Source organism: Lepisosteus platostomus, chromosome 8, assembly GCF_059453375.1.
Source record: "Lepisosteus platostomus isolate fLepPlt1 chromosome 8, fLepPlt1.hap1, whole genome shotgun sequence".
Classification (NCBI taxonomy): domain Eukaryota; kingdom Metazoa; phylum Chordata; class Actinopteri; order Semionotiformes; family Lepisosteidae; genus Lepisosteus; species Lepisosteus platostomus.
In genome coordinates this window covers 18,504,033-18,790,729 of record NC_142618.1, presented here as the reverse complement: position 1 = coordinate 18,790,729, position 286,697 = coordinate 18,504,033, and the positions used below count along the sequence as shown (strand labels likewise).

The 286,697-nt window shown below is 50.2% G+C and overlaps 11 protein-coding genes, 4 long non-coding RNA genes and 1 gene segment (V, D, J or C); 7 read left to right on the top strand and 9 right to left on the bottom strand.

Annotated features, from left to right (window-relative positions):
* LOC148657015 (uncharacterized) overlaps positions 1-2,048 on the bottom strand; it is a 2,437-nt gene extending 389 nt beyond the window's left edge. The window contains exon 1 of the long non-coding RNA XR_015940835.1: positions 1,307-2,048. This is a non-coding gene — a long non-coding RNA (uncharacterized LOC148657015). The remainder of the gene's footprint in view (positions 1-1,306) is intronic.
* A 722-nt stretch (positions 2,049-2,770) lies between these two features.
* slc43a3a (solute carrier family 43 member 3a) lies at positions 2,771-41,218 on the top strand. 6 transcript variants are annotated; one of them, XM_088642693.1, is made up of 15 exons: positions 15,322-15,410; positions 17,506-17,621; positions 23,803-24,380; positions 25,070-25,254; positions 26,301-26,433; positions 32,739-32,785; positions 33,482-33,558; positions 34,270-34,362; positions 34,998-35,137; positions 36,273-36,397; positions 36,889-37,035; positions 37,185-37,298; positions 37,795-37,981; positions 39,430-39,553; positions 40,089-41,218. In XM_088642693.1, the coding sequence occupies exons 4-15, from the start codon at positions 25,074-25,076 to the stop codon at positions 40,197-40,199; spliced, it is 1,479 nt and encodes a 492-aa protein (XP_088498819.1). In that variant the 5' UTR covers positions 15,322-15,410; positions 17,506-17,621; positions 23,803-24,380; positions 25,070-25,073; the 3' UTR covers positions 40,200-41,218. The 6 variants fall into 6 exon arrangements, with proteins under 6 accessions (XP_088498821.1, XP_088498818.1, XP_088498820.1 ...); XM_088642695.1 differs by lacking the exons at positions 15,322-15,410; positions 17,506-17,621 and adding an exon at positions 2,771-3,270; XM_088642692.1 differs by lacking the exons at positions 15,322-15,410; positions 17,506-17,621 and adding an exon at positions 2,771-3,311.
* Positions 32,139-36,301, bottom strand: LOC148657014 (uncharacterized). Its single transcript, XR_015940834.1, has 3 exons — positions 36,256-36,301; positions 33,567-33,666; positions 32,139-32,872 (listed from the first exon to the last, which is right to left on the bottom strand). It is a non-coding gene; the product is annotated as an uncharacterized LOC148657014 (long non-coding RNA).
* Positions 41,076-47,391, bottom strand: LOC148657012 (uncharacterized). Its single transcript, XR_015940833.1, has 3 exons — positions 47,074-47,391; positions 46,638-47,040; positions 41,076-42,358 (listed from the first exon to the last, which is right to left on the bottom strand). It is a non-coding gene; the product is annotated as an uncharacterized LOC148657012 (long non-coding RNA).
* Positions 46,857-58,675, top strand: aldh3b1 (aldehyde dehydrogenase 3 family, member B1). The gene is made up of 10 exons (XM_088642696.1): positions 46,857-46,991; positions 51,984-52,152; positions 52,897-53,007; positions 53,844-53,964; positions 54,563-54,648; positions 54,896-54,977; positions 55,622-56,014; positions 56,909-57,075; positions 57,639-57,738; positions 58,257-58,675. Exons 2-10 carry the CDS (start codon positions 51,991-51,993, stop codon positions 58,454-58,456), a joined length of 1,422 nt encoding a protein of 473 aa, XP_088498822.1. The 5' UTR covers positions 46,857-46,991; positions 51,984-51,990; the 3' UTR covers positions 58,457-58,675.
* Positions 58,676-74,270: 15,595 nt separating this feature from the next.
* On the top strand, positions 74,271-84,608 carry rtn4rl2a (reticulon 4 receptor-like 2 a). Its single transcript, XM_088642676.1, has 3 exons — positions 74,271-74,568; positions 77,699-77,925; positions 78,268-84,608. Exons 1-3 carry the CDS (start codon positions 74,505-74,507, stop codon positions 79,390-79,392), a joined length of 1,416 nt encoding a protein of 471 aa, XP_088498802.1. The 5' UTR covers positions 74,271-74,504; the 3' UTR covers positions 79,393-84,608.
* A 36,861-nt stretch (positions 84,609-121,469) lies between these two features.
* On the bottom strand, positions 121,470-134,954 carry LOC148657009 (uncharacterized). Its single transcript, XM_088642675.1, has 5 exons — positions 134,781-134,954; positions 130,983-131,155; positions 129,607-129,678; positions 128,449-128,598; positions 121,470-123,478 (listed from the first exon to the last, which is right to left on the bottom strand). The coding sequence occupies exons 1-5, from the start codon at positions 134,788-134,790 to the stop codon at positions 123,221-123,223; spliced, it is 663 nt and encodes a 220-aa protein (XP_088498801.1). The 5' UTR covers positions 134,791-134,954; the 3' UTR covers positions 121,470-123,220.
* A 13,028-nt stretch (positions 134,955-147,982) lies between these two features.
* slc43a1b (solute carrier family 43 member 1b) lies at positions 147,983-179,917 on the top strand. Of its 2 annotated transcripts, none has more exons than XM_088642689.1 (15): positions 147,983-148,317; positions 157,781-157,935; positions 158,257-158,428; positions 158,573-158,628; positions 161,009-161,085; positions 166,471-166,563; positions 167,003-167,136; positions 167,786-167,940; positions 168,815-168,961; positions 170,259-170,294; positions 170,466-170,601; positions 171,187-171,316; positions 172,754-172,827; positions 173,016-173,139; positions 175,410-179,917. In XM_088642689.1, exons 2-15 carry the CDS (start codon positions 157,782-157,784, stop codon positions 175,587-175,589), a joined length of 1,668 nt encoding a protein of 555 aa, XP_088498815.1. In that variant the 5' UTR covers positions 147,983-148,317; position 157,781; the 3' UTR covers positions 175,590-179,917. The 2 variants fall into 2 exon arrangements, with proteins under 2 accessions (XP_088498815.1, XP_088498814.1); XM_088642688.1 differs by having other exon boundaries at positions 147,986-148,292.
* A 481-nt stretch (positions 179,918-180,398) lies between these two features.
* med19b (mediator complex subunit 19b) lies at positions 180,399-187,318 on the bottom strand. 3 transcript variants are annotated; one of them, XM_088642701.1, is made up of 7 exons: positions 187,239-187,318; positions 186,936-187,120; positions 185,479-185,601; positions 183,510-183,643; positions 182,984-183,080; positions 182,494-182,588; positions 180,399-181,194 (listed from the first exon to the last, which is right to left on the bottom strand). In XM_088642701.1, the coding sequence occupies exons 2-7, from the start codon at positions 187,033-187,035 to the stop codon at positions 181,126-181,128; spliced, it is 618 nt and encodes a 205-aa protein (XP_088498827.1). In that variant the 5' UTR covers positions 187,036-187,120; positions 187,239-187,318; the 3' UTR covers positions 180,399-181,125. The 3 variants fall into 3 exon arrangements, with proteins under 3 accessions (XP_088498827.1, XP_088498826.1, XP_088498825.1); XM_088642700.1 differs by having other exon boundaries at positions 187,226-187,306; XM_088642699.1 differs by having other exon boundaries at positions 186,936-187,289.
* A 1,812-nt stretch (positions 187,319-189,130) lies between these two features.
* tmx2b (thioredoxin-related transmembrane protein 2b) lies at positions 189,131-195,506 on the top strand. The gene is made up of 8 exons (XM_088642698.1): positions 189,131-189,452; positions 190,351-190,411; positions 191,295-191,408; positions 191,865-191,941; positions 193,035-193,141; positions 193,363-193,428; positions 193,619-193,748; positions 193,983-195,506. The coding sequence occupies exons 1-8, from the start codon at positions 189,264-189,266 to the stop codon at positions 194,148-194,150; spliced, it is 912 nt and encodes a 303-aa protein (XP_088498824.1). The 5' UTR covers positions 189,131-189,263; the 3' UTR covers positions 194,151-195,506.
* A 434-nt stretch (positions 195,507-195,940) lies between these two features.
* On the bottom strand, positions 195,941-227,007 carry LOC148657005 (palmitoyltransferase ZDHHC5-A-like). Of its 11 annotated transcripts, none has more exons than XM_088642678.1 (13): positions 226,061-227,003; positions 212,836-216,760; positions 212,282-212,458; positions 210,983-211,104; positions 210,602-210,759; positions 209,827-209,999; positions 209,263-209,365; positions 205,756-205,847; positions 205,335-205,467; positions 205,119-205,242; positions 203,508-203,716; positions 199,681-200,684; positions 195,941-197,951 (listed from the first exon to the last, which is right to left on the bottom strand). In XM_088642678.1, the coding sequence occupies exons 3-13, from the start codon at positions 212,413-212,415 to the stop codon at positions 197,711-197,713; spliced, it is 2,493 nt and encodes an 830-aa protein (XP_088498804.1). In that variant the 5' UTR covers positions 212,416-212,458; positions 212,836-216,760; positions 226,061-227,003; the 3' UTR covers positions 195,941-197,710. The 11 variants fall into 11 exon arrangements, with proteins under 11 accessions (XP_088498804.1, XP_088498805.1, XP_088498806.1 ...); XM_088642679.1 differs by having other exon boundaries at positions 214,981-216,760; XM_088642680.1 differs by having other exon boundaries at positions 212,282-212,422; positions 214,981-216,760.
* Positions 227,008-227,959: 952 nt separating this feature from the next.
* On the bottom strand, positions 227,960-236,314 carry clp1 (cleavage factor polyribonucleotide kinase subunit 1). Its single transcript, XM_088642697.1, has 6 exons — positions 236,204-236,314; positions 234,086-234,333; positions 233,576-233,683; positions 232,917-233,174; positions 232,032-232,277; positions 227,960-229,366 (listed from the first exon to the last, which is right to left on the bottom strand). Coding segments are annotated over exons 1-6 (1,323 nt in total). The 5' UTR covers positions 236,205-236,314; the 3' UTR covers positions 227,960-228,904.
* A 3,650-nt stretch (positions 236,315-239,964) lies between these two features.
* Positions 239,965-245,122, bottom strand: selenoh (selenoprotein H). The gene is made up of 5 exons (XM_088642674.1): positions 244,987-245,122; positions 243,830-243,947; positions 243,110-243,255; positions 241,315-241,426; positions 239,965-240,202 (listed from the first exon to the last, which is right to left on the bottom strand). Exons 1-4 carry the CDS (start codon positions 245,006-245,008, stop codon positions 241,329-241,331), a joined length of 384 nt encoding a protein of 127 aa, XP_088498800.1. The 5' UTR covers positions 245,009-245,122; the 3' UTR covers positions 239,965-240,202; positions 241,315-241,328.
* A 13,312-nt stretch (positions 245,123-258,434) lies between these two features.
* On the top strand, positions 258,435-261,973 carry LOC148657002 (Ig kappa chain V region BS-5-like). The segment is given in 2 exon segments: positions 258,435-258,593; positions 259,397-261,973. Coding segments are annotated over 2 exon segments (435 nt in total).
* On the bottom strand, positions 261,799-263,003 carry LOC148657001 (uncharacterized). The gene is made up of 2 exons (XR_015941053.1): positions 262,735-263,003; positions 261,799-262,518 (listed from the first exon to the last, which is right to left on the bottom strand). It is a non-coding gene; the product is annotated as an uncharacterized LOC148657001 (long non-coding RNA).
* A 294-nt stretch (positions 263,004-263,297) lies between these two features.
* Positions 263,298-275,024, top strand: LOC148657000 (uncharacterized). Its single transcript, XM_088644408.1, has 6 exons — positions 263,298-263,617; positions 264,173-264,339; positions 266,737-266,879; positions 271,217-271,403; positions 273,232-273,329; positions 274,067-275,024. The coding sequence occupies exons 1-6, from the start codon at positions 263,298-263,300 to the stop codon at positions 274,094-274,096; spliced, it is 945 nt and encodes a 314-aa protein (XP_088500534.1). The 3' UTR covers positions 274,097-275,024.
* Positions 275,025-286,697: the final 11,673 nt, after the last annotated feature.

The following is a 286,697-nucleotide window of genomic DNA, read 5'->3' as shown; positions in this document are numbered from 1 at the left end:
TCCTCCCACTTGCCCACCTTCTAGCCAATCAGCTTTTGACACATCACAGGCCGACCCGCCCCATATTGCATGGTCAGTGCTGATTGGAATGGATGCTCATCCCTCACTTACAGCACCACATGCCTGCAAGTGTCCGGGAGGCCACAAGGGGGCACTGTGTCACTGAAAGCCGACACATTCCTAGTTGGTCGGACTCGCCCTACTCTCAGCAGTACCCAGTGAAATTCCATGCCAGTTCTTGGGAAATCCTAATCACAGTCCATTCATGGCATGACTCAGGCTCAAGCCCCTGATCTCAGAACTTAGCCTGCACCCAGGCTAGTTCCTTTACCCCTCAGAAATCGAATGAAAACAGCTCTTATGTTGATGTGAACACGTAAAACTGATGTATCATTCCCAGACAGAATGGCGATCTTCAGGTACTCTTCTTGCAGGACCTGGACACGATGTCCTTGCTGGAGGGACTCAGGCACCAGGCTCACCCACAGCAGACAAGAGGGAAGGTTATATAGACAGATGTCAGCATCTCAGATGTCTTTTTACTAGAGAGACACCTGAGATGCAGAGTTGTGCTGCTACACGGCTACACAGCATCAGTACACATTTGCACATGCAAAACTGGGACTGAGAGGCCAAGATCACTGGTCCTCAGCAACATGCAAATGACGAGCTGTACAGCTCTGGGGTCTGAGGCTCAGTTCCTGAACTGGATCCTTATGTGTGGAGTTTGTATGGCCTCCTGGTGGGCTGTCTCCTGCTGCTCCAGGATCTCCGAGCAGCAAGTGTTGTCTCTAAACAACATCAGAATGTGCCTGCTCTGCCCACAAGGCGCTAGAGACACAGCGTGTTACTCTGGTGTCCTGGCCAAATTTCTCCCTGGCCTTTACCCATCATGGCCTCCTAATAACCCCCATCTCTGAACCGGCTTCATCAGGAAGCACCCCAGCTTCCTGGCCAAATTTCCCATTGGCCCTTACCAATCATGGTCTCCTAATAATCCCCCTCTATGAACTGGCTTCATTACTCTGCTCTCCTCCCCACTGAGAGCTGGTGTGTGGTGAGCGTTCTGGCGCACTATGGCTGCCGTCGCATCATCCAGGTGGGGCTGCACATTGGTGGTGGTGGAGGGGAGTCCCCATTACCTGTAAAGCGCTTTGAGTGCAATTATTATTATTATTATTATTATTATTATTATTATTATTATCACTCTTCTCTCCTCCACACTGAGAGCTGGTGTGTGTGAGCAGACTGGAGCATCATCCAGGTGGGCCTGCACACTGGGGGTGGTGGAGGGGATCCCCATTACCTGGAATCAGTGAGACTGAGCTGCACTCGGGTCGTCAGATCAGGCAGTTGGGAGTAAGACGAGCTAAGTGGGCCAAACCAGTTGTAAACCTTCCTGTATTCTCCCCTTTGACCAGCAGAGGGCAGCGCAGGCTGGCAGCTGCTTCAGTGTTGACATCCCCCGCCCCGTGTGCGCTGGTCATCGCTCGGCTGACGGGACCGCCCACTGCAGGAGCCCGGGCCCCCAGGGGTGCAGACACCCCGGCAGCCTCAGTCACGGGCCTTGAAAGGAGAGCGCAGGTTCACGCACGCTCAGGGTATTTCCTGCGCAGGCGATCTCCAGGAGGAGTTTTCTCTTCACGTTATTTTCAACCTCACACGTCGTGCGGCGCAGGGTTTACCCGAACTACACATCTTCCCCCGGTCCCCCCTCTCCATCCTTCTAACATCTGGAGCGCATCACGCTCTCCGAGACAAACACAGCAGGCCGGCAGGGCGAGGGGGAGAGAGGCCGTGCTCGAAAACACGCAGCTGCGGAGGGCGGGGGGCGGTGCTGTCCCCGCCAGCCGGGGAAAGGGTGGATTAGGCACGGATTCGGCGTGGCGGTCGGGGCTGTTTCCCGCTAGCTGGAGGGTCGCGGGTCCGAATCTCAGCGCTGCTGTGGCACTCCTGCGCTGGGATGGCTCCAGGAAGATGTCCAGCTAGGCACCGTGTGGGTCTCCCGCTATCAGCTTCCCGCGGTTAAATGTCCTGCCCCCACGCCACGTGTGTCACCAGCACAGTGACACGACCTGTCACAAGGGAGTGACGCGTGAGCACGCATTTCGTGTTAAATAATACCGTGAGCACTCACACACACTTACACCGCCAAAAACAACACGGGGACTATACACCAGTGCAAATACGTGGAAGATCTTTTATAACAGAACCAGAGGCACTTCTATACACAAAGGGTTGTGGGGGTGTGGAACAAGCTGGCCAGCCAGGTTGTTGAAGCCGGTACCCTGGCTTCTTTCAAGACGCAGCTGGATGAGGTCCTCCAGGCAGGACAGGAGGCACTTCTTTACACTAAGGGTGGTGGGGGTGTGGAACAAGCTGCCCAGCCATGCTGTTGAATCCGATACCCGAGCTGGAGGGGCTGAATGGCTCCTCTCGTTTGAGAACCCTCTTGTGTTCTTATGGGCGTGAGCGCTTCTTTCTGGATCTCCATGGAGGGGCTCCTATAAGACATACTCCAGGGTCTTACAATAGTTAATCATAGGCTAAAACCACTAAACTGGAGTTTTCTCTGTCAGACTGGTCTGGGTCAGCACGCTGAGAGTGTCATAAATCAGAGAGTAGCAAACAAACGCCTGCTGCAGTTTCCGACGCCGATAATTATTCTGCGTCTGAAAGCCTGAAGCGAAAAAAGAGCCCTTTCCCAAATAAAGAGAGTAGTGTTGGACGGTGCAGTCTTACAATGCACAAATGCGGTCTCACCACGAATCATCTCAGAGACAAGTCCCTCTGCACTGCGAAAGCGCCTTGAAAAAATTCGCCGCATTTACGGTTTAAACCGGGCGCCCGCTACATTATTACCATGGTTTTAATAATGTGAGTTTTTCCACAAGTGATGCGGAGAAATCGTATGTCTCTGCCCGCTGAACTCTTATTTAGTCGAAGGGCGGTGGCCGTTCACAGTGAATACACCGGCGCTGCGGCGTCTCTGTCAGGACTGGAAGATGGATACGAACAGAATTCGAGAGCCGATGTGCAGTTTACGGTCTTCAGTTTCAGAGAAGGGCAGCCCTGAGCTTTTAAACCCGCCATGTTTAAAGACCCTGCTACCCTGTATCGGATGGAGCGGTCAGAAAAAAAATAGTTAAAGCCTCTGGCGCATCGGAGTGGGAGAGAGCTGGCGGAGGAGGGACGACCCAGCGGGAGAGACTGTAAGGCAAACAACCGGGTGTGTCCTGTTGGGGGCTGTCGGTGAAAGGCGAGCGGGAGGTGAGGACGCGGCCGGGACAGCGGCGGGGACACGCACAGAGGTATCGACACCAGCGCCAACTTCCCCTGCCCCCTTCCCCCGTGTGAACGCCCCGTTTCACCCGAGACAGGACAGGGACTGGGACTGTCCGTCCTGCAGTCAGGTACAGGTACCCGCAGGACTGGACGCCTGCGGTTTTAAAAGCCTGTGCCCGTGACTTGTAATGTCACGAAGGGGATTCTCAAACGCCACAAACGAGTGTCGGAACCGAACCGATTGCTGGTTTGCCCCTGTGGTGCCTCCGAGTTGAAATGTTACCACAATTCAGACGCTGCGTTGACCGGCGTCTCAGAACGGTAGACCCAGACCCTGCTGGAGCTGTTAATTGAAGTTAACGGCTGTCAGCTCGCACAGTGTCGAGTCCCCGTGTCCAGGACAGTAACGGGAGAGGACGCTACTAGCCACGGGTGAGTGCGCGTTTGCGTGTTGGCGGAGGGGTTAAATCCGCGACCGCGGTTACAGTTAGCACTGCAGTCCCCAAACAGATCCAGTCCTTCTGTAGCCAGTTTTAACTCGGGCTGTCCGGCCTCGCAAAAAACAGGTCTTCCTCTCACAGACTGTGAATCCAGGACATGACAGACGGTGCTTGAGGAAAGCTCTAAGCATCATCAAAGACCCCACACACCCCAGCTACAGACTGTTTGACCCTCTACCATCTGGAAAACGGTACCGGAGCATTCGGGCCCGGACTACCAGACTCAGAGACAGTTTTTACCCCCGCACTATCACGCTATTAAACTCCCAGCCTCTCTCACCCACGATCTGAACCCTCACAGTGCCTTCTCTCTTTAACAAAACTCAAACACACATTGAAATCTACCCCTACCTCACATGTCAAGAAGCTCATTCCCTATCATTTCTGTCCTTTATTTCATTCTCTTGATGTATGATTTTGCACATCTGATGTTGTTTTGCACATTACCTGTTACCTGTTGTTGTTATTTTGCACATTGCCTGTTGTCTCTGTCTTGCTTTTCTTATACAATTGTATTGTTGTTTTTTGTACTACTTATCGCCCAAGAGCTAGCTAAACAGCATTTCGTTATACCACACACCTGTATATGAGTATAATGACAATAAACTTGATCTTGAACTCGAAGAGAGAGAGAAAAGCACAGCCGGGTTTTGACTGTGGGTCCCTGTTTGACCACAAACATGTCTATCGACAATACTGTACCGTATCATCGGTAACTCGCTCCGAATTAAAATCGGTTTCCGTCTCATTTCTGCACCGTGTCGAGAGATATGGGAGACCTGTATTCTTGGCGTTTGCTCGACGTTCACCATTGGCGACGAATGTACAGTATAGTGGCGAGATAGTGCGTTAACCTGTCGTGCAGATCCGAGGCACAACGGGGTGGTAGGTTGTGAAATGTAGGTTACAATCTGGATCACAGACAGACGGCCAGGAAGCAGTGGGACCGTCAGGAAATCTCGGAGGAATTACCACACCCGGTCAGACCACGAATCGTTCTGCACGATTTCTGTTTCCTTAGAAAGGTTAGGTGTCGACTGCGCTCCCCGCCTGGCTGAAGGCCAGCCCCCCCGGCCGTGGGACAGGAGTGACCCGGGGACGGAAACAGAGGCGTTGGAGGGGTGCGAAAGGAGACGTGCGCGAGGAAGAGGCTCGCGGTGATTTCTAGTTTAGAGCATTTCGGGAAATGACGTCATGGAGGGTCACAAAAACAGCAGAGATGCGGGGTGGCCGCTTTCATTCCCCTCCCAACATGCCTTAGACACTCCCATTAATTAACGGATCTTCACAGTTAAACCAGGCGTGTATCAGTTAACTATCGAAGATAGATACTCCCAGATCATAAGCATGCTTGTAATACTTGGGTGCAGACAGCCAGAACGAGATACTGTACACATCCCGCCACATCAAAGTCAGAAATGTGGTAATGGAAACACGAAATCAGATTTCGTGTATGAGCAACATTATTGCTTTATCACGAGATAATGTATTTCTTTTATTCTTTTTACTGAAATGCTCCATTGCGCTCTCTGTCCTTGCTTTATGAATGTACTATTGTGTCCAGTCAGTGTGTCTGGACTGTATTAACCCCTCTCTCTCAGTGCAGTGTTAATGTACTGGAGTGTCCAGTCAGTGTGTCTGGACTGTATTAACCCCTCTCTCTCAGTGCAGTGTTAATGTCCTGGAGTGTCCAGTCAGTGTGTCTGGACTGTATGAACCCCTCTCTCTCAGTGCAGTGTTAATGTCCTGTAGTGTCCAGTCAGTCAGTGTCTGATCTGTACTATTTTAAGACTTCCTCTCCCTCCCTCATCCCTCTGTGTGTTTAGTGATTGGTTCTGTATCCTAAAATCTGGATTACTCTAAGCGGCTCTGTGCACTCCAGGTCTGTGCATGCACTGATTACCTTGAGGTATTAGTGCTTTAGCTGATACTTGGCCAGTTGTCTCGTAAAACAAAGTGACTCTTGCACAAAGCAGTGACATTTCTTCTGCTTCCCAAATCCTGTCCTCCTCATTCTCATTTTCCCAAGAATCCCCTTTACCACTGTGGAAACACCACTATGCTTGCTTCACACCCTGTCACATTAAGTGCATCACATACTCCAATATTCAATCATCCTATGCGCATATTGAATACGAATTGAATGGACCATTCATGCGTGCATTGTAATCCCATATTTGCTTATAGTCTTAGTCAGTAACATGTTACAGTATTCTCAGAGAGGAAATGTTAAAAATGATGATAAAAGAAATACATAATAAAGTCAACATGGCTGCCGGGTACTTCAGAATCTGCAGTGACACATGAATGAGAGGACACACGTGGAAACAACAGGAAAGTGCTTTGAAAAACAAGAAAAACAGGTCAGGACAGGAGGCACTTTTTTGCACCAAGAGTGGTGGGAGTGTGGAACAAGCTGCCGAGCCATGTTGTTGAAGCCAATTCCCTGGCTTGATCCAAAAAGCAGCTAGATGAGATCGGTTAATATTTAATCCTGAGAACAGAACATCTGTGCACAAAGGGTGGTGGGAGTGTGGAACTTGCTGCCCAGTCTTGTTGTTGAAGCTGATACCCTGACTTCCTTCATGTAAAGGGGTAGATCAGATCCCTGGTCTAACTACTAACTAACCCCATTCGTTTGTGACCTGTCTTGTGCTCTTTTTTAAGTTGTTTGTGATTTAGCTTGTTGTTGCTGCTGCTGTTCTGTGTTTATGTTTTTGGTGATTCCTTAATGTCTTTGTAACAAAGCATACATGCAAATGAGTATTTCATTGCACTTGTGCACATAATTAATAATAATAATTGCTTACACTTATATAGCGCTTTTCTGGACACTCCACTCAAAGCGCTTTACAGGTAATGGGGTCTCCCCTCCACCACCACCAATGTGCAGCATCCACCTGGATGATGCGACGGCAGCCATAGTGCGCCAGAACGCTCACCACACATCAGCTATCAGTGGGGAGGAGAGCAGAGTAATGTAGCCAATTCATAGAGGGGGATTATTAGGAGGCCATGATTGGTAAGGGCCAATTGGAAATTTGGCCAGGACACCGGGGTTACACCCCTACTCTTTTCGAGAAGCACCCTGGGATTTTTAATGACCACACATGACAAATAAACTGAACTGAGCTAATTCTCTTACGAGCTAGCGTGGGCAGTGAGAGTGGGCATGAAAGTTCTGAGTCTTTGCATGTCAGCATCTTTTGGCTCATCATAAGACCCTCACCCTCCTTCCTGCCGTGTGCTGGCACGTGGCAAAGATATTAATACCACACCATCGTCGTCACGCCACTTCTGCATTGCAACACACGGGGGGGTGGGCTCGTGCCAGCCCAGAGACCGCAGCCCAGAGACCGCAGCCCTGCTCTGTTCCAGCTGAGGGCAGGCTGCCTCAGGGCAGGGGCTGAAATTCAGCCATACCCCACTGGCACAGTACCCCACTGGCACATTACCCCCACTGACACAGTACCTCACTGGCACAGTACCCCACTGGCACATTACCCCCACTGGCACATTACCCCCACTGACACAGTACCCCCACTGACACAGTACCCCACTGACACAGTACCCCACTGGCACAGTACCCCACTGGCACATTACCCCCACTGACACAGTACCCCCACTGACACAGTACCTCACTGGCACAGTACCCCACTGGCACAGTACCCCACTGGCACATTATCCCCACTGACACAGTACCTCACTGACACAGTACCCCACTGGCACAGTACCCCACTGGCACATTACCCCCACTGACACAGTACCCCCACTGACACAGTACCCCACTGGCACAGTACCCCCACTGGACCAGTACCTCACTGACACAGTACCCCACTGACACAGTACCCCCACTGGCACAGTACCTCACTGGCACAGTACCCCACTGGCACAGTACCTCACTGACAGAGTACCCCCACTGGCACAGTACCTCACTGACACAGTACCCCACTGACACAGTACCCCACTGGCACAGTACCCCCACTGGACCAGTACCCCCACTGACACAGTACCCCACTGACACAGTACCCCCACTGGCACAGTACCCTCACTGACACAGTACCCCACTGGCACAGTACCCCACTGGCACATTACCCCCACTGACACATTATCCCCACTGACACAGTACCTCACTGACACAGTACCCCACTGGCACAGTACCCCACTGGCACATTATCCCCACTGACACAGTACCTCACTGACACAGTACCCCACTGGCACAGTACCCCACTGGCACATTACCCCCACTGACACAGTACCCCCACTGACACAGTACCCCACTGGCACAGTACCCCACTGGCACATTACCCCCACTGACACAGTACCCCCACTGACACAGTACCCCACTGGCACAGTACCCCCACTGGACCAGTACCTCACTGACACAGTACCCCACTGACACAGTACCCCCACTGGCACAGTACCTCACTGGCACAGTACCCCACTGGCACAGTACCTCACTGACAGAGTACCCCCACTGGCACAGTACCTCACTGACACAGTACCCCACTGACACAGTACCCCACTGGCACAGTACCCCCACTGGCACAGTACCCCCACTGACACAGTACCCCACTGACACAGTACCCCCACTGGCACAGTACCCTCACTGACACAGTACCCCCATCGGCACAGTACCCCACTGGACCAGTACCTCACTGACACAGTACCCCACTGGCACAGTACCTCACTGACACAGTACCCCCACTGGCACAGTACCTCACTGGCACAGTACCCCCACTGGCACAGTACCCCCACTGGCACAGTACCTCACTGACACAGTACCCCACTGGCACAGTACCCCACTGACACAGTACCCCCACTGGAACAGTACCCCACTGACACAGTACCCCACTGACACAGTACCCCCACTGGAACAGTACCTCACTGACACAGTACCCCACTGACACAGTACCCCACTGGCACAGTACCCCCTCTGCCCTGGCTGATTTTGGACGAGCCGCAGCTGTGGAAGCTCTTTAAGACACACTGAGCTCTTCCCTGGAGGTGTGAGCAAGCAGGACTTCAGCCCGAACAGCCCCGCAAGGGGAGAGCCTTCCAGCCACTGTCCCATTGTGGACAGAGCGTTAAGGCTGCGTCTTGTTTCTTTTTCTTTCCCCTTGTCCCGCTGTGAGGATTCACCGCAGCAGCTTGAGTTTTCTATTGTTCCAGACGGGACCCCGGTAAATAGGGACAGCCCAGTCCGGCTGCCGCTGTTCCAAACGTTTTCTTCGCCAGGCTGGATCCTGTTAGATAGGCATAGTCCAGCCTGGACGCTGCTGTGTGTGTTTTCGCTGGCCTCACACCGGTGTCCACTGTGGCTCCTCCCACTCTCACACCGTTACACTGTCTAAACACAAAACTGGTCACGTAAGATGCCTACCAGCATCATCAGATAAGGACTGATTTTGTCCAAAGCATGCCCTCTACTCCAGTGGCTTCTGTCTCGCTACTTGCTGGTTTTTAAATTGTCACCTGACCAATTATCGTCTTCTGTTGAGTCATGTGACACGGGGCAGCAGGTCTTTCCCCCCGCAGCATTCTGGGGAATGTAGTTTATACCAGATCTGCCACAATCTTGTCCTAATCCACTGCCTTTTTAAAATGAATGTAATCCATTGTGCTGCTGCATGGTACATGTATAGTGGAATCAAAGATTTGACTTTTGTGATGTTACCAGAGGCACGATCTCTCCTTCTGAAAGCGGTCAACTCTCAAAAAACCTTTGTCCAGTGTTTTTGTCACTCTGTGATTCTCTACACTCCTAGCTTCATGGCTGGCCCCACCTCTGCCTTGTTCCTGTCACATCAGTCCACTGCCCCGTCTCCTGCTGAATCCCGTGTCACTCCCCAGAGCAATGGAGAAGCTCACCCCAGCCCAGTCAGCAACAGTGCCACAGGTCCGTCCCGTGCCGCAGTCTCGTGCTGACGAGACCCAGTCCCAGAACTCTGTCCTCTGTTTCTTCTGAGAAGGTGCTTTTCCTCCCAGACAGTCTGCCTGTAATTGACCCAGTGAGCCAACGCAGAAGACCCCAGTGAGGTGGAGCCAACCGTTAGGCAGCTAACAACAGAGTTAAGGCTTCCACAGTAAATTATCAGGAGCCCAGAGACATGGCATGAATCCATGAAGTGGACCAGAGCTGGAGAACATGGTTCAGGCCCACAGGAAACCTCCAGGGTCTTCATGCGTTTAAGTACAGTGTTGAATATAGCTCTGGCCTCAGTACTATGTACTAAAGGGCTGTAAGTTATTTTGGTCAATGACGAGACTCTGTGGTCCTATTGTTCGTTGCCATCTTGTAATCTGACCTGGTCACACCACCAGGAGCAGAGCACGGCTGGTTCTGGTCAGTACTGGGGTGCGAGAACTCAGAGGACAACCTGGTTGCTGCTATAAGTGATATTGGGGTACCATTAGGGGGTGCCTTCACCCCAGGGCTTGAATTTTCAACCTACAGCTGAATCTCTCCTCCTGTATATTTGGATGCCCCAAAGTGAACGGGACCCCTATTACTGATATGGCCAGGGCAAAGAGGAGCTGACAGCCTTGGAAACTGGGTGCATTCCCACCTGGAGCAATAAGGACTCACTCTGGCCGATTAGCTCTGCCTCCCTTATGCAATGAAAAGGTGCTTCGCTAATCATCCTCCTTATTTAAACCCTATTACGCCACTGGTTCGGTGCTCTGTCATTGAGCTGCTTTCAGGAATACAGCAGTGTGCTCTCGGTACTGGCCAGTGTCTATGAAAGTGACTCTGATCTGCTTGATTATATCTGCCTCCTATTGAGCACCTGGCCAGTGGCTCCTGTTCCACAACCAGTTTTTGCTCCCAGCAGTGCAGTCTCCCGAGGATTGCCTTCTCCTTCCGCCCAGTCCCGGTTTCTGCGCCGTATCCCACCCACCACCTCTGCCCTTCCCTGGGCAGCTCTGGCTGTTCCCGAGCTCCACCACCTGGGCTTTCCCCTCCTGAGCCCAGGGAGCACCGAGCTCTGGCCTCTGGTGTTCCAGGCCGTCAGTAAGATGCAGTCCTCCTTTCCAGTTGCGTGACGTAAGAGTTTCCCTCTTGTAAAAACGCATCCGCCGACCAGGAGAGACCATTGTGGCTTGGACTCCCTACAGCTCAGCAAACGCCTCATCTTCCCTCCATTGTTTTTCACCCTGAGGACTCTGGATGGAGAAGATCAGAGGTTCCTCAAACACCCCAAGGGCAAGTGCTCTGAACCAGGTTCCGATTCTTCACTCGAATCTTGGTCTTTAAGGTTGGTTTGAACAGGGTGTCCTAGCCTTGCACAGTTCTTCTCCTCTCATGCTGTAGTTTCCCCCCCCCTCTCCCTGTCACTTACATGCTGTCCTGTCTCCCTCTCTGCTTACCAAGATGACTCTTGATGATTTGCCCAGAACTTAAGGTAAACCAGGCAATTCTCTTGGATCAACGTGTCTCGGACGCCCTACAGCTCAGCAAACACCCCCTCTTCCATGCATTGTTTCTGCTCGCTTTGACTGCAAATGTTGACAGTAGCTAGATGTTGACCATTGTCTGTAGATCCTGAGGCACCTCACCAGCCACTTCCAGAGCTATCACCATATTATTTCCTGTCATTGTTCCTGGTGTGACTGGGGGAGGGTAGCTGAGTTTCAGCCAAGCTCGCACTGCTCAGATCCTTAGCCACAGAGCCACTGCTCCGCAGAGGATCAGATTTAGTTTCTAATAACTTAGTTGGGTTCATTCGGCGGAGTGGTGGCTCTGTGGCTAAGGATCTGTCTCTTTAGCTGGAAGGTTGCCAGTTCAAATCGCGCAGCCGGCAGAAGAATCCTACTCCTGTGGGCTCCTGAGCAAGGCCCTGAACCCCAAGTGCTCCAGGGGCGCCGTATAAATGGCTGACCCTGTGCTCTGACCCCAAGTCTTCTCTCTCCCCGTCTGTGTGTCTCATGGAGAACAAGCTGGGGTCTGTGAAAAGACAAATTCCTAATGCAAGAAATTGTATATGGCCAATAAAGTGATCTGATCTTAACCACCCTATTAAAGAACAAACACTGAATAGTGACTGGGCCTTCTAGTTAAGCCAGCCCCCCACAGGAATGGATGACAATGTAAGAACTCGAACAGAGATTTAGAGACGAGAAAGAGAACAGGAAACACCAACGAGTGTGCTGAGCCGTGGAAGAATTTCTTCTTCCCAGCTAGTGATTTTATCCAGGTAACCCCGGCACTATGTGGAGTACTACATTCAAAGCATTTTCTGTAAGAGAGCTTGCCGTCTTATCTGTGTTTCCTGTGTTGTGGAATCTCCCGTGCTAGTGACGCCTGGATGGAATGGGGAAATTGGCTCTCGTTCACTTCAGATGCGTGTGGAGTCCACACAGTGAATATAATAATAATAATAATATTAATTGCTTACACTTATAAAGCGCTTTTCTGGACACTCCACTCAAAGCGCTTTACAGGTAATGGGGATTCCCCTCCACCACCACCAATGTGCAGCATCCACCTATATATCCACTGGTGATCACCGCTGTGGGCACACTCAGACAGGCTCTCCACTTCCCCAGGGTGTCTAACTCTTGACCAGGGGGTGTACTTCCAGTCCACTGCAGTCCTTTAATACAGGCATCTCCTTAATCGATCATAAAAAGATGTAAATGACCTATAGAATACTGTCGAAACAAAATTGTGTAATGGAGAGGTACCACGTCCGGTTGCCCTGCAATAGGGGATATGTTTTGCTCGCATTTCACCGCAAACTTTCCTCATCACCGCATTCTCCACATTCATGCAATCACAGCTCCCCCACACAGGAGATCTCTGCCTCCGAGCTGACGCGCTCCATCACCGTCCGAGTGTTACCCTCCCAGAGCAGGGTGGTGCTACAGTACGTGAGGCTGCTCCCACATTGTTCCCAGGGCCTGCTGGGGGCTGCGTTTGCGCTGGGGAGTCCGGTTCATCTTCCGGCCGATGTTGATGGCAATCCTGACAAGTGAATTCATCACCTTCCTGGCGGAGGCTTGCGTTGTGCACTAGTGCTTCAGAGACTGTGTACACGATGCCTCTTCTGCTTCCTGGGGACCAGTTGCTCAAGGCTCAGCAGCTAGCAAACCCAGCACAGGCTCAGAATATTGTGCAACAGGAGTCTTACTGTGACAACTGCACGGAAATAGCGTTAGGAGAGATGTGCCCTTGTACTGTAAACTTGTACGGTAGTGTCCAGTCTAACCCCTCTCTCTCAGTGCAGTGTTAATGTCCTGTGTGTCCAGTCAGTGTGTCTGGACTGTATTAACCCCTCTCTCTCAGTGCAATGTTAATGTCCTATAGTGTCCAGTCAGTGTGTCTGGTCTGTATTAACCCCTCTCTCTCAGTGCAGTGTTAATGCCCTGTAGTGTCCAGTCAGTGTGACTGGACTGTATTAACCCCTCTCTCTCAGTGCAGTGTTAATGTCCTGTAGTGTCCAGTCAGTGTGTCTTTACTGTATTATAGCCTCTCTCTCAGTGCAGTGTTCATGTACTGTAGTGTCCAGTCAGTGTGTCTGGACTGTATTAACCCCTCTCTCTCAGTGCAGTGTTAATGTCCTGTAGTGTCCAGTCAGTGTGTCTGGACTGTATTAACCCCTCTCTCTCAGTGCAGTGTTAATGTACTGGAGTGTCCAGTCAGTGTGTCTGAATTGTATTAACCCCTCTCTCTCAGTGCAGTGTTAATGTCCTGTAGTGTCCAGTCAGTGTGTCTGAACTGTATTAACCACCCTACATAATATTTTCTCTCACTGTCAGAATAGAGAAGTGACTCTCTGTATGCGTTCATAACCTTGGACACAAATATTTGCACTGGCACACAGGAAGGAAAAGGCAGTAGTACTGCCTGTAGTCTTGTGATCGAGCACTATTCCTCTCACTATGACAGTGGCTAATTTTGTCCACATGCTTACTTTGCAGAATGAGCAGAAAAGGTCCCATTTCTGTACATGATGTCATAACTATTTAAAAATGTAAGAAAATTACAGTCTAGGTTATCAAGCCCATTTGGTAGTAAGTAATTGATCGGAAGATCTCATCCATCTGTTTCTTGGAAGACACCAGGGTAAAGGCTTCAACAACACAGCTGGGCAGCTTGTTCCACACTCCCACCACCCACTGTGTAAAGAACAGAAGTGTAACATGCCTCTTTTTCAATGCACTAAGGCGTAGTTTCCCCACTTTTCCCTTGGTTTGTGTTTCACTGTTGGTTCTTAATTCTCAAGATTATTGTAAATGTTTTGCTACTTGGACCCTCCGTAAATTCTCGCGATGAATAACTGGTGAACGAGATGAAGGCAGTCTACATACCGTCCTTGCGTGATAAAAAAACAGGACGCTGACAGGTGAGGTGCATTATGGGACAGGCTGAAGACTCCCCACTGTGTTTCCTTCCACAAACCTGCACGGCGGATCGAGAGCATTTAACCACACAGCCTGTGGCAGCACTAGTGTGTCAAAGATGCTCTTTACACAGGCTGTGCTGTTGAGCTGTCCCCTGGCACAGAGAACACAGCCTGCTCTTTCAGCTGCTGTCTAACGACCTGTACCTGTTAACGAAGTGTTTTACTAAGGAGTGTCAATAGCTTTGGGCTGAATCTCTGGGCTCTGTTTCATAGTTCCAAAGGCCAGACACATTCACAGCAGTGTGAGGAGTGGGACCCCTGACCCTTCCACTGAGGTGGGCCAAGACAGGGGTCCTCTTCAGGCCTTCATGCTGGGTGCTGTGAGGATTGGGACACCTGATCCTGTGTCACACATATCGTTGGAGAAACAAGTCCAATAGACGGAATTGATAGGAGTCCATTAAGGTGAATAGTGCTGAAGACCTGATCCTCAAAGATACAGTGTCACACATCCAGATCGCTGCTCCTCAGAGATCAAGTGTCTCAGATCTAGATAGCTGATTCCCACAGAACTAGTGTCAAGGATCTGGAGACCTGATCCTCAGAGATCCATGCACCAGTTACATACAGATGTCTGTACACACACTGGAGTCCTGCACACACACACAGCAGTTACATACAGATGTCTGTACCCACACTGGATTCCTGTATGCGCACCAGTTGCACAGATGAGTTGAAAATCCAGCACATACTACTGGAAATTTCCTTCCCCTTGCGTTTAATTCTCGTTATGGATATGAATTTAACTTTATGATGCAAAACATTTGGCGTGTGTCCCAAATATGACAACATTGATATTTTTGAAGATAACATATGATGTAATAAAAGCATGTAATATGCAGCAGTGGCTAGGAGCTCCAGACCTGTATGGTTGCGGGTTCAAAGCCCAGGTGAGGCACAGCTGGTGGAGCCTTGAGCAAGGTGCTTCCTCGAAATTAATGTATTATAAGCGTACACACACTGGATTCCTGTACGCGCACCAGTTGCACAGTTGAGCTGAAAATCCAGCACATACTACTGGTAATTTCCTTCCTCTTTCAAACATAAGACAATATCCTCTTTCCCTTTTTTTGCCACAAGAGGGGAGGGTGGACAGACAGAGTGGGAGGAGCAGTACACGAATATTTCACACCACAGACAGAGTGAGCGGAGTCTGTTTCGGCTGCTGAATTCAGACTGAGAGCACTCAGGACCACTCTACCGAGCAGGCGCACAGGTCTGTACTGGGCATTTCTTCATGGTTACTAGCAGTAGCAGCAGTTGAATTTGGCACAGCAGCAGTGAATATGTATTGTCGTGTCAGAACTGCCAATTTCAGCTTTACTTTGTTTTGAAGTGCCCGCACTTGAATTAAAATCTGGATTGTATGCTTCCAGTGAGGTGTTTCAGTTCTAAACTATGGGTGTCTCTTAGTACATCCTGGGATTTTGGTTGCCATCATATATTAGAAAAATATGGTCGATAGGCCACCAAAGCATGGCTTTTTTATTTCGCAACAATTCTCGTTATAGAAATGAATTTAACTTTTTGATGCAAAGCATTTGGGATCTGTTCCAAATGCGACATTGATGTTTTTGAAGATAACATATGATGTAATAAGAGCATGTACTATGCAGCAGTGGCTAGGAGCTCCAGACCTGTATGGTTGCAGGTTCAAAGCCCAGGTGAGGCACAGCTGTTGGAGCCTTGAGCAAGGTGCTTCCTTGAAATTGCTGTATTATAAGTGGGTCTCCAGGTAACTGTTGGGGATCTGTTCTCCATTCACTGACCTGGCTAAATCAAGTAAAGGAATATGAGAAATACAATAGAAAGGAGTGGCCACACAGCCTCTCCCTGTTGGACCCATCTGCTCACACCTCGCAGGTGGCAAGGGTGGCTGAGGCAGGATCAGGGTTCGAACCAGGAACCTCAGGTCTTTCAGAACTTGAACCACACGGCCTGGCGAGCTCATTTCTTCCTGTATCTGAAAGCAACAGCCATGCCTTAAAGAAACTGCAGACATTTGATGTTTCCAGGTCTGTTTCTTCTGCAAAGGAATAAGAAACAATAATGGTCGAGGGCCATCAGGGTCATTTCGACAGCAACTTATCAATCTGGTTGAGATCTGCAGGACAGGAGTCACTTCTGAAACTGATACCCTGGCTTCTGTCAAGAGACAGCTGGATGAGATCCTCCAGGCAGGACAGGAGGCATTTCTTTACATAAAGGGTGGTAGGAGTGTGGAACAAGCTGTCCAGCCATGTTGTTGAAGCCGATTCCCTGGCTTCTTAAACAAACAGCTGGATGAGAACCTCCAGTCATGGGCGTAGACACTTCTTTACACAAAGAGTAGTAGGAGCATGGAACAAGCTGCACAGCCATGGTACTGAAGCTGATAACTTGGCTTCTTTAAAGAAACAGCTGGATGAGATCCACCAGTCAGGACAATAGGCACTTCTTACACAAAGAGTGGTGGAAGTGTGGAACAAGCTGCACACCCATGGTATTGAAGCTCATTCCCGGGAATCCTTCAAGAAACAGAGGACAAAAATTACAAACAAAAGGAGGCTCTTCAGCTCATCTAGCCTGCTTGCGATCTTTCTTAGGTACAGTAAAGATCTGGTTATGGCAACACAGGAAGGGTATGTAGTGGAAATTGCACATTACAAATTAACAACTTTTGTGTAAGAATAAAATGTTACCCAACACTTACAACTCCCAGTGTTGGCAAACAAAGGCGCTTCCTATCGACATACTGCATCCTGATGGACACCTAGGGGCGTTTGTGAAACTGGTGCTGTTAGCAGGGACATAGGAGAGTCGTGATCTCCGCTGGATCATCCCCTTTCACATGGAGAATTCAAGTTGAGGCACTTGACACCTGTTTCAATACGTCTAGTGGGTTTTCTGTCAGGACTGTCGCTCATTAGTTAAGCCTTGATTTCCATGTTCCTGTCCAGTTTGATTTCCTTCCCAGCAGGCATAACATTCACCCCGCATATTGAAGCCTCTGCGGTCAGAAAGATTACAAAGATGCAACTAAAAAAATGTATAAGATGCAACTTTACTGTCCATCAAAAAGGGTGGAAATTGGTCTTTGGCATCACAATACAAAACCACAAAAAACAAATACCACAACAGAAAATAAAAACACTTAAAAAAAACAATAGTCACAGACATGCAGCAACGCACAAACACACATCACACTCTGCCCATATTACACTACCATTACACACAATCCGCTAGCTCCATACAGGAAACAGTCACTGTGTTTAATATACCGATTACGCAGGGAATAAAGGATTTCTTGAAGACATTTTTCTTGGCCACAGGCGTTGTAAAGCACCTTCCTGAGGGTACTGTAGCAGCTGGAATTGCAAATGAAGAGGGTGGGAGGAGTAATCAGGGAGACCAGGAGGCCTTTCGGTAGTCAGTAGTTAACATATCTGTGGGTATCAGCTTCAACACAATGGCTGGGCAGCTTGTTCCACACTACCACCACCCTTTGTGTAAAGAAGTGCCTCCTGTCCTGACTGGAGGGTCTCATCCAGCTGTGACTTGAAAGAAGCCCGGGTATCGGCTTCAACAACATGACTGGACAGCTTGTTCCACACTCCCACCACCCTTTGTGTGAAGAAGTGCCTTCTGTTCTTGCTCTTCCACATAAAACAATGTCACTTGCGACCCCCTCTAATAATACTGACTTGTGTGGACAGTCCCTGCTAGGGTGGTTGAGTGACCTCAAGGCTGTTTGGAAATAAACCTCTCCACGCTCTGCTGGAATGTACAAGTCCAGGAAGTGGCTTTAGCGCATGTAACGCTATACAGAATAAAACCCCTTGTACTCACCTGTCCTTCCCTCAACAGCTTACCTTGCTCTCCCAGTGCAACCTCTTAGTCTCTGTCATCTAATGCCTGAAACACCGTTTTAACACACCCTCTCTCTAGCACCCATATATACTAATAGTTCTGGTGCTATGGCTGCTGTCACATCATCCAGGTGGGGCTGCACACCGGTGGTGGCGGAGAAGAATCTCCATCACCTGTAAAGTGCTTTAAGTGGAGTGCCAAGAAAAGCGCTAAATAAGTGTAAGCAATTAATTATTATTATTATTATTATTATTAATATATATATATACCAAACTCAGTAATGCACACCAAACCATTAATCAAACAGTAGTGCACATACAGTGTAAGTGACGCTATGCTAGCTCTGTGAAGTTGGCCCCCCTACACATAGCACAAACGATGAAGCTCACCTCATTCGTGAGTGCTACGTTTGTGCCGGTTTGTGCCATTGAATGTAGCGTTTGTGCTGCTTTCGTTTCCGAGATATAGCGCCCTGTTTTTTTCGGGGTTGTGACATCACTCAGCCCCCCTACAACATCGTAGGGCAACCGGGCCGGTCTCATTCTTCACAGATTTCTGTTACCCAGTCTCTCAGTGCTGTCGGGCGTGCATCAAGGGTACAGCTTGGCTCTTGGTCCCCCGCTACACCTCTTTCTTCTAGAAATTCATCAGAAGAAAAAGCAACGTATCCTTCTGCGATTTTTTTCTTCAGAAATAGTTTGCTTTTCTGCAAAATGACAGGCCTTCCCAATGCATCACTCCCTTCTGCCTCACTTAAAGCTACAATAATAAGTGCCCTGATGAGCTGTTTTGCATCATCCAGTGACACAGACTGAATCGGCTGGGCTATGCTCCAAACGTTAAATTCTCTGTCTTCGTCCCTGTCAATCCCACCTGCTTACCAGTTTGATGCAGTGTGCTACATCCACTCGGATAAAACAAGGTGGTAATTGTGAAGACTCATTCCCCAACAACACACAAAAACTCTCATTTATGTAGCACTAACAATTGCAGTGGGTTTCATCGTTTGTGCTGTTTCTTGGGTAGGGTGGGGACTTCATGGAGCTGGACGAGCAAACATGTCCTGGGTCATTACATTGCATTCTGCAAAAGACACGATTTCACCTGGGAGAAATTTAACTATCTAACAAAGGCAGTCATATCTGTGTCTTCAGAGGTCAAGGTGTGTCACTCAGCCCCCCTGCAATGTCATAGGAAAACCAAAGCGGTCTTATTTGTTAGTGCTGCGTTTGTGCCGGTTTTGGGGCGTTGAAAGTAACGTTTGTGCTGCTTTCGTTCTCGAGATATAGCCTTGTTTTGCAGGTGATCACGTGACCATGCACGGTGACTTTGACCTCCAGTGACCCCGTCTGCCGAGTTCAAACTGTTACAGTTTGGCTCGTACCCTTAACATTGTCAATACAATCAATATCTTTAAACATATGAGCCTACTTAGATGTGAATAATACTAAGACATGACGCATGCCAACAAGTTAACCATCTATGACATAAACCTGTGGTTGTAATGTATGTAAAATCACCGTGATTGTAAGATCTATGGTTTTTTCTAAAGCTCGTTTTCCTTTTCTTTTCCTACCGTGACACGTTGTTGCCAAACGCTGGGATAACATCACGACAAGACCTCTGCAGCATGTCATGATAGGGACCTAATGTATAACACATTTATATCACGGCAGTATATATCGCGACTGGCACCTTGCTTCCATGCCACCCTGGCACCGCTGTCGCAAAAAAGGTCTCATATCAGGACATGATATAACCAGATCGGACGTGTGGCAACATATGGACTCCATGTCGCGACATGGGGGCGGGGCATTTTTGTCGGGGTATTTCATATCGCGATATACAGGTTTCATGTCGCGACATGGGGACGGGCATTTTTGTCAGGGTATTTCATATCGTGATATACAGGTTTCATGTCGCGACATGGGGGCGGGGCATTTTTGTCGGCAATTTCATATCGCGATATATGGGCTTCATGTCGCGACATGGGCGCAGGGGCCTCTGTCATATCAGGATATGTGGACTCCGTGTCACCACATGGGGGTGTCACCACATGTCATATTGCGATATATGGACAGTGATGCGCCAGTCGCAATGGGTATCGCGATGTGATCGTGATGCGATCGTGATGCGCGCACTCCTATCGTGACATGCTATCGGAGTCGTGAACGCGCTGTGGATGCCACGACATTCTTTGTCTGCTATTCAGTTTTGACCTCAGTGCGACTTCTCTTAGATTGATCAGTAATTGGAAACCAATGGATGTGTTACTGTATATCCAGCGTGCTCAAACTGCACACACGGTACACACGGAACTTCCGCTGTGGCGCTTTACCCAATCAGAGTGTCGATTCTCACTCTTCACCCAATTGCGGCCAGAACTGCTCGGGGGTTTAGCCAATCGCGGGTCTGAGAGCTGTTCAAGCTAGCAGCGCCAGGTGGATCGGCTTGTTTACTGTCAGTGAGAATCTAGTTTTAAAATGCTTTACTTATTTGCAAATAACGACATCGGCTTGGTTTTTTTAACGTCTTTATTGATTCACAATAATCCCGTACTCTTCGAAATAAATACATTTTTATTTGCATTATAACGGTCTCCGCTGCTTTCTGTAATGAATACATGGTATTTGAACATTTTTATATATTATATAATTATTATCGTATATTTAAGGGAAACACCTTCTGCGCTGTACTTTAAAAATGAATAGAAATGTAAAGTGTATGATCTATTATAATGTGCTTTCAATTTTGTTTTTTATTGTTAAATTATATCGATCTGGAAACTTATTCCTAAAAATGTGAATATGGGCTCTCGTGTTGTACCAGCGGTAATTTGGAAACTGGGGTCTCTTCACTAATGAAAGGAGTACACAAGCAATACATTTTCGAGAACATGGTTAAAACATAAAAGAAAACGCCTAACCCAATAAACTAACATAGTACCTCCTCCCTAAATGTAAGACTGTTTATTCGTGTAAAGGCTCCAAAATCTGGGGTCAACTGATCAAAAGATCACAACTGAAAGATCTGGTGGTCGTGACTTTCCTATTTTGTACGTCACAGAGTGACGCCAGACCCAGGAGAAGAACGCGCTTTTATTGAAATATATTGAAACATCCACCCCACCCGACCAGACAGACTCGGAAAACAAATTGCCCCCATTGTTTTCATCACAATCAGGAGCTCAAGTACCGAGTTTGTTGGTACCTGTTAACATCCTTGTAGATGTTCACGTGATTACCCGAAAAAACAAGGCGCTATACAGTATCTCGGAAACGAAAGCAGCACAAACGCTACTTACAGCGACACAAACCGGCACAAACTCAGCACTAACGATTGCCGCGAGTTTCGTCGTTTGTGCTGTTCGACGGGCGGGTGGGCAACTTCATGGAGCAGGACGTGCAAACATGTCTGGGTCATTACATACCAGACTGCAGAAGACTCGACTTCACCTGAGGATCTAACACAGGCACCTATACCTGTGTCTTCAGAGGGCAGGTGTGCCCTCACGCTGTATTCTACACCAAGGACTGGCCGGAAACACAAAGATAAAAGGACTGTGATGTTTGCGCGTAAGACCCCTGTAAATACAAACACGCGGATAATGCCAGTTTTTCAAAGAACCTAGACATATGTTCACTTCTGTTCTGTGAAAATAAAAATATTTTCCAATATTGCCGCGGTCTGCATGTGTGAGATGGTAGACTCTTGTTTCTCGGATGAGTTATAAACTGTGTAAACTTTGTACATAGTGCCCCTTAAAAAAAAAGTTCTGAAGTCCTGGTTCCTTTTCAATGTGCTTTGCATAAAAAAGAGCAACAGTGGTTCAGAAAGTTGCAAATTCAAGTCTTTTTAAATATGTGGCTCGACAGACAGGTCGGATCTTCACACGTCCCTTTATGCCTATGTTTATTTAAGGAGACAATGCGAAATTGAGTACTTCTTCAGATTTTTTAAAAAGGACACTGCTAAGAGGTATTAAGACGTGTTCGTTAAAGCCTCTTTGTAAGAATTGTTTGCTAATGTTCGCTTTTTAAGGCTACACCCGCAACTCTTCTGATTAGGGTATGATATTGGAGAGAAATTTAATTTTCCTGCTCACACAAACGCACAGAAGACACTGATATTAAATGCAAAATCCACCGCCGCCCCCCACCCGGGCACACAGAGGAACAAAGTTCAGAACTTTTACGCTCGCACGGGTAACAGACGCTTGAACTCGGCAGACGGGGTCACTGGAGGTCAAAGGCACTGTGCAAACAAAGCGCTATATCTCGGGAACGTATGCAGCACAAACGCTACTTTCAACGGCACAAACCGGCACAAATGTTGCACTAACGAATGAGGTGGGTTTCATCGTTTGTGCTGTCTGTAGGGGGGCCAACTTCATAGAGCTCACGGAGCTCATTAAGCTAGTGACAAGACAAACTCTTATGGCCATTTTGGCGCCCTCTGATGGCAGTCACTGTCATTACAGCCCTCACATGGGGCAACCTGTCACACCTACAGTATATGCAGTACATATATCCATCCATCCATTTTCCAACTGCTTTACGCATTAAAGGATAACAGGGGAGCTGGTGCCTGTCTCAGTAACCAACAGGTGCTGGGCAGGATACACCCTGGACAGGACACCAGTCCATCACAGGGCAAACAGACACAAACACACACACACTCTCACACCAGGGACAATTTTCCCAGAAACCAATTTTCCAATTTCCTCCTTCGGTCCAAAGACATAGTGGTAGGTTAACTCTACCACTATGTCTTTGGACCGAAGGAGGAAATTGGAACACCCAGAGGAAACCCACACAGGGAGAACATACAAACTCCACACAGACAGCACCCCAGGTCTGGAACTGAACCCAGGGTCCCAGTGCTGCAAGACAGCCCTGCTCTACACTGCGCCATCGTGCCACCCTATGATACAGTATACTGTATATATCCTTTATTAAATCAGACACTTCAACCGAGCAGAAATTCCCATTTGCAAGGACGATCTGACTAACAGGCTAACATCAACCTCCCGTGACAGAAGACAAAACAGAGAGCTGAAGAAAAGGGCCACATAAAACACGTAACTACATGGCCAAGGCAGACATGAGGTGCGTGCACAGAGCGAACAAGCTCTCTGATAGGCAGGTGGAGGTTTTCCGATCCCCTGCTGGTCGTCCCGCACGCTGGCCACTGCTACTGGGAAGGACTTGTGCCCAGAGTCAGGAGCTGCTTCAGGGATGCTCAAGCCTCTGTAACACAGCTTCAGACCTCTTGCCTTGCTGTCATGCCATGTCAAATGTCCATCCATTTGTTTAGCACGAACGTTGAGGAGTACAGAGGACCAGGGTAGTACAGAACGCTGCGTACCATTCCTGGCCGTTCGCCTGGAAACGCCTGGGCGAGGGTGCAGGCACGCGGACAGGAGAGTCGGATCGCAGGAGGGAGGGTGCGGAGCGGTGGCTCTGTGGGTAAGGATCTGCGGCTGTGGCTGGAGGCTTACCGGTTCAAATCCCGCGACTGGCAGGAGGATCCTACTCTACTGGGCCTCTGAGCAAGGCCCTTAACCCCAGCTGCCCCAGGGGGGCTGTACAATGGCAGACGCTGCGCTCTGACCCCCAGCTTCTCTCCCTGTCTATGTGTCTCACGGAGAGCAAGCTGGGGTATGGGAAAAGACAAATTCCTAAGTGCAAGAAATTGTATAGGGCTAATGATGTGCTGTTGTGTTATGTTAGGGAGTGAAATGTTTGTTGTTTCTTCAGGACGGGAAAGGGAGTGGCAGGAGGGGCCTCCTTCCCCGCTGGAACAAAACCCAGCCTCAGCCGCCGGGACCTGCTGGGAGCCAAGGAAGTAGAAGAAAGAGAACACTGTCTCTTCTGCGCCTGGAGCCCCCGCCGGGCAACACTGTTCTAGAGCTGAGCAGACCTTCTGGAACTCTCCACTTCAACAGCTCGGGACCTTCTAGAACTCTCTCCTTCCACAGCTCGGGGCCTTCTAGAACTCTCTCCTTCCACAGCTCGGGGCCTTCTAGAACTCTCTCCTTCCACAGCTCGGGGCCTTCTAGAACTCACCCCTTCCACAGCTCGGGACCTTCTAGAACTCTCTCCTTCCACAGCTTGGGGCCTTCTAGAACTCTCTCCTTCCACAGCTCGGGGCCTTCTAGAAACAACCAGCAGGAAAGAACTCTGAAGCCCAAAACGTACCCCGTCCAGGATACAAGCTTGCTCATCCCCTGAGGGAAAACCGTCTTGCCGCACAGTCCAGGACGACAATACAGCAAGGAAGACAAAGCTAACCCCCCCGGAGAAGACAACACAACAGCACTCCAGGAGATCAGAGGGTTAGTTTACATTGTCAGCATTGTTTTCCAGAAAGAGCGCACCTGAGACTCTGAAAATCTAACCCCCGCGTTCCCACACCTGCCAGATTCACAACAAGTCCCAATCCTACTGGGAGAGGGAGGAGGAAACTCAGTTGAACTGGGAGCCCAGTATGTGATCTACTGTCCCAGTCTGAGGAACAGAGAGTGAACCTGTCTCTTAATAATAATATTAGAGTGTGTGATCTCCTGTCCCAGCCTGAGGAGCAGACAGTGAGCCTGTCTCTCAATAATAATAATACAGTGTGTGATCTCCTGTCACAGCCTGAGGAGCAGACAGTGAGCCTGTCTCTCAATAATAATAATACAGTGTGTGATCTCCTGTCACAGCCTGAGGAGCAGACAGTGAGCCTGTCTCTCAATAATTCTCTGTATATTGTATGTTAATGCATTATAAGTGTCTATAGATGTTGTGTTGCTTGTGTTTTCTATGGCAACACCCTGTAATTCATCAGTCATGCCTGAGGCAGACAGCTGGGCAGGCCGTGCAGGGGCGCAGAGATAGCAGAGAGAGTGGGGCGGGGCGGCTGTGGAGAGAGAGATAAGGAGAGGCAGAGGGGAGCAGGAGCCCAGGGACAGGCGGGCACGGGGAAGAGGCGGGCGGGAGGAGCCACAGACGTGCGGACCGCTCACCTGCAGCTCTCTCGCAGCGGGATGGGGGCCTGGGGGCAGCCTCTGCAGCGGGCCCTGACCTTTCTCACCGGCCTGGTGGAGTGCATGTGCTTCGCGGGCCTGGTCTTCGGCTGGGCCTCCCTGGTCTTCGTTCTCAAGAGCGACGGCTACTTCTCCTCCCTCTGCTCCAACCACACCGACAGCAACGGCACGCGGCACACAGGTGAGGGACCGGCCCCTGTGTCCACCTCCTGCCACCGGAGCACTCACGGCTAACCCTGACCTCCTGTCCTGTAACGTGCAGCTTGTCTCGTTTCCAGAATAGTGCTGAGTAATACTGCAGTGTTAATGTCCTGTCAGTGTGTCTGGACTGTATTAACCCCTCTCTCTCAGTGCAGTGTTAATGTCCTGTAGTGTCCAGTCAGTGTGTCTGGACTGTATTAACCCCTCTCTCTCAGTGCAGTGTTAATGTCCTGGAGTGTCCAGTCAGTGTCTGGACTGTATTAACCCCTCTCTCTCAGTGCAGTGTTAATGTCCTGTAGTGTCCAGTCAGTGTGTCTGGACTGTATTAACCCCTCTCTCTCAGTGCAGTGTTAATGTACTGGAGTGTCCAGTCAGTGTGTCTGGACTGTATTAACCCCTCTCTCTCAGTGCAGTGTTAATGTCCTGTAGTGTCCAGTCAGTGTGTCTGGACTGTATTAACCCCTCTCTCTCAGTGCAGTGTTAATGTCCTGGAGTGTCCAGTCAGTGTGTCTGGACTGTATTAACCCCTCTCTCTCAGTGCAGTGTTAATGTCCTGTAGTGTCCAGTCAGTGTCTGGACTGTATTAACCCCTCTCTCTCAGTGCAGTGTTAATGTACTGTAGTGTCCTGTCAGTGTGTCTGGACTGTATTCACCCCTCTCTCTCAGTGCAGTGTTAATGTACTGTAGTGTCCAGTCAGTGTGTCTGGACTGTATTAACCCCTCTCTCTCAGTGCAGTGTTAATGTCCTGTAGTGTCCAGTCAGTGTGTCTGGACTGTATTAACTCCTCTCTCAGTGCAGTGTAAATGTACTGTAGTGTCCAGTCAGTGTGTCTGGACTGTATTAACTCCTCTCTCAGTGCAGTGTTAATGTCCTGTAGTGTCCAGTCAGTGTGTCTGGACTGTATTAACTCCTCTCTCAGTGCAGTGTAAATGTACTGTAGTATTTCAATCAGTGGGTGAGTCTATACTGTATTAAGTGAAATTATATTTCAGTACACTGTATTGACTCCTGTTCTCTTTTATCAGTTGACTGCAGTGCCCAGGATGAGCAGCTCTCTCTGGTCTTCACCATCGCCTCCTTCATGAACAACTTCATGACCCTGCCCAATGGCTTCATCTTCGATCGCTTTGGGACAGCGGTGGCCAGACTGCTGGCGATGTGAGTACCAAACAGATGAGACAGATCCCACTCCTGTCGCTGCTGGGCATGTGAGACTCCGGGAAATCTGAAATTAAAAATAAGGTGTTTAGAGCATTGGAAAGTAATGCTACTCAAACATGAATAACTCCTGCTCCCGGTGTATTGGGATATATATAAGCCAGCAGCCATATCACCCTGCAACTCACAACTGGCAACCCACTGAAGCTAAGCAGGTGTGAGCCTGGTCAGTACCTGGATGGGAGACCTCCTGGGAAAAACTAAGGTTGCTGCTGGAAGAGGTGTTAGTGGGGCCAGCAGGGGGCGCTCACCCTGCGGCTCATGTGGGTTAATGTCCCAGTGTTGTGACGGGGACACTATACTGTAAACGGGCACCGTCCTTTGGATGAGATGTAAAACCGAGGTCCTGACTCTCTGTGGTCATTACAAATCCCAGGGTGTTTCTCAATAAGAGTAGGGGTGTACCCTGGCATCCTGGCCAAATTTCCCATTGGCCCTTATCAATCATGGCCTCCTAATAATCCCCCTCTATGAATTGGCTTCATTACTCTGCTCTCCTCCCCACTGATAGCTGATGTGTGGTGAGCGTTCTGGCGCACTATGGCTGCCGTCGCATCATCCAGGTGGGGCTGCACATTGGTGGTGGTGGAGGGGAGTCCCCATTACTTGTAAAGCGCTTTGAGTGGAGTGTCCAGAAAAAGCGCTATATAAGTGTAAGCTATTATTATTATATAGAGAGTCATGGCAGAATCTTGGCACAGCCATGTGGATTTGATCTGCAGTGTGGTGTGAAGAAGTGTCTTGTTCCTCAAGGACTGAAACCCCTTTAGCCAGACTGTCCTCCAGTCCTGGGCAACAGGAAGGCATCTGGGGATGAAAGCAGGATGAGGTTAGGCACCCTGGACGGGGCGGTCAGTGTGAGCACAGAGAAGTGAGACACACGGAAGGAAAAGACCACATTATTCCAAACACGTGGATCGGACAAAGGACAAGCACATTTCCCATGGGGAATCAAGAAAGCGCAACAGCGCCTGTACTTCCTAAGATGGTTGAAGAAGGCTAAGATATGTCCCCAGATCCTCACTAACTTTTACAGATGCACTACAGAAAGCACACTGACAGGTTGCATCACAGTGTGGTATGGCAACTGCAGTACTGCAGACCGCAAAGCCCTACAGTGGGTGGTGAAAACTGCCCAGTCCATCACTGGGGTTGCCCTCCCATCTATACAGGACATTTATGACAGACAGTGCTTGAGGAAAGCTCTGAGCATCGTCAAAGACCCCACACATCCCAGCTACAGACTGTTTGACCCTCTACCATCTGGAAAACGGTACCGGAGCATTCGGACTACCAGACTCAGAGACAGTTTTTACCCCCGCACTATCACGCTATTAAACTCCCAGCCTCTCTCACCCACGATCTGAACCCTCACAGTGCCTTCTCTCTTTAACAAAACTCAAACACACATTGAAATCTACCTCTACCTCTCATGTCAAGAAGCTCATCCCCCATCATTTCTGTCCTTTATTTCATTCTCTTGATGTATGATTTTGCACATCTGATGTTGTTTTTGCACATTACCTGTTACCTGTTGTTGTTATTTTGCACACTGCCTGTTGTCTCTGTCTTGCTTTTGTTATACAATTGTATTGTTGCTGTTTTTTTTCTTTGTACTACTTATCGTCCAAGAGCTAGCTAAATAGCATTTCGTTATACCATACACCTGTATATGAGTATAATGACAATAAACTTGAACTTGAACTTGAACTTGAATATGAATCTACAAGTGAATAGAAGGGAGGCGAAGGCAACATTTTCCTAAAGGTGGTGGGAAATCATTGTGCCAAAGACGGTGGAAACCTTTGAAAAGAAAAAAAATTCTTGCTGCTCAGCATTCACCTATATCTTGATGTCTCAGGAATCTGACTGAAGAAACAAAACCCCTGGAAAGCTTTCAGAAAACACTGAATTCAGTGAGTTTTTACAATAGATGGTGGGTTCAGTCTGGTTGGAGTGCCTGTCACACTAAAACATAAGACAGGTCACAAACGAGAGGCGGCCATTCCTCCCATGCAGCCCATCTGGTCATTCGGCAGTCTATTGACCTAAGCATCTCATCCAGCTGTTTCAAGAAAGGATATTGGGTTCAACAACCTGGCTGTGCAGCTTGTTCCACACTCCCACTACCTTTTGTGTAAAGAAGTGCCTCCTGTCCTGACTGGAAGATCTCATCCAGCTGTTTCTTGAAAGAGGCCACAGTATAAACTTCAACAACCTGGCTGGGCAGCTTGTTCTACACTCTCACCACCCTTAGTGTAAATTAGTGCCTCCTGTCCTGACTGGAGGATCTCATCCAGCTGTTTCTTGAAAGAGGCCACAGTATAAACTTCAACAACATGGGTGGGCAGCTTGTTCCACACTCCCAGTCCAGCCCTTCCTCCCAGATTCTGAGCTTTTCACACGTTTGCTGTCCGTGATGCAAGTGAACAGCTGGAGTCAGGCCACAGGGCTGTGAACAGAGCCCTCTCTGTCTGTCTAGCACTCAGCCTCATTGACAGCCTTTGTCTTTCCCAGCACTGACTCCAGCAGATCCCACAAATCTCTTCCCTTCCGCTTCAGCTTGTCTCTGTCGGTTCCAGGGAGCTTCAGCCCTGTGAGGTGCATGCTAATGCACACAGTCGAATCGCAGAGGCAGGCAGGCGCTTGGCCACCTGGCAGAAGTCAGAACACGACTCGAAGGACCCCTGTGGGTTACCAGGGGTTGGAATTTGAAACCTGTGTCTCTAGGGCAGCAGACTGGCCTGATCTTTTAGGAAATGAGTTGGATCGGAGGCAACCTGCCTTCTGTACTCATTGAAGAAACATTTTCATACCTCATTGTGCTCGAGGGCCACAAAGATTGCTCCTTTGATTCACTGTCTTCTTTCGGTACATTTTTCAATAACCAACACTAAGTGCACAGAAACCTCCGCAGGCAGAGGGTGCAAGGTCACAGCACTGTCGATGGAGAACCCAGGACAGCCTAACGGATTGATTTTCGCTCAGCTCAGTTTGCGTCAGAAGCCCAATCTGCTGACACTGCTGAAACAACAACGTACTGTTTGTGCCAAAACTCGGTTTGCTCACTTATCACTTGTATATGGAAGTTGTAATGTGTAATGTAATGTGTTAAAAACATAAGAGATATGTTTTTATTTCAGGACGGCACAGTGGCAGTAGCCACTTCCTTAATCTGCTCCACGTGCAGTCATACAGTCGGTTCACAGGTGCAAGCACAGGTGTGTAAAAGCACACAAATGCCTATTTCAGTAAAAATTATCGATTTCTGAGTCAGGCCATGTGAGGTGCACCTTGTCGGGCTAAACCAGATACTCCTGTTTTGTGTCGGGTTGTGACACCTACCTGATCAACTCCCTCTCTCAGGACCACGCTCATTATCATGAACAAAGCCTCCTTTTCCATATTCCCTAAAACCTCAGGACGAGAGCTTGCGATGAGGAATACCAGAGAGATCAGTTTATTAGCCATAAACAGTTGCAGTTTCTTGCATTAGGAATTTGTCTTTTCGCATACCCCAGCTTTCTCTCCATGAGACACACAGACAGGGAGAGAAGCTTGTGGTCAGAGGACAGGGTCAGCCATTTATACGGCACCCCTGGAGCAGCTGGGGTTAAGGGCCTTGCTCAGGGGCCCAACAGAGTAGGAGTCCTCCGCCGGCCGCGGGATACAAACCGGCAACCTTCCAGCCACAGGCGCAGATCCTTAGCCACAGAGCCACCTCACTGCCTGGACTCAGTCTGCTCATTATTCATTGCGTTCCAGGAGAATGCACCTGGCTGTGGGAGAGCTAACAGAGGCCATGTTATCTAATGGCGCAGTGTGTTGATGAGTCTTCCAGACAGACCCTGTCTGGAGGCTAATCTAATTTGCCACGCTTGTTTATCACTTACTGCATGAATAACTGCTCTGTGCAGCTAAACACCACCGGGCATCAATGTTTGCTTTAGCTAGCTGTCAGTCCTCGGGGAGAAGAGAGAGAGAGAGGGGAAACTCAATTGAGCTCCAGCCCAGCACGTGATCTCTCGTCACAGCCTGAAGAGCACAGAGGGAGCCTCTCATAAAATATTGTTGTTTTAAAATGGTTGGCAAGTTGGCATCACTGGAATTCTTTGCGAATGCATGCCAGGCAATAGATAAAAAATGTTCCGAGAGAGGACGAGAGGAGGGAGAGAAGGAAGAGCCTGTAGAGGGAGGGAGAAAGGGAGAGGAATGGAGAAGAGTCCCTCCTTCCTTCTCTCTCCTGATCCTTCCAGCTGCAGGCCATCTCCTCCGCCAGCAGCTCTCAGCATGAGGCCCCAGAGGCTCTTTCAAATTGGACACAGCTTCCTTTGGCTGAATCTCCTGACACTATGCCAAGAGGCAGATTCACAATAACCCCGAAGTGGATCACACGGAAGCCTTTCAAAGTTTTTCTCTTTCAGTGCCTTAAAATTACAGTTTTGCAAATCTTCCTGACCTACATGCAAGGAGCAATGGAATACAAATTTCTGCCTGTCCTTCTGCTGATCCAGCAGGCTGGAGTATGGTCAAATAGTGCTGGTGACCTCTAGTGGCAGGAAAGGAAGGCGCCGATTCCATGCACTTCCAAAGTACTGCAATTCTTATCTTCAAATATTTTATTTAACCAGATCGAAGAAGCTAAGCTGGGCTGGGCCTGGGATGGAAGACCTAGGAGGAAAAGCAGGCTGCTGCTGTAGGAGTGGCTCTAGTGGACCAGTAGGGGGCACTCTCCTGTTTGGGCCATAATCTCCAATCTAATGCTTCAGTATGGTGACCTGGGAAAATGTGCTGTGAAAAGGAGGTGTCGCTTTTCAGACAAGATGTTAAACCAAGACCTTGGCTATTTGTGTCTCCCACCTGGGGCTGCATTTCAGTGGGATATGAAACAAATGGACCATTTCAATGTGTAAAAGAATTCTGGCCTTCCTTTGCGTGAAAATCACTACATAAATTAACCTGAAATGAGTAGAATTCAGTACTGACAAACCCTAAAACAGAGGTTTCGGGGTGAGGGGGTATTACCGATATTTTATGCCACATTGCTTTCTGCAGATGCATGGACTTTTAAAGGGGAGAAAACATGCAAGAATACATCTGCTAGCATCATAAGCTGTGTCTGCTCCTAACCTGAAGCCGCTCACTTTAAACAAACAAGTCACTGAATGGCAGAGCATTTATGTAATCATCTTCTCCTTCATTATCAGAAAACCACTGACTGCTGTGGGCTTGATGTAACCTGAAGCCTGTGCTGTATTCACAGAGTGGAAGGCAGGACTCTAACCTGGGCAGGACCCCCGACAGTTAATAGGGCACAGTCAAACCTGGTACTCCAGAGCCATGAGGCACTAGCGCTAAGCCCAAGGCTGATGTGCCACCTGCATATCTTGAGTGGACGAGCTGAAGGCAGACAGGGGGAGGTGTGAGACACACAGAAGAAATGATCAGTTGTCAGGCGTCCAGCAGAGAGAAAAGTGTGCTGCTCTCCGAGAACATCTCATTCGGCAGAGGGTGAACTACTGACCCCTCTCCATAATTCCACCATCCATCTCTCAGACTCAGCAGGGCACTCCCCAAGCTGAAAAGACTCCCCGTGTGGATGGAGCTGTGTGTGAGAGTGGGAAGGATGGGACTGAGCGTGCACACTTGTGCTGTACCTGTGCACGATTTGCTAGCTGTAAAGACCCAGTACATGTTCAGCAGTAGACTGATCCATCCACGGTGCGACAGGGAGCGCTATAGGAGGTCATTCTTGCCTTCTGCAATAAGACTGTGCAAAGCATCCACCTTGCGTCTGGTCAGGGGCAACATTGACAGTGACCTGTTTCTGGACTGAACAGTAAACTGATACATCTGTTCTTTTTCTTTTTCCCATTTACTACCGTTTTTATGCAATATATGCCAGGGACCTGTGCAATACATTTATATTTATATGTATATTGTGCAATATAACTTTTTTTGGTGTACTGTTCTGTTCTGTTTTGTTCTTTGTGTGTTCTGGGCTGTGAGAAACTCTTCTTAGTGCACTTCTCACTGTACTGATTGTATTGTTGTATTGTATTATTATTATTGTATCATTCGTTACACTGTTGCTGCAGTTGCACTGCAATTTGCCTCACGGGATCAATAAAGTATCTATCTATCTATGTGCCTTTACAGGTAACAAATTCTGTCTCTACAGGATGAAGTGCCCAGTGAGTAACTGGGACTCAGACTAACCAGATGTCATGCCATTTTATTTTCAGATCATTTCATACCTCAGCCACACTCATGGTTGCCTTTTCATCTGCAGGTAAATATTTTCCAGTTGTGTACATTTTCTCAGCTAATTCTTCCGCTGCCTCTATAGTTGGAATCTGGAGTCTCACACTTCCAATGCCTGTGTGCAGTGTAAGACAGTGTTACACTGGTATTAACTCCAAACAGTTACACTCCACACTCCCATAATCTAAGGTAGGTAACTAGGCTAATTGATAACCAAATATATAAATCTGGTTATACATGGGTAGGCCCATGGGGATTAGGGACACCATTTTTCTTGACCATCCAATGCTGGAGGTGGAGGTGATGTGGTCAACATCACACTCCAGCCAGCCTATCGCTCCCAGAAGGATTATCCCCCTGGTACTCACTTGGAAAGCAGGCTGGGTGGACCCAGGAGCCATCTGGAAGGAATTAGAACAAGCTACATCACTTGCCCCTACCTGGGATTGAACCCAGGACCTCCAGTCCAGAGCTGGACACCCTTGCCATCTGAGCTACCACGGACCCCTGTTTATACATAAGATAAATATAATCTAATATAAATTTAATTTATAGTATATATATATTATATATACTCTGATATACCGCTAACACCTTTAAGAGCAATCATCTCAAAGTGCTTTGTGTATCAATTTCTGTTTTGTTTCTCTGACAGCGGTCTTGAAACCGAAAGGCACTGAGATTCATGTTCCTATGTGCTCTTTCTCTCTGGTCTCTCCCGCAGTCTCCTCGGTGATTCTGTTCCCAGCCCTTTCTCTTCTCGCAGTCGGAGGGATATTATTGCTGCTCACCAATATGCAGGTGGGTACCTGTTCTCTCATCTGAATCCGTTCCTAATGCCTGCCGCTTTGGGAAAGCCGAGACGGATGACGGATGAGACGAGCCTCGTCAGGAGCACTATGCCGAGCTCTGTGGAAGACGGGAAACGTCTCAGATGCCAGCCTGACAGATGTCATTTTGCGATGGATTACCATTTTGAGCCGCGTTATCATATTCTGCTGATTACCCAAATCCTCCAGCTTTCTGGGAAAGAATATTCTGCTGTCCTTCCCTTGACCATCCCACGAACACTGGAATCCCTCTCAAGATTCCTAGAAACCCGTAGGAGTCAACTGATTCCTCAGTCCTCCCAGCAGCACTGGGGAAGTTTTCTCCTCCTGCTAGCGGTCATGTTTTCGTTTGGTTTTTCAGCGGTGAGCGTTACGTTGTTTTTAGCCCAACGCCTGCTGACCAGAGCTGTCAGCTCAAAGCAGGACTTGGGTGGGAGGAGACAGCGACATCATCGCCTCATTGGAGCATCTTCACAGAGGGGCTTCAAATGGGAGGTCACATCCCAGCACACAAACTCACGTGATATTGAGGTCGAATGCACTCAATCAGTCAGTGCTGTGTGATTAATGACCAGGAATGAAGCCATTGTCCTTCTTTATCACCCAGTAGGTAGTGTCCACCTGTGTGCCTGTGAGTCTTCTGCATTAAACCCCCCACCCCCGGTCTTCTTCTCTCTCTCAGGTGGGGAATCTGTTCGGGTCTCGGCGCTCCACTATCATCACCCTCTACAACGGCGCTTTCGACTCTTCGTCCGCAGTCTTCCTCATCGTCAAGGTAATCATTCACTCATCGGTTCACTGCGTTTCTGTAGTGTTTTTCATGCCAAAGGATCCCAAAACACTGTTAGACATTGGACGGCCCCACTTAGTTTCAGCATTAGTTTCCTCACCTGCTATGTGAAAGTGAGGTTTTCCAGTACTCTGTGGACTGTTGCATGCACTGCTGGACTTCAGTGACAGCAGACTGGTGAGTTTCCTGAATTCCCAGAGACCTCGCACTGCAACTCTCCTGTTCTCTTGCACTGAAGGACAGTACCCCTGCTGCTTCATTATTGCTGGAGATCCTGAGTCTGTGTCTGTGGATGCACACACAAATACTATAAAATGCTGTGGATCTCCAGTGTTTCATGCACAGGCCTCTTGGTAGCACAAGAGCTGAAACTGAAATGGCTGAAATTATGGCCGACTGCTTTCTGGCTCAGCCTGTCAGACACAGGCAGGAGTAACGTTCTTCTGCTCGAGTGCCGACTGTGGGCTGTGCACAGCGTGGTGCTGCTATGGGGTGTCTCTCAGTAACAGCAAACGTGTCTCGAGTGTTTCTCCGGGTGCTGTTCAAGACGGGGGTGGAGAGTAAGATACTTGGACAGCAGTGTGAACAGCAATGGTGCGCCTCTCTCACTCTCTCGCCAGGTGCTATATGAGAAGGGAGTCTCCCTCAGATCTTCCTTCCTCTTCCTGTCCTGCTGCAGTGTCCTTCACTTCCTCCGTACCTTCCTGCTCATGCCCCGGAAGCACATCCCTTACCCCCTTCCAGAGGACTACACTTATGGGTAAGAACTACAACTCCCACACTGCACTGGGGGGGGGGGGGTACAGTCAGCACCCACTGCTATGAGGCAGTGAAAATGCAACAGGTGAATATTTAGAAAGAATTCACAGCCTTGTGAATTATGTGAATTTCAGTTTTGACTTTTAAAAACAAGTGTTTGGCGGCACCTTGTGGCAAGAACTCCCCATTCTGTTTATTCTGTTACATTCTGTTACCTGTGGGACAGTTATTCCAATCCAAAACTGTCTAATATTACTGGTTAACAAACTGGTTGATATCAGAGGTGGTCTAAAATAAAATGATGACATAAAACCTGTTTGGACTACATAAATGTCTAATGGTTGAATTCAACTGTACCACTACCACTGGCTCACACTGATGTGTCTTTTTTCTAAGATGTATGTTATTTAAATTGTTGTTGCTGCTGCTGTTCTGTGTTTATGTTTTTGGTGTTTCCTTTATTCCTTTGTATTGGAGTATACGTGCAAGTACGCATTTCAGTGCACTGGTGCACATGACAATAAACCGAACTGTACTGGTGGTGCAATGGTAAGCATTAAAGCATTGTAGAGCTGGGGCCCTTGGTTCAATTCCTGGGGTGATGTCTGCGTGGAGTTTGTATGTTCTCCTTGTGTTCAAGTGGGTTTCTTCCAGGAGCTCGGTTTCCTCCCATAGACCAAAGACATGCTGGTGGGTTAACTGGTTTCTGGGAAGTATGGCCCTAGGTGTGTGTGTGTGTGTGTGTGTGTGTGTGTGTGTGTGTGTGTGTGTGTGTGTGTGTGTGTGTGTGTGTGTGTGTGTGTGTGTGTGTGTGTGTGTGTGTGTGTGTGTGTGTGTGTCTGTGTGGCCCTGCACTGGATTGGCATCCCATCAGTCCCCTGCTCCCACTGCATGATAGGATATGGTCTGGCTCCCCTGCAGCCCTGAATTGGATGACACCATTTGAAAACGGATGAATGATTTAGCATAATAAAATCCTAACACATTACAGATGTGTAAGGCTTGACACACACATACAGCAACAACAACTGAGTTTTATACCATTGCTCACGTCTGTGCCTAAGGTCATAGCAGAAGCAGCGCACCTGTAGCGTCCATTTGTGTGGTACTAATACTCACATGATCACCACCGGCAGAGCATCCTGTGGGAGGTCCAGCAGCTACAGAGTGGAGAAGACAGAAAAAGGGAACGTACAGGAAGAGGGCGCCACCTGCCAGCCGGAGGCAAAATTACAGGAGCAGGACTCCGAGCCAAAGAAAGGTCATTATCAAAATGATTATGATGTACCAAGCATCAGAAGAAACCAGTCAGTCTGTTTCTGCATATATGGCACTAAGAAAACAAGGCATATAGAGATGGGATACTGACTATTGATTTGTGTCACCCCTATTGCCTCACCCTGACTCAACGCGATGCGCCAGAGTGATTCTGAGGGGTGTACTACTACTAAATGACTTCATGAGTGAGAGGGTGGATTAGGTAAAGGTGATGAGGTGATGTAACCTGTTGAGGATCAAGCCTGGTCAAAATCAAGACAATCAGCTCCATTCGCTTGTTAAGAGAGCAAAGTGCCATCAGTATGCTGTGATGCCTGGACTAGCTCAGGGCATTTCTAAACGGCTAAGATAATACAGAAAAATTACAGTCTATGAACACTTAAACTCTTCCTCAGTGCAGTGTTCATGTACTATAGTGTCCAGTCAGTGTGTCTGGACTGTATTAACCCCTCTCTCTCTCTGCCCTATCTCTAGACGAGCCCAGTTTCAAGAGCTGTGTTTTCTCTTTCTTCTTCCTGTGGCACCTGACCTGGATCTCTGTGATGCAGCTGCGACACTATCTCTTCATCGGCACCCTCAACCCCATGCTGACCCGTCTGACCCAGAATGATCCTACACTGGGTAACTACACACACACTGTGTTTGTCTGAAATCTTTTAAAAATATTTTAGATTTTAGGCAAGACGTCATCTGGTTCAATGCTTCACTTGTCACTAGTTCACTAGTTTCCTCACTGTTACTAACGGTATTAATCCCTCTCTCTTTGTCAGTGAGTCGCTACACCAACGCCTTTGCCTTCACCCAGCTCTGCGGGGTGCTGTGCGCTCCCTGGAACGGCATGATCATGGACCGCCACAAGAGGGCGCCAAAGTCCGGCACTCAGGGTGAGCGACAGCCGGCAGACAGCCCTGCCCCGGGTCGGGCCGTCTGGTAACACGTTTCTTGAAGGGCCGTCTTGTAGCAAGGTGACCCCGGGACTCCATAATCGTCAAGACGGTCTGGGACCGAACCGCTTTTTAAAAACTTCCCCAAAAGGACTGTCAGAAGTCAGGAAAATTAGTTCAGGGCAGGTTTCGCACTCGAAAGCGGTGTTTAGATAGATACTTTATTGATCCCGTGAGGGAAATTGCAGTGCAACAGCAGCTTAACACACACAACACAGCCACAGTGTAACAAATTAGTTAGTTTAGTTAGCATCTTGGTAAAAAAAAAAACTGTCTTCAAAAAACAGTTTTTAACTTATGAGTTTGCACTAAGCACAGTAACATGCAAACTACAAAGGAAGAGACAAATTAGAGTCACTCCACTGTTCACAGAGATGCCTCGCAAGCTTTTTTCGCAGTTCCCCTGAGGTGGTTTTTTCGATCTTCACCACCCCAGGCCGGCCGGAGCGGGAGGCTGACCTGCACTCGGCCGTCCTGTCGCTGGCCCTGACGGCGCTGCAGTGCCTGCTGTTCTCCCTGTGCGCCTCCATCCCCCTGCTGCCCCTGCAGTACCTCACCTTCATCCTGCAGGTCGTCAACCGCTCCTTCCTGTACGGCGGGAACGCCGCCTTCATCGCCGTCGCGTGAGTGAACGGGCCGCGCCGCTTCTCCGTCGGTCTCGGCGGTCCTGTGCGGTGTGGAAACGTCGGACCGTTATTATTCAAATCGGGGGCAGAGCGCGGGCAGTGCCCGTTCTCAAGTGAGAGTGACACTGTTTCAGATATGCCTACAGTGAGAGTGACACTGTATCAGACACGCCCACAAGGGGTGAGTGACACTGTATCAGACACGCCCACAAGGGATGAGTGACAATGTATCAGACACGCCCACAAGGGGTGAGTGACACTGTTTCAGATACGCCCACAGTGAGAGTGACACTGTATCAGACACGCCCACAAGGGATGAGTGACAATGTATCAGACACGCCCACAAGGGGTGAGTGACACTGTATCAGACACGCCCACAAGGGATGAGTGACACTGTATCAGACACGCCCACAAGGGGTGAGTGACACTGTATCAGACACGCCCACAAGGGGTGAGTGACACTGTACAGACACGCCCACAAGGGGTGAGTGACACTGTATCAGACACGCCCACAAGGGGTGAGTGACACTGTATCAGATACCCCCACAGTGAGAGTGACACTGTTTCAGATACGCCCACAGTGAGAGTGACACTGTATCAGACACGCCCACAAGGGATGAGTGACAATGTATCAGACACGCCCACAAGGGGTGAGTGACACTGTATCAGACACGCCCACAAGGGATGAGTGACACTGTATCAGACACGCCCACAAGGGATGAGTGACAATGTATCAGACACGCCCACAAGGGGTGAGTGACACTGTATCAGATACGCCCACAGTGAGAGTGACACTGTATCAGACACGCCCACAAGGGATGAGTGACAATGTATCAGACACGCCCACAAGGGGTGAGTGACGCTGTATCAGACACACCCACAGTGGGAGTGACACTGTATCAGACACGCCCCCACACCCATAGTGGGAATGGCACTATATCTAACATGCCCACATTGGGACTGACACTATCAGACACACCCACAGTGGGAGTGAGTTAGTGTTCTTTTACATTTTTGTAAAATAAGCAGTCAGAGCCATTAAATGGGGCAGCTAAAATATGTAAATACAATTCACAAAGGCTTTCTTTGGGGGGGGCGGGGGGGAGAGATACTTCACAAGTCCTCATACGTGGAAGTGCACAGAGTCAGAGGACAGGCTTATCAGGCCCTGTGCACGGGTGCAGTCAGACCTACTCGCACACCCAGAGGTACCTTACTGCATTTCAAATGCAAATCCCGGAGGGAATGTGGCATCTGAAGAAGATCTGTCACTGAGTTTGCTCGAAGTCGAGAGATATTCCCTGGTTGAGTTTCAGAGATACCTGGGCTGGCTCGTTGTCAGGAGGTCTGGAAGGGTCCTGTTGTGTAACAAGGGCTTGGCTGTCTGGATACGTCCAGCATCCCACATGTGGTAACTGAGTAACCTCTCACCTCTCTCTTTCCAGTTTCCCCCCGGCACATTTTGGGAAGCTGTACGGTCTGGTGATGTCACTGTCGGCGATCGTCTCTCTGTTGCAGTACCCTTGCTTTGCCCTGGTGAAGGGGTACCTTCAGGGGGACCCTCTTTATGTGAGTGGAGTAGACCACACTGACTACACTGCTCTGTACTCTACTACACTGTGCACACAGAGGGCTGTTTCCTCTGGGATGGATGGTACTAGACTACACTAGTCTGTACTACACTACAGTGGCCTCCTAATAATCCCCATCTCTGAACCGGCTTCATCACTCTGCTAAACTCCACACTTGGAGCTGGTGTGTGGGGAGCAGACTGGAGCACCATCCAGGAGGGGGATCCCCATTAGCTATAAAGCGCTTTGAGTGGACTGTCCAGAAAATGTGCTATATAAGTGTCAGGAAATATTAATACTTAGCATACAGCGCTGTTTTCTCTGCGCTGGAGGGTACTAGACTACACTGCTCTGTAGTCTACTACACTGTGCTTCAGTGCACACTGTTCTGTACCATATACTACTGAACTAAACAGTACAAACAAGTACTCACTGTGCTCTTCACTGTATTGTGCAGTACTACTGCGTGTTATACTGTAATGTATAATATTTTACAGTAGCTCTTCCATTTCCCTCTCACTCTGTGGTTCCAGGTCAATGTGGCTCTGATCGGCCTGAGCATGCTGGCTTTCATTCATCCCATCAACGTGTACCTGCACTGCCGCAGAGAGGCCAGGCAGAGGAAGCAACACCAGGCGAAGTGACTCAGCGCCTCCTAGTGGAGGCAGGGACAAACTGCATGACACCAGTACAACCTAAAACCACCCAATGCAGTATTAAACTAACAAGGGAAAGTTGCACTGCTCACACATACACACATACGATCCTGCTGAAAGTACCAGGACACAAGCACCATCACCCCTTTCACTCAGACACCTTTGAAACGAAGAAGATAACTCCTGGAACTCAAGATCACACATAGATTACTTGCTGTTTCGAAACTCTTTTCCCCCTTAAGTTGTGTTGGTGTGAGATATAATATTTTGGTGAAGAAAAACCACAGTAGAGAAATAATGTCAACCCTACCAGTGAGCAGTTATTCCAGGTTATTATTAGAATAGAAACAGTCAAAATAAAAAACAAGAGACCAAGATCCCAGCCTGTTAACCCTCCCAGTCTGACAAAGGAAGCCAAGGTATCGGCCTCAACCTTGAACGAGCAAGCACTTCTCTACACAAAAGGTGGTGGGAGTGTGGAACAGGCTGCCCAGCCTTGTTGTTAAAGCCAATACCCTGGCATCTTTCAACAAACAGCTGGATGAGATCTTCCAGTCAGGACAAGAGGTACTTCTTTACACAAAGGGTGGTGGGAGTGTGGAACAAGCTGCCCAGCCATGGTTGAAGCCGATACCCCGGCTTTGTAAAGATAGATGAGATCCTTTCCTTAATTAACAAAACAGACTGGATGAACTGAATGGCCTCCTCTTGTTTCTAACAGTTCTTATGATTTCCTGAGCTCTTTCACTCAGTGTGATGGTGCGTCACAGCCTAGCAGCAGTCAAAAGGTGATGCCACATAACCAGACACCCCTAACTCTTTGCTCACATGCAGTGATAGGCATTTGTGTACCATTCACACATATATCTTTTATAGTTTTATTTGAACTAAAACCATTAGGGAGCCATAAGATAATTTAATATGTTTTTACTATATACTATGAACTATTGCTTTACTAGTTTTGTTTTTTAAATCATGTAAATAAAGTTCAATGTGAAATATTGTAACGATGCAAAACGTTTTATTTTACTGTAACAATTAGAAATTGGAACAATAAATTGCGAGAGTGCTTTGATGACTTAGGAAATAAAATTTTAGTCTTGAACATACCCGAGTCTAAATATACTGTACTACATACAATTTATTGATATTAAACCAAAACATGCATAACAAACAACAAACTTCTTATGTTTAAGAGGAAACTTGTGAAACGATCTTCTGTGATATGAAAGGCTGATCATTCAGAGTTAGTAGCTTCAGAGTTTAATATAACTGTAACATATTAGTTTTATCAGTCTCATATAGTTAAATCACGCTTCTGTTTTTGCAAGCGTGAATTAAACAATGAAACCTGTTGGGAATAATAGTTCAACTCAACGAGGATTATAATGAGAATAAAGAAGTTTTCTACTCAAAGTTCCGTTGGCCAAACATCCTAGATGAGTTCAGACTTCCCACTGAGAAGACGGTGCTTGGCAGCTGCTTTCTCTGTGTCCCGGGAGTCTCCCAGTGCAGAAAGAAGGGAGGAGACCAGTGCCTAGCGTTTCTGCGCAGCCCTGCCAGAAGTTAGCACCGCTGAACTTCAGTCTTTGAAACAGTCTGTGCGCAGTTGTCTGCTGCGTGGATCTGGCTGCAAGTGAGACAGGGGAATGGAGGCTCATCCAGGCTATAGCTTTTACTGACTATACCTGGATATTCAGGATGTCGACAAAAGGAGTCTTAATAAGGACTGTTATTTCTTCAATCAGGAGAAAATCATGAATACAAGATTTCGTCTGTTGCAGAAAGAATATCTTGGGCAGGATTCTGGACTTTACTGACTCACTCTCTCAGTGTGGAGACTTGGAGAAACGTTGAAGTACCGACTCGGGCTGCTCGCAGTCACGTGGTTAATAAAGTCAGAGGGCCAGGTCAGTCGGAGAGAGAAGATGAGTGAGGTAACCGATGAAATGTGTTGGGTGCTCGCTTTGAAAATACACCATCACTATGTACTGGTTGACTGGCTGGGATGTTATGAGGTATTGTCCTGTTACCCAACCTACCCCACTGGAAGATCATCCACTGCATAATGGGCATAGTGACCTCTGACCCCTGTCTCGGGCAGAAGGGGGTCGCAGGCTCAATGGAGTCCAACTGCGTCGCATACTCTAAGATAAGATAAGATAAGATAAGATAACTTCATTGGCCATATACAATTTCTTGCATTAGGAATTTGTCTTTTCACATACCCCAGCTCTCCATGGACACTCCACTCAAAGCGCTTTACAGGTAATGGGGACTCCCCTCCACCACCACCAATGTGCAGCCCCACCTGGATTATGCGACAGCAGCCATAGTGCGCCAGAATGCTCACCACACATCAGCTCTCAGTGGGGAGGAGAGCAGAGTAATTAAGCCAATTTATAGAGGGGGATTGTTAGGAGGCCATGATTGACAAGGGGTACACCCCTACTCTTTTCGAGAAACACCCTGGGATTTTTAATGACCACAGAGAGTCAGGACCTCAGTTATACGTCTCATCCGAAGGACAGCGCCTGTTTACAGTATAGTGTCCCCGTCACTACACTGGGGCATTAGGACCTACATGAGCCGCAGGGTGAGCGCCCCCTGCTGGCCCCACTAACACCTCTTCCAGCAGCAACCTTAGTTTTTCCCAGGAGGTCTCCTATCCAGGTACTGACCAGGCTCACACCTGCTTAGCTTCAGTGGGTTGCCAGTTGTGAGTTGCAGGGTGATATGGCTGCTGGCCATATGCCACAGTGGCAGTGCTCATACAGTATGTTCAGTTGTTATACATGAGTGTACCAGGGCAGCCATTCTGCCTCTACACCAGACTTCAGAGTCAGAGCCAACATGGCTGAAGGACACCAGTTTCTCTCTTGGGGGGGGCTGTCTTCTCTGACCCCATGTTTCTGAACTGCTATAATTGCAGTAATGCTATAGTAAGTAATGCCTTCACACAGTACTTGATGTATTGAAATTCCCACTTGTGACTTGATTAATTTAGATAAAAATACCATGCACAGACAACCTACTGAACAAGCTGCAAACAGACCAAGCCGAGATGCTGGTTTGCTTCAGTCTTAAACAGTACTTATGCATCCATAAAGTACTTCTGACCCCCAGGACCAAGAGAGAAGAAAATAGTTTTCAACAAATTAACTAAAACTAATTGAAGTGGGGGAAATGAGTCTTTGGACGCAGGAATATAGAAGATCTTCTTATGTACGAAGCAAAGCTCTTGCAAAGGCAGTTTAACTGGCTTTCAGCCCCCCTAGGCTGCTGTCGGACGTATTACTGCCCCGAACACATTCTCCAGACTGACAGATCTCCAGCACGCTGGAGCTGCTGCAGGGCTCAAGATCTCTGCTAGTTCTGCACTTTACCTCTGTAGCTGAATCTCTGCACACACCTGAATTAGAAGGTCAGACTTGCGTCAAGCGGCTCTGGCCTGACCTCTGACCTTCTCTGGCTAATCCGTGTCCACCCAGAAACACCTGCACCCTGCTATCTCACAGCCTGGGTCTCCTAGTACTATCTCACTCTTTCCCAGGCACAGGACTGAACTCCCTCCTTGAAGTCAACCCTCAGAGATCCCTCCCTCCTGCATTACCTTACGTTAAATAACTCTCCAATAGCTCTCCTGCACCAGCGGCCCCACCTGGGAGACACACAGCCCCCTCCTGCACCAGCAGCCCCACCTACAGACACACAGCCCCCTCCTGCACCAGCTGCCCCACCTGGGAGACACACAGCCCCCTCCTGCACCAGCGGCCCCACCTGGGAGACACACAGCCCCCTCCTGCACCAGCAGCCCCACCTACAGACACAAAGCCCCCTCCTGCACCAGCTGCCCCACCTGGGAGACAAACAGCCCCCTCCTGCACCAGCAGCCCCACCTACAGACACAAAGCCCCCTCCTGCACCAGCTGCCCCACCTGGGAGACACACAGCCCCCTCCTGCACCAGCAGCCCCACCTACAGACACACAGCCCCCTCCTGCACCAGCTGCCCCACCTGGGAGACACACAGCCCCCTCCTGCACCAGCGGCCCCACCTGGGAGACACACAGCCCCCTCCTGCACCAGCAGCCCCACCTACAGACACAAAGCCCCCTCCTGCACCAGCTGCCCCACCTGGGAGACACACAGCCCCCTCCTGCACCAGCGGCCCCACCTGGGAGACACACAGCCCCCTCCTGCACCAGCGGCCCCACCTGGGAGACACACAGCCCCCTCCTGCACCAGCGGCCCCACCTGGGAGACACACAGCCCCCTCCTGCACCAGCAGCCCCACCTACAGACACACAGCCCCCTCCTGCACCAGCGGCCCCACCTACAGACACACAGCCCCCTCCTGCACCGGCAGCTCCACTGCAGAGATTTGTTAACTCCCTGCTCTTTCGGAGCGTCCTGGGTCTGTAATGACTAGCAGTCAGGACCCTGGGGTCAACATTTGAACGACACCATCTACTACACACCCCTATAGTCTCCTTGCCTGGGGACGGTACTGGCTGCTTGCTCCAGTTCTTTGGAACTTACAGTCTTCATAATAACACAGGCATGTCTGAAAAAATGTCAGGAATTCAGACCTGAACCTCTGAAGCTATTTGTTAGAGCTGACTCGAACTCTACCAACAACATTTGCTGTCTGTGCTGTTGCTGTAAGTAAATGGCTCTGTGTTTTTGTTACTGTATCTGTATACAGAGCCAGCCCTAGTTTTTGGGGGCTCCTCTAGATCATGGTTTTCACAAACACTATTATCAGCTCTCAACACAACAGTATTGCACTACTCAGAACCATTAAATAAATGAATGATATAACTAGAACACTTTTATTAACCAGCTTTAAAGAACACGTAATGACTTATAAACAAGAAGATAAGGAACACATTTTAAAAAGAAGCATTAATAGCAATAAAAAGTAATGATACAAAACAACAAAATAAAGTAGTGATAAACAGGCTCTGTGTTACTTCAAAGGTATAGCTTTAAAAGTACAGCACTGAAATCTCTGTAGAAAGGAACTACAGAAATAAATGCGAAATTAAGTCAGAAATAAAAAAAAACAAGGGCACTTAATACAAGGCAGGTGAGAGCACAGGGGCTGAGCTGATGGGAACGTTTTTTTAAAAAAAAACGTACAAATGATTTTTTCGACCTCAGGGGTGTTTTAATCCACTCGAGCTCTGAAAAGCTCCTCTCTGCTCCTGCCGCTGTCACTGGCAGAGAGACTGGGTCCCAATCCTACTGGGAGAGGGAGGAGGGAACTCAGTTGAACTGGCAGCCCAGTATGTGACCTCCTGCCACAGCCTGAGGAACAGTGAGCCTGTCTCCCAATAATGCTCCACCTGTTTACATTATATGTAAATATTTTATGATATGTCCTTGTTGTAAATGTCTGTAGATTTTATTTTATTTTTTGTTTCATGTTAATTTTATTATTTTTACCCGCTTTGGCAACACTGATTGTACCCAGCGGTCATGCTAATGGGCGGAGAGGTGGCTCTGTGGCTAAGGATCTGTGCTTGTGGCTAGAAGGTTGCAGGTTCAAATCCTGTAGCTGGCAGAAGAATCCTACTCCCTTGGGCCCCTGAGCAAGGCCCTTAACCCCAGCTGCTCCAGGGGGACCCTGCGCTCTGACCCCCAGCTTCCCTCCCTGTCTGTGTGTCTCATGGAGAGCAAGCTGGGGTATGCGAAAAGAAATTTCCTAATGCAAGAAATTGTAAAGGGTTAATAAAGTGATGTTATAATGTTATAATAAAGCACCTTGAATTGACTGCAACTCCAAGGGCTACAGGCTGAGTTCACAATGACCCCATGAACAGGAGGAACCGCGAGGAAAACAAAGCGTTTTAATGGCGATTCGGTACACTCTGTCTTGGTAACTGTCTTTGTTTTGTACGGTTGCTTTCAGGCTTTCGTTTGATTTTTAGCCAGGCGAGCCACATGGCATTTGTACAATTGCGGGAAAAACTCCCCTCCCTCCATGAAACGTCTGGTAGAAACTATTTATATGTCTAGTTTTGAAAATGTGTTACCGTTCTACATTTCGCGAGTTAACTGGATCTGACTCGAAGCCAAATGAAATGCAAATGATTCTGCAGACTCAAAACCAAATCAAATACAAATCATTATGCATATTGTGCATTATTGCAATGGCTTGATTTGGCGCGCCTCTGTTTTGAGATCGCTTCTTCTCCTGCGCTTCAGGAACACGGTTATGATTTGGTTTTCTGTTCTGTTTTGACCGGGCTTCCTTTAGGATGATCCCCAGCAGCAACAGAAAGAAAAAATGTTTTCGCTCACATTGGAACAGATTAAAATAAATCTGTTGTGTTGCACATTGAGGGGGAGGGGCCCCTATACCCAGGGCCGGCCTTATCGGTAAAGATCCTGTGGCAAAAAGACCAGAAGGGCCGCTTACCGGACTGCAGAAACAGTAAGAGCCCGGGCCCTGACGTCCCCCCTCTGTCCACTCGCAGCGCTAGAGAGACACCCGGAAACTCCGGCGCCGCGTCTCGCTCTTCCTGCTGAGCCAGGGCTGGGCTACTGGCTGGGACGTCAGCGCTGGCTCACGGCTGCTCGGTGGGGCTGGAGTCCGGGAGAGCGGGTCACGGGTTTCTCGGTGTTTCCGCGGGCAGCTCGGCGAGGAGTCCCGCTTATCGCACGCCGGCGGCATCGCCCCTAGACAACCAGGTCCGGTTCTCCATAGCAACGCCGAGCAGTGCACCTGCCGAAGTTCTGCCCGAGCGTTACTGAAGCGGAGGAGCGCTAACAGGTTAGTTAGCCAAAACAGTACCGTGATTACGTGTTGTTTGTAAGTGTATCTATGTATTTAAACAATTTGGTTCCTATTTTACAGTTTTTAAGTTCAAGCCGGACGGTAAATAAAGTGAAGTCCCACCTCTGCCTGCGTACTTTTACAACGTCCACAGCTTGCTGAGTGTTTGAGATGTGCCCAGACTTGATGTCATGCGGCAGATGCGCTCCGTGAATGTGGCAATACTTTGGGAGAAGTACTGGATTTCACTATGTTGCAACAGCAGCCGGACCGCCCGCACAGACAGTGCTTCGTTGCCAGTGCAGCAGCTCAGCTTGGGCGGCTCTGGGTTGGCTGTTGTCTTCGTTTGCGCCGGGAGCACCAGAGCCGTGCCGATCGGTTGAAAGCGAGACAGAGGACCGCAGTGCAGTTAGGATACACAATAATAATAATAATAATAATAATAATAACTTACACATAGACGGCGCTTTTCTGGATACTCCACTCAAAGCTCTGTGGTCCTACGCTGTCCTGGTTGTCTGGTGACCTTTCTCACTGCGCTCCGGCGCTGTGTCTGTGTCTCCTGTCTCCGGCACTCTGTGTGTGCGTCTCCTATCCTGATTGGAGAATCTCATCCAGACTTTGCTTTAAAGAAGCTGAGGTGTTAGCTTCAAAAAACATGGCTGCACAATTTGTTCCATACTCCCACTACCCTTTGTGTAAAGAAGTGCCTTCTACCCTTGATTCCGGTTGAGAGGGAACCCTGGCGCGTTTGGCTGCCGCTCCTCTCACCAGTTTTTCATTTTTATCTACTTATCTATGTTTTTTTTTCCTTTTTCTTCTCGATGACACTGATTTCTAACTTGTCTATTTTCATCCGCTTCACGTTATCCGCTCCACGTTACAAATTCACAAATGCGACTTCCACTTCGCATCGTGAATTTGCTCAACTGAAGACCTTCACCACTTGCTCCCGCCTTCTCTGGATTTCCTTCCCGTCTCGATTCATCGATCATGTCTCTGAGGTACACTGCACTGCAACTTCTTCAACTAAAACAAAGCTACCACCTGGTCAAAGACACATTCGATTACTGCCGTTTTACTGGGATTTTACGTCCGAGTCGCTACATCCATCGCAGCACAGGACGCCGTTTTTTTTTCCGTTCGTCTGCCAGCGGAGTCTCTATCCCTGCCTTTTGGCGCACGTCTGTAAGTACACTCTATGAATTGGCTGCATTACTCTGCTCTCCTCCCCACTGATAGCTGATGTGAGGTGAGCGTTCTGGCGCACTATGGCTGCCGTCGCATCATCCAGGTGGATGCTGCAGATTGGTGGTGGTGGAGGGGAGTCCCCATTACCTGTAAAGCGCTTTGAGTGGAGTGTCCAGAAAAGCGCTATATAAGTGTAAGCAATTATTATTATTATTATTATTATTATTATTATTATTACATCACGTACCGGCGCCGATCTAAAAAATCTCCTCTCACTACCGCACCTTGAGCGCACTTCGCTTCCCCCTGCATCCCCGAGACTGGCCAGATCAGCGCTACTCAACACCCGCCCCGTGAACAGCAAGGCTCTTCTTTTATGTGCCATTATCAGAGAAAAAAACACTGGGCCTTCTGTGCTTAACCGAAACCTGGCACCAACAAAACGATGGACTCCTGTTCAACCAACTAGTTCCTCCTGGATATGGTTTGTTTGACCTTCCTTGTCTTTCAGGCAGAGGCGGGGGCATTATTGTTATTTACAACCCTTTTTACAGTCTAAGTCCTATTACTATACCTCCTCCCTCTTCTTTTGAGTGTCTTGTTTTTAATGTTTCTATCCCCCAATCTACTATTACTGCCACAGTTTATAGACCACCCAAACCCAGTGAAGCCGTCTTAGCTGAGTTTGACGATTTTCTCTCATTCTTATGCCTTAAGTTTAAAAGGCTCCTTATTCTAGGGGTCTTTAATATACACATCAATTCAACCTCTTCCAGTCTGGCTAAAGACGTCCTTTCTCTTTTGGGATGCTTTGACCTTACTCAGTTTGTCTGTACCCCTACACATAACAAAGGACACACCTTAGATCTAATTATTGCAAATGACTCCTTTGTCTCCCACTGCTCCCCCCTTGATCTAGGCCTCTCTGACCACTTAGCCATTCTCTTCAATCTGGAATTACCTGTTTCTAACACCTCCCCCCCACACTCTGTAAATTTCCGCAACTGGCGATCGATCAGTTGATCACCCAAGGTTTGCAAATTCTGCTCTGTCCTCCTTATCCTGTTTCTCTTCCTCTGACCCTCTAGAGGACAAAATACAGTTACTTGACAGTGCTCTTTTATCTACCCTCGACACCTTTGCTCCTATAAAAACTCAAACCATCTCCTTCTCTCGCCCTGCCCCCTGGTACAATGACCATCTGCGATCCATGAAGGTAGCCTCTCGCAAATTTGACCGTAGGTGGCGTCTTTCCGGCCCAAATGTACATTATCAGGCTTGGAGAGATTACTTATCTGATTATAAGGTTACTACAGGGTCTGCTAGATCCACCTACTTCTCTCACATCATTGAAAATCACCAAAACAACCTCAGACATCTTTTCTCCACCATCAACAGACTGTTCAAGCCAAACTGCCCCATCACATTACCTGCCTCATCACAGCTGTGCAACACATTCTTAGATTTCTTTAGTTCTAAGATTGACAATATCCGGCATCACATTCTCTCCACTACGGATATAATTTCCATACCTCCTCCCTCCTCATCCAACTTCTCTGGTTCCCGTCTCTCCAGCTTCTCTCTTCTTGACTTAGCATCCCTCAACAAACTAGTTACACACATGAAACCCACCACATCTATTTTAGATTCCATTCCCACCACTTTATTCCAGTCCTGTTTCTCTTCTCTCTGTCCCATTGTCCTCAATATAATACATGAATCCTTGAGCACCGGCATTGTACCAACGGTCCTCAAAACTGCTGCCATTACTCCTGTGCCAAAAAAGCCTAACATGGCTCTCGACAATCTTAACAACTTTCGCCCCATCTCCAACTTACCCTTTCTCTCTAAAATTCTAGAACGTGCTGTCACACTTCAGTTACATAACCACCTCACGACAAACAACCTTTTCGAACCCCTCCAATCTGGCTTCCGTCAACTTCACAGCACAGAAACCGCCCTAGTCAAAGTCACCAACGATCTCCTAATAGCTTCTGATTCTGGTTCTCCTTCTATACTCATTCTTCTTGATCTCTACCTTTGACACTGTTGACCATGACATCTTACTTTCTCGTCTTGAGACTGTGTTTGGAGTTTCTGACACTGCTCTCAAATGGTGCAAGTCTTACCTTACTGATCGCTGTCACTTTGTCTCCCTCAATGGGTACAGGTCTGAAATTGGTCTTGTTAAGTCTGGTGTCCCTCAGGGCTCAATACTGGGCCCCTTGCTCTTTCACATTTACATGTTCCCACTTGGTCAGCTTTTAAGACCACATGGCCTCAGCTTTCATTTTTACGCTGACGATACTCAAATATACATCCATACCAAACCTGACACTGATGTGGCTGTCTCTATTCTATCTAATTGCATCTCTGACATAAAAATGTGGATGACTCAAAACTTCCTTCATCTTAATTGCGACAAGACTGAAGTCATGCTTATTGGCACCTCCCATCAACTTCGTAAAGCCAGTCCTGTAACCCTGTCTGTAGATGGCTCTGTACTTGAGCTTCAATCAAAATTTAAAAACCTTGGGGTTCTATTAGATTCTGGCTTAACATTCGACCCACATGTGCAGCATATTGTCAAAACATGTTTTTTCACCTCAGAAATATCACCAAACTACGCCTTATGCTATCATTAACTGTGGCTGAAAAGCTGATCAACACATTTGTATTCTCTCGAATTGACTACTGTAATGCTCTACTCACTGGGGTATCTAAATCTACTCTGAACAAACTGCAGTATGTCCAAAATTCATCAGCCAGAATCCTGACCAGGTCTAGCGCAAGTGTTCACATTACTCCTGTCCTGGAGTCCTTGCACTGGCTTCTGGTCAAGTTCCGTGTAGACTTTAAAATCCTCATGCTCACCTATGAGGCTCTTCATGGCTTGGTACCTCAGTACTTCAGTACCATCCAGGTGGGGCTGCACACTGGTGGTGGTGGAGGGGAGTCTCCATTACCTGTAAAGCGCTTTGAGTGGAGTGTCCAGAAAAGCGCTATATAAGTGTAAGCAATTATTAATTATAACTATTATTATTATTATTATTATTACCTGTCTGAACTATTATCGCCCTACTCCCCACCTCGCAACCTCCGCTCTTCAAATTCTGCCCTCCTTACTGTCCCCCAAGCCCGTCTACATTGTATGGGCGACAGGGCCTTCTCCTGTTATGCCCCCAAGCTCTGGAACTCTTTGCCCAAGGATATTAGAGAGTCACCTTCTCTAAACTCCTTCAAATCCAGACTCAAAACCTTCTTCTTCAGAAAAGCCTTTACTTAACTGGTTCCATTCTTCACCCCTCTGCTCTGCCCTTCCACTGTCTCCTCTATTGTTATTGTTGTATTGTTGTAATTGTAATTGTAATTGTGTCTTATCTTGTGTATTCTTCTTATTTATTGTTGTATTCTTCTTATTTATTATTGTCATCCTGTAAAGCGCTTTGAGAAGCCACCTTTAAAGGGGCTATATAAAATAAAGTTTATTATTATTATTATTATTATTATTATTATTATTATTATTATTATATTACCCTTAATTGTACATGCCAGAGTGCTGGGCCAGAACAAATTATCTGGCAGGGCTGGGTAGGATTGTGCTGTAATGAGGGATGGGAGGCAGTGAGGTGTGTTTTTGAGAACTGCAGTGTAAATCATTGTTTGCCATTTGATGTTTCTTGGTTCTGTGATGATGAACATGTACTGTATAAACCCCTCTCTCTCAGTGCAGTGTTAATGTACTACAGTGTCCAGTCAGTGTGTCTGGACTGTATTAACCCCTCTCTCTCTGGCCAGGGTGATCATGGACAGTCATCAGGAAGTGTTAGAACGATTGCGTTCCTCGTTCCTGTCGGGGAAGACTCGTCCGGCAGAGTTCCGGCTGTCTCAGCTGATGGCCTTGGTCCAGCTCATTACTGATAATGAGAAGGCCATCCTGGAGGCCCTGCACCAGGACCTCAGCAAGGTAGTGGACACTGCGGCCACTGCGGCCGGCCGGAACGTCGGTCTCTGAAGTGAACTGACAAAGATCATGCAGTTGTATGTCATTTACAGCACACATAGGGTCAGTCACTGCAGGGCACTTCGATGATTATGAAAAGCTGTGATGATGTAAAGGGGTTCAGGCATTTTTCTATACAGAAATGGGAAGTTCTGAAAGTTTTTTTAAATGTCAGAACTTAGACATTGAACTGTTCCCATAATCCGTCTGAGAGATTGTTTACTTGCCTATTAGCGTAAGGTGATGTAATCATTTAGAAAAAGGTACTGTATGTATTGTCTGTACTGTATTAACCCCTCTCTCTCAGTGCAGTGTTAATGTACTGGAGTGTCCAGTCAGTGTATCTGGACTGTATTAACCCCTCTCTCTCAGTGCAGTGTTAATGTACTGTAGTGTCCAGTCAGTGTGTCTGGACTGTATTAACCCCTCTCTCTCAGTGCAGTGTTAATGTACTGGAGTGTCCAGTCAGTGTGTCTGGACTGTATTAACCCCTCTCTCTCAGTGCAGTGTTAATGTGCTGTAGTGTCCAGTCAGTGTGTCTGTACTGTATTAACCCCTCTCTCTCAGTGCAGTGTTAATGTACTGTAGTGTCCAGTCAGTGTGTCTGGACTGTATTAACCCCTCTCTCTCAGTGCAGTGTTAATGTACTGTAGTGTCCAGTCAGTGTGTCTGTAGTATATTAATACTCATCAATCTTTCTGTCTCCAGCCCAAGTTTGAGGCCGTGCTGTCAGAGTTAGACATGGTTCTGAATGAAGCGAACTACACAATCAATCACTTTCGAACCTGGATGCAGCCAGAGTACGTGGATAAAAACCTGGTGAGCTGAGACGATTCTCTCTGTTGTGTACAGTCCAGCAGGAGTGAGTATCTGTGGAGTAGACACACAGGTGTACAGCCCCAGTCCCTGAGGACCAGAGTCCAGCAGGAGTGAGGATCTCTGGAGTAGACACACAGGTGCCCAACTCCAGTCCCTGAGGAGCAGAGTTCAACAGGAGTGAGTATCCCTGGAGTAGAAACACAGGTGCACAGCTCCAGTCCCTGAGGACCAGAGTCCAGCAGGAGTGAGTATCTCTGGAGTAGAAACACAGGTGCACAGCTCCAGTCCCTGAGGACCAGAGTCCAGCAGGAGTGAGTATCTCTGGAGTAGAAGCACAGGTGTTCAGCTCCAGTCCCTGAGGACCAGTCCAGCAGGAGTGAGTATCTCTGGAGTAGAAGCACAGGTGTACAGCTCCAGTCCCTGAGGACCACAGTCCAGCAGGAGTGAGTATCTCTGCAGTAGACACCAGTCCCAAGGTCCCTGAGTCCAAGGTTTTTAAAAATCCTTTATATCAAGGATATGAAGTGAGGGTTTTGGAGGCTAAGCTTGTTATTGACTTAATTGGATCAGTTTGTTTTTCCCAGCTTTTCAGGTACGATTCTGTGCAGAAACCAAGCCCCGTAGGCCCTGTGTTAGCTGTCCTCACCAGCTGCAGAATCAGGCCCTGCAGAAAGGGCTCCTGTGGTGTCTAGTTTCAGACCAACAGAGCTGTGTGACCTGTATCTGCTGTGGCGCCCCCTGGTGTTTCCAGCTGGAACCAGACGCTGCGGATTCCTGTCTGTCTTCATACTGCTTTAACTCCTGCACCATCTCCCCCCTTTCTTTTCTCGTTTCAGGCCACCAAGTTCGACGATTGTTTCATTCGCAAGGAGCCCCTCGGGGTGGTTCTGATCATCGGGGCCTGGAATTACCCCCTCCAGCTCATTCTGTTGCCCCTGGTGTCTGCCATCGCCGCAGGTATGGTGCCTCAGGAGCTCCCCCTAGTGTCTGTGCTGCATGAGTGCATGAGACTGGGGCCAGACCGAGAACCCCCCAGGTATAGGAGGACTCCTCTTCATCGCTGTGATTATACTTATTACCTTCATCAGGACCTCTCATGATCACCATCATTATAATTATCACCATTATCCTCATCATCATCGCTGTCAGCTTCATCATATCCCCTCATGATCACCATCATTATAATTATCACTTTGATCTTCATCATCAGCTTCATCAGGACGTCTTATGATCATCATAATCGCTGTCAGCTTCATCAGGGCCTCTTGTGATCACCATCATTATAATCACTACCATCTTCATTATCATCACCACCATCTCTTCATAACTAATATCACTATCTTCATCTTCACCCTTATTAGCAGTTTCATTGTCGTTGTTGTGATCTTCATTGTCTTCGTCAACATTACTGAGATCACCATCATCATCATTAATCACTTGATCATTATTAAGAAGAATATTGTGCATTGTAGTTCCCCAGATGGAGTCAAGGGGGCGCACTTGGACACTATATAATTGTCATCATCACCAAGATGAGTTCATTTTATTCTCTCAGGGAACTGTGCTGTCCTCAAGCCCTCAGAAGTCAGTCAAGCCACCGAGAAAATTCTGGCTGATCTCATCCCTAAATATCTGGATCAGGTACCTTGTGTAGTTGTTTTGTCTGGGTCTGTCTGTCTTTCTCAGTCCCGTTTGTGTGGTTTGAGTTCTGTCTGTCTCTGCAGTCTGAGTCTTGTCTGTCTGTGTGGCCGGGGTCCTGGATGTGTTTGCGTATCAGTGTGTGTCTCTGTCTGTCTTGAGTTTGTGTTTGCTCCCTGTTTGTCACCTCTCTCACATTTCGGCAGCTCCACCAGATGGCGCAGTTGAGCTGAGTGTGTTTTCCTGGTAGGACTGCTATGCCGTGGTGTGTGGAGGAGCAGAGGAGACTAAGACCTTGCTGGAGAACAGATTCAACCACATCTTCTATACAGGTGAACCTCCCCTGAGCCTGGCAGCAGGCTGTTGTCTGCTGTCATGAATAACTGGGCATTTTGGAAGATCACTGCCCCTCCTCCATGCCAGCAGCTCCCAGCTAGCAGCCCCCTGGAGCTCAGCAGGAGGGAGCCTGGTCAGTACCTGGAGGGGAGACTCCTGGGAAGGCTAAGGCTGCTGCTGGAAGAGGTGTTAGTGGGGCCAGCAGGGGGCGCTCACCCTGCAGTCTGTGTGGGGCTGGGGCTGTCCTAATGCCCCAGTATAGTGACTGGGACACTATACTGTAAAAAGGTGCCATCTTTCAGATGAGACATTAAACTGTGGTCCTGACTCCCTGTGGTCAGTAAAAATCCCAGGGTGTTTGGATAAAACAGTAGGGGTGTTACCACGGTGTCCTGGCCAAATTTTCCCCTGGTCTTTACCCATCAAGGCCTCCTAATAATCCCCATCTCTGAACTGGCTTCATCACTCTGCTCTCCTCCCCACTGAGAGCTGGTGTGTGTGAGCAGACTGGAGCATCATCCAGGTGGGGCTGCACACTTGGGGTGGTGGAGGGGATCCCCATTACCTGTAAAGCACTCTGAGTGGAGTGAGCAGAACAGCGCTGTACAGGTGTCAGGATTATTATTCCTACGTCTCTCAGGGTCCCAGGCGGTGGCCAGGCTGATCCTGCAGGCGGCCTCAGTGCACCTCACCCCCGTCACGCTGGAGCTGGGCGGGAAGAGCCCCTGTCTGATCTTCGGCCAGGTGGACGTCCCCGCGGCCGCCAGGCGCCTGGCCTGGGCCAAGTTCTTCAACGCTGGGCAGAGCTGCGTGGCTCCCGATTACGTCCTCTGCACCCCGCAGATGAAGGACGCCCTCCTGCCGGCCCTCCGGAAAGCCCTGGAGCTGTTCTACAGCCCCCAGCCGCAGGACTCCCAGGATTACGGGCGGATCGTGACGGACAGACACTGGACCAGACTGACCCGGCTGCTGAGGCAGAGCCAGGGCAAGGTGGAGATCGGAGGGGGCAGCCAGCAGGAGGAGAGATACATGGGTAAGAGACGGGAGGAGAGGGAGAGAGGTCAGAGACGGGAGGAGAGGGAGAGAGGTCAGAGACGGGATGAGAGGTACAGAGGTAAGAGACGGGAGGAGAGAGAGACGGTAGAGAGGTACATAGGTAAGAGACGGGAGGAGAGGGAGAGAGGTCAGAGACGGGAGGAGAGGGAGAGAGGTCAGAGACGGGAGGAGAAAGAGAGAGGTCAGAGACGGGAGGAGAGGGAGAGAGGTCAGAGACGGGAGGAGAGGTACAGAGGTAAGAGACGGGAGGAGAGGGAGACGGTAGAGAGGTACAGAGGTAAGAGACGGGAGGAGAGGGAGACGGTAGAGAGGTACAGAGGTAAGAGACGGGAGGAGAGGGAGACGGTAGAGAGGTACAGAGGTAAGAGACGGGAGGAGAGGGAGAGGGTAGAGAGGTACAGAGGTCAGAGACGGGAGGAGAGGGAGAGAGGTCAGAGACGGGAGGAGAGGGAGACGGGAGGAGAGTTACAGAGGTAAGAGACAGGTGGAGGGAGAGGCAGGAGAAGAGGTACATAAGTGGGAGACAGGAGGAGGTAAGAGACGGGAGGAGAGGTACAGAGGTAAGAGACAGGAGGAGAGGGAGAGAAGAGGAGAGGTACAGAAGTAAGAGACAGGAGGAGAGGGAAAGAGGAGGAGAGGTACAGAGGTAAGAGACAGGAGGAGAGGGAGAGAGGAAAAGGGGTACAGAGGTAAGAGACAGGAGGAGAGGTACAGAGGTAAGAGACGGGAGGAGAGGGAGAGAGGTAAGAGACAGGAGGTCTCTCTAACCTATTTCTCTCCACCGGGTACAGGAGAGGAAGGGTGGAGTTTCTGTGTGGATTGCCTTACCAGCCTTGCATGATGTGTTAAAGTCACTCCCATCCCTCTCCAGCCCCCACAGTGGTTGTTGATGTGAAGGAGACGGATCCCCTGATGGAAGAGGAGATATTTGGCCCCATCTTGCCTATCCTCACTATCGACACTCTGGAAGAAGGCATTTCCTTCGTTAATCGCAGAGAGGCACCCCTGGCTCTCTATGTCTTCTCTGATGACAACAAGGTTAGAGACAGTAGTGAACACATTAACACTGTACTCTATTACAATACTGTATTACAGTGTTACAGTGAAAGAGAGGGGTTAATACAGTACAGACACACTGACTGGACACTACAGGACATTAACACTGCACTGAGAGAGAGGGGTTAATACAGTCCAGACACACTGACTGGACACTACAGGACATTAACACTGCACTGAGAGAGGAGTTAATACAGTCCAGACACACTGACTGGACACTACAGGACATTAACACTGCACTGAGAGAGAGGGGTTAATACAGTCCAGACACACTGACTGGACACTACAGGACATTAACACTGCACTGAGAGAGAGGGGTTAATACAGTCCAGACACACTGACTGGACACTCCAGGACATTAACACTGCACTGAGAGAGAGGGGTTAATACAGTCCAGATACACTGACTGGACACTACAGGACATTAACACTGCACTGAGAGAGAGGGGTTAATACAGTACATTAAATGTTTCTGTTACTGCTACTGTTACAGTTGTCTAGCTGTTTATATAATTGCTTTGAATCTTCTGTCCCCTCTTCTCTAAGGTGGTTAATACAGTGCTGGAGCATACCACTAGTGGGGGGTTCTGCTCCAACGATGGAATGGTCCACATGTGCCTGCCTAGCCTGCCCTTCGGCGGAATCGGTAAGCCTGCTTCTGCATTCGCCTCTCTGTCTCAGGGGAGGTCAGACAAGCTCCCCAGTGTGCAGATGCATTGCAGGTTTCAGCTGCTGTCCACTTCTAAATCAACTGTACGGAAAGCATGCAAGAAAAGTTAAGATCTATACTGTTCATGTAAATTCAAGAATAGGCTTGAAATAACTGTACGGTATTAATCCCTCTCTCTCTCTCAGTGTAGTGTTAATCTCCTGTAGTGTCCAGTCAGTGTGTCTGGACTGTATTAACCCCTCTCTCTCAGTGCAGTGTTAATCTCCTGTAGTGTCCAGTCAGTGTGTCTGGACTGTATTAACCCCTCTCTCTCAGTGCAGTGTTAATGTCCTGTAGTGTCCAGTCAGTGTGTCTGGACTGTATTAACCCCTCTCTCTCAGTGCAATGTTAATGTACTGTAGTGTCCAGTCAGTGTGTCTGGACTGTATTAACCCCTCTCTCTCAGTGTAGTGTGTAGTGTCATGTACTATAGCAGTCCTCTCCCTGTGTGTTAGGCTCCAGTGGGATGGGCCGGTATCATGGCCGCTGGGGGTTCGAGACCTTCTCCCACAGCCGGGGCTGCATGCTGCGGGGCTGGGGGCTGGAGAGGATCAACACTCTGCGGTACCCCCCCTACACCGAGGAGCGGCTGGGCTGGCTGCGCTGGGCCACCACTGTCAAGAAGAAGAGCTCGTGGGGGTGCGCCCTCATGTGAGGCTCCTGCAGAGAGGCCGGCGCGGCCCGTGTCTGGGGCCCAGGCCTCCTGCCGCCTGCGCGCTGCCTCTCTCTGCTCCCCCTGCGCCAGCGCTGTCATCATTACTGCCTCAACCCGCTGTCCTGCAGGTGCATTTTTTAGCATTGCTGTCTTGTTGTTTTTACACTTAGCTGGAATCATTCCTTAATGCCAGCTGTGAATACACAACGTTGCCAACAAGAGATGTGTCTGTGTGTGTGTATTTAGAGTCTCCAATAAGAGTCTGTACTCCAGGTGTGTGTGTATATATACAGAGTCTCCAATAAGAGTCTGTACTCCAGGTGTGTGTGTGTGTGTATACAGAGTCTCCAATAAGAGTCTGTACTCCAGGTGTGTGTGTGTGTGTATACAGAGTCTCCAATAAGAGTGATTCTGTACTCCAGGTGGATGCTGCACATTGGTGGTGGTGGAGGGGAGTCCCCATTACCTGTAATGCACTTTGAGTGGAGTGTCCAGAAAAGCGCTATATAAGTGTAAGCAATTATAATTAATTATTATTATAATAATTATTATTATTATAATTGCTCCAGGTGTGTGTGTATATATGTACAGAGTCTCCAATAAGAGTCTGTACTCCAGGTGTGTGTGTGTATATATACAGAGTCTCCAATAAGAGTCTGTACTCCAGGTGTGTGTGTGTATACAGAGTCTCCAATAAGAGTCTGTACTCCAGGTGTGTGTGTGTATATACAGAGTCTCCAAAAAGAGTCTGTACTCCAGGTGTGTGTATATACAGAGTCTCCAAAAAGAGTCTGTACTCCAGGTGTGTGTGTGTATATACAGAGTCTCCAAAAAGAGTCTGTACTCCAGGTGTGTGTGTATACAGAGTCTCCAATAAGAGTCTGTACTCCAGGTGTGTGTATATATATATATACAGAGTCTCCAATAAGAGTCTGTACTCCAGGTGTGTGTGAATAGAGGTGTGGTATTAGGTGAATCAGGTGTTTTATATAGGTGTGAATATTCAGGCATGTGTACAGTTATGAATATACAGGTACAGTGTGTGTATGCAGGTGTGTGTACAGAGGTGTGAATCTACAAGTGTTGGTCCACTATACAGGTATGTGCATGCAGGTACCAGCAGTGCCACCGCTCTGTGCAGGACGCAGAGTGTGAATTATGTTCATTCTTTTGTGAGGAGATCTTAACAGTTACGACTTCGAAGAAGAAATACAGAATAAGAAATGAATCGGCGCAGACGGTATGCTGAGTGAGCGAAAGTAGGTCTTATTTCCCTGGTGGTCCGGCAGTGAACTGCAGGGCGGTGTCTCTGAAGGGCCCTGACGTGGCGTGTGTGGGGTTAAGCACTGCTCGGAGAACGCAGATTCATACCTTCCTGCGGCCACGGCTCGTTATTAGTCAGCAGGTTTGGCGTTTGCTTAGGTGAAGCGGGGTCTTGAGGGAAGAAACTGCTCTCTCTGATTTCGTTTATTGCTTTCCAAGCCCTTTAAGCTCTTCGTTGGGTCCCCGATGTTCTCATCTTGAAGCCGAGCTGGAGCGATATAGAAGCAGCGCTCAGGCAATGCAATTAATTTAATTACAGAGTATTACAGGTTGAGCATGATACATTCCGACAGGATATCTTCAGAAGCACCAGTGAAGCGTGAACTACATGGTCCACTGGGGCGGGCAAACACAGCCGGACAGTGTCCGGGAATAGCGGCGTCGGCCTTTTTTGACTCTCTCGCCGCTACCCCATAGCGCTGCTCCTCCGGCCGAGCAGGGGGTGAGGGAACGAGCACAGGCCAGCTCCCACCCATTCACCCGCCTCCGCCCCCACTGCAAACTGCACGAACAATGAACAAAACCCAGCGCATTCGTCGGCGCTCCGTTAGCGCCGGTCAGTGCCGTTGAAAGCAGCGTTTGGGCTTTAGAGCGCCAAAGGACGCCAGCGGGGGCGGCGAGCGGAGCGTCGGAGCACGAGACTGACCGACCGGACGCCGGCGCGAGGGCTCGGTTTTCCAGCTTCCGGGTCGCGACAGAGGACTTCGGTCGGTCAGCACAGGGAGGGCGGATTCCCGCACAGGCAGCGCTGTGGGCAATGGTGTCATCAATCCGAGATGCGTTCATCTCGCAATGCTATTCGGGTCTCTTCTTAATACTGCTGCTCTACCTGCTGTATAATTACTAGACCTGGAGTTATGATATCAGCTCGGATCATGGCGATGTTAAGGTCAAGGCGATTTAACAAGCACCTTAAAAAACATCGATGAGCTGAAGAAAGTTGCGTTTAAATAATACGGTACAGTAAGATTACTTGTAGTGACTTTACTGACCAAGGGCTGAGTACGTCATTTTCCACGCTGCGCTGTGCTGTGCACTGCTCTGCTGTGTGTGTAGCTCGGTCCCTAAAGAACACTCCAGTAATCAGAGAGCCTGTGTTATTAAACCAGCATAAGGCAAGCGCCAGAGCAGGCCAGTGGGATCTTCGGGGAAGAGCACTGTTACATGAGATCACAAACAAGAAGAAACTTGTGCCTTTGGGTGTAGTTAATTCAGCCAGGAATCTCATCCAGCCATTTCCTGAGAGAAGTCAAGGTAACGGCTTCAACAACATGGCTGGGCAGCTTGTTCCACACTCCCACACCTCTCTGTGTAAAGAAGGGCCTCCTGTCCTGACTGGAGGATCTCATCCAGCCATTTCGTGACAGAAGCCAGGGTAACGGCTTCAACAACATGGCCGGTCAGTCGGTTCCACACTCCCGCACCTCTCTGTGTAAAGAGGTGCCTCCTGTCCTGATGGGAGGTACTGGTGATTCTGCTGGTAGTGTAGAACTGCGGTGCAGAGGGGTGGAACTGAGGGACTGTACTGGCTGTGATGTGCTGACACTCAGGGAAAGGTTAATACACACATGCCATTTGCAGAAGAGACATTGTATGACATTCATTCTAGAAATCTTCACGCCACAAACACTGAAAACTAGAAAAATATATCGATAAGCGGTGGTGCTGTGGGTCACTAATGTTGCGGATTAATGTGCAGAAAGATCTAGAGCACATGAAGATCATCGACAGGCCAAGATGCAGAAAGAAGACCTCGCCACAAGGGGGAGACAGAGGACTTTAAGTGTGATCTGCTCATCAGGAATCCTCCTATTTTAACTGTCTTCCTTATCCTTACAGGCTCACAGTAGACCAAGGACACAAAGCTAAACCAGACCACCAGCAGGAACAACAATGTGTCTGGACTGTATTAACCCCCCTCTCTCAGTGCAGTGTTAATGTCCTGTAGTGTCCAGTCAGTGTGTCTGGACTGTATTAACCCCTCTCTCTCAGTGCAGTGTTAATGTCCTGTAGTGTCCAGTCAGTGTGTCTGGACTGTATTAACCCCTCTCTCTCAGTGCAGTGTTAATGTCCTGTAGTGTCCAGTCAGTGTGTCTGGACTGTATTAACCCCTCTCTCTCAGTGCAGTGTTAATGTCCTGTAGTGTCCAGTCAGTGTGTATGGACTGTATTAACCCCTCTCTCTCAGTGCAGTGTTAATGTACTGTAGTGTCCAGTCTGTGTGTCTGGACTATATTAACCCCTCTCTCTCAGTGCAGTGTTAATGTCCTGTAGTGTCCAGTCAGTGTGTCTGGACTATATTAACCCCTCTCTCTCAGTGCAGTGTTAATGTACTGTAGTGTCCAGTCAGTGTGTCTGGACTGTATTAACCCCTCTCTCTCAGTGCAGTGTTAATGTCCTGAAGTGTCCAGTCAGTGTGTCTGGACTGTATTAACTCCTCTCTCTCAGTGCAGTGTTAATGTCCTGTAGTGTCCAGTCAGTGTGTCTGGTTGAATATACTGTATAAATCTCAGTTTCTCCCTGCCTCCCTGTAGAGTTACTGTTTGGATGATGAAGTCCTCCCTCCCTCCCTCTCTCACACACCAACGCTTGAGTGTGTGTGGTGTGTGCGTGTTGTCTTGAGAATGAGATCAGAGGAAAAACTGTAAAAATAGACAGCCTGTGTATGACTTGTGTTGAATAATTTATTTATTTTCCCCTGTCTCTCCCTCTCTTCATTCACTTGTTTATTTTTAAATCGTGAGAATCGTTTGAGATCAGCGATGACGCTCTCGGAATCTGGTTCTAATTCTCACCAAGAGAATACGGAGAGAAAATAAAAATAAAGGAAGAAGAAATAATTCTTTGATCATTCACAGTGACTGCCTGACCAGGCTGCACTGGTCCTGTATGCAATACTACCAATGGGATTATGGGACAGTGTGGCGTAAATCAGTGTTTGTGAGAGATTTACGTTGTATTATGTTGTAAGGTGCTAATTGCTTAAATTGCAGAAACTTTCAATTGCTTAAAGTATCGGATAACTGTGGGAGACATTGCACTGTAGGACTGTGCTGTTACAGACTGAGCTGTTCCTCCTGTGTCTCAGTGACCTGTGAGCCCTAGATCAGCATATGAACGGTCTCAACCCGGCAGCCCGTTTAGTTTTATCAATAGTAGCTAATTGATCTGAGACTTTCATCCAGGTTTGTCTTGAAAGCCCAGGGCAGCCGTTCAACAACATGGCTGGGCAGCTTGTTACACACTCCTACCACCCTTTGTGTAGAGAAGTGCCTCCTTTCCTGACTGGAGGATCTCATCCAGATGTGTCTTGACAGAGGACAAGGTAGCAGTTCAACAACATGGCTGGGCAGCTTGTTCCACACTCCTACCACCCTTTGTGTAGAGAAGTGCCTCCTGTCCTGACTGGAGGGTCTCATCTTGAAAGAAGTACCCCACTCCCACAACCCTGTTTCCTTTCTCTCCGTTTTAAATGCACACAGCAGTACAGTACAGACACACAGTTTTCACACCTGGAGTGTCCTGGTCCAGCCCTCTGTCACCCAGATTAATATTCTGACCCCTGGTGCAGATAAAGTCTCTGTGCTCATCATTTCCAGAAGACTGTCTTCCTGGCCCAGCCCTGTGTTTTAACACAAATGTGCACGTGTGTTTACGTGTCTGAGCGTTCAGTTCAGAATTCACAGTGTGTGTGTAACTCCTTCCGAATTATGCAATTCCTCTCACCTATATATACAACTTGTGTGCATACAACCTCCGGTTTGAGAGACGGTGAGAGAGGGACAGGTGTATTTTTAACTTCAGTGAATCAATCTGACTGCCTGTTAGAAAAACATTATGAATAAATATTCAGTTTCTCAGCACAGATGTATGTGTCTCTGAAATCAGCCCTGAGCTACCAAGACATCAATACGCAGTGGAGATAGGAGAGAGACAGGATAATAATATACAGCACTAACACTGACTGACTGTAATACATTAACACTGCACTGAGAGCGAGGGGTTTATACAGTCCAGACACACTGACTGGACACTACAGGACATTGACACTGCACTGAGAGAGAGGTGTTAATACAGTCCAGACACACTGACTGGACACTACAGGACATTAACACTGCACTGAGAGAGAGAGGTTAATACAGTCCAGGCACACTGACTGGACACTACAGGACATTAACACTGCACTGAGAGAGAGGGGTTAATACAGTCCAGACACACTGACTGGACACTACAGGACATTAACACTGCACTGAGAGAGAGGGGTTAATACAGTCCAGACACACTGACTGGACACTACAGGACATTAACACTGCACTGAGAGAGAGAGGTTAATACAGTCCAGACACACTGACTGGACACTACAGGACATTAACACTGCACTGAGAGAGAGGGGTTAATACAGTCCAGACACACTGACTGGACACTACAGCACATTAACACTGCACTGAGAGAGAAGGGTTAATACGAAGGGGTGGGATGGAGGGACTGAGAGAGAGACGCAGCTCCAGGGCAGGATGGAGAGAGAGGGTAGGAGGTTGGGGGCGAGAGGGGGAGAGCGGAGGGAGATTAGTAAAGTGAACAGAAAATGAAGAAACGTGAAGAAATGAAGAAATGTTCAAAGTGACAGAAAATAGAAAAAACCCAGAACAAAGCCTCAGACAGCAGTGAGTGACGCCCTGGAAAACACGCCTCCGGAGACAAAGAGCAAGAGTTTCAATAAGCAGCCCTGACAATACCGGCTCGTCAATCAGAGCGCTTTCTGATCAAGTCATCTGCACTAAATAAAGCCGGGGAACATCAGGCAATCCTAAATGGAAACATTGTTTCCCTGCCTCTTCCAGTTGTTGCTAAATTCGCCTCTTCGCTGCACGAACGTGTGCGTGACGCTGTCACAGCCTGCGTCGGCTGGAAACAATGCCTCTGACATCAGAGCCATTTATAGCGCCTTTCAGCGACCTTTGCCTCCGTGCACAGCCGCGCTGCCAGGCCGGGTGGGCGAGAGGGAGCCAGGGCACGTGCCGGGCCACCTGGGCATGCCTGGGCATAGATTCCCCCCCCCCCCTTTCCCCCATGGTCTGGCCAACGTGTGGCAGTGTACACACACACACGCCGGGCACCAGGGCAGGATCACAGACCGGAAGAGTGCCTTCCGGCCTGTGGTCTCCCTCACTGACCTCAAAACCAGACTGAGGGTTTAACAGCAAAGAGAGTGATGCTGAGCCTGTTGGGAGAGACTCTGAGCCTGTTGGGAAAGACACTGAGCCTGTTGGGAGAGACTCTGAGCCTGTTGGGAAAGACACTGAGCCTGTTGGGAGAGACTCTGAGCCTGTTGGAAGAGACTCTGAGCCTGTTGGGAGAGACTCTGAGCCTGTTGGGAAAGACACTGAGCCTGTTGGGAGAGACTCTGAGCCTGTTGGGAGAGACTCTGAGCCTGTTGGGAGAGACTCTGAGCCTGTTGGGAGAGACTGAGCCTGTTGGGAGAGACTCTGAGCCTGTTGGGAGAGACTCTGAGCCTGTTGGGAAAGACACTGAGCCTGTTGGGAGAGACTCTGAGCCTGTTGGGAGAGACTCTGAGCCTGTTGGGAGAGACGTTGGGCCTGTTGGGAAAGACACTGAGCCTGTTGGGAGAGACTCTGAGCCTGTTGGGAGACTCTGAGCCTGTTGGGAGAGACTCTGAGCCTGTTGGGAGAGACGTTGGGCCTGTTGGGAAAGACACTGAGCCTGTTGGGAGAGACTCTGAGCCTGTTGGGAGAGACTCTGAGCCTGTTGGGAGAGACTCTGAGCCTGTTGGGAAAGACACTGAGCCTGTTGGGAGAGACTCTGAGCCTGTTGGGAGAGACGTTGGGCCTGTTGGGAAAGACACTGAGCCTGTTGGGAGAGACTCTGAGCCTGTTGGGAGAGACTCTGAGCCTGTTGGGAGAGACTCTGAGCCTGTTGGGAGAGACGTTGGGCCTGTTGGGAGAGACTCTGAGCCTGTTGGGAGAGACTCTGAGCCTGTTGGGAAAGACACTGAGCCTGTTGGGAGACTCTGAGCCTGTTGGGAGAGACGTTGGGCCTGTTGGGAAAGACACTGAGCCTGTTGGGAGAGACTCTGAGCCTGTTGGGAGAGACTCTGAGCCTGTTGGGAGACTCTGAGCCTGTTGGGAGAGACTCTGAGCCTGTTGGGAGAGACACTGAGCCTGTTGGGAGAGACTCTGAGCCTGTTGGGAGAGACTCTGAGCCTGTTGGAAGAGACTCTGAGCCTGTTGGAAGAGACTGAGCCTGTTGGAAGAGACTCTGAGCCTGTTGGGAGAGACTGAGCCTGTTGGAAGAGACTCTGAGCCTGTTAGGAGAGACGTTGGGTCTGTTGGAAGAGACCTGTCTTGTGTTCTTATGATCGAACCCCAGGAAGGATACAGTTTTGCTTGCATCACAGACTCTGATGCCTTTCGGTCACCAAGTTTACTGAGGAGGTGATAGAGGAGCTTAGAGTGAGGAGACTGCAACTGGGCTCAATCGGCACTGAGTCTGTCATGGAACGGAATCTCATCCCCTCGGTGTAGAATTCTCTTTGACATAGGGGATCATTGGGGACAGAGGTGACCTTGAAGAATCCCAAGCTTAATTCGCAATATGACACATACATTAAATCATAATGGGGTCTCCTAACAGACTCAACAGGTTAAGCTCTTTGATCATAGGTTCAAGCCTGAGTCATGCCACTAGTGTGACTCCTCAGGTGTCGCGGTACAATTTGGCAGCTGAGATGTTGGCCATCTCAGTGGTTGACCAGTGATGGGCCTCTCAGCTCACAGTAACACAGTGCCCCCCTGTGGCCCCCCAGGGACTCACAGGGATGCGATACCGTAGGTGAGGGCCGCTCCTCTACTCCATTCGTTGCTGATGCACTTATCCTGATCATGCGATTCAGCTACCGGTTGTCCTCTCCATTTTATCCACCCAACTATTTTCTAAACGCTTTATCCAATGCAGAGTCCCAGAAAGCAGCAGGCACAAAGCAGGACGGGCCGCCCGTCCATCGCAAGACACACAGACACAATTATACACCTGGAGGAAGCCCACGTGCAGACGGGGAGAACATACAAACTCCACACCGACAGCACCCCAGGTCCGGGACGAAAGCAGACACAGACACGGGGTACGGGGTGGTGCTGCCTGCGATGTGTTGAAAGACAAGGGGCTTGAGGCTGGGCAGGTCGAAAGAGTCTGTGGGCTGTTCCTCATCCTCCCCTGTCTGTGATCATGAGCGCCGTACCTCAGAGCCCAGATCAGACAGCTGAACACAACCAGCAGTTAAACGTCGGAGGAGTCTAACAACACAACTTGGCAATTATTTTTTAAATGATATAGTGGTTGGCTATTTACCAAAATATTTTCCTACACTCATGCAGGACTGCCCTCACACATTCTACCCATGAATCCTACTCCTGTATCCTGCTCATACTGTATATCCTGCTCTTCTCCTCATGTATCCTGCTCATACTGTATATCCTGCTCCTGTCCTCATGAATCCTGCTTCTGTCCTCACGTATCCTGCTCATGAATCCTGCTCCTGTCCTCATTAATCCAGCTCCTGTCCTCATGAATCCTGCTCCTGTCCTCGTGTATTCTGCTCCTGTCCTCATGAATCCTGCTCCTGTCCTCATGTATCTTGCTCATGAATCCAGCTCCTGTCCTCATGTATGCTTCTCATGAATCCTGCTCCTGTCCTCATTAATCCTGCTCCTGTTCTTGTGTATTCTGCTCCTGTCCTCATGAATCCTGCTCCTGTCCTCATGAATCCAGCTCCTGTCCTCATGAATCCAGCTCCCGTCCTCGTGAATCCTGCTCCTGCCTCATGAATCCAGCTCCCGTCCTCGTGAATCCAGCTCCCGTCCTCGTGAATCCAGCTCCCGTCCTCGTGAATCCTGCTCCTGTCCTCGTGAATCCTGCTCCTGTCCTCGTGAATCCAGCTCCCGTCCTCATGAATCCTGCTCCTGTCCTCATGAATCCTGCTCCTGTCCTCATGAATCCAGCTCCTGTCCTCATGAATCCTGCTCCTGCCTCATGAATCCAGCTCCCGTCCTCCTGAATCCAGCTCCCGTCCTCATGAATCCTGCTCCTGTCCTCATGAATCCTGCTCCTGTCCTCATGAATCCAGCTCCCGTCTCATGAATCCAGCTCCCGTCCTCATGAATCCTGCTCCTGCCTCATGAATCCAGCTCCTGTCCTCATGAATCCAGCTCCTGTCCTCATGAATTCTGCTCCTGTCCTCATGAATCCAGCTCCCGTCCTCATGAATCCTGCTCCTGCCTCATGAATCCTGCTCCTGCCTCATGAATCCAGCTCCTGTCCTCATGAATCCAGCTCCTGTCCTCATGAATTCTGCTCCTGTCCTCATGAATCCAGCTCCCGTCCTCATGAATCCTGCTCCCGTCCTCATGAATCCAGCTCCCGTCCTCATGAATCCTGCTCCCGTCCTCATGAATCCAGCTCCCGTCCTCGTGAATCCAGCTCCCATCCTCATGAATCCTGCTCCTGCCTCATGAATCCAGCTCCTGTCCTCATGAATCCAGCTCCCGTCCTCATGAATCCAGCTCCTGTCCTCATGAATCCTGCTCCTGTCCTCATGAATCCAGCTCCTGCCTCATGAATCCAGCTCCCGTCCTCGTGAATCCAGCTCCCATCCTCATGAATCCTGCTCCTGCCTCATGAATCCTGCTCCTGCCTCATGAATCCAGCTCCCGTCCTCATGAATCCAGCTCCTGTCCTCATGAATCCTGCTCCTGTCCTCATGAATCCAGCTCCCGTCCTCATGAATCCTGCTCCTGTCCTCATGAATCCTGCTCCTGTCCTCATGAATCCTGCTCCTGCCTCATGAATCCAGCTCCCGTCCTTGTGAATCCAGCTCCCGTCCTCATGAATCCTGCTCCTGCCTCATGAATCCTGCTCCTGCCTCATGAATCCAGCTCCTGTCCTCATGAATCCAGCTCCTGTCCTCATGAATTCTACTCCTGTCCTCATGAATCCTGCTCTCTCAAGGCCTTTGTGAGAGAGAAACCTTTGTGATTCTACCAAACCACATGTCCTGAGCTACACCAGTGAACACACAGGTATCTGAATTATAACATAGCCCTGTTTGAAATATTGCTTTAGAGCTCATCAGTGAGATAAAAGAATACCACAGCACAGTTATTTTGAACAGTCTGGGTTTGGCAGAGAAGATCAAAGATCAAGACATGATGCTATCTATCCAAAGCCTTTTTTATTGGTGGGGGGTCTTGTTTTCTGACTCTGAAGAAGTCCCCTGAGTTGATATTGTCAATGCCTTTGTGGATACTGAATTCATCCTGTCAGTGTAGGACAGTCTCATGTACAGTATATGGTCTTCATTCACTGGGTGAATCCCAGAGCAGAATAGTTTTTTTGTCATTCCATGAGGAGTATCATCTAAATGCCCCCTTGAGCTGAAGTGGAATGTACAGGCTTGAACTGTGGCGCGGACATTGAACAATGCCGATTTAGTATTTGCCCGAATCTCACTGAGTAGGGGGTGTTCCCATCTTCCTATTCCACCAGGTTTTGCCAGCTGACAGGAAAGGAAAACAAAGGTGTTTAAGTGGGGTTCAGCTCACAGGTGAAGCTGATTCGGATCAGAGCCAGCATGAGCGAACCTGTTTGTGTAAGTGTCCGGCTGAAGAGCGTCCTGCTAAGGACACAGGAAGATCGGGAGAGGAGAGCGAAGCTCAAGGAGACAGGGAAAGAGGAGGGAAGAGAAAGGATGGAGCAGCGATGATTCCTGTGTCTTAATATAGCCATCTTCCTCCTCTGTGTGAAGAAATGATTTCTACCCCTTAACTGCAGCCCACAGACTGACGCATGCAGCAGCAAGCACTGAGCAACTACTGTACAACACACTGTAACAACACAGCTAGTGCACAGAGGAAACATAGTGCAGACACTGCAGTACACTGACTGGACACTACAGGACATTAACACTGCACTGAGAGAGAGGGGTTAATACAGTGCAGACACACTGACTGGACACTCCAGTACATTAACACTGCACTGAGAGAGAGGGGTTAATACAGTCCAGACACACTGACTGGACACTACAGGACATTAACACTGCACTGAGAGAGAGGGGTTAATACAGTCCAGACACACTGACTGGACACTACAGGACATTAACACTGCACTGAGAGAGAGGGGTTAATACAGTCCAGACACACTGACTGGACACTCCAGTACATTAACACTGCACTGAGAGAGAGGGGTTAATACAGTCCAGACACACTGACTGGACACTACAGGACATTAACACTGCGCTGAGAGAGAGGGGTTAATACAGTCCAGACACACTGACTGGACACTACAGGACATTAACACTGCACTGAGAGAGAGGGGTTAATACAGTCCAGACACACTGACTGGACACTACAGGACATTAACACTGTACAGACACAGGACAGTCCTGTACAATCATGTACAGCTCTATTCCCCTGCTATCTTCTCACTCTGATCTGTTCATCAGAGTAGAGCAGAGAAAAAGAGATCATTTAACTGGGTCTTTTTGATTTCATTTGAAGGGGTAAAATAATATTTTAACACATCACCTTATAATACTTGTTGCAGACAAACTACAGTCTCTGTTTTCACTGATATCTTCTCCCTGCCGGATGGGCGTCCCGGAGGTGCGGAGATCAGGAGCGAGTCTGTGCTGGAGGGGCTCTTGGCAGCAGGCTGGGGACACCCCGTGAGGCCGACACCTCACCCCGGCTCGGTCTCCCAGCAGGGGGCGCTGTCGTGTCGCTCCTGCTACGGCTCCCCACGGGGCAGAGTGGGACGGCTCCCAGCAGGCCTGTGCCCTGCCACCCGGCGTGCAGCTCCTGTCTCCCCAGCGGACTAAGCTCCTGTCTCCCCAGCGGACTGGGCTCCTGTCTCCCCAATGGATTGGGCTCCTGTCTCCCCAGCGGACTGGGCTCCTGTCTCCCCAGCGGACTGGGCTCCTGTCTCCCCAGCGGACTGGGCTCCTGTCTCCCCAGTGGACTCTGCTCCTGTCTCCCCAATGGACTGGGCTCCTGTCTCCCCAGCGGACTGGGCTCCTGTCTCCCCAGCGGACTGGGCTCCTGTCTTTCCAGCGAACTCTGCTCCTGTCTCCCCAGCGGACTGGGCTCCTGTCTCCCCAGTGGACTGGGCTCCTGTCTCCCCAGTGGACTCTGCTCCTGTCTGCCCAGTGGACTCTGCTCCTGTCTGGGCTGTCTCAAGTCTCCTGTCTGGGCTCCTGTCTCCCCAGTGGACTGGGCTCCTGTCTTTCCAGCGAACTCTGCTCCTGTCTCCCCAGCAAACTCTGCTCCTGTCTCCCCAGTGGACTCTGCTCCTGTCTCCCCAGCGGACTGGGCTCCTGTCTCCCCAGCAAACTCTGTTCCTGTCTTCCCAGTGGACTCTGCTCCAGTCTCCCCAGTGGACTCTGCTCCAGTCTCCCCAGTGGACTGGGCTCCTGTCTCCCCAGCGGACTGGGCTCCTGTCTGGGCTGTCTCAAATCTCCTGTCTGGGCTCCTGTCTCCCCAGCGGACTGGGCTCCTGTCTCCCCAGCAAACTCTGCTCCTGTCTTCCCAGTGGACTCCTGTCTCCCCAATGGACTGGGCTCCTGTCTCCCCAGTGAACTCTGCTCCTGTCTGGGCTGTCTCAAGTCTCCTGTCTGGGCTCCTGTCTCCCCAGCGGACTGGGCTCCTGTCTTTCCAGCGAACTCTGCTCCTGTCTCCCCAGCAAACTCTGCTCCTGTCTCCCCAGCAAACTCTGCTCCTGTCTCCCGAGTGGACTCTGCTCCTGTCTTCCCAGTGGACTCTGCTCCTGTCTCCCCAATGGACTGGGCTCCTGTCTCCCCAGCTGACTGGGCTCCTGTCTCCCCAGTGAACGTGACCTCTTTTCCCACCGGTGCCCTTGCCCTGCAGGGCTCTGTTTTGGGGTCCCGGGAGCCCCTCGATCTCTCTCCAGCACCGGCTGACCCACCGCCGGTCATCAGCTGACCAGGGCCCGGTCTGCGGGGGGGCGGACTGGGGGGCGAGGTCCCCCCCCTTGCTGCGAGCCCGAGTGGGGGAGACCCCGGTCCGCGGGGACGCGCTCCTCGGCCGCTGACACACGCTGAGCTGGCCAGCAGATCAGCCCCCGTCTTCTTGCTGCCTTCTCCAGCTTCGCTTTATTTAGAATCAGACGGCCGACAGCTGGTCAAGCTTGTCCAGCTCCAGCCATTGGGAAAGTGTTTTGCTGATGGAGAAGGTTTTTCATTTTTTTTCTTGCTTTCCATCTGTGAAGCCCGCGGTCCGGATCAGTCCAGTCCGGTCTGGCCCGGTCCAGTCCAGTAGATGTGGAGTGGTTCTGTCAGGGATCAGCACCAGTGAGAAGCCCATTACAATCTCCACACGCAGGAGTCACACAGCTGGATGAGTGACTGATCGATCTCACAGCACCGCTGGTCCAGTCCGGTCCGGTCTGGCCCGGTCCAGTCCAGTAGAACGTGGAGTGGTTCTGTCAGGGATCAGCACCAGTGAGAAGCCCATTACTTTTTAGGGCGGAGCGGTGGCTCTGTGGCTAAGGATCTGGGCCTGTGACTGGAAGATTGCCGGTTCAAATCCTGCGGCCGGCAGAGGAATCCTACTCTGTTGGGCCCCTGAGCAAGGCCCTTAACCCCAGCTGCTCCAGGGGTGCCATATAAATGACTGACCCTGCGCTCTGACCCCCAGCTGGGGTTAAGGGCCTTGCTAAAAAGTAATGGGCTTCTCACTGGTGCTGATCCCTGACAGAACCACTCCACGTTCTACTGGACTGGACCAGGCCAGACCGGACCGGACCAGCGGTGCTGTGAGATCGATCAGTCCCTCCCTCAGCTGTGTGACTCCTGCGTGTGGAGATTGTAATGGGCTTCTCACTGGTGCTGATCCCTGACAGAACCACTCCAGGTTCTACTGGACTGGACCTGACCAGACGTGTCTCCATGGAGAGAAGCTGGGGTATGCGAAATCTGATCGATCTCACAGCACCGCTGGTCCGGTCCGGTCTGGTCAGGTCCAGTCCAGTAGAACCTGGAGTGGTTCTGTCAGGGATCAGCACCAGTGAGAAGCAGCTGAGGGAGGGACTGATCGATCTCACATCAGCGCCAGGCCAGTCCAGTCCAGTAGAACTTGCTGGTCAAGTACAGCAAAGGCTGGAGCCTCATGAACACCAGGCTCATGGGAAGGAAAACATGCTCCAGTTCACAACTGTCACTGGCGGAGCTGAAGGCTCTGACCTGGCTCTGACCCGACCAGCTGCACTGTTGCTAATGATTATTCCTGACACTTATATAGCGCTGTTCTGCTCACTCCACTCAAAGCACTTTACAGGTAATGGGGATCCCCTCCATCACCACCAGTGTGCAGCCCCACCTGAATGATGCACCAGTCTGCTCACACACACCAGCTCTCAGTGTGGAGGTTTCAGAAGCCAGTTCAGAGATGAGGATTATTAGGAGGCCATGATGGGTAAAGTTTGCCCAGGATACCAGGGTAACACTCCTACTCTTCTCGAGAAACACCCTGGGATTTTTACTGACCACAGAGAGTCAGGACCACGGTTTTACTTCTTATCCGAAGGACAGCGCCTGTTTACAGTACAGTGTCCCCATCACTATACTGGGGCATTAGGACCCACACAGACCTCAGGGTGAGCGCCCCCTACTGGCCCCACTAACACCTCTTCCAGCAGCAGCCTTAGCTTTCCCAGGAGTCTCCCACCAGGTACTGACCAGGCTCCTTCCTGCTGAGCTCCAGGGGGCTGCCAGTGAGCTGCAGGGTGATGGAGCATTTAGTGTCTCTTTGCTTTGGTGCTTAGCTGTGGTAGAGCAGGCCAACTTCTCCCAACAAAGCCCAGCATCAGAGACCCTCAGACTGCACCCTCGCACCGTGGCGAGACACACAGCGCTACAACCCCGCAGCTCTCGGGCCCGGGTTCGATTCCAGACTGCTATGGCCGCCTGGCTGTCTGTGTGGAGCATGGGGTCCGCATTGTCCAAAAACCTGTGCCCTGGATTCATTAGTGCTAGCTAATTGTCACCCCCTGTCCCCCGGCCCCTCAGAGCGTGTCCGGGATGGTCTCGGCTCGGGAGCAGCGCGCCCGGTGTCCTGAGCCGGGCGAGGCTCGGGTCAGGGTGGCCCGTGTGGGGCCCGGGGTGAGGGCGCGGGAGATGGACTGAGCCTGACACCGCGGCCAGTTTCCTCGTTTCTCCGCCCGGTGTTCTTCTACAGAATCGGTGACGAGGGCGGGGGAACGGGGACCGAGTTTCTCTCGGCGTGTTTAATTTACAGAGAACCATGAGACCGTGTCTTGGGCGCTCTGACAGAAGAGCGGGGAAGGAAAATCGATGCTCTGCCCTCTATTTATAAGTTCCGGATCGTCTCCTCCCCTCCCCTCCTCGGGGTCCCCCCCCTTCTCCCGGCTCCGTCATCACCGGGCACGGCGCCCTCCTCCTCCTCCCCCCGCCCTCGCGCCGAGCTGACCCGGCTGCGGCGTGTAGGAACAGCCGCAGCCCCCATCGTAGGCACGCGCCGGCTATAACAGGCGCCGCGAGCCGCAGATCCAGCAGTCAACCGGCAACTCACCGCCAGACCCAGCGAGCGCCACTCGCCTCCGACACCAGAGCTGCTCACAGCGGAGATAGCACGCAGCGCCTCGCCCGCCTCAGGCTAACTCGCTCCCGGCTTTGGTTGGACATGGAAACCCGCTCGAGGACACGGAGCTCCAGGAGCAGGAGCTCCACCGCTCGCAACTTCAAAAGTGAGTGACCGGTCTTCTGCGGGGCTCTTTTCTGTCAGACCTGCGTCCGTCTAAGACTGCTTCCACTGTTGTTGTTATCAGTCGTGACAGAACGCAAGGTTGTCCTCGAAAAAGCACTTTTCAGGTGCTGTGAGGTTTAGTTGTTACTTGTGGCGCTCACTGCCCTGTGTTAGCCAGTGTTCACGGTTATTACTGTGTTAGCCAGTGTTCACGGTTAGTAATGTTAGCCATTGTTAAGGAGTATTACTGTGTTAACCAGTGTTAACGGTTATTAATGTGTTAGCCAGTTAATACTAATATTAATGTTAGCCAGGGAGACAGAGCTGGGGAGATTGAGGTCTGGGAGCTCAGTCGTGCCGAGTGGACCCATCGGAGTGTGCCACTAAGGGCTCGATCGCTCAAACACTTTCTTTTATTTCCGATAACCTGTGAGAATGCATGCATGTAAAACACTCTCAGCGTTTTAAGATCAGAATGATAAGAGATGTATCTGGGCTGTGCTAGTCTGGGACAAGCTACCCAGTAACGCTGCTGAAGCCGATACCCTGGCCTCCTTCAAGTCACAGCTCGAGGAGGTCCTCCGGTCAGAACAGGAGGCACTTCTTTACACAAAGGGTGGTGGGGGTGTGGAGCAAGTCGGAACAGCCTCGTTCCGTTTGCGCCCCTCGCTTACACACTGCGGGAGGAAGAGAACTTCTTTCTCGCGGTTGTGCCCGAGCGCAGCGGCGGGTGCGAGAGTCTTGTACGAGGACCGGACACCCGGGCTCACAACGAGCTCGGAGAGATTTCTGCTGAAATCGGTAGAGCCGGTCAGTGCGGCCCGCGCCTGTCAGAGTCCCTCCTGCCGTGGGAGGAAGACAGAATTACTGAGCGCAAAAGAGCTAGCAGGGGCAGTGACAAGAGCAAAATTGGCAAAGTCTGGGAAATATGGTGATATAACATTCCTAAATCATTAGTGACATTAATTTACCTCAGTACAATGTGTTCTTTGTTGTCGTTTTCAGTGCGAACAATGCGCTCAGCGTCTTACCGATTAGAAAGAAAACGACAAGTTCAAATCAAGTTCCAATTAAAGCAGGTGACATGATTGTAATCAGAAATGACAAGTGACTATTTAAGAGGCTGCACCTGGAGCGAGGGCTCGCGCTGGTCCTCGTTATGCAGCTTTTGGTGACGCAGTACTCCAAGGAGATGTCCCAGATAGAAAACTAACACTCGGGTTACTTAGATCTGAGATGTAGCTGCCAACTCTAACACGTTTTCCCGTCAGTTTGAACACCGTTCTCATTTCTACCATCCCCAGTCTGCTACAGCGCAGCTCCGCACCTCAGGCTCCAGGGGGTTCAAGGTGCAGCTAAAATCGGTCGAGATTTTAGCTGGATAGCGCGTAATAATCTTCCAAAGCAAGATTAACAAAGATTGTTAGTGATCAAACAGTGTGGGAAAAAGCGTAAAGATAGGGCGCTTGGTTTTAAACAGTTGCGCGTCAAGGAAACATTATGAATAAGTCAGGCTACATGTTTTCCTGCACTGGTAAAAAAAAAAAAAGTTAGAGTGTTTTTCGAAGCAGGATTAAAAAACATATGCACTGCAGAGCACACAAGGAAGAACACCCCCCTCTCCCCACGCACGACAGCGCAGCAGTCGCGGGTCGTCGAGTGCAGAGACCGGGCGACACAGACCGCGGCTTCCGCGGAGCACCGGCAGCGCGTGTGCCCGCGCGCACGGTCAATGAGGCGCGACCGCGAGCCCGAAATGAGAGCGTAGGAAAATGTTGCGCGCGGGACAGCCGCTGCCTCGTGCTCGTTTTCCTCAATGAGCCCCCATTGTCTCCGGTAACCGAACACCTTTCTCAATGGCCGGAGCGCGCTGAATTATGCACGCGGTGAATTATAGATGAGCACACGCGGCTCCTGTTCCAAGTTGTGACGCCAATGGATTCGCAGGTTTTCCATTGAGCCCCGGGCCCGGCCTGTCGGCGGCGACGAGGGCTGCGTGCCGGTGGTTTCATTGCCGCGGCTATAGTAACAGCAGCCCGTCTTGTGGGTTTCAGTTCCCAGAAGCGGGCTTTGACGTTCAACGCGGTTGCAAGATCTGTTTGAGTTGCGCTGAGCCACGGTGTGAGATTCCAGCTGCGGTTCGCCCTCTCTCGGAATCCGTCTCTCGTCTCTGTGCGGTTGTGCTGTGTGTACAGTAGTTCGCTTCTTCCTTATTCCGAAGAACTGGTTAGTTCAGAACGCAACAACACCACCAGCTGCCTAAACCACCGACTGCATTTCCCTAATAATAATAATAATAATAATAATAATAATAATAATAATGTGCTTCAGTGACCTTGATGGTGATGATGATAATCAGAAAGGTTAAAGATGAATAATGATACTGTACTACAGTAACCAAGATGATGATGATGTTGATGATAATCATGAATGACGATATTGTACTATAGTGATCCATGATGATCATGATCAGGAATGATGATACTGTGCTACAGTGACCCATGATGGTGATGATCAGGAATGATGATACTGTGCTACAGTGACCCATGATGGTGATGATCAGGAATGATGATATTGTACTACAGTGATCCATGATGGTCATGATCAGGAATGATGATACTGTGCTACAGTGACCCATGATGGTGATGATCAGGAATGATGATACTGTGCTACAGTGATCCATGATGGTCATGATCATGAATGATGATACTGTGCTACAGTGATCCATGATGGTCATGATCATGAATGATGATACTGTGCTACAGTGACCCACGATGGTCAGGAATGATGATACTGTGCTAGAGTGACCCACGATGGTCAGGAATGATGATACTGTGCTAGAGTGACCCATGGTGATGATCAGGAATGATGATACTGTGCTACAGTGATCCATGATGGTCATGATCATGAATGATGATACTGTGCTACAGTGATCCATGATGGTCATGATCATGAATGATGATACTGTGCTACAGTGATCCATGATGGTCATGATCAGGAATGATGATACTGTGCTACAGTGACCCATGGTGATGATCAGGAATGCTGATACTGTATTACAGTTTATTGCCGTCTCCCCTCTGCCCTGTGCTGCTCCCTACTAACCCCTCGTGTTCTCCTCTCTCTGCCAGGCGGCCTCACTCTGTGGTTGGTGGTGTGGTGTGTAGTGGTGCGGCCGGGCGGCGTGTCCGCCTGCCCCCGGCTCTGCGTGTGCTACCCCTCTCCCATGACGGTCAGCTGCCAGTCCCAGAACTTCACCACTGTGCCGGCCGGCATCCCCTTCGACTCCCAGAGAGTCTTCCTGCAGAATAACCGCATTACCGAGCTGCGCTCCGACTCCTTCGGCTTCGAGACACAGGTAGGGCAGGCGTGTGTGCCCTCTGTGTGTCCTCTCTGTGTCTGTAGTGTGTCCTCTGTGTGTCAGTGGTTTGTCCTCTCTGTGTCTGCACTGTATCCTCTATGTGTCAGTGGTTTGTCCTCTCTGTGTCTGTAGTGTGTCCTCTGTGTGACACACAGGAGTTCTGGTGCAATGCACTGCTGGTGGTGAGTGATATACAATCTGTGTGTGTGTTACAGTGTGCGTATTCCCCTGCTGCAGTGGGTATACCTGTTCCGTCTGCTCTGTCCTGACCACATGCTCTCTGCTGACCCGCAGCGACTCTCTCTGACCCCCGCCCTCTGCCCTCTGCCCTCTCTGCAGGTCCTGTGGCTGTACTCCAACAACATCACCTCCATCGAGGCCGGCGCCTTCAGCGAGCTCCGCGAGCTGGAGGAGCTGGACCTGGGGGACAACCCTTACCTGCGCTGGCTGGACGGGGGCGCCTTCCGGGGCCTGGAGCGGCTGCAGAGCCTGCACATGCACCGCTGCCGGCTCTCCGTGCTGCCCCACGACATCTTCCACAAGCTCTACAGCCTGCAGTTCCTCTACCTGCAGGAGAACCAGCTGCACCTCCTGCAGGACGACCTCTTCTCCGACCTGGTCAACCTCACCCACCTCTTCCTGCACGGCAACCGCATCCGCACGCTGTCCGAGAACGTCTTCCGGGGCCTGGTCAACCTGGACCGCCTGCTGCTGCACGAAAACCGGATCAGGCAGGTGAACAGGAAGGCGTTCCGGGACCTGGGAAGACTGACCATGCTGTTCCTGTTCAACAACTCCCTCTCGGAGCTCCCGGGACAGGTCCTGCGGGACACCGCCTCCATCCAGTTCCTCAGGCTGAACGGCAACCCCTGGTCCTGCGGCTGCGAGGCCCGCTCCCTGTGGGAGTGGTTCCGCAAATCCCGGGTGTCCAGCTCCGAGCTGGTGTGCTCCTCCCCTTCCCTGAGGCGCGGCGTGGATCTCCGGTTCCTCCGGGAGATGGATTTCGCCACTTGCCCGCTGCCCGATCCGGGCTCCTTGGCCGGTACCACCACCACTACCTTCAGCACCAAGACCCGCTGGTGGTTCTCCAAGGCCAAACCGGTCTCCAGCTCCAAGGGGATCTTCGGGAAGAGCTCGGAGACGGTCAAGGCCTTCCCCTTCTCCTCCAACAAGCCCCACAACTCCCTGCCTCCCTCCTCCTCCTCGTCCACCTCTTTCTCGTCCTCCAAGTATGAGATCGGGGAGGAGGAGGTCGCGCTGCCCAAGCTGGACGCGGAGGAGTACTGGGCCAACTACGGCAACGAGGACGCCTCCTCCGTCCGCTGCTTTGAGCTCGAATGCCCACCCGGGTTCGATGTCTCTGATCCCTCCTCCTCATCGCCCCCATCCCTGCCCCACCCCGCCCGCCTGTACCCCCTCGCCCTGGCCTTGCTTGCCCTCTCCCTCCACCTGCTCTTCGGCTGAACCCCCCTCTTTGCCCCCACGTCCCACGAGAAACATCTCCTGCCTGCCTATTTACCCTGAAACTGCCCCACTCCTCTAAACTCTGACCCACTCCACTCCTGCTCTTTACTTGTCTCTTGCCCGTTCGAGGGCCTTCGAACCCTGAGACCGGAGTGTCTGTGTGTTACCCGAGTCTTTTGGAGTGCGGGCGGATAGGCGGAGGGCGTCTAGCGTAGTAGGGTACTGTTGACATCTCTGCCGTTTTACGCTACCGACAAGGCCGATTACGGCTGCCTCTGGCACGAACGCAGACACCGTTAATACTGCTGCTGCCGCCGCTACAGCTGACTTACAAACCGCTGTCGCTAGCACTGCAACTACCGTTACTTCTACCGCTACAGCACACAGCAACACTACTGCCACCACAGTCAGTGCAGCTACTTTTACTACAGCTACCGCTACGTCTGCTAGCGCTGTCACTATTCCTACTGCTAGTGCGACTGCTAGTACTGTTACTATTCCTACTGCTAGTGCGACTACTAGTACTGTTACTATTCCTACTGCTACTGCGACTGCTAGTACTGTTACTATTCCTACTGCTACTGCGACTGCTAGTACTGTTGCTATTCCTACTGCTACTGCGACTGCTAGTACTGTTACTATTCCTACTGCTACTGCGACTACTAGTACTGTCACTATTCCTACTGCTAGTGCGACTGCTAGTACTGTTGCTATTCCTACTGCTACTGCGACTGCTAGTACTGTTACTATTCCTACTGCTACTGCGACTGCTAGTACTGTTACTATTCCTACTGCTACTGCGACTACTAGTACTGTTACTATTCCTACTGCTACTGCGACTGCTAGTACTGTTGCTATTCCTACTGCTACTGCGACTGCTAGTACTGTTACTATTCCTACTGCTACTGCGACTACTAGAACTGTTACTATTCCTACTGCTACTGCGACTGCTAGTACTGTTACTATTCCTACTGCTACTGCGACTGCTAGTACTGTTACTATTCCTACTGCGACTGCTAGTACTGTTACTATTCCTACTGCTAGTGCTGCTATCGCTGCAACAATGGTTGCTCCTATAACTGCTATACACTGCTTGCTCTGACTGCTCTGTTACCGATTCTTCCTCAGTTTGTAGTTTGTTTCTGCCAGCTTCCTCTTGGCAGAGTGTGATTTAAGTCCGGTAAAAAAAAATCTTTGAATCCACGTTGCTTTAGAAATTCTTTAGTGTGCGCGCACTAACACATATCTTTTTTTTAAAAGGAGAAATCGTTCCTAGGCCCTGTTAACCCATTAAACACACCGGAAGCAAAGTGAGGGATCCAAGACAAAGTCGCCCGTGTCCAGGGTAGATATGGTCGGAATGTTCCCAGCGAAAAGATGGGGATTCCCAGTGACCGGGTGCTACCAGACAAAGACAGGGAAGCCACAAGGAGGTGATCCAGGCACGGTTTGAAAGGAGGAGAAAATCAGGTTTAAATTGCTTCCAGTTTTCTGAGAGACAGAGACAGAGGTTTTAATACAATGTGCACACATACTGCACGCATGCAGAAGTCACTGGATGACACAGAGCTGAAAGTGTTAGTTTTTCAAAATATATGCATCTTTATTTTTGGAATCCGCCTTTTGGAAACAACAACGCTGACACCAATATCCACACCACACTGTACCAGACTGTATATATTTCCATACATACTGTATGTACATAAACACATACTATATAGATATGCATATAGGCTCTATATTTACACAGTCTCTATTTTTAAACTGCCTCTGTTGCTGTAGATGTTGTCTCTGTTTGTGGAGCTCGCACGTCGCTGTTTTTTGTTCTTTTTCCGAATCGAATGGCACGCGATGCGTTCCCGGCACAGGCAGAGCCTCGACAGGCTCCAGCAGGCCGGTCAGACACGGAGATCATGAAGCATGCGGCACCTGTCACCCGGGGCGGGGGGGGGGACTGACGCAGACGATCGCTTACTTGAGCGCCAGATCTCGCACACGTACTACGCTGAGGTTAGCGCACACATTTTACTACCCCGGCATCAGATCATTTGCATATTAACTTGCTGGCAAGGGGAACACGTGCATTTCGGCTGGTGCAATCTTCTATCTGTGTGGCGCGGAAGCTCACCACAGCTCTAGTCCTGGAGCTCCAGTGGATTCTGTGTCTGTTTCTTCCACCTCTGCTCTGATTGACCTGATTGAGCTGACTGTCAGCTTACTGGACCCAATCAGTCCTTTTCAAGTTTCTTTAGCTGTTAATTTCGATAGACCTAGAAATCCTCAACCAGAGTTGTGCACCTGTGTGTCTACTCCAGAGATACTCACTCTTGCAGGACACTGGCACTGATGGACTTGACCAGAGCTCCCCAGTCCTTTTCAGTCCCACAGAGCTCTCATTAACCTAAATATTTGTGTAACCGCACCGATTTAACAGCCTTTCCCAGCTCTTCAGGAGAAGCTGCTTTAGAGAGACTGACAAAACCTGCAGACACAGCGCCCCCTCCAGGACCAGGACTAGACAGCCTCAGTGTGGACAATGAAACCGCAAATACACAGATCTACGCGTGACGTTCCAGTTCAGGTTTCCTTTTCTTTTTCTGTGCTGTGTTTGTTTCTATATCCTTATTCCTGGCGTTCGTGCCATCTTCTGTTTTTGACTCGTTCATGTTCGTCTTCCCGCGCTGTGGAGTCCCTCGGCTCTGCCCACCCCGTGATTCCCAGCGCTGCAGGAGAGATTCCACCCCCTCCTCTGTCTGCTCTGTCCTGTCACCCTAGCCCTACCCTTGCCCCTCCACACTGCCCCCTAGGGGCTGCAAGCCACACTGCTCCTAGTGCAGCTGGTTCCTGGGCTGTGACCACCATTCCCAGTGTGAACCTCCCCCCTTGTGTTCGGAATCTGGGATCCTGGACAAGGAACTGACTTGCAGACTGACAAAGGGAGTGCTGGCTGGACCAAGGGACTGACCTAACAGTGGACTTACAAACTTCCGAACTGGATAACTGAGTGACACAAAGACCAACGGACTAAATGGACATAGCCAGAGATTGATTGATTGACTGATGCCGATGGACTGACATGCTGGCTAATTGGAATCCTGATGAACCAACTGACTGACATTTTGACTGCCTGGCAACCTGATACTGTGACGATGGAACCACTTGCTGGATGCCGGATTTACACTCAGTCTGGCTGATGGACTGACTAAAGAACATACTGGCTGAGGATCAGACGTATTGACTGAATAAAGGACCTACTGTCTGACTGACGAGAGGACATGCTGACTATCTGACACACTGACTCTCTGAAGCACTGACTGACAGACTATCTGACACACTGACTACCCGACTGACTGATGGACTACCAGACACTAACTGATGGACTTCCTGACTAATTGACACACTGACTGACTGAAGGATGTACTGACTATCGGACATACTGACTATCTGACGCACTGACAGAAAGACCTCCGGACTATCTGACTCTGAGAGAAAGACCTCCGGACTATCTGACGCACTGACTGCTGGACTTCCTGACTATCTGACTCTGACAGAAAGACCTCCAGACTGTCTGACTCTGACAGAAAGACCTCCGGACTATCGGACACTGACTTACTGACTATCTGACTCTGACAGAAAGACCTCCGGACTGTCTGACACTGACTTACTGACTATCTGACACTGACAGAAAGACCTCCGGACTGTCTGACACTGACTTACTGACTATCTGACACTGACAGAAAGACCTCCGGACTACCTGACACTGACTTACTGACTACCACGCTGGCTGACTATTGGACTTATTGGTGTCTGAAGATCACCCTGGTTGTCTGACCATCTATTGGGCTTCCAGACAAACTGAATGAAGCCTGACAAGGTCTCCTGGCTGGACTGTGGAAATGGAGGACGCAGGGCCTGGGAGAGAGTGAGACGAAGCCCACTGCTCCCGGTTTCTCTGTGGTTCTTCCGGCTCCACTCCCCTCCTACACTCCTTCCTCTCCTCCGCCAGCGCGCGCCTCTGCTGGAGCAGCTTCCTCCCGAGCTGTGTGGGCGGACCGGAGCGGATCTGGACACCTGTTTCAGTCCTGCCGGCGTTTCCCATCCTCCCTCCCTCTCGGCCCTCTCTTCCTCGCTAGACCAGCAGGAATTACCCCTGCGGAGGAAGATGAGGGAGAGATGGGGGGAGAGGAGAGAGAAGGGGGAGAGACAGGGGGCAAAGAGAGAGAAGAGATAGAGGAAAGGGGAGACAGAGGGAGAGAAGGGGGAGAGGAGAGAGAAGAGAAAGAGGAGAAGGAGAAGAGGGAGAGGACAGGAGAGGAGATGGAGAGACAGAGAGAGAGAGAAGGTGGTCCATGCTGGAACCAGTCTAGTCACTCTGGGGGTTGGTGAAGTAGCAACAGAGAGGGAGGAGGAGGAGGGAGGACGGGCCAGCACTGTAATCTAGGGATTTCAGAGCCGACAGACCCAATCCTTCCTGGTTTAAATGCAGTAGAGGAAGGGGGAGTTCAAGATTAAGGAGAGATTACTGCCAGCTCTCAGCACGTCTGTCATCAGTCTGAGAGCCAGCAAGCTAAAGCCAGCCTGTCACTTGCTTTGCGGTTCCTTACCTGTGCATGTCAATGTTCCTTCTCTCATTACGGATTGAAGTTTTCTGTTGAATGCTTGTTTTCATTATAATGTGAAGACTGAGGGACATTTTTTCTAAAATGAGATCTGGATTTTTTAACAGAAGAATACACTTTGACCATATAAAAAGGTCAAGTTAGATTTTGTTTTTCATTTCTTGTTTGTCCTTTTGTGTTTTTGAGTTCACGCCGGCCACCACATAAGTGGGGTTGGCTTGAAATTTATTTTGTTGTTTGTGTACTTATTCTGGCCACTGGGCCAATTTGGTGAGGGCATATCGCCTCACCTTGGCAGCCATATTGGTGAGGTCAAGCCACTTTTGTTCCTTTACTCAAACCTGCTTGCCCTGACAACCATGTTGGTGAGGTCGGGGCTGGTGCTTTCCTCTTCTGTAATCTTGCTGTACTCATATTCTGTGGGTGTGTGTGTTTGTGAGTTTCCTTCACTCTGGATTTTGAATGCTGTGACTCATGTTCAATTGTGAATTGAAAAGAAAAAAAAATCTTTTTTGTGAGATTGTTTTTGATTTCAAAGAAAATTTGTTAAAAGGAAAGATAAAAAAATAAATAAATGTTATATTTGGTTTACAAAAATATGTTGGTTGTTGATCTGTTTTTTGACAAATGTGTTTATAAAATTTTTATATATGTGTAAACTCTAGACTACATACTTATGAGACTCTCTCTATATAAACACACCTGGAGTACAGACTCTTATTGGAGACTCTGTGTATATATATACACACACACCTGGAGTACAGACTCTTATTGGAGACTCTGTATACACACACACACACCTGGAGTACAGACTCTTATTGGAGACTCTGTATACACACACACACACCTGGAGTACAGACTCTTATTGGAGACTCTGTATATATATATACACACACACCTGGAGCAATTATAATAATAAAATAATAATAATAATAATAATAATTGCTTACACTTATATAGCGCTTTTCTGGACACTCCACTCAAAGTGCTTAACGGGTAATGGGGACTCCCCTCCACCACCACCAATGTGCAGCCCCACCTGGAGTACAGAATCACTCTTATTGGAGACTCTGTATATATACACACACCTGGAGTACAGACTCTTATTGGAGACTCTGTATACACACACACCTGGAGTACAGACTCTTATTGGAGACTCTGTATATATACACACACACACCTGGAGTACAAACTCTTACTGGAGACTCTGTATATACACACACCTGCAGTGCAGACTCTTACTGGAGACTCTGTATATATATACACACACACCTGGAGTACAGACTCTTATTGGAGACTCTGTATATACACACACACACATGGAGTACAGACTCTTATTGGAGACTCTGTATATATATACACACACACCTGGAGTACAGACTCTTATTGGAGACTCTGTATATATACACACACACACCTGGAGTACAGACTCTTATTGGAGACTCTGTATATACACACACACCTGGAGTACAGACTCTTATTGGAGACTCTGTATATATACACACACACACCTGGAGTACAGACTCTTATTGGAGACTCTGTATATATACACACACACACACCTGGAGTACAGACTCTTATTGGAGACTCTGTATACACACACACACACACCTGGAGTACAGACTCTTATTGGAGACTCTGTATATATATACACACACCTGGAGTACAGACTCTTATTGGAGACTCTGTATATACACACACACCTGGAGTACAGACTCTTATTGGAGACTCTGTATATATACACACACACACACCTGGAGTACAGACTCTTATTGGAGACTCTGTATACACACACACACACCTGGGGTACAGACTCTTATTGGAGACTCTGTATATATATATACACACACCTGGAGTACAGACTCTTATTGGAGACTCTGTATATATACACACACACACACCTGGAGTACAGACTCTTATTGGAGACTCTGTATACACACACACACACCTGGGGTACAGACTCTTATTGGAGACTCTGTATATATATATACACACACCTGGAGTACAGACTCTTATTGGAGACTCTGTATGTTACGAGTGAGTAGTGAGGACCCTAAGAAGAAAACCAGGTCGATTTCCAGAAGCGTCGATAGAACAATCCGAGGTCCGAAAGCCGAGGGTAGACAAGCCGGTGCAAAGGACCAAAACCAAAATACCAGGAGACAGTCGAAAAACAAGCCAGGATCAGGAAGTGGAACCAAAGTAGAACGTAATCGCAAGAACAGGAGTAGCTCTAGCCAGGAAGAGCCCTAATACTGAGCACAGGGGAGACTGTGAAGCAGCATTAAATAAACTGGGATAAATTGGCTAATTGGGGACTGTGCTGGAATACCGAGTCCTTCGGGAGCGTGGCGCAACACTGTATAAACACACACACACACATGGAATACAGAGTTTTATTGGAGAACACGAACACACACACTCTCTCTCCTCTGTTTTAAGAAAATAATCATCTAATCTATCTTTTGTGTACATGGGGCACAGCACCGTGTCAGTAAGTATTCCCAGGTGAAACTCGTGTTGTTGTCGCCGGTTCTCTGACAAATAGAAATGACCGAGTTTCCAAACGTGAATTCTTCTTGATGTGAAGCCGACTGTCATCATTGTAAACGCATTCCTTTCAACGTTTAAAGAGTCGGCAAAACCCCATGTTCAGCACAAGTTTGGGCAGTTTCACGTGTACCGTCTTGTGTGTACAGGAAGGAAAGCACAGTCTCGGTGAGCAGCACTGGGTGAAACGCGTGTTTGTCGCCGTTTCTCTGACGAGTAGAAATTACACGGCTTTCCAAACGTATGCTATTCTTGTGGAACTGCACAAACATGTACTGTACATGGGTTTTTGCCGACTCTTTAAACATTGAATGGAACACATTTACGATTACTTGACACTCGGACATAAACACCAACTGTTGGCTTACTGTTGGTCGGTCAGTCGTTAAATCTTCGAAAGCTTTTAGACTTCGGTATGCTGACATGAAATGCATTTGAATTTTGAATTTGCGCTGCAAAATGCAGGAAAATGTATTTAGAAGGGAGAGGAAGCAGTATTTGTGTGTCCGATTGCACAAACGTGAATGTAAAGGGGTTGGGTAATCCCAGGCCGGCACACAACCCGTTCTACCGTTTGTTCGTCGTGGGCTTGCCGTTTACTGCTGCAAACAATAACAAGTGGTGAACGTCTTGCTATCAAGTCATCGTGAATGTATTCCGTTCCCTTTTTAAAGAGCAGGCAAAAACCACATATGGACATGTTTCCGCAGCTTGACAACAAGAGGAATACACGTTTGGAAAGCCAGTCATTCCTACTCGTCAGAGAACCGGCGACAACAACAAGGGTTTCACCTGGGAATACTGACACGGTGCTGTGCCTCATGAGCACAAAAGACAGAACACGTGCTGCTTAAGATGATTTTCTTCCCAAAAAGAGGAGAGTGACGATGTTCTGCTGGTGTTAAAGTCAATGCTACTTTGCACGGGACAATATTATTGCATATACAGTACAGAGCAATTAACAGTATTAATATACTAGGCAACATGGTTCACAAATTAACTATTGTGTTTAATAGTTTAAACGACATACGTTTCTCGTATCAGTGTAACTCAGTGTAAGTGAGGAGTAATTGAGTGCACAGGTTAGTGTAAGACAGGAGTAACAGAGTGCACAGCCTGTTGGAAATGAAAACTGTCGCTCTGAGGCACAGGAGAAGACTGCAGTTCAAGACATCTTGTATTTATTTCTATCTATCTCGGTTCTTCTCCACCAATCCTCAGCACAGATGGCCTTGATTAAAGACGAGCTGTTTGTTTCTATCTGGTTTTAATTATGTTCACCAATCCTGTAAAATGTGATGCTCTTTTTGATCCTTAAAGATTATTAAGGCTCAGCATCTTAAACTACTTACTTCATGAAGTGACTTGTAGCAAATGTTTCAACTGAGGCTGAGTACATTTCAGACTTACTGACTGCACTGTATTAAAACGTCTGTCCCTCAGTGCAGTGTTAATGTCCTGTAGTGTCCAGTCAGTGTGTCTGTACTGTATTAACCCCTCTCTCTCAGTGCAGTGTTAATGTCCTATAGTGTCCAGTCAGTGTGTCTGGACTGTATTAACCCCTCTCTCTCAGTGCAGTGTTAATGTCCTGTAGTGTCCAGTCAGTGTGTCTGGACTGTATTAACCCCTCTCTCTCAGTGCAGTGTTAATGTACTGTAGTGTCCAGTCAGTGTGTCTGGACTGTATTAACCCCTCTCTCTCAGTGCAGTGTTAATGTCCTGTAGTGTCCAGTCAGTGTGTCTGGACTGTATTAACACCTCTCTCTCAGTCCAGTGTTAATGTCCTGTAGTGTCCAGTCAGTGTGTCTGTACTGTATTAACCCCTCTCTCTCAGTGCTGTGTTAATGTCCTATAGTGTCCAGTCAGTGTGTCTGGACTGTATTAACCCCTCTCTCTCAGTGCAGTGTTAATGTCCTGTAGTGTCCAGTCAGTGTGTCTGGACTGTATTAACCCCTCTCTCTCAGTGCAGTGTTAATGTCCTGTAGTGTCCAGTCAGTGTGTCTGTACTGTATTAACCCCTCTCTCTCAGTGCAGTGTTAATGTCCTATAGTGTCCAGTCAGTGTGTCTGGACTGTATTAACCCCTCTCTCTCAGTGCAGTGTTAATGTCCTGTAGTGTCCAGTCAGTGTGTCTGGACTGTATTAACCCCTCTCTCTCAGTGCAGTGTTAATGTCCTGTAGTGTCCAGTCAGTGTGTCTGTACTGTATTAACCCCTCTCTCTCAGTGCTGTGTTAGTGTACTGGAGTGTCCAGTCAGTTACTGTGTAAGTACTCTATTGTATTAGTCCGCCCCCTCTTTCCTCATTTATTTATGCCCATTTTGTTTTCTTTCTTCCTCCGGCAGAATATCACCTTTAACGATCTCCCAGATTCATCATCAAGAGGGAAATTCTCCAAACAACAAATCAGGGAGAGAAGAAATGATAACAATGATCAGCAAGTGATTCAATGAATCAGTGAGTATGGACTGCAGATGAAATGTCATTTTCGTGCCGGAAGTTTGCGTGAGCTCGGGAATGTGTTGTGTGCGAATGGCCTCCCCCTCACACACACACATGCCAGACATGCTGGTACAGGGATGCACACTCACAGGCACACAATCTGACACTGTCACTGCCACACACAGGCATGAGGCATGACACACAGACAGGCAAGCTAACACACACATACACACAGCTTTACTCTCACACAGACACACACCTAGCCGGGCTATCATACACACAAATACACACACACATAGCCAGGCTATCACACACACAGACACACACATAGCCGGGCTATCATACACACAAATACACACACACATAGCCAGGCTATCACACACACAGACACACACATAGCCGGGCTATCATACACACAAATACACACACATAGCCAGGCTATCACACACAGAGACACACACACAGCCAGGCTATCACACACAAAGACGCGCAATTTGCCAGGCTATCACACACACACCTTACAGGATATCATACACACAAATACACACACAGCCAGGCTATCACACACACAGACACACACTTCGCCATGCTATCACACACAGAGACACACACTTCGCCAGGCTATCACACACACAGAGACACACTTAGCCATGCAATCACAGACACAGACATACACTTAGCCATGCAATCGTACACAGAGACACACACTTAGCCAGGCTATCACACACAAAGACACACACCAAGCCAGGCTATCACACACAAAGACACACACCAAGCCAGGCTATCACACACAAAGACACACACCAAGCCAGGCTATCACACACAAAGACACACACATAGCCAGGCTATCACACACACAGAGACACACTTAGCCATGCAATCACACACAGAGACACACACTTAGCCATGCAGTCACACACAAAAACACATATATAGCCAGGCTATTACACATGTAGACACACTGCTTTACTGACACACGTAGATACGCTAACACACAGTCACACAAGTCTGCTAACACACAGGTATGCTAAAATACACAAAGTCTGCTAACACACACAGCTATGCGAACACACACAGTCACACAAGTCTGCTAACACACAGTCACACAGGCATGCTAACATACACACTCTCAAATAGCGACACTAACACACACAAACACACACAGCTAAGTTGAGTGGCACTGACACACACACAAGAATGCTAACACGTAGACAGCACTAGTTCTGATAGACGAGTTCAGGCCTGTACACACACAGCACTGGGAGATTTCATTCATACTGAGAAGCTCAAGCTGAAATAACGCAACAGATTGCTTTCTATGGTTTAATGAAATAATCAGTTCAAAAATAACTTGGCTGAGAGACGTAAGTGAATGGCATGTGTTTCCATTCAGACAACAGGGCTCTACCGAACTGGAACAACCTGAGTGAAGAGCCCTGCTGTGCCCCATCTGGGAATCAAACCTGCAACCTTCCGGCCAAGATCCCAGATCTTTGGCCACTGGACCAAAGGTGGCGTTTATTGAGAACACTTTCCTGTTCCGAAACACTGGGACCCAGTTCTGTGTTTCTGAGGGCCTCACACACACACACACACCAGGTCGGTTGTCAGTGTGTGTTGCTCACGCACTGACACATTCGCTCCACACACGCACGCAGCCCACATCGCGCCTCTCCACGCTCCCTCTCGCTCTCCCTCTCTCGCTCATGAGAGGAGGATATCCGCTTTCCACGTGCAGTCAGTCCCTCTCTCTCTCTCTCCCTCGAGATCCCGCCTGCGCAAAACAACCAACTCCGTCTCTCTCTGCTTCTCCGCGCTCGTTCTGCCTCTCGCCAGCCCCCAGGGGCGGCGCGGTTCTCCGGAAGAGTGGCGCTCCTCACGTGGCAGTGCGGGCGGACTGGGACCTAGGACATGAAGTCAGGCCTGAAGACCTGCAGCCACTCTCCTGACTCCCAGACTGGCTCAGGGTTTGAACAGGTTTTCCTCTTTGAATTAGGTCCACGTTAACGCCTGATACGTAAGAATCTGAGCATGCGGACTCCTAGAAGGAGCAGTGCAACACGAACCAGAGGACGCGAGAGGAGATTACAGGGGTGTGCATTTACAACGGAGCACAGGTGGCACGTCTTTACACAAAGGGAGGCGGGAGTGTGGAGCAAGCGTGGGAGTCCATTCCCTGGCTTCTTTCAACAAACAGCTGGGCGAGATCCTCGGGTCAGTTCGGAGAGGGAAGCAGTGTGACAACATTAACACCCGAGTCTTTTTATAAGAAGTCTCCTCCAGCTCAGTGCTTCCTGCTCAAGGGTGTTTGTGACGAAAGGCTGGGAGAGATGACAGCAGATCCTCAGATGTCTGCAATGTGTAATTAATCGTGACGTCACCTCCTCACTCCAGCATCATACATACTGCACGTGATCTCCTCCTCTCCCTCACATTCATCTGCTGCACCCCTCCTCCACCCCTGCAGCTGCCCCCTGGTCACTCAACACTGTCCCTTTGTCACCCCTCTATGCCCCTCGCTCCACACTGCCCCTCGGTCACTCCTCACTGCCCTCTGGTCACTCCACACTGTCCCTTTGTCACCCCTCTATGCCCCTCGCTCCTCACTGTCCCTTTGTCACCCCTCTATGCCCCTCGCTCCTCACTGCCCCTCGGTCACTCCTCACTGCCCCCTGGTCACTCCACACTGTCCCTTTGTCACCCCTCTATGCCCCTCGCTCCTCACTGCCCCTCGGTCACTCCTCACTGCCCCTCGGTCACTCCACACTGTCCCTTTGTCACCCCTCTCTGCCCCTCGCTCCACACTGCCCCTCGGTCACTCCTCACTGCCCCTCGGTCACTCCTCACTGCCCCTCAGTCACTCCACACTGCCCCTCGGACACTCCTCACTGCCCCTCGCTCCACACTGTCCCTTTGTCACCCCTCTCTGCCCCTCGCTCCACACTGCCCCTCGGTCACTCCACACTGCCCCCTGGTCACTCCACACTGCCCCTCAGTCACTCCACACTGCCCCTCGGACACTCCTCACTGCCCCTCGGTCACTCCACACTGCCCCTCGCTCCACACTGCCCCTCAGTCACTCCTCTCTGCCCCCTGGTCACTCCTCTCTGCCCCCTGGTCTCTCCTCACTGCCCCTCGGTCCCTCCACACTGCCCCTCAGTCACTCCACACTGCCCCCTGGTCACTCCACACTGTCCCTTTGTCACCCCTCTCTGCCCCGCGGTCACTCCTCACTGCCCCGCGGTCAGCCTCCTTGCCTCACGGACAGGAGGTGACCCCTCACGGACAGGAGGTGACCCCTCACGGACAGGAGGTGACCCCTCAGCCCAGGGCCGTGAGCCGAGCGATCTTTGAATTCAGCCCGTGCCTGCGCCCAGTTCCCGGCGGCTGTCCTGCCTGCGCGTGCCCCACGGCCCCGCCGCTGCTCGGCCGCTCGCTCTGCAGGGAGCCATTTCGTGAGCGTCTCTGCCTCGCCTGCCAGGCTGAGTGTGCGTGGGCAGGGTGAGGAGCGAGGCGAAGAGGGGTCCCCCCGCCCCCGCGCGCACACTCAGAGCGTGGTCTTCCCCGAGCCCAGCGCAGTGCGGGGAGAGGAGGGCAGGGAGCGTGTGTCTGTAGGCGGGAGAGCCCAGCGCCGTGCTGTGTCGAACGAGGAAGAGAAGCGGCTCTCTGGTCTGCCGTGGCGCAGCCAGCCTGTGTGCCTGTCTCAGTGTGTGTGTCTGGCACTATATCCCGTGGCAGACATGCCAGAGTCTGTCCCACACGTGTGTGTCTGTGTGTCTTGCCTCTGTACCTCTGATCGCTTTGAGCCATACCGTCTCTTTCACCTACGTGCCCCTGTGTTTCTTGAAAGAAGTCAAGGAATCGCCTTCAGCGACCGGGCTGAGCAATTTGTTCCACACCCCCGCCACCCTTTGTGTAAAGAAATGCCCCCCCCTGTCCTCAGTACAGTTCCACTTTGAGTTCCAGTGGCGCATGTTTCGCTGCTGGTTCTGAAGAGATCGGCAGTGTTGACCATGCCCATGTCTTTTGAATACTTGTGTCAGGTCCTCTCGTATTCATCAGTGCGCTGGACCCAAGACGTTCAGTCCCTCCTGCCTGTCAGTGTAGGACAGTGTAACACTTCTCTTTAAACTCTCAAACCTGTCTGATTGCTCTTCTCTGTACGGATTCCAGAGCACTAATATCTTTTCTATAATGTGGTGAACGAATATTGTACACAATATTCTAAATAAGACTAATTTTTGTACTGTATGTCCTTCCTCCTGTGTGTATCTATGTCTGTCTTTGTCTGTTTCTACTGTACATGTATCTCTGACTGTCTGTGTGTATCTACTCTATGTGTATCTGTGTGTACCTATAGAACTTGTGTCTCTGCCTGTGTGTATCTACTCTACTGTATGTGTATCTGTGTGTATCTATAGAACTTGTGTCTCTGCCTGTGTGTGTATCTATGTTTATATCTGACTACCTATGTACTGTATATCTACTCTATGTGTATCTGTGTGTATCTACAGTATGTGTGTCTCTGCAAATCTGTGTGTATCTATAAGTGTCTTTGTGTGTGTATCTACTGTATGTGTGATTCTGTCTGGGTATCTTTGTGTGTCCCTGTCAGTCTCTGTGTGTCTGTGTGTATCTCTGTGAGTCTATATGTATCTGTGTCTGTGTGTATCTCTGTGAGTCTATACAGTATGTGTCTGTCAGCCTGTGTTTGTCTGTGTGTATTTGTATATGTCTCTGTCTGTGCGTGTCTCTGTCAGCCTTTGTGTGTCTGTGTCTCTACCGGTTTATATGTCTGTCTGTGTCTGTGACTGTATGTACACACTAGCCAAATATTTGACCAAGTAACAGCAAACAGAAACAGACCCTGACGAAGAACAGGCTCAGTGACCACAGCCTGGTCATAGAAACTGGGCGACACAGGCAGACCTGGCTGCCCAGAGAGGACAGGCTGTGCTCCCACTGCCAGTGGGGAGAAACAGATACAGAGGTGCACTTCCTACTGCACTGTGACAGATACTCTGGGATTAGAGAATCATTATTCCACAAATTTACACATTTAATCCAAGAATTCCCACAGTTGACAGAATCACAACAAGTCCCAATCCTACTAGGAGAGGAAGGAGGGAACTCAGCTGAACTGGCAGCCCAGTATGTGATCCCCTGTCACAGCCTGAGGAAAACTGAACTTGTCTCCCGATAATGCTCCATTTGTTTATATGCAAATATCTTATGATTGTGTCTTTATTGTAAATGTCTGTAAATTTTTGTTTTATGTTACTTGTATTTGTTTTGCTTTGGCTGCACTGATTTTACTCATTAGTCATGCCAATAAAGCTCCTTGAATTGAAAAAAAAATGAATTGTATGTGCCTGTGTCTCCGTGTGCCTGTGTGTCAGTCTGTGCGTGTTGTGTTTTTGTGTGTCTGTCAGTCTGTGTGTGTCTCTGTCGGTCAATGTGTGGTGTGTTTGTGTGTGTCTGTCAGTCTGTGTGTGTCTCTGTCGGTCAATGTGTGGTGCGTTTTTATGTGTGTCAGTCTGTGTGTGGTGTGTTTGTGTGTCTCTGTCAGTCTGTGTGTGGTATGTCTGTGTGTGTCTCTGTCAGTCTGTGTGTGTTTGTGTGTCTGTGTCTCTGTCAGTCTATGTGTGGTGTGTTTGTGTGTGTCTGTCAGTCTGTGTGCGTCTGTGAGTGTCTCTGTCAGTATGTGTGTGGTGTGTGGTCTGTCTCTGTCAGTCTGTGTGTGGTATGTCTGTGTGTGTCTCTGTCAGTCTGTGTGTGTTTGTGTGTCTGTGTCTCTGTCAGTCTATGTGTGGTGTGTCTGTGTGTGTCTCTGTCAGTCTGTGTGTGGTGTGTCTGTGTATCTCTGTCAGTCTGTGTGTCTGTGTGTGTCTCTGTCAGTCTGTGTGTCTCTGTCAGTGTGTGTGGTGTGTCTGTGTGTATCTCTGTCAGTCTGTGTGTGGTGTGTCTGTGTGAGTCTGTCAGTCTGTGTGTGGTGTGTCTGTGTATCTCTGTCAGTCTGTGTGTCTGTGTGTGTCTCTGTCAGTCTGTGTGTCTGTCAGTGTGTGTGGTGTGTCTGTGTGTATCTCTGTCAGTCTGTGTGTGGTGTGTCTGTGTGTGTCTCTGTCAGTCTGTGTGTGGTGTGTCTGTGTGTGTCTCTGTCAGTCTGTGTGTGGTGTGTCTGTGTGTGTCTCTGTCAGTCTGTGTGTGGTGTGTCTGTGTGTGTCTCTGTCAGTCTATGTGTGGTGTGTCTGTGTGTGTCTCTGTCAGTCTGTATCTGTGTGTCTCTGTCAGTCTATGTGTGGTGTGTCTGTGTGTGTCTCTGTCAGTCTGTATCTGTGTGTCTCTGTCAGTCTGTGTGTGGTGTGTCTGTGTGTGTCTGTCAGTCTGTGTGTGGTGTGTCTGTGTATCTCTGTCAGTCTGTGTGTCTGTGTGTGTCTCTGTCAGTCTGTGTGTCTCTGTCAGTGTGTGTGGTGTGTCTGTGTGTATCTCTGTCAGTCTGTGTGTGGTGTGTCTGTGTGTGTCTCTGTCAGTCTTTGTGTGGTGTGTCTGTGTGTGTCTCTGTCAGTCTGTGTGTGGTGTGTCTGTGTGTGTCTCTGTCAGTCTTTGTGTGGTGTGTCTGTGTGTGTCTCTGTCAGTCTGTGTGTGGTGTGTCTGTGTGTGTCTCTGTCAGTCTGTGTGTGGTGTGTCTGTGTGTGTCTCTGTCAGTCTATGTGTGGTGTGTCTGTGTGTGTCTCTGTCAGTCTGTGTGTGGTGTGTGTGTGTCTGTCAGTCTGTGTGTGGTGTGTCTGTGTATCTCTGTCACTCTGTGTGTCTGTGTGTGTCTCTGTCAGTCTGTGTGTCTCTGTCAGTCTTTGTGTGGTGTGTCTGTGTGTGTCTCTGTCAGTCTGTGTGTGGTGTGTCTGTGTGTGTCTCTGTCAGTCTGTGTGTGGTGTGTGTGTGTCTGTCAGTCTGTGTGTGGTGTGTCTGTGTATCTCTGTCACTCTGTGTGTCTGTGTGTGTCTCTGTCAGTCTGTGTGTCTCTGTCAGTCTTTGTGTGGTGTGTCTGTGTGTGTCTCTGTCAGTCTATGTGTGGTGTGTCTGTGTGTGTCTCTGTCAGTCTGTATCTGTGTGTCTCTGTCAGTCTGTGTGTGGTGTGTCTGTGTGTGTCTCTGTCAGTCTATGTGTGGTGTGTCTGTGTGTGTCTCTGTCAGTCTGTATCTGTGTGTCTCTGTCAGTCTGTGTGTTGTGTGTCTGTGTGTGTCTGTCAGTCTGTGTGTGGTGTGTCTGTGTGTGTCTCTGTCAGTCTGTGTGTGGTGTGTCTGTGTGTGTCTCTGTCAGTCTGTGTGTGGTGTGTCTGTGTGTGTCTCTGTCAGTCTGTGTGTGGTGTGTCTGTGTGTGTCTCTGTCAGTCTATGTGTGGTGTGTCTGTGTGTGTCTCTGTCAGTCTGTATCTGTGTGTCTCTGTCAGTCTGTGTGTTGTGTGTCTGTGTGTGTCTGTCAGTCTGTGTGTTGTGTGTCTGTGTGTGTCTGTCAGTCTGTGTCCCAGTTTCAGGCTGGGCTTCTCCAGATGGCCAAGCCAGCCCGCTGTCCAGTCCGTCGTTGTGTCCTCCCTTGTGTGCATGCGTGTGCGTGTGCGTGACGAAAGCGTGTCGGGGAGGCGGGTGTGTGTGTTTACATGAGTCACGCTGCGTGGCTCTCTGACGAAGGAGCGAGTGAAAGGAAAGCGAGGGAGGGGGGAGAGGGACAGAGACGGATTTCCCAGCCCATCTGTCAGAGAGCGGGCAGGAGGGGGGCAGCTGGGCGGGACGCCAGGGCTGTCGCAGCTCTGGGACTGTCATCGCCTGACATTCACATCGTTGCAAGACGCACACGTACACCCAGGCACCACAGGCAGACACAGCAGGGCTCCATCTCCGGAGACTCAGTCAGGGAACCAGAGAGAGTCTGAACACACAGCCCCAGAGAGAGTCTGAACACACAGCCCCAGAGAGTCTGAACACAACAGCTCCAGAGAGAGTCTGAACACACAGCCCCAGAGAGTCTGAACACACAGCCCCAGAGAGAGTCTGAACACACAGCCCCAGAGAGTCTGAACACACAGCCCCAGAGAGAGTCTGAACACTCAGCCCCAGAGTGAGTCTGAACACACAGCCCCAGAGAGAGTCTGAATACAACAACTCCACAGAGAGTCTGAACACACAGCCCCAGAGAGAGTCTGAACACACAGCCCCAGAGAGTCTGAACACACAGCCCCAGAGAGAGTCTGAACACAACAGGTCCAGAGAGTCTGAGCACAGAGCCCCAGAGAGAGTCTGAACACACAGCCCCAGAGAGTCTGAACACACAGCCCCAGAGAGTCTGAACACACAGCCCCAGAGAGAGTCTGAACACACAGCCCCAGAGAGAGTCTGAACACACAGCCCCAGAGAGAGTCTGAATACAACAGCTCCACAGAGAGTCTGAACACACAGCCCCAGAGAGAGTCTGAACACACAGCCCCAGAGAGTCTGAACACACAGCCCCAGAGAGAGTCTGAACACACAGCCCCAGAGAGAGTCTGAGCACACAGCCCCAGAGAGTCTGAACACAACAGGTCCAGAGAGAGTCTGAACACACAGCTCCAGAGAGAGTCTGAACACACAGCCCCAGAGAGTGTCTGAACACACAGCTCCAGAGAGAGTCTGAACACACAGCCCCAGAGAGAGTCTGAACACACAGCCCCAGAGAGTCTGAGCACACAGCCCCAGAGAGAGTCTGAACACACAGCCCCAGAGAGAGTCTGAACACACAGCCCCAGAGAGAGTCTGAATACAACAGCTCCAGAGAGAGTCTGAGCACACAGCCCCAGAGAGTCTGAACACACAGCCCCAGAGAGTCTGAACACACAGCCCCAGAGAGAGTCTGAACACACAGCCCCAGAGAGAGTCTGAACACACAGCCCCAGAGAGAGTCTGAATACAACAGCTCCACAGAGAGTCTGAACACACAGCCCCAGAGAGAGTCTGAACACACAGCCCCAGAGAGTCTGAACACACAGCCCCAGAGAGAGTCTGAACACAACAGGTCCAGAGAGAGTCTGAACACACAGCCCCAGAGAGTCTGAACACAACAGGTCCAGAGAGAGTCTGAACACACAGCTCCAGAGAGAGTCTGAACACACAGCCCCAGAGAGTGTCTGAACACACAGCTCCAGAGAGAGTCTGAACACACAGCCCCAGAGAGAGTCTGAACACACAGCCCCAGAGAGTCTGAGCACACAGCCCCAGAGAGAGTCTGAACACACAGCCCCAGAGAGAGTCTGAACACACAGCCCCAGAGAGAGTCTGAATACAACAGCTCCAGAGAGAGTCTGAGCACACAGCCCCAGAGAGTCTGAACACACAGCCCCAGAGAGTCTGAACACACAGCCCCAGAGAGAGTCTGAACACACAGCCCCAGAGAGAGTCTGAGCACACAGCCCCAGAGAGTCTGAACACACAGCCCCAGAGAGTCTGAACACACAGCCCCAGAGAGAGTCTGAACACACAGCCCCAGAGAGAGTCTGAATACAACAGCTCCAGAGAGAGTCTGAGCACACAGCTCCAGAGAGAGTCTGAACACACAGCCCCAGAGAGAGTCTGAATACAACAGCTCCAGAGAGAGTCTGAATACAACAGCTCCAGAGAGAGTCTGAACACACAGCCCCAGAGAGAGTCTGAACACACAGCCCCAGAGAGAGTCTGAATACAACAGCTCCAGAGAGAGTCTGAATACAACAGCTCCAGAGAGAGTCTGAGCACACAGCCCCAGAGAGTCTGAACACACAGCCCCAGAGAGTCTGAACACACAGCCCCAGAGAGAGTCTGAACACACAGCCCCAGAGAGAGTCTGAATACAACAGCTCCAGAGAGAGTCTGAGCACACAGCTCCAGAGAGAGTCTGAACACACAGCCCCAGAGAGAGTCTGAACACACAGCCCCAGAGAGAGTCTGAACACACAGCCCCAGAGAGAGTCTGAATACAACAGCTCCAGAGAGAGTCTGAACACACAGCCCCAGAGAAAGTCTGAATACACAGCCCCAGAGTGAGTCTGAACACACAGCCCCAGAGAGTCTGAATACAACAGCCCCAGAGAGAGTCTGAACACACAGCCCCAGAGTGAGTCTGAACACACAGCCCCAGAGAGAGTCTGAATACAACAGCTCCAGAGAGAGTCTGAACACACAGCCCCAGAGAGAGTCTGAGCACACAGCCCCAGAGAGAGTCTGAACACACAGCCCCAGAGAGAGTCTGAACACGCAGCCCCAGAGAGAGAGTCTGAGCACACAGCCCCAGAGAGAGTCTGAACACACAGCCCCAGAGAGAGTCTGAACACGCAGCCCCAGAGAGAGAGTCTGAACACACAGCCCCAGAGAGTGTCTGAATACAACAGCCCCAGAGAGAGTCTGAACACACAGCCCCAGAGAGAGTCTGAACACACAGCCCCAGAGAGAGTGTCTGAACACACAGCCCCAGAGAGAGTCTGAACACACAGCCCCAGAAAGAGTCTGAATACAACAGCTCCAGAGAGAGTCTGAATACAACAGCTCCACAGAGAGTCTGAACACACAGCCCCAGAGAGAGTCTGAACACACAGCCCCAGAGAGAGAGTCTGAACACACCCTCAGAGAGAGTCTGAACACACAGCCCCAGTGAGAGTCTGAACACAGCCCCAGAGAGAGTCTGAGCACACAGCTCCAGAGAGAGTGTCTGAACACAGCACCGGTCTAATAAAATTCAGATTAAGTGTATTAAAGCACATAATGAGTGTAATTAAGCAAGGAATTAGTGCAATACAGCACAGTGCCAGTATAATAAAGCACACAGTCAGTGTAATAAACCACATTTTCAGTGTTATAAAGCACAGTGTCAGTATAATTCAGCACAGCACCACTATAATAAAGCAGTCAGTATAATAAAGCACACAGTCTGTGTAACAAAACACAGTGTCGATATAATAAAGCACAGAGTCAGTATAATAAAGCACACAGTCTGTGTAACAAAGCACAGTGTCAGTGCAAGAAAGCAGAGAGTCAGTATAATAAAGCAGTGTTGATACAATAATAAAGCAGTCCGTATAATAAAGCACACAGTCTGTGTAACAAAGCAGTCTATATAATAAAGCACAGAGTCAGTATAATAAAGCACACAGTCTGTGTAACAAAGCAGTCTATATAATTAAGCACAGAGTCAGTGTAATAAAGCACACAGTCTATGTAACAAAGCATAGTCTATATAATAAAGCACAGAGTCAGTATAATAAAGCACACAGTGTAACAAAGCACAGTCGGTATAATAAATCACAGTCTGTGTAACAAAGCACCATGTTGATATAATAAAGCACAGAGTCAGTATAATAAATCACAGAGTCAGTATAATATAGCAGAGAGTCTGTATAATAAAGAACACAGTCTGTGTAACAAAGCGCCGTGTTGATATAATAAAGCACAGAGTCAGTGTAATAAAGCAGAGAGTCAGTATAATAAATCACAGTCTGTGTAACAAAGCACCGTGTTGATATAATAAAGCACAGAGTCAGTATAATAAAGTCAGTATGGAAGAAGAGACCCAGAGAGAGTCACCGGCTCCCTGAGGAGTCTCTCTCCCGATGGCCAGTAAGGCATCGCAGCGGGGTGCAGCAGCAGAGCCCTGCACGAAGCACCCCTCGCCCTGGCCCGAGCGAGCCCCCGCGCCGGGCTGTGAGCAGCCATCTGACTGCCTCGCTTCCTGCAAGGAGCGTGCTATTATCGGATCAAACTGCCTCCAGAAATTCGGCTTCCAAATGTTATTCTTAGACCCAGGCTGCGCCCGATGTAGCGTCATACTTCTTCGATCTGGAGCCAGTTGGGCAGCTGTCTGTGTGTCTGCCCAGATTTCCAGAGACCTCTGCACATCTTGCCGATACTATTCTAAACCCTGAGACTGATATAGCAGCACAGTGTGATTAGGCGTTGCACTGGGGGGGGTTGCGTCATTACTGTGCACCTGAGCCTGTGTGCGTGTGTGAGATTTTGTGTCTTCCAGTGGGAAGAGAGCTTATTCTGACAGTGTGCGATGCAGAGAAAAATTGCAACGGAAATAACTGTGGAAGGAAGCGATGCTCGTTCTGAAACGCACTGAGATGCGTTCAAAATAACAACAATCGTGTGCTGCAGCCCACGACCTGGGCAGGGCCCGGATTCCGCGATACGCCACGACCTGGTCTCGGGGCTCTGATGTCACTTCCTGTGATGTCACTTCCTTCCTCCCCACCTGCGCAGCCTCCCCCTCGGCCACTCGGCTTCAGGGTGGGTGATCCGTGCCGCAGCACGAACTGGATCACAGATACCCTAGGGGTCAGAACCGCACAGCGCCCCCTGCTGGGCCAGCAGAGAACTCTGCCATGTGACAGGCCCAGGGCTGCAGCCTAAATGTTGTTTCATGTTGTTTTCCTGTTGATGACTAAGTGGATTGGGGCTCCATAGTACCAGGATGTTGGACCCCAGATCTAAAAGATAACTGAATTGGGGTATCCCGGGACACCTGAACCAGGATTGGGGTCCTGGCGGAAAATACGTTAGGATCATTTCGGTTAAGAATCCATGGAGTTATCTCCTGACAAGAGAAATATCTTGATATGAATTTGATACGTGCCTCCCACTGCTCAGGCCTGTGTCTCCCAGTGTGAGAATTATCGTCCTCTGGCCATCCTCCCACCAGGGGGAGACACGGTCACCCATCTGTCACCCCTCTCTCAGGGCTGCTGCTGTGTTGTGTGTGATGGGTGGCGGGAGTGTGGAACAAGCTGCTTCTCTCAAACCAGTTCTCCCAGAAGCCAATTAAACTACCAGTATTGTCTCAGAACTGTGGGGGGATACCCACACACTTAGGGGGAAAACATACAAACTCCACACAGACAGAACCCCAGGTCTGGAGTTCAACCCATAATCCCACTCCTGAGATGGCGATTCCACCCACTGCGCCACTGCGCCGCCCTGTCCGGGGACATGTGTTATAGCGCCCTCGCCTGGCGTTGTGGCCGAAGAGCGCCCGTCTGGGGTGGGGGGCAGGACGGGGGTGGTGGTGGCCAGGGCAGCTGACCCATTGCAGAACCGGTGTACACAGTGGAGAGATCGCCGGACTCGTGTAAATAGTTTAGCTGGTTTAGCACCACTTTCTTACATGTACCCAACTACTACCCTATACCTGGACCAGAACTGACCCCAGTGTGTCGTACCCTGTTTGCCCCTCTCTCCCTCTCTAGTGGTTGCTGTACTGGACGCACGCTCGACTACTAAAGCGCCGTGTTCTCATTTAACAAGAGCCCCAGTTCCTGTCTCTGTCCTCGCCGAGCCCGTCGCGTTACAATATGCTGCCTGGGTGAAGTAGCACCGCCATCTAGCGGCAGGAGAGTGAACAGCCGCTTCCAAGAGCTTTTCCGAGGCGGCCCGTGAGCCGAGGACGCCCCTGCCGCCTTGCTCCGTGTTTGCGGATCCTGAAGACGGAAGCGGATGTCCGAAACCTGCCAAGCAGCCCGGAACAGAAGCGAAGGAAAAGGGTGACAAATAATGTTCCGTAACAGGAGTTTATTCATTTTTTTCACGGTATAAATTAACATTTATAAATAACAAAGCACAATATTACCCTAACAACACTGTTGTGATTTTAAATAGAATGTCTTACACACAGAAGTATCCAAACAGCAGTTTTAAAGAGTTACGCTCCCGCTCCGGGCTGATTGGCAGGTTCAGGCCAGTGTACCAGTTGATCAGTGTGCTAGTAGTGTATTGTAGAAGTAGGTCAGTGTGCCGATAGTTCAATGTGCCAGCAGGCCAGTGTACCAGTAGGTCAGTGTGGCAATAGACCAGTGAACCAGCAGGCCAGTGTACCAGCAGCTCAGTGTTCCAGTAAGCTATTGTCAGCAGGTCAGTGTGCCAGTAGGGTATTGTACAAGTAGGTCACTGTTCCAGGTCAATTTGACAGTAAGTCAGAGTGCCAGTAGGCTATTTTACAGGTAGATCAGTGTGCCAACAGGTCAATGTAGCAGCAGGTGAGTTTGCTATTAGGTCACTATGCCAGTATGTCAGTGTGCCATCAAGTCAGCGTACCAGTTGGTCATTGTGCCAGTAGGCTATTGTAGAAGTAGGTAAGTGTGCCGGCAGTCCAGTGTGCCAGTAGGTCAGTGTCCCAGCAGATCAAAGTGCCAGAAGGTTACTGTGCCAGTATGTCAGATTGCCAGCAGGTCAGTGTGCCAGCAGGTCGATGTAGCAGTAGGTTAATGTGCCAGCAGGTCAGTGTGCCAGTAGGCTATTGTACAAGTAGGTCAGTGAACCAGCAGGTCAGTGTAGCAGTCGCTGAGTGTGCCAGTAGGTTAGTGTGCCAGCAGGCCAGTATGCCAGTAGGTAAGTGTGCCAGCAGACCAGTTTGCCCATAGGCTATTTTACAGGTAGTTCAAGTGTATCAGCAGGTCAATGTAGCAGCAGGTGAGTTTGCTAGTAGTTCACTGTGCCAGTATGTCAGATTGCCATTATGCCATTGTAACTGTTGGTCTGTGTGCCAGTAGGCTATTGTACAAGTAGGTCAGTGTGCCAGTAGGTTAGTGTGCCAGCAGGTCAGTGAGTCAGTAGGCTATTGTACAAGTAGCTCAGTGTGCCAATAGTTCAATGTGCCAGTAGGTCGGTGTGCCAGTAGGTCAGTGTGTCAGGAGGCCAGTGTAACATCAGGTCAGTGTTCCAGCAGACCAGTGTGTGAGTAGGTCACTGTGCCAGTATGTCAGATTGCCATCAGGCCAGTGTTCCAGTTGGTCAGTGTGCTAGTAGGCTGTTGTACAAGTAGGTCAATGTAACAGTAGGTTAATGTGCCAGCAGGTCATTGTGCCAGCAGGTCATTGTACAAGTAGGTCAGTGTGCCAGCAGATCAATGTAGAAGTAGGTTAATGTGCCAGCAGGTTAGTGTACCAGTAGGTCAGTGTACCAGCAGGTGAGTGTGCTAGTAGGTTAGTGTGCGGGCAGTCCAGTGTGCCAGTAGGTCAGTGTACCAGCAGGTGAGTTTGCCAGTAGGTCAGTGTACCAGGTCAATGAGCCAGTAGGCTATTGTACAAGTAGGTCAGTGTGCCAGCAGGTCAGTGTACCAGTAGGTTAATGCGTTAGCAGGTCAGTGTACCAGTAGGCTATTTTACAAGTAGGTCAGTGTGCCAACAGGTCAATGTAGCAGCAGGTGAGTGTGCTAGTAGGTCACTGTCCCAGTATGTCGGTGTGCCATCAAGCCAGTGTAGCAGTTGGTCAGTGTGCCAGTAGGCTATTTTTCAAGTAGGTCACTGTGCCAGGTCAATGTAGAAGTAAGTTAGTGTTCCAGTAGGTCAGTGAGTCAATAGGTTATTGTACAAGTAGCTCAGTGTGCCAATGGTTCAATGTTACAGTAGATCAATGTGCCAGCAATCTAGTGTGCCAGTAGGTCAATGTCCCAGCAGATCAAAGGCCAGTAGGTCACTGTGCCAGTATGTCAGCGTTCCAGTAGGCTATTGTACAAAAAGGTCAGTGTCCCAGCAGATCAAAGTGCCAGTAGGTCACTGTGCCAGTATATGTGTTCTAGTAGGCTATTGTACGAGTAGGTCAGTGTACCAGCAGGTCAATGTAGCAATAGGTTAATGTGCCAGCAGGTCAGTGTGCCAATAGGGTATTGTACAAGTAGGTTAATGTGCCCGTAGGTCAGTGTGCCAGTAGGCTAGTGTGCAAATCACTCACTGTGACAGCAGGTCAGTGTGCCAGTAGGCCAGTGTGGAAATAGCTCATTGTGACAGCGGGTCAGTGTTCCAGTAGGCTATTTTACTGGTAGGTCAGTGTGCCAGGTCAATGTGCCAGTATGCAATAGGTCAGTGTGCTAACAGGCCAGTGTGCCAGAAAATCAGTGTCGTAGGCTATTGTACAAGTAGGTCAGTGTGCCAGCACGTCAATGTAGCAGTAGGTTAATGTGCCAGCAGGTCAGTGTGTCAGTAGGGTATTGTACAAGTAGGCCAGTGTGCAAATAGCTCACTGTTACAGTAGGTCAGTGTGCTAGTAGGCTATTTTACTGGTAGGTCAGTGTGCCAGCAGGTCAGTGTGCCAGTTGGTTAGTGTGCCAGAAGACCACATCCACTTGTCATACAGGAGCAGGGAAAGGCTAACACCAGAACTTGTCCCATCCCTGGAATGTGCTTCCAGGATCTGATTACATTCCGGTTATGAATCAATGTGGTACAGTGGTACAATTGTGACATCATGCTTTAATTGGACTTTTACTACAGGACAGTGGGATCACAGTATACTGGAGTACTGCTGCTGCATTGTCACTGCTGTAGTGTGCTTCTACTTTACTGGGATTGTACCTCCTCTCTGTCTCTCTTTATCACCGGGACAGTCCCAGTCCTGGAGGGGGCGCTGTGTCTACAGCAGGGTGTCCAGTCCTGGTCCTGGAGGGGGTGCTGTGTCTACAGCAGGGTGTCCAGTCCTGGTCCTGGAGGGGCGCTGTGTCTACAGCAGGGTGTCCAGTCCCGGTCCTGGAGGGGGCGCTGTGTCTACAGCAGGGTGTCCAGTCCTGGAGGGGGCGCTGTGTCTACAGCAGGGTGTCCAGTCCTGGAGGGGGCGCTGTGTCTACAGCAGGGTGTCCAGTCCTGGAGGGGGTGCTGTGTCTACAGCAGGGTGTCCAGTCCTGGTAATTTTAAATTACCTTAAGAAATATTGTTTCAATCACATTCATTCTTGCCTGAATGATTTTAATTAGAAAACAATTATTCTCTTTAATGTAACTCATTTACTCCTCCATTAAACAGCAAAGATTTTTTAGGTTTGATAGTGCAGAGAATGAAGGAGCCTGAGTACAGAAGTCTGTGTGGGAATGCCTCAAATTGATTCTCTCTATAAAGCTACAAAGCTGCACAAACAATTTACAATGAAATGAGAATTCCAGTTGCATTTTAATCTCATCGTATGTGTTAGTTAAAACCACCTTGTTCTAATAAAACCACAGCAGAGTGGTCAAACTGGACTGAAAGCACATTTAATGACTACAAGTGAGATTATACTGCCCTCGTGTGGCTTCAGACCCACACTGCACTTTCATTGACCAATGTGAGTGCTGATGACGTTGTCACACTCACAGGTATCTGGCAAAATAGAGCCCCAGTGTTTTACCCGAATCTCCCAGAACATCACACTGTAATAGTCTACTACAAGAAGTATATTGTTGTGGTTCTGCAGTCACCACAGGGCAAGATATGTGGTAAACTCAGGATTAACTCAGAGTAAAATGCAATTATCACAGTTTACATTGCAGCTGATATACCCCTTCTCACTGACACGGAGAGAGAGAAAGAGTGAGGTACACCTTATTTAACAATGTGATCCAACCCATTGCCCTACATGGCAGTGCAATGTCAGATCCACTAACAGAGCAGGATTACACTGATTTGGACAAACAACTTAGAGAAACTCTGCACACAGATAACATGCAAACATTCTCCATGTGCAGAGAAAAATCCTAGCAATACATACAAGGCAGAATAAGGCTAATACCCATTACTAATCAATGCACAGAAGAGAGCCATAATACATTGGTTATACCTGAATAACAGAGCAGAATTCCTAAAACCACAAGGCCCTGCTGAGCCAAGAGTTGAGCTGAGACAATTGCCCCCTCAGCCAGCTGTTCCTGAGGCTCACTGACACCAACCTGCCTCACACCTACAGATCTGACTGTCCAGAGAGGACAGGCTCAGTGACCACAGCCTGTACACGGACATTGGACACAGACAGACCTGACTGTCCAGAGAGGACAGGCTCAGTGACCACAGCCTGTACACAGACACTGGACACAGACAGATCTGACTGTCCAGAGAGGACAGGCTCAGTGACCACGATCTGTACATGGACACTGGACACAGACAGACCTGACTGTCCAGAGAGGACAGGCTCAGTGAGCACAGCCTGTACACGGACACTGGACACAGACAGACCTGACTGTCCAGAGAGGACAGGCTCAGTGAGCACAGCCTGTACACGGACACTGGACACAGACAGACCTGACTGTCCAGAGAGGACAGGCTCAGTGACCACAGCCTGTACACGGACATTGGACACAGACAGACCTGACTGTCCACAGAGGACAGGCTCAGTGACCACGGTCTGTACACGGACACTGGACACAGACAGACCTGACTGTCCAGAGAGGACAGGCTCAGTGACCACAGCCTGTACACGGACACTGGACACAGACAGACCTGACTGTCCAGAGAGGACAGGCTCAGTGACCACAGCCTGTACACGGACACTGGACACAGACAGACCTGACTGTCCAGAGAGGACAGGCTCAGTGACCACAGCCTGTACACGGACATTGGACACAGACAGACCTGACTGTCCAGAGAGGACAGGCTCAGTGACCACGGTCTGTACATGGACACTGGACACAGACAGACCTGACTGTCCAGAGAGGACAGGCTCAATGAGCACAGCCTGTACACGGACATTGGACACAGACAGACCTGACTGTCCAGAGAGGACAGGCTCAGTGACCACGGTCTGTACATGGACACTGGACACAGACAGACCTGACTGTCCAGAGAGGACAGGCTCAATGAGCACAGCCTGCACACGGACACTGGACACAGACAGACCTGACTTGTCCAGAGAGGACAGGCTCGGTGACCATGGCTGGTACATAGACACTGGATACAGACAGACCTGACTGTCCAGAGAGGCCAGGCTCAGTGACCAAGGTCTGTACATGGACACTGGACACAGACAGACCTGACTGTCCAGAGAGGTCAGGCTGTGCTCCAACCTCCAGCAGGGAGAGGCAGTGACAGAGAGGCTCTTTCTGCTGCACTGGGAGAAATACTCTGGAATTAGACAAACATGCTTCCTTAAAATAAATCTAATCCCAGAATTAATTCCCACACCTGCCATTATCAGCACAGATTCCCATCCTACTGGGGCAATAAAAAATAGAATTTAAAATCTGAGATATTAGAGTGAGATACAGAGACAAAGACACAAATCCCTTAACTTGAGATTGTTGGTTCACAGTTATCTATGCTTCCATGGAGACATGGAAACTAAGAACTGCAATTAATTTTAAAAAATTGCATACTGAAATCTGTGAATTCTAACTTAAGCACACTATGAGCTAATTAGTTCTTTTCTATCTTAGTTAGTCGCCTCAGGTGACATCTGCACGTGTTGTTAGGAAGGCTGGTCTGGAATTCCAACAATGGAATTGTTCCATTCGTCCCAGTTCCATTCACGATCAGCCCTTCCTCAGCTCCAGCTAACTGGCTTAATAATGCAAAAATTGTCCCATCCCTCATGTAATGGACATTTCAAACACCTGTAACAGAATGGATATCAGCAGCATCCGTGCCGAGAACAGGGGACGCTTCTTTACACAAAGGGTGGTGGAGGTGTGGAACAAGCTGCCCAGCCATGCTGTGAAAGCTGATGCCCTGATGTCTTTAAACAGTTGGATGAGATCTTCCAGGCAGAACAGGAGTCTCTAAAGTTACAGTTACCTATAAACCCAATTTAAATAATTTTACATTTGGAGAGTCGGGTGGAACAAAAACCAGATGAAACAAGGCCCTCTGGGAATTACATCTGACAGCTCTGCTCCAGAAATTCTCCTCCTCTGCCATCAATACTATATATTTTTTTTAATAAATCCACCTGTTTTCTAACCATTTCATCAGGAGACATACGGACACACCTGCACACTCATATTGGGGTCAGTTCTCCCAGAAGCCAATTAAACTACCAGTATTGTCTCAGAACTGTGGGGGGATACCCACACACTTAGGGGGAAAACATACAAACTCCACACAGACAGAACCCCAGGTCTGGAGTTCAACCCATAATCCCACTCCTGAGACGCCGATTCTACCCACTGCGCCACTGCGCCGCCCTGTCCGGGGACATGTGTTATAGCGCCCTCGCCTGGCGTTGTGGCCGAAGAGCGCCCGTCTGGGGTGGGGGGCAGGACGGGGGTAGTGGTGGCCAGGGCAGCTGACCCATTGCAGAACCGGTGTACACAGTGGAGAGATCGCCGGACTCGTGTAAATAGTTTAGCTGGTTTAGCACCCCTTTCTTACATGTACCCAACTACCACCCTATACCTGGACCAGAACTGACCCCAGTGTGTCGTACCCTGTTTGCCCCTCTCTCCCTCCCTCTCTCCCTCTCTAGTGGTTGCTGTACTGGACGCACCCTCGACTACTAAAGCGCCGTGTTCTCATTTAACAAGAGCCCCAGTTCCTGTCTCTGTCCTCGCCGAGCCCGTCGCGTTACAATATGCTGCCTGGGTGAAGTAGCACCGCCATCTAGCGGCAGGAGAGTGAACAGCCGCTTCCAAGAGCTTTTCCGAGGCGGCCCGTGAGCCGAGGACGCCCCTGCCGCCTTGCTCCGTGTTTGCGGATCCTGAAGACGGAAGCGGATGTCCGAAACCTGCCAAGCAGCCCGGAACAGAAGCGAAGGAAAAGGGTGACAAATAATGTTCCGTAACAGGAGTTTATTCATTTTTTTCACGGTATAAATTAACATTTATAAATAACAAAGCACAATATTACCCTTACAACACTGTTGTGATTTTAAATAGAATGTCTTACACACAGAAGTATCCAAACAGCAGTTTTAAAGAGTTACGCTCCCGCTCCCGTGAATATTCCCATGTTCTGACATGTCCACAGGTGAGATCGCGGGCGGCTCCAGGTTGTGAAGTTGCGCCTTTTGAGGTGGGGTTGGTGATGCCGCCTCCTTCGGCATTTCGCAGTTCTCGGCTTCAGGAACGTCCGTGTTTCCATTCGTCTGACGTCACTGACAGGACGTCAACGGAAATCTTAATACATTGAGGGAATCGAGCCAGGAATCAACTATGGCTTTCCCGTACTGCAGCTTAGGCCACTGATCTTCGGGTTTACAAGGACAGGAGCACTTCACTCCCGAGACTGAAGACTGAGAGAGAGAGAGGGGTTAATACAGTCCAGACACACTGACTGGACACTACAGTACATTAACACTGCACTGAGAGAGAGGGGTTAATACAGTCCAGACACACTGACTGGACACTCCAGTACATTAACAATGCACTGAGATAGAGAGGTTAATACAGTCCAGACACACTGACTGGACACTACAGTACATTAACACTGCACTGAGACAGAGGGGTCAATACAGTCCAGACACACTGACTGGACACTCCAGTACATTAACAATGCACTGAGATAGAGAGGTTAATACAGTCCAGACACACTGACTGGACACTACAGTACATTAACACTGCACTGAGAGAGAGGGGTTAATACAGTCCAGACACACTGACTGGACACTACAGGACATTAACACTGCACTGAGAGAGAGGGGTTAATACAGTCCAGACACACTGACTGGACACTACAGGACATTAACACTGCACTGAGAGAGAGGGGTTAATACAGTCCAGACACACTGACTGGACACTACAGGACATTAACACTGCACTGAGAGAGAGGCCAGCTCACTGCAACATTTTTATTTGAAGATGTTCAAGCAGGGAGCTGCGTCAGCATGCAAAGGCTGCAAAGGAACAGGTGAAGGGTTATTCCCTGCTGAATAGAGAGGAACCGAGACACAAGGTTTCTGCTTTGGGGTCTCCTGCAGGTGTTGCAGTGGGCTCTTACTATTTTCTCCAGGGTACGCCGGAGTGAGTCTGTGTTCATCATGATCTCAGCTGTGTCGATCTGGTTACTCAGAAGCTGTAGACAATCCGTGTATGTACACAGCCCCCGATCCAGCGTCTCCTGTCCGGTAGAGAGAGAGAGAGGGGGGTTACACACTCCGCACTCACACTTTCAGACAGCGCTGGGGGGTGACCTGGAAGGACAGCCCTGATGCTCTCCTGATCTCTTTTGCTGTTTCTCCATGCAGGCTTTGCGGAGGCTTGGTTCTGCTTCGTCTTTAAAAGCCTGTGCTGTCCTTCCCCTGCTCCTGCGGACTGTGTGAGATGAACGAACAGCTTCAGCACCAGAGCGACGGGCTCTCTCACTCACCGGGCTTGAGCTCCAGCTCTCGTCCACTGGAATCACACACTCGGCTGGAACCGGGCCTTCCTGCCAGGAGAGACATGGAAAAATCGCTGAGACACAGGTGTGACGCCACTGTCCCCTCTGAACAGAGTGGGGAAGCGATAGAAGGCGCTGGCGTAGGTGCAGGTGTAAGCAGTGCTTTTAAATCACTGTCACCATCTGATCACTGCGGTGCTCTAATGATACATGCCTGGCCAGGCTGAAGGAACTGAGTCTCTTTAGTCTGAAGGGAGTGTCCCACACTGACAGGCTGAAGGAACTGAATGTCTTTAGTCTGAAGGGTGTGTCCCGCACTGACATGCTGAAGGAACTGAGTCTCTTTAGTTTGAAGGGAGTGGCCCACACTGACAGGCTGAAGGAACTGAGTCTCTTTAGTCTGAAGGGAGTGTCATACACTGACAGACTAAAGGAACTGAGTCTCTTTAGTCTAAAGGGAGTGTCCCACACTGACAGACTGAAGAAACTGAGTCTCTCTAGTCTGAAGAGAGTGTCCCACACTGACAGACTAAAGGAACTGAGTCTCTTTAGTCTGAAGGGAGTGTCCCACACTGACAGACTGAAGGAACTGAGTCTCTTTAGTCTGAAGGGAGTGTCCCACACTGACAGGCTGGAGGAACTAGAACTCTTCATTATTGAACAGAGAAGACTACTAGGGGACCTGATACAAGTCTTAAATCTTCTCAAAGACACTGACAGTCAACTCAGAAGACATCTGCATAATGATTAGAGAAACATAGACCAGTGAATATGTGTGAAAAGGACATGGAAGAGCATTTAAAACTGAGAACAGGAGGTGCTTCTTTACACAAAGGTTTGTAGAAGTACCGATTGAGCTGCCCTGCCATGGTCTTCAAGCTCATCCTTTAGTTAGCTCAGAGCAACTAAACACATTAGTGTAGCTAAATGGTCTCTCATTCGCAACTTTTCTTATGGTCTCTTCAGTCAGAGGCTCACCAGAATGTTTTTGATCTGTCTGTTTTTCTGTAAATGTCTGTCTCTGTCCTTCTCTATGTCTCTGCGTCTGTCTCCGACTGTTCACTAACAGAAGATATACAACTCACACACAAATGGATAGGTGTGTATGAGTCTATGTGTGTGTAGGTCTGTGTGTGAGAGTGAGTCTGAGTATGTAAGTGTCAGGCTGAGTGTGTCAATATGTATATGCGTGTGCTCGAGTGTTTGTATAACTGTGTGTGTGTGTGTGTCAGTCTGTAAGTCTGTGTAACTGTATATGAGTGTATGTGACTGTGTCAATCTGTGTGAGTGTGTGTGTCTGTATGTGAATGTGTCTCTCAGTCTGACTGTGTCAGTGTGTGTCAGTCTGTGTGACTGTGTGTGTCGGTCTGTGTGACTGTGTGTCACCGTGTGTGACTGTGTTTGTGAGTGTCAGTGTGTGTGACTGTGTGTATCAGTATGTTTGTTTGTCTATGTCTGTACAATGTGCCTGTGCTTCAGATCTTCCATTGAGATTAACTCTATTCATGCTCTTTGTTCGAATCTGCTTGGGTCGACCCACATTAACCCACTGCCTGAGTTTGATCAAGCTTCTGTTGAACCAAGAACGTTTCACATAAAGCAAAATATTGCATCTCCCTCCAAACCCCTCAGTCCCTGGATTGTCTCACCTTCAACCAGTTCTCCTTAAGACTCTCTCTTGCTCTCAGCAGGGAATCATTCAGAAGGACTGACTTGTTCCAGAAATTATCTTTTTCTTGGCAGTAAGGAGAGTTTATTCCAATGGGGCTGCCACAGACCTCCAATGTGCATATCACTGCAATAGAGAGTACACAGTACCAGCTCGGCACTGAGTGAGAAAGAGGGGTTAATACAGTCCAGACACACTGACTGGACACTACAGGACATTAACACTGCACTGAGAGAGAGGGGTTAATACAGTCCAGACACACTGACTGGACACTCCAATACATTAACCCTGCACTGAGAGAGAGGGGTTAATACAGTCCAGACACACTGACTGGACACTACAGGACATTAACACTGCACTGAGAGAGAGGGGTTAATACAGTACAGACACACTGGACACTACAGGACATTAACACTGCACTGAGAGAGAGGGGTTAATACAGTACAGACACACTGGACACTACAGTACATTAACACTGCACTGAGAGAGGGGTTAATACAGTACAGACACACTGACTGGACACTACAGGACATTAACACTGCACTGAGAGAGAGGGGTTAATACAGTACAGACTCACTGACTGGGCACTAAAGGACATTAACACTGCACTGAGATATACTGCTTCTCACCCTGTGAAGACACAGTTCTGGTCCTGCCTGCTCAGTGTGCTGCTCCGAGTACTGTGGTGTCCTGTGGGCCAGTGTGTCAGCAGGCCAGTGTGCCAGCAAGTCAATGTGCCAGCAAGGCAATGTACCAGTAGGACAGTGTGCCAGTAGGCTAATGTATAAGTAGGTCAGTGTGTCAGCAAGTCAATGTACCAGTAGGAAGAGGACAGGTTTATAACTGAAGTGAACGTCCTCTGTGCTGGAGTTCATGTCCATATGCCGAGATGTCTTAAATCAAACCCTAGAGCACATTGAAATGGAGTCAAGATGGACAGATAGAGAAATCAGATCAGATCAGATCAGATCAGATTAGGATGGTGTTTGACAGACAGACACCCCAGTGAGAAAGATGTACACAAATGCAGACACACACGCAGACACACGCAGGCAGACAAGCAAGCAGCAGTGGAAAAGATATTTATCCACTTTCGATGTTTTGCTCTGCCTGCAGAGCACTGTAGACATCTCCTCCACCTATTCCTCCAGCGAGGATACATCACAAAGTCCTGAGAGTCACACTGGATTCTAATGCTCTTATCCAACTGTACTTGGACAACACACCTTACATTCAAAATAACCCCCAAAACCTGCACCCCTGCAGGTAGACACTCAGAGTTAACATCTGAAAGCACAAGACAGAGAAAGAGAGTCTCGTCCTCCTTGGTTACTCACTTTTCAGCTGCGTGTTCAAGGGCTGTGACTGGGCCAGGCGATGTACAGTGGGGAGACACAGAGACTCACAGAGGCACAAAGTGCACTGCACCCCGATAGCACACATATATACCCCACACCAGTGCAGGAGGCTCCAATGGGAACATGCACAGCTCATCATCTCTCAGCGCTCATCACCTTTTCTCAGAAAACAGGATTGCATCTCCCACCATCCACTTGTCATACAGGAGCAGGGAAAGGTTGCCGCCAGAACTTGTTCCATCCCTAGAATGTGCTTCCAGGATCTGACTAAATTCTATCAGGTTATTTTGCACTGTGGTACAGTGGTACAATTGTGACATCATGCTTTAATTGGACTTTTACTGCAGGACAGTGGGATTACAGCATACTGGAATACTGCTACTGGGCTTCCTCACCGCTGTAGTGTGCTTCTCCTGTACTGGGACTGTAGCTCCTACTGTAACTGGACTGTTCTCCTGTACTGGACTGTAGCCCCTATTGGAACAGGACTGTTCTACTGTACTGGGATTGTAGCTTCTATTGTAACAGGACTGTTCTACTGTACTGGGACTGTAGCTCCTATTGTAACAGGACTGTTCTACTGTACTGGGATTGTAGCTCCTATTGTAACAGGACTGTTCAACTGTACTGGGACTGTAGCTTCTATTGTAACAGGACTGTTCTACTGTACTGGGATTGTAGCTTCTATTGTAACAGGACTGTTCTACTGTACTGGGACTGTAGCTTCTATTGTAACAGGACTGTTCTACAGTACTGGGACTGTAGCTTCTATTGTAACTGGACTGTTCTACTGTACTGGGACTGTAGCTCCTATTGTGAACCTGTTGTAATTAGGACAGAAAATGCTCCGCTTTTACCATGCTGTAATTGAGAGCATTATTGGATATTGATTAGATATAGTAATATTAAGACGATGGAGAATATTTTGAGTTGGACAGAAAATAATGCTCCTCTTAAGTTTGCCATACTGTAATCGAGAGCTGTATTAGATAAATTACAAAAGTGTGGCTTGGTAATTTATCAGTCAAGTTAAGATAAAAAAAGACCCGTCTTGTGTCAAGCAGCAGTGAAGCAGTTCTCCTTGCAAGTTTGAACAATCCATCGTTAGAAAAAGTTCTATCAGCTCCTTCACATATTTTTAATTCTGAATATCAGCTTATTCCCCCTGGCAAACATTTTTGGGTTCCCAAATGTAGATCAACAAGATATAAATATTAATTTGTTTCCTTATCTATTAAGACAATTAATACAAATAAAGGGCAGAGGTAATTGCAACCAGGCAGTATAAACTGGTTCTGCTGTAAAAAGCTGTGTGTAATATGTCATGACTCTGTTGCAACTAGTTCTGCATGTGCAATAAATATGATGTTTTGTGATGTATTTGTTGTTCTATGAGCCCTAAGGTTCAGGGCTGTGGAAAATGGCACAGTCTGTGGTGGACGAAGACTGACTGTGGAGGATGAAGACTGGCTGTGAGGGATGAAGACTGTGGAGGACAAAGTCTTGCTGTGGAGGACAAAGTCTTGCTGTGGAGGACAAAGCCTGTGGAGGACGAAGACTGGCTGTGGTGGACAACTTGTTGTGGAGGATGAAGACTGTGGACGATGACAGTAAAGGACTCTTCTCCTGTACTGGGACTGTGCCCCTATTGGTACTGGACTCTTCTACTGTCCTGGTACTGTAGCACCTATTGTAACAGGACTGTTCTACTGTACTGGGACTGTAGCCCCTATTATAACTGGACTGTTCTACTGCACTGGGACTGTAGCTCCTATTGTAACAGGACTGTTCTCCTACACTGAGACTGTAGACTTATGAAAGAGGCTGGGGTGTTTTTGCTGACACAGTATTTATGTCTTCTGGACAATGGACAATGTGCAGAAAAAATTAAAAAGGCAAACAGAAGGTTAGGATAAAAAGTCATTAAAAGCGCACAATCCAAATCGAGGGATATTATCTCATTGATCCCATAGAGTTTCCTAACTTAACACCTGGATACACTCTCAGTGAATCCCATACGCATGTAATTGCACAGGTAATGATGAAGTTACGAATGAGCACTGCTGACACTGCTTCCTGTGAATAGGAATTTGCATAGCGAATCGACAGGGACTTTCCTTCACAATGCAATATCCCTTTCCCTCTGTTCTTCCGCAGCAGCAGAGTCAGGAGCTCTCCCTGTTCCGAATGTGGATGGCAACATCTATTACTGAAAGCCTAGAGCTTGGGATTCCCCACAAAGTACAGGGAGGACGGTGAAGGAATGCACACCTGCAGGGCTGACGGCTCAGTGAGTGAGAGGGAGGAGGCAGAGAGCAGCGAGAGTGGAGCTACACATGATTCAACACTGAGGCCAGCGAGGAGAGACACTGACTTTTTATCACTGTTATTGAGAGACTGACGGGAAACATTAACACTGCACTGAGAGAGAGGGGTTAATACAGTCCAGACACACTGACTGGATACTACAGGACATTAACACTGCACTGAGAGAGAGGGGTTAATACAGTCCAGACACACTGACTGGACACTACAGGACATTAACACTGCACTGAGAGAGAGGGGTTAATACAGTCCAGACACACTGACTGGACACTACAGTACATTAACACTGCACTGAGAGAGAGGGGTTAATACAGTCCAGACACACTGACTGGACACTCCAGTACATTAACACTGCACTGAGAGAGAGGGGTTAATACAGTCCAGACACACTGACTGGACACTACAGGACATTAACACTGCACTGAGAGAGAGGGGTTAATACAGTCCAGACACACTGACTGGACACTACAGTACATTAACACTGCACTGAGAGAGAGGGGTTAATACAGTCCAGACACACTGACTGGACACTACAGTACATTAACACTGCACTGAGAGAGAGGGGTTAATACAGTCCAGACACACTGACTGGACACTACAGGACATTAACACTGCACTGAGAGAGAGGGGTTAATACAGTCCAGACACACTGACTGGACACTACAGGACATTAACACTGCACTGAGAGAGAGGGGTTTATACAGTCCAGACACACTGACTGGACACTACAGGACATTAACACTGCACTGAGAGAGAGGGGTTAATACAGTCCAGACACACTGACTGGACACTACAGGACATTAACACTGCACTGAGAGAGAGGGGTTAATACAGTCCAGACACACTGACTGGACACTACAGGACATTAACACTGCACTGAGAGAGAGGGGTTAATACAGTCCAGACCCACTGACTGGACACTACAGGACATTAACACTGCACTGAGAGAGAGGGGTTAATACAGTCCAGACACACTGACTGGACACTACAGGACATTAACACTGCACTGAGAGAGAGGGGTTAATACAGTACAGCTGTAGCCCAACACTCGTGGGCAGAAGGTGGGGTCATTGTCCTTGTTCATCCCACAGTGTAAATGATATCACCAGGATATTGGGATACTGCAAAGGCCTCTGATACCCATAATTTAAAACACACCACCACTCCCTATCCTGATTGACAGATGTACATCTTCTAGCTCACTGTCATGCTCAGTTGTTTGGCACTGAATTTCCTCCCTGGACAGTCCCAGCTTCTTGTGGCTTGTGATGGCACCCCAGGCCTCCTGGGTTCACCTGCTGAGAATCTCTCCATATTCCCCTCTGTCCTGGTGTTGCACCCTGCTGTCCCACTTTGCCCCCTCTCTAGGGGGCGCACTCTGGTGGAGGTGTACCTCACCTTCAGATACGAAAAGGGCCCATTTCCTCAGGGACTCTCTCGGTGGCTTTAGCTGGAGAGACATTTGCTTCTACAGTAAAGTCCAAAGAGCTTCAACCTGCACTATGGCTATTTCACGTAGACAGTGCCTGGGCAGTGTCCTGAATGCCTTAGTCTCCCTCCTTCCTTTCTCTCATAGTTATGTGATCCTGTCTGATACCCCACAAGTATCCGTCACCTCTGTGAGGGCTGGCAGGGTCCGGCAGTCCTCCTGTCTGAGCTGCCTTCCCACCAGCTGCCCCGGCTGCCCACCCCATGTGAGGCGACTGCTCTACAAGCACTGCCAGGTCTGGAGTTCCTCATGGTTCCCGCCGCCTTCCCTGTCATTCCTTGGAAACCCCACGGCAGACGCATCTCACTTACCTCATTCTCTGCAGCTGAGAGACAATAACGTGCGATTCTGCCCTGCTATGACACATCTGGGGGTCATGTTTGATCCTGAGCTCCGTTTCGGTGCAATAATGAACGCTGCCCGTAAAAGTCTCTTGTTTGGGCCGGGGAAACACTGCCTGCACTCGGTCTGTTCCTGATGACGCTGCCACCCGGCACTGAGTCATGTCTACATCACGTCTCGGCTGGGTCAGCGCGATCGGTCTTCCCAGGAAGTCTCCCTGCCGCTTTCTAGACGCTCAGGGGCTCTGATAGTCAGCGGCTCGGCTTCTGACGCCGTCTGGCCATGTCGGGCAGGTCTCCGCTGCCTCCCCACGACCCAGCGCATTCACTCCAGAACTCGGCTCCCAATCCTCTCTCTTCTGTCCCTGTGGGGCTTCACGCTCTGCAGGGGGGCGTCTCTAAGTGCCTTCTTACGGCTTCCCCGCTGCCCCCCACGCTGCAGCCCACTCCCAGCACCCGGAGAGCTGTAACCTCTGTCACACTTTGATATCCAGACGAAATACTTGCCTGTTTACATCAGGAGTCTTGATCTTATGTTTGGTCCTTTCTGATGAGCTGCTGTATCCGGTTCACTGTGAGAGGGGGGGAGCCACACCTGTCCCAGCATGCAGTGGGTGCAGGGCAGGACACACGCTGGACAGGGACAGCCAGACACGCCCATGGTTTTTACTGACTGTGCTGCTGGAGCACCATTGATCTGCTTTTGTGCCCTCACCCGGTCTCCCCCACCATTGCCGCGGCGCGCAGCTCAACACTACCTGTCTTGTTCCTTCCTTCGTTAGTCGCACTGCCTTTCCTTCCAGCTCCCCAAGTCAAGCTCTTGTCCGTGACTGAGCATCACTCAACACTGCTCTTTTTCCAGTCTCCTCTCTGGATCCATCAGCTCTGCCGCTGCCTTTCTGTTTTATTTGACCCGTCTCATCCGCCTCTCCTTGCTGCCTTACCGTCTTTCCTGGAAGAGGTGTTAGTGGGGCCAGCAGGGGGCGCTCACCCTGCAGTTTATGTGGGTCCTAATGCCCCAGTGTAGTGACGGGGACACTATACTGTAAACAGGTGTCATCCTTCGGATGAGACGTAAAACCGAGGTCCTGACTCTCTGTGGTCATTAAAAATCCCAGGGCGTTTCTCGAAAAGAGTAGGGGTGTAACACTGGCGCCCTGGACAAATTTCCCATTGGCCCTTATCAATCATGGTCTCCTAATAATCCCCATTCATTACTCTGCTCTCCTCCCCACTGATAGCTGATGTGTGGTGAACGTTCTGGCGCACTATGGCTGCTGTCACATCATCCAGGTGGGGCTGCACACTGGTGGTGGTGGAAGGGAGTCCCCATTACCTGTAAAGTGCTTTAAGTGGAGTGTCCAGAAAAGCGCTATATAAGTGTAAGCAATTATTATTATTATTATTATTCTTCACTCTGACACTGTTTCTCTTGCAGGTGGGCCAGAACTGACCCGGTCCTGTCGGTCCAGAGAGCGTGAGCGGGTCTCGCAGTGCCGCCCACGGAGCCCGACCCGCCCTTTCCACTGAACTCAGCCATCACTGGTGACGAAGCCGAATCCGCCCGCGTTATCAACACTCACAAAATCCCAGTAAGATTCACCTTCGCCTCCTACGGAGCAGAAAATTGAAATTGCTTCTCTGGTGGCCTGCAGCTCTTTGAGGGTTTGTCCTAGCAGTGTAGGTAGTTGGTGCAATCTCACCAATTAATCCAGTACCTTCCGCAATAGTGTTGAGCAATACTATTGCAGTGCTGGATATGTGCAATGTATACCCGTCTCATTTCAGTACACACTGGACTTTACGGTGCACAGTAAAGAGGCAAACAGGGGTTCTGTTAAACCAAATGGTGTTCATGCTGATTGAGTCTGCTAGCAGAATCTGTATGTTACTCTGTACCCATATAGTGGTAGGAGCTGGGAACTCCTGCTGAATTCACAGGCTAACCTCGAACCTTCACGCTTGCTTTAGCACAGATGCTTCTCCCTCCCTGTACTCGGACACTTCAGGCCTGAATCTCTTGGTTTCTACAATCGTCAGCAAAGTCTGTCTCTCACACTGCAGAGAGAAGAACTACAAAAACAATGTTAATCATATTTATTTGATATTCTGTTGCTCAAATCTCCATACATATAATTCCATGATTAATTACATTTTTAATAGGTTTTTTAATAATGGCTTATTTCACGTTTAGTGGTATAATTATTGTAATTAGTTAACTTTTAAATTCCATAATTGGAAACACAGGAGATAACAGGAAATACAGCAAGTGACACAACTATAGGACAGGACAGGAGATAGTGAGAGGAGATAACAGGAGAATAGAGCAGGTGATACAGACAGTTACAGTACAGGACAGGAGACACAGTGAGAGGAGATAACAGGGGAATAGAGCAGGTGATACAGACAGTTACAGTACAGGACAGGAGACACAGTGAGAGGAGATAACAGGGGAATAGAGCAGGTGATACAGACAGTTACAGTACAGGACAGGAGACGCAGTGAGAGGAGATAACGGGAATAGAGCAGGTGATACAGACAGTTACAGTACAGGACAGGAGACACAGTGAGAGGAGATAAGAGGAGAAGAGCGCAGGTGATACAGAGAGTTACAGCACAGGACAGGAGACACGGTGAGAGGAGATAAGAGGAGAAGAGCGCAGGTGATACAGAGAGTTACAGCACAGGACAGGAGACACAGTGAGAGGAGATAACAGGAGAATAGCGCAGGTGATACAGACAGTTACAGTACAGGACAGGAGACACAGTGAGAGGAGATAACAGGAGAATAGCGCAGGTGATACAGACAGTTACAGTACAGGACAGGAGACACAGTGGAAGAGCTGATTGCAGGGTTGAATCGATTGTCTGTGTGTTTTCAGAGCTATAACGCCCTTACGCAGGAGTATCCCGTTACCGGGATAAGTTTCGGCTTTCTCCATGGTGGCCCAGCTCAGGATGGACTCTTTCCAGGGACACAGGAAGTTATCTCAAGGGCATGACAGTGCCACAGGCAGTTGGAAACGGGAGGCAAATGGCTCTCAGCAGCACTCGACCTGTCTTAGCACCTGAAGGGAATGTCCTGCACCGACAGGCTGGAGGAACTGAGTCTCTTCAGTCTCAGACAGAGAAGACCTGAGGGGACCGATTAAACTATTGCCAATGCAGAGCAATTCTTCATTCTTCATAAGCAACAGTGAGACCAATTGAAGGCACAAGTGGAAATTATGAGGAACTGCATTTTTAAACTGGGAATTGACACCACATCTTTACACAACGGGGGGTGGGAGTGGGGGACACGATGCTCAGCCGTGTTATTGAAGGCAATACTCTGACTTCTGTCAAGACACAGCTGGATGAGATATTCCAGTCAAAACAGGAGACACTTCTTTACACAAAGAGTGGTGGGGGTGTGGAACAAGCTGCTCAGATGTGCTGTGAAAGTTCATACGCTCTAAACCAAGAAATGGCTGTATGAGGTCCTTCGAATACGTAGCTGAGACCTACAAAACAAGCTTATTACAAAGAAGCATCCGTCACTCTATTTAAAGTATGAGGCATGGCCACATTTCAGTGCTGAGTTTACCCCTCCTACCTACAGATTGTTACAACCGACAGGGCTGCTGCTGTGATGAAACCTGACCTGGGCAGAGAAGCTCTCCTGAGACAGCATGACAGATCTCTCATTCCTTGACTCCAGGATCGAAAGACACAGAGCACCTCCACTCAGGCCAGGTCTCTGGGATGCAACATGTTTTTAGATGGGTCAATCGGGTCATCAACCCAGATCCAAAGCTATTGAACTAAGGCAAAGCAGCTATCCTGCACCAGCGGCCCCACCTGGGAGACACACAGCCCCCTCCTGCACCTGTTGCCCCTCTGCACAATGCAGGGTCAGCAGGGTCAGCAGGGTCAGCAGTTGATATAAGGGGGAGATTCAGGGAGGCCAGAGTGGATTTACACTAGAAGACTGGGTATAACAGTCCTGCGAACACCCCTGGGGTATATAATACCAAACAGTTTAACGTCTCATCTGAGGGACAGCGCCTCCTACAGTACAGTGCCCCTGGTCCCATCACTGAGGCATTGGCTTGGAGAGTACCCTGTTCTTACTACCTGACTTACAGCCGCCGCCTGTCTGATGGCATTCTGGGTCATTAAAAGGCAGTTCCTATCATACATTGGTTAACTTGAACTGGATGATCAAAAACACCCCTGTCATCCAGAATGGCAGCTAACAATGACGCGTGTCTGCAAACTCTGCTGAACTCATCTTGAGAGAGCAATACTGCTGCCTCTGTTACTGTTGCTCAGCTGCTAAACGTGATAAGGCATGTTTACAAAACATAGCTCACATCCTTGATGTCGTGAGATCACTTTCTCTACTGGATGGCAGAAGCATGTGCAGGAAACTCACACTGAGGGGGTCTGATTGTGCGGTTTTGTAGTTTGACAGGCCCTGAGTCTCTCGGTGTACAGGACGCATCTTGCCCTGTGTGCGTGTTCCCAGTACTTCACCTTGTTTTCCCAGGCTAGCGGTGATGCTACACTACGTGCTGATTGGAGAGTGCAATGCACATGGACTACAGGAGAGACCCTCGGACCCTCCTTACAGCTGATTGGTGGAGGCTCACGGACCGCTATCCAGAAGAGTCACGTGACTTCACTTGCAAGCCAGGAGTGAGGCTGTAAAACTGCAGAACAATCACAGGCAGGACGGAATAAGTCTGAAGTGAACATGACTTCCCAGGACATTGCCACATGTGGCCAGCAGAGGTCGCCCTTCACACAAGGCTGGCGCTGTTTCTCCCTTGGTGTCTCAGTGAACAAGCACGATGCAGGGGATCCAATGAAAGGATCTCACAACAGTCCATCCTGCTCGCTGGGGGCACAGATGATCCCGGACGTGGATAATCCCAGGATCTTCCATGAGTGACTCCATGCATCAACCGGAGTACACCCCCAAACGCAGGGGTGCCCCCCCTTTCCTGTGCAGTCCTTCACCTCCCCCTCTGGCGGTCGAGGGGGGGCGCAGTCTGTGTCCCCCTCGTGTCCTCCTGAGCGGAGCGAGGCTGAGGAGAGGGGCACGAGCAGTGGGCGGAGAGCCACGCGCCGAACTCTGTCTTCATATCGGGCACCAGGGTCAGCAGGCTGGCAACTAAGCGCCACCAGCACATGCTGATGTTGTAGTAGGTGTGGCAGCGTGGACACAACCAGCGAGTGGACTCCTCCCTGAGCTGCAGACTGCATGACAGGTTCTGTGAAAGAGAAACAGAGACATTTCATTGAGAGAGAGAGGGGGGTTAATACAGTCCAGACACACTGACTGGACACTACAGGACAATAACACTGCACTGAGAGAGGGGTTAATACAGTCCAGACACACTGACTGGACACTACAGGACATTAACACTGCACTGAGAGAGAGGGGTTAATACAGTCCAGACACACTGACTGGACACTCCAGTACATTAACACTGCACTGAGAGAGAGGGGTTAATACAGTCCAGACACACTGACTGGACACTACAGGACATTAACACTGCACTGAGAGAGAGGGGTTAATACAGTCCAGACACACTGACTGGACACTACAGGACATTAACACTGCACTGAGAGATAGGGGTTAATACAGTCCAGACACACTGACTGGACACTACAGGACATTAACACTGCACTGAGAGAGAGGGGTTAATACAGTCCAGACACACTGACTGGACACTACAGGACATTAACACTGCACTGAGAGAGAGGGGTTAATACAGTCCAGACACACTGACTGGACACTACAGGACATTAACACTGCACTGAGAGAGAGGGGTTAATACAGTCCAGACACACTGACTGGACACTCCAGTACATTAACACTGCACTGAGAGAGAGGGGTTAACACAGTCCAGACACACTGACTGGACACTACAGGACATTAACACTGCACTGAGAGAGAGGGGTTAATACAGTCCAGACACACTGACTGGACACTCCAGTACATTAACACTGCACTGAGAGATAGGGGTTAATACAGTCCAGACACACTGACTGGACACTACAGGACATTAACACTGCACTGAGAGAGAGGGGTTAATACAGTCCAGACACACTGACTGGACACTACAGGACATTAACACTGCACTGAGAGATAGGGGTTAATACAGTCCAGACACACTGACTGGACACTACAGGACATTAACACTGCACTGAGAGAGAGGGGTTAATACAGTCCAGACACACTGACTGGACACTACAGGACATTAACACTGCACTGAGAGAGAGGGGTTAATACAGTCCAGACACACTGACTGGACACTACAGGACATTAACACTGCACTGAGAGAGAGGGGTTAATACAGTCCAGACACACTGACTGGACACTCCAGTACATTAACACTGCACTGAGAGAGAGGGGTTAACACAGTCCAGACACACTGACTGGACACTACAGGACATTAACACTGCACTGAGGGAGAGTGAAGGGTTAAATTGAATGTTATTAAATACTGAAATCATTTGCCTCATCAAATCACTGAAGAAGGTTTCTGCTCTGGTGAGTTCCCTTGAATGCGGCTTTGAAAGTGAGATCTAAAACAATAGAAGCCGGGGCCGTGAAACTGGTTTTCCTCACCGCGCGAGAAGCTGAGGAATGCCGCAAGAAGAAGAAGAAGGAAGAAGGTATTTGTCTCGATTCGTTTGAATTTTTCTGTGCCCAGAACAATGAGTTCTGGGGTGGGGGGCCTTGGAGACAGCAATTGGGTAGGGCTCTGGGGGCAGAAACACAGACCCTGACCTTGTGGCCCCCAAATCACAAGACCCAGATCCTCTCCTGACAGTCTCTGTCTACTCCAGCTCTGCAGGCAGGGGGTCCCACAGCTGGGGGGCAGGGCCCCCAGTCAAGCAGAAACACTGCATGAGCAATTTTTGGATGCACCTGATTCTCAAAGGCTGTTACCCCTCGTGAAACTCTGGGTTGCGGGTTCAGATCTGTGGCGAGGCACAACTTCTCCACCCTGTGGCTCCTGAGGGGCGGCCACAGGCTGTCACAGTGAACAGACGTGTATTCTCACTGGACATGTCTGCATCAAGACGAAACCTAGGCAGGCCTTTCTCTCAATCTGGCTACTCCTGCCCCTGACAGTGAGGGCAGTGTTTCTACTGCTGCTCCTGCCCCTGACAGTGACGACAGTGTTTCTACTGCTGCTCCTGCCCCTGACAGTGACGGCAGTGTTTCTACTGCTGCTCCTGCCCCTGACAGTGAGGGCAGTGTTTCTACTGCTGTTCCTGCCCCTGACAGTGAGGGCAGTGTTTCTACTGCTGCTCCTGCCCCTGACAGTGACGACAGTGTTTCTACTGCTGCTCCTGCCCCTGACAGTGACGACAGTGTTTCTACTGCTGCTCCTGCCCCTGACAGTGAGGGCAGTGTTTCTACTGCTGCTCCTGCCCCTGGCAGTGACGGCAGTGTTTCTACTGCTGCTCCTGCCCCTGACAGTGACGACAGTGTTTCTACTGCTGCTCCTGCCCCTGACAGTGAGGGCAGTGTTTCTACTGCTGCTCCTGCCCCTGACAGTGACGACAGTGTTTCTACTGCTGCTCCTGCCCCTGACAGTGACGACAGTGTTTCTACTGCTGCTCCTGCCCCTGACAGTGACGACAGTGTTTCTACTGCTGCTCCTGACAGTGACGACAGTGTTTCTACTGCTGCTCCTGCCCCTGGCAGTGACGACAGTGTTTCTACTGCTGCTCCTGCCCCTGGCAGTGACGACAGTGTTTCTACTGCTGCTCCTGCCCCTGGCAGTGACGACAGTGTTTCTACTGCTGCTCCTGCCCCTGACAGTGACGACAGTGTTTCTACTGCTGCTCCTGCTCCTGACAGTGACGACAGTGTTTCTACTGCTGCTCCTGCCCCTGGCAGTGACGACAGTGTTTCTACTGCTGCTCCTGCCCCTGACAGTGACGACAGTGTTTCTACTGCTGCTCCTGCCCCTGGCAGTGACGACAGTGTTTCTACTGCTGCTCCTGCCCCTGACAGTGACGGCAGTGTTTCTACTGCTGCTCCTGCCCCTGACAGTGAGGGCAGTGTTTCTACTGCTGCTCCTGCCCCTGACAGTGACGGCAGTGTTTCTACTGCTGCTCCTGCCCCTGGCAGTGAGGGCAGTGTTTCTACTGCTGCTCCTGCCCCTGACAGTGACGACAGTGTTTCTACTGCTGCTCCTGCCCCTGACAGTGACGACAGTGTTTCTACTGCTGCTCCTGCCCCTGACAGTGAGGGCAGTGTTTCTACTGCTGCTCCTGCCCCTGACAGTGAGGGCAGTGTTTCTACTGCTGCTCCTGCCCCTGACAGTGAGGGCAGTGTTTCTACTGCTGCTGCTGCCCCTGACAGTGAGGGCAGTGTTTCTACTGCTGCTCCTGCCCCTGACAGTGAGGGCAGTGTTTCTACTGCTGCTCCTGCCCCTGACAGTGACGACAGTGTTTCTACTGCTGCTCCTGCCCCTGACAGTGAGGGCAGTGTTTCTACTGCTGCTCCTGCCCCTGACAGTGACGACAGTGTTTCTACTGCTGCTCCTGCCCCTGACAGTGAGGGCAGTGTTTCTACTGCTGCTCCTGCCCCTGACAGTGACGGCAGTGTTTCTACTGCTGCTCCTGCCCCTGACAGTGAGGGCAGTGTTTCTACTGCTGCTCCTGCCCCTGGCAGTGAGGGCAGTGTTTCTACTGCTGCTCCTGCCCCTGACAGTGACGACAGTGTTTCTACTGCTGCTCCTGCCCCTGACAGTGACGACAGTGTTTCTACTGCTGCTCCTGCCCCTGACAGTGAGGGCAGTGTTTCTACTGCTGCTCCTGCCCCTGACAGTGACGGCAGTGTTTCTACTGCTGCTCCTGCCCCTGACAGTGAGGGCAGTGTTTCTACTGCTGCTCCTGCCCCTGGCAGTGAGGGCAGTGTTTCTACTGCTGCTCCTGCCCCTGACAGTGAGGGCAGTGTTTCTACTGCTGCTCCTGCCCCTGACAGTGACGACAGTGTTTCTACTGCTGCTCCTGCCCCTGACAGTGAGGGCAGTGTTTCTACTGCTGCTCCTGCCCCTGGCAGTGAGGGCAGTGTTTCTACTGCTGCTCCTGCCCCTGACAGTGACGACAGTGTTTCTACTGCTGCTCCTGCCCCTGACAGTGAGGGCAGTGTTTCTACTGCTGCTCCTGCCCCTGGCAGTGAGGGCAGTGTTTCTACTGCTGCTGCTCCTGACAGTGACGGCAGTGTTTCTACTGCTGCTCCTGCCCCTGACAGTGACGGCAGTGTTTCTACTGCTGCTCCTGCCCCTGACAGTGAGGGCAGTGTTTCTACTGCTGCTCCTGCCCCTGGCAGTGAGGGCAGTGTTTCTACTGCTGCTCCTGCCCCTGACAGTGACGACAGTGTTTCTACTGCTGCTCCTGCCCCTGACAGTGACGACAGTGTTTCTACTGCTGCTCCTGCCCCTGACAGTGAGGGCAGTGTTTCTACTGCTGCTCCTGCCCCTGACAGTGACGGCAGTGTTTCTACTGCTGCTCCTGCCCCTGACAGTGAGGGCAGTGTTTCTACTGCTGCTCCTGCCCCTGGCAGGGAGGGCAGTGTTTCTACTGCTGCTCCTGCCCCTGACAGTGACGACAGTGTTTCTACTGCTGCTCCTGCCCCTGACAGTGACGACAGTGTTTCTACTGCTGCTCCTGCCCCTGACAGTGAGGGCAGTGTTTCTACTGCTGCTCCTGCCCCTGACAGTGACGGCAGTGTTTCTACTGCTGCTCCTGCCCCTGACAGTGAGGGCAGTGTTTCTACTGCTGCTCCTGCCCCTGGCAGTGAGGGCAGTGTTTCTACTGCTGCTCCTGCCCCTTACAGTGACGACAGTGTTTCTACTGCTGCTCCTGCCCCTGACAGTGACGACAGTGTTTCTACTGCTGCTCCTGCCCCTGACAGTGAGGGCAGTGTTTCTACTGCTGCTCCTGCCCCTGGCAGTGAGGGCAGTGTTTCTACTGCTGCTCCTGCCCCTGGCAGTGAGGGCAGTGTTTCTACTGCTGCTCCTGCCCCTGACAGTGACGACAGTGTTTCTACTGCTGCTCCTGCCCCTGACAGTGAGGGCAGTGTTTCTACTGCTGCTCCTGCCCCTGGCAGTGAGGGCAGTGTTTCTACTGCTGCTCCTGCCCCTGACAGAGACAGCGACAGCTGAGAGGAGCGAGAGTCGATGCCCCAGGTCCTGCAATAGCAGGTGCTGACCATGTGTCTGTAGCGTAAGATGACATCACTGAGCCTGTTGCTGAGCTCCTCCAGGTCGGCTCGCTCCCCCACTGGCACTGCCCAGCCCGTCTGCTGATTTTGAAGCAACCACATGGAAAGGGAGTGATAGTTTGAGAGGGCAGAGAACACCTGAGGGGGAGACAGACAGATATTCAATACTGTACAGCCTGGACACTCCAGTACATTAACACTGCACTGAGAGAGAGGGGTTAATACAGTCCAGACACACTGACTGGACACTACAGGACATTAACACTGCACTGAGAGAGAGGGGTTAATACAGTCCAGACACACTGACTGGACACTACAGGACATTAACACTGCACTGAGAGAGAGGGGTTAATACAGTCCAGACACACTGACTGGACACTACAGGACATTAACACTGCACTGAGAGAGAGGGGTTAATACAGTCCAGACACACTGACTGGACACTACGGTACATTAACACTGCACTGAGAGAGGGGTTAATACAGTCCAGACACACTGACTGGACACTACAGGACATTAACACTGCACTGAGAGAGAGGGGTTAATACAGTCCAGACACACTGACTGGACACTCCAGGACATTAACACTGCACTGAGAGAGAGGGGTTAATACAGTACAGATGCACTGACTGGACACTACAGTACATGAACACTGCACTGAGAGAGAGGGGTTAATACAGTACAGACACACTGGACACTACAGGACATTAACACTGCACTGAGAGAGAGGGGTTAATACAGTCCAGACACACTGACTGGACACTACAGGACATTAACACTGCACTGAGAGAGAGGGGTTAATACAGTCCAGACACACTGACTGGACACTACAGTACATTAACACTGCACTGAGAGAGGGGTTAATACAGTCCAGACACACTGACTGGACACTACAGGACATTAACACTGCACTGAGAGAGAGGGGTTAATACAGTCCAGACACACTGACTGGACACTCCAGGACATTAACACTGCACTGAGAGAGAGGGGTTAATACAGTACAGACACACTGGACACTACAGGACATTAACACTGCACTGAGAGAGAGGGGTTAATACAGTACAGACTCACTGACTGGGCACTAAATGACATTAACACTACATTGAGTGAAAGTAATAAAAAAATTAAATTAAATTTATTTTTTACCTTGTTCTGTGAGGTAACTGAAATGGTAAGGTTTAAATAAGAGAGTGGTTCTTCATTTTTCCAGCTCGTTTCCTATAACATGACATACAATGTATTTGTTAGAAATCTATTTTGTTATATGTTAGTAAACTATATTATATGGGACAAGACATAAGTATTCAAATGCTATTTCTTAAATCTGCTACATTTACTGCATGATTCATGAAGTTATACAAGACATCACTGACAGACAACTTGGCTTTAACAATCATATTCAGAAGGCAGAAGCCAGTTAGTAGTTAATTGATCACAGGATCTCATCGGCTTCAACAACAATGCTAAGCACCTTGTTCCACGATCCCACCCTTTGGTGGTGTTTCATTGTAACGTCAGGGCAAATCTGCTGCATTGACTTCGTCATTTTTTTTAGGAGTTTGGATACTCCCCTCAGACTAAAGAGACTCAGTTCCTTCAGCCTGTCAGTGTGGGATTCTCCCTTCAGACTAAAGAGACTCATTATCTTCAGTCTTTCAGTGTGGGACTCTCCCTTCAGACTAAAGAGACTTGGTTCCTCCAGCCTGTCAGTGTGGGACACTCCCTTCAGACTAAAGAGACTCAGTTCCTTCAGCCTGTCAGTGTGGGCTACTTCCTTCAGACTAAAGAGACTCAGTTCCTTCAGTCTGTCAGTGTGGGACACTCCCTTAACTCCCAGTTCCTTCAGCCCAGGCATGTGTCTGCTCTCCCTTTCCTGGACATATTCTAGTGCAGTAAGTTTTGTTACACTATAGCATTCAGTTACTTGAGCTGCTGGGTTTGATCCAGCCAGGTGTACTCCAGCGAAAGTCCCGAATGCCTCATTTCCGGAGAGCCTGTGCGCGCAGAGCTGGATGCACATGTCTGAGCCTGCCAGCCGGACGAAGGCATGCTACCCTCTTCCCAGGAAAGACACCTGACTCCTGTGTTTTTCTGGCTGGGTCAGGAGCTGCCCTTTCCCCAGTGTTGTGGTGTTTTCAGCTCACACTGTTTTATTGTTACAGATTCCTCTGAAGTGGCATGGCGCCCCCGGCACACCTGTCCCCAGAAGAGCCACGCCCCCTCTTCTGCTCCATGCAGCTGATTTGCATACACTGCAGGAATGATACCAAGCCTCTGCGCTGCACGGACATGTACAGGGCTCTGTGACTGGAGAGAGCCCTGTCTCTCTGTCTACCTACCTGTCTGTCTCTCTGTCTGCTATCTAATTTCATCTTTCTGTATGTCTGTCTGCCTCTATCTGTCTGTCTCTTTATCTGCCTGTCTGTCTCTCTCTGCCTGTCTACCCTGGCCCTGAAAGACAGCTGGTTTACTTGTCTCAATCACTGGGACTCGTCTGCGAATGACCGGTAGGTGATTCTCACCAGCTCTGCTCTGATCTTCACCAGGCTGCTGTTCAGAGCCTTCAGTGACCCCATGTTCCGCTCCATCTGCCTGCAGTCCGCGACACAGCCAGGCACCAGGGGCCGCCCCAGAGCTGAGGGACACAGCCACAGCACACACTGGCACATGAGAGAACACAGCAGCCATGCAGGACCTGAGCAGCAGAGTGAGACAGGCAGACAGACAGACTGTGACAGATGGACAGACTGATCAAGAGACAGCTGCCTGTGTATCTCGGTCTGTTACAGGTGAGACACACAGACTGGGACAGAGAGACACACAGACTGATCTAGTCTGATCTAGACAGAGGGACAGACAGACAGCTGCCTGTGTATCTCGGTCTGTTACAGGTGAGACACAAAGACTGGGACAGAGAGACACACAGACCGATCTAGTCTGATCTAGACAGAGGGACAGAGGGACAGACAGACAGCTGCCTGCATATCTCGGTCTGTTACAGGTGAGACAGACAGACTGTGACAGAGAGACACACAGACTGATCAAGTGACAGCTGTCTGTGTATCTTGGTATTTTACAGGTGAGACAGACAGAGGGTCAGAAAGAAGCCAGTGGAGTTTCTTACAGAATAAAACAAAAACTGAATTCTAACTGAACTAACCAGTGCACAGCGGTTCAGCCCTTGAGCAGTGTTACGGTGGCAGAGCTCGTCAGTCGAGTCCATGCGTGCCTGATAGCTTCAGCTTCAATTTCAAAGTACAGCGGCACTCCTTTTATACAGCTCTATCAATCACCTGGACTCCCAGCCAGCTAACCCATTGTGAAACATCAGTGTGACAGTCACTCAGTCAGTGTGTCCGTCAGTGTGACAGTCACTCAGTCAGTGTGTCCGTCAGTGTGACAGTCACTCAGTCAGTGTGTCCGTCAGTGTGATAGTCACTCAGTCAGTGTGTCTGTCAGTGTGATAGTCACTCAGTGTGTCTGTCAGTGTGACAGTCACTCAGTCAGTGTGTCTGTCAGTGTGACAGTCACTCAGTCAGTGTGTCCGTCAGTGTGACAGTCACTCAGTCAGTGTGTCCGTCAGTGTGATAGTCACTCAGTCAGTGTGTCTGTCAGTGTGACAGTCACTCAGTCAGTGTGTCCGTCAGTGTGACAGTCACTCAGTCAGTGTGTCCGTCAGTGTGATAGTCACTCAGTCAGTGTGTCTGTCAGTGTGACAGTCACTCAGTCAGTGTGTCCGTCAGTGTGACAGTCACTCAGTCAGTGTGTCCGTCAGTGTGATAGTCACTCAGTCAGTGTGTCCGTCAGTGTGACAGTCACTCAGTGTGTCTGTAAGTGTGACAGTCACTCACTCAGTGTGTCTGTCAGTGTGATAGTCACTCAGTGTGTCTGTAAGTGTGACAGTCACTCAGTCAGTGTGTCTGTCAGTGTGACAGTCACTCAGTCAGTGTGTCCGTCAGTGTGACAGTCACTCAGTCAGTGTGTCCGTCAGTGTGACAGTCACTCAGTGTGTCTGTCAGTGTGACAGTCACTCAGTCAGTGTGTCTGTCAGTGTGACAGTCACTCAGTCAGTGTGTCTGTCAGTGTGATAGTCACTCAGTGTGACAGTCACTCAGTGTGTCTGTCAGTGTGATAGTCACTCAGTGTGACAGTCACTCAGTGTGTCTTTCAGTGTGATAGTCACTCAGTCAGTGTGTCCGTCAGTGTGACAGTCACTCAGTCAGTGTGTCTGTCAGTGTGATAGTCACTCAGTGTGTCTGTCAGTGTGACAGTCACTCAGTCAGTGTGTCTGTCAGTGTGACAGTCACTCAGTCAGTGTGTCCGTCAATGTGACAGTCATTCAGTCAGTGTGTCTGTCAGTGTGACAGTCACTCAGTCAGTGTGTCTGTCAGTGTGATAGTCACTCAGTGTGACAGTCACTCAGTGTGTCTGTCAGTGTGATAGTCACTCAGTGTGACAGTCACTCAGTGTGTCTGTCAGTGTGATAGTCACTCAGTCAGTGTGTCCGTCAGTGTGATAGTCACTCAGTCAGTGTGTCTGTCAGTGTGACAGTCACTCAGTCAGTGTGTCCGTCAGTGTGACAGTCACTCAGTCAGTGTGTCTGTCAGTGTGATAGTCACTCAGTGTGTCTGTCAGTGTGACAGTCACTCAGTCAGTGTGTCTGTCAGTGTGACAGTCACTCTGTCAGTGTGTCCGTCAGTGTGACAGTCATTCAGTCAGTGTGTCTGTCAGTGTGACAGTCACTCAGTCAGTGTGTCCGTCAGTGTGACAGTCACTCAGTCAGTGTGTCTGTCAGTGTGACAGTCACTCAGTGTGTCTGTCAGTATGACAGTCACTCAGTCAGTGTGTCTGTCAGTGTGACAGTCACTCAGTCAGTGTGTCTGTCAGTGTGACAGTCACTCAGTCAGTGTGTCTGTCAGTGTGACAGTCACTCAGTCAGTGTGTCCGTCAGTGTGACAGTCACTCAGTCAGTGTGTCTGTCAGTGTGACAGTCACTCAGTGTGTCTGTCAGTGTGACAGTCACTCAGTCAGTGTGTCTGTCAGTGTGACAGTCACTCAGTCAGTGTGTCTGTCAGTGTGATAGTCACTCAGTGTGACAGTCACTCAGTGTGTCTGTCAGTGTGATAGTCACTCAGTGTGACAGTCACTCAGTGTGTCTGTCAGTGTGACAGTCACTCAGTCAGTGTGTCCGTCAGTGTGACAGTCACTCAGTCAGTGTGTGTGTCAGTGTGACAGTCACTCAGTGTGTCTGTCAGTGTGATAGTCACTCAGTCAGTGTGACAGTCACTCAGTGTGTCTGTCAGTGTGATAGTCACACAGTCAGTGTGTCTGTCAGTGTGACAGTCACTCAGTCAGTGTGTCTGTCAGTGTGGTAGTCACTCAGGACTAGAGCAATACAGGATAGGAGACACGATGAGAGGAGATAACAGGGTAATAGAGCAGGTGATACAGTTACAGTACAGGACAGGAGACACAGTGAGAGGAGATAACAGGGGAATAGAGCAGGTGATACAGACAGTTACAGTACAGGACAGGAGACACGGTGAGAGGAGATAACGGGAGAATAGAGCAGGTGATACAGACAGTTACAGTACAGGACAGGAGACACAGTGAGAGGAGATATCAGGAATAGGACAGGTGATACAGACAGTTACAGAACAGATTTACCAATAGTAAATGATTGTTTTTTCTAGATTGTGTTCCTTCTCTCTTGCACATCAGCACAGTGATTTACCAGCGCTGGCACTGACCTGGGGCTCAGACGCGAATGATTCAGTTCAGCCCATGAAGTGCGTATCGAGCCCAGTCGCCGTGATTCACAAGTTCTAACCGATTGCACGTCCAGCTGCTTCCAAGTCGTATAGAGGGGTAACTCTATATTTTGCTTAACGCACTTCTAACCCGCGATCGCGGTCTGTCCCCCATCGTCTCTAACAGACTCCTGCACCGAGCTCACTGTTTCGGAGAGAAATGATCGCACGCAACGGCCGCCTGTTTCACCGCGGCTGAAAAGCGCAGCTCTCCTAAGCGACTGCTAATTGGTTATCGGTTAGTGATGCAGAGAAACAGGTGGCGGCGGCGCTCTTCTGACGCCCTGGTTTGGGACACACCTCGGCCTTAAAACAGCTGTCCCGAGTCCGGCGGCTCCGAGCCGAGCTGAGCCAGTCTGAAAACGAGTCGTTTAATAACGGGACGTCTGAGAAGTTTGGCTAAGACTCCCCAAAAACTAAAAGACGCGGGGAGACTCCGGGACCTGGGATCGGGGGTGCAGCGGTCCTGTGCCAGACCCGTGCGCGGCGCCGGTGCCGTCAGGCTCCTACCTGAGCGCATGTCTCTCGCGCGGGGCGCACGGGACGAGCTGAGGTCGCGAGGTCGCGCGCCGTGTTCCGTCCGCCGGCCCGCGCTGCCGACTCCCTCGCCCTGCTCACGCCGCCCGAGCGTCTGCTGCCGCGCTTACAAAGTCGTGGTTTTTCGTGTTTCGTTGTTGCGCTGGAACGGGCACCTCGCAACCTGATCGGGAGAGTTGCCAAATACGGGGCGGCTTCCTTGGAAAATACCTGCCTCGTGCCGTCTGCATCTTCATCTCGGGAACTCACATCCTGTCGTTAGCCCACCGGCGGACACACCGGGCTAATCCTGTGTGGGGCACAGCCCTTGCACGTGTCTCAGATTCCTCCTGTACAGTGGTCAGGGCTCTGTGCTGTTCACTGGGAGGTGGCAGGTTCAAATCCTGTGTGGGGCACAGCCCTCGCGCTTGTCTCCTGTACAGTGGTCAGGGCTCTGTGCTGTTCACTGGGAGGCGGCAGGTTCAAATCCTGTGTGGGGCACAGCCCTCGCGCTTGTCTCCTGTACAGTGGTCAGGGCTCTGTGCTGTTCACTGGGAGGCGGCAGGTTCAAATCCTTTGTGGGGCACAGCCCTCGCGCTTGTCTCAGATTGCTCCTGTACAGATCCAACAGTCTGGTCTTGAAAGCATCAGCCAGATAAGATCCTGGTAACCTGAAATCTCCAATTGAACAGCTTATTATTACTTCAATTAAGAGTTCAGTTAAGCAACTGTCAAGCATCATGAAGGAAGAAAACAGACAACAGGGCTTTTTAATTGATCATGCATATCCAAATACGGTTTTGAAAAAAATATTTGCGCGACACAGTGACTGACACACTGGCACACTGACACTCTGAAGACTGGGTGACATACTGACACAGTAATTGGATTGTTGACTGACATACTAATACTGTGAAATCAACCATACATGATTGTAAAGCCATCCTACACTATATACATCTATCAAAGAAAATAATGTATTTAATTGTTTAAATATCTCTTAAAGTCAAGAACATAAAGCAGAAAACAGTTAGACCAGGGGAGTCCACCCCTGGTCTGAGCGGGCTGGTGTGTCGACAGATTTTCACTCCAGCTCAGTTTGTAACAAACCAAACTAGCTCATTACTGCCTTAACTCGACCTGTTGGACAGCTTCCCCCAGCTGTTCAGGTGCTGCTGCTTTAGAGAAACCTGAAAAACCTGTAGACACAGCGCCCCGTCCAGGACTGCACACCCTGCTGTAGACACAGCGCCCCCTACAGGACCGGGACTGCACACCCTGCTGTAGACACAGCGCCCCCTCCAGGACTGGGACTGGACACCCTGCTGTAGACACAGCGCCCCCTCCAGGACTGGACACCCTGCTGTAGACACAGCGCCCCCTCCAGGACTGGGACTGGACACCCTGCTGTAGACACAGCGCCCCCTCCAGGACTGGGACTGGACACCTTGCTGTAGACACAGCGCCCCCTCCAGGACCGGGACTGGACACCCTGCTGTAGACACAGCGCCCCCTACAGGACCGGGACTGCACACCCTGCTGTAGACACAGCGCCCCCTACAGGACTGGGACTGGACACCCTCCTGTAGACACAGCGCCCCCTCCAGGACCAGGACTGGACACCCTGCTGTAGACACAGCGCCCCCTACAGGACCGGGACTGGACACCCTGCTGTAGACACAGCGCCCCCTCCAGGACTGGACACCCTGCTGTAGGCACAGCGCCCCCTCCAGGACCAGGACTGGACACCCTGCTGTAGACACAGCGCCCCCTCCAGGACTGGGACTGGACACCCTGCTGTAGACACAGCGCCCCCTCCTAATTCGGCCCTGCACCTGTTGTTAGGTGTTTTTCTCTGCACGCGGAGAATGTTTCTACACATCTCCATGTGCAGAGTTTCTATGGGGTGTTTGTCCCATTGAGTGTAATCCTGGTCTGTGAGGGGACCCCACACTTCACTGCTGTATAGGGCAATGGGTTGGATTACACTCTCAAATATTTGGAGCCAGATTCTTGTTGGTGGGTTGATGTTGAAGAGCCTCCTTCTTATTGCGTAGAAAGCCCTGAGTGCCTTCTTCCCCAGTGCCTTCACTGCCAGATCAAAACTCCCAGATGAGCTGATGGTGAGACCGAGATATGTGTAGCTGGATGAGTGCTCCAATGTGTTGTTGTTAAGTGTGAATTTGTAACTGTTTCCTTGAGGTCTGGCTTTCTTCTGGAAAACCATAACGTTGGTCTTGTCCAGATTGACTGTCAGTGCCCAGGTCTGATAGTACTGCTCCAGCAGTGCCAGGTTCTGTTGCAGCCCCTGTTCTGTGGGCGACAGCAGGACCAGGTCATCTGCGTAGAGCAGGAACTTGATTTCTGTGATTCTGTGATCTGGTAAGAAGCCAATCTGACTCTTGCTCAGGACATTGTGTTCGGTAAGGAAGGCCAGTATTCGTGTATTTAGGATACTGCAGAATACCTTCCCCAGGTTACTGTTCACACAGATGCCCCGGTAGTTGTTGGGATGAGTCTATCTCCACTCTTATAGATGGGCGTGATCAGTCCTTGGTTCCAGGCCTCAGGGAAAGATCCAGCTGTCATGATGAGATTGAGTAGTTTGAGCAGGGCTTGTTGCAACTTTGGGCTGCTGTGTCTCAGCATCTCATTGTTAACTCCATCTTGACCACAGGCTTTGCATGGTCTGAGGGCCTGGAGTTTGTCCAGTAGCTCCTGCTCAGTGATTGGGGAGTCTCAGGGGTTTTGGTTGTCTTTGATAGCCAATTCCAAAATTTCGAGCTTTTCATAAATTGATTTTTAGCCTGATTGATTTGTATTTGGGAGCTTTTGATAGAGTTTTTCAAAGTATGTTTGCCAGATTGTTCCATTTTGGATGGCCAGTTCTTCTGTTTTTGATTCATTTAAATTTTTCCACTTCTCCCAGAAACAGTTCTGATTTAGTGACTCCTCAATGTCTGCAAGTTGTTTGTTTATGTATGTGTTTCTTTTCTTTTTCAGTGTGTGTTTATAAAGTTTTACTGTGTCACAGTACCTGAGGCGCAGATCTGTGTCGTGTGGTTGTCTGTGTTTTTCATTTGAGACTTTTTGCACTCTTTATCAAACCACTTTTCTTTTGGTTTTGTTTTTTGGTAGTTTTTTGATTTAGTTGTTTTTAGCTTAGATTTTGATGCCAGTTTGTGGAATAGGTGATTTAGTTTTTGGGTGGCCAAGTTTATGCCTAATTTGTTGGTTTGATACGGAGTGTTTAGGAATGTGTCCAACAGTGTTTGAATTTCTTCATGGCCCAGTGCAGTTTGGGATCTGTCAAGGGATCTGTCAGAGATAACCCACTGCGTACGTCACTACTTATAGCTCTTTCCCTCCCACGGTTCCGGCTAATTTTTACAAAGTGATCCGACACATCAGTAAGTGAAAGCAGTTCCCCCAGGCGTCACCGCCAGACCTCGTGGCTTCAGCGTGGGGTCAGCGAGTAATCGCGAGCCCGGCGGTTTCACAGCCCCGCGGACTCGAGGCCCGGGAGGACCCGGATGGAGAACCGCGCGCCGCCGACCTGAACCCCGTCCGGCCAGGTTTCCCTGCGGGCGCGTGCCTGGCGCTGGCTGCACGGGAGCGCGGAAACCGCGAGCGCCTGGCAGGCGACCTCTTGCCTGGGAGCCGGTGACGTCACGCACTTCCACGGAAGGAAGCGGCGGCTTCGTGAGAAGTTCGGCGCGTCGGGGCAGGAGCTCGGCGCTTTTCCAGGGAAGACGTCTAGCAGTGGATACGTGCCACCTCCTCTTCCTCCGATCTCCCGGCGCCGGTGAACTCCAGTTCAGCTCTGCACGATGGCGACATGGGAAGGCTGGCTGAAATGCCACCGTTCCCTGAACGCTCTGAACGCGTATTACACCCGTGGCGGCGTTATTGTAACACATCTCATTAGACTCTGAGACGCCCATTGATAGAACTACTTTTAATGAATGAATAAATCCTAGAATTTGAGTAATTGTTTAATTGAATAAAAACCCGAAGATATAGCAGGGTGTCCAGTCCTGGAGGGGGCGCTGTGTCTACAGCAGCGTGTCCAGTCCTGGAGGGGGTGCTGTGTCTACAGCAGGGTTCAGTCCAGGTCTAGTACGGAGCTGAGCTGTGCACTGAGCTGACCGCTGGCTCGTGCGGTACCGTCCTGAGGTCAAGCCCAAAATCCGCACAAACCTGCGGAGCAAAGCCGATCCAAGACCAGCTGATCCCGTTCTCAGATCAAAGAGGACGTTCCGTCAAGCAGAAACTGGAGGGGGGCTGTGATGGGGAATGTTTGAATTTCTCATACCAGCGCGCTAATAAGTGGGACAGCTTTCATATTTAACTCTTCATTTGCTGCATATCTGCAGATGGTCTCATGTTAGTTGTTAATAAAGACGTGCACCAGCAATGCTTGCCAGCGCTTTCACCCTGCAGCTGCCGTTGGGGTTTATTTTATTTTGTATTTAAAGCTGATCCTGTGCCACCTCCCCGGGGCTCCCCGTTTCAGTTCGCTTTCCTCCACCTCCACAGAATATATCTAAATATTGACTCTCCAGCTCGATCGCAGACCGCAGGCTCTGCGCCCGTCAGGACTCGTGATCAGAACATGGCCTGTTGCACTGGGACTGAGATGCAGTTTTCGGTGAATATTACGCCGTGAAGAACACCACAAGCGAGAGTGTTTCGGTGATAAGCTGCCGCTGCACTCGGAACTTCCTCAAGCGGCCCCGTGTTCCGCGTAGCACGTGTACTGAATTGCCCCGTGTATGAAAACAGTCGCGCTTAGCCCAGTACTTTAGTGTCTTCTAGGGAGCAGCTGCCGTGACCTTGGTCTTATCGCAGTCGAGAACATGATGAGTCCGGAGCTGGAGAGTAATCTCAGCCGCCAGGTTCACTGCGATTGGTATTTACCGAGCTCATTAAGAAGCAGCGTGCCGACCAGTTAGTGCTGCTTTCTGACGGGACTGGCCTCCCGATCTGAAACAAGTGAACGTGTGAACTCGGCGGAATCGCGGTGTTTTTCTAGTTGTTAACCGGAAACAGAGATGGGCAGAACAGCAGGTCCTTATCACGGACCCGGTGCGACCCCCCACCTGGCGTTTCTTTTGCAAGAAGCGTGAGCTTGATTACAACCACCTATACCCTTCTTGCGAGCCACCCGATCTTAACATGCTTCACATTTAAAAGCGGTTGATTCGCACAACAAAGCCGCTCCAAGCCTCCCGGAGCCCCGGTGTGACCGCTTCGCTGCAGTGCGTCCGCTGTCCCTTCAACCTCTCCTGGCTCTGAGACTGGGCTGGTGCGGTTCTAACCAAGAACCACCAGAACGCTAGAAAGCGGCTGTACGACGACGCCGAGCAGTTTAAATAGCGGACTGGCAGTGTAGAGGTGTTGGAGTCCAAGTCACACCTCGCTCTCGGGAAGTCCGCGGGAGGCCGGATAACTGCACTCGCTGTTTTGGGAAAATGGCCGCAGAGGCGCCCCCGTGGCAGGTTCCCGCCTCACCAGCCCTTGCAGGAACCTGTCGGGGGTCATAAGGCTGGGATTTATTACCGTAACGATCGTTTTTTTTCTCGTAAACTACACACAGGCTCCCGGTGGAGACAGCCCCAGCACATCTCCCCCGGCTCTGGGGGGGTAACTCATGTGGCTAGACGGCGCTGCGCCTTTCTTTTCCCAAACGGGTTTTATTTGATTTTTCGTAGAAGGACTTCAGGGCGGGCGGGGGGAGTCCTACACGATTACTGAGAATGAACAGGCCGTCCGGGATGTGTAGTGAGTTTACCCCCCCACGCCTAGTTATCGTAAGACCGGCCGGGAGCAGCTGTACTCGCGAGCACACACACACACACTAAGGGCGGGGTCGGCCAGTTATGTTAAAAAAAGGACCTGATTGGAACTAATCCCAGCAGACACTTCGTGTTCAGGAACCGAGTTAGAGAGACGTGACTTTAGTCCTGTGCTAGAAAAACTGGGTATTATTCATACACTGTAGTATTGGGATTTGTCTTCAATGATGTCAGCCCAGCTTGGTTCTTCTGAACGAGGGGTGAAAACCAGACCAGAGGACACCAGTGAACACCAATGGAAACTACAGGGAAGAGCATCCAAAACGAAGGACTGAGGGAGTGGAGAGTAGAGAATAGTCTTTGTTATCCCCAAGGGGCAATTTGTTCCACAGCAGCGGCTAATATAAAGAAAACAGGAACAAATAAGCTCTACACATGTACTGTACATACACAAAATAATCCTCTGTTGGACAGGGTAATGGCTGCAGGTCGAAGTGAGAACTTAAACCTGTTTGTTGTTCAACTGGGAAATCTGTATCTGCGTCCTGATGGGAGTCGTTTCATTAGACACAGGGGGAGAAGGGTCTTCTGGGGGTGAAATAAGCTTCACACAGGACCCGTGACTGATGGACAGGGGGCAGGGCTGACAGATCAGCACCAGTGACATTCTGACACAGTCTGACCGTGCTCCCAAATACTGTATATCCTTACTGGTCTGACTCACACTCCTAGACATGCAGATCAGGCAAAAGATAAAGTAGATTCAATAGAAAACTGATAAAATATCACCAACAACTAATCATCAATTATCAATTAACTAATTATCAACCTTAAAATGTTCAAATGTTTAAGCTGCTTTAAGGAAAACACCATTGCCCTTTTTTTAAAATAGAATCAGTCCGAAGTTAACTTGCAGTCCAGAACAGCCCTTATATGTACCTACAGTTTCCACCGATTCTCCCCGATGCAGGTGTGAGTGGGGGTCTGATGGTTCTTCCTCAAATCAACTGCCTTGTCTCTGATTTATAGACATTCACCTTCAAACAGGTTTGCTCACACGAAGTGGCAGACTCATCTACAGCTGGACCACGGCCCCAGCCACCTGATCTGCTTGCAGCAAACTAGCAATAACAGCGTCGTCTGCAAATTTCATTATGTTTCTTGATGGGTGATGATGATGATGAGGCTGAAGATGACTATGATACTCATCATCATCATGAACCTGATACCCTGACTTCTTTCAAGACACAGCTGGATGAGATCCTGTAATTAACTACTTACAGCCAAATGGGCCAGACGAGCCTCTTGTGAGCTCAGCTGCCTGTTCCCTGCACTGGTCCTGTCTGCTCTCCAGAGCGACCCTCTCGCTATAGGACCACAGACCGTTTAAGACACCTGTATTCTGAATTATGGGTCGAGCAGAGAAAAGGACTGTGAGAGCAACGTCATTATGTTTGGCTTCAGTACTTGGCAATAGCGCCGCCTTGTGGCCCCTCTGTCCAACTGCATGCAAGTTCAGCCATGCTCCTCCCGAACGAATTGAAACCCTGGTCAAAAAGTTATTTTAATTATTTATGATTCATTGATTATTCGTTTAATGTTCCCTTCCTCTGTAATACATAAAAAAACAATAATGTTGCTGTTATTATTATTATAATCCATGCATCTTTTAATGAGCTTTTTCATTGACTTGTTCAATGTGATGAATGTTGTCAGATAAAAGCAAGTTATATAACATGTTTCATTCCCTTCATACACTCTTAAAGACATTCTAGAGAATATGAACTCACGGAAGGTTAGACTTGCAGCCTCACAGCGCTGGGGCCTTGGGTTTGATTCCACACCTGGCGCTGTGTGTGTGGAGCTTGCATGCTTTCCCCATGTTCGTGTAGGTTTCCTCCAGGGTAATCGACTCCTGAGAAAATAGGCTGTGGGGCAAATGTGCCTGTGTGTGTGTGTGTGTGTGTGTGTGCATGCGTGCCCTGTGATGGACAGGCGTCCTGTCCGTGGGGTGTGTGTGTGTGTCTGTGCCTGTGTGTGCCCTGTTTAATAACACAACTCACTGAGTCAACCCAAAGACACAGCCTGTCTCTCAATAATAATAATAATAAAACAGAATGTGATCTCCTGTCACAGCCTGTGGTGCAGCCAGTGAGCCTGTCTCTCAATAATGTTTTATGTATGTAAATGTATAATCATATGTTTGTACTTTAAACGTATAAAGATGTTGTATTAATTGTATTCGTTTTGTAACCCTGTAATTCATTAGTCATGCCAATAAAGTTCTTTAAATTTGAATTTGAGCAGACACGATGGGAAGTGGAGCAAATCTAAACGCTCCCTGCTTGAGAGTAAGAATTTGATACTAGCCGAGTCCAGTACATACACGTCGCAGACACAAGAGGGCGCCAGAGAGCTGTCTCGGTTGGTGAGACCAGAAGACGAGAGAGATTTGAGCGAGCTCATTTCTGGGATGCTGGACAAGCCGGGTTTCAGAGTTTTAGGTAGTTATGAGGATTCTGGGGGACAGATTAGGAGGGACAAAGGATTCCCAGCACCATGACTCAGGCAGCAGAAGGACAAGGTTCTGTAGTAAACAGTGTCAGCAGCGCAGAGGGAGAAGAGGTTCAGTTCCAGAAGCTCTGGGTGTTAATAAATCCCCAGGGCCCGGTGGGATCCTGCCTGTTGTGCTCCAGGAAACAGCTGTGCCTCAGCAGCCAGTGGTGCAGCTGCTGCTCTCCCCACGCCGAGGACACATCGAAAGAGTCGCACTTCTGCAGGGCCAAGAGCTACCCCCAGAGGACCGTTCCTCGACCTGCGCTGCAGACTGGAGACCAGCTGCATGGGCCCACACACAGGCCCGGGTTCGAGCTGCCTGTAACAGGACGGGCCAGAAACCTCCTAACAACTCTGGACAACTGAATCCGTCAACATGTCTGAAAGAGAGGAGAGGGATTGTACTTTTCATACTGCAATGGCGTACGAGGTGGGGCTACTGAAGGGCGGAGCTTCTTGTTATAGAAGGGCCCATTGCTAAGTAACCACAGCTGTCGAATCTGTGTAATTTAACTAGTTACAGCTGTGGGCATTCCCATGTGATTTCATGAGTAACAGCTGTGAGTGTTCCCCTGTGTTTTAATAGGCCTACTGCTGTGGGTGTTCCACGTGTGATTTAACGAGCAGCAACTATGGTGTTCCTGTGTGATCTAACGAGGAACAGTTGTGGACGTTTCCATGTGATCTAATGTGGAACAGCTGTACGTGTTCCTTTGTGATCTAATGAGAAACCTCTGTGGGCGTTCCTGTGTGATCTAATGAACAACAGCTGTGGTCGTTCCTTTGTGATCTAACAAGCACAATTTGTGGGCATTCCCCAAGCGATCTAATGAGCAACAGCTGTACGTGTTCCTTTGTGATCTAATTAGCAACAGCTGTGGGCGGTCCCATGTATTTTAATAGGCCTACTGCTGTTGGCGTTACCTGTGTGATTTAACGAGCAGCAACTATGGCGTTCCTGTGTGATCTAACGAGGAACAGCTGTGGACGTTTCCATGTGATCTAACGAGGAACAGCTGTACGTGTTCCTTTGTGATCTAATTAGCAACAGCTGTGGGCGGTCCCATGTATTTTAATAGGCCTACTGCTGTGGGCGTTACCTGTGTGATTTAACGAGCAGCAACTATGGCGTTCCTGTGTGATCTAACGAGGAACAGCTGTGGACGTTTCCATGTGATCTAACGAGGAACAGCTGTACGTGTTCCTTTGTGATCAAATTAGCAACAGCTGTGGGCGGTCCCATGTATTTTAATAGGCCTACTGCTGTGGGCGTTACCCATGTGATTTAACGAGCAGCAACTATGGCGTTCCTGTGTGATCTAACGAGGAACAGCTGTGGACGTTTCCATGCGATCTAACGAGGAACAGCTGTACGTGTTCCTTTGTGATCTAATGTACAACAGCTGTGGTCGTTCCTTTGTGATCTAACAAACAAAATTTGTGGGCATTCCCCAAGCGATCTAATGAGCAACAGCTTGTGTTCCTTTGTGATCTTACGAGCGGCAACTGTGGCTATTCCTGTATAATTTAAAGCGGAACAACAACAGCTGTGGGCATTCCCATAGGATCTAACAAGCAACAGTTGTTGCCTGCCTGTAAGGTAAAGAGGGCAGTAAAGAGGGTCTCCCACTGTCACTCCCCGGAAAGGAAGAGCTGGCGAGAGCAAGAACCAGAGGAGTGAGATTTGCCGAGCCGATCCTGAGCCGAGAACACAGCGCCGCGAGTTGACCTTGAGGGAGATGGCCTGGGAGGGGGTCACGAGAGGCCCAAGGAGTGAGAGAGAGAGAAAATGTGTGAGCGCCATATCTCTCTTCCCAAGTCTCATAAGGTGGCACTGAGGGAGATGTGTCAGGAGTGAGAGATTCTTGGGCATAGAGAGTCTGCAAGCTGAGGGCTCAGAAGGTGCTGAGACTGCTTGCGCCTGAGATGTGGAGCAGCTCACACGGAGTGAGCGTGAGGAAATAAAATGTTAGGAACCGTGACCTAGCTGCCCGGACGAGTGACGTGACATTCCCCAGAACGTGAGGGCACGTTAGCTACTGTGGGTATGCCTGCTCTGCGCTCAGAAGCAGTGGCCACAACCTGTGGCATCACAATCTTAAAAACATGTCTTACACTTACACAGGCTGGAGGAACTGAATCTCTTTACTACACTGAGCCCTGTGTGTCTGTACTGCAGTGGAGGTGTCTGTACTGAGCCCTGTGTGTCTGTACTGCAGTGGAGGTGTCTGTACCGAGCCCTGTGTGTCTGTACCGAGCCCTGTGTGTCTGTACTGCAGTGGAGGTGTCTGTACTCAGCTGTGTGTCTGTACTGCAGTGGCCGTGTCTGTACTCAACTGTGTGTGTCTGTACTCAGCTGTGTGTCTGTACTGCAGTGGAGGTGTCTGTACTCAACTGTGTGTGTCTGTACTCAGCTGTGTGTCTGTACTGCAGTGGAGGTGTCTGTACTCAACTGTGTGTGTCTGTACTCAGCTGTGTGTCTGTACTGCAGTGGAGGTGTCTGTACTCAGCTGTGTGTGTCTGTACTGCAGTGGAGGTGTCTGTACAGAGCCCTGTGTGTCTGTACTGCAGTGGAGGTGTCTGTACCGAGCAGTGTGTGTCTGTACTGCACACATTGCAGTACAGTGTGGAAGTGTCTGTACTGAGCCCTGTGTGTCTGTACTGCAGTGGAGGTGTCTGTACTCAACTGTGTGTGTCTGTACTCAGCTGTGTGTCTGTACTGCAGTGGAGGTGTCTGTACTCAGCTGTGTGTGTCTGTGCTGAGCTGTGTGTCTGTACTGCAGTGGAGGTGTCTGTACTCAACTGTGTGTGTCTGTACTGCAGTGGAGGTGTCTGTACTCAGCTGTGTGTCTGTACTGTGGTGGAGGTGACTGTACTGAGCAGTGTGTGTCTGTACTGCAGTGGAAGTGTCTGTACCAAGCCATGTGTATCTGTACTGCGGTGGAGCTAATTACGAAAGAGCTAATAGTGGACTTTCGGAGACACAGGCCACACACTCACAGCCCACTCAGTATTGATGGAACAGAAGTGGAAACAGTCACCAGCTTTAGGTTTTTGGGAATACACATTTCTAAAGATCTAACCTGGACTGTGAACACGGACTCTATCATGAAGAAGGCTCAGCAGCACCTATATTTCTTGAGGTGCCTCAAGCGATGGGGGATGCAAGTACCTGTGTTGGTGAACTTCTACCGCTGCACCATCGAGAGCATCCTCACCAACGGGATCACCGTGTGGTACGGCAACACCTCTACGCGAGAAAGAAAGGCACTGCAGAGAATGGTCAATATGGCCCAGAAGATCATCGGCTGCGGTCTCACCGAGATTAAACAGCTCTATGAGGACCGCTGCTGTGGTAGAATTCTGGCCATCACAGAGGACAGTCACCACCCCGGGCATGAGCTCTTCACCCCACTGCCCTCAGGCAAGAGATATAAGAGCATACGGACACTGACCACCAGATTCCTCAATAGCTTCTATCCACAAGCAGTGTGATTGGTGAACACATTTAGCCATGCCCCTCGGACCACACCTACACCCTCTACCTCAATATGATTTCTTATTTATTGCACATATCCAGTCATTGTTTACACGTCTACATTGTTTACATTCAAACTGTTTACTTGTACATTGTCTACTGTTTGTTTGTATATTGTCTTGATGCACTGTCTGCAAGTGTTTTTACACTTGTTTTAACAATCGAGAGACTTTCTGTGAGTAAGAATTTCATTGTACCAGTACATGTACCGGTTACATATGGCAAGAGCCCTCTGTGTCTGTACTGCAGTGGAGGTGTCTGTACAGAGCCCCGTGTGTCTGTACTGCAGTGGAGGTGTCTGTACCGAGCCCTGTGTGTTTGTACCGAGCAGTGTGTGTCTGTACTGCGGTGGAGGTGTCTGTACTGAGCCCTGTGTGTCTGTACAGAGCCCCGTGTGTCTGTACTGCAGTGGAGGTGTCTGTACTGAGCCCTGTGTGTTTGTACCGAGCAGTGTGTGTCTGTACTGCGGAGGTGTCTGTACCGAGCCCTGTGTGTCTGTACTGAGCCCTGTGTGTCTGTACTGCAGTGGAGGTGTCTGTACCGAGCCCTGTGTGTCTGTACTGAGCCCTGTGTGTCTGTACTGCAGTGGAGGTGTCTGTACCGAGCCCTGTGTGTTTGTACCGAGCAGTGTGTGTCTGTACTGCGGTGGAGGTGTCTGTACTGAGCCCTGTGTGTCTGTACAGAGCCCCGTGTGTCTGTACTGCAGTGGAGGTGTCTGTACTGAGCCCTGTGTGTTTGTACCGAGCAGTGTGTGTCTGTACTGCGGAGGTGTCTGTACTGAGCCCTGTGTGTCTGTACTGAGCCCTGTGTGTCTGTACTGCAGTGGAGGTGTCTGTACCGAGCCCTGTGTGTCTGTACTGAGCCCTGTGTGTCTGTACTGCAGTGGAGGTGTCTGTACCGAGCCCTGTGTGTCTGTACTGCAGTGGAGGTGTCTGTACTGAGCCCTGTGTGTCTGTACTGCAGTGGAGGTGTCTGTACCGAGCCCTGTGTGTCTGTACTGCAGTGGAGGTGTCTGTACCGAGCAGTGTGTGTCTGTACTGCGGAGGTGTCTGTACTGAGCCCTGTGTGTCTGTACTGCAGTGGAGGTGTCTGTACCGAGCCCTGTGTGTCTGTACTGCAGTGGAGGTGTCTGTACCGAGCCCTGTGTGTCTGTACTGCGGAGGTGTCTGTACTGAGCCCTGTGTGTATTTAGTCAGTAGGGTGAGCTATGGCACAACAGTGCTCTCATTGACGTTTAAATACACTCCTCATGACATGAGGCGTGTGAGTGACTGAGCGAGAGGGAGGGTCTGTGAGGGGGGAGGAGGAAGGGGGACTGTAAAATTGGGAGCCTTGTATAGACAGCGAGAGAGAAAGAGGGAGGAGACAAACTTAAGAGTGTGGTAGTGGAGTCTTTAACTGAAAACTGGACGAGCCTGTTGCAGAAAGGAAACGCGTGGTTGTTTATATAGTAACCGATCATATCATATCGTACGTTTTTACCTGTTTAGCCAAGGAGAGCAAGAACGGGGAAGACGTCTGCCTCTCTATATTAATAAAACAAGTGAGGGAACAGACACGTTTTTCATTTTTCCCCCACCTGAAGACGCCTTTCGAAGTGCGGGATCTTTCCACGTGAGTGGTTATTCTGAACTTTAGTGTAAGTTTGTAGTGTAATATTGCGTGTTGTGAGTGTCCCGAGCTGAACGCTTGCGTTTTGCCCGAGCGGCGCGCGGTAAAGTTGAGCTCGAGACGGGACTGGAGAGGGAGGGCGGGCTGAGCTCGAGCGCCGCCGCTGAACGTGTAGGCTCTGCGCGCACCGTAGAAACCCGACACGAGCATCACACACGTGGCAGCCGAGCCAGACCCATTGAAAGGTCGGAGGCCTCTTGGCGCTCAAACTGCCGACCCGGTGTCGGTCCGCCCTGACCCGGGGGAGCCGGAGGTGATGAGGCACAAGAGTCTCGTCAGAGTTGCGGCGACGAACTCTGTCGGGACGGGCCGGACCGGCCCGGTGCTGGTCTTGTCGCGGGTGCAGCTGGTCCCACAGAGGCGGACTCCGCTTCCTCACAGTATCACTTATATTTCTCTTCTTTACACTTGTGCTGCACACCCAGACCTGTGTGATTACTGTAAAACCTTTAAACACACTCGTTTATCTCCCGAGTCCTACATAGCTCTTCCTTTCTCTCCTGCCCTGCCGTGATACGACACAGAGACCTCACCTAGTCTCGTATCGTACAGATTCCTGTCCCGCTCTCGCTCATCATCATCATCATCATCATCATCATCATCATCATCATATTTTTATCATCATAGTGATATAATAGATTTAATAATACTACCAATACTTTTTTTAATAATAATGTTTTACATTTAATTCTTCTTCATATTATTACTCAAACGTCTGGGTTGAGTTTTTTATATTAAAGATAATTACTTAATTTTAATATTTTAATTGTAGTTATGTTTTCTATAATGAAAATTATATAGCTGTTAATATTCAAATGACTAACACTCAAATCCAGAAACCCTCGTGGCCTACATGTTCGTGCTGGGAGGAGTGTTTCTCTGACTGGGGAGTGTGTCTCGGTGTAACAGCATGAACACACACAGGTGTACTGCACACAGGCTGGGAGGAGTGTTTCTCTGACTGGGGAGTGTGTCTCGGTGTAACAGCATGAACACACACAGGTGTACTGCACACAGGCTGGGAGGAGTGTTTCTCTGACTGGGGAGTGTGTCTCGGTGTAACAGCATGAACACACACAGGTGTACTGCACACAGGCTGGGAGGAGTGTTTCTCTGACTGGGGAGTGTGTCTCGGTGTAACAGCATGAACACACACAGGTGTACTGCACACAGGCTGGGAGGAGTGTTTCTCTGACTGGGGAGTGTGTCTCGGTGTAACAGCATGAACACACACAGGTGTACTGCACACAGGCTGGGAGGAGTGTTTCTCTGACTGGGGAGTGTGTCTCGGTGTAACAGCATGAACACACACAGGTGTACTGCACACAGGCTGGGAGGAGTGTTTCTCTGACTGGGGAGCTGGGCTTGACCAGGACCTGTCTGTGTGTCGTGTCGTGGACGGCTGGTTCTGACTGGGGCCCGACGGCACTCCAGTTTGTTCCTCTCTCTCTCCCGTGGCGGTTGGCAGTATTTCAGCCGTAGTGTCCCGACGCTGGTTCGGTGTCGGTGTGGCTCAGAGCAGTGAGCTTCGGGGCCATGTGACCGAAAGGACTCTTCTCTGGTCTTAGGTCTTGACCCTGCAGGGCTGTGCTAGTATCAGCTGGAGGTGCTGTGGTTTAGGGGGATGCACAGGTTTCCATGGGGCCTGATTGTGTTTTTGTGGCCTTGGTTGGTGAGCGGGCCTGTTGCACAGGCCCCCATGAAGCCCAAACCCTAAATAACGCTGTCAGATACTCTTAGCAGAAGCGTACGAAGGGGGTGAGGCTGTCGAGCTGGCCTCAGAGGTGTAGGAGACCCTGCTGACATTCACGTCCAGCTGCTGGTCAGGCAGGACAGTGTGCCTGGGGGACCTGCCAGGTTCCCACTGTGGCCACACCACTCTCTCTCCTGGTGACTTTGAATGGAAACTGCTGTCAAGGTCAAAGGCATTTCAAAACACGTGCACCTGTACACGGGAGACTGAATGCTTTCACCTCCCCCATTTCCTCCTGTCTCTCTCTCTCACAGTCCCTCTGTCTCTCCTCCTGTCTCTCTCTCAGTCCTGCTCCTCCTGTCCCTCTGTCTCTCCTCCTGTCAATTAAATTCAAGAAGCTTAATTGGCATTACCAATGAATACATTAGTGTTGCCAAAGCATATACAATTAACACAACATCTACAGATATTTACAGACATTACAATACAGACATATCGTAATACATTTATGTACAAACATATGGAGCATTATTGAGAGACAGGCTCACTGCTCCTCAGGCGGTGACAGGAGATCACACACTGTACTATTATAATTGAGAGACAGGTACACTGTCTGTTCCTCAGGCTGTGACAGGAGATCACACACTGATTTATTATTATTGAGAGACAGGCTCACTGTCTGCTTCTCAGGCTGGGACAGGAGGTCCACACTGTATTATTATTATTGAGAGACGGGCTCACTGTCTGTTCCTCAGGCTGGGACAGGAGATCACACACTGTATTATTATTATTATTATTATTATTATTATTATTATTATTGAGAGACAGGGTCACTGTCTGTTCCTCAGGCTGCGACAGGAGATCACACACCGATTTATTATTATTGAGAGACAGGCTCACTGTTCCTCAGGCTGCGACAGGAGATCACACACTGTATTATTATTATTGAGAGACAGGCTCACTGTCTGTTCCTCAGGCTGGGACAGGAGATCACATACTGGGCTGCCAGTTCAACTGAGTTCCCTCCACCCTCTCCCAGTAGGATTGGGACTTGTGATTCCGGCAGGTGTGTGAATTCTGGGGTTAGATTTGTTAATTTGGGGAAGAATGTTTCTCTAATCCCCATATATTTGTCACAGTGCAGTGTCTCTGTTTTTCCCTGCTGGATGCTGTCCTGTCTCTCTCTCATTGTCCAGCTCTGTTTCTCTAACAACAGCCGGAGAACAGATCACACACAGTATTCTTCTAAGGTCGTGTGATCTGCTACGGCGACAGCAGTTGTTTGGAGTGACATGACAGCTCTCTATGGTGGAAGTGTCTCTCTCAGTGTCTGTGTGTGTTTGAATATCGGTGCGATCCTTGGAATGCCGGCACAACCCGGGTTTTCCTGATGTGCAGTTCCGGAGCGCTGGTGGGAGAGTCTTTAGGAGTGCCTGGAGCTGCCAGGCATGCCTGCCCCCGTGCTGTCGCCGTACGGGTTCGATTGGAGGTCGGCAGGCTGGGAAATGCCAGGCACTCAGATACTTTGGATACTTCCCAGGTTAAAAAGCACAACTCAAGGTGAAGTGCTCTAGATTTTTTTTTCTGGTAAACACTGCTGGAGCTGAGCGTGTGTTAATAAACATGCCCTTGTTGCTGTTATTATCACCCTGAGAGGCATGCCCTTGGTTGTACAAGCATGTCCTCATTAATGTTGTTTGAATTAGTAGCAGCAGTTTCCCATTCTTCACCTCTTTGAAATGCAAGTTCATATTTGAATCTCTAAATCTTTTTCTCTGTCCCTGACATTCAGTCTTGTTTTCTGTTTCACAGAAACTCTCAAATCCACGTCACCGTTTACTGACATGGGTTAACACCTGTGTGTTACCTAATGTGCGGTGTCATTTTCTCTCACAGCTCAGTGTTAATGTCCTGTAGTGTCCAGTCTGTGTCTGGACTGTATTAACCCCTCTCTCTCAGTGCAGTGTTAATGTCCTGTAGTGTCCAGTCTGTGTCTGGACTGTATTAACCCCTCTCTCTCAGTGCAGTGTTAATGTACTGGAGTGTCCAGTCAGTGTGTCTGGACTGTATTAACCCCTCTCTCTCACTGCAGTGTGAATGTCCTGTAGTGTCCAGTCAGTGTGTCTGTACTGTTTGAACCCCTCTCTCTCAGTTATTATATACTAGATAATACCCTAGCTCTTTTTGTCTGCTCAGATATAACCTTGTTCTGCTCCATAAAGAGGTGCTTCATCTAGCTGAATTACGGCTAAGGCACTGACAGTACATTATACAGTATATAGCTTGCACAGAAATTATCGTCACTTTGTTTTTATCACTAGCACATCACAACCCTCTGGGCATTCTTATTGTACCGCACAGCAGTGGTATTGTAAGAGCAGGTTCTGCTCTGTGTGTCTCTACTGTATGAGTTCTGGGAGGGGCCTCTGTATCGCATTACTCAGATGTGTGTGTCTCTCACAGGAAGTAGCTACAGAGCAAGCTGGCGGGAAACAGAGACAACACAGGGGGAGGGACAAAGAAAAGGGACTGGGAAAGCAAAAGATAAAAAAAGATGTGCAGTATTAATACAGTACACACAGAGCACATTAACACTACAGGACATTAACACTGCACTGAGAGAGAGGGGTTAATACAGTCCAGACACACTGACTGGACACTACAGTACATTAACACTGCACTGAGAGAGAGGGGTTAATACAGTCCAGACACACTTAGCAGCGGTACAGCCCTGCTTGTGGAAGCTGTGAGAGTAGTGTGTGCTTCAGTATCAGTTACAGCCCAGCACCCCCAATCAGAGCAGCTCAGTGAGCACAAAGACAGCTGCGGAAGTGCCTGTAATGGGATTACACAGTGACTGACCCCGATACACACACACACACTCCCCCTCGCGTGGCTGCGCCTGCCCTGCGCGGCCGACTGACGGCCACACGTGCTGACCGCCGGCCAGCCGCTGCCGGCCCGGGGGACAGGGGGACAGGGGGACAGGCCTGGGGGGCTGGAGAAAGAGCGGGGACAGTCCGCGCTCGGAGAAAGGGACACGCCAGCAGGCCCCGCAGCGCCTGTGAAGGGGGAGACCAGCGTGGGGCGGTCCTGCCCGGCCTGCGTCTCTCAGCCTCGCGCCGGCTCCGCGCCGGACAGCCGCTGTCCGCGGGCGTGCGGTGACCGAGGCGCTGCGGCCTGTTCTGGGGACGTCTGACGCAGAACCCTGGGGCCCATCCCATCAGGGATTCCCGGGCGGATCGGCGCCTCCGGAAAGCTGCGAGGAGGGGGCTCCTGGCCGGACCCTCGGCGCGGGCCAGTCTCGCCTCAGCGCTGTGCAGCGAAGGGGAGAGGCGGTGCACTGCCCCTGCCCAGCGATGCCACTGGACCCTGTGTGAGGCTGGTTCAGAGGGCAGGATGGGCTCGGAGAGTCGTTCAGAGGGCAGGATGGGCTCGGAGAGTCATTCAGAGGGCAGGATGGGCTCGGAGAGTCGTTCAGAGGGCAGGATGGGCTGGGAGAGTCGTTCAGAGGGCAGGATGGGCTCGGAGAGTCGTTCAGAGGGCAGGATGGGCTCGGAGAGTCGTTCAGAGGGCAGGATGGGCTCGGAGAGTCGTTCAGAGGGCAGGATGGGCTCGGAGAGTCGTTCAGAGGGCAGGATGGGCTCGGAGGCTCGTTCAGAGGGCAGGATGGGCTCGGAGAGTTGTTCAGAGGGCAGGATGGGCTCGGAGAATCGTTCAGAGGGCAGGATGGGCTCGGAGAATTGTTCAGAGGGCAGGATGGGCTCGGAGAATCGTTCAGAGGGCAGGATGGGCTCGGAGAATCGTTCAGAGGGCAGGATGGGCTCGGAGAGTCGTTCAGAGGGCAGGATGGGCTCGGAGAGTCGTTCAGAGGGCAGGATGGGCTCGGAGGCTCGTTCAGAGGGCAGGATGGGCTCGGAGAGTCGTTCAGAGGGCAGGATGGGCTCGGAGAATCGTTCAGAGGGCAGGATGGGCTCGGAGAATTGTTCAGAGGGCAGGATGGGCTCGGAGAATCGTTCAGAGGGCAGGATGGGCTCGGAGAATCGTTCAGAGGGCAGGATGGGCTCGGAGAGTCGTTCAGAGGGCAGGATGGGCTCGGAGAGTCGTTCAGAGGACAGGATGGGCTCGGAGAGTCGTTCAGAGGGCAGGATGGGCTCGGAGAGTCGTTCAGAGGGCAGGATGGGCTCGGAGAGTCGTTCAGAGGGCAGGATGGGCTCGGAGAGTTGTTCAGAGGGCAGGATGGGCTCGGAGGCTCGTTCAGAGGACAGGATGGGCTCGGAGAGTCGTTCAGAGGGCAGGATGGGCTCGGAGAGTCGTTCAGAGGGCAGGATGGGCTCGGAGAGTCGTTCAGAGGGCAGGATGGGCTCGGAGAGTCGTTCAGAGGGCAGGATGGGCTGGGAGAGTCGTTCAGAGGGCAGGATGGGCTTGGAGAATCGTTCAGAGGGCAGGATGGGCTCGGAGGCTCGTTCAGAGGGCAGGATGGGCTCGGAGGCTCGTTCAGAGGGCAGGATGGGCTCGGAGAGTCGTTCAGAGGGCAGGATGGGCTCGGAGAGTCGTTCAGAGGGCAGGATGGGCCTGGAGAGTCGTTCAGAGAGCAGGATGGGCCTGGAGAGTCGTTCAGAGGGCAGGATGGGCTTGGAGAATCGTTCAGAGGGCAGGATGGGCTCGGAGGCTCGTTCAGAGGGCAGGATGGGCTCGGAGAGTTGTTCAGAGGGCAGGATGGGCTCGGAGGCTCGTTCAGAGGACAGGATGGGCTCGGAGAGTCGTTCAGAGGGCAGGATGGGCTCGGAGAGTCGTTCAGAGGGCAGGATGGGCTCGGAGGCTCGTTCAGAGGGCAGGATGGGCTCGGAGAGTTGTTCAGAGGGCAGGATGGGCTCGGAGAGTCGTTCAGAGGGCAGGATGGCTCGGAGAGTCGTTCAGAGGGCAGGATGGGCTCGGAGGCTCGTTCAGAGGGCAGGATGGGCTCGGAGAGTTGTTCAGAGGGCAGGATGGGCTCGGAGGCTCGTTCAGAGGACAGGATGGGCTCGGAGGCTCGTTCAGAGGGCAGGATGGGCTCGGAGGCTCGTTCAGAGGGCAGGATGGGCTCGGAGAGTCGTTCAGAGGGCAGGATGGGCTCGGAGAGTCATTCAGAGGGCAGGATGGGCTCGGAGAGTCGTTCAGAGGGCAGGATGGGCTGGGAGAGTCGTTCAGAGGGCAGGATGGGCTCGGAGAGTCGTTCAGAGGGCAGGATGGGCTCGGAGAGTCGTTCAGAGGGCAGGATGGGCTCGGAGAGTCGTTCAGAGGGCAGGATGGGCTCGGAGAGTCGTTCAGAGGGCAGGATGGGCTCGGAGGCTCGTTCAGAGGGCAGGATGGGCTCGGAGAGTTGTTCAGAGGGCAGGATGGGCTCGGAGAATCGTTCAGAGGGCAGGATGGGCTCGGAGAATTGTTCAGAGGGCAGGATGGGCTCGGAGAATCGTTCAGAGGGCAGGATGGGCTCGGAGAATCGTTCAGAGGGCAGGATGGGCTCGGAGAGTCGTTCAGAGGGCAGGATGGGCTCGGAGAGTCGTTCAGAGGGCAGGATGGGCTCGGAGGCTCGTTCAGAGGGCAGGATGGGCTCGGAGAGTCGTTCAGAGGGCAGGATGGGCTCGGAGAATCGTTCAGAGGGCAGGATGGGCTCGGAGAATTGTTCAGAGGGCAGGATGGGCTCGGAGAATCGTTCAGAGGGCAGGATGGGCTCGGAGAATCGTTCAGAGGGCAGGATGGGCTCGGAGAGTCGTTCAGAGGGCAGGATGGGCTCGGAGAGTCGTTCAGAGGACAGGATGGGCTCGGAGAGTCGTTCAGAGGGCAGGATGGGCTCGGAGAGTCGTTCAGAGGGCAGGATGGGCTCGGAGAGTCGTTCAGAGGGCAGGATGGGCTCGGAGAGTTGTTCAGAGGGCAGGATGGGCTCGGAGGCTCGTTCAGAGGACAGGATGGGCTCGGAGAGTCGTTCAGAGGGCAGGATGGGCTCGGAGAGTCGTTCAGAGGGCAGGATGGGCTCGGAGAGTCGTTCAGAGGGCAGGATGGGCTCGGAGAGTCGTTCAGAGGGCAGGATGGGCTGGGAGAGTCGTTCAGAGGGCAGGATGGGCTTGGAGAATCGTTCAGAGGGCAGGATGGGCTCGGAGGCTCGTTCAGAGGGCAGGATGGGCTCGGAGGCTCGTTCAGAGGGCAGGATGGGCTCGGAGAGTCGTTCAGAGGGCAGGATGGGCTCGGAGAGTCGTTCAGAGGGCAGGATGGGCCTGGAGAGTCGTTCAGAGAGCAGGATGGGCCTGGAGAGTCGTTCAGAGGGCAGGATGGGCTTGGAGAATCGTTCAGAGGGCAGGATGGGCTCGGAGGCTCGTTCAGAGGGCAGGATGGGCTCGGAGAGTTGTTCAGAGGGCAGGATGGGCTCGGAGGCTCGTTCAGAGGACAGGATGGGCTCGGAGAGTCGTTCAGAGGGCAGGATGGGCTCGGAGAGTCGTTCAGAGGGCAGGATGGGCTCGGAGGCTCGTTCAGAGGGCAGGATGGGCTCGGAGAGTTGTTCAGAGGGCAGGATGGGCTCGGAGAGTCGTTCAGAGGGCAGGATGGCTCGGAGAGTCGTTCAGAGGGCAGGATGGGCTCGGAGGCTCGTTCAGAGGGCAGGATGGGCTCGGAGAGTTGTTCAGAGGGCAGGATGGGCTCGGAGGCTCGTTCAGAGGACAGGATGGGCTCGGAGGCTCGTTCAGAGGGCAGGATGGGCTCGGAGGCTCGTTCAGAGGGCAGGATGGGCTCGGAGAGTCGTTCAGAGGGCAGGATGGGCTCGGAGGCTCGTTCAGAGGGCAGGATGGGCCTGGAGAGTCGTTCAGAGAGCAGGATGGGCCTGGAGAGTCGTTCAGAGGGCAGGATGGGCTCGGAGAATCATTCAGAGGGCAGGATGGGCTCGGAGGCTCGTTCAGAGGGCAGGATGGGCTCGGAGAATCGTTCAGAGGGCAGGATGGGCTCGGAGAGTCGTTCTCAGTGTCTGGAGTAAAGTGTCTCTCAGAGTAAAGAGGGAATCTGTGTCCGTTCAGGGAGTAAAGAAGCAGGCTGGCCTGGAGTGATCAGACTGTGGTCACGGCTCAGAGTGTGAATATGACCTCACCTCACTCTAATTCGGGCAACACTGCAACTGAAAATGCTCTCTCTGTGTAGCTCCTGCCAGCTAGTCCTGGCAGTAGCAGAGTCAGCCCAGTCTAGATACACACACTGGTGTCACGCTGTGGCTGGGATTCTGTTATAGGATGATCCTTGCTGTGTGTTTTCCAGTGTTACTTTGTGTGTGAGATAGCCTGGCGCTGTTGCCTCCAAGTGTCTCAAAGCTCCCTTCAGAAAACTCATTGGCTAAATGATAAATTTCTTTTCCAGTTATTCTGTGTACACAAACACACGCTGACTGTGTATTCTTACTTATGATATACAGCAACATAGGCAGCACACACTGAAAATGTCTCTCTGCTAATGTATATGGTCAGTGTACTGTAGTGTCAGTGTGTCTGTACTGTATTAACCCCTCTCTCTCAGTGCAGTGTTAATGTACTGTAGTGTCCAGTCAGTGTGTCTGGACTGTATTAACCCCTCTCTCTCAGTGCAGTGTTAATGTCCTGGAGTGTCCAGTCAGTGTGTCTGGACTGTATTAACCCCTCTCTCTCAGTGCAGTGTTAATGTACTGTAGTGTCCAGTCAGTGTGTCTGGACTGTATTAACCCCTCTCTCTCTTTCTCTCACAGGATGGCTCCCTCACTCTCTAAAGCATACCGACGGAGGTGGTGGATGGCAGGGTCTGCAGTGGTAGAGAACCTGCTGTTCTCTGCTGTGCTGCTGGGCTGGGGCTCCCTGCTCATCATGCTGAAGAATGAGGGTTTCTACTCCCACCTCTGCAAAGGTTCATTACAATTCTCTGTTACACCGTATTCACACCCACTGCACTGTATATGCAACAGTAGACCTCTTTTTTGCTCAGTCAGAATCGTCTGTACTGTATTTACCCCTCTCTCTCAGTGCAGTGTTAATGTACTGGAGTGTCCAGTCAGTGTGTCTGGACTGTATTAAGCCCTCTCTCTCAGTGCTGTGTTAATGGACTGTAGTGTTCAGTCAGTGTGTCTGGACTGTATTAACCCCTCTCTCTCAGTGCAGTGTTAATGTCCTGGAGTGTCTAGTGGGTCAGGATGTCTGATGTGTATTTAGCTCCTTCTCTCTCTTTTAGAAGGTAACTCCTCAGTGTCTGTCGCGAACAGTACCTGGCTCAGCTGTGTGGAGCAGGAGGAGATGCTGAATCTAGGATTCACCATCGGCTCCTTCCTCCTGAGTGCGGCCACTCTTCCTCTGGGCATCCTGATGGACAAGTACGGTCCGCGACCGCTGAGGCTGCTTGGGAGGTGAGACGTGGTGGAGGAAGGGGTGAGAGAGAGGACGGAGGAGAGCATGTGACGCTGTCTTCTGTAGTGTTGTACAGGGGCTGTGCAGCGCCATGGGTCCAGTCTGTCATGATGTCTGTATTCACCCCTCCCTCTCTTTCTCAGTGCCTGCTTTGCTTTCTCCTGCGCCATGATTGCTGTCTCTGCCTACGACCCTAAGAGTAAGTGACACTGATTTTGAGGCCATCTGTTGTTCTTGTCCTCTCTGGTGTGCGTGTTTGTCAGTATCTCTCTGATCCGTGTGGGTGCGTTTGCCTGTCTCTGTCCGACAGGGTGTTTGTGCAGGTCAGGAAAGTCTGGAAATGAAAATGACTTCTTGAAGCTCACACAAATTTATTGGTGTTCAACAAGAATACACACGTGCTAACCTCCTGCGTGCTTCCGAAATCGGCCTCATGAAAAACAGTGAGCGGATATTCGTGTTCGTCTGAGGCAGCAGTTGTCCGGGTGTCAGATAGTGGCTCAGCCAGCTGAACTGAAATCTACCCGTGTTAAAACAACATTAGGAGGCAGAACTGGAAAGATCTCATTTCCGGTCTGTGATTTTGGTAAGACTGGGTTCCTATGTATTTAATATTAAAATGATGAATGAAAACTCTGAGGTACGGGCACGATCACACATACTGTGTGTGAACACAGTGGACTGGTCTCTGCAGCGAACATCACAGATGCAGTCTATTCGGGGGAGGAGTTTTCTCATCATGGTGCAGCAGTCCTGTCCTGTCTAGTCTTCAGTGGTTTCTGTTTAGCAACCTTATATGGACACGCTTTGCACTTATGCACCATCAGTCTTCACAGCTCTTTTCTTAACAACACTTAAATGTGTTCGACAGTTCATTGTATCCATGCCAGGTGAGCATGTTCAGGTGAGCGTAAACACAGGATTTAAGCACCTTTACAGAACCGAACTCAGCTGTACTCTGAGAGTCAGTCACGCTAAGCAATTGCTATTTCAAACTGAACATGCAATCAGCGTTCATTGTACACTTTCGAGATATATAGCTAACAATAAAAATCGACAGTGACGTGTCTGTGACACAAATGGCACAAACGATAATTATAGTTACAAACCTGAGGTGTACTGGTCCGACCTGACCAGACAGTGTTTGAGTACAAGAGTTACATAACACAGTTCTGAAAAAGTAATGCTAAAAAATGCTAACGACAAAAATGTCGTAATGAGCCAGATAATCTTGTTTTGCATAAATCTGGAAATATCTGTCTATCCATAGGTAAAAACATGAGTGAATTAGAAAAGTCGTAATGGAAGTAATTGCAATCAAAGCCAGATAATTTTCACAATGTCAAAGAAAGTCTAGCTGTAGCTATATCCCAGCTCTCATTTTCAGCTGGGTTTCTGATCGTGATAAAAGGCGTTGTAGCCTTTATGCTGAAGGGGAGGGAATCGTAGAAGTGCAGGGCAGAATTCTGACACTGTTTTTATAAGGGCTGTTATTAATGAACTTGCACGTAACAGAGTTCAGTAATATGAGGGAAGATTTGTCAGTGCAAACTGCGTTCTTCAACTGGGATAATTTTTAATATTGTGCACCATATTCCAACAATATCTAAACCAAAGGGGGTTTGTTTTCTTACACTCTGTTCTGTTAGTTTTCTGTGTCAAGCCGCATAAAAAAAGCAGGAAAACTGTCGTGTGAATATTTATTCTGTGTTCGTGAATTATCTGAGGTTTTATTCGCTGAAATGTATAATTCATTGCAAGAAAAATGTCAACGGAGCATGCATACGTTTCACAAAGACACAAACGTTATAGATGGGCTTTGAAAATGTCTAAAGGCTTCATGGAAGAAGTCTGAAAGAAGCTTGGAATTGGTCTATGGGAACTGAGCAAGCACCCTGTGTGTGTTTGTTAGTATCTGTATGTTCTGTTATTGCCTATCTATCAATCGTAAAAGTACCCAAAATATTTATTTTGGATCATATTTTACCCCTCTTGAGTTTTATTTGAGTGGAGTTTGGAACAGTAAATACTATAATACAAGACTCAATGTGACATCCCAACAGAGTTAGGAATACAAATGTGTGTACTTCTGAACTTTGTGTGTCTCTGTACTTGTCTCCTATGCATGTGTTTGTGTACGTGTCTGATCTGTGAGTGTGTCTGTCTGTACCAAACTGATTTATATAAGTGTCTGTCTGTTTGTGTGATCTGTGTGTCTGTATCTGCTCCGTGTGTTTCTGTACCTAACTGATCTGTTTAAGTGTTTAGTGTCCAGTCAGTGTGTCTGGACTGTATTAACCCCTCTCTCTCAGTGCAGTGTTAATGTCCTGTAGGTTCCAGTCAGTGTGTCTGTACTGTATTAACCCCTCTCTCTCAGTGCAGTGTTAATGTACTGGAGTGTCCAGTCAGTGTGTCTGTACTGTATTAACCCCTCTCTCTCAGTGCAGTGTTAATGTCCTGTAGTGTCCAGTCAGTGTGTCTGGACTGTATTAACCCCTCTCTCTCAGTGCAGTGTTAATGTACTGGAGTGTCCAGTGTGTCTGGACTGTATTAATCCTTTATCCTCTCCCTCTCTGCAGTCCTCTCTGCTCTCATCTTCCTCGCTCTGTCCTTCAATGGTTTCGGAGGAATCTGCCTGACCTTCACCTCGCTCACGGTGAGAGAATTAAAGGGACATGTGACAGAGAAAGGGGCCTGAGAGTGATGCATCAGTATGAGACCTGGAGGCATTGGGTGACAGACAGCAATAATGTTACACCCATGGGGAAATATTACACCCGTGGTGATTTTAACCTGAGTAAATTGTAGAAATGAAATAATAAGAAACAACACTGATGTATTCCAGACAAATAGACATTGTAGATACGCTGTTTCCTGAGGCCGATTATATTCAATTGCAGTCTTTCGCAGACAGAACTTTCCCACTGTCTGCTTCATCTTGGGTGCCATGAGTGGATGATATAATTTAATTGTCTGTTCCCACAGAAGAGTTAATTTGCAGTGTGCACAGTACGTTAATCTGTCTAGTTAACAGTGCACAGCTCCAGTAATCTGTGTCCTGCTTTGTGATGCAACAATGACAGAGCTATGTAGGTTTAAGCAGTGAAATAGCTATAAAAATCTGCTTCACCAATTTAAATTGTTTTAACAGTTTTATCTGTTCAGACATATTCCACCTCAATGTTGCAAGATGAGTAATACTGGCTTGAGTGTAGCGGGATTTAGGTTGTTGACTAACACTCACCTTCCCCGACAGTCCCAGGGGTGCAGTATCAGGGCAGTTGCACTCAGTACCTGCCCCCCGGGAGAGCGAGGGTGTGTCCGCACTGGAAACACCCTCCGTCTGATCCTGCAAGAGCCCAGCCAAGCCGACAGACTCTTAGTTTTCACCACGTACTGTACATGACCACAAGCTGGGTTGTGTGCGTCGGGGCTACAAAAGTATGTAACAAAAAAAAAGAAGAAGATCCCAGAAAGTGACTTCTTGAAAAGAGTGGGTAAAGACTATTTTGTTATCCAAACCCTGCAGGTCTACCCTGCAGGTGTTCAAATTCGGAGAGCTTTATTGGCGTGACCGAGGCGCCGAAGTGCCGAGGAAGGCAGCGACGATTCCCAAGGCGCTCAGGACACCGTCACAGGTGCTGGACAGGGGGCTGTGTGTCCAGGCTCACCGCAGAGGACCGGGTTGATGGGAGGCGTTAGGGCCTGAAGGAGCTGGGCGTCGCTGGCCAGCGCTTCCACGTGCTCCTCCTCATAGACGAGGGGGGTGGGAGTCTGGAGGACTCCCGATTCCCCTCCTGCTTCAGCGGTTATGTATACGGGCGGCGCTGGATTGTGATTGTTGAGAAAACATCAGACCGGCTGCTGCAGCGTCAGGGGCACCGGGGGGCTGTTCCTGGCCAAACAGGATCAACCGGTTGAGTCAGACGGGTTCGGGGGGGAATTAGCGGTTGCCGATCTAGATGTGGTGCTTGGAGAAGAGGGAGATGCTGTAGTGCTTATTAATGTGAAGAGCTGCTGTGAAGGGTAACTCGCGGGTCTCAGGGCGAAAGGTGGATAGTGATGAGTACAGCGGGGATTGGAGACTGTGGGAGAGTGTTGCGATGGGAGCTGTGGTAACCTCGATGCCAGGCGTTGCCCGAGGGCTCGGCGCTGCTCAGGACAGTTGCGTCAGACAGGCAGCCCCCCTGCGAACAGGTGCAGTACCCGGCAGCTGCTACAGCGGGGCTCACTGGGGTGGACGTCACGCCGCAGGCTCCCGTGCTCTCCAATGACCCTGGGCTAATGTCAGCGCGGGTGCATTCATGTCGGCGGATGGGGGCCCTACGATAAAAGCTAGCACATGACTTCCAGTCCAGAATTCCAGAACGCGCCCTTGCCCAATCAGAGTGCCGCACCACCCACACACCCTCCCGCAGGGCGCTGCTCTGCTTTAAACCCACCAGAGCACCCTCCCTCCCTCCCTCCCTCCCTCCGACCTCTCCCTCTTTCTCTCTCCTCCCCTGGGCTTCATTCAGGTTTGTCTGGGCCGGGACGTGCGTCAGCATGCGTCTGCTGCTGCAGGCGGAACCGAGCCAAGTGTTTCTCCTTTCCGATTTTTCCCCCGTGTGGAATGAATCTTCGCTTGCCCGTTTCTTGAATTCAGCCCTGCTGTGCCGGCATGACGAGAAAGTGTGGCCGAATCTGTGCCTGGGTCGACAGCCGCCCCCCCATCTCTCTCTCCAGTCTTTTCCTTTTCCATCTTTTTCTCTACCTCTCTCCTTTTTCTCAGACTGATAAAAAGAAATATCATGGCCAGCAGGACACATGCGTTTTCTGAATAACTGGAAGGTGGTGAGGGTTGAGCAGGTGATCCAGACAGTGTCACAGTTCAGGACAGGAGGCACAGTGAGAGGAGTCCAGACAGATGTGAGCCAACCCACAGAATATACGGCGGGAGATCACAGCTGGTGACTGATTAGGATCAGGTGTCGTCTCCACTGGGACAGTGACCTCGGGGCAGGAAGGGAATGTCCAACTGAGGGAAGCCAATGTCCTGGTCTGTGTTCCAGCCCTGGGGGACGGTTCTTATCAGATGGCTGCCTTTTCGGTGGATTCCTCTGCCTTATGTTTTAGAACACAGATGTTTTCTGTCCCAGATGCAGATAAAATAGTTTTTTGGGGGTGGGAATCAACTGATAAGCAGATAGAAAATGGGAATATATTTGCAGTCGCCCTCATATTCACAACGAAGGAATGCTCTGAATAAATGCATTACCCAGCAATATATTATTTCCTAATTAATGCTGTTGTCTGTGTGGTGCCTCAAACTATCGTCCTCAATTGCAATACTTAATTTTCATTGTGCCATCAGCGCCTGTGCGGTATCATTATCTGCTTTTAGGACTCGTGGTCACAAGCCTGCAATACAAGACAAAGACGCTGATGTGGGGTGTAATTATTTTCACAGCTGTGTTTGGAGCAGTCAGTCTGAAGAGCCTGATTGGTAGGGAGCTGGGCACATTTCCTCCTTCCCTGCTAGAGGAAGAAGGGAGAGAAAGGAAGGGAGAGGGAGAGGAAGTTGGAGAGAGATAGCTTTCTGTTCCATTAGAAGAAGGATCTACAATATCAACTCCCCATAAACATCCCCCACAAAACACATAGAAACACAACACGCACTGGAATGCTACAGGCTCAGTGCTACAGGTACTGATGAAGTACAGGCTCAGTGAGCACAGCTTGTACACGGACACTGGACACAGACAGACCTGACTGACCAGAGAGGACAGGCTCAGTGACCACGGCCTGGACACAGACAGACCAGACTGTCCAGAGAGGACAGGCTCAGTGACCAGGGCCTGGACACAGACAGACCTGACTGTCCAGAGAGGACAGATCAGTGATCACAGCCTGTACACGGACACTGGACACAGACAGACCTGACTGTCCAGAGAGGACAAGCTCAGTGACCAGGGCCTGTACACAGACACTGGACAAAGACAGACCTGACTGTCCAGAGAGGACAGCCTCAGTGACCACAGCCTTTACACGGACACTGGACACAGACAGACCTGACTGTCCAGAGAGGACAGGCTCAGTGAGCACAGCCTGTACACAGACAGACCTGACTATCCAGAGGGGACAGCTTGTACACAGACAGACCTGACTGTCCAGAGAGGACAGGCGCAGTGAGCACAGCCTGGACACAGACACTGGACACAGAGAGCAGGCTCTACTCTCACTGCCAGCAGGGAGAAGCAGAGACTGAGATGCACTTTCTGTTGCACTGTGAGAAATACTCTTCTCACTAGACAAACATGCTTCCCTAAAATAAATCTAATCCCAGAATTAATTCCCAACACCTGCCATTATCGGCACAGATTCCCATCCTACTGGGGGAGGGAGCTCGATAGAGCTGCAGCTCAGTATGGGATATCCTGTCACAGCCTGAGGAACAGTGAGCCCGTTTCACAAGAACAGCAACAACAATAGTAATACAGTGTGTGATCTCTTGACACAGCCTGAGGAGCAGACAGTGAGCCTGTTTCACAATAATGTTTTATGTGATGTGTGCAATTGTCAAATTACGTTTCCACTGTAAATGTGAGTAAACGTTGTCTTAATTGTATTTGCTTTGGCAACAATGTAACTCATTGGTAATGCAAATACAGCTCTTTGAATCTGAATTTGTGTAAGTGGTAGAGAAAAAGAGAGACAGGAGAGGTTGAAGAAGGACTAAAAAAGAGAAGACGTAAGAACACGCCGTTCATTGAAAGAAACCAGGGCTTCAGCTTCCACATTATGATCGGGCAGCTTGTTCCACACTCCCACCACCCTTTGTGTACAGAAGTGCCTCCTGTTCTCCTGTTGTTTTAAATGCTCTTCCCTGTAGTTCCTACTCGTGTCCTCTGATTAGTGTTTCACTGTTGATTCTGAATTGACTTTGTCAGTGACTTTGAGGGCTTTGAAAAGTGCATGCTAGTGGGCTGTGGACTGGTGAGAGGCAGAGAGAGATACGGGCAGACATGGGGGCCAGGCGTCCTGATTTGACCCTCTGTATGCTGGGAAGAGAGAAGGGGGAGGGTTGTGTGTGTGGAACACACCGCTTGTAATCTTTGGGGGAGGGAGGCAGCTGAGGATAGAGGTCAGAGCTGAGGTACGGGAGGAGAAACACTGGCAGACAGAGAGAGAGGCTGGTCTGGAACTCCGAATCTAATTGGCTGCAGCTAATTTTAGAGGCGCATGATGTAAGGTTGCGTTATACTGATGTAAGGTCAGCTCCATCCCTCCACCTTGTGGTCAGTGTGTGTCACTGCAGGATATAAAACACTGAAACTTGTCCAAAGTAATGAAATTGGTAACAATACAGTATTAGAATAGTAACCAAAGTAATACAGGAATAATAATGAACTGGTTCAGTAGTTCACAGTTTGTGGTTTTATCCTTGACACTGTTTGTCCCTGAGTGAGATACGTAATGACTTTCGTAATGTGCTGTGTTGATCTCCCTGTCCCTCTGTGTTAATGTACACAGAATATATTAGTAATGTGGTGCCTAGTCACTCAGTGTGTCTGTGCTATGTAAACCCCTCTCTCAGTGCAGTGTTAATGTCCTGGAGTGTCCAGTCAGTGTGTCTGGACTGTATTAACCCCTCTCTCTCAGTGCAGTGTTAATGTCCTGTAGTGTCCAGTCAGTGTGTCCGGACTGTATTAACCCCTCTCTCTCAGTGCAGTGTTAATGTACTGTAGTGTCCAGTCAGTGTGTCTGGACTGTATTAACCCCTCTCTCTCAGTGCAGTGTTCATGTCCTGTAGTGTCCAGTCAGTGTGTCTGGACTGTATCAACCCCTCTCTCTCAGTGCAGTGTTAATGTCCTGTAGTGTCCAGTCAGTGTGTCTGGACTGTATTAACACCTCATGCCGCATGAATATAACTGAGCACTTTGTGCACTATCCTAAGAAGCAGCAAATGGTGCTCTGTAATTGGTTGATTTCCAGCTGATTTTTGATGTATGATCAATGAAGTGCCACATTAACCCCTTGTATACCTCTCTCTCTCACACAGCTACCCAACATGTTCGGAAATCTGCGCTCCACAGTGATGTCTCTCATGATTGGCTCCTATGCCTCCTCCGCTGTCACCTTCCCTGGAGTCAAGGTCTGTCTGTGTCTGTTTGGGTCACTTAGTCCGTGTGTCTGCAGGTCCAGGGCTGAGGACCCGAAGACGGGAGCTCAGATGAAGAAGGAACGTGTTTCAGTCTGGGGACAGGATCTCGGATTGAAAAGTGCCTGCCTCTCATCTCTATGTCTGTAGCTTCTTTCAAGAAACTGATGGATGAGATCCTTGGATTAATTAAATGCCAAGTGCAAAATGGGATAGATGGGCCATCTAGCCTTTTCTTATTAGTATCCACTCTTTTGACCTTTCTGTCTCGCAGTCTGACTCTGTCTCTGAGGCTTTGTCTCTGCCAGTGTGCAGACCTTGCTCTCTCTCACGTGTGTCCCACTGTGAATTTCAGTGTTTCTCTACTGTACCCAATTCTGACTTCCACGATCACTGTGCCAGCACTGCCTCACCTTGTTCTCCTCTCTCTCAGCTGGTGTATGACGCAGGCGTGCCCTTCACAATCATCATGTGGGTGTGGGCCGGGCTGGCCTGTCTCGTCTTCCTCAACTGCTTCCTGAACTGGCCAGTAGAGTCCTTCCCAGCACCTGAGGAGATCAGCTACACGTCAGTACTGAGATGGAGGGATGGAAGGGAGTACAGGGGTGTTAGGACTTTAAAGACACACTGGCTGGACACTACAGGACAGTAACACTGCACTGAGAGAGGGGTTAATACAGTCCGGACACACTGACTGGACACTACAGGACATTAACACTGCACTGAGAGAGAGGGGTCAATACAGTCCAGACACACTGACTGGACACTACAGGACATTAACACTGCACTGAGAGAGAGGGGTTAATACAGTACAGACACACTGACTGGACACTACAGGACATTAACACTGCACTGAGAGAGAGGTTAATATAAACAAACTACAGTCTTCTTGGGTGCTGTTCTTCAGTGGATTTAAGTGATGCTGAATAGTGGAGGAATGGGTTCTAGGTGGACTCTTCTTCTTCAGTTGCCTTACCTCTACCCACTGACCTCATGACAGTCAGTGCAGTGCTGTAGTGCACTGTATTCACTTCGTGTTGCTTGAACTCATGTAAATGAATAGATAAACCAGTGTGTCGCTCTGCCCTTCCTATCTGTTTTAGCAAAGTTATCGGGGAGATCTATATATAGAATATATATATTTAGGGGGATGTCCAGATGCAAAAATGATTCATGTTTCCCCTGATGTCCGACAGTTTGTCTTTGCCTCTTGCAGGAAAAAGATCAAGCTGAGTGGTTTGGCTCTGGATCACAAGGTGACAGGAGATCGCTTCTACAGCCATGTCACCACTGTGGGCCAGAGGCTGAGCCAGAAGCACAGGGACGTGGACTGCTCCACAGAGAACATAGACCACAGAACAGAGCCACAGAGTGAGGGAGGATTGGACTGTATTCACTGCTCACACACACTGTATTCACTGTAGTCACTGCTCACACACTGTAGTCATTGCTCACACACACTGTATTCACTCACACTGTATTCACTACTCACACACTGTAGTCACACACACTGTATTCACTGTGTTCACTGCTCACACACTGTAGTCATTGCTCACACACACTGTATTCACTCACACTGTATTCACTACTCACACACACTGTATTCACTCACACTGTATTCACTACTCACACACACTGTATTCACTCACACTGTATTCACTACTCACACACTGTAGTCACACACTATTCACTGTAGTCACTGCTCACACACACTGTAGTCACTGCTAACACACATTGCATTCACTGCTCTCACACACTGTATTCACTGCTCACACACACTAGTCACACACACTGTAGTCACTGCTCACACACTGTATTCACTCACACTGTATTCACTGTAGTCACTGCTCACACACACTGTAGTCACACACACTGTATTCACTGTAGTCACTGCTCACACACACTGTAGTCACACACACTGTATTCACTGTATTCACTGCTCACACATACTGTAGTCACTGCTCACACACACTGTAGTCTCACACACACTGTATTCACTGTAGTCACACACACTGTAGTCACACACACTAGTCACTGCTCACACACACTGTATTCACTGTATTTACACACACTAGTCCCTGCTCACACACACTGTAGTCACACACACTGTAGTCACACACACTAGTCCCTGCTCACACACACTGTAGTCACACACTATTCACTGCTCACACACACTGTAGTCACACACACTTTATCACACAGCCAGTGTGTCTGGACTGTATTAACCCCTCTCTCTCTCCCATAGACCCAGTGTCATTTCGCAGCTCAGTGTGTTCCCCCATCTTTCTGTGGAGTCTGATCACCATGGCGATGACTCAGTTGCGCATCATCTTCTTCATGGGGGCGATGAACAAGATGCTGGAGTTCGTGGTCACCCGAGGAGAAGAGCACCGTAAGCACTTCCGCAGGAACACCGCCACACGGTGACACACCACACACGCCCTGACGCCCGTCACAGCTTCACAGCGGCGGCCTGGCCTCCGCAGCGCGGGCCGCGGCTCGGTGACCAGAGGGTTGTAGGTTCAAACCCCAGCTGTGACACTGCTGTTGTGCCCTTCAGCACGGTGCTTCCCCTCAGCCGGCCCAGTGAAACACCCTGCGGTATAAATCGGCGCACACGTAAGTGGAGCTGGACAAAAACACCAGCCGGAGAAATATCTAGACATCGTGACTCCACTCGAAACCTTTCTGACATTCCCATAGGACACACACTACACCCATGGCAGCGTGGAAAAGCCATAAAAAAGCAAACAAAATGTCAGGAGATAGTGTGGAATGAGAATAAAAGTGGAGATTTAAATCCAGCGATTCAGTGTTCGAAATACAGTGCGCTGAAAAGACCTTATTCGGCCTTTGTGCACGGCGCAAGATTGTAGTAGGTTTGGTCAACTCGTAATGGTGTTCCTCGCAGACGCTCGTGAGGATGGTGAGATCCTCGTCTCGCTTGCCTGTATGCACAAGTCTCGCACCCAGCCCTTCCTCTCGCGTGTCTCTCCTGCGCCCCTCCCTGCCCCCCCATCCGCAGGCCTAGAACAGCCGCTGGAGAGCGTATTGATTTGGAGCCCCTAGACTCGATCGCAAGCCTGTTGTTCCAGCTCGTCTTCCACGAGTCACTAGTGTTTCCCTCCTTTCGTAGGCCCTAAACATTTCGTACTGTGCCTACAGTGCCTCATGGGAAATCCGGCACTGCCACAGCTCATCCCTCTGTCACATTAGGATCTAACCCAGCTGCTGAAATGGATGTTGCTCTGTCTGTGACACACAATAGACACTGAAGCTGACACAGGTCAGTTTCACGGTCAAGCCAGTGGACGTTTCCAGAATCGCCATTCAAACATGAACAAGGGGATACCGGTGCAAACTCCACGGCGAGGCATGTCAAACTGAGAGCCGGAGGCATTTCTTTACACAAAGGCTGGTGGGAGCGTGGAACAAGCTGCCCAGTTGTGGTGTTGTGGCCGATACCAGGGGCTTTTTCAGGAAACAGCTGGAGGAGATCCTCCGATCAATTATGTACTGTCACATAGCCCGTACGGGGGCTGAATAATCTTCTCTTCCGTGTAGCTGTCTTACATTCTTAAGAATCAATTACTCGTGCTAACACCTGCCGCACCCCCCCAAACCCTCTCGTGTATCCTCCCAGAAGACTTGAACCTGACCCCCCCTCTGTGTCCTTCTTCCTCCTGCAGCCCCTGAAGCGTTAGCCCAAGAGGCGACAGAGCAAGGTGAGTCTCCTCCTTCCACGGCCTTGCTTTCCCATCGCGCTCGTTTCCCATGAGCCTCTGGACTGCCGTCACGTGCCGGGGCTCCCTCAGTGTGTTCGCTAGAGGGCTCTGGGGGCTGCTGGTGGTGCCGCTGCGCTGCTGGGACTCACATTGCGGGGTCTTGTGTTTCAGTGGGGTTCTACTCCTCGATCTTTGGGACTCTGCAGCTCCTGTGTCTGCTGACATGCCCCCTCATTGGATACATCATGGACTGGAGATTGAAGGAGTGTGTGGAGGAGAAGAGCAGTGAGATAGAGGGGGAGAAGTGGTAAGGAAAAGAGTGGACACTGGACACTCCAGGACATTAACACTGCATTGAGAGAGAGGGGTTAATACAGTCCAGACACACTGACTGGACACTACAGGACATTAACACTGCACTGAGAGAGAGGGGTTAATACAGTCCAGACACACTGACTGGACACTACAGGACATTAACACTGTACTGAGAGAGAGGGGTTAATACAGTACAGACACACTGACTGGACACTACAGTACACTAACACTGCACTGAGAGAGAGGGGTTAATACAGTACAGACACACTGACTGGACACTCCAGGACATTAACACTGCACTGAGAGAGAGGGGTTAATATAGTCCAGACACACTGACTGGACACTACAGGACATTAACACTGCACTGAGAGAGAGGGGTTAATATAGTCCAGACACACTGACTGGACACTACAGGACATTAACACTGCAGTGAGAGAGAGGGGTTAATACAGTATTGACTCGCCGTCCTTGTGCACTTACTGTTAAGAACTTGGTGTTGTATAGTAGGAACATCCAGAGTTAAATCTGTTTGTGCTCACTGAGTGCCAGTTCCATGTGATCGTTGTGTCCTTCACAGCGTGTCCAAACCCCCACGGAGAGACAGCAAGATCCAGAAGCTGACCAATGCCATGAGAGCCTTCATTTTTACCAACATCCTCCTCGTTCTCTTTGGAATCACCTGCCTCATAGACAACTTGCCTGTACAGGTAAAGAATATTCTGGCATACCTCTGTTCAGACAGTCTACCTGCACTTTAACAATACTGCCCACTGCACTCCTGTCTCATACAGAACTGATCCCTGTAGGTAAATGTGAGATCACGGACACACCTGTCTCATACAGATCTGATCTGCAGAGGTAATTGTGATCACACTGACACACCTGTCTCATAGAGAACTGATCTGCACAGGTAAATGTGAGCACACGGACACACCTGTCTCATAGAGAACTGATCTGCACAGGTAACTGTGAGCACACTGACACACCTGTCTCATAGAGAACTGATCTGCACAGGTAAATGTGAGCACACGGACACACCTGTCTCATAGAGAACTGATCTGCACAGGTAAATGTGAGCACACGGACACACCTGTCTCATAGAGAACTGATCTGCACAGGTAACTGTGAGCACACTGACACACCTGTCTCATAGAGAACTGATCTGCACAGGTAAATGTGAGCACACGGACACACCTGTCTCATAGAGAACTGATCTGCACAGGTAACTGTGAGCACACGGACACACCTGTCTCATAGAGAACTGATCTGCACAGGTAAATGTGAGCACACGGACACACCTGTCTCATACAGAACTGATCTGCACAGGTAACTGTGAGCACACGGACACACCTGTCTCATAGAGAACTGATCTGCACAGGTAACTGTGAGCACACTGACACACCTGTCTCATGGAGAACTGATCTGCACAGGTAAATGTGAGCACACTGACACACCTGTCTCATGGAGAACTGATCTGCACAGGTAACTGTGAGCACACGGACACACCTGTCTCATAGAGAACTGATCTGCACAGGTAAATGTGAGCACACTGACACACCTGTGTCTCAGTTAATGTGCATTTGAAACTCCAAAGACAAGTGCATATCAGCTAGTGCTCTTACGACCCCTGTGGGGGACAGTGAAACACCCCCCCCTGTCAGGACTGCAGAATCAGTTTGTCTTTCTCTAATTCAGCTGCAGGTGATGGCAAGGTAGACCAGCCGTTCCCTCCCCTGTTCGCCTGGTTCCTGAATCAAGCAGACGTTTCCATGTCTCTGTTAATTGTCGACAGCCGAAGGCAGTGGCATAGAGCTCAGTGGACCTGTCATTGACCTGTAATCGGATGAAGCTCCTTATGCCTTAGCAGGCTGCAGAAGACCCCGAGGCAGTGTGAAGTGCTCGTTTTTTGCCGTGGCACTATGGAAACGGCGGTGAAATGACACACTAACACTGTTGCCCGTCGTGAAACACTCGATCACAACTCCGTCCCTTTTACCGCGGTAAACGTTACGCTGCTCCTCCAGAGCACTGCAGAAGGAGAACGCACCGGTCCCTTGACACTTACCGTGTTGTGCAAAGTTGAGGCTCTCATGCGGGGGGTGTTTTACTGCACCGGCTGACCCCTCGTGTTTCTCCGTTCACAGATCGTCTCCTTCATCCTTCACACGATGGTCAGGGGCTTCATTCACTCGTGCTGTGGGGGGCTGTACGCTGCGGTGTGAGTACTCCAGCCGGCTGGTTTCCCCTGCGTCTCTGTCGCTGGGGACTGGACTGTTTTGTAACGTAAGGGTTGTGGAGATTGGCACTGCACCAGTGGGCACGTTGGTCGGTGTGTCAGTATACCTGCCGGTCAGTGAGCGGATCGGTGTCTGCTCTCCACTATTCTCATCCCTCGTTCTCTTCCAGGTACCCCTCCAATCACTTCGGTACTCTGACTGGGCTGCAGTCCCTGATCAGTGCCGTCTTCGCTCTCCTGCAGCAGCTGCTGTTTATCGCCATGGTGGGACCTCTGCATGGCAACCCCTACTGGGTAAGAGAGAGGGGTTAACACAGAACAGACACACTGACTGGACACTCCAGGACATTAACACTGCACTGAGAGAGAGGGGTTAATACAGTCAAGACACACTGACTGGACACTCCAGGACATTAACACTGCACTGAGAGAGAGGGGTTAACACAGTCCAGACACACTGACTGGACACTACAGGACATTAACACTGCACTGAGAGAGAGGGGTTAATACAGTCCAGACACACTGACTGGACACTCCAGGACATTAACACTGCACTGAGAGAGAGGGGTTAATACAGTCCAGACACACTGACTGGACACTCCAGGACATTAACACTGCACTGAGAGAGAGGGGTTAATACAGTCCAGACACAATGACTGGACACTACAGGACATTAACACTGCACTGAGAGAGAGGGGTTAATACAGTCCAGACACACTGACTGGACACTACAGTACATTAACACTGCACTGAGAGAGAGGGGTTAATACAGTACAGACACACTGACTGGACACTACAGGACATTAACACTGCACTGAGAGAGAAGGGTTAATGCAGTATAGACACACTGACTGGACACTACAGTACATTAACACTGCACTGAGAGAGAAGGGTTAATACAGTCCAGACAAACTGGACACTACAGGACATTAACACTGCACTGAGAGAGAGGGGTTAATACAGTACAGACACACTGACTGGACACTCCAGTACATTAACACTGCACTGAGAGAGAGGGGTTAATACAGTACAGACACACTGACTGGACACTACAGGACATTAACACTGCACTGAGAGAGAAGGGTTAATGCAGTATAGACACACTGACTGGACACTACAGTACATTAACACTGCACTGAGAGAGAGGGGTTAATACAGTCCAGACACACTGACTGGACACTACAGTACATTAACACTGCACTGAGAGAGAGGGGTTAATACAGTCCAGACACACTGACTGGACACTACAGGACATTAACACTGCACTGAGAGAGAGGGGTTAATACAGTCCAGACACACTGACTGGACACTACAGGACATTAACACTGCACTGAGAGAGAGGGGTTAATACAGTCCAGACACACTGACTGGACACTACAGGACATTAACACTGCACTGAGAGAGAGGGGTTAATACAGTCCAGACACACTGACTGGACACTACAGGACATTAACACTGCACTGAGAGAGAGGGGTTAATACAGTCCAGACACACTGACTGAACACTACAGGACATTAACACTGCACTGAGAGAGAGGGGTTAATACAGTCCAGACACACTGACTGGACACTCCAGGACATTAACACTGCACTGAGAGAGAGGGGTTAATACAGTCCAGACACACTGACTGGACACTCCAGGACATTAACACTGCACTGAGAGAGAGGGGTTAATACAGTCCAGACACAATGACTGGACACTACAGGACATTAACACTGCACTGAGAGAGAGGGGTTAATACAGTCCAGACACACTGACTGGACACTACAGTACATTAACACTGCACTGAGAGAGAGGGGTTAATACAGTACAGACACACTGACTGGACACTACAGGACATTAACACTGCACTGAGAGAGAAGGGTTAATGCAGTATAGACACACTGACTGGACACTACAGTACATTAACACTGCACTGAGAGAGAAGGGTTAATACAGTCCAGACAAACTGGACACTACAGGACATTAACACTGCACTGAGAGAGAGGGGTTAATACAGTACAGACACACTGACTGGACACTCCAGTACATTAACACTGCACTGAGAGAGAGGGGTTAATACAGTACAGACACACTGACTGGACACTACAGGACATTAACACTGCACTGAGAGAGAAGGGTTAATGCAGTATAGACACACTGACTGGACACTACAGTACATTAACACTGCACTGAGAGAGAGGGGTTAATACAGTCCAGACACACTGACTGGACACTACAGTACATTAACACTGCACTGAGAGAGAGGGGTTAATACAGTCCAGACACACTGACTGGACACTACAGGACATTAACACTGCACTGAGAGAGAGGGGTTAATACAGTCCAGACACACTGACTGGACACTACAGGACATTAACACTGCACTGAGAGAGAGGGGTTAATACAGTCCAGACACACTGACTGGACACTACAGGACATTAACACTGCACTGAGAGAGAGGGGTTAATACAGTCCAGACACACTGACTGGACACTACAGGACATTAACACTGCACTGAGAGAGGATGAGCCTGTGAGATCTATTTGCATAAACATTGACTCTATTGTTCCTCCCAATCACAGATCAACTTGGGTCTCCTTATTTTCTCCCTGACTGGGTTCCTGCTGCCTGGTTACCTCTACTATCACCGCCGGAACCTCATCCGGGAGAAGGCTGAGCAAGAGAGGGGTGCTGCTGGCCTGTCGGAGAGCAGCAGTCTCAAGCACCACAGCAACGGGCAAATAGCGACAGGAGACGCCTAAGGAAAGGACAGCCTTCAAGAAGGATTCAGGAATATGGAAAATAATAGTAGAAGCAGGACGTGAAATTGCATCTGGCAGCTCCAGGACTGAGAATCAGACTGGGACACACATATCCAAAGACCTACAAAATGCAAGGCTCAGAACTTGCAAGCAATGGGAAAAGTGGCACTTGACAGGGTTTTGGAAACGTCTACCAAATCCTTTTATTCAACCCAAAGCTGAGCCAAAGACCTTTTGTAGATAGAAACATACGCATGCTAGACTGGAACACAAAACATTATTTTGTTACTATTCCCTACCCCTTAAAGCATTTAACAATAGGTTTTAGTTTTAGCAGTGTTTTTCACGTTTTTGCAGTGGGTTGTGTTCTGTGGTGCAGTGGAGAGTGATAATTGTTCCTAGCACCAGTGCTGTACGCTGTAGTCTGGCACTCTGTGGCATCAGTACTCGGAGACATCAGTCAGTGTGCTTCTGATCATCATCCCTCCTGTCTGTCCTGCACAGAGAGACTGAATTCACTCAGGAACAGGACACACTGATCATCATCCCTCCTGTCTGTCTTGCACAGAGAGACTGAATTCACTCAGGAACAGGACACACTGATCATCATCCCTCCTGTCTGTCCTGCTCAGAGACTGAATTCACTCAAGAACAGGACACTCTGATCATCATCCCTTCTGTCTGTCCTGCTCAGAGACTGAATTCACTCAAGAACAGGACACACTGATCATCATCCCTCCTGTCTGTCTTGCACAGAGAGACTGAATTCACTCAGGAACAGGACACACTGATCATCATCCCTCCTGTCTGTCTTGCACAGAGAGACTGAATTCACTCAGGAACAGGACACACTGATCATCATCCCTCCTGTCTGTCCTGCTCAGAGACTGAATTCACTCAAGAACAGGACACTCTGATCATCATCCCTTCTGTCTGTCCTGCTCAGAGACTGAATTCACTCAAGAACAGGACACACTGATCATCATCCCTCCTGTCTGTCTTGCACAGAGAGACTGAATTCACTCAGGAACAGGACACACTGATCATCATCCCTCCTGTCTGTCTTGCACAGAGAGACTGAATTCACTCAGGAACAGGACACACTGATCATCATCCCTCCTGTCTGTCCTGCTCAGAGACTGAATTCACTCAGGAACAGGACACACTGATCATCATCCCTCCTGTCTGTCCTGCTCAGAGACTGAATTCACTCAGGAACAGGACACACTGATCATCATCCCTCATCACTCTGTCCTGCTCAGAGACTGAATTCACTCAGGAACAGGACACACTGATCATCATCCCTCATCACTCTGTCCTGCTCAGAGACTGAATTCACTCAGGAACAGGACACACTAATCTCTGCTCTGTGCCGCACAACCAGAACAGCTCATTTCGAATGTGAATCGAGATCTGGTGGACCTCAGACATGTAGCACTCACCACCCACTCCCTCCTGTGCCCCCCCTCCTTCTGGCGTGGTTTGGTCCGGATTCACCATGGTGACAGTCACATGGACCAATCAGCACTATGTTGTGTTTGCCCTCCCTCCAGTGTTGTGGTGTGGTTTGGTCCAGATTCACCATGGTGACAGTCACATGGACCAATCAGCACTATGTTGTGTTTGCCCTCCCTCCAGTGTTGTGGTGTGGTTTGGTCTGTGGTCGATGGTTATACTGACCAGTCAGCATTGGGATGTGTGTGCCCCTTTCCAGTGTTGTGGCGTGGGTTGTTCCGGATTCACCATGGTAAAAGTGACATGGACCTATATATTGTTTGCCCCCCTCCAGTGTTGTGGCATGGTTTGGTCCGGATTCACCATGGTGATAGTCACATGGACCAATCAGCACTATGTTGTGTTTGCCCTCCCTCCAGTGTTGTGGTGTGGTTTGGTCTGGATTCACCATGGCGATGGTTATACTGACCAGTCAGCACTGGGATGTGTATGCCCCCTTCCAGTGTTGTGGCGTGGTTTGGTCGGGATTCACCATGGTAACATTGACATGGACCAATGAGCACTATGTTGTGTTTGTGCCCCTCCAGTGTTGTGGTGTGGTTTGGTCCAGATTCACCATGGCGATGGTTATACTGACCAGTCAGCACTGGGATGTGTGGGCAAGCAAACCTGTTATAAAATGAGCACTATAGCCTGCATCACTTGCATTGAAATATCCCAAAGAAAAGCTCATTAGGGTCGTAAAGACTGTGATGGGAGAGTCCCATAAAATGTATTTTTGGACCTTAATATTTGTTATATATGCCTTGTATATAATCAGTGCCTTAGCCACCTACAATAGAAAAACTACAACTCTCATAGGACACTGGAGGCTGTTGCCTCATGGTGGCTGCGGGGACTCATGGAAGATGTAGTTTTTAACATTTTGTCCGTTAGACTTTCACATCATACTTCAGGGAGCAAATGAATTTAATGGGGCTGTTATCATCATCACTGTAAGCTGAAGTTCCTCTTCTCCACCTGTTAGAGGGCACCCCTTTACCAAATTTGCTTTCATTTTGGATTGTTTTGCTCGAACAATTTAATTTCACACTAAATTCAGATACTCAACTTGAAAGCCAAAGACTTCAAAAGTGTTATTTTATATATTTCTGTTCTTAAAAGATTTGCTTTAGAATTAGTTTTTATTTATTCACTATGTATTCATTTTCTGTTACTTTTTTATGTTTTCATTACCCATTCTAGAAATATGTTGCCCAATTTTCACATTCATTGTAACAGCAACATCAGTTCTAAAGGTACATAATGAAGTAAAGGCATCTATGCTTCTGTTGTGTGAGGTGTGTGGCAGGAGAATACAGCTCTATGCAAGGGAGTCACTACTTACAGCACCTCTGCTGATATCGTCAGTGTGATCAGTGATCCGTACATCAGTCTACATCAGTCAGTGAGTCAGTACACTAGTCAGTCAGTCAGTGTGTCACTAAGTCCCTATATAAGTTAGTATTTCAGTCAGTATGTAAGTCAGTCAGTATGTCAGTAAATCAGTGTGTCAGTAAGTCCCTATAAAAGTCAGTATGTCAGTAAGTCAGTAAGTCCCTATATAAGTCAGTATGTCAGCATGTCAGTCAGTGTGTCAGTAAGTCCCTATATAATTCAGTATGTCAGTAAGTCACTATATAAGTCAGTTTGTCAGTGTCTCAGTAAGTCCCTATATAAGTCAGTATGTCGGTCAGTAAGTCACTGTCTCAGTCAGTCAGTATATCAGTAAGTCATTAAGATGGTAAATTAGTGGGTAAGCCAGTATCAGAACTAAAAATTCGTTTAGGGGTAATATAGTCATAAAAGGCAGGAGTATTGTGGCAATATAAACTCGTTGTTTTACATTTAATTCCAAGGGCTTTGAATGACATATAACTCCCATGGTCCACCAAGGTAACCTTTTCCACACTCAGACAGGAGGTCTGTGGTGCCACAGCCTCCAGGGATGGGTTGCTGATTAGATGTTTGTTGATTTTTTTGGTGTAGATCTGTAAAGCCTTTATCAGAGCCATTTACAGTACCGCAGAGCTGGCAGGGAAGCTTCATGGGAGTTGTGTTTTTCCCCCTAATAACTTTGTGATGGTAAAATCAGGAAGTGTCTGTAATATCAGTGCCTTAATCATTCTGCAATAAAATCGATAGATCCCATGATGCACTGCTGCATAAGAACCTTACACTTGACGTCACAGCAGCGGACCTGATAAAAGGCAAACATTTCCACAAATATTTGCACTGTCTTATCTCTTCAATTTAGCAAGCAGGTGTACACCTTTGTAAAACAGAGGAGTACAAGTGGTGCAAAGTCAAGGGCTCCTTTTTAGTCACATTTCCTTTCCATACTTTTAAATAATGCCTCAGGGAGCATGAGTTCAAAGAATTTCATTGTGACCGCCGTGAATTATTACTGGGAGGGGCGTGCCTTGCTGAGCCTGAACAGAGCTAGGAGGCACGCTCTCCCACTGCGCTGCACTTGCGAGTATAGTACAGGAGAGCTCCAAGGCCTCAAGGGCTGCTGTCCAGCAGGGTTTATACGTCTCTCTAAATCTCCAGCTTCCCAAGAACAAGGAGAGGCTACAACTTGTCCGGTTCAGCAAGTGGAAGTAAGACCAGAAAGTTTCTGGGCCCCAGGCCAGGAGGTGTGCCCCCTGGTGGAGGCGGTGTGTCAGCAGGGCAGCATGCAGGGAGACGGCCCTTGGTAAAGAATACCTTGCAGGTTCGTCGTGTAAACTGTATTATATACCTGTATTTTTGTGTTTCTTTTTGCGGTGCTGTCATGAAAATGAACACTCAACTGTCTTTGAAATGCAATAAAAGTCAAAGGGTGTTATTCAGCTGTGTTGTGATTCAGCTGCTGTTCTTTAGCCCTGGCCTATCGGAAGGAGACCAGCACAGACGAGCCCCTCGCTTCGTCACGTCGGCCAGCGGCGAGGAGCGGTGCGGTTTCACACAGCAAGGCAACGGGAATAACAAAACAAAAACGGCCACTTGACAATTTAGACCAGGGCTGGAGGTTTTCATCCCCGATCAGCTTTTAACAAGCTCACCACAGGCTTTACTGGACTGGATGAACACCGAAACCTGCACCACGACCAAGCCCCTGAAAAGGCCTGCCCGCGGGCCTTCTCTTCCGGGAGAACCTGTTCAAGCCGACCCGGCAGACGCGCAGCCTGAGCCCCGGCTGGCGGCCCTGGTCAGCTCCAGGGGCAGAAAGGGCAATAGTCTGGCAAACGCTGATCCACACAACTGGGGCTGCTTTTCGTCCTGATCGCACCCCGCCGCCCGAGTCACACCCCAGAATAAACACGACCACTCTGTAACAAACGGGCTTTATTGATTTCAAAAACAGGGCGTGTACTTTCTGAGGTGTACTGTTCCAGAAAACAACACACAGGACGAGGCACGGGCTCAGCAATGCACACGTTAACACTACTGGTTAGGAAGGTGTATTAGTGTGGGGGGGAGGAGGGGGGACATTAAAAATGACCAGAATCCTTTACCCCGGGGGTCATGGTGAAAACTATTTTGGCCCAGATCTGGAGCCCGCTGTCCAGCAGCATGGAGGGGGGCGATGGCTGCGGACCGCTGCTCACACGGGCGCGAGCCGGAGCTCCGGAGCCCGGCGGGTTCCAGGGTTTACGGCGGCGAGACGAGGGCAGCTCTCCCTGCTCCTGCAGGGATTCGAACCCGGTCCGCCGCTGCAGGGTTTAACACGGGCGAAGTCACTCCTGTGACCTGCTCACAGCCCCCATTACACCAAGGATGTCCCGTCGGACTCGGGCCGGCCCCCCCGCCGGGCGGCCCCGGGTGAGTCGGCTCGGGGGTCCCAGCCCGATGGCACAGCCACCCGCGCTCTGAGGAAGCCGTCTTCAGCGGGGGCCCACAGAAAATGCACAAACCCTGAAACCCGGGGGTGCGCACATGCACCCTGGCATGGACGTGGTCAGAGGTCAGAGGTCAGAGTTCAGGGGTCATTGTTAGCAGTCGATCCTAAGCCAGCTTAGGTCAGAGCCAGGTCAGTGGTGACTGGCAGTCTCGCTCACTATCTCAGGCTGTTGCTGCTGTTGGGCTGAGATCCAGCCAGTCCAGGGTGATCAGGGCTGTGCCGATTCTGGAACAGAAGACACCAAAAAAGGAAACGGCTTACAAAAAAAAAAGGGCAAGCTCTTTCCCTGTGACGGGCCTCGGGGGCACCCGGCTGGCTGAGCTCTAGGGTTATAGGTTCGAGCCTGGGTTGCAACAGATTGAGCGTTGCTTAAGCCGGCGTCACCCTACACGACACTACACGACTTCTGGTCGGAGAGCATGTCAAATTTATCGGCTGCAGTTGCTGAATCTCACTGCCTTTTCTGTCCTGAGGGTGGCAGATTGTATGACTAGGAAGCGCAGGGGGTGACCGATCACACGATTCCCTCACGACTTTCCATCACGGTTCCCAATCTCGTCGTGCGCCGCGGAAGTACCGCGAGGTCGCCTCGCTCGGGCAGCCAATCAAGGTGGAGCGCACCGGAATAGGAAGAGGAGCACCGCACGAAAGTAGACAACAACCACGAAACATCGAAAGGATATGTGTGCTGGCTCCAGAGTTCGACGAGCCTCTCCTCCATTTGCACAGTCCCAATCACCCGCTTCCCTTTTTCCCTTGCGGCCACATCGTTTGCGCTGTACTTCCATCTGAGCGCTCATCAGCTGCGACTGCAGCAGACACAAGAGCCCACCCCTGCGACTTGTGACTGGCTACGAGAAAATCAAACCTGTCCCAGAGAGCCGTAGGGGCTGTTAAGAGCGCTGGGGGTGTCGCACTACACAACCGACGGTATCGGGCGTGCGCTGCGACTCTCTACAACTCGCTGCGATTTTCTAACGATTATGTAAAAGCAGGCTACGACTGAAAGTCCTAGGAAAAGTCGTGTAGTGCGACGCCGGCATTAGGGTGGGGTGGGATTAGTCAGCCAGGGCTCGTTGGGTGATACAGCGCCCCCCTGTGGCTACCCAGATACCTGCAGACACATGGTGCCAACAGCGAGGGATGACCCTCTCCTCCAATCAGCTCTGACCCTCCGGTACGAGGCTGTGCTGCCTGCGACAAGCCCACTCTCACCCCCCCACTTCCTCACTCTCCCCCGTGTGCGGTCACGGGGTTCACAGCTGCTAGCCGAGGTGTGGAAAACACAAACAGCAGCTCCGCACAAGATGGTAATATGACAAAAAAAATAGCGCAGGCACTAAAGACACTGTGGTTGAATACACTTATAAACGTGTAATTTAGATCAGAAAGGTTTCTCTTTCAACAGCTGCAAGTGTCTGCACTGGGAGGCAGTTGAGTCCCTGGTACAATGGTTATAAAAATAAAAAATGGCCTGACAGGTAATACTAATAAACATAAAAAGGTAACAGATGGTCTTCTCACCTTCTTCTTTTTCTTATCTTTCTTCTTCTTCTTGCGGTCAGGATCGTCATCCCTCTTCTTCTTCTTCTTCTTGTGGTCAGAGTCGGAGGGCGTCTCTGGAAAGAGATGGGGGACTGTGAGAGGACAGTGCAGGAACTGTGTCCAGTGCAGGACAGTGACCATGCAGGGGGGGGGTCAGTCTGGACAGTGGGAGGGGTCAGTCTGGACAGGACACTGACCAGGCGGGAGGGGTCAGTCTGGACAGGACACTGACCAGGCGGGAGGGGTCAGTCTGGACAGCGGGGGGTAGTCAGGACAGGACACTGACCAGGCGGGAGGGGTCAGTCTGGACAGGACACTGACCAGGCGGGAGGGGTCAGTCTGGACAGCGGGGGGAAGTCAGGACAGGACACTGACCAGGCGGGAGGGGTCAGTCTGGACAGGACACTGACCTGGCGGGAGGGGTCAGTCTGGACAGCGGGGGGGAGGGTAGTCAGGACAGGACACTGACCTGGCGGGAGGGGGTCCTGGGGGCGGTGGTGTCTGTGCTTGTGCTTGCTCTTCTTCTTTGGTGGCTGGATGTGCATCAGTCTGTACTGCTCTGGCAGCTGGCGTGGAAGAAGAGAAAGTCAGCACGCTGACAGACAGACGCAGCTCTGAGACAAAGCCCAATGCCCTGTTTCATTCGCAGAGCATGACTCCCTGCTGTGAGGAGCGCAAAAGACTCCACAAGATTACATTTCATCTGTACACTCTGCAGGCTTCTTGGTGTTGAAGAGCAGTGCAAATCCAAGTGCCTGTGCTACGACTGGGATCTCATCTTCCTCTGGGCCACCCTGATCTGCAGTGTGTACAGAGAACGAGTGTCCCGATCAGCAACACTCCCGACAAGACACTCACTGGGCTGCTGGGAAACACATACAGACTGACCGACAATGTGACAACACAACAACAGTGACACACACGCGCGCGCACACACACACACACACACACACACACACACACACACACACACACACACACACACACACACTGACCGGGCCAGTGTGCAGTCTGAAGCCGGTGAGCAGGGCTCCAGTGAGGGGGCTGAAGGAGTTGCCACAGACCGGAGGCTTTTCAATAAGGGAGCGAAGAGAGCTACCATCCTGAGAGCCTGGAGAGTCAATCATCCCTGGGAGAAACCGAGAAGGATTTAAACACTCCAGGACATTAACACTGCACTGAGAGAGAGGGGTTAATACAGTCCAGACACACTGACTGGACACTACAGGACATTAACACTGCATTGAGAGAGAGGGGTTAATACAGTCCAGACACACTGACTGGACACTACAGTACATTAACACTGCACTGAGAGAGAGGGGTTAATACAGTCCAGACACACTGACTGGACACTACAGGACATTAACACTGCACTGAGAGAGAGGGGTTAATACAGTCCAGACACACTGACTGGACACTACAGGACATTAACACTGCACTGAGAGAGAGGGGTTAATATAGTCCAGACACACTGACTGGACACTACAGGACATTAACACTGCACTGAGAGAGAGGGGTTAATACAGTCCAGACACACTGACTGGACACTACAGGACATTAACACTGCACTGAGAGAGAGGGGTTAATATAGTCCAGACACACTGACTGGACACTACAGGACATTAACACTGCACTGAGAGAGAGGGGTTAATATAGTCCAGACACACTGACTGGACACTACAGGTCATTAACACTGCACTGAGAGAGAGGGGTTAATACAGTCCAGACACACTGACTGGACACTACAGGACATTAACACTGCACTGAGAGAGAGGGGTGTCAGCCTCTCCTGACACCTGAAACATCCCGGCCCTCATCCTGCAGCATCAGATCCCCTCAGACTGGTACCCTCTGGCGCTCCATGCGCTTGGCGGACCAGTGTCTTGGAAAGCTCAGACACCTGCCTCCTCCGGCATGCCATACAAGAGAAGGATATCTGACCGCACAGGGAGGGCACACAGTATAATGGACAGCAGCCATATCACCCTGCAGCTTCCAGCTGGCAGCCCCCTGGAGCCCAGCAGTAGGGAGCCTGGTCAGTACCTGGAGGGGAGACTCCTGGGAAAGCTAAGGCTGCTGCTGGAAGAGGTGTTAGTGGGGCCAGCAGGGGGCGCTCACCCTGCAGTCTGTGTGGGTCCTCATGCCCCAGTATAGTGACGGGGACGCTAGATTGTAAACAGGCGCTGTCCTTCGGATGAGATTTAAAACAGAGGTCCTGACTCTCTGTGGTCATTAAATGTCCCAGGGTGTTTCTTGAAAAGAGTAGGGGTGTTACCCAGTGTCCTGGCCAAATTTTCCCCTGGCCTTTCCCCATCATGGCCTCCTAATAATCCCCATCTCTGAACTGGCTTCATCACTCTGCTCTCCCCCCCACTGAGAGCTGGTGTGTGGTGAGCAGATTGGTGGTGGTGGAGGGGATCCTCATTATCTATAAAGCGCTTTGAGCCAAGTGTCCATAACAGCGCTGTTTAAGTGTCAGGAATCATTATTATCCAAAACTGGACAGATTGCTCCTGCCAGTCAGCAGATTTAATTGCAGCGCTTGTTCTTTCTCACACTGAAGTTGTCAAGATGTCTCCCCAGGGCTGGGAAGACGTTGTAATGCGGTTTCAAGGAAGCACGACGGGAAAGAAACATTTCCAAAATCAGGGGCTCTTCAGCCAGCAGGGGACGAGGCGTCCAGAACAGCACCGTGGGGTTTTCCACTGTGTAACCTCAATTTAAAAGGCAAAACTAGTGGATTTTACCCATGACAATAGTAATAAATAGGACATAATTACTCATCTGTAATACGCCTCTCTTCGCCTACATGTACTGAAATACTCCAGTTTTCTGCCATGACTGAGGGAGGATGCTGTGCACATGGTGACGTCCGGAGAGTCTCTCGGCCTGAACCGAGAGCAGAGAGACAGAGGAGAGGACAGGCAAGACAGCAAGAGTTCTGTAACCCCAGCCACGTCTTACCAGGCAACTCAGGCAGGAAATTGCTGAGCTTCTCCTTCAACTTCTTCCCACAGAACTTGTTGTAGGCGTGCTCCAGGTTATAATGGGTGATCAGGTTAGTGTTCCCAGTCAGTTCATTCCCCACTGAAAGAAGGGCAAAAGATAATAGCTGTATTAGAAACTACAGGAACACTGCCTGACTGCACACTACAGTACATGAACACTGCACTGAGAGAGAGGGGTTAATACAGTACAGACACACTGACTGGACACTACAGGACATTAACACTGCATTGAGAGAGAGGGGTTAATACAGTCCAGACACACTGACTGGACACTACAGGACATTAACACTGCACTGAGAGAGAGGGGTTAATACAGTCCAGACACACTGACTGGACACTACAGGACATTAACACTGCACTGAGAGAGAGGGGTCAATACAGTAAAGACACACTGACTGGACACTACAGGACATTAACACTGCACTGAGAGAGAGGGGTTAATACAGTCCAGACACACTGACTGGACACTACAGGACATTAACACTGCACTGAGAGAGAGGGGTCAATACAGTCCAGACACACTGACTGGACACTACAGTACATTAACACTGCACTGAGAGAGAAGGGTCAATACAGTACAGACACATTGACTGGACACTACGGGACATTAACACTGCACTGAGAGAGAGGGGTTAATACAGTCCAGACACACTGACTGGACACTACAGGACATTAACACTGCACTGAGAGAGAGGGGTCAATACAGTCCAGACACACTGACTGGACACTACAGTACATTAACACTGCACTGAGAGAGAGGGGTCAATACAGTACAGACACACTGACTGGACACTCCAGTACATTAAAACTGCACTGAGAGAGAGGGGTTAATACAGTCCTGACACACTGACTGGACACTACCGTACATTAAAACTGCACTGAGAGAGAGGGGTTAATACAGTCCAGACACACTGACTGGACACTCCAGTACATTAACACTGCACTGAGAGAGAGGGGTTAATACAGTCCAGACGCATTGACTGGACACTACAGTACATTAACACTGCACTGAGAGAGAAGGGTTAATACAGTCCAGACACACTGACTGGACACTACAGTACATTAACACTGCACTGAGAGAGAAGGGTTAATACAGTACAGACACACTGACTGAACACTACAGTACATTAACAGTGCACTGAGAGAGGGATTAATACACTAACTTACAGGACAATAGCACACAAAGTTACAACTGAAACGGAACAGCAACGAGACGTATTTAGTTTCAAGCACAGTTCGGACACTATATTCATCCTCTCAAGCTCTGCACTGCTGTGCCCTGTACAATACATCTCTGAATACTTTTACCGACTTAAAAAAGAAACTATTGAATGATACTGAATATTTTACTTCCTCGTCTATAACGCAAAGTCTTATCGAAGATGACTATGTGGGCGAGCGCAGTCTGTTTACCTGGAAGTTCCCGAAGTAAATAAAAAGGCTCATTCATCGCTGCGGGCTTCCGAAGAGGAGGCCCCTCATCCCCGAGCTGTGGTGGCATCTGTACCGCCATGGACACCTGATTCTGGGGTGGCGGTCCCGGCTGTTTACCCGGCCCGTAGCCCAGCGCCGAGGAGCCGGGGGGACCTTGAGAGTCGCTTTGTCCAAACAAAGAGAAAATTTCCGTCATCGATGCAGCAAAATGTTAATTTTAAGAAATAAAAAAAATAAATAAATCTTGGCAATTTTAACACAAATACTACCAAACCACCGCACCGTGCTTCGCGTTGTTTTGCTCTGAATCCGTGAGCTTCCGTACGACAAAGCAAACTGGGCGCTACCGTCTTTCTTCATATATAGGAGACTCAAAATGAAGCAGTGAACCGCTGTTGCATGATTTAGATCAAATTTGCACACCAGACGCAATTACAATGGTGCAGACGTTTAGTGACGCATTCTCGTTTTTATTTAAATACTGTATAATTAATTAGCATTTAGGAATCACCGGTCTAAATTCAGTGTCACATCAGTGAGCAGGCGAATATTATTAATGGCGTTGTTCTTCCACTTAAGTACCTGTATTCTTCACTATTATCCATTATGGAGAAATGTAATATTCTTAAACAGCTGAGAGTAGTCCATCTGCCCTGTCTATCCTGTTTGGCACTAGGTGGACAACTGATCCAAGGATCTCATCCAGCTGTTTCTTAACTGCCATCCCCCTTTGTGTAAAGAAGAAGCTCCCGTCCTGATTGGAGGATCTCCTCCAGTGCTGTCACTGCACTGGCTTCAACAACAACGCGGCTGGGGTGCTTGCTCCACACTCCCACCACCCTTTGTGTAAAGGAGCGTCTCCTCTCCTAACTGGAGGATTACATCCAGCTGTGTCTTGCAAGACGTTACTGTATCGGCTTCAACAGCTAGACTGTTGTTTGACACTCTCACCACTTTGTGGAAAGGGTCACAGGTGTCACACAAACAGAATTGATTTGTGAAGGTTTTGTCCTACTGCCCACCCACCAAACTCCTGTCCTGCTGGTCACTCAGCTGTTCCTTCTCCTCGTTCTCCTCCATTGCTGCCCGAACCGCAGTGCTCCCTCAGGGACTCAGCCATTTTCCCTTTCTCTGTCTCAGCACAGAGCTGCGGTCATGTCTGAATCGCCTTTTGTTTTTTACAGTAATTTCTTTGGTATTTTTGTGTATAACACTTCTTATTTGGTATTTTGACAGTAGGTGTCAAACCATGTATTTTGACTATGTGTCAAAACACCAGCACCTGCGGCTCCCAGCTGGCAGCCCCCTGGAGCCCCCTGGACCTCAACAGGAGGGAGCCTGGTCAGTACCTGGAGGGGAGACTCCTGGGAAAGCTAAGGCTGCTGCTGGAAGAGGTGTTAGTGGGGCCAGCAGGGGGCACTCACCCTGCAGTCTGTGTGGGTTCTAATGCCCCAGTATAATGACGGGGTCACTACACTGTAAAAAGGCGGTGTCCTTCAGGTGAGACATAAAACTGAGGTCCTGACTCTCTGTGGTCATCACAAAAACTCAAAAAGAGTAGGGGTGTTACCCTGGTGTCCTGGCCAGATTTCCCCTTGGCCTTTATCAGTCATGGCCTCCTTATAATCCCCATCTCTGAACTGGCTTCATCACTCTGCTCTCCTCCACACTGAGAGCTGGTGTGTGTGAGCAGACTGGAGCATCATCTAGGTGGGGCTGCACACTGGTGGTGGTAGGGATCCTCATTACCCGTAAAGAGCTCTGAGTGGAGTGTCCAGAAAAGTGCTATATAATAACAATAATCATACATTATTATTATAATGCTCGTATATAAGTGTATAGAATTGTTTATTTAGGTTTAAGCTTTTGTGTTAATTTGACTGTTTATGTTAACAGCCGACACCAAATTTAGAGGCGTACAGTTTCTCATCTTTACGGTACAATAAAAGGCTAATTTTACGTATCAATAAAGCTCATTCAAAAACTTCCCTTTTACAAGGGCCTTACAGTGTATGTCACAATGCCCGATCAACCGAAAAAGTCCTATCCCTTTGCACAGAAGAGTGACAGCTGTAATATCTAATAATATCCAAGATGTCTCCACAGCTAACCAATCCGATTACGCAAGAGGCGTGGCTTTATGTCTGATGTTTGTCCGCAGTGACCTCTCTTCACTTCCCCTTTAAATCTTCCCTGCGACCGCAGACTGTTATTATTTGTCGGCGGACAGACCTCTGTGTGCATGTTCGTCTGCACCAGCAATCCGCCGCATATATATAGTGGCACTCTTGTTTGAGAGTTATAAAAATGGCGTTACTTACTCCCCTCCTGGCGTTTCTGTATCACCTTCCCCGGGTGTACAAGTGGCTGCTCAAGCCGTATTATGTGGCGTCAGTGTTTTTGTCGGTGATTTTCTTGCTGGTGCGAAAGACGCCGGGGATCTGTGAGCACTTGTCTACCACCAGAGAGGACGGCAACTCCTGCGATTTCGACTGGGTGAGTCCAGGGTTGTGATTTTAGAGCAGGCCGGTACCTCCGCGACTGACCGGCTGGTAGAGAGAGACACTCGCCAGTGAGCTCAGGTGTTGGTCATAGGGCAAGTGGGGAGACAGAGGGCGAGGGGACTGTTAGGACAGGGAGAGTGTTGGAGAGGACGAGGAGAACCAGGGCTGGGGACCCTGAACTAACTGGACCGGGTCTGTCCAGGGCCAGGGGTGGGAACCCTGTACCAACTGGACAGGATCTCTCCAGGCCCAGTGCTCGGGACCCCTGTACTAACTGGACCGGGTCTCTCCAGGACCAGTGCACGGGACCCCTTGACTAACTGGACAGGATCTCTCCAGGACCAGTGCTCGGGACCCCTGTACTAACTGGACAGGATCTCTCAAGGCCCAGTGCTCGGGACCCCTGTACTAACTGGACAGGATCTCTCAAGGCCCAGGGCTGGAGACCCCTGTACTGTTTTGCACACAGCACTGGGGCAGCAGGCAGCTGGTGTGTCCGTTGGCCCTGATGTGTTTACTGTACACACAGGGGGAGAGGGGGCTGAGGGCGGCCACTGGCCTGGGGTGATGTAGGGTGAGGAGCTGCGGGAGGGTGCAGGTGGGGGTGGGAGGGAGTGTGGGGAGCAGTGGGAGAATGTGAGGTGCCGTGGGTGGGTGTGGGAGAGTGTGGGGAGCAGTGGGAGAATGTGAGGTGCCGTGGGTGGGTGTGGGGTGCTGTGGGAGAGTGTGCCGTGTGCCGTACCCCTCTGAGCAGCCTGTTGCACAGTTATGCTGTCGCTGCTGGGTGTTGGTTGTGTTGCGATTGGTAGTGGTAGCAATGGCTGCTGTGGGCTGGTGCGTGTCAGTGTGCTGTCCCTGTCGCCCTGACGTGCTGTGTGCTCTACCCCCAGAGGGAAGTGGAGATCCTCATGTTCCTCAGTGCCATCGTGATGATGAAGAACCGGAGAGCCAGTAAGACACTCCACAGCGGCGCTCGGACTCGGCTCCGGGCGCGTCCGGCTTTCTAGCAGCCTGAGCGCTCAGGCGCGCAGTGGGTCTGATTCTTTCACAAACTGCTGAAGTGTAACATGTGGAGCCTGGCTCTGAGGCGTTTGTAATGAACTGTCCCTTTAATGAAGTGTATTGTTTAAAAGCTGATTATTCAGCTTAAGGAACATCCTATCTGGTTGGTAGGAAAACCAGAAGGCATCAGGCCCTCAAGGAAGTGAGTCTGACACCCCTGTCCTGATGCATGCAAACCCCAAATAATGTACTGATGGCCAGTGGGCAACCGGTAGGTGGCGCCCTTCCCTCTAGACCAGAGTTTTCAAGCCAAGCCTCAGAATGGGGAACAGGAGCACTATGCTGTAGGACATGCTGTCATTCAGATGTTGACCCCAGTGTCCTGACTGAAAAGAGTAGGGGTGTTACCCCGGTGTCCTGACTGCTGGTCATTACAGACCCAGGACACTGTCAGTGAGAGTAGGGGCATTAACCCCAATGTCCTGACTACTGGTCTTTATACACATTTAGTTCAGAGGATGAGAAGTAAAACGGAGGTTCTGACTCTCTGTGGTCATTAAAAACCCCGGGGTGTTTCTTGAAAAGAGTAGGGGTGTTACCCCGGCGTCCTGGCCAGATTTTCCCCTGGCCCTTACTAGTCATGGCCTCCTAATAATTGTTTTGAATGCCTGTGTTCTTACATATGGGCTGTGCACACACTTGAAATACACATTCATTCAGTGTCAGCAGGGGCATACACGTGGTATATAGTGTATAATGTGTGTAGGTATAATATGCTATACACTCGCAGTTAAACCTGTTAACTGTGTTTAAAACCCTTTCTCTTCTCCAGTCACTGTGGAGCAGCACGTGGGGAACATCTTCCTGTTCAGTAAGGTGGCCAACGTCATCCTGTTCTTCAGACTGGACATCAGGATGGGCTTGCTGTACCTCACTTTGTGCATAGGTCAGTCAGATAGCTACTGTAGGTACTGCCGGTTCTAATACTCTAGAGCGTCCCCTCACTCTGTACAGGCAGGGTGGGGGAACTGCAGTTCAATAATCCTTATTAAACTGGAGCAAGTCAGTGGACCTGTACGCTGTGAATAATCACTCCAGGAATTATTACTAAGTAATATATATGGCTTATGTTTTTTATGCTAAGAGACTTCTATTTGCCGCCATTTTACTGCTGTGTATCTTACTGGAGCAGTTCAGGTGAAGCACCTGGCTCAACAGCGTCTCACTTGGGATTCGAACCCTCAACCTTCCACTTCCGAGTTGATTATGCTGCTCACAGCGCCTACTATTATAGCATATACAGTATTGTGGTTGTTGGCATTAATCCAGCAAAGATGTTGATGATGGGAGACCTACCAACACTAACTCTGCTACATGTTGTTCTTTGTGCTGTTTCGTCTAGTCTTCCTGATGACATGTAAACCTCCTCTCTACATGGGACCCGAGTATATCAAATACTTCAGCGACAAGACCATTGACGTGAGTGAGCACTCTCTCCTCTCGCACACCACACACTTCAGAGATCAGACCGCTGAATGAGAGTGAGCACCCTCTCTCTCCTCTCGCACACCGCACACTTCAGAGATCAGACCGCTGAACGAGAGTGAGCACTCTCTCCTCTCGCACACCACACACTTCAGAGATCAGACCGCTGAACGAGAGTGAGCACTCTCTCTCTCCTCTCGCACACCGCACACTTCAGAGATCAGACCGCTGAACGAGAGTGAGCACTCTCTCTCTCCTCTCGCACACCACACACTTCAGAGATCAGACCGCTGAACGAGAGTGAGCACTCTCTCTCTCCTCTCGCACACCGCACACTTCAGAGATCAGACCGCTGAACGAGAGTGAGCACTCTCTCTCTTCTCTCGCACACCGCACACTTCAGAGATCAGACCGCTGAACGAGAGTGAGCACTCTCTCTCTCCTCTCACACACCGCACACTTCAGAGATCAGACCGGTGAACGAGAGTGAGCACTCTCTCCTCTCACACACCACACACTTCAGAGATCAGACCGCTGAACGAGAGTGAGCACTCTCTCCTCTCGCACACCGCACACTTCAGAGATCAGACCGCTGAACGAGAGTGAGCACTCTCTCTCTCCTCTCACACACCGCACACTTCAGAGATCAGACCGCTGAACGAGAGTGAGCACTCTCTCTCTCCTCTCACACACCACACACTAGCTGCAGTGAGGACCCTGATCTGTAAGGCTAACTGGAGTGGGTTCTCTAATCTATAGGACTTTAACGGGGACACTTAGGTGCTCTGATCACCTATAGCTACATCCCCGAACTGGCCTGTCCTCCTAGCTCTGTCTCAGCCCTGGGTCTTCATGCTGGTTGGAGTCAGCTTAGCCTGCTGTCCTCCTGGGCTCCTGTTGCAGGTGAGCTGTCCAGTGAGTGACCTGGCACCTCTCTGCAGAGAGCAGCGGCTCTCTAGGAACTGGTGGTTTTATTCTGAACGCGGAGGCTCAGGGGCTCAGAGAGTTTTGTCAGTGCAGAGCCTTTGATTGGTGTTAACGAGTGCCGATTGCTGTGCTAACGAGCTTGTCGATTGGTTGGGGACAGGAGGAGCTGCAGAGAGACAGCCGGGTGACCTGGATCGTGGAGTTCTTCGCCAACTGGTCTCCGGAGTGCCAGTCTTTTGCCTCGGTCTACGCGGACCTGTCGCTCAAGTAAGACGCCACAGCGCCCCCCTCACTGTACAGGCACTCCTGGGAACTGCACATCCCTGTGGTGTCAGCTACAGCTCCGATATGGACACTGGCATGACAGTCACAGCATAGGATCAGTGCTGCTAATGGAAACATTCAAATTGTTGATCAAAATGTTAGTATATGAAACAATCTGTCCTCCACTTAAATGCTTGTTTTTCTTTCTCCTGTTTGTCTCTCAGGTATAATTGTGCAGGATTGAAGTTTGGGAAAGTTGATGTTGGCCGATATGGAGAAGTATCAAAGAAGTGAGTATATATGAGTAGTTTTAATGTACTGTATTAACCCCTCTCTCTCAGTGCAGTGTTAATGTCCTGTAGTGTCCAGTCAGTGTGTCTGGACTGTATTAACCCCTCTCTCTCAGTGCAGTGTTAATGTCCTGTAGTGTCCAGTCAGTGTGTCTGCACTGTATTAACCCCTCTCTCTCTGTGTGTCCAGGTATAAAGTCAGCACGTCTCCTCTGACAAAGCAGCTGCCCTCTCTCGTCCTGTTCCAGGGGGGGAAGGAGGTCATGAGGCGCCCCCAGATCGACAAGAAGGGGAGAGCCGTGTCCTGGAGCTTCACTGAGGTAAGAGAGGTCCAGGCACTAGCGGCTTCATGATCAGGAGGCTCTGAGTCCTGTGGCTCAGACTCCGTGTGTCACTCTTCAGGTAGATTCTGAGCCCAGTACCCCTGCAGGCCTGGCAGACTGGGCACCAGCGGGTCCTCTGGTGTTCGTCTCACTCCCCTTGGGTTCTGTTAAAGCACAGCTGCTCTGCATCCAAAGGCCCTGTGCACTTATGCGCTACTCTTATCCATCCAGGAGAACATTATCCGGGAGTTCAGTCTGAATGAGCTGTACCAGAAATCCAAGAAACTGTCGAAGAACCGGGAGGAGAAGCAGGAGACGCAGTTCCCCACAGTGCCAGAGGAGGGCGCCACAGAGACAGGGGAAGAGGGGGCGGAGACTGAGAGCAAGAAGGACAAGTAGAGCCCCTGTGTGATGACCTCACAAAGACTGGGTGGGATATGCAGATGGTTCTGGGGAGTGGGAAGGAGAGGAGCACCACTGAGATGGAACCTCTTGAACAGGAGAGGATGTTTTATTTCCTATTTTAAAACTTTTATTATTAGCTATGCTCTCCTATGTGAACAGACGTATTTTGTGTGATGTTTTTAAATTGAGTTGGTGAAATAAAATTTACTGTTGTCATCAAGGGCTCCAACCCTCTCCCACCCTACCCTGACTTGTTTTAAAGTGAAACAGGTTTTTGCTGCAGGGAGGGGATCTTTTTGGAGGGGATGAGAGGGTGAAGAGAGACTGGGATGGGAAGGGGGGTTGGAGCACAAGAGGGAGGCCAAACTTATTCTCTAGGTCTCTGCTTGAAATACTGCTGTGTACATTTGCCTGGGTCCTCGTGTTAAAGCCACTGCTGGCTCTCGCCTGTCTGTTACTCTGGGAGTCCAGTCCTGTGTCCTCGTCTCAAGACACACTGCTGCCTCTTGCCTGTCTGTGTTACTCTGGGAGTCCGGTCCTGTGTCCTCGTGTCAAGACACACTGCTGGCTCTCACCTGTCCGAGTCCAGGCCTGAAGCTCCATCTCCGAGTCTCCCCCGAGACCCCGGTCCTCAGCACAGATGACCAAGCAGCTCTTGCAGGGATCTGGACCCCTCCTGTAGCGCCTCGGCGATCGACCCCAGTCCAGGATGTGCCCCCTGTCGCAGATCTCTTGTGCATCGCCTTGCGAGTTGCTTTGCCCTGCTGCCGTTTCTTAGCTGTGGCCCCACTCCAGGAAGGAGGTCCTGGTATGTTTTGATTGAAACCATGCTCAATTGTAAGGGCAAAAACACTAATATTTTATTAGATCATGAATAGTTTGATTAGTTAAGAACATATTAGAACATAACTCATTAACTGAGTGTTCCTGTCTAATGCCTCCCAAAGTCACTGACAATGGAACATGAAGTATTAGAAGTGGTTTGTGGTTGATAAGAGGAGTTAAAGAAAAGAGAGGGATGATGAAGGGCGATGGTGGAAGGCAGCCGGTTGCTCCCCCCCAGGTATGCTGGGAGAGGCTAGCTCTTGGCCACCTTTCATCGCCCCCTTCCCAGCATCCTTTGTGACTTCAGCAGTCCAGTCTTAAAGGATTTTGTTTTTGCCATCTTTTCCAATATGCATTTTTCTAATTTATCACACTTTTTTTAGATTTTAGTCCTTGTTTAGCTTATAGCGCACAACAGGCTGCCAGCTCTTGTGATGTAGGCCAGGCTGTTTAATGTTAAGTGTGGATCAGGGGGAGAGGGGGAATAATTCTGTGGAAATTAAAACACTGTAACCCTGAAGAAAATGTGCAGCGTGGTTCTTTCTCCCTCCTTCTCTGCAGGTTAGGATGCAGGTGTGGCAGCTTGAATGAGGAGGAGGAGGATGGGTGTTGCTTCTCTAGCCTCTGTGCCATTTCAGGGCTGGTACTGGGATAGCATTGCCCACACCTTTCTGAATCCATTAAATGGTGTGCTGCAGAGAACTGATTTTTAAGTGTTTAATCTTTAAGTTGTCCACGGTCTACAGAAAGACACTGCTTGTGCCTGTAATCTGCATAGGATCAAGTCCTGGTAGGTAAAGGGATAGCTGCACTGGGACACAGTGCAGAAACCAGTGGTGGCAGTGGTGGACAAGGACCATTAACTGCTGGTGAAGTGGAAACATGCATCCTTACTCAGTAGAAATAGCCTCAGGGACGCAATAAGAAAGCAATGACAGAGATATCCAACACAGCTCCTCTTAAAATTCACTTCTTTAGACTCTTTATCTTTATTCAACCCTGGATAAATGATTAATAACCATTATTGTAGTTTTCTTGTCCCCCCTCACTCACGCCCCATGGGGCCCTGTTGACAGTCTTTACAGACGACGACCACATCGCCTGATTTTCTCTCGCTTCAGTCCGAATCCACACTCCGCCTGGGCAAGAGCTGGACTTCCATCATGGCTGCCCTAGCGTCAGTCAGCTTTGAATTGGGCAGGTCATTGGTGATCTTTGGTAGGACACACTTCCAGCGAGGCAACAGTGACCACTCTCTCACACCCACACACAGAGCCACGTCTAGAAACATAGCGCAGCTGCTCGTGCACTACGACTACCTGCACAGAAATCAGTGCTTGGCTTAACTACAAACCTCCCAGCAGCCCTCCTGATCCAGGTTCCCAGTGGCAACCAGTAAAGGCACTGGTTACTGGCGGTGGCTGGTGCCACACTGATGCTTGCGCTCCTACACGCAGGTCACTGCTCTGGAGTCACCACCCGCGCTCCTGCATACCGCTGTCGAGTCCCTCCAGCCGGGCGGGGGCCCTGTCCCTCCCAGAGAGACCCAGGCTGGCGCCAGCTCTCCCGCACGAATGGGAAAGGGCTGCTCCTTGTACCACACAGGGTGGCTCCCACAGTCCCTCTGGAGCAGCTCCACTCCTCCGCTCGGTCATACAGAAGGCCTGAACGAGCTGTGTTGAGACGGGCTTTCACGTGAGCCTGCACCGGGCTGGCGGCCACCAGGAAACAGAAGACCCTGGGCGACCACATGTCCACGTCACACAGGGCGACTCCTCCAGCAGCTCACACAGCACCCCGGTGTCAGAGCCAGACTGTCCGTTCCCCACGCCTGGCTTCAGCCTCCTCTTCCTCCTGCCCAGCCTGAGAAAGAGGACCCCAGACTTCCGCACCGGCGCACTGACCCGATGTCGCCACCCCCGAAACACCCCCGACCCCCTGACTGGCCTGCTTCAGCCGTCGATCCAGATGGACAAAGGGCTTGCTTTTGTTACTGTCCCTACTGAGGAGACGCTGCCAAAGGAGTTACATATTTATATAAAATATTTTTGTAAAAAATAAAAACAAAATCCTTCCCTGTAATCCATAGGTGATCGAATTCAAACCGTTTTAGAAAGTTCCTACTAATGGGTCTGTCCCGGGCCGGGCCGGCCGGGGAGCGAGCGTGGTCCGTGAGGAGTGCGCTCTCTGGAATAAAGTCCCGTCTCCATCCCCGCGGCCACCCGCTAGCCGAAAGGCCTGTTTGGACATTTGTCATCAAGTCACAGATTCGACACCGAGGCCTCGACAGCCCAGCCCTGGCGGCGAGCTCTCTCGGCTCTCTCCCACGCCGGCGCCGGCCGCAGAGGGAGAACGAGTGTCCTTGTCCGCCTTTGGTCCATGGAGGACAGAGTGCCGCCTCCAGGCGCCTCCGGGTCGCAGCCCTGGTCCGCCTGCTGTTCTGCCCCTGAATGAAACTGCAGGTCCGAATAAAACCGCACGCACTGCGTCCGTGAAGAAACCGTTTTTTTTTTCTCTGCTTAGTACAGTCTCATCAGTCAGTGCTCCCCTTCACCCCCTTCCTCAGCCTTGATCCTTGAGGAGGAGAGAAGTAAAGAAAAAACAAATTCCATCCCTCTGGCTTTCGCCCGGCTGCTGCTCTTCCATTTACAAGACTCTCTGTAGTAAGGGGGAGGAAGGCTCTAGAAGGGCTCCTTGCGCTGTGATTGGCAGGCCCACCTGTCCATCTCTCACACAGAGATCTCATAAGTGGTTCCTCCGACACCCGTCACCTTCTTCACTCCGCCCCCCTGCGGCCTGTGGGCTGGGCTGAGGGGAGCGCTGTGATTGGCCAGCCCTGGACCCTCCCTCGGCCGGGCAGTGGAGCCGACTGGGTGAGGCGGGGAGAGAGGGCGGGGCTGAGAGGAGGAGGAGGGGTGGGTCTTAGGCTGCCCATTGGACCTGCTGAAGGATTTCATCTGTATCTCGTCCCTGAGAAGAGAGGGGGGAGGAGGAGGGGCAGGAAGCAGATCACAGAGGAAAGGGGAGGAGAAAAGGAGGCAGAACAAGGCAGGTGGAGGAAATGGGGAACAAGGAAAGGCAAAGAAAGGATAAATGAAAACAGGAAGTCAAAAAATGATTAATTATACACATTGTTCAATTCACCAAGGAGGCAATGCAATTTTCTAGGTTGCAACAATATTCTCCAATGGAGCCTGTCCAGATTTAAATAAAACGTTAGAATAACGTACGCTAGGTGCGAAGGGAGAGTGGAACAAGCTGCTCAGCCCTGTTGTTGAAGCCGATAACCTGGCTTCTTTCAACAAGCTGCAGAATCAATCTGAGAATCTCATCAACTCCCCAACGGGCTGAATGGCTTCCCAATGGGTGAACCACCTCACTATCTTAGAAGACACCAGTCCATCGCTGGGCGCGCAGAAATGCATACAATTTAACCTTAATAATTTCAGATGAACCCAGCTAGCAGATCTTCAGAAGGCAGGGTACTGGAGTACCTAGAGAAAACCCCATGTGAACATGCAAGCTCCGTGGAGAAGGTGTGCACTCATTGGTCATATTTATTATTGTACAAGTGCTCTTATGACATCCTAAAAAAAAAGGTTCTTGAAAAATCAATACTAAACCTAGGTTTGAACAGCCTCTTTTTGATAATTAACCTTAGTTATTATCTTACTATTTTGGGCACTGTCCTGGGTGAACACAGAACCTGAGAGCTGAGACAGCACTGTGCCACCCTTGCAGACAAGAATAACGAGTGAGAACCAGCACTGTCCCACCCTACAGACAGCCAAGGGTCTGTGGATTAGAGAAAGAACCCCGACTCCGGATTCAGGCTCAGGTAATAACTGTACCGACGGAAATCACAAAACCACCTATACATGCTTTAGCATGGACCCTGTATTTCAGAATGCACTATCAGTTATAATTGTGTTAATGTAAGGTTTCAATAAAGGGCTTCAGACAGCAGGGAACCATTTCCTCTCCCAGTATAGTACAGCCCCCCTCCTGCACCAGCGGCCCTCCTAGGAGACACACAGCCCCCTCCTGCACCAGCTGCCCCACCTGGGAGACACACAGCCCCCTCCTGCACCAGCTGCCCCACCTGGGAGACACACAGCCCCCTCCTGCACCAGCTGCCCCACCTGGGAGACACACAGCCCCTCCTGTACCAGCAGCCCCACCTGGGGGAGAGACAGCCCCCTCCTGCGGGTCAGCACCCCTACTCTCACTGACAGTGTCCTGGGTCTGTAATGACCAGCAGTCAGGACACTGGGGTCAGCACCCCTACTCTCACTGACAGTGTCCTGGGTCTGTAATGGGTCCATGAATATTTTCACCCTGATTTTATCTCTTTACTTTGCTATCTCCAATAGTATTGTTTAGCAGCTGCTGTTAAATTACATACGAGACAGCAGCTAACAAAATATAGCACACCTTTAACTAGTGCAGAATTAGTTTTATTTCAATCCCTGGCAGAAACGGCAACTGTACTTCTGATATTAGTAACAGTAATACGCTACCAACACTGCAAATAACATACAACATACAGAAGAAAATGGATGCACATACAAACATAAAACAAGAAGGAAAGGCTGTTAAAAACACATAGGAAAAGAATTTATTAGAAGAAGGACAAAAACACAGTAAAAGAGGAAGAATAAAGGAGACACTCACAGAGAAGAGGAGCTGCGTTACTCACTTCGGAGCGCGGATGACACCACTGCCGCCCCCTGCTGCCTTGGTGCGGTACTGCGCCTCCGTGCTGGACAAGCTGCTGCCCACTATTGGCTTGTGGCGGTACTGCACTTCAGTTGAGGCAGCGCTGCTGTAGGAGAGGGATTTGCCCAAGGGAGGAGGCGCCGATGGGCCAGTGTGGGCGGAGAGGGAAGAGTGGGCAGGTGGTGCCGGGGGCTGTAAATCCGGGGAGCCTAAGGAGCGTATACGGACAGAGGGGGGGTGATGGTGCAGGTGGGCCCCTGAGCCATCGGACAGAAGCGGGGGGCGGCTGTAGCGCGGGTGGTGGCGGGGGTGGGCTTGAGAAAAGGTGTCGTGCTCCTGCAGCAACCTCTCCCGCTCCGGAGGGGGGCTTCCGGAGGCGGCCCTCAGGTAAGGCTTCTGGGGAGGGGGAGAGGAGGCGGCGGAGGAGGAGGAGCCAGGCGGCGGGGGAGAGGTCGAGGACAGCAGCAGGGAGGAGGACTGGTGCAGCTCGGCCTCGCGCTGGTGGGCGATCTGGGCCGAGAGGAAAGGCGAGCTGTAACCCACCACTGGCGGCGGGGGCTTCTGGTGAGGCAGGCCGGGGGGGGACAGCTCGGGGGCGGCGGACTCGAACTCGGGGCTCTCGGAGGGCGTCAGCAGGCTGTCGTATGAGAGGCTCCCGTTCCGGGGCGTCTGGTTGGCCAGGCTCTTGTAGCTCGTGGACGTGGTGCCTTCCGAGTGCAAGGTGCCCAGTGCATTGTGGGCCGTGTGGGTGGAGCGCAGGCTGGAAGAGCGGGACGCCCCCCCTGAATGGACCACAGGGTCCGTGAAGGAGGGGTAGGAGCGGCCCCCGAGGGAGTAGCCCGGGATGCCTGCCGCGCCCCCAGCTCCCAAACCCGGGCCCCCTCCTCCGCCTCCTCCATCCAGGCTGGGCTCGGAGCGGTAGCTGGGGTGCTGGCTGGACTCCAGGATGGAGGGCGGCTCTTGCAGGCTGTCGCCCCGGCTCATCTGGGACAGAGAGAGAGAGAGAGAGAGAGAGAGAGAGAGAGAGAGAGAGAGAGAGAGAGAGAGAGAGAGAGAGAGAGAGAGAGAGAGAGAGAGAGAGAGAGAGAGAGAGAGACACGGAGGGAGGGTCACTATCACTGCGACCTCTCCGCCGTGTCGGCAACACCGCCCACACAAGACGAGAGAGGGCTGGGAGGAGACAGGACAGACACACGGGACTCCGACACGCCCACAGAAGCAAGCCCCAGAGAGAACTAGGGCCGGGGAGCAGTGGGGGTGTCAAACTCACTTGCTGAGGAGGGCCAGATCTGTTTCCCATTTAATCATTTAAAACCAAATATTTCAATTCCTTAAATACATAATACGCCATTTAAAAATTTCATACCCCAAATAATTGAAATACTACGCACGACTTTTGGTAATTTTTTTTACAATAAAGTACAACCCTTTAAAATGCCATCTGCAGTTAGTCTTCATGAGATGAAAATGCAGCACAAGTTACTCAGTCTCCTGGGTTTTTTTACTGTAAGAAGCGTCATTTGAATGATCACAGTTGTGATTGTACACTAGGACGAAGAGGAGGTGATGGCATGTTGCCAGCGCTTTCAGTATTACAAAAGCCAAGAAATAAAGAGAACATTCCTCTCTTGGCTGTAGCACTGGAAGCAATAAGATGGGAAAAGGCATAAGATTGAAAGACGTTTGCACTGCTTTCAACTTCACTGGTCAACAGTTCACAATTTTTACGAATCTGGTCTTGTAAATTAACTGGAATAATTCTCATAATCATGCAGAAGTGTTTTATTTTGACCGTGACAGGACTCTTGAGATAGTAAGAACAGGCAATATTGGGCACACGATGGGATTTGAATTTTTTTGTACGTCACGTTTCACATTACGTTGCTGAGAACGATTTGCCTTTTGATGGGTGTGTAGAGTATATGGATATCTGTTGATAAACCATTAATCAGAGATGTGAGCTACTGCAGTGGGATTAGTGATCAGCCTGTAAACTCTGCTATAGAGACTGATGATAGTGATTAACAGCCTTTGATTTTGTAGGAGTAGAATTAGAGCTTTTAACTGGGACACAGCAAAAGGCAGTTTAAAGTGCTTTCCTGTGACAAAAAATACACCGAAAATGCAAACACTATTCGCTAGATATCAGCAACATAAAAACTTCAACAACTATAGCTCTTTGGCAACAGCTTCATGTAAACATCAATCATGTCAGCCTTACATTTGCCTCTAGAGAGAGATTTTTCTGCTTTTCTTGAACCACACAATTTTATTTGTGATGTTCAAAACTTTTTTGAGACCGTTAAAAAAACACTAGGTATGGCTTCAGTGCTACCAGTGGCGATTAGGTGATTGAAGTTGCTCCGGTATTGGCGGAAGGGCAGACGCTTTTTGATGGTCAATTGCCTTCCCCATCATATTTATACACACGAGGTGTTGCCATGTGATGTCATCAGACGGGGCCACAGCGGTAGGGAACCGCAGGGGGATGCGTTGTACGAGACTGACATCACCAAGGGGGCCTGTTTCACGTGTGGGCTATTTGGGCTCAGACAAGGCACACGCTGCATCCTGGCTGATGGGTCTGACCACAGCCGCCCCACGGGCCGGATTCACCTGGGGGCTGTATGTTTGACACCCCTGACAACTCTCGGTCTCGGCATCACGTGAATTACACAACGCTGTGGGAGACACTACTACACACAAACACAACTGGATGGGTGTGGGTGGGTGGTTGAAATGAAGTACATGAAAAAGAAAACAGGAGCCGCTTCTTCCAACATAAAAACACAAAGGAACCTAGTGGAAGAAGCAAACTGAAGATCTATCGTGATCCGGTGTGACCGAGTGAGGAGACCTACAACCTTGTACTCACATTTCATGTCCTACACTGGCATAACCCATTTACTGGATTTCACCTGTATACAACACCAACATCGTCTCTTTATTTGCCTAGCGACATCAAGGGCTCAAGGCATTGTGGAAACTTCAGTGTGACTCTGTCACACTGCCCGTGAGCTCCCACATGGCTGTTCCTGAAACAGCTGGCGTTTTCTCTGCAAGATCTACAGATCATTTCCAAAGATATGGAACAATCTAAACTGTCAAGTACAGCAATGGTGTATTAAATAGAGATCAAGGAGGACTAGCATATACTCTTCAACAGTCAAGAACACGAGTTCTCTTAACTGAACAGATGACTTGCTTGATTCTATAAGATGACAGATGTTTCCAGTCTTCAAAAGCAGGTGACCACCTTGAAAGGGGCTCTCAGGACCAGATTTGGAAACCCCTCTACTAACTGGACTGGGGCCGGAGACCCCTGTACTAACTTGAGGGATCCGAGATACCTTCTTAATACCTATAGAACCTACAGATCCAGCCCCATTTTACACTGCCGTGGTCTGTGTAGAAGATATATCCTGCACGAGTGAATACACCCCTGTAATAATAACGCTGGCTACACACACACACAAACACAGGGGGGGTTCCCAGTAAGACTTACTGATCAATCGATTGCCACTGAGAGTCACAAAAAAGAAAAAAAAAAAGGAATGAAGGCATTAACACACAAACAAACCCCAAAAAATAGTCACGTATAGCGACAGAAAAACAGTGGGTCACAAGTTAATATCACTACCAAAGACGGAACAGCACAATAAGTACTTGTGATGAAGCACAACTACACAGGCCGTTGACCTCATGCCATGCAGGCACACACACACACGTGCTGGAAAAGGGACAGGAAGGCCCTGCTCCGTCTGAAGCTGGCCAGTGTCCGGGCTCCCCGCGACCCTAGAGGCACACCTGTATCAGGTTATGAGAAGCGCCCTGCGCGGGCTCCTCCCGGCGGCTGGGCGGCCGCCGCGCTACAGCAGGGCTCGGGCAGCGGGGCGGCGGTACCTTGTTGCCGGAGGCGTGAGCGAGGGCTGTGTGGTTCTTGCCCGGGCTGCTGTAGCTGGGCCGGTACTTGTACATGGTGGGCGTCGGCGGGGCCTCGTTGAGCAGGCTGCTCTCTGGGGGGGAGAAAAGAGATGGGGGGGGGGTGGGGGTTAGAGCACTGGCACAGCTCGCGGAGGCAGAGCGATCGGCACCGTGGCGTTTGGAGTTTATACTCGGAAGGAGCAGCAGGGGTCACGTCCCCACGAGGCCAGCTCAGCAGGACTGTGACCGAGCTGCCGAGCCCCCGGCTACAGGGGAAATGCACTGCAGTCCGCAAGAGCACAAGCACAGATTTGTACGATCTGTAAAAAAGCATCAGTGTTCAGCAGGCACTTACTGATAACACCCCCAGTTACCATTAATACAGACTGCTCATAAAAATCTATTAAAGAGATTTCATGATTGTGTAGTCAGACTTGGTGAGGTTTTCCTACTTGAAAGCAAAGCAGAAGGGAAAAGTACCCGAGGTGATTACTTCTCCACCTCTGCACGAACCACAGACAAAGACCCGTCTGATGATGACTGAGTCGCTTGTGGTCGCTGTGTTTTCAGACTAGCTACGGTTTGGCCTGGGAGTGTGAACTGGACTAGACTGGACTGTACACAGTCTAGACACACAGTAAGCAACATGTGAGTGATCAACCTCTCTCGCACAGTATTACCCTCAAACCAGGCTAGTGGCATGTCTAGTGTACAGTGACCAAAATTAACATCCAGTCTCTAGCACAGTATTATCTTGAGTACAGGCTAGGGGCATCTCCAGTGTTTGATGCAGTGTAGAAGGACTGCAGTATACCCTCTCTAGTACACTAAGACTTTCAGTCAAGGGTAGGGATATCTCCAGTGTTTGATACAGTGTAGAGTGACCACAAGGCACGGTCTCTAGCACAGTATTATCTTCAGTAGGCCCCAGTGACATCTAGGCCCTCAGCCCAGGCTAGGGGTGTGGCCAGTGTTCGATGCAGTGTACAGTGACCGCAGTACACTGTCTCTAGCACAGTATTAGCCTCAGCCCAGGCTAGGGGTGTGGCCAGTGTTCGATGCAGTGTACAGTGACCGCAGTACACTGTCTCCAGCACAGTATTAGCCTCAGTCCAGGCTAAGGTTGTGGCCAGTGTTTGATGCAGTGTACAGTGACCGCAGTACACTGTCTCCAGCACAGTATTAGCAGCCCAGGCTAGGGGTGTGGCCAGTGTTCGATGCAGTGTACAGTGACCGCAGTACACTGTCTCCAGCACAGTATTAGCAGCCCAGGCTAGGGGTGTGGCCAGTGTTTGATGCAGTGTACAGTGACCGCAGTACACTGTCTCCAGCACAGTATTAGCAGCCCAGGCTAGGGGTGTGGCCAGTGTTCGATGCAGTGTACAGTGACCGCAGTACACTGTCTCCAGCACAGTATTAGCCTCAGCCCAGGCTAGGGGTGTGGCCAGTGTTTGATGCAGTGTACAGTGACCGCAGTCTCCAGCACAGTATTACCTTCAGTATGCCCCAGTGACATCTGGGCCCTCAGCCCAGGGTATCTATGAAGCTCAGGCTTGGGAGGGGGAGGTGGCTCTGCATCAGCTGACTGGCTCTCCATCACCTCCAGACTGCCTTTGGACTGGAAAAAGAGAGACACCAGTCAGTTGTAATACCCTGGTAACCACAGACTGTATATACACCGCACACAGACGGCACACCCTCCCCACTTACCCTAGAGGAGTGCAAGTCTCCCTGAATGCCGTTGTCTAGGATCTTCACCCCCAGCTGGGCGTCCGTCAGCTCAGGCCTCAAAAAGGGAGGCTTGATCAGCACTGACTGCTCCTGTCGAGGACGGCCCAGGTACCTGAGGGAATAAGGGGGAATTAATACAGTCCAGACACACTGACTGGACACTACAGGACATTAACACTGCACTGAGAGAGAGGGGTTAATACAGTACAGACACACTGACTGGACACTACAGGACATTAACACTGCACTGAGAGAGAGGGGTTAATACAGTCCTGACACCCTGACTGGACACTACAGGACATTAACACTGCACTGAGAGAGACTGTTATGGACAAAGTTATACGGAGAGAGTGCATGGTCTCAGGGGAAGAGTATACAGCGAAAGTGGAAATGGACTCACCTGGGGGCCTGCGAGCTGCACAGAACATGAGACACATTCCTCCAGCAGCCATTCGTAAAGGGATTGACCCCTCCGCGGAATTTACCCGTCACCTGAGAGAAAGAGAGAGTCAAACTGCTAATCAACGCCACAGGACAGGAACACTGGACTCGGAGGCGGAGGAAGAGAGAGACATTCACACAGCACAGAGCAACTACTGTAACCAAGAAGCGAGCTTATGACAGGACAGCATGATTCCAAGACCCTAGCCTGAGCTCCACCAAGAATAAGGACTGGATAACGCTGCACAGACACAGGCACTGCAATCAAGTGGACACCACAGCACATTAATTGTTCATCGTCAGTCAGACAGCTGGTTGACAGGACAAACACTGACTGGACAGAGAGAGCCACGAAACACAGGAAGAATCTGACTAAAGAGGCTCTCATCAGTGGTACATAGGGGGACGCGATTGTGAAGTCTCTCTTTGGTGGAACACATGAGCACCTGATTTCACAGAGTGCAGAGACTCATGGCTTCTCCCCGAGAGACGTGGAGGAGGGGGACTCAGCAAGACAGATAAAGCCACACAATGCCCTCCAGTATAATACATCAGACAGCAAGCTTGTTACCAACAGACACTGGGGTTACAGATGCAGATTAAGGAGTGTGTTGTTGCACGCTGAGCAACGACAGACTGTGTATTAATTTGCTGTGCTGACAGGATTATAGGTTTTTAACCATAACCCATAACAGATTTTGGGAGGGGATTGGAGGGAGGGGAGCTTATACAGGTCATATCTGAAGGATTACAAATAAATTTGGATTAACTATTTCTAAACCAAACCACAAGTTTATCATCATACTGCATTAAATATCTGCAACCCTAAGACGCACACTTTCATCCTCTCTTTGTTGTGTGTGACAGCCAGGGCCCTCAGGCTGACAGCATAGAAAACAGGCTTCAGCAGTCAGTCTCCCTCCTCCGCAGGTGGAATCCTGCTTGGACCGGCGCGGACCGGACCTTGGTGATGCGATCCCACTGGGGACTGGTGCACAGCCCAGACTGGAATCAAGTGGGCCAGAGAGTGCCTGTTCCCCTGCCACCAGTCTGGAGATCTGTGTGCTTATCTTAATGAGCCACGTGTTCTGAGCCTGCCCTATGGCCAATCAAAGCTGTGTCCTTCACCGGACAGGCATTTGTCCGACTGTCTGACCACACACAGACAGGCCACAACTGACCGATGGCATGTGGAACACATCAGACACCGGGAGTCTGGAGTCAGGTCACAGCATGATACTGACCAAAACGACAAAGGATTGTGGAGTACACTTTCAAGCAGGCAAGTTGGAGGGTTCATCATATTTCATTTTCACATACATTTAATGTTTAAGTGCTCATGACCTTAGGGTAAGCATGATGACAACTGACTCCAGGATTTAGACGCGTGGGGCACTTAACGATACAGTAGAAGAATGAGCACAAAAGCTGAGCCTTGTCTCACGAATGCTTGGATTTTACTAAACCTATAATTATGGTGGTTGGGGCGATATTAACCTTATCCCTAACTGGGTATAATTCTCACCCTTAACTTACAGAGACCTCATCATTCTTGATTAAGTGTTTTTATGACACTTTCTTAAAGCAGATCTATGCAAATTGACTAGGATGTGGCGACAAGATACAAGGGAAGAGAGAGGAACACCTGCTGCGCTGTCTGTCCAAACCACACACATAGGCCAAGTAAAGTTTAGCTACACCAGTCATTTAAGTTTCTGGCAGCAACATCTATAATACCAATATGTCTATACACAAAGGGCGGCGGGAGTATGAAACGGTAATTCTATTGAAGCTGCGAGCCTCGTTTTTTTCAAGAAACAGCTGAAAGAGATCCTCAAGTTAGGACACAGAGGTTTGTAAGCGTTAAGAAGAAGCTGCCCAGCCATATACTTGAAACCGATAACCTTGGCTTTGAAGAAAAGGGAAATGCTAACTACCAAACGGGCTGGATGTGCCGAATTGCCTTCTCATTTGTAACCTGTTTTAGTGCTCCAGGATTACTGCAGTGCTGTACTGTTCACACCCTCTCTGTATCTGTGGCCAACAGTAGGACACAGGCCTATATCGTCAATTACTTTTAGGCTCAGATTGCATCTCTTGCTCTCTAATTCTACACTGTATTTATTTCTTTGGCCTTCTTGTGACTGGACTGGAGTGAATCTGCTAAAGCTCAGACCTGCGCTACAGTGCAGTCCTCCACTCCTCTACAGCTCCACCCACCACCTGTTTCTGTAGGGAACAGGACGCCATGTGCACTTGTCCGCTAACAGACCAGCTCTGTGGGGTCTTCCGGGCTATTCCCATAGAAAACACAGTGGTGTCGGTTCTCTTTTAATTACACTGGACTGAATGTGCTTGCCATTGGATCTTTCATTAATAGGAATTAGTCATCTGATATTAATTGGTAGACTGAAATAGCAGTCACACAACTAGCCCCTCTCCCTGCCAGGGCACTTCAGGTGTTTAAAATTCTACTTTAAATGAACAGCATTTGAATCAGAGATCAGTCTGATTCTTCTGAATAAAATCAACACATAGCCATTAACTCAGCCACTGTAACAGAGTTAAACAGTTTCTTGTATTTTTAAAGCATTTTCAATCAAAAAGGGTCCAAAAGCTCTTTACACATATAGAAGGGAACTAATTTCCTCCCCCACTGAAGTGCAGCCACCTGGGAGACACACAGCCCCCTCCTGCACAGGCGGCCCCATCTGGGAGACACACAGCCCCCTCCTGCACCCGCGGGCCCCACCTGGGAGACACACAGCCCCCTCCTGCACCCGCGGCCCCACCTGGGAGACACACAGCGCACAGGCGGCCACATCTGGGAGACACACAGCCCCCTCCTGCACCCGCGGGCCCCACCTGGGAGACACACAGCCCCCTCCTGCACCCGCGGGCCCACCTGGGAGACACACAGCCCCCTCCTGCACCAGCAGCTCCACCTGGGAGACACACAGCCCCCTCCTGCACCCGCGGGCCCCACCTGGGAGACACACAGCCCCCTCCTGCACCAGCGGACTTACTGCTCACAGGTCAGGGGGAGGAGAAAGAAACTACTGAACCAGGAGCAGAGCGAACTTTATTCACAGAGTGGACCTCAAGCCAGGACCACAGTTTGTAATTTCATCCAAATGACAGCACCTTCTATAGCACAATGTACCTGGTCACCATATCAGAACACTGGCTGGGAAAATGGTTCAGAGGAAACAGCAACTCCTACTGGTCCACCAGCTTAACACACGGCAAAACACTTAATCCTGGTAGTGACTGGGCTCATCTGACCACAAGGTGGTAATTTACAGCGCGCCTCCACCAACCTTACCAACATGCCTCACGACTGACACAATGACAGACTCGCACTGATGAAAACTGTGAAACGGGCTCTCCGGAAGACACACGGTACAGAGAAAAGGACAGCGAGACGGACCTGATCAGAAGATGGTGAAATGATTCCTGCACTCACCTGTTCATTAGTGGTCCGTCCCCTGGCCACCAGTACAATGTGGAAACCCGTCAGCCCAGCCACTGGGATGAAGAAGAGGCCAGCCACACACATCACCGCCATCCTGGACAGGGAGAGGGTCAAGGACAAACACACCCACACCGCCAGGGAGGCCAGCTCTTCTGTCACATGCCAAGACAGGACAACGACTGGCCGTGCCTCTGCCCAGCAGACCCGAGAGAGAAGATCAGATGTTGAAGAGAGGGCAGTGTTCACCTACAGTGCGTGTGATGGTCAGCCACAGCTCTGCCCTGCCCCCTACTGGGACATAATCACACTTCTCTTTCCCCTCTCCTGCAGCAGGAGGGAGGTACACTGTCTCAGTTTTGGGGAGCTAGGAGATGGGGCGCGATCTTACCTTTTGTAATGGGCCAATGCCCATGATGGGCAGCCCAGGATTTAAGTCCTGCAGGTTTTAAAGGTACTTCTCAACCAGAAAATCAGGTAGTTTATCAGGTAATTAGGGTCAGGGGTCGATATCCCACACGGTCATTACAGGACCAGAGCATCGGCACTGAAGGATACGTGACGGCACAGTGGATCTTGCCCAGCTCCTCGGTGTGGTACAGGATGAACAGAAGGCCGAAGCCAAAGACGCCCATGATGTGCGTGGTGAGGGACAGCAGGAACAGGAAGAAGTAGCGGTAGTTGCGACGACCGATGCAGTTGTTCACCCAGGGGCAATGGTGGTCGAAGTCCTGCAGGGGAGAGAGAGCGAGAGGTTGCAGCTGTGGGCGTTGCGTGGTTATGAAGAGGGAACGAACGCAGCGAGCACTGGAAAAGGGAATGAAACTGCCACGCCCCCGGTATATTATTGCAAACAACAGCCTGCGATACAGTAAAGGAAATACATGCCAGTGGGGGGCAAGGGGATGGTACGATGATATACTGCAGTAAAACAGTATAGTGCAGCGAAGGACTACACACTGCAAAGCAGGCTTAATTGGCTCAATCATCCCAAAACGTAAAACAGCAAGTGTGACAGACAGAAGTTGACCAGAATGCAGTACAAGGGTAAGAGCAGTTTCAGTTAAGTCAGCTAAAATGTCTATTAGTCGTATTTTAGTCACACGCTTAATTTGGTCTAACCAACTAAAATGACAGAAACCACTTACTTGCAGCTGAATTCGCTTTTAGTCATATTTTAGCAATGCATTTGAATTTAGTGGTATAAAACTATAAAGGTTGTAGTTTCATTAATTTTGAGTCTTTGGAATATCTAGCAAATATAGCCCTTTAGTAACTGTTAGGGCCGTTCCGAATGGACAGGCAGCCCGTCCCGACCCGTCAGTCGGCGTACCTCCACACAGTTGTCGCAGACGGAGCAGTGGGAGCAGCGGGGGGGTCTGTAGAACCGGCAGGTGGAGCACCACTTCATCCGCACCTGGATCCCTCGGATCTCCACCGTCTTGTACAGCGGGGCCCGGAAATCGTCCTCCTTGTCCTCATCCTCCTCCGCTGGGGGCCGGAAGAGATGGGAATAATTAAGACACAGCACAGGCGGGCTGGGAGCCTGCAGCGTGACAGGCGCTGAGACGGAAGAAAAGCGATCTGGCAACACAGGACTCCAGGGAACAGCACGGTGGAGGACAGGTGGCTCAACGCTGCACCAATACTGCACAGAGACAGGAGGAGAGGAGACAGACAGACAGACAACCAGGGCGCGCCGGTCAGCAGTTACCTCGGGGGAAGATGCCAGGGTCCATGAAGGTGGCCATGCAGAAGTTGGCCAGAACGAAGAGGAAGATGACGCCATTATAGATGGGGATCGCCATAGAGAACTGGTGCGTCAACCAGGGACACCTGAATGGGGGAGACGGGGTGAATACAGCATGGAAGAGAAACAGTCTAGACCAGGGGTCCCCAAACCAGAACCCTAAACTGGTTATTCTTCCAGATCACAATACATCAGGGGGCTCGCAACCCTGGTGCTGCAGAACCTCGATTTGGTTATTCTCCTTCGTCATTGACACACGGAAAGATGCAACAAAATATTCCCAACACACCATAAAAAAGAACAGGAGAGGGAGCACAGAGCAGAACACCCTGTGCAACACAGTGTGCACAGCAAGTCCACACAAGCTGTGATAAAATACAGAGGGATTTTACAAAACAAGAAAATGACAATAAGAAGAGTGAAAAACTGAAAAACACATAACTGATTAACTGTTTCAGAGTGTCAAAAGCAGCAGATATACAGAGAGTGAGCGAGCATTTCATTAAGGGTGACAGATGTTGGCCTAGTTTTTGCGCTTGTTGTTTCTCTTTAATCTGGGGATAAATGAGTGACTGACACAAAGACAGAGGGGTGGAGAGACAGTGAAAATAGGGAGGATGGGCTTAAGAACTGCACTGAGAGAGAGGGGTTAATACAGTCCAGACACACTGACTGGACACTACAGGACATTAACACTGCACTGAGAGAGAGGGGTTAATACAGTCCAGACACACTGACTGGACACTACAGGACATTAACACTGCACTGAGAGAGAGGGGTTAGTACAGTCCAGACACACTGACTGGACACTACAGGACATTAACACTGCACTAAGAGAGAGGGGTCAATACAGTCCAGACACACTGACTGGACACTACAGGACATTAACACTGCACTGAGAGAGAGGGGTTAATACCGTAAAATTAGCTCTTTCCTCTGTACCACACAAGCATACACTTCTATTGTTCACCAATTAAGAAAACATTAGAAAATTAAAACGGCTAAGTAAGAGAGAAGAAACACTCAGCTCCAACTGCAAAAGGCAGGAGGCAGCAATAGCACTAGTGATGTCTAACATCGAGTGGGTCCGACATGCACGCAGGTGAACTGGTATACCAGTATCCAGACAGCCCACAAGAGGAACACACACAGACACGGATACACGCTCCAGTTCAGACCCGGAAGAGAAGCAGCCGGGGAGGAAGACACGCACTCACACCCAGGAGAAGGACAGGCGCAGGCCGGAGGCCGAGGGAGACTCACGTGAAGGCGAAGAAGAGGGTGGTGGAGCCCACCAGGAAGGTCGTGGCGGCTGACACCGGGATGTACTTGCTGGGCTTGAGGCTCGCGGACGAGGAGGAGCCAGCCCCGCCGGGGGACTTGTTGACGCTGGGCATACTGCCGCTGGGAAAGAGAGAGAGGTGGAAGGGCCTGGCTCTCCTGAGCAGAGGCGGGGGGAGGAGCGGGGAGAGAGAGGGAAAGGGAGAGAGGACACGCTGAGCAGGCGTTCGTCAGAGACGGGCGGGCGGGCGCTGGCTTCTCGCAGGACAGGGGGAGCCCCCAGGGGTCAACATAGCCCAGAGGCAGGGAGCGAGGAGGAGGAGGAGGAGGAAGAAGAGAGAGCACCAGTCCCAGGGAGCACAGAGAGAAACTTGCTGTCAAGACGAGGGGGAGGGAGAAAATTCACAGGCCCAAGGAGAGAGGCGTTCCCAAGTTTTCAGAGGTATTGTAGAGTCCGTGGCGTGAGATTCCTTGGCAGGAAACAGGAGCAAAGAAGCCCGTCAGGAGGGGAGGGTTAAAAAACGGGAGGAGCGTACCAGGCAATCTGGGAACGAGAGGCTCAAGGCAGAAGAGGTGTCAGGGAGAGGTTCGCTGAACTAGGGAGAGATGGGAAGGGGCGATACTTCTGGAACGTCCCGCGCACAGCACAACAGTGGACTGCTTTCCTTTAATACAACTGGAGTCCACCCAGCAACTTGCTTTCGTTCGTCTTTGGAACCAAAGAAAGAAAACCTTAATTTGTGTATCGTAAAGGAGGCCAGGACAGACCGACAGCCGCTCTGCTGCAATGAGAGACCTGATCTGGATTCAGTCGGTTAATTACAGAGAAACTGCACTGAAGTTCGACCAGAATATGGGAGTTTTTTGGAAAAGGTGCACTGATAAAATGAAAATGTGATTTGTGTCAAGTGACAGGTTTCCCAAAATGAGACTTTTTACAGAAGAACGGATTGTGGTGGTAAAAGAACTCCCTAATAAAGCAGTGAAGACCAATTTATAATCTCCTTGTAGACGTGCAAACAGAAGATGCAGTAGGGGTGAACCTATTTATTTTTTATTTGTAGTATGTACCTGACTTATGAACAAGAAACGCACAGGAAGAACTCAGAGAGGCTTATGGTTTCTGCATATATCAAATGGAAACTGATGCAACAAAACTGCCCGTTTTAATATCTTTTTAAAAAAAAGTATATGTTGGTAGAGATAGGCTGTGATACAAAAATATATGTTCAATAGGTGTATTTTTTTTTTTAAAGAAAAAGCAAACTACTTTTGAAAATATGGCTTCTCTCCTTGCGGTTTTGGTGCGTAAAAGGTTACAAGTCAACCAGATTTTTAAATAAGATATATACACTCTAAAATAAGAAATCTCTTTTTCAAGTGCCTGTGCTTTAATTTCCCTGCAGTCTGGAGCCCAGCTGTCTGCACTGGTCTAGGCTAAGACCCCTCTGCTTGTCGTTAACAAGCGCAGCACCTATCCGGCCTTCCTAAAACTCCCACTACCACGCAGCACATTACAGGGCTGCCTGAAAGTCCATCCAACTACTAAAAGATTACCAAGCCGAACTAACAAAAACACTTGAAGTGTAGAGCAAGCAGTGTGTGATGTTGCCGTCAAAGGCAGCTCAACTACGACCAGGTCTAGCCGTTAACAGCGCATTACTTGAGAGAGGAGTTAGCAAGCCTTAAGGGATCATCTCTTCCCGTTATGTCTGTTCTCTCAAGAAAGGGTTTTGCCGTTTCGACTTGAAAGGCAGGATGGACCACAAAACTGAACGTAGCGCACTAATTTTCTTACGGTCTTTTTCCGAAAGAAAAATCTCTCCTACCCAGCCGGAAGGTGAAAGGGTAGAACCCAAACGAGACGGTGGCAGCGTGCTTTACAGAGTTTGGGTTTGAAACGTTTTGGGAAATAGCGACTGTGCAGTATGTTTGAACTGAAGGCTCGTCTATCCTTCAGTGTTCAGAGAAAGAGCACACTGGGCTTCATCCACCTTTTCTTACCATGCTCTGGACAACAGTCGCTCCAGGCTCCACCGGGAGGACTGAGTCCCTGCAGCCTGGAGTGAGGGATAAGGGGCTCGAATCTGAGAAACGTGTTCCGGACACAGGACACAAGGCCCAGGCGAGGAACCCTCTGAAGTGACGCGGATGTTTACGGCCAATTGAAGTACAACGGACCTTTTTTTAAAAGAGACGCAATTATCGCGAACGCTTTGGGGCCTCGGAAGATTAACGGAAAGGCTTCGGAGAATCTGGTGGGGAAAGGGGTCAACAGAGCCCGAGGGACAGAGGCCCGAGGGGAGGTAGACGAAGGGCGACCCGTCCGCCCCCTCCGGAGTCGCGAGGAGGAGGGAAGGCGGGCAGAGACAGGCGAGGTCCCTAGGCTATTGGCTCTGGAATGGCTCTTGGAGCCCGGAGGCCGATCCGCACGTGTGGCTTTTCCTTAGTGTACGGGGCCAGCTCTCTTACTAGACAAGCTAAAAAACAAATTAAAAATCTCTGCCGTCAAGCACTTCGGAGAATCAAGTCTCTCTTTGCGTAGGATCACGGCGACGCTGTAACGTGTTCACTGAGACCTTGTCCTGGAGCCTCCGGCCGGTCTACAATTTGGAAAAAGTAAGTTTTCTTTTGACATATATACATAAGTGGATATCTATATACATGAAAAGAAAACTTACTTTTTGAAAATCGATCGGGTTTCCTAGCGCTCCGAGTGCTGCTCGAGCCCCGGCACGTCCCCGCTGGCGGTGGTGGCCCTTCCCAGCTGTCTGGAAACCCAAGGGGCGGGATTTAGGTCCCGGTTTCCCCAACGCAAAGGAACTGGGACCGGAGAGGGGGAGCTCGGGGGCAGAGCCCTTCGCTGGAGGTGAACAACGAGAAGAGGCGGAGTGGACGAGTCCGGAGACGGGCAGGCAGCGCCAGTGCGAGGCGTCGTGCTTCCCCGGCTCGTGCGCTGTTTTCCAGCCGGGAAGCCGCGTGCCGAATGGGGCCGGACTATCCGCGGCGCGACCCCTCTACCACACGCAGGGTCCCCCGGCGCCCTCACGCAGCGGCACAGAGCGTCGTGGTCCTTTCAGAGCCACTTAGCCTCAGGTCCTGAGGACTTCTGATCCAAAGCTGTGGGATTTGATATGCAGAGCCTAAGAGAGGTTCAGAACCGCAGATGGGGACGCCGAGATGCTTAAAGCTCTTGGGCGCACCTGCGGAACACTACAGTGCTTAGGTGTGCGGAACTAAGGGAAATCTTAGGAAACCGGAGTCCAGAGTGCTGAAGACATGACTGAGGCTCAACTACGCTGCTGAGAAACATACGAGAACAGCACAGTGTGCTAAATACGTGGTGAGCACACCCGGAACACTCTCCAAGAACTAAGAAAAGTCCAAAGACACGCACAGTAGCTATACGTGTGTTTTTCACGTATTTTCATAGCCAGGAAGAAGGGAAATGCAGGGTACTCCTCCGAGGCCCAACCTTTGAAAGCACAACAGCGCTTCTTCACGGACAGTGATCCAGTGACAATCTGACCAGCGGGAGATCCTGCCTTCTTCAAAGGCAACCCATCTTTCGCTTCCAGTTAAAAAAAATAACCAAGTGTCCCTGAATCGGGCCGAAGGACTCTGAACATGAAGAAATCGAGGCAGGTTTCTACGACAGAGTCAACGTTCTGATTTAAATCGGGAAGAAAGGAGACGAGGTGAAGGGGCTTTTGATTACCCACAGGCTGCAGACACGAGCACAGACTCCCTCGAGGCCAGTGGTATCAGAAGCAGTCCTACAGGGCTCCGGGGGGAACGCCGCCCAGCCTCATCGAACCCTCTCGTCTATCGCACTGGTGTGAGAACAGTTCACGGGCGGTCTTGGAAAGTGGCGGTGCACTCGAAATAGACGCAGGGAGAGCCCGCGCACAGTGTGGGTCGAGGTCCGGTACCTGGCCGATCCGACTGCATTCACACCCGCGAAGGCCCGCTCGCACCCCCGCTCGTCTCCGGAGCCGGATCAACAGTGGCGTCGCCCCGGCGGTCAGACCCGCCCGCCCGCATGGCGACGGGGCACAAGCGATCGCGGCTGCAGGCGGCCTTCCCGTCTCCCTCCGGGACCACACTCCCGGAGAAACGGGCAGTCTGGAGCAGGAATTTCTAAGAGGGGGCAAAAGATTCAATTCCCTGTAAGGAATCCTGAGGAGCGGAAAAAACTCGGAATTCCTTCCTGAGATCCTTGCGCTTGCTGCCTTCAGCGGGAAGGGAGACGGGATTCAGCTGCAGAGCACGGGAGGTCCACTCTGCCCTCAGGATGCGCCAGTGGGGACTGTGTCGTTTTAGCAGACTGTAGACTCCACTTAGTCGAATATTCAGTCGACTTGACTGACGATTTAAAAAGCACAGCTTTGGTTGTGAAAGTTTGTTCCTCTTGGTTGTGAAGTAAAATCCACTCTGCACCCCTCTGGCCCGACACTGCTCCTGCAACACAAAACACACGAGTTATTCTTCCTCGGAAACATGGGGCGCAGCTTCCCTGTCGACAGCGGAGTCTAACTCCCTGGACTGGCTGTGAAAGCGAACAGAGACAGTCCGTGGCCAGCAGCTGGCCGGTCTCCCAGAAGCATGCGAGACGTGCAGGATCTTGTGTTTGTGCGTTTCTACTGGGCACTGAGGCCGCACAGCTCTGTCGGACATCACGCACAGCTGCGCAACGCAAAACAATAACTAAAACCTGAAGAAACTCACACAGGGACGCTGGGATCGCACCCTGTTTGTGCATCAGAGATAAAGAGTGTTCTAAAACCAGTCCCAGTCCCAGTTGTGCTCAGACCTGCAGTGTCCGACTGTTCTGGACACAGAGGACACAGAGTTAACTCTTGAAAGACACGGCAGGCTGTATTACTGCTGCACTCTGCAGGTGTCCATGCTGTGGTGTATGAAAGGAGCTTGTCAATTCAACAGTTCCCTCCCCTGCCTGAATTAACGGAGCCTGACAGCTGTTCTGCTGTTCAGTGAACTCATCCAATTGGCCAGCCCCTCCCTGATGAGCAAACCAAATTCACCCAGTTTACCACGTTTGCATTGCAAACACAGCCTGAGACACTAAGACTGACAAGGTGCCAACAGAATCACAACCTAGGGCGGAACACAAACAAACCACTTCCCCTAACAGCGTGACTGACTTCTTTTCCTCTGTTCTGTCTCCTGCAGGAAACCAGGGAACAAGCGTCTCCAGGCATTTCACTCACAGGCCACAGGACAACGAGCTGGGTCGGGGTGGAACAAGCAGCATACGGGCCTCTTGTTCGTAATGTTTAATGTTACTGACAATAAACACACCTCACTGGGGCAGACTGTTGGAGGGTGACAGCAGAGGAGTGTGCTGTGTGATTTCTGGGGGGGTGACAGAGGCAGAAATCACACAGCACACACCTCAGCTGCCCCCCCCCCCCCCCAGAAATCACACAGCTTCCTAGCAGAGGGCAGCAGGTTATCTGTATTTGGTTTCATCCAGTTCCCCTTCTGTCCTGATAAAAGCCCCAGTCCCAGGTGCAGAGAAACACCCCCATAACAGAATGCAGCCTCCACCATGCTTTACTGCAGAGATGGTGCTCTGTGGGTGAGGAGCTGTACTGACTTTTTTCTGAATGGGATGTTTTGCATTTAGCACCAAAAGTCCCATCCTGGTTTCATCAGACCATAAAAACACAGGCCTCACCACAGTGCTGCTTGGCACACCTCTCACATGACTCAATCTGGGCTTTTTGGAGTTGTGGTTTTCTTCTTGCCCGTACAGCTCAGGCTTGTGCAGGGCCTGGGATAGTGTTGCGACATGTACACACTGACCAGTCTTCCACGTAAAGCCCTGCAGTCCTTCAAAGTTGCCACTGGATTCCTGGTGGCCTCTCTGCTCAGTAAAGACAGGAGGCAGCACTTGATAACCAGCACATATTGGGCACAACAATCTGTCGAAGGCCGACTGATCGTTTTCCCAGACAGTTCTGGTGTGGAGATGTATGCAAACTATGCATTTACCTTGTGTCAGTACATAGTAAAAATGTTTTTGCTTTCTAACTTATCTAACTGCCTGCAGGAGACCTGAAAATCCAGTCCTCGAGTACAATCATGTCTGTTGTGGTAACAGGGTGTGTCTGTTCACCAGCTGCCTCTCACACAAGCTCCGAGCAGGAACAGCTCACACTGCTCCAACTCCTGATGCTCATGAACCATCTCCTGATTAAAGCTACAGTGATTCATGCCACTCTCCCTGGTCTTTCCTCCCCTGCCTTGTACCGCAGCTGTTTATATTCCCCTGTCATCTCCCCTCACGGTCTCCTGTCCTGTACTGTAAAACAGTCTATATTCCCCTGTTACCTCCTCTCACTGTGTCTCCCATCCTGTACTGTAACTGTCTGTGTCACCTGCTCTATTCTCCTGCTATGAAAGATTTTTTGCTGGACACAGCATATTCTATATATTTCTATATTTCACAAACCGCTCTTCTCCTCCCAGCAGAGGACTACTCTACAAGGACCAGTCTTGGTTGACGGACATGTAGACAGACTAGAAGCGAACACACAGCAACATGACTGTCACAGCACGCTGGGACCATCATCACTGACGCTGCTGGAAATAGGGAGGTCTTCCCGGAATCCCAATGTCGAGAGGCATGAATACAGGAGAGTGAGGAACATCAAGGAACTTGGGTAGAAACCAAGTTGCCTGCACTCACTAAGTGGTTTCTATTGCTCTGAGGCAAGCGCACAACAAATGAACACTGTATGAAGAAAGACAATAGTATGTCAACTCTGACAAACTGCTTATAAGAAGCCCACTGAACCTACAATTTATTCTGTTACTGATCGGTACAACACAGGCTTCAAACTCAAGAATACTCTTTATTTTAACACTGGCACTTCCTTCAAGAGACCCTCTGCACTGCGAATTTCCTCAAGACATTGCAGTATTGTTTCCTGACTGAGATGGATGTGCTTCGGGCTCACTTCACGTAGACTTCAGAGGAGGACAGTGACTGAAGAGAAGCACCTCGAACCCGTCACCCTTCAGTACATGGCCCCGATCACTCCTCCACACCCTGCCCCAAGAGCTGCAGTCACAGAACGGTACAGTAAGCAGACAGGAGGGGGCTGGAGCAGAAGCCACACAGGAAGCACGCTCCTAAAAGGCCGTGGGAACAGGACGAGGTAATGTGATGTCAAGAGTCGAGCGCTAAACCACAGGCGCAGGAGAGAAGACACAGAACATGCCGGTGCACCGGGAATACAAGAATGATCCAGACAAGAGTCCTGAAAGCAGGGAGCAGCAGGAGAAAAGAGGCTCCGGGAGACAAAGAGCACTGGGAGCGACTGCTAAAATCTCAGATCTCCCTCCCTGACCATCTGCCCCATTTCCAGAGGTGCCCCCAATCCTCACACAAAGCAATGACAAAATCCCTCCCAATGCCCCATATGGCGCCTTCCACTGAGCTGCCCCCTGAAGAGGAGACAGGAGCGCGGCGGGCAGTAATCTGGATTATCGCTGGAGGGGCTGGGAACGGGAGTGAGCTCCACACTGCCAGGACAGCAGTGGGGTTCCTCAAAAGCACCCGTTTCTCTCGGGGGGGGGGAGAACATGGTGTGGATCAAAGGTAAGCTGTCTGATACAGTCTGGCCCCCACACAACTAATTATTTAATGAATCAATTATTAATTACAGCAGAAGTGAGTTTACAGCATTAGTGAGAGTATCTGGGGACAGGTGAGTAGGGGCTTAAACCTCCTTTACTAATTGGTCGAAATCAAGAAATAAAACACAGGAAGGACACAGCATGTGTCGCAATTTTCAAGGGAGCGATGTCTTTGTGCCAGCGACCCTAACCCCAGTGACTGATGGGGACCTGACTACAGGCGCTACACTGGACATCCGTCCTAGAAACAACTGCCAAATGTGGACACCTCTCCTGAGAGAGCAGAGTGACAGTGAAGCTGTGGACTGGAGCCCCAGTGGACACCTGTCCTGAGAGAGCAGAGTGACAGTGAAGCTGTGGACTGGAGCCCCAGTGGACACCTGTCCTGAGAGAGCAGAGTGACAGTGAAGCTGTGGACTGGAGCCCCAGTGGACACCTGTCCTGAGAGAGCAGTGTGACAGTGATGCTGTGGACTGGAGCCCCAGTGGACACCTGTCCTGAGAGAGAGCAGTGTGACAGTGAAGCTGTGGACTGGAGCCCTAGTGGACACCTGTCCTGAGAGAGCAGTGTGACAGTGATGCTGTGGACTGGAGCCCCAGTGGACACCTGTCCTGAGAGAGCAGAGAGTGACAGCGGCGTACTGTGGAGACACACTGACCTGACCATAACTGAAAAAGCTCATGTCTGTGATGCTCAATGTGGGAGAATGCTACCAGTGTAAGAGATCAGTTTCTTCTGATGCTCAGTATGCTGCACTCTGTCACACAGCTTCACAGAAGTCCAGAGAGCCGGTCAGCATCGTGCTCCCACTCCACACAACTGCACTCTGAACAGCATAGGAGACTCTCCGAGAACAACTCGGTTCAACACCTGCACAAGGGCCAGCTATCACAAGGACTGGCAACAGGGTGGGAACCCAAGAATCCCAGAGGACAGCGTGGACCGATTCCAAAAGGGAGACGAGCGAGGGACGAGTGGAAGGAAGGCCGTGAAGGTGGACAAGGTTACGGTCAGCGAGAATGAGTGGGAGGAAGTAAGTCCGGAGGGAGCAGGGAGATATTTGGGGAGCAAGAGAACAGGGAAGGTGTGGAAAACACAGCCACGAGTCTTGGAAGAGAAGGACAGCACAGGGGATCAGCCTGTGCAATCTCTTCAAAGTTTCTGTCCTTCAGCCCTGAGCCCCCCCATCACGATCATGTGTACAGCGACGCCCTCATGAGCAATTCCTTGATCTTGGCACGGCCGCTACACACAGGTACTCAGAGACGCCCCCTGTCCAGACCACACAGGGTTCTGCACCACGTATGCTCAGACACGTCACCTCACTCCAGAGGAGTCAGATGAGTCAAACTGTGCCCACGAAGCAGAAGGTGGCACGCACTCGACACTCCCCCTGTAAGGACCTGTGAGCCAGGCGCAGGAGATCCTGCTCCCGGAGGCCCGTCTCTCTGCAGGCTTTCATTCCAGCTCACCTCCTAAGCTCAGTCAGCTCATTATTGGCTTACTGGGACCAGTTTAACAGCCGTTCTCGGCTCTCGAGGGGCTGGCGCCTTGAAGAGATCTGGAAAAGCCGTAGACACGCCGACCTGACCAGGACTGCCCTCCCTTGTGTTAACCCACTGCTGCCTGCGGACTGCTGTCCTGAAGCAAGAGCTCAAGAGCTCGAGTTACAGGAGCGGGGCTGGACACAGTTATTCACGGTCCACTTACTCGCGTTAGTTATTCCTCTTCCGCGTGAAGCTGCTCCAGTTACAGATTAAGAAGAACAGACCTGGATACCTTGAGAACCGAAACAACACCTGGGAACAATGACAGGACAAAGTCCTTTCCCCTCTCTCGCCGAGAGACAGAGTGCCATTCCAATGTGAATCAAATACGTCCGCCTAGGCTGTACCTTCCCAGGGGCCTGGGTGAGACAAGCGGGCAATTCTGCAAAACCAGGACCCCAGACACACGGAGACACGGGCAAAACTAAAACACTCACAGCCTGAAATTCATAACGAACAATGAATTATCCATTCTTGGACCCTCCCTGCTCCATTCCCTCCTTCAGCTGCTGATTCCCAGCAGATTCACTCAGGGATGAGAGTGAAGAGGGAAAGGAAGATGGAGAAGAGCCATTCAAAACGAAACTGGGATTTCTGAAAGAAAAGTGCTGTGGGAGTGTGAAACAAGCTGCCCATAGTTATGCTGCTGAAAACTCTAGTCAGGCTTCTTTCGAGCCAGGGTATCGGCCTGACTCATCCGGAGGACCTCATCCAGCTGCGTCTTGAAAGAAGCCAGGATATCAGCTTCAACAACATGGCTGACCAGCTTGTTCCACACTCCCACCACCCCTTATGTAAAGAAGTACCTTCTGCCCTGACTGAGTGCTGCTCTTTCTTAAGGGATGTTACAGCATCAGTTCCGACAAAGTGTTAAAACCAAACAGGAGATATTACTGCAGCTGTAACTTCTGAAGATGTTCTCGGCCTTGTATTGATAACTTTTAACTGGGATGCAGCAGGGGGTAGCAGCTTCGAGAGCAGCTGCATTTGCTTCTGGTTTTCTTTACATCTCACATCTTAATGACTTCACTGAACCCATTTTGTGGAAAAGACATCCAAGCAGCTGTGCTTCCTAGGTGCCAATCAGCTGACTGATTAACATCGCAATCAGATGTTCCTGGAAAGAGCCCAGGATACTGGCTTCAACAACATGGCTGGACAGTTTGTTCCACATTCCCACCACCCTTTGTGTAGGGAAGCGCCTAATGTTCTAAGTTTTAAATGTTCTTCCCTGGGGTTCCCCACCTGTGGCCTCCAATTCATGTTTCACTGATCATTCTGAATGAAATCTGCTGGGTTGACTTTGAGGATCTTGAACACTGAAGAGATTCAGTTCCTCCAGCCTGTCAAGGGAGGACTTTCCCTTCAGTCCACGAATGGGCCCGTCTGCTCTTCTCTGAACCGGACCGATTCCAGAGCGGCAATGTCTCTTCTACAAGACGAGGACATGAGACCTTACCAGTGTGTCATACGATTCCAGCTGACACACGGCTGGGAGCTCCCCACACGCTTGTGGGGAAACACGACCCACCACAGCTTTTAGCCGCCCCTGATCTTTTTCAGCCAGCCCAAATCCAAAACGAGTTGACTCTTCGGGGGCACAGACATGGTGGCGAATTATTCTCTAGGCAGGAACGTTAACACACGGGCCGTCGGCTCATTACAACTGCAGCCATGTAGCTCCAGTCAGAACAGGAGGCACTTATTTACACAAAGGGTGGCGGGAGTGTGTAACAACCATGTTGCTGAAACCGATCACCTTGCTTCCTTCAGGAAACAACTGTATGAGATCCTCAAGTCAAAAAAAGCTATTTTTCTACACCAGGTGGGCCAAACAGCCTACTCTCACTTCTAACCTTATGTTCTTTGTTACGGGAACACAAATTAAGCCTACGTGTGTCAACAACACCTTCCGTTTCTTTTTCCCTTCCAAGTTTATAAAAACGCCCCTCTAATCAAAATCTGCACACACTCAACCATCTCTTGTCTGGCAAAAAAAAATCAAATTGGAATTTACTTTCAGGCTCGTCTGTTCAGCCATGAACTCCGAGTCCCCAGTCCCCAGCGGAGAGGTCTGCTTCCGCAGCGCCCTAGCAACCTATCGAATTAGGGTGCGAGCATGGCTGTGAGTCATAGCAACAGAGCAAAGTGGGTTCCTCTCCCAGCTCTCCACTCAGCCGCGCGGAGCACTGAAGTGTCTGTGAATCACTCGGTGAGGTCCTGAGCGTCTCGGCGAGCTCGCTGCACGCGCGCCCTGCCGCGTTCACACCTCCAGGCAGGCCGCGTCACGGCACCCCGGAGCAGGAACCGCGGGATTCCCGTTTGACACATCCAGCACGGCCGAGGTCTTGGGTGTACAGGCCTGCGCTGAGACCCAGTCCCGCCCGGCCCGTTTTAAACCCCACCAGCCCTGGCACAGGAACGCCCCGCCGGGATTCGCGATTCGCCCGCGACGAATGGTGACTGGAGACAGTTGGTGGTCGAAAGACTAAAAACCTGGCCCATTTCAATGCAAGTGAGCTTCACCTGATCTACAGAAACCTGACAAAAGCACCATGACAAGCGTTCTTTACCTCTTCGTCTTTTTAATTTACTCATCAGTGGCAATGGGAGCCCCCTCCTGCACCAGCGGCCCCTCCTGGGAGACACACAGCCCCCTCCTGCACCAGCAGCTCCACCTGGGAGACACACAGCCCCCTCCAGCACCAGCGGCCCCACCTGGGAGACACACAGCCCCCTCCAGCACCAGCGGCCCCACCTGGGAGACACACAGCCCCCTCCAGCACCAGCGGCCCCACCTGGGAGACACACAGCCCCCTCCTGCACCAGCGGCCCCTCCTGGGAGACACACAGCCCCCTCCTGCACCAGCGGCCCCTCCTGGGAGACACACAGCCCCCTCCTGCCCCGGCGGCCCCACCTGGGAGACACACAGCCCCCTCCTGCACCAGCAGCCCCACCTACAGACACACAGCCCCCTCCTGCACCTGCGGCCCCACCTGGGAGACACACAGCCCCCTCCTGCACCAGCGGCCCTACCTGGGAGACACACAGCCCCCTCCTGCACTCCCTTCGTGTTGCAGCCTCCCGCACTCTTTACTCCAGAACAGGACTGAAAATCCTGCTGAGGGCTTGCAGGGTTGGGCCCCTGACTACAGCCAACACCCTATACACCTGTGCTCTTCGGACTCGGCTCTGCTCTGCTCTCACGTCCCAGCGCTCCCAGCCCTCAGCGGAACTGCGCAAGTCACTCCGCTCTCCCCGACGCCTCTCAGAGGTCTCTTTCGCACTACGGCTTTTCCCTCCGTTTAATTTACTCGTGTTGCGCGCGTCTCCGGTGTTGCCTTTCCGTCACTGCGAAGTATGTCACAAAAGGCAGGGTATAAAAAGATTAATGAATAAAATTCACGTTGCGGCACTTATTAATCAGACTACAACCGCAGCCCCGGAGGGGACACTTGTCGAGGGGGTTTCAAGGTCTCCTTACATCAGCACCGGCAGCAGAAAAGTTGGGAGACGCTGCTGAAGTGGCCCAGTTGAACAAGTAACCACCCAGTCCAGCTCAGGCTGATTTGGCTTGAAAACCTGCAGATACACTGGCCCCACCAGCGCCAGGGTCAGGCTGGTAGCTGACATAAAATTAATTAGGTGTAAAGGACTTTGAGTCCCATACGGCTAAAAAAAATAATGAGGTTAATTGCTTAATGGTGGCCTCAGGTTATAACAAACCGCAGGTCCCCAGACTGCAGCTTTCACCTCATCTAAGAGTGGGACCCCCCACCCCCACATCACGGCTGACTCCCACTTTACCACTCAGTTACTGAAGTTACTCTTGAGCTCGCAGATCCCCACAGCATCTCACAGAAAAGGGAGGAGAGGGGACGAGGGAGGTGGGGGGCACTGAGCTAACTGGCTGAATGAGAATTTGGTTCCGATCAGGGAGAGCAGCGTTCCCATCTGACACGGGGGTCAAGACACCACACCTGTGTCACAAGGGCCAGCTCGTCTGAACGCCGCCCCGCATGTCTTCCTGCGGATCCCTGCCAAACACACACACACACACGAGAGAGAGAGAAGCACAACTCCAGACACGCCGCTGAAACCCACTTCCACTCCAGTCCACACGTCATAGGTCCAGAGCAAGCTCTTCAGAGAGCCACCCTCCTCGCCAGCAGCTCCCACAAGCAGCCGGGACCCCTCCGGCATCCCGGCCGGGGGAAATCCCTTCCCATCCCAGGGGAGCAGAAAACAAACAAGCTGACGGCCTGCCGTGGCACCGACACAGCCCACACAGGTCCGAGCGGCGACCCGGGACGCCCAAACCCCCGACCTTAACACGCTGTCCGCGGTCCAAACCGGGTCGGGCTGAGCTGTCCGAGCAGAACCGACACCTCCCGCCCGGCTTGCCCCCACCACCCCACTCCCAGCTCCTCACCGGCGGCAGAGGCCGTCCCGAGCCGGGACTGTGCGCCCTGCCGCCTGGGCTCAATAACACACAAGGTCTGGTAGACACACACGAGAGAACAGCGTAACAACAAACGGGCTCACCTCCTCTCGCCCCTCCGCCGCGGCGCCGGGTGACCTTTCTTTAATTTTTGGTGGTGTGTCGCCGTCTATGAGCAGTTCCGAGTGGCAGTGAACGAAGGCCCCGGGACTGATCCTCGAGCTCTCCTCGACGTCCTCCGCCGGCGTGCGAGCCCCGCCGCCGGGCTGGGCCAAGCCGCACAGCCCGCGGACTCCGGGGGGGCCTCGGCTGACGATGCCGGGAGGTGGGGATGATGCCCCAGAAGCTTACAGACGGGTCTTCCCTCTCATGGTATCCACCGAGACCCCGGCAAAACAACCCCGTGTGCGGCCGCCCCCGCAGGAAGAGGGCAGGTTTCTCCACACGTCCCGTCCGGACCCGAAACACCCGACACGACGGGGCTACAACCCGCCGGAGGAGCCGCTGAGCCTCGGCCGAGCCCCGCTCTTCCTCCTGCCCGTCTCGCCGAGGCGGACTTGAACAGATTCTGTTACTCGAAGAAGGAGACGCGACAGTCCCGGTCCAAGCTCAGGGGGGCCACTCGCCGTCTCTTCCAGTTGATGTTTATTTGGGTTTCATCAACGAACTGTCCTCCCCTCCGCAGGCAGTCGTCCCTCCCGGTCTCGTCTCTGATCCGCTCTTCGAAACGAGCGGAGAGCGGGAGCGGAGCTTTTCTTCAAATCTGCGGTTATCGGCCGCTGGGCTCGTGCGCGACACTCCGCTGGTTTAAAAAAAAAACGAGCCCAGAAAATCCGGCACGAGCAACACTTCAGGTTTCGCCCCCCCCTCTGCTCAACTCCCGAGGACACGCTGGAAGCCCCGCCTCCCCGCAGCTGCCATTGGCTGAACCAGCTCGTCACTCCAAAACAACATAGCCAGTGAGGTGCCTGGAGCGCTGCGACTGACAGCCAAATGGGTTAAGAAAATAGGTGACCTTAATCCCTCCCACTTTGATTCAGTTCACACTCCATGATTAATATGATGTGTGTGCACTTCGGGGACGTGGGTGTGATAACATTCAAAATACATAGATGTGTAGACCATTTTCTGTCAAGAAGTTAATTATTACATATACATTTAAACATATAAATGTCACAACCGAAGAAGACTCCACAGTCGAAACGTTGTCTCCTTTCTTCTCTTTTCAGCATGGAATAAACCTTTAACTTGTTCCTTTGCAGCCTACACATGCTGACGCAGCTATCTACTTGAACTACATATGCAGATCCAATATCATACTGCTTTTTCATAACAGATGTTTGTGATGAGTGCCTGTCACACTGAAGGACTGTCACATTTAGCAAACCTGTCGGATCACACAACCAGCTGTGTTAATTCTGTAACCAGAATTCCTAAAACCACAAGACCCTGCTGGGCCCAGAGAAGAGCCCCCTCAGCCAGCTGGTCCTGAGGCTCACTGACACCAACCTGCCTCACGACAGCACAGCTAAAACAGCATGAATCAGTCAACCAAATCACAACACAAGCCAAACAACACTACCCCTCTCACTGGGACTCACACACAAACATAACAACAACTGGAATGCTATAGAACCCTTAGTGATACACACTAGATGAGCACCTAACCAGGCAAAGAGAAAGAGACCCTGTGCAGCTCTGTGTGACCACAGCCTGGACACAGAAACTGGACACAGACAGACCTGTCTGTCCAGAGAGGACAGGCTCAGTGACCACTTCAGTATGTGATCTCAGGAACGGACAAGAATGTTTTATGTGTTGTACATAAATGTCCAATAATATATTTGTACTGTAAATGTGTATAAATAGTGATAATTGCATTTGCTATAACTCATCAGTCAGGCCAATAAAGCTCTTTGAATCTGAATGTGACAAAGTGAAGGACTAACAGAGTCTGAGTGACCATTATTGACTCCCAGTGTGACAAACGCACAGACACTGAATGATGTGCTGACCAACACTCTTTAATTCCACAGCTGAAAGGAATGTCCTAACTTGACAGGCCAAAGGAATTGAGCCTTTTGGACCGTGAGGAGACCTGATACGAGTATTCACAATCCTGAAAAACACATTGACAGTTCTAACCTAGAAGAATCAGCAGATAAACAGGAACAAGAAGAGTCCAATGGAAACTACAGCGAAGAGCATTTAAAACCAAAAATGGGAGGCCATTCTTTACACAAAGGGTTGTGGGAGTGTGGAACAAGCTTCCCAGGCACGTTGTTGTCTGGTTTCTTTCAAGACACATGAATGAGATTATTGGATAAATTATCAATCAGCCTAGATGGGCCACAATTTAGAACTGATCCTCTAGTTTAGAAGTGTTTTTCTGATCTGGTGCTTTTGCACAGAACTCTCAACACCCGTCTTAAAAACTGTATAAAACGGCATTTAACTGCCTTTCTCCTGAATCGGTTGATTCAAACAGTGACTTTGCTACACCTCTCACTAATGCAAAATGAACAGCTTTTTTGTAGCAAATAATTTTTTTATTAAAAATACTCCAGAAAAAAAAATCAGCTTTGTTAAAACAAGCAAACCTTCTGATTTGTGCAGTCAGAGTGCCAAATCTGTAAAAGAGCTGTTTCCAGGAAAGACAAAAAAACAGAATTTCCCGCTGCTGAGTAAGAAACCGTGGCAGCTCCTGGATGTGTTTCTGGGTGGGGTGATGATAAAAAACACAATCTCCGCTGACTTACTCAGAGCCCATCATGAAAGTACTGGGGCAAGGTCACTGCTGGCTCCACGTCTCTGTCTCCGTTCAAGCCCCTGGACGTCAAGCTGCTGCAGGGGCTCCTGGGAACCGCCCCCCCCCCAACCCCCCAAACCGGGCTTTAAAACGGTCACTGTCCGTGCGCGAGACCGCCTGAGCCGAGCCGGCCCGGCGCTCACTTCAGGTCAATGAAGCGGATGTCCATGATGAGCAGCACGTGGCGCGGGAGGGGCCGGGGCGCGGGGGACAGCACGGTCATGACCTGGTTCTGCGTGTCCACCGCCGTCACCACGATGAAGCCGCACACGGGGCTGTCCAGGATCCCGCCCCCGGCCGCCTTCCCGCCCCCCGCCTCGACCCCGCCCTCCTCGCCCCCGCAGCTCACGCTCAGCACGTGGTGCGCCAGGTCCCGCCCGGGCGTGACGGGCACCAGCTTGAGCTGCGTGTCGTCCTGGGACATGCCCAGCGGCAGGCAGGAGTCCGGGATGGAGGGGGCGCCGATCTTGTAGATCCGCACGTCCGAGAAGCGCACGTCGAAGGCGTGGGGGAAGAAGGAGACCCCGCGGAAGCCGTAGAAGTACTCCCGGATCTTCTCGTCCCGCGCCTCGCGACGGCACTCCTTGGAGCGCTCCACCACCTGGAAGAGAGGGGTTAAGTAGTTAATGAGTTATTGGGGAGGAGCAGTGGCTCTGTGGCTAAGGATGTGCGCCTGTGGCTGGAACGTCAAATCCTACTCTGTTGGGCCCCTGAGCAAGGCCCTTAACCCCAGCTGCTCCAGGGACGCCGTATAAATGGCTGACCCTGCGCTCTGACCCCCAGCTTCTCTCTCCCTGTCTGTGTGTCTCATGGAGAGCAAGCTGGGGTATGCGAAAAGACAAATTCCTAAAGCAAGAAATTGTATATGGCCAATAAAGTGATGTTATGTTAACGAGCTGCGAGTGCCTGGCCACGCTGGCGTGACTCTCTTGCTGCTTGAGCACGCTCGCGTTAGCAGGGAGGACGTCGAGATACAGGAGGCTACTTTTGAGAAAGACAGCCCTTGGTGTCGACACCACCACCATCTCCCACCGTGGGCCAGCAGTTACCCAGCGAGAGGACATGTTGCCAGAAGTGTAGAATTTACATCGAGGGACCATAACAACAATGAGAGGAGGCCATTCAGCCCTTTTGGTAGTTCATGACAAATTGATCCAAAGATCTCATCCGGCTGGGTTTTGAAAGAAGCCAAGGTACCAGCTTCAACCCACAGCTGGGCAGCTTGTTCCACACTCCCACCACCCTTCGTGTAAAGAAGTGCCTCGTGTCCTGACTGGAGGATCTCGTCCAGCTGCGTCCTGAAAGAAGTCAGGACAGCTTGACGGAGTGGGCAGCCTGACTGGTCAGCTTGTTTCCAATTACCACACACTGAAGCAAGACTGTACAGCGGACCACAGAGGCCCCATTTAAAGTACTTTGACACTGCAGTGTGGCCACTTATATTCCTGGGCTTAAAGGACAATGACAGGGGAAAATAAATTAAATGGGTTTCATCATAGATCCCAGAGGCATCACCAAAGCCTTATGAGTACTCTTACAATACTCCCACTGGGGTGCATGAGCACTGAAGCAGCATTGGAGCACCAGCGGTGTGATGCGATAATCATGAAAATTGCCCGAAGTCAAGCCGTGAGTGCAGTTCGTTCCTACAGTGGTTTTCTGTCAGTGTGTCCTCCTGAGCCCTGGGCCCTGGGCCTGCACAGTGTTTATAACCTCTGCCTAGTTCCCCGCACTGCTGGGCTCAGTGCTGCAACACTGAATTCTGCAACAAAATTAGAATTACTCGGGGATTAAATCCACACTCCAGAAATGAAAATAAAACTCCTATTCTCCACAGCGAAAAGCTCTGAAGGAAGCACTACAGAGCCATAAATAGAGCCCTGTAAGAACACTGCCCCTGGGCATCCTCAGTGGAACGGCACTCCCTGTTTTTAAGAACACTTGGGGTATCACTGAGGACTCCTGGGGCAATACCAGACCACCCCAGAGAGAGTGGGGTATCACTGAGGACTCCTGGGGCAATACCAGACTGCCCCTGAGAGAGTGGGGTATCACCGAGGACTCCTGGGGCAATACCAGACCGCCACAGAGAGAGTGGGGTATCACTGAGGACTCCTGGGGCAATACCAGACTTCCCTGCAGAGTGTGGGGTATGACAGAGGACTCCTGGAGCAATACTAGACAGCCCCAGAGAGAGTGGGGTATCACAGAGGACTCCTGGGGCAATACTAGACAGCCCCAGAGAGAGTGGGGTATCACAGAGGACTCCTGGGGCAATACTAGACTGGCCCAGAGAGAGTGAGGTATGACAGAGGACTCCTGGGGCAATACTAGACAGCCCCAGAGAGAGTGGGGTATCACAGAGGACTCCTGGGGCAATACTAGACTGGCCCAGAGAGAGTGGGGTATGACAGAGGACTCCTGGGGCAATACTAGACTGCCCCAGAGAGAGTGGGGTATGACAGAGGCTCCTGGAGCAATACTAGACAGCCCCAGAGAGAGTGGGGTATGACAGAGGACTCCTGGGGCAATACTAGACAGCCCCAGAGAGAGTGGGGTATGACAGAGGACTCCTGGGGCAATACCAGACCGCCCCAGAGAGAGTGGGGTATGACAGAGGCTCCTGGGGCAATACTAGACTGGCCCAGAGAGAGTGAGGTATGACAGAGGACTCCTGGAGCAATACCAGACTGCCCCAGAGAGAGTGGGGTATGACAGAGGACTCCTGGGGCAATACCAGACCGCCCCAGAGAGAGTGGGGTATGACAGAGGACTCCTGGGGCAATACCAGACCGCCCCAGAGAGAGTGGGGTATGACAGAGGCTCCTGGGGCAATACTAGACTGCCCCAGAGAGAGTGGGGTATGACAGAGGACTCCTGGGGCAATACCAGACAGCCCCAGAGAGAGTGGGGTATGACAGAGGACTCCTGGGGCAATACCAGACCGCCCCAGAGAGAGTGGGGTATGACAGAGGCTCCTGGGGCAATACTAGACTGCCCCAGAGAGAGTGGGGTATGACAGAGGACTCCTGGGGCAATACCAGACCGCCCCAGAGAGAGTGGGGTATGACAGAGGACTCCTGGGGCAATACCAGACCGACCCAGAGAGAGTGGGGTATGACAGAGGACTGCTGGAGCAATACTAGACCGCCCCAGAGAGAGTGGGGTATGACAGAGGACTCCTGGGGCAATACTAGACCGCCCCAGAGAGAGTGGGGTATGACGGAGGACTCTGGGTGGCGAGCCAGCGGTCGGCGCAGACGTACCCCCCCAGACTTGGGCAGCAGCACCACCTTGACGAAGTGCGGCAGGTCCCGCTTGAGCTCGTTGTAGAGGCGCTCCTGGTCCAGCACCAGCACCACGTCCACCTCGAAGGCAGAGGCGCAGTGCACCAGCGCCTGGTAGCCCGCGCCCTTCACCCAGCCGCAGGTGTTGATGACACAGCCGCCCACGCTGGCCCGCCGGTTCACCTCGCAGCGCTGGGAGAAGACCTCCGCCAGGCAGGACGTCAGCTGGGGGGACAGGGGGTCAGGGTCAGGGGTACCCCAATACTAATACACACACACAAGACTGGAGAGAAAGGGTCAGGGTTACCCCCACACTAAAACACACACACAGGACTGGGGAATCAGGGTCACCCCCCATACATACACACACAGGACTGGGGAGTCACGTCACCCCCATACATACACACACAGGACTGGGGAGACACTTCACCCCCATACATACATACACACACAGGACTGGGGAGACAGGGTCACCCCCATACATACACACACAGGACTGGGGAGACAGGGTCACCCCCATACATACACACACAGGACTGGGGAGACACACACACAGCGTCTACAGAACCATGAGCACACAGCACAGAGTCTACAGAGAGCCACACACAGCGCAGCATCTACAGAGAGCTACACGCAGCACAACACCGACAGAGCCACGTGCACACAGCACACCTCCTACAGAGAGCCACACGCACACAGCGCAGCATCTAAAGAGAGAAGCACACAGCACAGCGCAGCATCTACAGAGAGCCACACGCAGCACAGCGCAGCATCTACAGAGACACCCATGCTCAGTAAACATCCAGGTGGACAGCTAAGAGCAGGCAGCACTGTGCACCTGCAGGTGCTGATGAAGCCACCTACCTTGTTGTACAGCTTGATGTTGGTGCCGGGAGTGGTGGAGCCGAAGTGATAGACCAGGGGCGCCTGGACAGAGAAGCCTTCCTCGATGTCGGCGGGCCTCTCAATGCACAGGGCAGACACAGTGCCAGGGACAGACACACCGCTCTGACCCACATCCAGCTCCACCAGCGTGGGGCGCCGGCCGACCCGCACCGCCCAGCTGAGGAGCAGCCTGCACAGAGTGGACTTCCCAACATCTGTGGGGCCGACAACCATCACCTGAGAGGTACAGAAAGAGAGGGGTTAATACAGTCAAGACACACTGACTGGACACTACAGGACATTAACACTGCACTGAGAGAGAGGGGTTAATACAGTCCAGACACACTGACTGGACACTACAGGACATTAACACTGCACTGAGACAGAGAGGTCAATACAGTCCAGACACACTGACTGGACACTCCAGTACATTAACAATGCACTGAGATAGAGGGGTTAATACAGTCCAGACACGCTGACTGGACACTACAGGACATTAACACTGCACTGAGAGAGAGGGGTTAATACAGTACAGACACACTTGTGTCAACTCAAAAACTTGTAAATACTGTATGAAGATGAATAAATGATGTTTTAATGTGAAATGTAAAGAAATACACAGAAACAGACAGGCTAACCCTGGGCCCTCTCTCGTTGTCTCTCTCAGCCTGCTGCCTCATCTGCTCCAGCGCAGCATGAGTGTTGAGATACAGCAGCATCGGAGTGTCCCTGGACACATAAGCCACCTGAGAGACAGAGAGGAGAGAAAAGGTCATTCAATTCAGTTGAATTTGTACAAAATTTCACAAAGGACTGGATGCCCTGCTGTAGACACAGCGCCCCTTCCAGGACCAGGACTGGACACCCTGCTGTAGACACAGTGCCCCCTCCAGGACTGGACACCCTGCTGTAGACGCAGCGCCCCCTCCAGGACCAGGACTGGACACCCTGCTGTAGACACAGCGCCCCCTCCAGGACCAGGACTGGACACCCTGCTGTAGACACAGCGCCCCTTCCAGGACCAGGACTGGACACCCTGCTGTAGACACAGCGCCCCCTCCAGGACCAGGACTGGACACCCTGCTGTAAATGGGCTCCTGAGGGCCTTTCAGTATCAGCCCAGACAACCGCAGAACAGGCTGGTGTACCTCAGTCTTCCCAGTGAGGCTGACGGTGCAGCCCTGCCAGGTGAACACTGCGATCTTGGAGCCGGGCCCAAAGCTGTACTTCTTGTTGCGGTTCAGTTCTGACCCAAACACCTCAGCCAGACCAGAAAGCAGCTCCATCTGCACCCGCTCTCCGGACTCCACCTCGAACCGCAGCTCCGTCTCTCGCTCCAACTCGAAGCGCACACCAGTACTCTCATCACTGCCCCGCTCCCCTTCTGCGGTCATCACTGAGGGAGAGAGAGAGACTGACTGTTCACTCCAGGACATTAACACTGCACTGAGAGGGGTTAATACAGTACAGACACACTGACTGGACACTACAGGACATTAACACTGCACTGAGAGAGAGGGGTTAATACAGTCCAGACACACTGACTGGACACTACAGGACATTAACACTGCACTGAGAGAGAGGGGTTAATACAGTCCAGACACACTGACTGGACACTCCAGTACATTAACACTGCACTGAGAGAGAGGGGTTAATACAGTCCAGGCACACTGACTGGACACTACAGGACATTAACACTGCACTGAGAGAGAGGGGTTAATACAGTCCAGACACACTGACTGGACACTCCAGTACATTAACACTGCACTGAGAGAGAGGGGTTAATACAGTCCAGACACACTGACTGGACACTACAGGACATTAACACTGCACTGAGAGAGAGAGGGGTTAATACAGTCCAGACACACTGACTGGACACTCCAGGACATTAACACTGCACTGAGAGAGAGGGGTTAATACAGTCCAGACACACTGACTGGACACTCCAGTACATTAACACTGCACTGAGAGAGAGGGGTTGATACAGTCCAGACACACTGACTGGACACTACAGGACATTAACACTGCACTGAGAGAGAGAGGGGTTAATACAGTCCAGACACACTGACTGGACACTACAGGACATTAACACTGCACTGAGAGAGAGGGGTTAATACAGTCCAGACACACTGACTGGACACTCCAGTACATTAACACTGCACTGAGAGAGAGGGGTTAATACAGTCCAGACACACTGACTGGACACTTCAGTACATTAACACTGCACTGAGAGAGAGGGGTTAATACAGTCCAGACACACTGACTGGACACTTCAGTACATTAACACTGCACTGAGAGAGAGGGGTTAATACAGTCCAGACACACTGACTGGACACTTCAGTACATTAACACTGCACTGAGAGAGAGGGGTTAATACAGTACAGACACACTGACTGGACACTACAGGACATTAACACTGCACTGAGAGAGAGGGGTTAATACAGTCCAGACACACTGACTGGACACTACAGTACATTAACACTGCACTGAGAGAGAGGGGTTAATACAGTACAGACACTGGACAGAGACAGACCTGAAGAAGGCGTGACACCCATAATGTTATTTTTTCAACTGTTCAGAGTGAAACTAACCTCTAGTTTTAACTTTGTAGCCAAGATTTGATCCTGCTCAATAAACATCAGTGAATGCAGATTCTCCAAGGGTGTTGTTACACGTATACGTGTTTTTGAGTTCAACTAGACACTTCGCGTTCTGTCTCCGTCCGCTCACGTCAATGTACGTGGCTCATACAACTTACTGCAGCAATAAACCCATTCACAAGAAAACATTCCTATAAGTCACGGAAAGACCTCGTCTTTTCACTTTATGTAACTGCAGTTCCGTTCACAAAAACAAGGTACAGAGCGAGTGTAAATATTTTTTTATACAGATCCTCGTCCCCGGCTCCTCTACAGCCACCTATGACTGGAGTAGGAAATACTTATGGTTCCAGCGCAGGCGACAAGAATCACTTTTAAATATCTGGCTGCTTAGTTCTACATGATATCGACCAAGACACTATTCCATAATTTACAAGCGAAAGGTCATCTTTGGTATGCCTAAAAACTCTGGATTTCTCAATTAAAGATAATCAAAATGTAACTTGAGTTCAGTAAAGACAGGTCACGATTAAACGCAGCGTTTATCTAGTCAACATTTTAATAATTTCTATGACTTGAATAATACTTGACAGGAAAGCAAGATAAAAAACCTGTATAACAATCATCTGAAAAGTACTTATAAAATATCAATAAATCAAATCTTACTTCATGAATTTGCCGTTAGCGCCCCACGCCGCTGTTTAAAAACAACCGAAGAGCACCTCGAGCCACCTTCTGCAGCACGTTCCGTCGCATGATGATGACGACACACACAAAGACCAACCAGTGTTCAGAGGCTGCTGCAGGTTGGTGTTGAATTTAGAAAGTGGATTGAGTGTTCATGCTAGTCAGGCGTGCTAAATCTTTCTTGTGTACTACAATTTTGATAACCTTAAATAAATAAATGTTGAGTTAATGTTGGTAACCTCTTCATAAGGAGTAGTAAACACAAGTATGCTGAGTTTGCGAAGTAATGAAATAGAAAAACTTCTCTACATTACACTAAGTACAGTGTTCTGAGATCTGTACTTTACATAAATATTTAACTTTCAAGTTACTTTAACGTTTAATTGAGAAAAACGGTTTAGAAAAGGCGGTACTCTACTACATTTCCCAGAAGGCTCTCCGTGACTCGTTCCATCTGTTTGGATGACGTTGCCACGGGCTCCAATTCTGATTGGGCGAACAAGAGACAGAAGTGCATGCGCAAACGCTTTGTTTGCTTTCAGGACGCCCAACCGCGTATCGTGGTGTTTTTGAAAACAGCCGCTCAGCAAGCGGGAATGCAGCAATGGAGCACACGTGTGTCTTGCAGTGATTAGTTCTGTGTATATGTATGCAAGTTATATCGAAGGCGGCAGTGAGCGGCATCGGTCACCCTTGGCCTTACCTCAGAGATCTTTTTCAATGCCTTTGTTTACCACTCAGACTGCGAAAAACACGCAGCCGGAATGGCTGCTGCTAGCTGTGCCAGCTGGACTCTCAAACCCGAGAGGATCAAGCTGACCACTGAGGTCAGTGGCCCCCTGGTAGAGTCCCTTTTATGAGACCAGCAGCAGGCGTTTGTTCTTGAAGATGAGCAAAATGTTCATACATAAACATTTTTATGATTGGTCAGTAACAGTTTGTTAGAATATAAGGTATAAACAGGGACGTGGGCGAATAACCCAGACCCCTGTTCCCTTTCATGTTATTTACCCCAGTGTAGCACAGACGAGTTACACCTCCATTCAGGAGAGCTTGGAGAAAGCTAGGCCAGCTGGAAATGCACAGAACAGTGAAACAGGTCTTGAGGGCTTAACTGCTAACTCATAGGTTTGGGGTCCTGCCCTGGATCACAGGAGAGCTCAAGGTCACATCTGTCTCTCAGTAAAACCTCTCGCAGGGCTCCAGGGCCGTTGCAAAACTGTTTTCTGCTTTGGGGAAAACAAATTGCCGAGTTCATTTAACTCACACTTGTAATATTGTGTCTGGTAACCACGCACCCCAGAAATGTTTCTAGATCGTTTTTTAAATATAAGGAAACACCCGGTTATGTCTTGTTTTAGAAACGACACGTGTTTGTTAACGTTCCGTCTTCAGCGTTGTGTCTGTGTTTTAAGTGAGAGCAGAGATGGTTCATTTTCCCTTCCAGGCGGGGATGACAGCGGGCGGCAGGCGAAGAGTCCGGCACTCCTGTGCGCCCGCAGGCTCTGCCGCCTCTCCCGCGGTCAGCAGCGCCGGGGTCTTGCTCAGCCCCGGGGGAGCCAGACTGGACTCGGGGAAATTGAGCACCCGATTCGGGAACAGTCACGTAGATCAAGCGCGCCCTCGAGCGTAAAAACAATAAAGGTGTAGATCATGTGACCCATCTGTATTCCGTGTGGTTTGTCCTTGTTCAGAAGCCAAGGATCCGCACTGGAGAATGCCATGGCTGTATGGGGGGATACCAGAGGGCATGACAGGGCATTCAATCTGTGGCCAGTATCGGTCAGAGAGGCTGTGGCAGCTGTACCTGTGCTATGGGCCATGGATGGGCAACAGCTGGCACATGATTTGAATGTGGTTTTATATTTCAGTTTGGAACTAAAACCCCCAGCCACCTCAGCTAATAGTGCTGATCTCCACCTATCCAGAGAGATGATAAAAATGGACACGTTGGAGGTGCCCAGGTGGTCTGGGATAATGAATGTAAGGAAAAATGGAAGTCCAGATACTGTGTGTGGAAGAGTTCGGCAATCTTGTGGTGATCCGGGTGAGATATTTTAAGCTTGCTTTTTCAGATGTCCTTTGATTTACAAATTCATCCCCTCCCTCCGTTCCTGCAGCTGCCAGGCCAGATGCTGTCTCTCCCAGTGAAAAGTCTGGGGAGAGCAGTGTGAAGCAGCCCATCACAGAGAACACAGGACCTGACTGACCCCCTGCAGACGCACACGGAGAAAGGAGGGGAGCGGACGATGCAACACGCACATCCGTGAATCTGGTCTGTCAGCGTCTTGACCAAGTACAGACTTTTTTTAAGGATCTTATTTGTTTATTTTTTCCCCTCGGCTTTCAATACAAAACCACTTCAATGTAAACAGTAACTCGATCAAATGGGTCCTAGACATCTCAAGAAACAGCTCTCAGCAGTTCAAATTGGGGAACTGGTTATCTGACATTCACCATACTGCCCCCGGCTCCCCGCAGAGCTGTCTTGTCCCTCGCTGCGGAGACTGGAAGAGCAAACATCTCATTCAGTCTGCTGACGACCCTATCAAGAAGCCCTAATCAGCTTATTAACGAACCCAGAAAATTATAGGGGACCCCATTTAAATAATTTTACTAAATGGCATGATGACTTCGCCCTGGAGCTGCCTTTTGAAAACAAGGAACTGGTCAATGATTTTAGTTCAAATGCAACACTACTCCACACTGCTCTAATTAATAAACAGTGTCAAAGACCACAAGCACTTGGGACTGGAGTCATAGCCAAAAACCTGCAATGGGACAGATGTGACACGATTTATGAAAAGGCCAAAAGAGACCTTTCCCCCCCGTCAGGAAACTCAGCTATTTTAAGTTAGGACTATATTGAGACTTTTCTGCGTGTCACTTCATGCATCTTAACATACTGTCTCGCCAGCTCGTTGGGTAACATTAGTAATGTTAATTGCAATCGGTCAAAAATTGGGTGAAAATAAGTAGCAAAATAATGGGGGGGGGGGAATCAAATCAATTTAAAAATCCTCTACAAAAATGGGGTGCAGAACAGCCGAGACACCCCTGCAGCTCCAGGTGTAAGAGTAACGCGGGTGATCTTTCACCTCCACTGCAGTGTCTCTCGCTGTCGAGTATCTCTGAACTCCAGTAAGACTTCCTTGTTCCGTAGTATCGGTCTGGCGCCATGAAACACTTTCCCCCCAGAGGCTCCTACAGCTGGAACTGTACTGAAGTGGAGCATGCCTTCGGTTTAAAAAGAAAACGCCCCAGCGGTTCGAAATTAGGATTCCATCATTTTAAAACTGGATCCTAGAACCTCTTCCTTGTTTTGCGTGTGGCTGACGGCTGTTACCATCATTTAAACTCTCGCCGAGATCAGCACTGGCGGGAACCAGGGTGACAGCGGGAAGGATCGTCCTCCTCGAGTATCGCAGAGAGAGGATACTGTTGTACTCTCCCTCCCGTCCTGTCCTGGAAACAACTTACCGACTTATTTTTGGAAGGAAGAGCATGTTTACTGGGAAGAAAAACACTGAATTATTGATGACTCCCCCGCAAGGAGGTGTGTGCGCGAGAGCTGGCCCCGCCGGGGGAAAAGAGTGACCGCAGACTACTGGACACTAGTGCTGGACACTCTTTAGTGACCAGCACCAGATACCCAGGGGCTGCTCCTCTCTCCTGTCCCGCTGCCCAAAACATCATGCTGTGCTTTCCTTCGGACTGGAAAAGCAAAGCAAAACCACCAATGAACGAAGAGAAGATTTATTGGCGCAGAATACCAAACACAAGGTTTGCAACAAGCATTAAAAAAAAAAAAAGAACCAGTGTACTCTGAGCACTGAGCTTTGTGATCGCTGTGCGTCGCCACACAGCCAGCTCCGCAGGCAGGGCAGCAAGGTCATCCGAGGAAAAACTGGTCTGGTTCCCCATTGGTCCGTCCTCATCATAATGCAGCCAGCAACAGCGGTTCTGGAGGTGACTTGGCTATAAGGGAAGGAAAAAAAAAAAGTCCAGTCAGTCAGTCTCTACAACCAATTCAATTTTCGATTAGAACAATTTGAGTCCTACACAGGTACTCTCTCGATCGTCAGTAAATTTAATACTGTTCCTACAGTAATTACCATGAACAGGTAGGATACGTTTATCAAGCCGATACACTAGAGGCCAGTTGTGCAAGAGGGATCAGATCTCAGCAGCTTTGTACTAAACCAGTCCCAGTCCTGGAGGGGGCGCTGTGTCTACAGCAAGGTGTCCAGTCCTGGAGGGGGCGCTGTGTCTACAGCAGGGTGTCCAGTCCCAGTCCTGTAGGGGGCGCTGTGTCTACAGCAGGGTGTCCAGTCCCAGTCCTGGAGGGGGCGCTGTGTCTACAGCAGGGTGTCCAGTCCCAGTCCTGGAGGGGGCGCTGTGTCTACAGCAGGGGATGTCTGTCTGTGACTGTTTCACTATTCCCAGTGATTCCCAACCCTGGTCCACTAATTCCAGAATCCAGTGGATTTTTCCATGTCTGTAATCTTCAGCAGCAGAAAGCTCTGATTAAAACAGAACTGCAATATTATTTTCATATTTCAGGGTCAGAAAGAACAAGCATTGATGAGTACATCTGAATCTGCATTAAAAGTAAAATATACACAGTAATCTGTAAAACCTCCCATACACGTTACTGGGTACTTGTCACATCACAAAGTAGACCAAACTTCCCCAGTTATGCACGGCACCATGTTCTGCAAATCAGAACAAGGCAACAAAACTTATGGTGACATGTGGCGGCCCTATGACATGGTAAACAAGCCTGCTTGTTTACCATCTCTTTTAAACCCATAACAATGAGCAGTTTTGTGCTTAATCTGAAATTTGTAATTTTTTTCCTATAACATCAATTAATTAATTTTGTTACCGAGATGTAATAACCAGTCGGAGAAATTCAGACTGCAGCTCCCCTTTAAGGGATAAACTGATCCATTGATTAAGATCTTTTCTAAACTATTCCCAGGTGTCCAGCTGTTCAGAACATAAGGAAACATGGAAAAGCTGCCAGATTCTTGAACCGGCAGAACAGAGCCGTGACCCTCAGGACTAGACTTTCAGACAGAGCTCACCTGAGTCACATGCTCTACAGCGCCTCCTCCAGCGCAGACAGCACTACAGCAGGATCAGGAAACTTCAGCTTGCGAGGCGGCCCTTTCTTTATACCAGACCACAGAGAGATCTCTGCAGAGAAGACAAGAAGTTAACACTGCACTGAGAGAGAGGAGTTAATACAGTCCAGACACACTGACTGGACACTACAGGACATTAACACTGCACTGAGAGAGAGGGGTTAATACAGTCCAGACACACTAACTGGACACTACAGGACATTAACACTGCACTGAGAGAGGGGGGGTTAATACAGTCCAGACACACTGACTGGACACTTCAGTACATTAACACTGCACTGAGAGGGGTTAATACAGTCCAGACACACTGACTGGACACTCCAGTACATTAACACTGCACTGAGAGAGAGGGGTTAATACAGTCCAGACACACTGACTGCACACTACAGGACATTAACACTGCGCTGAGAGAGAGGGGTTAATACAGTCCAGACACACTGACTGGACACTCCAGTACATTAACACTGCACTGAGAGAGAGGGGTTAATACAGTCCAGACACACTGACTGGACACTTCAGTACATTAACACTGCACTGAGAGAGAGGGGTTAATACAGTCCAGACACACTGACTGGACACTTCAGTACATTAACACTGCACTGAGAGAGAGGGGTTAATACAGTACAGACACACTGACTGGACACTACAGGACATTAACACTGCACTGAGAGAGAGGGGTTAATACAGTCCAGACACACTGACATCTGTGTAAGGTCTTTGAGACTGCTTAAATCTAACATCTAACATCTAAGTTAAGGGTTCCAGTCCTGGTGATATCAGAAGACACGGGTATTTGTTTGACCCCAGTTCTCAGTTATCAGCCCATGCCGATTCAAATTCTACATTTTATGGCTTTTTAAAATGTTTGCTTGCAGATCTTTAAAGGAAGGAACTCCATTGTAATTAGTTTCAGGATTTGCCACGGAGCCCCTCCCACTGTGGGTGGATCTATGACATCACCCCCTCTCGACAAGGCCCCTCCCAGTGTGGGCATGTCTTATACCATGGACAGTCTAACCTAGTGGACCAAATACCAGCAGCAATCCAGTACAGTAATATTATTATTATTATTAATAGCTTACACGTATATAGCGCTTTTCTGGACACTCCACTCAAAGCACTTTAAAGGTTGGGGTCTCCCCTCCACCACCACCAATGTGCAGCCCCACCTGGATGATGCGACGGCAGCCATAGTGCGCCAGAACGCTCCCCACACATCAGCTATCAGTGGTGAAGAGAGCAGAGTAATGAAGCCAGTTCATAGATGGGGATTATTAGGAGGCCATGATTGGTAAGGGCCAGGGGGAAATTTGGCCAGGACACCGGGGTTACACCCCTACTCTTTTCGAGAAACGCCCTGGGATTTTTAATGACCACAGAGAGTCAGGACCTCGGTTTTCCGTCTTATCCGAAGGATCCAAAGGACGGCGACTGTTTACAGTGTAGTGTCCCCGTCACTATACTGGGGCATTAGGACCCTCATGGACCACAGGGTGAGCACCCCCTGCTGGCCCCACTAACACCTCTTCCAGCAGCAGCCTTAGCTTTCCCAGGAGTCTCCCCTCCTAGCTCCAGTGCTATTACTGCTGGCAGTAATTAAGGGCCCAGACAGAATGACACCCCAGCAGAGGCAGGGGACCCCAGAGCCCCTGCGATACGCATGCTCGGTGCGACTCTGGAGCTGCAGGCCGACCCGCTGGAGACCGGGGGGGAGGAGCGGACGGCGGGAACTCACTCTCCCCCTTCTCGTCTACGAGGGTGACCTCGAAGCTGTTCCGCCGGGGCTTCTCGGGGTTCAGCTCCACGGCGACGTCGGGGTGCTGTCCGGCGATGGCCTCTCGCACAGCCTCCGCCTGGCGCCCGTACACTCGTCAGCTCTTGCTGTGGTAGACACACACACACACACACACACACACACACACACACACGGCCGCGGTCAGGCACGCTCCAGGACCCAGGTGGCAGTAGAACGACCCCTCCGCCCCAGCAGAGCCCCGCGGGGCTGGGGTCTGGAGCGACAGACACAGGAACTTGAACTTTATTGCCATATGTAACCGGTACATGTACTGGTACAATGAAATTCTTACTCACAGAAAGTCTCTCGATTGTTAAAACAAGTGTAAAAACACAAAGTGCAGACAGTGCATCAAGACAATATACAAACAAACAGTAGACAATGTACAAGTAAACAGTTTGAATGTAAACAATGTAGACGTGTAAACAATGACTGGATATGTGCAATAAATAAGAAATCATATTGAGGTAGAGGGTGTAGGTGTGGTCCGAGGGGCATGGCTAAATGTGTTCACCAATCACACTGCTTGTGGATAGAAGCTGTTGAGGAATCTGGTGGTCAGTGTCCGTATGCTCTTATATCTCTTGCCTGAGGGCAGTGGGGTGAAGAGCTCATGCCTGGGGTGGCGACTACGGTTCTACCCCAGCAGCCCCTCCTCACCAGTGCTCGATGACGACCCTCCGGCCTGCCCCCTCCCGCCTCTCCCTCTTGGGCTCCTCTCCCTCCCTCGGCGCGGTCGGGGGCTCGGGCTCCGCCTTGCGCTTGCGCCCCCGTGAGGCTGGAGAGAGAGGAACAGGGGCGTCACAGGGACAGGAGGCACAGCTCCCCCTTCCACCTCTGCACCTCCCGAGGTCAAAGGTTAGGATGATGGCGGAGAGAGACCTGGAGAACCGCTTAGACTCCAACTCCAGGGAGTATCTCTGCCGCCGGTCTCTGTGTGTCGACTCCAGGGATACTCACTCCTGCTGGACTCTGGAGCTGTACACCTGTGTGTCTACTCCAGGGATACTCACTCCTGTTGAACTCTGCTCCTCAGGGACTGGAGTTGGGCACCTGTGTGTCTACTCCAGAGATACTCACTCCTGCTGGACTCTGGTCCTCAGGGACTGAAGCTGTACACCTGTGTGTCTACTCCAGGGATACTCACTCCTGCTGGACTCTGCACCTCAGGGACTGGAGTCAAAGAGAACCGCAGTCCCATAGACCTCAAGTGGTAAGGGACTATCAAATTACCAGTTTAAAAATCATGTGAACCGTCGTTATAAGTTTATAATGGTGACGTCAGGAACGCTGGACCACCGACTATGAGAGGACTTATAGAGCAGGGGGCTTCTATGGCTGGGGTGGAACCCGATTTAGGAGTCGAAATCACGTAACGATAAAACCTTTTCCCCCCTCAGCCTGTACAGAGCGAGCAGAGGTACAGATGGAGGAGACTAACAGACCTCCTACACGTGAATACACTGCACTAATGAGGAAACCCATTTCATGGTACTCCACTCACCCCTAAAAAAACACCGCGGAGCCCGAAATCTGGCTGCGGTCCATAGACTCCTTCCTGCCTGCGAGCCCAGACGGGCACCAGTCACAAGTAGAAACCCGAGCCGTGAGAAGACGTTTTAACTTAAACATGTCGGAAAAATTCCAAAACAGCCCAGCTGCAGAACCAGGCAACAGATACCTCGTCCGATGCGTGAAACAACATAAACAAGTCATATCCGACAGCATGCATAACAACAACTTCTTTTTTAAAAAAGGCATTCATAAATCCCCTATAAAATACAGTCGTTTGGCGTTTGCATGCTTATAAAAGTTACCTGATTTGGTACCAGGCGCCATCGCTGCGTTCAGTCGCGCGCTCCCTGCCCAGGCTGGAGCCTACCAACACGAGAGAGGAGGTGGGGGGGTAGAGGAACGGAGCAAACCACTGCATCCTCAAGGCTTAAATTAAATTAGAAGACCGGGGGAGCACGCTTTTCTGTCCCGAAGACCGCGCCGCACACGTTGTTGTAGTTTTCATTTAGCGGGATACGGACTGTGACGTCACAATATTGACTACTTGGTACTTTTTTCCAGAATTCAGTACATTTGGGGTGGTTCTGCTCATAACCTGGTGAGAGTGATCGGGGTTCAGAAACGGGGCGTGTGCCCGGCTGGTGGTTTGTTTCTGGGGTGGGGTCCCCCATCACCTGAATGTCCCCACTCCAGCAGGGTGACCTATGACGTAACTAATCCCTTAATTAACCTAATAATAGGACTCATTTGAGGTCTTTAATTGTTTGAGCTCTTTTAGACGTTCAGCCCCTGCACATGTGGGGGATCTTCTTTCAATCACTACGTTTCGTAAATCACTTAGAAGTCTTCAGCTTCCGAGCAGAAAAAACATTTTCAAAAGGTTCCTGTCAGGCAACCTGTTTGTTCAATTAGAGAATCGTTTTGATGCCTGAAGACAAGTAGAAACCATGTGACAGTGCTTTTAACAGTGTGCAGAAAAGTGTAAACACACATTCCATGTGGCATGTGCACAAACGGTGCCCCAAAAACTCCCCCCCCCCGCCACTCGCACCCTGGAATCGCCTCACAGATCTGAGAAGAGTGGAGAGGGGGGCCGCCTGGAGACTGGTGCTCTAAACCTGGTCAGCTGGGCCTGACCCCTCAAGCGTGGGCCTTTGAGAGCCTGACAGGCGCGTTATCAGCTGACATCAAACGAGCCGAATCAATCCCAGGAGCCTCGATCAAAGCTGTACGCCGGCCCCAGTCTCCTGCCCGTGACTCTGGAGGTAGGAAGTCCCCTCCTGCCCGAGTGTGGAGTCAGGGACGCAGTCAGGCTGGGCTGCGGCTCTGGACAGGACTCACCCACAGGCGTGTCCCCGGGACGCTCCTCCTGGGCCTGTCCTGCCGCTGTCTGAGGTAACTGAGCACACAGAGCAGGCTGGGCGGCCTGTCCAGCTCTCCAGCAGGGCCGGTGCCGTCGGGCGGAGTGCACGCCGGGGCCACTGTCCAGAGCAGCCCAGTGACGATGTCCTCCACGATGTTTGACAGGCCTGAGGAGGAGGAGGATGAAGTTGGGCGATCAGCGAGTCCGTTCTGGCCATCGGTGATCCCGGGACCCAACGACAGGATCAGCAGATCGGCTACGGAGCTTGCGCGGATGACGGCCGTACCGGCGGCCTGCTGGAGCCGGGAGAGCTTCTGGCCATGACTGCAGGGCGCCGCACTCCCGTTTCCGGATGGCCTGCGGAACGAGGTGAGATGGACAGTCTATCTGGAGGTGTGACACAGGCGACCTACAGTCCAGCTAGAATACACACTCACTGTGGACTATCTAGAATATAATACACACTCACTGTGATCTATCTAGAATATAATACACACTCACTGTGATCTATCTAGAATATTATATACAGTCTACAGTCCAGCTAGCATATACACTCACTGTGGACTATCTAGAATATAATATACAGTCTACAGTCCAGCTAGAATATACACTCACTGTGATCTATCTAGAATATTATATAGTTTACAGTCCAGCTAGCATATACACTCACTGTGGACTATCTAGAATATAATATACAGTCTACAGTCCAGCTAGCATATACACTCACTGTGGACTATCTAGAATATAATATACAGTCTACAGTCCAGCTAGAATATACACTCCCTGTGATCTATCTAGAATATTATATAGTCTACAGTCCAGCTAGCATATACACTCACTGTGGACTATCTAGAATATAATATACAGTCTACAGTCCAGCTAGAATATACACTCACTGAGATCTATCTAGAATATAATATACAGTCTACAGTCCAGCTAGAATACACACTCACTGTGATCTATCTAGAATATTATATAGTCTACAGTCCAGCTAGCATATACACTCACTGTGGACTATCTAGAATATAATATACAGTCTACAGTCCAGCTAGAATATACACTCACTGAGATCTATCTAGAATATAATATACAGTCTACAGTCCAGCTAGAATATACACTCACTGTGATCTATCTAGAATATTATATACAGTCTACAGTCCTGCTAGAATATACACTCACTGTGATCTATCTAGAATATAATACACACTCACTGTGATCTATCTAGAATATAATATACAGTCTACAGTCCAGCTAGAATATACACTCACTGTGATCTATCTAGAATATTATATACAGTCTACAGTCCTGCTAGAATATACACTCACTGTGATCTATCTAGAATATAATACACACTCACTGTGATCTATCTAGAATATAATATACAGTCTACAGTCCAGCTAGAATATACACTCACTGTGATCTATCTAGAATATTATATACAGTCTACATCCCTGTTCGCCATTGTATCTCAGGAATGGGCGACATGGTGTGACTTTGCCACTCGCGGCGATCCGGCCTGATAGCTGACTGGCCTCCCTCGAGACTAACACCCGGAATTTCTGGTTTACGTCCTAACGCAGCCCAGAGCTCCATGAAGCTTTTTTTGTCAACCAGCATACACAACGTCACTTGTCTGTGCCGGGTTGTGCTGCTGAAAGTCGCGGTTCTGCCGATTTCTGAAGTTGAAACACGTTTCGTTATCAAGATATTGCGTCTTCTTTCTTCAGGGAGTGACGTCACCCAGGTCCCCTGCGATGGCGGAAGAGTCACGTGACCGATATACTGTACAGCGGCGAAAAGGAAGAGTTTCAGTCCCAGAAGCCCCCAGAGTTAATAATTCCCCAGGGTCCGGTGGGATCTCACCATCATTGTCTCCAGGCAATGAGAGAAGAGCAGTGGTCTTCCAACAGTCCCTAAACACAGAGACAGGACCCAGAGACTGGAGAATAGCTCCTGTAACTCCTTTCTCATAAAGCAGACAGGAGACAAAACTGAACCAGGTGCTTGTAGACCAAGACACCCGACTCCTCTTGCATGTAAAGTAATGGAAACATTAGAACTGAACTAGGGGACCTGGATGAAATACACTCAGCAATGATTTAGAAAAGGTAGCTCCTGTCTCACAGCAACAACAGCAACAGATACACATAGATACACATAGGGCATATGGTATGGAGTGTTAAGATTTTCAGAAGCACTTTTGTAAAGTTCCCCAAAAACAATTAATTCTCAAGTTGTAAGGTGGCAGGCACTGAGGGAAATGTGTCTGGATAGAGAATTAGCTATTAAATCTATAACAGAGGGAACAGATAAGAGGTGAATACTCTAATTAGTGTAATGCAATTAGAGGAGTACCCCAGAGATCTGTACTGGGACCACTGATCTGATGTGGACTCTTAATTTACATCTTTGAGACGGTGTGGGGAAGCAGTTTGAGACAAACAAAATGCTGAGATTTTGGCATGACCATACAAAACTACAAAAAACAACACTCAAAATAAATACAGATTATAAACAAATAATAATCATAGACATGCAACAACACATAAACACACATCACACTCTCATTACACACAATCCACTAGCTCAATACAGGAAACAGTTACTTGGCTGTGTTTAATATGCCAATTACACAGGGAATAAAAGATTTCCTGTAGACATTTTCTTCTTGTCTTATCATCTTGTATCATGTCCTTTCATAATGTATAAACAATTAAATATCATACTCTTATATCAGTAAGACTTGAGAGCACTAGGGCACTACAAGGTATAAGAATGCACACACATCTCGATACTTTCCTATCTCAATGACTCTCTCGTGCAGTGTTAATGTCCTGTAGTGTCCAGTCAGTGTGTCTGGACTGTATTAACCCCTCTCTCTCAGTGCAGTGTTAATGTACTGTAGTGTCCAGTCAGTGTGTCTGGACTGTATTAACCCCTCTCTCTCAGTGCAGTGTTAATGTACTGTAGTGTCCAGTCAGTGTGTCTGGTCTGTATTAACCCCTCTCAGTGCAGTGTTAATGTACTGTAGTGTCCAGTCAGTGTGTCTGGTCTGTATTAACCCCTCTCAGTGCAGTGTTAATGTACTGTAGTGTCCAGTCAGTGTGTCTGGTCTGTATTAACCCCTCTCAGTGCAGTGTTAATGTCCTGTAGTGTCCAGTCAGTGTGTCTGGACTGTATTAACCCCTCTATCTCAGTGCAGTGTTAATGTACTGGAGTGTCCAGTCAGTGTGTCCTAGGATAAATTATGGGGGATTAAGTTTTGGATGTTCAAATCTTTCATTTTAGTTTCTAAACCTTAGTCTCAGCAGGGCTACTGACACCCTGGTTGTGGGTGTGAGACAGCTCAACACAGGCTAGACTGCTTGCAACAGACTTTTTATTTCTACTCTTCTTGCTTCCTCTTTGGTTTCCTGTTTGCGTTCTTTATCTCTCCTGCAGAATCAGCAGCTGTATTGACCAGTGTGGCTTTAATATTTATGAACTGAACTGTGTGTCCCATCTAAAACTTACTGGAATTCATTTGCTGCTTCTCCAGTTTTTTGCTAATCCTACTAATTTGGTATCACCTGCAAACCTGACTGGTTTACTAACAATATCAGCATCCATATCATTGATACAAATTAAAAAGAGCACTGGTCCCAGTGCAGACACCTGTGGTTCTCCACTAATTACATTACTGATATAATTAAAAACAGCACTGGTCCCAGTACAGACCCCATGGTTCTCCACTAATTACATTACTGATATAATTAAGAACTGCAGTGGTCCCAGTACAGACCCCTGTGGTTCTCCGCTAATTACATCATTGATATAATTAAGAAGACCAGCGGTTCCAGTGCAGACCCCTCTGGTACCCACTAATTGCATCACCCCAATTTGAGCTTTCCCTCCTTACCTGTACTTTGCTTTTTCTCTGGTAAACATGTTTGGGTAATAAAACTAAATTCAAGCTATTTTCATTTACATAAAAATAGTTTTACTCATTATCCACAACACTCGTCTTATGTGCAAAACTCTTAATAGAAAACTATTTAAACTGGCAGCAAAAGTCTATAACCAGCGCAAACTGGAAGTGCTGAATTCAGTCATATTAGTTTATATTGTAAATGAAATGAATTGTATCAGAACAGTAATAACTGTGCACAATACATTTTAATAATTCATACAAAATAAGAAAAAGGTTGATTCGTTAATTGGTTTGTCAAACACAAAATCATAGGCTCCAAAACACAGTTAACTGTACTTGAGTCGTGTTTTCAAGCAAATCAATCCAAGGATCTCTTCGAATGCAGGTAATGCACAAATACCACAAATCAACATGTATATAGTGTAAACACACGGATCAAACAGACAGTAAGCTGTCAACCATCTTGCTGTTCTTCTGCATGTGGCCACAATGTTCACGTCAACATCATATCCCATGTCTTTGTTTGCAAGGCAGCCTGGGAAGGGTGTCCTTCCCAGCAGCCCTGGGACTGTTGTGCTGCGTTGTCTTCACATGGTTCGTCTGTGGTTTGGATGAGGGTGACCTGCGCATAAGGGTGGTCACAAACGTGCACCGTGGGTGTGCAGAAGGGAACTGGTGCAGTACTAGTGCAGGATGGATGTGCACACTGTTCCAGTCCACACCATCCATACTAAGGCTGAGCAAGGCGAGTGTGTGACACGTCCAGGAATTTAACCCATGGCCTGTTTTGTGTGTCCCTCAGACTCTCAGGCTACAGTATTCTCAGAGGGTGCACCTCCTCGCTGTCCCTGCACATCTACTGCAGCTCTCTGCTTGGTCAGGCTGAAGCCACCTTCATCTGCGTAGAAGCGCTCCTGGATTTCAGCACCTGTGTCCAAATCCGTCACTCAGCACGACAGGAAGCAGTCTTGCTCATTTCAAGGACCAGTGTGACAGTCACACATCTGTACTGTTACTCTACTTACAGCAGTCTAACAGCATTTGACTGCTGGATATGTCACACATCAACATTATTTTACCTTCTGTGTCTTCACTAGTTCCTCATTTCAGTGTGCATGTGCATGTCAGTGCACATTGTCGTGGAATTTTATCAAAGGGGAGCCCGGAGAGGTATTCTCATTCACTCAGAAAGGTCTTTATTCATATTGCAATATGGGAAAAAGACATCACTGGTCTGTGCAGGGAAGTGAAGGCTGATTCAAAAGCAAGCAGGGAGAGCCCCTTGTTTTCTATCTTTTTTAAGCTCATGCAACACTTCAAGGACAGGCGAAGCAATAATTTTCCATTCCTTATGGGTTTCTGCTTTAAGCAAAGAAAAGAGTAGTTATTCAAATAGTTTCTCGTACTCCCTTTTTCAAGCAGCAGAGATAAACATTATTAAAACATCCCGTGCCCTTGACGAGCTGGGTGCTATCACACTTTGTTCTAAGAATCCAGCTGCTTCTGCAACACAGCTCTGCTCGTAAAGAACATTTTTAAGGATAAAACACCATTTTCTCAGTAACTTTCCATTACAGCATGTATTTGTGTGCACCTGTGTTTGTGTGTGTGTGCTTAGCAATGCACATGTACAGTATGTGTTTGCACCTTGTGTGTACATCTGTGTGCTCGTCAGTGCACTGTATGCGTGTGTGTACCTGTGTATGTTTGTGTGCTCGTCAGTGCACATGCATGTTTGTGTGCACTTGTGTGTGCGTGTGTATGTGTGTGAATGAGTGCACATGGAAGAACTTGCTGTGAGAGTGACTGTGGCGAGAAGCGCTGCAGAGGGAGACAGACTGTTGGGTCCTGCACGGGCGCATGCTATTATCTCGGGCGCGCGAATGTCCCTGTGGACTCGGGCAGCTGGCGGTCGTACCTCTGATCGTGCCCAGGAGATACTTGGGGGAAACGTCTGTCCCATCACTGCCACGTCTTCCTGAGCCACCCACAGACAGCGATCGAGACAGGCCGCAGAGCGCAGCCGGTCCTCCGGTCTCTTACTGTGGGCTGCCATCCTGTGGGCAGGTTTGTTACCACATGCTACAGACTCAACAGACACATCTGAATCCGTTTTATCGTGTGAAAGTACTAACCAGCTTGCCTCCACTTAGCCACCAGCCTGAGCAGCACACCTAAAGTGAACGCAGTTTAACTGAAACTCTGATGCAAGATACCGGATATGCACGCACAGCTCTTATGTTAGATCTTAAAATGATAGTTTTTTATTTCTCCCTCACTATTAATAGATGATGACAATACGAGTGCAGAAGTGTTGTCCTCTCTGAGCCCTGCAGAGATTGCGTCTGCTTCGTGAAACCTTGCCTTCTTGCTGCTGTCTGCTCGTGTTGTCTGGATCAGGATAAGCCACAGGGTCTTGCTCATGGCTCTGGACGGCCCCGCGTTTCAGCTGATCTTACTGGCCCTGGTCAGCGTCTGGATGCTGGTTTCCTTGAATTCCAGCGGCGGTATCCGGGAGTGCAGGAAGACTCTGGCCATGCCGGTGCTGGAGGTCCTGCCAGGCGGCGGCTGGGACAACCTGCGCAACCTGGACATGGGCCGGGTGATGGACGTCAGCTACGCCCTGTGCCAGACCACCGAGGACGGCGCCTACCTCATCCCGGACGACGTGTTCGTGGTGCCGCAGAAGGTCAGCAACGTGGAGACGCACTCGGAGCTCATCGAGAGCTGGCTGCAGCAGAGCAGCTCGGTGGCCCGCTCTATCAACGCCGACGTGTCGTTCCTGGGCGTGCTGAACGGCAAGTTCTCCGCCGAGAGCCAGAGGATGAAGACGCACCAGGTGCGCGAGAGCTCCGTCACCGCCCGCGTGCAGGTGAGAGGCCGGGGAGGGGCGGAGGGAGTCAGGAGACAGGTGTTTTACAAAGGGTCTCCCAAGAGGTGATAGACAGATGCCATCGTTCACTCCTACATTTGGCTCTAAAGCAGAAGCATTTCTGAGTGACTGCGTATCTGCTCACAGCAGGGACATGAAACAGCCACAAAAACTACAACAGGGGCTTTGTACCTCATAAGTTTAAGGTTTTTTACAGAGAGTTCTGTTCCTGTGCTTTTCCTCTTGCGCTTGACTTTCAAAAGTAAAGAAAATGTGTTTAAAAATACAGAATACACAGCTGGACTCTGTTTGATGTGTTTTTCTTTTATTTAATGGGCTTCTGGAAATCTCTGTGTTTAGATCTGTTTCTCATAATTCTTTCTGTGCTTGTGTGTATCATTGGATGTCCTTGGTCCGTGCCTGTGTGTGTCCTGTGTGTGTGCGTCTTCCTGCGTCCTGTGTTTGTGTCTGTGCATGTTAACCTTCTTATCTGTGTTTGCACACCCTGTGTATGTTTAGGTTATTGTCAATGTGTTTGTGTTTCCGTGCAGGTCCCATATGTCTGTGTATGTCCTGTCCTGTGAGTGTTTTGTGTGTCTGTGTGTGTCCTGTTCTGTGAGTGTTTTGTGTGTGTCTGTGCATGTCCTGTGCTGTCATTGAGAGATGCCATTCTCCTCCTAACTCAGCCTGCGTTTTCTTACTGTGAAGATTTCCTAGGACTCCACTTGAAATCACCTGGATGAACACAAAGTATGTGTTTGTTCTATTGTGATCACAAGTGTGCAGAAAATTACCCCCAAATAAATCCAGTATCTTATTGTACTTATCATTCATAATAATTTCACAACCACAAACACAATTTGTTCGACTGAAAAAAAAACATTCAGAGAAAAATGTAAATGCAGGGAATGAATAGTATATAATTATTTCCTTCTTTGAACAAATTGAAAACCCGTTACCTTAAATCTTTAAGAACAGAAGAGATGAGAGGAAGCCATTCAGCCTATACAGGTAGTCCAGGGATCTATCACAGCTGTTTCCTGAAAGATGTCAAGGTATCAGCTTCAACAACAACATGGCTTGGCAGCTTGTTCCACACCCCCACCACCCTTTGTGTACAGAAAAGCCTCCTCATCCAGCTGTTTAACGAATGATGCCACCCCAGAGTGGGCATTCACCCCTGTCTCCTGTCCACTAACCATTTCAAAATCCAGATCCGTGCTTTACCTTGAGATTTCGTGTTTTACGGCGCACTTGATCAGAAGCTTTCCAAAAGTGGAAAGGTACCATATTGAAGGTCCAGGACTGCGGCTGTTCCTTCCTGGCCTGCCCACTCTGTTGAAGAGACGGGGCGGGAAGGAGATGCTGGGGCGGTGAAGGTCTGAAATGATCCCGGGCCCTGATTTCGACTTATTTCTCATTGAACCGCACGGCGCTGTCGTCTCGTGGAATCGCGCGTGGCTGCAGGGTTTCGGAGCCGCCGCTAGAGGGAGCGCTCGAGCTGTGCCAGGTCACTTTTTTGGAGGAAGGAGAGGCTGCACCGCTGGGAGCACTGTTTTTAGGTAGTAATGTATGCGGATGTCATTTCACATATTTTCATATTTTTTATATAAACGGGGTTGGGGTTGTTTTTAATCTCAGTGCAAATCGCAAATTTCATTGTGTAAGAGTTTACAGCATCTCAAATCCCTCAGATCAGAAGAGAGCGGAGAAACTAGACTCTCCCAGTAAAAAGGCCCTTATGTTTGAAAACACTACTTGGAAGAGCACTTAAAACTGAGAACATGAGTCATGTCTTTACACAAAGGGTGGTGGGAGTGTGGACCAAGCTGCTCAGCCATATTGTTGAGGCCGATACCCTGGTTTCTTTCAGGGAACAGCTAGATGAGATCCTTGATTCAATTAGCAACTGAAAACCAAATGGCCTCTCGTTTGTAACCGTCCACACGCTTCATGTTGAGCTACGGACAATATTTAAATCTTGAGCTACAGACAATATAACAATTTGCTTCCGCAGATGTAGGACAATTCCGGAACAAAACCTGATTGAAAGTGTAAGACCTGGTCGAGTCCCTTCCTGGTGAAAGAGCCCTGCTCGTTTTTACTGTTTTTTTAGCCGAATCACATTGCGCTCCTATCCAATTTTTGCTTAATATACTTTACTGGAATATTTGTTTACATGTAATAAGCTTATAGACAATAAGCTTCTCGGGGTGACAGGTAAGTGCCGCGAGAGACGAAGTCCCTTGTCAGCGAGCGGGACGGTTACCCTGGTAACAGAAGTGACGCGGAACTCCCGCGAATCCCGTGCCTACCTCGTGGAACCGGACATGTTAAATATTAATATTTTTACTTCTTCTCCCAATGGGTAACAAGTTTGTCCTTGGGATAAATATGTTTGTTGTTGAAAGAGTATGAATCAGCACTCATGCTCTTTGCAGCATTTAACCAGCCTCACCTCGGAGCCACTGGTGACCGCTAAGCACTTCATTATCCCGGATCATTGCTGAACCCAAACAGCGCTGCTCGAGTTTAGATGAAATGTAGATCGACCGCTGTCGAGTTCTTCTATTCAGAACGCAGTGGTGGTAGTATCAGTGCCGGTAATTACAGTGGTACAGTATTGAAAAGAGAAGAACAGAAACACAACGTCCAGCCCCACCTGGATGATGCTCCAGTCTGCTCACACACACCAGCTCTCAGTGGGGAGGAGAGCAGGGTGATGAAGCCACTTCAGAGAGGGGGATTATTAGGAGGCCATGATGGGTAAAGGCCAGGGGGAAATTTGCCCAGGACACCGGGGTAACACCCCTACTCTTCTCGAAATTACGAGAAATTATAGTAGCTGTACTAATTGTAGTATCAGTGGTAATGGAGTTTTTAACGGAAGCTCGGGAGGGATGAAGGCAGCCGGACTAATTAAACTCAGCTGCTGCAACTCGCGTTCAGCGCTCAGTCTGCATGTATACCACACGTCACCCTCCCGTCTCCCTCGCTCGTGTTCCGCGTCGCGTCTCCCCCCTCCTCGGTCACAAGGGGGCCCTCTCCTCCCCGTCCAGGGGCCGGAAGCTTGGCCCTCAGCCAAGGGGGCTCGACCAAGTCTTCACATCTCAAACAACCACAGTTCTACCTGCTCCCACGCTTCGGCGGCTGTATTGTAGCTGTAGTGTTAGAGGTGGTCATTGTAGCAGTGGAACTCAGGGGTCATTGTAGTATTAGTGCTAGCAATTGTAGTCATAGTAGTAGTGGTAATAATAATAATAATAATAATAATAATAATTGCTTACACTTGTATAGCGCTTTTCTGGACACTCAACTCAAAGCGCTTTACAGGTAATGGGGTCTCCCCTCCACCACCACCAATGTGCAGCCCCACCTGGATGATGCGACTGGAGCCATAGTGCGCCAGAATGCTCACCTCACATCAGCTCTCAGTGGGGAGGAGAGCAGAGTAATGCAGCCAATTCATAGATTTATTGGTAGATTGGTAGTAACTGGTAGTTGTAATTGTAGTATTAGTGCTCGCAATTGTAGTAGTAGCAGTAGGACGTTTAGCGGTATTAGTGGTAGCAAGACTAGCAGTAGTGGCGGTAGTAACTGTAATGGTAGTAATTGCAGTGTGGTTGTAGTAGCAGCAGGACCAGTAGCGCTGTACTGTTAAACTGACAGATCTGTTGAAGTGTCCCAGCGTCTTCTGACTTGTTAATATCTTTAGCGTATTCAGGTCACCAAAGTACTGCTCTATTTTCAGATACACGAGCCGTTAGGTCTCCTCGCTCGCAATGTGGGTCAGGTGTCGACAGCTGCGTCAGTAGATGTTTTTAAGCTTCTTTTAGCAAGTTGCTTTCTGTTTGAGCTGTTTTTGTGTTCGCCCCCACCGAAGAGGCGCGGTGTTTTTGCTGGAGACGGGAAGCGGTTTGTTGAACAACAGGATGCGGAGCCTCGAGCTCGCTGCGCAGGTGCCGCGCGCGGGCCAGCTGTAACCACACGGCGATGACGTACTGGCTCGCTTAACCGCGCTCGAGCTGTGTGATCGTCTGCGTAACACAGATAACAGACTATACGCTGCGAGCGCGCACAGTCTGCGGTGGACCCTGCAACTTACACTCTTCATAAGAATGAAAGGGAGCATTTATGCTTCAGGCTGCGTTACGTGCAACAGAAGAACTCAATTTTCTATGTCATATACTCGCACTGTGCACTGCAGCCTCCTATTCAAACTCTTGCACTATTCATTTACTGTATATAGTTACGTTAAAAATGCATTACGATGCAGGTGACACTTCTTACATAAGGTATATAAAAAGTAGTTAAATGCGGTTAATTGAATTCTGTCTCTTGCGCACAGGTGTACGGCCAGGTGGGCTATAACCATTTTATTCCCAAGAGACCTTTTGCAAGATTATTAGTGTAACACGCTGCACTTCTTTACAGTTGACACAGGGTCACCGGGTCTCTGTCTTTGTGTGTTCTCTTCTCTGGCTCGTTTGCTTGTTTCTCTCTGTCTGCCCCCTCTCGCCTTCTCTCCCTGCCCCTGTCTCCCTCCCTGCCTCTCTCCAGTTCAATGTCCTTCAGATTCGGACAGCTTTCTGTTTTTATCCTGGACAGGCAGGCTGTACTTCGTCAGGGTCTGTTTCTCTTTGCTGTCTCTCACCCTGCTCCGATACTCGGCTAGTGTGCGTCGTCTGTGTAGGGCCCTGTAACCCCACTATATAGAGGAATGGGTTGGATCACACTTTCAGATATTCGTCGGCAGATTTTAATGGGGGTGGGGCGGGTTGATGTTGTAGTGCTTCTAAGGAAGCAGAAAGCCCTGAGTGCCGTCTCCTTCAGTCCCCACAGTGCCATCACTGCTCGGACAGCAGTGCCAAGCTCTGCTGCAGCCTGTGTTCTGGGTCCGGATGGACTGGCAGTGCCCAGGTGTGACAGTACTGCACCAGCAGTGCCAGGCTCTGCTCCAGCCTGTGTTCTGAGTCCAGATGGGCTGGAAATGCCCAGTACTGACAGTACTGCACCAGCAGTGGCCAGGTCTGAGAGTACTGCTCCAGCAGTGCCAGGCTCTACTGAAGCCCCTGCTCTGGGTCCAGATGGACTGGCAGTGCCCAGGTCTGAGAGTACTGCTCCAGCAGTGCCAGGCTCTACTGAAGCCCCTGCTCTGGGTCCAGATGGACTGGCAGTGCCCAGGTCTGAGAGTACTGCTCCAGCAGTGCCAGGCTCTACTGAAGCCCCTGCTCTGGGTCCAGATGGACTGGCAGTGCCCAGGTCTGAGAGTACTGCTCCAGCAGTGCCAGGCTCTACTGAAGCCCCTGCTCTGGGTCCAGATGGACTGGCAGTGCCCAGGTCTGTGAGTACTGCTCCAGCAGTGCCAGGCTCTACTGAAGCCCCTGCTCTGGGTCCAGATGGACTGGCAGTGCCCGGGTCTGAGAGTACTGCTCCTGCAGTGCCAGGCTGTGGGCGACAGCAGGACCAGGTCATCTGTTTCTCTCTGTGTGTCTCCGGGTGAGTGAGCGCGTGGGTCGACCTGAAACAGAGCGCGCGGGTTCAGCACCTGCGCAGTTTCCGTTACGCGGGAGAGAGAGAGAGACAGCGAGACGGGGGGGAGAGGGAGGGGGACATACAGCAGATTTACACCCACGGAGAGAGACAGACTGAGAGAAGCAAGAGGTTCCCAGCAGACCTGATCGCGCACCCGGGATGGCCACGACGGGCTCGCACCAGACCCGCGCTCTGCTCCTCGCGGTCGCGGCGCTGCTCGCGCTGCCCTGTAAGTATCCCACGAGGCGGATATCCCCCGGAGGGGCCGAGCCCGACCGCGCCTCGCGCCGGCCTGTGTGTCTCGGGGTGTCTGCCGAGGCTCAGAGCGGTCGCGACGGTTATTCAGTGTCTCTCCGCGCTGTCCTCTCTCAGTCGCCGGCGGCCAGCAGCAAGTCAGCGCCACCCAGAAGCCCACCGGGCCGCAGCTGCTCAAACCCGGCGACAGCATGAAGCTCCAGTGCAGCACGGAGTCCGACAGCAACAGCCTGATGTGGTACCGACACCGCCGGCCCGACACGGGCAGAGCGACGGGGCTGGAGCTGCTGTCCTTCTCCTACACTTCGACCTCCGACACCGAGCTGAAGGACGCCCCGCAGGACGTGCGGGACCGAATCGAGTCCGTCCGGACCAGAGCCGAGCTGAGCCTGACCGTGAAGGACCTGCGGCCCGCGGACAGCGCGTGGTACTACTGCGCAGCCAGAGACACACGGCGGCGCGAGAGAGGCGCGGGTCCGTGCAGGAACAGCCGCGCCGCTCGCGACAGGGGAAAGGGCGCGTTTTCTTTTCTTTTTTTAACAAAAAGAGGCTTCACTCGGACATAAACTCGGAGGAACAAGAAGAGGCGCACGGCTCTTCATTAACAGGCTGGAGGGAAAACTCTCCTCACCCAAAGTCGTCTCGCGTGTCGGTTCTGCCCTTTCCCGCCAGCTTTTACACCGTCTGTCCCCCGGTTCTTACTCACTGTACCCCGATAATCTCTCACCGGTGTGTCTCTGTCCTCCCCAACTCCCCCCCCCCCTGCTTATGTTACAGCCTGTCGGTCCCAGACGAACGTCCTGGTCTCTCAGTTCCCAGCGTCCGCCGTTACCGAGCCCAGCGGCGGTTCCGTGAGCTTCTCGTGCACCGTGAACCAGGCCAACTATAACTTCTTCTGGTACCGCCAGATTCCTGGCGGGGCCGAGCTGGTACCGCTGCTGGAGTTCTACTCCTATGACAAAGAACAAGCCAGCGAGAAGTCGCAGGACCCCAGCCTGGGGTCCCGGATCGGTTCGGTCCGGCTGAGCGACCGGTCGGTGAACCTGACGCTGTCCGGGCTGCTGGGGAACGACTCGGCGCTGTACCTGTGCGCGAGCCGAGACACACAGCGCTGCCGGCGCGCGGGAGGGGCGTGCAGATAAGAGCGAGGGCGCTCGGGGATCGTGAGCACGTGAGCCAGTACAGCAGCTGTCCTGTACTGTAAAAGTCTATATTCCCCTGTTATCTCCTGTCCCTGTGTCTCCTGTCCTGTACTGTAAAAGTCTATATTCCCCTGTTATCTCCTGTCCCTGTGTCTCCTGTCCTGTACTGTAAAACGGTCTATATTCCCCTGTTATCTCCTGTCCCTGTGTCTCCTGTCCTGTACTGTAAAAGTCTATATTCCCCTGTTATCTCCTGTCCCTGTGTCTCCTGTCCTGTACTGTAAAACGGTCTATATTCCCCTGTTATCTCCTGTCCCTGTGTCTCCTGTCCTGTACTGTAAAAGTCTATATTCCCCTGTTATCTCGTCTCCCTGTGTCTCCTGTCCTGTACTGTAAAACGGTCTATATTCCCCTGTTATCTCCTGTCCCTGTGTCTCCTGTCCTGTACTGTAAAAGTCTATATTCCCCTGTTATCTCCTGTCCCTGTGTCTCCTGTCCTGTACTGTAAAAGTCTATATTCCCCTGTTATCTCCTGTCCCTGTGTCTCCTGTCCTGTACTGTAAAAGTCTATATTCCCCTGTTATCTCCTGTCCCTGTGTCTCCTGTCCTGTACTGTAAAAGTCTATATTCCCCTGTTATCTCCTGTCCCTGTGTCTCCTGTCCTGTACTGTAAAAGTCTATATTCCCCTGTTATCTCCTGTCCCTGTGTCTCCTGTCCTGTACTGTAAAAGTCTATATTCCCCTGTTATCTCCTGTCCCTGTGTCTCCTGTCCTGTACTGTAAAAGTCTATATTCCCCTGTTATCTCCTGTCCCTGTGTCTCCTGTCCTGTACTGTAGAACAGTCTATATTCCCCTGTTATCTCGTCTCCCTGTGTCTCCTGTCCTGTACTGTAGAACAGTCTATATTTCCCTGTTATCTCCTCTCACTGTGTCTCCTGTCCTGTACTGTAAAACAGTCTATATTCCCCTGTTATCTCCTCTCACTGTGTCTCCTGTCCTGTACTGTAGAACAGTTTATATTCCCCTGTTATCTTGTCTCCCTGTGTCTCCTGTTCTGTACTGTAAAACAGTCTATACTCCCCTGTTATCTCCTCTCACTGTGTCTCCTGTCCTGTACTGTATGTTACTATTTTTCACACCTGATCCTTTATGTTACCAGGTAAGTCAGTTACTGTACATGTGCTTGCATGTCTCTTATTTCCTGTAGGTGTTAACTGGAGAGTGAGTGGTACAGTACATGCAGTTAGTTCACTGTAGTGTCATGTGCAGATCATTCAGTCTCTTCTCAGATATCTGGGTGGGAACACACTTGTACATGAATGTAGCAGTTTAGAAGCTGTGTTCCTCTCTTGGAGGTGATCCCATCATGTGAGGACTGACACAGTGTATAGGACCTATATCTAAGGTGGGGATCGGCACTACTGTGTCACAGCTATGGAGTCCTGGGTTCGATTAATGTTCGAGGCCTGTGCCTGCGTGGAGTCTATATGTTCCCCTTCAGTGTTTTGTCTTCATGTGGAGCCCCTGGGGCTGCTGCTCGAAACGTTTAGGTGAACTTGCGTCGCCATGGTGATAGTCAGCTAAATTTGTCACACCAGGTAAGTGTCAGTCACAGTATCTGATGAAAAAACAGACGTCTTTTTGAGGTTAAGCACAGTTGAAACCGGTGCTTCTGAAACCTAAAAACACAAACAGTTCGTGATAGAGCCCATTGTGGCTTCTCCAGTACCTGGAAGGCTGAGATGAGACATATGGGGGTTATTGATTGAGACCTTTTCTTCCAGCTGCTTGTCAGGCACATTACTGTCCAGATAAAACCCAGGCAAAGCCTGATATCTGCCTTCTGATATCAGAGTTAGATTGTTCTACTTCTCTCTTCACTGATACCCCAGTACCCCAGTACAGTACCATAGTACCCCAGTACTGACTCAGTAGCCCAGTACAGTACTCCAGTAATGACTCTCTACTCCAGTACAGTACCGTAGTACCCCAGTACTGACTCAGTAGCCCAGTACAGTACTCCAGTACTGACTCTGTACCCCAGTACAGTACCGTAGTACCCCAGTACTGACTCAGTAGCCCAGTACAGTACTCCAGTACTGACTCTGTACCCCAGTACAGTACCATACTACCCCAGTAATGACTCAGTAGCCCAGTACAGTGTTATTTGTTGTTAACAGAAATAAAATTAAACTTTAAATACTGTGTAAATTGCATTCTACCTGTTTGTGTTTATTTAAATTTAATTATATACAAGTGATTTTTTCTCAGTGCCTCTTTGATTGAGATTTTCCTGTTCCTGCAGTTTTTTCCCAGATGTATTTATTTCAATCTTCAACCACTTTTCTGCTACTCAGCACTTCAAGGGATTCTTGTGAAACATCAATATAAGAATAACTATTGTTGGACTCCCTGTGCAGTCTGCGTGGAGTTTGTATGTTCTCCCCAGTCTGAAGCCTTACTGGTGTGTTAATTGGCTTCTGTGAAAGCTGTCCCTTGTGTGAGTGTGTGTGTCTGTGTGTGCCCTGCCATGGACTGGCGTCCTGCCCAGGGAGTGACCCGCCTTGTGCTTGTAGCTCGTCGGGACAGCCTTCAGCGCCTCTTCGACCCTGAATCTAACCCTGAGATGGTTAGAAAATGGATGGGCTCACTGTTATCTCCTCTCACTGTGTCTCCTGTCCTGTACTGTAACTGTCTGTCTCACCTGTCCTATTCCTGTTATCTCCTCTCACTGTGTCTCCTGTCCTGTCCTGTATCTGTCTATATTCCCCTGTTATCTCCTCTCACTGTCTCCTGTCCTGTGCCTGTTTGTATCACCTGCTCTATTCCTGTTATCTCCTCTCACTGTGTCTCCTGTCCTGTACCTGTCTATATTCCCCTGTTATCTCCTCTCACTGTCTCCTGTCCTGTGCCTGTTTGTATCACCTGCTCTATTCCTGTTATCTCCTCTCACTGTGTCTCCTGTCCTGTACCTGTCTATATTCCCCTGTTATCTCCTCTCTCTCTCCTGTCCTGTAGTCTAACTGTATCACCTGCTCTATTCCTGTTATCTCCTCTCACTGTGTCTCCTGTCCTGTCCTGTACCTGTCTGTATCCCCCTGTTATCTCCTCTCCCTGTCCTTGCCCATGTATTCCTCATGTCTTGTGTATCCTCCTGTCGATTCTGCACATGTCTGTCTGAACTGACGGACTCGGTGCCGGTGTCGCACCCAGTTTAGTCTCCCCTGGAAATCTGCATCACATCACCCCCACCTCCCCCTCCCCACTCCCGACATGTTACGACAGTTTGGTTTTCTCAGCCTCCACATATAAAACGATTTACAAGTGACACATAAGCATAAAAGGCGCGCAGAGCCTTAGTGTGCGCTCTTTCGGGCTCCCCTGCCTTAGATTTGCCTTTACGTGACGGTACTTTTTAACAGTTGTTCTAGCAAACGCATGAGATACACCGAGAAAGAAAATCGACATAAACACACGCGAACAACGCAACAGGCTCCTTTTTGTTATCCACATCCTAACAAGCCAAGGCACAAACATGCCGGCGGGAGCCGCCTATGTCATCATACAAGCTGGGGAGGTTTACAGCTCGCATGAGGGCGTGCGCTACAGAGGGGGGTACAGGTCTCCGGGGGAGACTGAGCTGGATAGCACCCCCGCAGAGAGGCGCAGTCGAACAGGCGCTTCCCTGCGGTCCGGGAGCTCGTCAGACCCGCCTGGCGCCTCCGCGCCGAGCTGTCCGGATCGCCGCCGCACACAGAGACACGCGGAGAGACCCGGACTCGTGTCCTGTCGCCGCCGGAGCTCTCCCGCGCCCGCGCCAGACACACGGGCGTTTTTGTCACGAGCTGTAGCACGGTGGGTTATGGGGGGAGCACGGTGACTCACTTCAACTCGCCCGCCGTGCAATATCGGCCCGGTCCGGTTTTCTCCCCGTTCGGGTCGGAGAACACAAACACAGCCCGGCTGAACACCAGCCTTCGCTGCTATCCTCAGACAAACAAGGGAGAGAGAGCCCCAGATGTTCGATTTTAAAGACATCTTGACGCTTTTCTGCACTAAAAGGCGCGTCAGTCTTTTGATATGCGGGTTGTACAAAATACGACTGTAGACTCGAGTGTCTTGGTTGGTGGGTCAATATTCTTTTAATGTTTCCTCAAGCGGGTGTCCTGCTCCAACGCTCTCCAGGAATCGCGGAATTTTTTTACAACTGAGGGTTTTAATATTATTTTCATGGACCCGCAACGCGTCCCAGTTTTTGTAACACGGCTTCCTAGCGTGTCAACAGCGCAGCACAGCGATATCGCGCTTTACAATAAGTCTCGAGTGTCAAAAACTACCAAAAAGTGAAATATCCCTTGCGGGGTCTCCGCCTTCTGTTCCCGGCGACACGTGGGGACGTTTCAGCTAAAAACAGGACGATTTCCCACTTTGGGGATGGTTTTTGCACGGGTGGGAAGCGCGGGCGGGTTGTCGTTCCGCGTGGAAGCCCACGGAGGCAGTTTCTGTGCTACCGGGTTCCCCGCGCGACTCACCGTGTCCTGCCTACTTCGGAAGCGGCACACGTCTGATCGTCACAGGTGAGTTTCTCCTGTCCGACCCCTCACTGCACCCGCGCCCCTGACCGCGTGGGGTCAAATCAGGGGTCACCCACCCCGGCGCGTGGCCGAAAGGGGGATGACCCACAAGTTTAGAGAAATCGATGACGTCTTTCAGAGAGTAGATACGCCGTACTCCGGAGCAGACTCGCTGCTCCGAACACATCGACTGTTTCCTTATCAGAAGCTGTAACATCAGTTAGCGCCTCTGTATTGCTAGGAAAAATACCCATTTAAAAAGTTAAAAACATACATCATCCCAACAACCAGAGCAGGACGCTAATCGTCACCTACTCGAATGGAGTGGAATGTCAGCTTCAAAAACCAGGGCTGGACTGAAACATGCTTTACTAACCAGAAATCCGGAGTACCCCTGTGAAAGTGGACTGCAAAAATAATTTGTGAATTGAGATGAGCTGAAATTAAACGCTTATTGTATAATGTAAACACCCCTGTCCTGCTCTCTGTCAAGTGAGGGATTTGATATTAACGTCTTGTGTAGCTGAGCACAATCGAATCTCTTTACATGTAAAAGCACAACAACAACAACAACAATATTATTATTATTATTATTATTATTATTATTATTATTATTATTATTATTATTATTTGGACTAGATGTAGCTGAATTTATAATCAGATTGTCCATTGTAATTAAATGTATGTTTCTCTGAAAAGAAACATTGTCCGAGACCGCTGTAAACAGACAGATTCCTGGTTTTATTTCCCAGTTAAACGGTCATCTGCGCTTCTGAGGAAGGTCTCGGCTCAGATGGCGCGTTTACGATTCCATTATTCATTCCGCGGGAGATTTCGTCACAACCGATCGACAATCCTCCAGACGAAAACTGCGTTCATAACGATCAACTTAATATTTACATGAATTTGACATGTTTACGATTTGACATATTGTGAAAAATACCGTAAAACAATAGTAGATATGGAACTGAACACCACCCTCTGTTTTCTTAGGAATGTAAAGGAAAGAATAAATATAGTAAAACACCCACACTCACGAATGTATTGTGTTGAGAATATACACAGACTAAGGTTTATTTAATATTCATACCTGTCATATATACATCTCATATTCGGAGTCTTATCCGTGAACCGGGAGGAGTTGATCAACTTGTTTGTTAGTGTTGAGTTAATGAGAGAGAAAAAACTGAAGACTCTTCAGCCCCGCAGGGCCAGAGTTCGCCCGACTAAACGAGCTATTCGCGTACTTCACAAGCTAATTACTTCATGAACGAAATACTTCAAGCCCGTGTTTCTGTACCTCGGCGTTGTCTGCTGTCCAGAGAGGACAGCGCGAGTAGAACCCCAGTGCCCGCGCCTGTACTGCACATAAGGCAAATAAACACCTCTCTCTCTTTCCCAATGAAGGAGACTGATGAGATTCGGACTGAACCAGCTAAAGATCTGCGGGACCGGTGTTAGAAACTAACTCTTTCAATATATATTTATATTCTTAACATTTGCGTGAAGTTCTATAACTAAAACTCCGACTTCTCTGGGAAAAACACTCAGGTTTACAAGCGTGACTGAGTCGCGGAGTCCCGCGTGTCTTGATGAAGAATGGCGTGTACTGCATTTTACGGGTGGGATACGCGCTCGTATTTTATACTACTTTACCAGAAACCCAATCGAGCCCGCCTCCAGCCCCGTCCTGTCGCCCACGACTGACTCAGCCGGCGCGTCTCCCCAGCGGTCCCGGGTCACTGACGCGTTCGCACCCGGACAGTCCAGGCGCTCGGGCGAGGCTTTGAAACCCGCTTTAACGTCAACACCCGTTGTCTTAAAAATGAACCAGCCACAATAAAATGAGCTGTACGTGTGTGAAAGGAGCTGACACATACATCTGTGTGTTTTCAATGACCTGTGTCCGGAGCCTGAGGACCAGCAGTACTGATGCAATTTATAAGAGTGTAGGCTACAATGTAATTTCCACTCGTGTCTGTGTCTCGGCCGTCATCGGGACGGTGAATCTGAAACATACGAACAACCGGTGTCCGGAGCCTGAGGACCAGCAGTACTGATGTAGGCTACAGTGTAATTTCCACTCGTGTCTGTGTCCTCGGGACGGTGAATCTGAAACCTAGGAGCCAACAGCGAGCGCACTGCGTTCAGGGGCGGGACTAATCCAGGGTTAAAGCTCCCACATGTTTCGGAGCAGGGAATAGACAGTTCCGATGATGAGGATGAAGATGATTACAAGCAATCCTGAGCAGTCCAGACAGCTCTGACGGGGTAACTGCCAGTTCAGTGGATCGGTTAATCAGGAAAGTACACACTGAGGAAGCGCAGTTTCGAACCCGTCTCCTGCCTGTCTCCGCGCCCTGACTGCCTCCTGTCCTCCTGTCCCCCCCCCGGCTGCAGAGGGAGAGGACAGCGCCCCCTCGGTGTCTCTCCTGCCGCCCTCCTGCCGGGAGCTGCGGGACCGGCAGCGTCTCACCCTGGTCTGCATCGTTACGGACTTCTACCCAGAGGCCATCGGCGTGGTGTGGAGGATCGGCAGCAAGGTAGGGTGCCGGCCGCGCAGCAGTGCGGGGTTCACCTGCGGCCGGCTCTGGGCTCGGATCCCGCCCCTGGCTGCTGTCACAGGGCTGGCGGTCAAGGGTACGAGCAGCCGCTGGATCCCTGCCGCCGCCGCCGCCGCCGGTGAGGTTAGTGAAGTCGGTCTCCTGGCACGGACCTGTGTGGTGAAGATCCAGCAGGGAGCTGCGTCAGGATCCGTAGGCTGCAAAGGAACAGGTGAAGGTTTATTCCCTGCTGAAAGGAAAAGAAAAGAGACAAGGTTTCGGCTGTGGAGCCTTCTCTAGGTATGAGGGAGAGAGGAAAACCAGCAGTATCGACACTCAGGTGATCAGTCCGAGTTCCTGGATCCCTCAGGTGGTGTGAAGTGCGATCCCAGTTCCAGGATCACTCGCGTGGTGTGAAGTGTGATCCCAGTTTCGAGATCCCTCAGGTGGTGTGAAGTGCGATCCCAGTTTCGGGATCCCTCAGGTGGTGTGAAGTGCGATCCCAGTTTCAGGATCACTCAGGTGATCAGTCCGAGTTCCTGGATCACTCAGGTGGTGTGAAGTGCGATCCCAGTTTCAGGATCACTCAGGTGATCAGTTCGAGTTCCAGGATCACTCGCGTGGTGTGAAGTGTGATCCCAGTTCCAGGATCACTCGCGTGGTGTGAAGTGTGATCCCAGTTTTGGGATCCCTCAGGTGGTGTGAAGTGCGATCCCAGTTTCAGGATCACTCAGGTGGTGTGAAGTGCGATCCCAGTTTCGGGATCCCTCAGGTGGTGTGAAGTGCGATCCCAGTTTCAGGATCACTCAGGTGGTGTGAAGTGCGATCCCAGTTTCGAGATCCCTCAGGTGGTGTGAAGTGCGATCCCAGTTTCGGGATCCCTCAGGTGGTGTGAAGTGCGATCCCAGTTTCAGGATCACTCAGGTGATCAGTCCGAGTTCCAGGATCACTCAGGTGGTGTGAAGTGCGATCCCAGTTTCAGGATCACTCAGGTGATCAGTCCGAGTTCCAGGATCACTCAGGTGGTGTTAAGTGCGATCCCAGTTTCAGGATCACTCAGGTGATCAGTCCGAGTTCCAGGATCACTCAGGTGGTGTGAAGTGCGATCCCAGTTTCAGGATCACTCAGGTGATCAGTTCGAGTTCCAGGATCACTCGGGTGGTGTGAAGTGTGATTCCAGTTTCGGGATCCCTCAGGTGATCAGTTCGAGTGTCAGGATCACTCAGGTGGTGTGAAGTGCGATCCCAGTTTCAGGATCACTCAGGTGGTGTGAAGTGCGATCCCAGTTTCAGGATCACTCAGGTGGTGTTAAGTGCGATCCCAGTTTCAGGATCACTCAGGTGATCAGTTCGAGTGTCAGGATCACTCAGGTGGTGTTAAGTGCGATCCCAGTTTCAGGATCACTCAGGTGATCAGTTCGAGTGTCAGGATCACTCAGGTGGTGTGAAGTGCGATCCCAGTTTCAGGATCACTCAGGTGGTGTGAAGTGCGATCCCAGTTTCGAGATCCCTCAGGTGGTGTTAAGTGCGATCCCAGTTTCAGGATCACTCAGGTGATCAGTTCGAGTGTCAGGATCACTCAGGTGGTGTTAAGTGCGATCCCAGTTTCAGGATCACTCAGGTGATCAGTTCGAGTGTCAGGATCACTCAGGTGGTGTGAAGTGCGATCCCAGTTTCAGGATCACTCAGGTGGTGTGAAGTGCGATCCCAGTTTCGAGATCCCTCAGGTGGTGTGAAGTGCGATCCCAGTTTCAGGATCACTCAGGTGGTGTGAAGTGCGATCCCAGTTTCAGGATCACTCAGGTGATCAGTTCGAGTTCCAGGATCACTCGGGTGGTGTGAAGTGTGATTCCAGTTTCGGGATCCCTCAGGTGATCAGTTCGAGTGTCAGGATCACTCAGGTGGTGTGAAGTGCGATCCCAGTTTCAGGATCACTCAGGTGGTGTGAAGTGCGATCCCAGTTTCAGGATCACTCAGGTGGTGTTAAGTGCGATCCCAGTTTCAGGATCACTCAGGTGATCAGTTCGAGTGTCAGGATCACTCAGGTGGTGTGAAGTGCGATCCCAGTTTCAGGATCACTCAGGTGGTGTGAAGTGCGATCCCAGTTTCGAGATCCCTCAGGTGGTGTTAAGTGCGATCCCAGTTTCAGGATCACTCAGGTGATCAGTTCGAGTGTCAGGATCACTCAGGTGGTGTTAAGTGCGATCCCAGTTTCAGGATCACTCAGGTGATCAGTTCGAGTGTCAGGATCACTCAGGTGGTGTGAAGTGCGATCCCAGTTTCAGGATCACTCAGGTGGTGTGAAGTGCGATCCCAGTTTCGAGATCCCTCAGGTGGTGTGAAGTGCGATCCCAGTTTCAGGATCACTCAGGTGGTGTGAAGTGCGATCCCAGTTTCGAGATCCCTCAGGTGGTGTGAAGTGCGATCCCAGTTTCGGGATCCCTCAGGTGGTGTGAAGTGCGATCCCAGTTTCAGGATCACTCAGGTGATCAGTCCGAGTTCCAGGATCACTCAGGTGGTGTGAAGTGCGATCCCAGTTTCAGGATCACTCAGGTGATCAGTCCGAGTTCCAGGATCACTCAGGTGGTGTTAAGTGCGATCCCAGTTTCAGGATCACTCAGGTGATCAGTCCGAGTTCCAGGATCACTCAGGTGGTGTGAAGTGCGATCCCAGTTTCAGGATCACTCAGGTGATCAGTTCGAGTTCCAGGATCACTCGGGTGGTGTGAAGTGTGATTCCAGTTTCGGGATCCCTCAGGTGATCAGTTCGAGTGTCAGGATCACTCAGGTGGTGTGAAGTGCGATCCCAGTTTCAGGATCACTCAGGTGGTGTTAAGTGCGATCCCAGTTTCAGGATCACTCAGGTGATCAGTTCGAGTGTCAGGATCACTCAGGTGATCAGTTCGAGTGTCAGGATCACTCAGGTGGTGTGAAGTGCGATCCCAGTTTCAGGATCACTCAGGTGATCAGTCCGAGTGTCAGGATCCCTCAGGTGGTGTGAAGTGTGATCCCAGTTTCAGGGTCACTCAGGTGGTGTGAGGTGTGATCCCAGTTTCAGGATAATTTTCAGGATGTTCTGCCCAAAGAAGCTGGGAGTGAAGAGGAGGATCACAGCTTCCCCCTTCTCTCAACAAGAGACCTGTTTCCATCTGTTCATCTGCAGGTTTCGACTTCACACCCCCTGAGTGCCCACTCTGCGTCTCTCCTGCCCCCCCGCCTCCTCTCCACTCCCGCCTTTCCTTCTCCCTGCTTTATCAGCTGCCATCTTTCCTCTCTCTCTCCCACCCGCAGGGGGCTCTGCAGCCAAACTGCTGCGTTTCTTTTCAGTGGCCAATAAACCTTCACCTGTTCCTTTGCAGACCTGTGTGATGTTAACAGGGTGATTTTCAAAGGTTCTGGCGCTACTGCAGAACGTGCATCGCCCATGCTCCCAGCTCAGTTTGCAGAACTGAGGGTGTAAGAGGGTTTATTCATGTAGGGGCTATGTGTAGGGCTGGGTGAATTCTCCGCTGTTAGCCTGGCCGGTTCTCTGTGGTTAACGGGCAGGACAGAGGCAGCTGCGGAGGCCTCGTGCCTCACAGAACACACAGGAGCCAGCGAGAGTCTTCTGTCCGCTAGGCCCCTGTGCTGCTGGCTCACCAGCGCCCTCTAGTGATGGAGAGACCGCACAACACGGCTGGAAGAGCGCCACCTGCTGGTCGGCCAGCACTGGTTACAGCAGCAAACCTGACTTTGCCTTGAGGTGCCCAAACCCAGGACTGTCCAGGCCCAGTCTTACTCAGCTTCATGACCCGACCCAGCCAGGCAACAGGGTGCCAATGCTGCTGCCCATCTCTGTGTGCGGGGGGCACTGCCAGGGTCTGGCTGTGGTGCTCTGTTCCTGCCATTCCTGTTCCACCAGTGTCATTCTTTTAGTGAATGTTTCATTTACTGTGATGCTAGCGAAAGTGCTGCTGCAGTGCCACCTGCTGGGCGTTTTGTGCTATAACAACAATAAATAAAGGCATTGGTTTGTGCTTAGGAGCACCTTCTTTATTATTATAGTAAACTGATTCCAGTAAATGTCAGCTTGTCTCACACAAGTTGTTGAAGCTGATGCCCTGGATTATTTCAAGACACAGCTGGATGAGATCCTCCAGTTGGAAATGGAGGCATTTCTTTACACAAAGGCTGGTGGGCGTGTGTAACCAGCTGTCCAGCTGATACCCGGACTTCTGTCAATGACCAGCTGGAAGTGATCCTCAGATCAAATAGTTACTAATTATCAAACAGGCTGGATGGGCTGAGTGGCCTTCTGTCATGTGTGACCTGTCTTTGTGTCTGTGTTTGCGTGGGGAAGGTGATTGACAAGGGGACTCACCTGGCAGAGCCAATCAGAAATGCAGCAGGTGGGAGAGCGAGGCTGTTCTCCACCACTGCCAGACTGACGGTGCCAGAGAAGGTGTGGCTGAGGGGCGGGACGTTCTCCTGTGAAGTCCAGCACAGGAGCCTCAGCCAGCCTGTTGTCAGGAGCATCACAGCCCCAGGTGGGTGCAGGCCATAGTCACAATCGATACTGCTACTGCTACTGACACTGCTACTGCTGCTACAGCTTCTACCGTTACCTTTACCGTCACTGACACTGACACTGACACTGACACTGTTTCTGCTACTGCTACAACTTCTACTGCTACTGCTACTGACACTGCTACTGCTGCTACAACTTCTACTGCTACTGACACTGACACTGCTACTCCTACTACGACTCGTACTGTTACTCATACTGCTACTTCTACTCGTACTGCTACTGGCACTTGTACTCGAACTGTTACCCGTACTGCTACCCGTACTCGAACTGCTACTGCTACTCGTACTGCTACTGACACTGACACTGCTTCTGCTACAACTTCTACTGCTACTGACACTGCTACTTCTACAACTTCTACTGCTACTGACACTGCTACTGCTGTTACAACTTCTACTGCTACTGACACTGCTACTGCTACTGACACTGCTACTGCTGCTGCTACAACTTCTACTGCTACTGACACTGACACTGCTACTCCTACTACGACTCGTACTGTTACTCATACTGCTACTTCTACTCATACTGCTACTGCCACTTGTACTCGAACTGTTACCCGTACTGCTACTGCCACTGGTACTCGACCTGCTGTTACCCGTACCCGTACTGCTACTCCTACTTGTACTCAAACTGCTACTACTCCTACTGCTACTGACACTGACACTGCTACAACTTCTACTGCTACTGACACTGCTCCTACTGCTAGTGCTACTGCTGCTACTGACACTACACTACTGCTACTGTTACAACTTCTACTGCTACTGACACTGCTACTGCTACTGCTGCTGCTACAACTTCTACTGCTACTGACACTGACACTGCTACTCCTACTACGACTCGTACTGTTACTCATACTGCTACTTCTACTCATACTGCTACTGCCACTTGTACTCGAACTGTTACCCGTACTGCTACTGCCACTTGTACTCGAACTGCTGTTACCCGTACCCGTACTGCTACTCCTACTTGTACTTGAACTGCTACTGACACTGACACTGCTACAACTTCAACTGCTACTGACACTGCTCCTACTGCTAGTGCTACTGCTGCTACTGACACTACACTACTGCTACTGCTACTGTTACAACTTCTACTGCTACTGACACTGCTCCTACTGCTAGTGCTACTGCTGCTACTGACACTACACTACTGCTACTGTTACAACTTCTACTGCTACTGACACTGCTACTGCTACTGTTACAACTTCTACTGCTACTGACACTGCTACTGCTGCTACTGCTAGTACTACTGCAACTCCTACTGCTGCTACTGCTACAACTTCTTCTGCTTCCACTACTGACACTGACACTGCTTATGCTGCTGCTACTGCTACTGACACTGCTACTGCTTCTACTGCTATTGGTGATCCTGCTTCTGACACTGCTACTGATAATAATAGTGGCAGCACAATGGCTGCCTTGCAGTGCTAAGGTCTGAGTTCAAGTCCTTGGGTGCTGTCTGTGTGGAGTTTGTATGTTCTCCCTTCGGGTTTTCTCCCACAGTCCAAAGACATACTGGTGGGTCAATTGGCTTCTGGGAAAATTGGCCCTGTTTCACATGAGAGTGTGTCTGTGTGTTTGTGTTTGTGTGTGTGCCTTATAATGGACTGACATCCTGTCCAGAGAGTGTCCCGGCTTGCAACCGTTGCTTGCTGGGATAGGTTCCCAGCTCCATAACAACCTCGAATTAGAAGCAGCGATTAGAAATTGGATGGATGTTAACTTTAATAATAAGAAGAGTATTAAGGTGATGGTGCTGATGACAAATCACTGTGATCTGTGTGTTTCCAGAAAACTTCATCTGGCCAACTCTGAACGTGACCAAACTGTCCTTCATTTTGATGCTGTGTAAGAGCCTGATGTACTGTTGCCTTATCAACGTCCTGCAGGTACTGTACACACTGAACACCACTGTACCGCTGAGACACACTGGACACCTCTGTACCACTGAGACACACTGGGCACACTGAAGACCACTGTATCGCTTTTACACACTATACACACTGGACACACTGAACACCACTGTACCGCTGAGACACACTGAACACCGCTGTACTGCTGTTACACACTGTACACACTGGACACCACTGTACCTCTGACACACACTGGCCACACTGCACACCACTGTATCGCTGTTACACACTGGCCACACTGAAGACCACTGTATCGCTGTTATGCACTATACACACTGAACACCACTGTACAGCTGTTGCACACTGGACACACTGGACACCACTGTACCGATGTTACACACTGGACACACTGAAGACCACTGTACTGCTGTTATACACTGGACACGCTGAACACCACTCTACAGCTGTTCCACACTGGACACGCTGAACACCACTCTACAGCTGTTCCACAATGGACACGCTGAACACCACTCTACAGCTGTTCCACAATGGACACGCCGAACACCACTGTAAAGCTGTTCCACACTGGACACACTGAAGACGACTGTCCTGCTGGAAAGTCCTCCGAGACCTGCAGCCTCAGTGATGAGCTGTGTATGTCCTTCTAGCTGGTGTGGCTTTGATCAGTCAGGTCAGGGGAGCTTGGAGAACCCGAGTCTAACACATGACCAGGCCTCAGTGCTGTCAGTGACCTCCACCCCTCTCTCCCCCAGGGTGCCAGGCTGTGGAGGAAGTCACTGTAGGGGTCGGCTTCCGTGAGCAACAGACACAGGGACACGCCGGGCCCACCTGGGCCCACCTGGGCTGAAGGGGACCACCTTTGGCTTTGATTTATGCTTTTTCTTTAAATTGGCGAACGTGCTAATACAGGCTGGGGAAAAAGAGAAAAGGACGACGCGATCACGTCTCATTTTTGATCAAATTTGTATTCTGGTTTGAACAAAGAACATCAGAACAGTCACCAAAATAAGCAAGAACATTGTAACAAGTTTCTCCGCCCAGCGGTGTCTCCCCACCCTCCCCCAGAGATGATCAGACTCAGCTCCCCCCTCAGATCACCTGCCTCGTCACCCTGGAGCCACACAGCACAGCATCCCTACCCCTCCGCGTGACAGTACTCACAGCATCAGGAGGGTGTGAGGAGTGAGCCGTCACTTTCTCTAGGTGTAAATCACACACCTTTCACAGCTGATAGATATCATACCTGTACGTCATATCAGGCATACTGTATGTATATCACAGAGATATCACCGCAGACGGATATATCCCATCTGATAGGTACCATACCTTTATATCATATCACACAAACAGTAAATATAAATATCAGATAAATATTACAAATGTAATGTAAAGCACACCTAATAGTTATCATATGTACTGTATATATATCTGTCGCATCATCCAGGTGGGGCTGCACATTGCTGGTGGTGGAGGGGAGTCCCATTACCTGTAAAGCGCTTTGAGTGGAGTGTTCAGAAAAGCGCTATATAAGTGTACGCAATTATTTTTATTTTTTTTTATTATTTTCTATTGGCTATCAATATCTTTGCAACAATCAAGTCATCAAACCCAACTTTCTGAGCAATCATGTCTTTTTACACTTTAAGGTAAAGTAAATATGCATGCTTAAATTGTTTTGCTTTGCAAAATAAAGAATTAATGCACCATGAATTAATGCAGATGATGAAAATATCACTTTAACAAAATCATTTCTTCACTGTACACAATTATATATGCAAAGGCAGTCTGCCTGAGTCTTCATTGTCTGGTCTGGAGGTTCTCTTCTAAAGCAGCCTGACGAGGAGAAAACAATTAAAGGACACTCTCTCACACACACTCACAAACACTCACACTCGCACTCTCTCACAGCCACACCTACTCACTCACACTCAAACACACCAACTCTCACGTTCTCACAAACTCTCACACCCAGACCTACTCACACACACTCACACTCACACTCGCACTCTCTCACACACACACTCTCACACCCAGACCTACTCACACACACTCACTCTCACTCTCTCTCACACACACACTCACCCACACCTACACACACTCACACACCCTCTCTCACACATTCTCACACACCTACACACACTCACACACCCTCTCTCACACATTCTCACACACCTACACACACTCACACACCCTCTCTCACAGACTCACCCACACCTACACACACTCACACACCCTCTGTCACAGACTCACCCACACCTACACACACTCACAGACCCTCTCACACACACTCACACACCTACACACACTCACACACCCTCTCTCACACACACACTCTCACAGCCACACCTACTCACACACACTCAAACACACCAACTCTCACGTTCTCACAAACTCTCACACCCAGACCTACTCACACACACTCAGACACACTCATTCACACCCACAAACACACTCACACAAATTCTCACAGCCACACCTACTCACACACACTCACAAACACTCACACTCGCACTCTCTCACACACACACTCTCACAGCCACACCTACTCACACACACTCACACACCCTCTCTCACAGACTCACCCACACCTACACACACTCACACACCCTCTCTCACACATTCTCACACACCTACACACACTCACACACCCTCTCTCACACATTCTCACACACCTACACACACTCACACACCCTCTCTCACACACTCACCCACACCTACACACACTCACACACCCTCTCTCACAGACTCACCCACACCTACACACACTCACACACCCTCTCTCACACACTCATCCACACCTACACACACTCACACACCCTCTCTCACACACTCACCCACACCTACACACACTCACACACCCTCTCTCACAGACTCACCCACACCTACACACACTCACACACCCTCTCTCACAGACTCACCCACACCTACACACACTCACACACCCTCTCTCACACACTCATCCACACCTACACACACTCACACACCCTCTCTCACAGACTCACCCACACCTACACACACTCACACACCCTCTCTCACAGACTCACCCACACCTACACACACTCACAGACCCTCTCTCACACACTCATCCACACCTACACACACTCTGTTTTGTATCCCTGGGAGTCTCTTCCCAGGGACTCTTATTGTTATTGACTCTTACACAGGTGTGCACTGACAGGCCATCTTCACTTCCAGCTGGTGCTGTATGGACACAGGTGGGATTTGCTCTGGATGAGACCCTCGCATTAACAAAGTCTGAGATTCCCGACTCGATCCATAGGGCACAAGTGGAAACTACATTGAAGTTTCTAAAACTAAGAACAGGAGGCACTCCTTTACACAAAGGGTGGTGGGAGTGTGGAATTAAATACTAACTACCAAAGGGACCGGGTGAGCTGACAGCTCCTCTCATTCACTATGAATGTTTTATGTTCTTTACTTATACTGAGAGGACTACTCAATGGATACTCTACTCTACTGTGAGCCTAAATCAGAAGGTTATCTACTCTGAGCCACTGTAATCTGCATTAAGCCTTACTCAGAAGGTATTTACTGTGGGCCTTACTCGGAAGGTACTATAATCTGCATTAAGCCTTACTCAGAAGGTATTTACTGTGGGCCTTACTCGGAAGGTACTATAATCTGCATTAAGCCTTACTCAGAAGGTATTTACTGTGGGCCTTACTCGGAAGGTACTATAATCTGCATTAAGCCTTACTCAGAAGGTACTCTACTCTAGTGTGTACCTTACTCAGAAGCCACTGCAATCTGCATTAAGCCTTACTCAGAAGGAACTCTACTCTACTGTGGGCCTTACTCAGAAGGGTCTCTACTACAGTCACAGCCTCCTGCAGACACAGTGTAACTATTGTGACACATGTGCAGCAGACTGAAACGAGTGGCATGTGAAATTGTTTGCTGTGTGGCCTTTCCATTTAAAACTGACGTCCGTATCTTTAAAAACGGAAACGGTCTGCTCATTAGAGCTTCTCGTCGTTGCCCTGAGAGGCCGCCCGTGAGACTAACACACTCATTCACACGGGTGCCAGGGCCGAGAGAGGGGGGATGAAATGAGCCAGAGGTGAAAAAGTCCCATAAAGCATCCATGTTTCGGGCAGCTCGGCTTTGTCTTTCCAAGCTTTGTCAGTAGCTACGCTAAGAATAGACCTGAACCCCTCTCCTCTCCCTCTCAGTGACATACCCTTTTATACAAATAGCACCTGTGTGTAAGTCCCCACATTCCCACTGAACAGCTACAGCCCACAGCTGTAGAAAAACAAGCACATACTGTATTCACATACCTAGTGCTTCAGGCCATCTAGTGGCAGCCCCTGGTCATTGCAGCCCTGCCACAGTGTGGGGACAGTGAGACTGCTCTCTACACAGGGGACTGCCCAGATCCATTTGGACTCCCTCAGCCTAAACCAAACCAGCCCTCCATCTCACCATCTCAAAGCCCATCCCAAACTTGCTTGTGTCCTTCTGCTGGTCAGGTTCAGATGGGCTGAAATTCCTGGTCCTGGTTCCGCCCGTACTGTCGCACTCAGAAGTTCAGTGTCCTCTGTTGCTCCAGCTGAGTTCTTTCAATTAGAGATCAGTTTCACATAATTAGTCCTTCCTGCGTGCTGGAAGCATGGAGATTCTAGACGTGAGATTTCCAGGGAAGCAGTGTCGGTGGTTTTTCATCCAGACGGAAATGCCCCCTGCCTGATGCTGCTATCCCCCTCCTGCCTTTCTGCCCCCTCGCCTTTGAGCAGAACAAGGGGTCAGAGGTCAGAGGTCAGAGGTCAGCAGCCGGGGTCAGTGATGTCACCGATCTCGAGCCCTGCAACCTGCTCCTCAGGAAGCAGCCGCTCCGCCAGGAACACCAGCGGAGACATCTGGATCGGCTCGACTCTTCGGAGGCGTGTTGGCGAGGCCCGCAAGGGCTCGGTACTGTGACCCAGAGTCCGGTCCCAGTGAGAGCGAGAAGACACAGAGGTGCCGGGTCTGGGAAAACCGGGTGGGATGGTGGAGTGGGAAGCCAGTCCAGAGGCAGCAGCGGGTTCGAGGGCAGGGCTGGGAGAGGCCCCCGGTGTCGGATTCTTTCCATGCAGGCGCTTTCAGGATGGGAGGGATGACCAGGTCAGAACCAGAGCTGGAAAGGCGATAAAGAGCAGTGAGATCACACGGCAGACACACACCTTCACACACACTCAGACCAGACCAATCACACACTCCTTCACACACACTCAGACCAGACCATTCACACACACACCTTCACACACACTCAGACCAGACCATTCACACACACCTTCACACACACTCAGACCAGACCAATCACACACACACCTTCACACACACTCAGACCAGACCATTCACACACACCTTCACACACACTCAGACCAGACTGTTCACACACTCCTTCACACACACTCAGACCAGACCATTCACACACACCACACACACTCAGACCAGACCATTCACACACACACCACACACACACTCAGACCAGACCGTTCACACACACACCTTCACACACACTCAGACCAGACCGTTCACACACACACCACACTCACACTCAGACCAGTCCATTCACACACACACCTTCACACACACTCAGACCAGACCGTTCACACACACCTTCACACACACTCAGAGCAGACCATTCACACACACACCACACTCACACTCAGACCAGACCAATCACACACTCCTTCACACACACTCAGACCAGACCAATCACACACACACCACACTCACATTCAGACCAGACCAATCACACACTCCTTCACACACACTCAGACCAGACCATTCACACACACACCTTCACACACACTCAGACCAGACCATTCACACACACACCACACACACACTCAGACCAGACTGTTCACACACACACCACACTCACACTCAGACCAGACCAATCACACACTCCTTCACACACACTCAGACCAGACCAATCACACACACCTTCACACACACTCAGACCAGACCATTCACACACACACCACACTCACACTCAGACCAGTCCATTCACACACACACCTTCACACACACTCAGAGCAGACCATTCATACACACACCTTCACACACACTCAGACCAGACCAATCACACACACACCACACACACTCAGACCAGACCAATCACACACACACCACACACACACTCAGACCAGACCATTCACACACACACCACACACACTCAGACCAGACCATTCACACACACACCACACACACTCAGACCAGACCATTCACACACACACCTTCACACACACTCAGACCAGACCATTCACACACACACCTTCACACACACTCAGACCAGACCGTTCACACACACACCTTCACACACACTCAGACCAGACCGTTCACACACACACCTTCACACACACTCAGACCAGACCGTTCACACACACACCTTCACACACACTCAGACCAGACCGTTCACACACACACCTTCACACACACTCAGACCAGACCATTCACACACACACCTTCACACACACTCAGACCAGACCAATCACACACACACCTTCACACACACTCAGAGCAGACCATTCACACACCTTCACACACACTCAGAGCAGACCAATCACACACACCTTCACACACACTCAGACCAGTCCATTCACACACACACCTTCACACACACTCAGAGCAGACCATTCATACACACACCTTCACACACACTCAGACCAGACCAATCACACACACACCACACACACACTCAGACCAGACCATTCACACACACACCTTCACACACACTCAGACCAGACCAATCACACACACCTTCACACACACTCAGACCAGACCAATCACACACACACCACACACACTCAGACCAGACCATTCACACACTCCTTCACACACACTCAGACCAGACCATTCACACACACACCACACACACACTCAGACCAGACCATTCACACACACACCACACACACACTCAGACCAGACTGTTCACACACACTCCTTCACACACACTCAGACCAGACCATTCACACACACCACACACACACTCAGACCAGACCATTCACACACACACCACACACACACTCAGACCAGACTGTTCACACACACTCCTTCACACACACTCAGACCAGACCATTCACACACACACCTTCACACACACTCAGACCAGACCGTTCACACACACACCACACTCACACTCAGACCAGACCAATCACACACTCCTTCACACACACTCAGACCAGACTGTTCACACACACCTTCACACACACTCAGACCAGACCATTCACACACACCTTCACACACACTCAGACCAGACCAATCACACACACACCTTCACACACACTCAGACCAGACCATTCACACACACACCACACACACACTCAGACCAGACCAATCACACACACACCTTCACACACACTCAGACCAGTCCATTCACACACACACCACACACACACTCAGACCAGACCATTCACACACACACCACACACACACTCAGACCAGACCATTCACACACACACCACACACACACTCAGACCAGACCATTCACACACTCCTTCACACACACTCAGACCAGACCGTTCACACACACACCACACTCACACTCAGACCAGTCCATTCACACACACACCTTCACACACACTCAGACCAGACCGTTCACACACACCTTCACACACACTCAGACCAGACCGTTCACACACACACCACACTCACACTCAGACCAGACCAATCACACACTCCTTCACACACACTCAGACCAGACTGTTCACACACACCTTCACACACACTCAGACCAGACCATTCACACACACACCACACACACACTCAGACCAGACCATTCACACACACACCACACACACACTCAGACCAGACCATTCACACACACACCTTCACACACACTCAGACCAGACCAATCACACACACACCTTCACACACACTCAGACCAGACCATTCACACACACACCTTCACACACACTCAGACCAGACCAATCACACACTCCTTCACACACACTCAGACCAGACTGTTCACACACACCTTCACACACACTCAGACCAGACTGTTCACACACACCTTCACACACACTCAGACCAGACCATTCACACACACACCTTCACACACACTCAGACCAGACTGTTCACACACACACCACACACACACTCAGACCAGACTGTTCACACACACCTTCACACACACTCAGACCAGACCAATCACACACTCCTTCACACACACTCAGAGCAGACCATTCATACACACACCTTCACACACACTCAGACCAGACCAATCACACACACACCACACACACACTCAGACCAGACCGTTCACACACACACCTTCACACACACTCAGACCAGACCATTCACACACTCCTTCACACACACTCAGACCAGACTGTTCACACACACCTTCACACACACTCAGACCAGACCATTCACACACACACCTTCACACACACTCAGACCAGACCAATCACACACACACCTTCACACACACTCAGACCAGACCATTCACACACACACCTTCACACACACTCAGACCAGACTGTTCACACACACACCACACACACACTCAGACCAGACTGTTCACACACACCTTCACACACACTCAGACCAGACCATTCACACACACACCTTCACACACACTCAGACCAGACTGTTCACACACACACCACACACACACTCAGACCAGACTGTTCACACACACCTTCACACACACTCAGACCAGACCAATCACACACTCCTTCACACACACTCAGAGCAGACCGTTCACACACACACCACACTCAGACCAGACCATTCACACACACACCTTCACACACACTCAGACCAGACCAATCACACACACACCTTCACACACACTCAGACCAGACCATTCACACACACACCTTCACACACACTCAGACCAGACTGTTCACACACACACCACACACACACTCAGACCAGACTGTTCACACACACCTTCACACACACTCAGACCAGACCATTCACACACACACCTTCACACACACTCAGACCAGACTGTTCACACACACACCACACACACACTCAGACCAGACTGTTCACACACACCTTCACACACACTCAGACCAGACCAATCACACACTCCTTCACACACACTCAGAGCAGACCATTCACACACCACACACACACTCAGACCAGACCATTCACACACACACCACACACACACTCAGACCAGACCATTCACACACACACCACACACACTCAGACCAGACCATTCACACACACACCTTCACACACACTCAGACCAGACCATTCACACACACACCACACACACACTCAGACCAGACCATTCACACACACACCACACACACACTCAGACCAGACTGTTCACACACACCTTCACACACACTCAGACCAGACCAATCACACACACACCTTCACACACACTCAGACCAGACCATTCACACACACACCTTCACACACACTCAGACCAGACCATTCACACACACACCTTCACACACACTCAGAGCAGACCATTCATACACACACCTTCACACACACTCAGACCAGACCAATCACACACACACCACACACACACTCAGACCAGACCGTTCACACACACACCTTCACACACACTCAGACCAGACCATTCACACACTCCTTCACACACACTCAGACCAGACTGTTCACACACACCTTCACACACACTCAGACCAGACCATTCACACACACACCTTCACACACACTCAGACCAGACCAATCACACACACACCTTCACACACACTCAGACCAGACCATTCACACACACACCTTCACACACACTCAGACCAGACTGTTCACACACACACCACACACACACTCAGACCAGACTGTTCACACACACCTTCACACACACTCAGACCAGACCATTCACACACACACCTTCACACACACTCAGACCAGACTGTTCACACACACACCACACACACACTCAGACCAGACTGTTCACACACACCTTCACACACACTCAGACCAGACCAATCACACACTCCTTCACACACACTCAGAGCAGACCGTTCACACACACACCACACTCAGACCAGACCATTCACACACACACCTTCACACACACTCAGACCAGACCAATCACACACACACCTTCACACACACTCAGACCAGACCATTCACACACACACCTTCACACACACTCAGACCAGACTGTTCACACACACACCACACACACACTCAGACCAGACTGTTCACACACACCTTCACACACACTCAGACCAGACCATTCACACACACACCTTCACACACACTCAGACCAGACTGTTCACACACACACCACACACACACTCAGACCAGACTGTTCACACACACCTTCACACACACTCAGACCAGACCAATCACACACTCCTTCACACACACTCAGAGCAGACCATTCACACACCACACACACACTCAGACCAGACCATTCACACACACACCACACACACACTCAGACCAGACCATTCACACACACACCACACACACTCAGACCAGACCATTCACACACACACCTTCACACACACTCAGACCAGACCATTCACACACACACCACACACACACTCAGACCAGACCATTCACACACACACCACACACACACTCAGACCAGACTGTTCACACACACCTTCACACACACTCAGACCAGACCAATCACACACACACCTTCACACACACTCAGACCAGACCATTCACACACACACCTTCACACACACTCAGACCAGACCATTCACACACACACCTTCACACACACTCAGAGCAGACCATTCATACACACACCTTCACACACACTCAGACCAGACCATTCACACACACCTTCACACACACTCAGACCAGTCCATTCACACACACACCTTCACACACACTCAGAGCAGACCATTCACACACCTTCACACACACTCAGAGCAGACCATTCACACACCTTCACACACACTCAGACCAGACCATTCACACACACACCTTCACACACACTCAGACCAGACTGTTCACACACTCACCTTCACACACACTCAGACCAGACCGTTCACACACTCACCTTCACACACACTCAGACCAGACCGTTCACACACACACCACACTCACACTCAGACCAGACCAATCACACACACCTTCACACACAGAGCAGACCATTCACACACACACCTTCACACACACTCAGACCAGACCAATCACACACTCCTTCACACACACTCAGACCAGACCAATCACACACACCTTCACTCACACTCAGACCAGACTGTTCACACACACCTTCACACACACACAGACCAGACCAATCACACACACCACACACACACTCAGACCAGACCAATCACACACACCACACACACACTCAGACCAGACCAATCACACACACCTTCACACACAGAGCAGACCATTCACACACACACCTTCACACACACTCAGACCAGACCGTTCACACACACACCACACACACACTCAGACCAGACCAATCACACACACACCTTCACACACACTCAGAGCAGACTGTTCACACACACCTTCACACACACTCAGAGCAGACTGTTCACACACACCACACACACACTCAGACCAGACCATTCACACACACACCACACACACACTCAGACCAGACCATTCACACACACACTTTCACACACACTCAGACCAGACCATTCACACACTCCTTCACACACACTCAGACCAGACTGTTCACACACACACCACACACACACTCAGACCAGACTGTTCACACACACACCTTCACACACACTCAGACCAGACCATTCACACACACACCTTCACACACACTCAGACCAGACCAATCACACACACACCACACTCACACTCAGAGCAGACCATTCACACACACACCTTCACACACACTCAGACCAGACCATTCACACACACACCTTCACACACACTCAGACCAGACCGTTCACACACACACCTTCACACACACTCAGACCAGACCGTTCACACACACACCACACTCACACTCAGACCAGACCATTCACACACACCACACACACACTCAGACCAGACCAATCACACACTCCTTCACACACACTCAGACCAGACCAATCACACACACCACACACACACTCAGACCAGACCAATCACACACACCTTCACACTCAGACCAGACCGTTCACACACACACCTTCACACACACTCAGACCAGACTGTTCACACACTCCTTCACACACACTCAGACCAGACTGTTCACACACACCTTCACACACACTCAGACCAGACCGTTCACACACACACCACACACACACTCAGACCAGACTGTTCACACACACACCACACACACACTCAGACCAGACCAATCACACACACCTTCACACACACTCAGACCAGACTGTTCACACACACACCTTCACACACACTCAGACCAGACCATTCACACACTCCTTCACACACACTCAGACCAGACCATTCACACACACCACACACACACTCAGACCAGACCAATCACACACACACCTTCACACACACTCAGACCAGACCATTCACACACACACCTTCACACACACTCAGACCAGACCATTCACACACACACCTTCACACACACTCAGACCAGACCGTTCACACACACACCACACTCACACTCAGACCAGACCATTCACACACACACCTTCACACACACTCAGACCAGACTGTTCACACACACACCACACACACTCAGACCAGACCAATCACACACACACCTTCACACACACTCAGACCAGACCAATCACACACACCTTCACACACACTCAGACCAGACCATTCACACACACCACACACACTCAGACCAGACCATTCACACACACACCACACACACACTCAGACCAGACCATTCACACACCTTCACTCACACTCAGACCAGACCATTCACACACACACCTTCACACACACTCAGACCAGACCATTCACACACACACCTTCACACACACTCAGACCAGACCATTCACACACACACCTTCACACACACTCAGACCAGACTGTTCACACACACCTTCACACACACTCAGACCAGACCGTTCACACACACACCTTCACACACACTCAGACCAGACCGTTCACACACACACCTTCACACACACTCAGACCAGACCATTCACACACACACCTTCACACACACTCAGACCAGACCATTCACACACACCACACACACACTCAGACCAGACCATTCACACACACACCTTCACACACACTCAGACCAGACTGTTCACACACACACCACACACACACTCAGACCAGACCGTTCACACACACCTTCACACACACTCAGACCAGACCATTCACACACACACCACACACACACTCAGACCAGACCAATCACACACACACCTTCACACACACTCAGACCAGACCATTCACACACACACCTTCACACACACTCAGACCAGACCATTCACACACACACCTTCACACACACTCAGACCAGACCAATCACACACACCACACACACACTCAGACCAGACCAATCACACACACACCTTC

Excerpts from the sequence above, each read along its gene's own strand:
- LOC148657000 (XM_088644408.1), top strand. The coding sequence starts at position 263,298 with ATGCCGGCGGGAGCCGCCTATGTCATCATACAAGCTGGGGAGGTTTAC. Across the intron at positions 263,618-264,172 it reads TTGTCACGAGCTGTAGCACG|ACAGGACGATTTCCCACTTT; the intron begins GTGGGTTATGGG and ends TTTCAGCTAAAA. Across the intron at positions 264,340-266,736 it reads CACACGTCTGATCGTCACAG|AGGGAGAGGACAGCGCCCCC; the intron begins GTGAGTTTCTCC and ends CCCCGGCTGCAG.
- med19b (XM_088642699.1), bottom strand. The coding sequence starts at position 187,152 with ATGACGGAAATTTTCTCTTTGTTTGGACAAAGCGACTCTCAAGGTCCC. Across the intron at positions 182,589-182,983 it reads CCAGGACCCCCTCCCGCCAG|AGACGCCCTCCGACTCTGAC; the intron begins GTCAGTGTCCTG and ends ATCTCTTTCCAG. Across the intron at positions 181,195-182,493 it reads AAGATAAGAAAAAGAAGAAG|AATCGGCACAGCCCTGATCA; the intron begins GTGAGAAGACCA and ends CTTCTGTTCCAG.
- slc43a3a (XM_088642695.1), top strand. The coding sequence starts at position 25,074 with ATGGGGGCCTGGGGGCAGCCTCTGCAGCGGGCCCTGACCTTTCTCACC. Across the intron at positions 26,434-32,738 it reads GTGGCCAGACTGCTGGCGAT|ATCATTTCATACCTCAGCCA; the intron begins GTGAGTACCAAA and ends TTTTATTTTCAG. Across the intron at positions 35,138-36,272 it reads CCAGAGGACTACACTTATGG|AGCATCCTGTGGGAGGTCCA; the intron begins GTAAGAACTACA and ends CACCACCGGCAG.
- LOC148657009 (XM_088642675.1), bottom strand. Across the intron at positions 128,599-129,606 it reads CAGTTACCTCACAGAACAAG|GTGTTCTCTGCCCTCTCAAA; the intron begins GTAAAAAATAAA and ends TCTCCCCCTCAG. Across the intron at positions 123,479-128,448 it reads TCTTACGCTACAGACACATG|AACCTGTCATGCAGTCTGCA; the intron begins GTCAGCACCTGC and ends TCTCTTTCACAG.
- clp1 (XM_088642697.1), bottom strand. Across the intron at positions 233,684-234,085 it reads GCCTCACTGGGAAGACTGAG|GTGGCTTATGTGTCCAGGGA; the intron begins GTACACCAGCCT and ends TCTGTCTCTCAG. Across the intron at positions 229,367-232,031 it reads TGCTGCCCAAGTCTGGGGGG|GTGGTGGAGCGCTCCAAGGA; the intron begins GTACGTCTGCGC and ends CCTCTCTTCCAG.
- LOC148657005 (XM_088642678.1), bottom strand. The coding sequence starts at position 212,415 with ATGCCCAGCGTCAACAAGTCCCCCGGCGGGGCTGGCTCCTCCTCGTCC. Across the intron at positions 200,685-203,507 it reads CTTCTCATAACCTGATACAG|ATGAGCCGGGGCGACAGCCT; the intron begins GTGTGCCTCTAG and ends TCTCTGTCCCAG. Across the intron at positions 197,952-199,680 it reads GGTGTCATCCGCGCTCCGAA|GGACGAGATACAGATGAAAT; the intron begins GTGAGTAACGCA and ends CTCTCTTCTCAG.
- aldh3b1 (XM_088642696.1), top strand. The coding sequence starts at position 51,991 with ATGGACAGTCATCAGGAAGTGTTAGAACGATTGCGTTCCTCGTTCCTG. Across the intron at positions 53,008-53,843 it reads AGTACGTGGATAAAAACCTG|GCCACCAAGTTCGACGATTG; the intron begins GTGAGCTGAGAC and ends TTCTCGTTTCAG. Across the intron at positions 57,076-57,638 it reads TCTTCTCTGATGACAACAAG|GTGGTTAATACAGTGCTGGA; the intron begins GTTAGAGACAGT and ends CTCTTCTCTAAG.
- rtn4rl2a (XM_088642676.1), top strand. The coding sequence starts at position 74,505 with ATGGAAACCCGCTCGAGGACACGGAGCTCCAGGAGCAGGAGCTCCACC. Across the intron at positions 74,569-77,698 it reads CACCGCTCGCAACTTCAAAA|GCGGCCTCACTCTGTGGTTG; the intron begins GTGAGTGACCGG and ends TCTCTCTGCCAG. Across the intron at positions 77,926-78,267 it reads CCTTCGGCTTCGAGACACAG|GTCCTGTGGCTGTACTCCAA; the intron begins GTAGGGCAGGCG and ends CCCTCTCTGCAG.
- tmx2b (XM_088642698.1), top strand. The coding sequence starts at position 189,264 with ATGGCGTTACTTACTCCCCTCCTGGCGTTTCTGTATCACCTTCCCCGG. Across the intron at positions 190,412-191,294 it reads GATGAAGAACCGGAGAGCCA|TCACTGTGGAGCAGCACGTG; the intron begins GTAAGACACTCC and ends TCTCTTCTCCAG. Across the intron at positions 193,749-193,982 it reads TGTCCTGGAGCTTCACTGAG|GAGAACATTATCCGGGAGTT; the intron begins GTAAGAGAGGTC and ends TTATCCATCCAG.
- slc43a1b (XM_088642689.1), top strand. The coding sequence starts at position 157,782 with ATGGCTCCCTCACTCTCTAAAGCATACCGACGGAGGTGGTGGATGGCA. Across the intron at positions 167,941-168,814 it reads CCACAGAACAGAGCCACAGA|ACCCAGTGTCATTTCGCAGC; the intron begins GTGAGGGAGGAT and ends TCTCTCCCATAG. Across the intron at positions 172,828-173,015 it reads GGGGGGCTGTACGCTGCGGT|GTACCCCTCCAATCACTTCG; the intron begins GTGAGTACTCCA and ends GTTCTCTTCCAG.